The following is a 240,028-nucleotide window of genomic DNA, read 5'->3' on the forward strand; positions in this document are numbered from 1 at the left end:
ACCTGAGGCCTGAAGGATTTCCTTGAGGCCTGGGAAAGATTGAAGGCGGGAGGAGAAGGGAACGACAGAGGATGAGATGGTTGGATGGCATCACTGACTCGATGGACCTGAGTTTGATAAACTCCAGCAGTTGGTGATGGACAGGGAGGCCTGGCGTGCTGTGGTCCATGGGGTCTCAAAGAGTCGGATACGACTGAGCAACTGAACTGATGAACTGAAGGATTAGAGCACTGAGCTAGAAGGGAGGCTGTGTGCCCTAAGAATTCGGGGATTGTGGGGGAGGGGGCGGTGATGAGGGGCCCAGGAAGAGATGAGAACTGTTACTGAAGAATGCCCGAACCAGGAGATAAGAGTAGGCTCCAGAAGGCTCTGGAGCACAGGGCCCACTCCCATGCTCCATGTAGGAAGGAGGACTTATTTAGCCATAGTTGCTCCCTGCAGGGCAGAGAGGGAGGGTGGTGACCAGGTTGGGAGCTGTGCAGTGGGTCCCTCAGGCTGCTCCCCAAGCTGGCCCCTGGCTGTGATCAGGACCCTCACACTGCTTTGTTTCAGGATACGTGAAAGCTCTCCCTTATCCACCCACTTCTTTAGAAGGGCCGAGAAATCACCCCTGACAAATGTCTGTGTGTCTTGTGTTCAGTAGAGATAACAATTAAGATTTAAAAAAAAAAGAGTACTAGAGGGCAACACATACTGGTTTATCCTTACCCTTTACTGTCATTTGAGAAATCTTGGTTTGAATGGCTCTAAGATTCTTCCCAGATTTGTGATGCTGTGACAGACGCTGGATGAATCCCCATCTCTGCCCAGGAATTCTGGTTTCTTGCTGCAAAGCCCTCACTGTCCTCATGGTCCACTCCCACCCCCTGCCCTACCTCCTCTCTTTTCCCGATTTCTCTGGGTTCCTGCCTTCTTCCGGCACAGCAAGCCTCAGCTCTGCGGCCTTTTTCCTTGCATCATCTCTGACTTCTCACTAATGTAACTGGTCCCCTGCTCATCTCTCGTTCTTTTGAAAGGGTCACCTCACTTTCCTCATCTGTTTCATGTGGACTGGAGGTGGGGACTTGTGGTGGACGATTCTCAAGATCTTTCCTAGCTCTGACACTCAGGGACACTCAAGGAGTTGGCCAAGGCCAAAGTCTCCATGGGTATATGAAATAGAGATGCAGTGCCCATCCTCAAGGAATTTCTAGTTGAGTAGATCTGATATAAACAAATACATTAAAAAATCTTTGATAATCTAAGGTAGATATCCTGTGAGTGAGTTAGAGTTCCTCAGAATTCCAAGGAGGTGAGAGATTCCTTCCAGAAGCAGAGCTAATTGGTGAAATCAATAAATTAGGATTCCTGGGCTCTTTCCCCAGGCTGATGGTACAGACACCCTTGGCCTCCTGCCCAAAGTATCCTAGTTACATGCTTAGTTCCAATCCCAGTCTTGATCACATGGTTAATAGCATTTGTTATCAATATGGTAATAATACATTATTATTATTTATGACTATTTGCTATTCTGAAAAGCCAAGGTTAAGGCTGGGAGTGTATGCGCATCAGTACTGTAGTGATCAAGCAGAAGGAATGGCCAGAGGGAGAATTTCCAAAGAGGGAGTCTTCCAAGGTCCCCACATGGGCCATGCCAGGAGCTTGAACAAGGAAACCTTCCAGGGCAGGTCTTGCTTTGCAGCCCTGGGAGTCTATAAACTCCAAGTGCAGTTTTTAGTGCTGGACCTCATTCCAGTGACCTCTCTGGTCACTGAGTCCCATCTTCTCCCAGCTGCAGAGGAAGGAGGCAGTGGAACATTGTGGTTAGAGTGCACACTTGGCCACTGACTGTCTGGGTTTGAGTCCTGGGTTCTTTTTCACTTGTGCCCACAGTTGTGACTTTGGACAAATTATATCCCCAGGCCTCAGTTTCTTCATCTGTAGAATGGAGAACCTACATTATATGAATTGCTAGAAGGTTGAGATAATACATTAAAACACTGGACATGCTAAACTTTTGTTACCAAGTCCAAGTAAGATCTGCTTGTCTCATGACAGGCCAATGAATCCAAGAGATGAGGTGCTGAGGCAAGCAATACGACTTTGTTCAGAGGACCAGCTGATTGAGAAGATGGTAAACTAATGTCTCAAAATAATCATCTTCCCTGGGTCTGGATGCCAGGTTCTTTTACGAATCAGAGGTCGAGGGGCAGGGGAGGAAGCAAAATAAAAAGGCCATTAATTTTCAAATATCTCCTAAAATATAGCAAGCTTTAGACAGGGGGATGTGTTCATTTCTTTCTTCCTGCCACCTGCAGGTGGACAGGGTTCTGAACAAAGGCATTTTAGTTTAACAGTCTGGCAGGGGGGCAGGATTCTCTGTGGCAGGCCATTACGTATGATTATAATAACAAAAGCGATGGAAAGCAAGCCAAAGAAACAGTTCCAACATGGAGTCAGAATTGACTTCTCCCTGCAACACTTTCACAGGACAGTGGATGACATATCTAAAAACCAGTCTTCCGTGTTTTGATTCATGTTTTTAACAAAGTGCCTTTTCTCTGCCTATCAACCCCTTCCCACTTTTTAAAGTCAGTAAGTTCCCTAAATGCAACATTTATGTGGAGCCCACAGAAAATATTAGGTTAGATATACATGGACTTGGGAGATAGCAAGCCTAGGCTTGAATCCTGGTTCCTGCAACCTTGGGCAGATTGATTCATCCCTCAGTTTCCTCTTCAATAAATAGGGAATCGATAGTACTAGGCTCCTAGGACCATCATGAGGATGTGAGGAGTGAATGAGTTAATGTTTGTAAAGTATTTAAAACACTGCCTGATACATAGTAGGTGTTTTATGAGTGCGTGTTAAAAACTTTTGTATAATTTGTCAAAGTATAACACACGGCACAATTTCTTTGTTAGATGTTTTACACATGGGCCTTATTTACACTCCACCTGCTATGAAGGGCAGAAAACACATTCTACCCATCTTTGACCTTAGCCCACTGCTTGACTCATGTTTGGTGCTCAATAAAGTGGCAAAGTTGAAATAAACCAGGACACAGTGGCGTGGGCACTGGAAAGCTAAACAGCAGATAAGCTGTCTACTGAAACTGCTGATCGGGTGTAGGGGAGGGACAAGCAGTAATCCTTCTCTTTCTGGAGTGTTTGATCGGCCTAGTTTGTGTCACTGTTGTTGGTCCAGGAGGCATTGACCAGAGGCTGTGAGAGACTCGAAAAGTTGGGACACACAACTCTGTGTTAGATGAAGAGCAAGTCTTTCAAACTAGCAGTCAGAACCGGTGTCCTTATGGAGATCATTGTCCATGGAAATAGAAACAACCACCATTTACTGAGCACCTTCCAGGTCACGCTCAACCACTTCAGTCTGTCCAACTCTTTGCGACTCCATGCACTGTAGCCCGCCAGGCTCCTCTGTCCATGGGCTTCTCCAGGCAGGAATACCGGAGTGGATTGCCATGCCCTTCTCCAGGGGATCTTCCTAACCCAGGGATAGAACCCGCGTTTCCTGTGTCTCCTGCATTGCAGGCAGATTCTTTACCCATTGAGCCACCTGGGAAACCCTCCTGGTGGATAGCCACCCCTGAATATTTACTACGTTCGTTTACAAACGAGGGTGAGCGAGGTTATAGCGGTCTGTCCACAGCGAATAAAATGGAGGAGTGAAGATTGGACCGCAGGCGTGTGAATCACAATCTGTGTTCGGATGGGAAAGTGATCTGGGCAAGCCAAGCGCGATTAGAATAATAAAGAACATTTTATTACACCGAAAGGCTTATGAATGACTGCAATTCAATTCGATGACACTCCGGCCGGCATGCACTTCTGGGCACCGCCCAGAGGTTCCACCGCCTTTGGGCGCTTACGTGCGCTCCGTGACCGCCGCGGCGGACGCGGGGTAGGCGGCGGAGGCCGCATGCGCCCTGTCTTCCTGGGAGAGCGCCCCCGCCGCCCGGCGGCTGCAGCGCCCGCACGGAGCGCATGCGTAGACCCGGCGGGAGGTGGGTGGCCCGGAGCTAGTGGAAAGATTTGGCCGTGCAAGTGAGAGGGAGCTGGCGGGTGGGGCGCTAGCGCGCAGGCGCAGCCGGGAGTCGGGCGGCGACTCCGGAATCTCGGTGATCCCCAGTCTGCGCCGCATCCCGAACCGCAGCCATGGCCGCCTACAAGCTGGTGCTGATCCGACATGGTGAGAGCACATGGAACCTGGAGAACCGTTTCAGCGGCTGGTACGACGCGGACCTGAGCCCAGCAGGGCACGAGGAGGCGAAGCGAGGCGGGCAGGCGCTGAGAGGTGCGTAGCGGGCCGGGGCGGTGGATGGGGGCTGCGAAGGCCGGGGATGGCGCCTCTGGGTCACGGTCGCCTGGCCTCACCCTCACCCTCCGGGAGACCGTCTAGACCTTAGGCTTCTTCTTTCTGACAGTGTATTTTGCAGTTGAGAAAATGGGCCGGGAGTGAGGGATCGACTTCCTCAAGGTCACCCAGCCAAGAAGAGGATCCGGGCGATCACCGCGCAGTTTTATTGCGCTCTCCACACCGCCTTGCGAAATCGCTCTCGTCTTAGTCTGAGCATTTAGTAACTCGGGGACGGGTTACTAAATTGGATGCCCAGTGTCTTCCAGTGGCTACAACCAAACCTACTCTAGGCTAGGGAGGCTGCTGAAGTAGCAGGCCACATGCTTCTCTCCGCCGTGGGGGGAGTGACGCGGCGCCGCGGAGACCAAAGACATCCACGTGCTCTTGTAGGGTGCTGTTTCGCAGCATTCCACAAACCCAGTTTCCTGAGTGCATCCACAAATGTAAATGAGTGGTTGAATGAATGAAGGATTTGAGTTAGTCCTCTTCACAACCCCATAAAGTATACAGATTTCATTCCCTTCCTTCCCGACTCTCCCGGCCATCTTTCATAGTTGGGAAAGTGAGAGTTGGAAAGAGGACTTGACCAAGGTCACATCTTATTCCTAGTCCACCACGCTGGCCTCTGTTTTGGGGATGAGTAACAGGTAGGTGCGAGGGAACTGGTAGGCTGTTGCAGGCAAAGGTGGAAGTGGCAGTGAGATAAGCTTGCCTACTCTGGCTGGCCCCCGCTGGCAGACGGTTCTCTGTGATTTTGAAATGCTAATAAGGAAGCATCCCCTGCTGCCAGCAATTGAAAGAATCTCCGGACTAGGGAGGTGCTTCCATTGATCCTGCTCTGCTCCCTTTTAACCTCGACAAAGCAGCAGCCATTGAAATGGGTCATTGATGCCTGGTTGATGTGAATCAGGTATTTGGCCCAAATTTGCTCTTTCTAGCTTCTTGCCTCCACTGTAGATCTTTTAGAAATGAAGCAAAGGCTTGGAAACAAGTCTGGGAAATGTAATCCTGATGAGGATGTGTGTGAATAATTTGGGATGGCCCGGTGTGACCTCATACCAGTTAGGAGAGGCCAGGATGGGGAAAGTGCTGGTAAAGGAGGCCATTTTCTCCTCTGTCTGGCAGGAAGAACTGAATGGGTCTGTGGTGGTTTGCTGATGACTGATCCAGGAGAAAGCAAATTGCAACTGTCCTCTAAGACTGGTCAAACGCCTTAACTTGTAATCTCTTAAAATAACAGACGCTAGTTCAGTTTTTAAGTAAATGTTAGTAGCATTAGTTTAAACAGAAAGCCCATTAAATTCTTAAAATAACTGTTTAGGTGCATCACAGATGATTAAATAAAAAGTCAATGACTAAAAGCAAAAATTCTGAATGATGAAGACCATATGAATAATCTAATAATATAAAAGGCCTAAAAAAATATTAATTTCACCAGGGCTTTAAGTACTATAGGGTTTATAAAATCTTGAATGATTTCAGGAGCAAGTTAGCAAGACCTGAGTTTCACCACCCACCTTATGGAGGATGGAGACCACATGGCACACCAGCCAACCCCATCCCTGGGAGTGTCCTAAAACCTGCTTCTGTGTGATGGCCAAGTTAAAGGAAGAGGCTTTAGAGTTTGCGGAGAGCTCTAAGGGGAACTGCTCTTTTCTCTGGGATCTATTTGTGTATCTAATGTGCAGCACTCCACTGCAATTAGAAAACTCAGTGAAACAACCAGAGCTTTTCAGCATGGCAGCTGAGCCTTGCACTGAGGATGTTGCTTCCCAGTGATTCAGCCTTTTACTGGGGAATCATTCTTCCCCATAAAGTTAGGGAGGAGATGGTAAGTGAGTCTACTAGGACTTGTCCTGAGGCTCAACGATGAGATGTGTCTTTTCCCTTGTGGGTGCTGGTGAGTCTCCTGGTGACTAATCCTCCCTTCCCCCATCAGTGTAGTTCTTACTGGCCTTATTCTAAGTTGAATGAGTGGCAGAAAATTCACTTCACGTTTCATTAATTACTGTTGGTGGTCTCAACATGAAGCAACACACAGGAAAGTTTGTGCTGAATTTCAATGAGGGCCTTGTAAGCCTCATGGAAGAAAACAGGAATGTTTTCCTGGCTGACCACATAAGGAGAGGGACATCTCCCCATTAAAGTGGGAGGGAGAATAATGGTTTGTGAAACATAAATGAAGATATATATGGTAACTTACTGGTCGGGCCAACATAACTCTTGATGCCACCCCTCATAACTGCTGTGTGTAGAGGAGAGGTTTGCTCTTTCTCCAGTGAGTGGCTTGTCTTAAATTTGGTTTAACAGTTGATGTAGGCAGGTAGATATATAGGGTAGTCAAGTGATTTGACTAGTAGAAAGGAACTGTGGATGAAGAGGCTGTGATGTGATTTCCATAGGCTAGGGAAGATAAAATTTCATGCAACAAACTGGTTTTATCAGCATCCTCTAAGAGGTCTTGCTGTATCCTAATTGTTGAATTCAAAATCCCATTTCTCCTAAACCAGAAGTTAGAGGACTGAAATATATTAGTAATTGTCAATCAGAAGTGACAGTTCTAACTAAAATACAAACATCAAGAGCCTTAGAAGTTAGGAAATTATGGAGATAGCTAGAGAAGGTGGTTATGAGTTGGATTATAGTCATACAACATGGGTTTTTAACCTTTCATGTAATATCTGTGACCTCATAATTCGCTTAACTCCTGCAGTTTCTATTTCCCCCACCTGGTAAGATGGATTGTAATGATGTAACCTCACTGGATTGTTACAAAGACTAAATAAAGTACATACAAAGTACTTATTAGTCCAGTGCCTGACAGATGGTAAACCCTCTATAAATATTAACTATTTTATTAAGTGATTCTAAGTTTTTAGTATCCTTATGTTAAAAGAATTAAAGCAAATAAAAAATTACAATGTGCTTAAGCACAGCACTCTGGGGATTAGTAGGGTAGATCTCAGGTTAGCTCGTTGACAGTGCATTTGGTTAGATGAATTATTAGGAAGCTGCTGGGAAGTATATTGTCAACTGCAACATAACTCAACAAATGTTACCTTCCCCAAAGGCAGAATATTGTTTTTCCTGTATGCAAAATAAAATATTTAGGGTATACAAAATATTTAGCCAAATAATTTTTATTTGGGTTGTCTATACCTGAGATTTATATGTAAAAAAATTCTGGCTCTAGGGAATTTGCTGGCGGTCTAGTAGTTAGAACTCCTCGCCCTCACTGCTGAGGGCCCAGATTTAATCCCTGGTTGGGGAACTAAGATCCCACAAGCAGTGTGGCATGGCTAAAGAAAAGAAAAAAGAAGAAATTCTGGCTCTAGAGTGCACCTCATTAGCTTATCACTTTGAACTTTCGATTTCCAGATGCTGGCTATGAGTTTGACATCTGCTTCACCTCAGTGCAGAAGAGAGCAATCCGGACCCTCTGGACAGTGCTGGATGCCATTGACCAAATGTGGCTGCCAGTGGTGAGGACTTGGCGCCTTAACGAGCGACACTATGGGGGTCTGACTGGCCTCAATAAGGCAGAAACTGCTGCCAAACATGGTGAGGCACAGGTCAAGATCTGGAGGCGCTCTTATGACGTCCCGCCACCGCCCATGGAGCCCGACCATCCCTTCTATAGCAACATCAGTAAGGTATGGACAAACTGAGGTTTGGCTCGCTGCACACAGGACCAGGGGATCAGAATCTGGACTTTTAGCTCTTATTAGTATCTGCCTAGATCACTGAGTTTCTAATTTATGATAAAATAAATCCCCCTTTGTGATCCCCCTTCTCCAAGGAATGACCTTCACTCATTAAAAGTTTTAGTTAAGAGTTTATGTGGTTTATCTACAAAGAATTTCTATCTTTTTTACATGTATTGCCATATTTTTAAAAACTGCACCATAGCTGATAGGGCCTTCCTAGACCAACTGTGAGGTAAAGTGAGGTGGGAAGAGCCTTGAGGCCTCCCTTTCCTAAGTTGTGTTTCTTTTGGACTATTCAGTCTTTGCAGTCCTGGGTAATGGGGGGGGGGAGGGGAGGGAGGGCAGGATAGTAATAATCTCCCTTCCCAAGCTCTCCGTGCCCTGGTGAGACTTTTACCTATCACTGTGATCCCTTAGGGGATGAGGAATAGGCAGAACAGATGCAACTGGTAATAACTGGTAAGCTGGGATTTTTTGTGTAGGATCGCAGGTACGCAGACCTCACCGAAGACCAGCTGCCCTCCTGTGAGAGTCTGAAAGACACAATTGCCAGAGCTCTGCCCTTTTGGAATGAAGAAATTGTCCCCCAGATCAAGGAGGGGAAACGGGTACTAATTGCAGCCCACGGCAACAGCCTTCGGGGCATCGTCAAGCATCTGGAGGGTATGTATGCTTTTCAGAGGGGCCCTCAGGGAAGGGTAAAGCAGAACTGCCACTACTCTGGACTGATTTGGTATGAAGGAGACCTTTAGGAAAGGGCTGGATGTACTGAGAGCCTTAGAGACAGTCCAGATTATCTCCTAGTAGAAACATGATCCTTGATTCTCAAAGCATCACCTGCAGAACCAGAGGCTGCCACACCCCACTGGGTGCTTGTTACACATTAGAACCTCAGGTCCTACTTCAGACCTGATTTGGAAGCTGTATCTATCACCCAGGTGCATCTATCATTGCTCTATTACAATAGAGTGATCACCCAAGGAATGCCCCCAGTATTCTTTCTTAGCCACTGAACAGCAAGGAAAAAAGGGATGAAAAGTCTCTCTCCCCAAAGGACATACACACGAAAGTTTGAGATGCCTACCTCTAGACTAGGACTGCTAGTTGAAATTGCTGATAAAAATCCTTCTTAACCACAGCCTGATGACAACTCCCCACATGAATGTCAATTTGCATCCTAAGGTGTTTCACTCACAAGGGCCTAGAGGCCCAGATGTGCCACGTTTTGGCAGCTGTATGGACAACATAGGACATTTAAGATACTAAGATGTATAGTCCTGCTTCACTGTGGGCTTCCAGATCCCCCTTGGAGAGAGATACCTTTCATCCCTTTTTTCTTGCTGTTCAGTGGCTGAGAAGTAACTTGGAGCAAGTTTTGTGAATGGAAATGTAGTGCTCAAGTCACATTCTGCTTTAAAAAGTTGTAACAAATACAGATGAGTTAAAAAAAAAAAAAAATATTGGGGGCATTCCTTGGGTGATCACTCTACCCTAATACAAATACTTATTCTTATGACAAGTATCAGAAAGGGTGTCTTGTTTTAATTCCTGCCAGAGTCCTTGGAGGACCCATTTCCCCACCTGGAGGATGAACAGTAAAGCTGGAGAGGTCTGTGGATTCTTATCCTGCTTGACTTATGAGGAGGGGGTATATTTTCAGGTCTCTCTGAAGAGGCTATCATGGAGCTGAACCTGCCGACTGGCATTCCCATGGTCTATGAATTGGACAAGAACTTGAAGCCCATCAAGCCCATGCAGTTCCTGGGGGATGAAGAGACCGTGCGTAAAGCCATGGAGGCTGTGGCTGCCCAGGGCAAGGCCAAGAAGTGAGGGCAAGCAGCAGATTACCCTCCTCCCCTGCCCTGGCCCACCCTATTCCTCTGCACCTCTCCCCGGCACATGTCCCACTGATGACATCTGTAGGCATTGTAAGTTGTAGCTGCAGGTGGGGACCAGCGGCTCCCAATTCCACATTAGCCATTTTATCTCTTGCACCCACTCCCTTCATACAGTCTAGTCAGAATGGCACGTCTGGGGCATGGTCCTCAGTCCAAGCCGAGGGAAGACTTATCCAGAAGCGTTGAGAGGTCATCACTGGGGGGTTTAATGGTGGTTTAGTACTAAGGAGCTGCTTGAGTAGGGGACAGGGAGAAAACCATGCCAAGGTGTGACCAATGAGAAGTAAGAGCCTATTCGTGTCCCCAGAGGCCAGCTGGGCACTGTTCTGTTAGGTGACTCAGGGCTCTAGTCATTCCAGTGTAAGATGAATGTAACCTCCATGGTGACTGAATCAAACATTCCTCCCTGACTCTAAAAGGCTGGATCAATCCTGAATGTTTTTGTGTTGCATTTACTTAAAAAAAAAAAAAAAAAAAATTATATATAAATACAAAAAAAAACCCCTCCTGGGGTTTTTAGTGGCGGTTGAAATATTCCCACATGTGGTCATCAGCAAATAAGTCATTCCTTACACCATCATGGGATAAGCTCCTTAACTTCTAAGGTGTAGGAGTTCATCCTGCTGTGTGTTTTAGAATCCCTCCCCTGCCTTACTGTTTTATGGCAGCGGAATGCCCCTTGATCACGTCCAAGTGTGTCTCTCACTGTGCCTGACTTCTGAATCATGTTCCAGTTGCTTGGCCCAGCACTTGGGCCCAGTACTCATTTGAGCATAACTGTACTAAAACTTTTTTCCAGATCAGTATAAAATAAAGGAGTGATGTGCAATATTTTCTGTGTGATATGTCTTATCTGAGGAAATAACTCGAACATTCAACTTGAAATGTCTCTCACTGCCCGAGTTCGTGTATGACTAAGAGCTTTCGGACAGCCAGTCACAACTTTACACAACCTGGTCCAAATACCGTGTATCTCACTGGGTTCTCCACTGCAGGTTGGAGAGCTGAACTCTTTTTCCTGTTGTCTCTACAGTTCTTGCTCAATGGTACTGGTTACTAAAATTAAATTCTGAAACTATTATACCTTCTTTAGAAAGGTAAAAGTTTGTTTACTAGACTTAAAAAAAGCCAGTCGCTTTCTATTAGTAAACTGTGAACTTGATTCACACCTTTCCTTTTGGCCCCTAAAGTTTTATCCCTGTCAGTTAACTAACCTCAGAAATTACACTTGCAGGAGAAAATGAATATACAGTCATCCCTTATCTGCAAAGGGGAGACTGATTCCAGGACTCCTCTGGATATTAAAATTAACAGATGCTAGGGACTTCCTTGGTCCAGTGGCTAAGACTCTGCTCCCAATGCAGGGGGCTTGGGTTGGATCCCTGGTCAGGGAACTAGATCCCACATGCATGCAGCTCAGTCTGCATGCCACAGTGAAGAACAACTAAGACGCAGCACAGCCAAAACAAACATTTCAAAATTAACAGATGCTAAAGTGCCTAATACAAGATGGCATAGTACAGAGGGCTCTCTCTTCATGGGTTTCACATCCATGAATAGGGAGGACTGACTAATTATCTACATAATTGGGAAAGGGCATTGCTCACATTTACCTTTTCTCTGAGGCCTTTTGAGAAGATCACTGGAATATGAGAAAGCCCATAATGACTTTCTCTTCTAGTAGGAACAAGTAACACCCTCCATCTAGAAAATTCTTAAGCGCTTTATGCTAGCCATTGGGTGAGGCATGTTATATACATAATCTTCAGTCCTGAGAACCTCTGAAAGGGCTAATGGTTTATGGAAGAGGATACATGCTGAAAACAGAAACTTGTCAGAAGGTACACTACTAAGTACTGGGATCCAGTATAAATGCTGCCAAGGTCCTTATTCTAAAATTTAAGCATCTTGCTTTCCAAGTTAGCTTTTTATCTCCTGTGCACAGTAATCCTAGGAAGACTTTTAGTACTTTAAGCCTAAAGTAGACTGATGGGATGTTAGTTTCCTTAGCTTGTACTGAATCTTAGAACAAAAGTTGGTAATTTTGTGCTCAACCCATGCCTGACACAGAGCAAGTACTCAAAAGTGTGTAGAACATTAAAAAAAAAAAAAGATAGGTGATTAGGCATAGTCTACAAAGACTGCTCTAGATGTCATGTCAGTTTAGATTCTCTACCCTACTTGAGACAACAGAAACTAAAATTCTTTTCATAAAAATGTTTTCTTTGTCATAGCAAAAATACACATTTGTAACACTCAAAGAACAGGCTATAATCTACCATCATAGTTTGTTTGCTGGTGCCTCCAAAAGAAATTACTCCAGGGAATAAAATCTGCTGTAAGTTTCACAAGAAAAATGTTTCACCTACAGAAAAGATTTTTCTAAAGGTGGCTGCTGACCAACCCCTGGTGTCTGAATAAAGACAACAGCCTCCTGATGTCACTCACACATATACTCTTGGAAAACAGCTTCCCCTCTGCATGGGAGAAGTGGTTTCTTAGGTCTGCAGGAACTCAGGCTGTACTCGGGCCACCTTCCGGAATTCTTTGGTGTGGGTCTTCGGGCATTGCATCTCACACCAGCTGATGGGGACCATCTGAACACCTGCAAGGGAAAAGGTGGTGTAGGAGCTGGGACCCCAGATACTTGCTTGAGACATTTCTCTTTTCAGCTGGGTGTGAACTGATGTCACCAAGCTGCCTAGTGAACCTCTCACCTCATACAGAAAAAAGCCTTGTTTATTCCACCGATTCAGGGAGTCAAGTGACTCTTCCTTAGATTATATCAGGAGAATCATTCTAATCTCAGTAGTCAGTATCTACACTCACATTGCTTCTAAGATAACTAAAGAATGCGGGCAAACAATGGACTAATCCCAAACCCTAGCTCGCAGGGAAAGCTGAGCATGTGGAAGTGCGGACAAACTCACCGGATTCACTGTGGGCCACCACCACTCCCAGCTCATTTTCGGCTGTGGTTAACAGGTAGTTGGACTGCGCATCACCTAGGGAGATCTGGTCACGTCATGCTGGTGAAGGAAAACAAAGACTCACAGGTCTTCACAGGTCTTCCTTCTAACAGCTACGTGAGTGGTTTCTCCACTTCCCTTTCTTACTTTGACAAAGGACCACAAGTCTGCAGGGAATAAAGGATACCACTTTGGCCAAGACGATGTCCCCTGGGCGGAAACTCTTGTAAATTTCAACCTGGAAAGAAAGGAGTGTAAAGTGAAAGCTCCGATCAGGTCCATATGAAACTATTAGAGGGAGCTAAGATGGCGGAGGAATAGGACGGGGAGACCACTTTCTCTCCCACAAATTCATTGAAAGAACATCTGAAAGCAGAGCAAACTACATGAAACTATTAACCCCACTGAGTAGAGCTAGTCTACTTCTAACCCCCAGAGGGTAGAAGTCACCGTTACTCAAGTAGATCAACAACTTTTATTGCTTCTGTGGCATCATCTCATAAATGAAAGATCTGAACTCAGGAAACTGATCAGGAATCTGACTTAGACAAAAGGTACTATGGTTGCTCTGAAAGGGTGCAGAATAAGTCTGAGAGAACAGCCATGAATAAATACCTGGCTTCAAAGACAAAGAGTAAACTAGCTCCTCTCTGGTCAACAAAAAGAAGAAAAATCATACGAAGAGGAAAGGAATAGTGAGGTAAATTCCACACCTTCCAGTAGAGAACACCTTAAACTTCCTTGGACTCCACATTCCCAGAGACTTTTTGAAATTCACTGAAATAATCTAAAAGGACTCAGATTCCTAAAGCCACAAAGGAAAAAAAGAACCAACCAACAACCTTGTCTTTTTCAGTAGCTCGGACGTCTTCTTTGCTATAAAGAAAAGAAGTAACAGAAAGATTAATTATCTGTGAGAAAGAATTATCCTGTAGACTCCTAGCAGACAAAGAGCTATAACAGCAAAGAGAACAAGTCCTGATCGAGACCCTCTGCCACTCAGAGGAGCAAGTGGAGAAGTATTCCCCGTCCTGACCCGAGGAGAAAATCACAGTTCCCATTCTTGGATCACACAGGAGTATCAATACCTCCCACCAGAGGAAAAGTGGATCTGATTTGGCAGAGAAGGATAAGGAACTCTGCTGCCTTAGGAGAGCTTGAATGGCAGCATCACAGAACCACACAGAATCCTGAGGGTAGAAAGAGCCTCAGATGTTAAATTCTCTAGCTCACAAGAACTGTCTGTCCCTTCTTAAAGAACCCATAGGGGGAAAAAAACACCACTTCACCCATTACCCTTTTTATTGTCTTATAATGCTTGGGTTAATCGATATTAAACACAAGAAAAAAAGGTACTTCATAAAATGCCTTCTACTTTGTTTGGTATGAATCATACCCACAATGCACCTCCAGCTTATTCATTCTTTTTTGTTTTATTTAAAGTCCTATCTCATTAATATCTTCCTTCTGTGTTAACTCACATACTGTAATATTTTCTTTAGATACTACCTGGGGAGAATCAAACCACAAAGAGGTGAGACATGGGCAGGAATAGACTGTAATTGTTCTTAAAAATTCCAGTCTCCCATCCTATCCTAATCTCATTCCAGGCGCTGAGGTGAAATGAAGACAAAAATACTACTTACCGGATGGTTCCTCGAAAAGAGTTCTTAAGTGGCGTGGACCCCACATATAGGATGTGTACTTTGGCAAAGCGTGAATTGATGCTGGAGACCTGTGGAACAGAGGAAAGGGCAGCATTAGAGTATTAGCAGTTGTCAGCTGAAGGAGGCAGGAATCAACTAGCAAAGACTAGGATTTTAGTCCAAGCATCCCTACTAAGCATAAAATTTCAGATAAGTTAACTCCTATTTATCCCTGCATAAGTGATGTTCATAAAGTGGAGTAAGAGCCACTCTGGCCACCTAAAATAGAGTTACCAGAGGAATCAAATGAAATAATATGGCATAGATTTTCAAAAATGTGCAAGTCTAACATAAATACACAAAGGAAGCATAGCAAATCTAACTAGACCTTTAGCAGATCTCACTAAGAGGCCTGCAGTGTGAATGGAACTTAAGTCTCCATTTCAGCTGCTGGGTAATATTTGGATCACTGTGCCTGTCCAGTTATTTTCAAAATAATGCATAGATTTTCTCTTTTTTCCCTTTTTGCTTTCTTAAATTTGGCCACGCTATGTGGCTTGCAGGATCTTAGTTCCCTGACCAGGGACTGAACATGCACCTTTGGCACTGAAAGTGCAGAGTCCTAACCACTGGACTGCCAAGGAATTCCCCACATAGATTTTCTGTTGGAGAAATTATTTATAGAGAAAAACTAAGAGCTACAAGTTAACTGGCAGAGGGTGGGGATGGGCAGGGAATACTGATGTCTTATAGTTACTAATTGGTATAGCACTAATTTGCACTTGCCCTCAAAGACTTTATAAAAATCTTTCATTTCTCTGCAGAAAAAGTCTCGCTTTAGATGTTCAAAAATACACCTCCTTATGACCTTCTGGTACTCCTGTTTCCCAGACAAAAGTAAAAAATTACATGCTCAGGAAACCAGCTCTGTGAAAGGACTACATAAGCTTGAACTTGACCACACTGATCATTACCTTAGAAATCTCTAGACCCAGCACAGTCCAGTAAAACTTTCTGTGATGATAGAAAAATTGTGTTGACCAACATGGCAACCACCATCCACCTGTGGCTACTGAGTACTTGAAATAGAGGCAGTGGAACTGAGGAAATAAATTTTAAATTTTGTTTAATTTTAATTTATTAAAATTTAAATGACCTTATGTGACTACTGGTTACCATATTGGACAGTGCAGTTCTATAATGATCATGATTTCAACACTGGATAGTAAAATAAGCAGGGAGGTTAGGACCAACTTACCTTACAGGTTACAATAGCTCCTACATCTGGCAATAATTGGGATTCTGTTTCTCTCATCACAGATATGACAGGAAGCTACATAGAGAAAAATAAAACATGAATATCCTGGCTAAACCTTGGATAAAGGTATTTGTGGCTTGACAGTAAAATGGGATACCATGGGTCACAGTTGACATCACATGGGCAGGTGGACTACAGATTCATTTGTAGCCCAGAGCAGAAAGCCTCACAAATTTTAGGATACAAGAGGGCCAAGGGGCCACAGAAAGAAAGCTGCAAGAAGATATAATCTTACCACTTCAGATGAGTTCTGAGTTTTTTTGTGGTTTTAAGAGTTTTTTGGCATACAACTACATTGCCTGTAAGCATGGATAATTTGACTTTCTTTCAAAGTTATATCTTTCTTTTGGTTTGTCATTTTATTGGACAGGCTAGAATTTTCAAATAAATGTTATATAATAGTGACCATACTCATTTACTTCTATATAACACTTGTAGAGTTTCCTCTTGAGCATGGTACTGGCTATTGGTGTAGGAAAGATTTTTTTTTTTTAGGAAAGATATTTTTGAGCCTGATCTTTCTTAACCTTTTCCTTGTTCAGTATGTTTCAGCTCTCCTGGTCCTTTTTCAGTTTCACCAATTCACTAAATTTTTTCCCATCTCAGGATCTTTTCAACCCGTTCTTTCTGCTCACTCACTCAACTCTTATTGATCCTTTAGATTCAGACTAAATATCACTTCTGACTAGGTGGGATTTGCCTATTACATGTTCTCATGGTACTCTATAATACTCTTTCAGAGCAATCATCATATGTGTAAGCATACATTCATTTGAGCATTTATTTGCTTATAGTTTGTATCTGTACCCCTTGATAGCAGAGACCACGTATATTTGGCTCAGTATCACATCCCACAGCTATAAAATGAACAAACTTTCAAATCCTAGGGAAATTCCCAAAATTGATCGAATACAAAGTCTCTTATTTTATAGGTAAGAACCTAAAACCAGGGAGTTTAAGTTTCTTACCTAAAGCAGAATCAATGTTTAGTCAATACTGAATCCTCTTTCTACTATGCTCCCGGTCTTTAGGGCTTTCCTAGTGGCTCAGCTGATAAAGAATCTGCCTGCAATGTGGAAAACCTGGGTTCGATCCCTGGGTTGGAAAGATCCCCTGGAGAAGGGAATAGCTACCCACTCCAGTATTCTTGCCTGGAGAATTCCATGGACTGTATAGAGATTTGAACTTCCCTCATAGCTCAGTTGGTAAAGAATCTGCCTGCAATGCAGGAGACCTGGGTTCAATTCCTGGGTTGGGAAGATCTCCTGGAGGAGGAAATGGCAATCCACTCCAGTATTCTTGCCTGGAAAATCCCATGGACAGAGGAGCCTGGCGGTCTACAGTCCATGGGGTCACAAGAGTGACATGACTTAGCGACTAAACCCTCCCCACCACCACCTCCAGTCTCTAACCTGCTCCTTCAAGAACTGCTTATATGATCCCAAGCTAATCATGGATCAGCCTCTGGAACTAGGGAGAATAAATAATATTATTCATACATTCAATAAACATCTACTGAGCATTTATCTTGCACTACATGCATAGTAGTGGAAGGATCTAATGGGGAACTTATAACTGAGTGTTTAATTGCATGCTGAACTAAGTGCTTAGAAAGGGAGTAATAGCTCTTGGGACCTCCCTGGTGGGCCAGTGGTTAAGACTCTAAACTTTCACTGCAGGGGGCATGGGTTCAATCCAAGATCCTGCATGCCCTGTGGTAAAACAAACAAGCAAACCGACCCCAACAGCTCTTTGTGAGTGTTAAACAAAAAACAAAACTCCCTTTTTTGACTAGTGGTGTCTATAGGGCTTCACTGACAAAGTGATACTAGTGAGGTTATCTAAAGGGTGGTGGTGGTTTAGTCGCTCAGTCGTGTCCGACCCCTGCGACCCCATGAACTGTAGCCCGCAAGGCTCCTTGGTCCATGGGATTTCCCCGGCAAGAATACTGGAAAGTGTTGCCATTTCCTTCTCCAGGGGAATCTTCCCGACTCGGATTGAGCCCGCGTCTCCTGCAATGGTGGCGGATTCTCTTCCGCTGAGTAGGTAGGATTTAATCGGGCTAAGGAAGAGAGGAGCTTGTTCCAGACAAACGGCGTGTATACAAAGACTCTGTGGTCTACTGGCTATATTGAAAGAAGACAGTAGGACTTCTGCAAAGAGTGAGGCGCGGGTAGCGGAGCGAGATGAAGCCGGAGAAGTAGGCGACATTCGGCCAGGATTCAGCTCACAGCACGGCTGAGCTCGCCTCCGTTCTTTCCCCAGCTTGCTTCCCCGAGTGTCAGCAACACAGCCAAACCAGACAACACAACTAATTTGTGATGGCTAAGTGTCCAGCAGCGGGGATCCCAGCGGTCAGAAACTTAAGAGACTAACTCCTTCTCCTGAACCAGGCACTAAAGACGCTCTCGTAGGACCCCTGCCTAAAGACAGCGAAATCAAAGGCAGCGTAAGACAAAGACAAAGACAGAGAAGGGAAGCTGCCCCATTTACCGCGCCGTTCTCGCTGCTCTTTGTCAAGCAGCCAGCAAGCGACGAGAAGATGTAGCCGTGCCGGGTGTAGGTGCCGCTGCCCGGGCTGCCCTCCTCCAAGTTACACAAACGTTCTCCTGCAGAGAAAACGCTGCATCAGCCACGGGTCCGCTGAAGCTGTGGGTTGTCTGGCCTTCTTGCCCCTGTCCCTGCCAGGATTCGCTCTGAATACCGCTGACTTACCGGGGATGCAGTACCTCACGGGCGGCGCCATGACTGCCACTGTCCCAAGTCCGGAGGAAAATGAGGCCGACCTCTCATTGGCCAATATCCAGGTGCAGTTCCGCAGTAAGGAACGCGCTTATTGGTTGCTCCGGGATTGGTAATCTCCGGAAGCGCTTCCAGAAGACGTAAACTCCGTTTCCCAGGTTGCATCGGGACGAGTTCTGGGGCGGGGCTTCGGAACGCTTGCGCTTGCGCCTGTGGACAAGGATGGGCGGGCGGTGGGTCCGGGTCTGCAGGCTGGACCTGTGGGCGGCGGGCCATGGTTGGTTGCGTTGAGCCGGGCCGGTGGACGCCGAGCTGGAGGGGGTGGCAGTGAGCGGCGGCGGAGGCTGCGGAGTTCGACTTGGCTGATTGAGGAATCGGCCGGCGGCAGGTAAGAGCGAAGCTGCGGCCTTTTCTGCCCAGTCCTGTCGCTTTTTATAGGGTCGGGCCCTGTTCCCGGGCCTTGTGAGCCCGAGTTCCCGCTTTGCACGGTCGTGCCCTCGAACCGGACGGAGCACACCCTCTGGGCAGCCCAGAGGCGTGGAGCTGGAAGGTCAGTCCAGCCAACTCTCCCATTTCAGAGATTTGGAAATTCATCCCCAGGGATAGGATTCTAATTGTACCGTATTTCTAAGATAGTTCAAGATAGAGACCGAACGGGTACTCAGGTTATTTTTTTACGTTCAGTCTATCATTCTTTGACCATGCCAGCCTTAATTATTGAGAAATAAAACGTTTCCTCAGTTTCTGTAACTGCAGTCTCTGATCTTGCGGAAGCGTGCTAGTCTGGAAGGAAAGTCTGCGCATGAATTAGTGTTGCTCTTACTGATGATTGAGACTTGCCGCTTGCGACTGTAAACACCCTGAAAACAGCATCTTTGTTCAAATGAGTTTTGTCGACTTTGTTTCCTCTGCCCTTTGGTGTCTTTGGAATCCGTGTGTGTACTCCCACCCCTAATAGTCCCCATGTCCAGTTTCCCCTTGGGAAAGAGTTGGTGACTGAGAGCCTTGGAGAGAGGAGAGTGCTGTGACGTACACTCCCCTCTGATCTTGTGGCACATGTCACTATATTGCTAGTACTGAGGGATCAGAGTGTTCAAGGCTTGTGTTGGGGGTGATGCTGCTGCTGCTGCTGCTGCTGCTGCTAAGTCTCTTCAGTCGTGTCCGACTCTGTGTGACCCCATAGACGGCAGCCCACCAGGCTCCCCCGTCCCTGGGATTCTCCAGACAAGAACACTGGAGCGGGTTGCCACTTTCTTCTCCCATGCAGGAAAGTGAAAAGTGAAAGTGAAGTCGCTCAGTCGTGTCGAACTCTTAGGGACCCCATAGACTGCAACCTACCAGGCTTCTTTGTCCATGGGATTTTCCAGGCAAGAGTACTGGAGTGGGTTGCCATTGCCTTCTCCGTTTGGGGTGATAGGGAAACTCTATTTCCTGCTCTGGTCACTTCCATCACCACCCCTCACCCCCAACACACAGTTTTTTGAACTCTGCTTTATCTCAGTTTCCTGAGATGAAAACTTCCTATGTTCAGTTGTGGTCCCATGGACTACATATTTTTCCCTGGCATTCCCATACCTGCCCCCAGACCTCACTAAGTAAAATAAGGGAAGGGGGCCTTGGTCTCAGACTTCTTTTACATAATTGGTTTTAAGCTCTGCACTACAGCTTTCAGCTTACATGTTTATGTTGATTACTGGTTGGATAGTTTTCTAGAATGACTTTTAACTCTGAAGTGCAATGATTCCACCAGTGGTTTTCATTTCTCTCTTTATTGATCATGAAGAATGTAGCGACTACACTTATTTCGTGTTATCATGTTGGCAGGCGTGTCCTTGTTGTTATTTGTAGGACAGGTGGACATCTGACCAGCCTTTCCACTTAGGCATCCCTCCAGTTTGTTCATTCAATAAGTATTTATTGAGTACTTCTATGGTCCAGGTATTGTGCTAAGCACTTTATAAACATTTCATTTGTATCTTACCAACTGTATACATATAGTCATAAAGTGGGTAGAGCAGAAAGATGCCTTAGTAGTTAATCCTAGTCTCTCATCAATGGGAACACAAGAAAACTGAGTCCCAACAGAATTTGGTGGTTTGCCCAAGGTCACAGATCTACTTCAGGGCAGAATTGAATCCTAAGTAGTCAAGTTATGGGGCTGGTGAGAGTTGGTAAGTCTGGTTTTTGAGGCATTTCCTGTAGAGTTTAGTAAGTCCCGAAGTAGCTGAGACAATCTAAAAAGTGGAGAATCAGAAAATGAAGTTTTTTTTTCTTCTAAACAGGAGAGATGGCATATAATTTTTGTTTATTACAGATGAGGCACACATTTGCACGCTGTTGCTGTTAAAACTATTTTAGTAAATAGAAAACTTTCCATTAGCTCTAGTAAGGGAATGAATGATGATGTGGATAACCTAAGTCACTTGGATTTGTTTTGGGATGAAATGTTTTGTTCCACTGTTACATTACAGTAACAGTACATTACAGTACAGTGTCGCTGTACACTATTTGAAAATTCATGCTTCCAGCCAAATCATGATTCCACACAACAGGAGTCCATGTCAAAGGAGGTAGGAAGTTTGAGCTTTTCCTTTTTCTCTTTTATGCACTGTCCCTTTGTTCTCTTAGCCGCTCGGAGATGATGGAAAGGGCCAACTTACTTTATCCTGCTACAGAAGTAGGTCCCTACTGAATTGTCTGTCTTCTCCTTGCTGGTTTTATCTGCTGGCTTTGTTTTTGCCTTACGTCTTTAGGGGGCTTATGGAAGGAGGTAATTAAGTTTTCTTTGAAAGACCTCTTGTGGGGATGGCAGGGTGTAAGGGGAGTACCTTGCTCCAGTTACTGAAATGATACCATCCCTACAGTGGGGCAGCCTCCTCCAGTTTCTGCTGGGCTTTGAGCTGCCTGTTAATAAGTCAGTGGAGTTGCAGAGGACAAAGTAGCCATAGGGGAAAATCAGATGATTTCCTCTTTGATAAGACCTTTTATCTGCAGAATTGATGAGAATATCATCGAAGTAATCTGTATGTTCTGTCCTGGGCATTGCCTGGGTAGCTGACCTCCCATGGCTGTTAGCTGAGGTAAAAATCACATGGAGAAGGTTAAGGCACTTTCAGAGGAGCTATGCACAGCGCTAAAGAGCTAGACAGGCTGGTTGGGACACCTGGGGCCAGGGCAGCAGCTGCAGAGAAAGCTCTCAAGTGTCCAGCTAGAACAGAGCAAGGGAAACTCATTACTCAGAGGGTGGGCCTTGTGGTCTTCTTCCACTGTCCTCCATGCCGCCATGTCTCCTGTTTGGTGGTGGTGGTCTGCTCAGGACCCGAGTTGTTTTGTTCATGCTTGGGGTGGGACTGGGACTAGAATTGGAGACAGGGCATCTTATGTCATGCAAGGGAGAGGTAAGCTATCCCCACAGGAGACAGGGACTCTCATGCCCCCAGGCCGGTAATGGCAGTAGGATGGATAAGTGTCTTTTGCCCAGATAGTACCAGGGAAGATCTAGGTGCAGGATTCGCATGATGTGAACTCACTCCCTCACTACTGTTCCTGGTAAAGACAGTTGTTAGGAGGTAGGGGCTTCCCTTGTGGCTCAGATGGTAAAGAATCCACTTGCAATGCAGGAGACCTGGATTCGATCCCTGGATTGGGAAGATCCCTTGGAGGAGGGCATGGCAACCCACCCCAGTATTCTTTTTTTTTTTTTTTCACCCCAGTATTCTTGCCTGGAGAATCCCCATGGACAGAGGAGCTTGGCGGGTTACAGTCCATGGGGTCGCAAAGAGTCGGACACAACTGAGCAACTAAGAATAGCACAGGGCAGGCAGGAGACCCTGGACAGCTCTGCCACAGTGGCCAGGCCCACAGGACCACGCGGATAGCTTTGTGCACATTGGTTGGGCTCTACGCAGTGGTCTGTCCACATGGACAATTCTAGAGACCCTGCTTGAGCTTGGAGCTGCCTCCCTATTTCCCAGCTGGTGACTGGCCCAGCGGGCCTCAGCCTTAGGTCTCTGCCTTTAAGCTGCCCACTGGTGGGGCAGGGAGGGACAGGACCCAGGCTGGCCCCTCACGGTGCTGTGCTTTCCTAGGAGCCATGCGGGGCCAGCGGAGCCTGCTGCTGGGCCCTGCCCGCCTCTGCCTGCGCCTGCTCCTGCTCCTGGGCTACAGGCGCCGCTGCCCACCTCTGCTCCGCGGCCTGGTGCAGCGCTGGCGCTACGGCAAGGTCTGCCTGCGCTCCCTGCTCTACAACTCCTTCGGGGGCAGTGACACCGCCGTGGACGCTGCCTTTGAGCCTATCTACTGGCTGGTGGACAATGTGATCCGCTGGTGTGGGGTGGTGAGTGATGCCCGGGGGCAGGAAAAGGGTTGTTTGGGGAGCGCATGTGTCTGATGAACCTACCCTGGGTCGGGACCCACACCGGCCCCCTACCCTTGGGAAGCTCCTGAGTCTGCTCTGGGCATCGCCAAGCTCTCTCACGGCATCTTCCCGCCCTCCCCGCTGTTGGCAGGTATTCGTGGTGCTGGTGATTGTGCTGACCAGCTCCATCGTGGCCATCGCCTACCTGTGTGTCCTGCCCCTCATCCTCCAAACCTACTCCGTGCCCCGGCTCTGCTGGCACTTCTTCTATAGTCACTGGAATCTGATTCTCATCGTCTTCCATTACTACCAGGCTATCACCACCCCGCCCGGATACCCACCCCAGGTGGGTACCCCCCTCCAGGGGCACGGGGGTGGAAGAGAACTGCAGGCCACGGGAGCCAGTCCCAGGAACGGGGAGGGAGAGCGCCTTGGTGTTTTTGAGGTACGAAACCGGTGCTGCCACAGTCGTCATGTTGCTTTTCTCCCTCTGCACAGGGCAGGAATGATACGACAACAGTCTCTATCTGTAAGAAGTGCATTAACCCCAAGCCAGCCCGAACACACCACTGCAGCATCTGCAATAGGTGGGTCTCTGGGAACCCCCGCCATGGCCCTTTTGCTGTAGCCCCAGGGCAAAACCTAGACTTTGCATTTGCCTGGACATTCATGGGGTACCCTGTCATGTGCCAGGCCATGTGGAATGAGGACATGGGCCCCAAGATGGTCCTGCGGGTTATGCGTTATCACTGCTTGGGAAAGTGAGGTTCAGAGAGAGGGATCAGAGTAGGCAAGAGACCTGAGTTACCTTGTCCAGCGTCATGTAGCCAGTGAAGCAGGGTTTGAAGCAAGGCCTGGCTGTCCTCAAAGTCTGTGCCCTTTCCGCCTCAGCAGGATGCTGGTCCTTGTAGGAAAGGATTGGCACTGACATCTCAAGAACCTTGGCCACCGTAACAGAGCCTGTGTCCCTCCCTCACAGGTGTGTGCTGAAGATGGATCATCACTGCCGTATCCTTTTGCTATCTCCTCTGCCTGAAACCTCCTCCTTTAGCTCCAGAGCACTGCACAGGTTTAAGGGCCGTAGGCCCAAGGCTTCTAGCTTCACCTTGCAGAGAACGCTGGGCTCAGGGGAAGTTAGTAGAAGAGCAGTTGTGGGGACCAACCATCTCCTGGGAATAGCAGGAGGCTTATGTGCCTTCTGGGATGGATCTTCTGGGAGCAAGGCCTCTCTCAACAGCTGTTTCTTTCGTAGACTTTCGCGCTAACATCTATTGGATGGCAAGAGAGGTCTTGTTCAGTGGGTTGTCCAGTGGGGGTCCAGATAGAACCATCGGTCCCTTTCTGCTGTCCCACACAGATGTGTGGTAAACCTGTTTGAATATTGGCAGACTCATTTTACTGAAGGATTTCAGTTTTCATGATCTCCTGGTGGGACTTGTGAGGGCTTTGAAAAGCTTTAATACTTTCACCTCAACTTCAGGGAAGTCTCATATTTTTCTGCCTTTGGTGATGGAATCCTTGGGCTTGGATGATATTGTTAGGAACCACAGATAAACTGGAGAAACCAGGACATCCCCTGAAGTTGTGTGTTTGGTCTTGTCCTTAATCCTTTCCCCACCAGCCTGGCTAAACAACTGTGTGGGCCACTATAACCATCGGTACTTCTTCTCTTTCTGCTTTTTCATGACTCTGGGCTGTGTCTACTGCAGCTATGGAAGCTGGGACCTTTTCCGGGAGGCTTATGCTGCCATTGAGGTGAGCCCATAGTTAGGAAAAGAGCAGCTCAGTAGAGAGCACTCGGGGTGTGGAATTTGTTCCTAAGAAGGGGCTGGTAGCACCCCCTCTCCTAGAGGCTTGAGAGTGTAACCAGCACTGTTTTCCATCCCCTTAGAAAATGAAACAGCTCGACAAGAACAAACTACAGGCGGTTGCCAACCAGGTGGGCTGTCCCCACCCCACTGCCTCCTGCTGCTCAGGCCAGGGGTATAGAGTTGCTGAGGCAACTGGGGCCCACCTGTTAGTCGAGTTGTAGAGACTGGGCTCAGGCCAGTCGAGACTGGATCAGGGGTGTTCTGGGGGCTGCCTGCCACAAGCAGATCAAGGGGCCTGGGGACAAGCTGGGAGTCCCTGGTATGTGAGTTTTTGGCTCTCTATCCCATTTCACCTTCTTCAGGCTGAGCAAGGACTCTGCCGTGGTGATGGCCTGAGCAGCAAGGAGTCCATGTTAGTCTGTGTAATGGGGTTCCAGGGGACAGAGGTCGGGCTGGGCCAGTCTGATGATCCTTTGCTCCTGGTCTGTCTGCATCTGCATCAGGATCCCCGGGCCTTTTAGGACTTCTTGTTCTGAGCAGATTGTCGGCTTGAGATTGTGCCTCTGCTGCCCTTTTGGTCCTTAATGGGGCTCCCTGTTCTCCCTCTCCAGTCATTCTGTTCTGGGTGTGATCTGGTCCCCTCTCTAGGGGATTACAGCCACACAGTTCTAACTGGGAAGTGGAGTGGATTCCCCTGGAGCCCCGTTTGTGTTGTCAGAGCTAAAGGCCCAGGGTCGGTCCCTCCTGTGCTTTACCATCCTGTCCAGACCCGCTCTGCCCAGTGTATGTCCACATGATGATGCCACTGGCTTGGTCCACCCATCTGGCTGCTGCCCTGACTCCTCTGTGGCTTAACCCCCTCTCTTCTCGCCCTGGGCCTGGATCACTTCCCTGCCTGCAGGTGCTGGGCTCTGGTGGAAGCCAGCAGTCAATGAGCCAGACCGTGCTGTTTTCTTTTTCTAGACTTACCACCAGACCCCACCACCCACCTTCTCCTTCCGAGAAAGAGTGACTCACAAGAGTCTTGTCTACCTCTGGTTCCTGTGCAGGTATCTTAACTCTCATTTTGACAGCTGAAGGGAGGGCAGCTTCAGAAAGCCTTTTATAGTGCCCGCACAGGCAGGAACCCCTCCCTGTGTGAACTGTTGCTGTTCTTAGTCTCACTTAGGGTGGCCAAGAGTAGAGCTTAATTTTCTTCAGCATTTTGGGGGAGGGAACATGAAGGACTTAGCACTGAGGGTTTGTTATGTGCCAAGGGAAGCTCAGCTCCTCCTTTTAAGAGCAGATGCATTTTGTAGAGGAGGAAAATTGCAGATGTGAGGGGGTGAGGTGATTTGTTCTGTGATACACAAGTAGAGATGGTAGAGCTGGAATCTGATGTGCCATTTTATTTTGATCCTTGGTGCTTTTACTCCCCTTTCCTGTCTCCCAAGCATGGGCATTTTAGGAAACATATAACATTTTCATTAGTAATAGACTTATTTCCCCATTCTCCTTGCCACATAATTTATTCTTAGCCCATATAGATGCTTTTTCATGAACGCTGTTTTTATCAGTAGATACAGTGAAGTTAAAGTTCATTTAGGACCCATCGGCTGGGAGAGAAGGCAGAAGTCCCTCCCCAGTCACTGTTGCTCAGTGCAATTTTAGACCTACTCATGGCCTCTAACCCTGTCCATGCCACCCCCAATCTTTGCCCTTCTTCTCGCAGTTCTGTGGCACTGGCCCTGGGTGCCCTGACTGTGTGGCACGCTGTGCTCATCAGTCGAGGTGAGACTAGCATCGAAAGGCACATCAACAAGAAGGAGCGTCAGCGGCTGCAGGCCAAGGGCAGAGTGAGTAGGGCTGGGACTGGGGTGCTGGGGCGAGTGGGAAACCAAACCTGCTGTTCTGTAAAGAGCTGGTTTTTCTCCCATGGTCAGGGCCAACTAGGGCAGGCCTGAAGCCCAGAACTTGCCTAGCCAATTTAGGCTCAAAATTGGTTTAAGGAAAAGGGTTCCTAGAAACATTTTTCTTTGCTCTAGGTTTTTAGGAATCATTACAACTATGGCTGCTTGGACAACTGGAAGGTATTCCTGGGTGTGGACACAGGAAGGTAAAGTAAAACATCTAGACCAGCACTGTCCATTGCACTTTCTGTGTTGAGAAGAACATCCTACACCTGTGTTGCCTGAGACATCAGCCACTAGTCACATACGGCTTCTGAGTGCTTGAAACATGGCTCATGTATTAGTGGACTGAATTTTAAATTTAATTTCATTTTCACCAATTTAATTAGGCACATGTGGCTACTGGCTATTATATTGGTACAGTACCAGATGACTACAGTAGAATCCTGAAAGCTGTTCTCAGGAAGGGACCTCTGGCTAGGGTCTGTCAGCCAGCAGTGACCTCTCATTTGTATGGCAGTGTTGGATTTCAAACAGATAACTTGTGGGACTGAAGTTATTTGTGACAGAGGTCCTAAGACAATAAATGAAGCTAGCTCCCTCAGCCCAAGAGAAAAGGTAAATCATTTTTCAGATTGCAACTACTGAGGCTGTAATAAGTAGGTGACCATTAAGTACCTGCCCTCCTCCTTTTTCCTGTCCTAATTATTGCTGCCTGTCACTGTGCTCACAGTGCCCCTTAGAAGTTAGCTCAAAACCTCTAAAGGCCTTCAAGGCACCAAAGGGTATGTTTCTTGGACTAAATTGGAACTTCTGTTACTTTTGTGATGAATGCCAAGGTAGCTTCAGACTGTCTTGAGCTATCTTTGCTGAGGCATGAGGATCAGGAAGACTAGGAAGGCCTGGATCTCAGGAGTATTTGTCTTCTCTTACAGGCACTGGCTTACTCGGGTGTTGTTACCTTCCAGTCACTTGCCCCACGGGAACGGAATGAGCTGGGATCCCCCGCCCTGGGTGACTGCTCACTCAGCCTCTGTGATGGCAGTGTGAGCATGTGAGCTGGAATGTGTCAGCCACAACTTGAGCACCACCCCGCTTCCTGTGTTGCCTCAAGGGCCTCCAAGGATAGCTTCTTGGGATCCTTGAGCCAAAAGAGCCAGTGGGCCTGCCCCAGGGTACCATGCAGGGATAGCTCAAGGACCGGTCTCCTGGCCGTTGCAGAAGCAAGGCATGATGTGGAGAAATCCTAGGACTGATGTCCCTTTACTCAGGCAAACAGAAGTTCCAGCCCCAGACTGGAGATCAGGCAGCTAGCAACCTTGCCAGGTTGACCCCGACCTCCTCCAGGTTACAGCACTGGGGTTGGCCACCACCTCTTCCACTTGCCGTCTGAGGAAACAGCTGAATGGTAGAGATGAGATTCTGGCTTCTCAACAGGGCAAAGATACCAGGCCTACTGCTGAGGTCACTGCCACTTCTCATGTGCTGCTGAAGGGAGCAAAAATAAAGGTATTTGATTTTGTAAAGACCTGTAGCTTTTCACTCTTTGCCTTTCCTGTGGGACGGGAAAGGGGGAAATCAGGGTTAGGGCCTAGTGAGCAGGTGTTCTGGTCCTGCCACCCGTGCCTTACTTGGAGGGGTTGGATGTCCTGAACAATTCCTATCGTTTCTGTTCTAGGTTAGGCAGTGATGCTTCTGAGGCATAAGTGGAAGAGGGAAATAACTGACAGCCCCATTACCAAAAAAATCTTTATTCTCAAGCAGGTACACACACACCACCCTCCCTGGTCCTCAGGGCCACACACATCTGCATTCACACTCAGCAGCATAGCTCCCTTTTTCTGACATATAAATGGAAAAGCCCTAAGACCAGGGATCATTCTTCAAATACAAGTAGTCTCACGCGCAGTTATTTCCCAAAACCATTAGAAAGCAGGATTTCTGTATTTCTTGTACAGCCATGTGGCAGAGGCCTGGCATTCGTGTTGTGTCTGTGGGAAAGGCAGTCAGGGGCCAGCGGTCTCCCTGCCTGGGCAAGACGGTTCGATGGTTAGTAACTTCAGGTTAGACTGTCAGTCAGTGTAGGCCAGGGATGGGGGGCTCAGCTGCCAGGGCTCCCCAGCAGAAACCTGCAGGCAAAAAGAATGTTGACCGCATTGGCGGTGAGGCTCGCTTCAGTCCCGTCTCTCCCCGTGACCTAGGAACTCACCATTCTCCCCTGGCTGACACTGCTTCCTTACGCACCAGCCTCTTCTTGTCATCCAGGGGTTTGGCTAAGGCCCGGATCACCTGTGGTTTGTACGGCAGCAGCTGTGGAGTTAAGAGGACCTAATCAGCCTTGTTCAACCAAGGTAACCAAAAAAGCTGCTCTGACTCTACATCTAATACTCTTCCTATTCTTCACTGACTCCAGACAGTGCTGTGTGGCAGGCTGGCCACTCTATTTTCAGGGACTCAGGAAATCCTTGCCTGTCTGTACTACATAGTGCGCACCTCAGTAGCATAGCCGGGTGGCCAGTCCTGCCTGCTTAAGGTAGAAAGGTACCCCTGGCTCTTCTAGGAAGTTTCCAGGCCAGAGAGGGACACCTGTGGTACTCACCACGGGGGTGGGCAGGTGAGTGAGGGCGTGCATACACTGCAGAGCAGCGATCCGGACCGCCTAGAACACAACCGTAAGGAGGTGAGGGGAAACCCACGAAGGGGAGACGTCCAGGGCAAAGAGTTGTTAAGGCTCAACGCACCATGGAAGGGCTGGCACTGAGGTTCAGGAACTTGGTGACAAGGGTGTCAATGTGAAGACTCATGACCTGGGGCGCTTCCAGTAGAAGAGGCTGAAGGCAGCTGAGGGTGGAGAGCTGCACCACAGAGTCGGGGCAGGACAGGGCCTCCAGCAGCAGGGAGAGCAGCTAAGGGGTCACAGGAAAGGGGGGGTGACCACATCTTTGATGAGCCTGCTTCTCCTCCCCTTTCTAGCCCCAGCACCTGGGGGGGGGGGGGGGGGACGATGACAATGGCTTTGTCCCTGCTTAGAGGCTGTGACGGCAAGGCTTACCGTGGGCAGCTCTGGCAAGAGCACAGGCTTTGGCAGCCTGTTAAGTACATGAGACAGACCCTTAAGGTAGTTTGGCTTCACATCTGCAAAAAATGAAAAAGGGGAAAACTAGGCTCAGACAGAGCTTGGGAATTAAATTCCAATCTCTGGTGAAGCTGGGACATCAGCCTACAGAGATTTTTATTTTTTCTTTTTTACAAAAATAACAGCCCCTCGGGCTCAGAATAGGCAAGGTATACCCATCAAAGGAAAAGAGTGGGTCAAGAATCTAGATGTTCAGCCCTCCAGTACAGGCCATATTATGCTCTACAGAAGTACTCAGGTCCTAAATTCTTTTAGAGACTGTGGCCTGAACAAAGGAGAGGTCTATATATTTGAGGGCCTTCCTCTAACCTCTCCTCACCTTGGGGAGCAGCATGGAAGCCCCGGACCAAAGCAGGCACGTTATCCGTGAAGAACCGCTGGCGAAACATGATGCGCACTTCAGCATGGCCAGCACGAGTTAGCACATCAGTGCAGTCGGACATGAGCAGAGAGAAGCCATCAGCTGCTGCCGGGCCTAGTTCTGGATCACTCAGGAGGCCCATGAGCTGGAGAAAGAAAGCTTTTGAGGTACGTCAGTGGGGAAGGATCTTAAATACCAAGAGGAGGACAGCAGTCATTTTGGGGCAGAAGAGGATCAAGAGCGAAGTTCCTGTTTAGATCCTAGGTTCTGCTTGTTCAGCAAAGACTTACCCGGTCTGTAAGGCAGGAACTGAGAGGATGGTATCTAAGCACTAAGGCCTTTGTGACCTGTCACCAGAGAGAAAGAACAGTCAGGACAAGATGCCCAAACCCTGAGAAGCATGCAGATGGTTCAGGGTTCAATAGAGAGATTTTATTTAACCAGATTAACTGCTCTCTCTAACAAACTCCATTCCGACTCCTTACCCAGAGAAGCAGTGTGAAGGCCTGACTACGACAGGGCCCAGAGCTCAGCCCAGCCTCCACTTTGTCCACAGCCAGCTGCAGGAATTCATCCAGCTGTTGCCCTAAAAAGGAGGGAGGAAATGCTGACGCATGTGTCTGTTTTGACAACAAAGGCTGTAAATCCTTTAAATGCAGAAGCCATTAGAAAAGAACAATGTCGTTTTGGCTGTGGACTTGGCCCACTCAGCTCTAGGACACCAGCATGAGCCTGGTATTCTCATACTGTTGGGGTGCTGGCATTAGAAAAGTCTTCTAATAAGTCTTTTTTTCCAAAAAGAGCTGTCCACTTCTAATAATTACCTCTGATAGCTCCCTGTAGGGAACAGGAGGACAGAACTAGACAAGAGTACTCTGGTTGAAGCCCTTATTTTCTTACATCCTATAAAGCTTTGCCCAGCTCTGGTCTTGACTCTTGTTCCAAGAGCTGTCCCATGGAAAGCCTGATTATATTAGCAAACTCCTTTTAAAGAGAGAATGAGTTACTAAACTTCAAGATTGCATCAGAAGTTGATTCTCCCTCCGGTACCTGCAGGGTGCTTGTTCAGGAGTCCTGCGAAGCACTTGGCGGCAGCAGTAGAGGAGAAGGGGCAGCTCTGGCAGCAGCTCAGCTCTAAAAGCTCCCGCATGAGTCGGTTCAGCTGTGGGATTTCCACCTGTAGAAAACCTGGTCATGTCATGGACCCAGAGAACACTTGAACTCCAAGAGACACCCAGGAGAGAGTGGCAGCAGGGGCCAGAGAAGGCAGAAAATCAGCTTTGCTGTGACAAATTTCAGCCCAGAAGTCACCTGGGCTCCAGCTCCCCTGGTCACAAAGGTTGTGGTCACTTACGTTTCGAGGCAGGGAGCAGACAAAGGCCATAAGCAGTGCAACCAGTCGCCTCTGCCCTGAGGAGCCATCCTGTAAGGAAGAAGAGCCCTATCAAGCCTGTCCCACCAGCAAGAGACTTGTGGCCCTGATGACACCCATCCCAAATTTGCCAGAAAGATCTGGAGGGCAGATGTCCCAAGACTGTTCCCCATCTGGGTCTGATCCATCGGACCCTCACCTGGAATGGCTGGAATCTGCCAGAGAAGCTGTTTTCAGGCAGGAAGGAGATGTTGCCGTCCAAGAAGAGGGGCACGATGTGGGCGACACTCTGGGTGGCTAAGCTAGGGGGTACACCTAGTGTCACCAAGGAGCCAGGGTTCTACAGCAGCCCTGGGGTTCCCAGGACTCACTGAGTCCAGGGACCAGAGCATGCTCATTCACACCTTCAACAAATACTACCTCAACACACACTATATGCCAGGAACCTTTCCTGTGCTAGGCCTTGGTGCTACAGCAGTGACCCAGTCAGATCAAATCCCTGTTCCCTTGGAGCTTATAATCTAGCACGAGGCCTCAGTGTACCTGTCAAAAACGCTTCAGAGGTGACTTATGCACACCTATCTGTAGCTGAGAACCATCAGCCCATGGCTCCCCAAGCCCCCATCCACAGTCCATGGTGCTAAAAGACCCCTTCTTTTTTTTGCCAATAAGACTTACAAAACAAATAACCGCCTTCACATTTACATTTGGGTGAGAGGACAGCTCAGAAGGAAATCATCTGCTGCTTCTTCCCAAGAATGCTAGCCTCCCCGGGATCAAGTCGCATGCATGATGATACTCACTCAGGGCTCAAGTGAGTGGTGGCAGTGGCAATGACAGACACCACGGTGGCCAAGACCTCATCCTCCAACAGGACTTTTTTCAGAACTGAATGCTCCTTTTCTGCCAGATCAAAACACACACATGCACAGGCCATGAGTGTGGCTCACACGATGAGGTCCTGTCCCCCTCGTGACTTTGGGCCTTGACTCGCATTACAGCAGGAGCAGTGTATAACCTGTCCTTCAGTAGTGCTGCAGCCCTGGGAACCAGCGAGGCACCAGAAGCAGGAATGTCTAATATGGGCCACAGGGAGTTCCCAAGAATTGCCTCTGACTAGACAACAGTGGGAAATAAGGCAAGCTAATAGAAATATTCTTAACATCAGAAATGTCAGTCTTTTCAAAAACTTAAAAGGTAACGTGGATTTATCTTCGCAGCTCCTTTCACACAGCAGCTACCATACACACATACATTACTGTCACTAAGCATTATGAATTAACTCACTTAATCCTTACCAACTATCCTGTGATATATAGATATTACTCTCCATCTCCTTTGCACAAGTGAGGAAACAGCTTAGAAAGGATAGATATCTTCACCTAAATTAGCAGGTGGTGGCTCCCCTGGTGGCTCAGACGGTAAAGAATCTGCCTGCAATGTGGGAGACCTGGGTTTGATCCCTGGGTTGGGAAGATCCCCCTGGGGAAGGGCATGGCAACCCACTCCAGTATTCTTGCCTAGAGAATTCCCATGGACAGAGGAGCCTGACAGGCTACAGTCCATGGCGTTGCAAAGAGTCAGACACAATTGAGTGACTATGCACATAAGTTAGCAAGTGGTAGAGTTGACCATGAGACCCAACCAGGTCTGCTAGACTCCAGAGCCTAATTCTAACTAATCTAATTACACAGCAATTGAAGTGGGTGGGGGGGAGTGTGCATCCTTTTGAGTGCTGCTAACACTAGTAGATTTTGATTCTTTCCAGAGGTCAGCTTGGCACCTTTTGATTAAAGTGAAATCTCATTATGTGGACACAGAATTAAGACGACACCTCTGCTGGTGCAAAATGCAATACTAGTGAAACCCTGAGGGTGGCAGTGCTGTTCAACACTAGCGGAAAGCCTGGGTTGAAAGGAGGGAGGGGTGACGAGGAGGGGGAAGTTACCTGGCATGGAAGCCTGCACAGCCAAAGCAAGCAGACAGGGTACAGCTGTCTGATGGAAATACCAGCAGCTCTCGGGGTCTCGCTGGCATTTTTCTGCCACCTGCTGGAGGCTCTGACAGACAGCAATAACTTCACTGGTTCCTGGACTCATACTCCCTGTGTGGTGAGAAAGTTCTCTGTAAGATTTTTTTAAAAGCACTCCCAGGTCTGTCAGATACGGGATATAGGAAGAATAATCAAAGATAAGTATCTTATTAATAGAAAGAGCCAAGTCAGTTTATCCAGGAGTGGAGACCTGCCCTGCCAGCTCTGCAACAGCAGCATTGATACACAGCATGGGGGTGAGGGGAGCTACCCTCCTGCACAGTTGGAAATCTATGTGTCAATTATAATCATCCTCCTTGAAGAGGTTCTTCCATATCTGCAGTTCTGCATCTGTAGACTCAACCAACTGCGATCGTGTTGTACTATAGTTTTTACCCAATGAAAAAAATCTGTGTGTGCTGTACAAACTTGCTTTGTTCAAGGGTCAAACATACATTCTCCTTTAGTTTTCATAACAACCCCCTCAGCAGTATCATTTCCCCCATTTTATAGAGGAGGATGTGAAAACTCAATAAATTAGCAGTGGTTTTTCCAGGGTCACAGTAAGTGCAAAAGTCAGGGATCAAACCCAGGCCGTGCTCTGAATCCAGCGTTCTTTCCATTCTGTATCAGGTGCTGGATCATCCTCTGTTGACTGGATCAACCACAAAGGACGGGGCAGTACAGAGTGGGGAGCTTAGGGAATTAGTGAGGGCCCATGGCGGGCATGCACAGGTTCGTAACAGCCACAGCTATTGTCACTTGTGAGGAGCAGTGCTCTTCAAATTCCAGAGCGTGTACAATTTACCTGGAGATTCTGCTAAAATGCAGATTCTGACCAGTGGGGCCTGAGATTGGGCATTTCTTTTATTTTTCAGCTGAAACACTGGTTAAGTCTACATGACACCTTGTCTCACAGAGAAGAGAATACCGGAATAGGTTAGACTTTCCTTCTATAGCAAGCTCAGACTGTGTCAGTTTTATCTGCCACAGGGTGGTGCTTGTGTGAGAGTCTGCATTTCTAGTAAGCTCCCAGGTCATGCCCGTGCTCCTGGTTGATGAGCTCTATTTTGAGTAGCACAGCCTTACAGTGGTGTTTTTCAATGGATTCCACACTAAAATCATCGAGGCATTCTTAATAACTGTTGTCCAAATCCCATCCCTCCTTACAGACTGAATCAGTAGGACTGCATGAGGCCCAGGCAGTCAGCATTTTTTCAAGTTCCTATGTGACTCTTACTAGAGCCACCACTGGAACCACTGTTTTAGACACATCAACTCCAAACCGGACTGCAGCTCCCCCTCCAGCCTAGCTCCTCAGTGAATGTTCCCTGTAGTCACCTCTGTTCATCTGGCACAGATGCTGTAGCAGAAGAGGCAGCGTCTCCTTGACGATGCTGGGATGTGTGGATACAGCTGATAAGGCTTGCAGACAGCGTGGATGCCGGGAGCACCTGGTGGGCCCATCCCCTCTAGCCAAATCTGACTCCTCTGAAAAGCAACCCAGGAGATCAGGTTTCACTTTGTGATGGCAAGCATGAAGGAACCCCCCCGCCCCACCAACTTCCCTGGGAAGGAGCAAGCCACAGAAGATCAGAGACACGTACCGGTACACAGATCCTCAGCAAGCTTGGGCACTAGGTGGGTGCTGAAGGCCACGGGGTAGAAAGCAGCCAGGGTTCCTGATGCTTCCAGTGCTGCCGCCCTGCTGGGGCACAGGGCAGGTGAGCATTAGCTGAGCTGGGTCTGTGGCTCTCTTGCCAAGGCCTACCATTAGGCAGATTCAGGACGTGGGCGTCTGAGACCACTTTTCTAAAAAAGCAGGATTCAAGTACCTATACCACTAAGTTGGACAGGGCTTCTTAATGCCCCCCAAAAGAGAATATTCCCACACCAATCGCTCCAACCAGTTAGCCAGAGCCAAGCAGAGAGTCCATGTCCTCTGGGAAAGCCAAGGGTCAGGAGCACAGCACCCTGGAACAGCTGGCTCTATCTTGCTGTCTTATATTCTCACCAACTCTGGGAATCCTCCTCCAGGAAGCTCAGTCTGTACAGGTGACCCACTGCTAGCTCCAAGTCCCCAGAAGACAGGAGATCTGTATTAGGAGGAGACATGAACCTCATCTTTTCCCCAGCAGCCACCACCATCCTTCCCAAAGTCCTATTAGAAATCCCAAATCACAGAATTGTGAGAACCAGGGAATAAAGACTGCTCTTCATTTAAGCCAGAAAACCACAGGAAAAGGACCAAAAACTCCAATCTTTTTTCTTTCCCTTAAGTGTACCTGGTTGAGCACCCAACACTGTGAGTGTACGAATGCCAACAAGCTGAAGCTGGGTGTTGGGGTCTGTCAGGGCCATGAATATCAGTGAGCACAGCTGGTCCTTGAAGCCACTCAGAGGCCTTTCATCTAGGGAGAGACAGAGTCCAGGTTAGTGGGAAACTTCATTCAGCACTGATACAAAGATAACTTGGGGCAGATTTTTTTTTTGGCTGTGTAGCATGGAATGTGGGATCTTAGTTCCCCAACCAGGCATCAAACCAATGCCCCCTGCAGAGAAAGCATGGAGTCCTAACCACTGGACCAGGGGACTCCTGGGAGGTTTAAAGAATTTAATCCATTGGATATCCAGGAAGTACACTAGGAAAAAAAATGAACAGGTCTTATTTCTTAAGTGTTCTCTTGTGCTACAACTTGAGAACAACAGGTTGGCTGTTCTAGGCTACTTCTCTGTAGCACTCCTGGCCTGCCCTCGCTTACAGGGCTACAGTGCTCAGCACCCCAGAACAGCACATCTAGAAGACGGCCTCACCCTTGTCTTCATAGCTCCATTTCTGCTGCAGCTTCAAGAAACCCAGGATCATTTCAAGGATTGTCCTCCGCTGGTTGCTCTGTAATGTTTTAAGGGGTATGGGGGTCAAAGACTACCTTTTAATGGATTTCAGTCTTGCTTCTATGGAAGTGGGGAGAATTATCGCTGTACGTAAGAGTGTGAGGAAAAGAGTGAACAAGGGAACCAGCAGCAGCTAACGGGAGCAAAACCCAAAATCTACTATATCTAGGCCCAAGTGCAACACAGCTTTCTCTATGAGAGAGCCATCCTAGCCCAGGGTCCCATCATTTAAAAAGATGCTGCTTCCTTACCTGACTGTGCTTGTGGAACTGTTCCAGCAGTAGAGGCAGCACGTTGCTGGTGATGTGGTCGCAGGCCCGGGCAGACGCGCCTGCAGCCGCCTGCAGCAGTTTGGCACTAGGCCACACCAGTTTCATGTCCGGTTCACACAGATGGTGCCTGCAGTCTAGAGAGGCGGCACATCACAGACCTGGGGAGTAGGCTGAATGTTGCCTGGTTCCCCTGCAGGTCATAGAAGCTGGAGGCTGAGCCCCAGGACGAGCAGTTTCTTTCAATTCAAAGCAGGGCTCCAGTACGCAAATCACTGAATTTGGGGTCACTCGTGAAAGGTCACTGGCCTTAAGGAATTTCCCTCTGTTGTGTGCACTCCCCTTTCTAGCTGCCATGCCCCATTACCCTGTAGAATGTTGCTAAGGAAGGAGTCAAGGAGGTCCTCAGCATCGGCCCTCAGCACAGAGCGAGACAAACACGCAGTCAGGGAGTTGAGGGCCGCCAGGCCCTCGGCCTCTACCCGCTCACTTGCCGTCTGGAACACCTGTCAGGGAGGGACCCCATGGCTACTGAGGTGAGCCTGCACCAGGTGAGACCCTACCCACCTGCTGCCTATTTCCTTTTGGGGAGAGGGTGGTGAGAACCTTTAGGGCACAACAATGGAAATTAACCCCTCACCTGCATTTCATCTCAATTGCTGTATTCTCACTAAGTCCTTAGTCCCACTAGGACACTGATACACATACTTTTTTTTCCTTTTCAATTCTGGTTGTGCTGCACAGCATGTGGGATCTAAGTTCCCCGATGAGGGATTGAACCCACGCCCCCTGCACTGAAAGCACGGAGTCCTAATCACTGGATCACCAGGGACATCCCCACATATTTATTGAGAAACTGATTGCAGACCTTGAGCAGTGGTTGCTGGGATCCCTTTCCCCAAGTCTCTTCCTCTCCCCCTCTACTCAGTGACCTATGCCCTTTAGCATGGAAGGACAGGAAGTGGGCACTATGGGAGACTGATCACGTCATCACCAAGCAGCTGGCCCTACCCATATTATTCAACTAGAAATATGCCCCTTGGCTCTCCTGCTGAATACCCAGGCACAGCAACAAAGGGAAAAGGATAGGGTGTGTTATCTCCCCTCATGCCTGACAACTAGTTTATCTAAGTGACACTCACCTCTCTGCGGATAGAAGCCCAGAGGCTGGGGAGGAAGTCCTTTAGTTCTTTCTGTCCATACACAGCACAGCAAGCATTCTGCCAGGGAAAGCAGAGGTTAACAGCTGTCTATACTCTCAGACTTCCTGGGATGTGCAGCCCCCTCAGCATAATGGCACCTGAAAGAGGCAGCTCTCAGCAGTAAAACCAGCAGGGTTTCATAACCATCCTACCCAGATCACCGAAAAACAGAAGCTCGTCCCAACTGATGAAAACAAGCATGAAGAAGGAGCCCTGGTCAGCCTTTCTTCAGCTGCCACTCTGTTACTACAGAACAGGACAAAATGCAACTGGGGGCAGTAGGACAACCTACAGGCTGAGACCCTGGGTATCCCCCTCCTGAGGCCCAGGAAACAGCTCCCTGGCTCTCTAAGAATCAGTCCATAATCCTGTAGCACCGCTAACTTGTCTAAAGACAGCTGGGTCCTCAAAAGAGAAAAATCACTCACTAGAGTCTGCAGAGAATCCAGCTTGGCACTCAGAATCTCAGAGTCCACTTTCTCAATCAGCAGGGGCAGCAGGAACTGTGGGAGAGAAGGAAGAACTGAAGCACGAGATATGGGTGGTGCTGCAGCTGCACCCAGCCCACCATGTCCCCACTGCCACCAGGCCCCGGGGTAGGTGCTACGTCACCTACGTCACCTCAGTTGCACTGAGTCAGGAGTTGTGACTAAACCAATCTCCCCCCCAAGCCATGGCTGGACTGCTAGTGACCTGAAAAGTGGGCTAGCTGGCAAAGCTAAAGAATCTCAAAAGATAGCACTTATAGGGCCTGGATTACTATCTTAAATGAAGAGATGGTAAAGTTTTCTACTTCAAAGGTCTGAAGACACTTGCAGGATGCCATACTCTAGAATGTATACTGCATCTTTCTTTTCCTCCATGCCTTTAAATGTTCTTTCTTTAGACCCTTCTGAGGGTTGAGTCTACATGCCCTAACTCTGGCTAGACCCACCTCAGCAAAGCATGGTGTAGAAGCCAGCACAGCGCGAAGACTCAGGATAAGATCTTCTCTCTGGATGCCGTGGGGATCATTAGGTGGCTGCAAAAGGGAGAAGGGGCGTGGCCTTGTATATCTCTTTAGACCATGCCTGGACACAGGACTGAACCTACCAACCCTGCAGAACAGGGTGAGATTTACACCCAAATTGCCAGAAAAGTGGCACAAGGCCCCAGAAGGAAGACAGCTTGCTCTTTAGTGTTGTTCCTTGGGAAATTTCTGTCGGCCCTTTATTTTCTATCTGATCACGCACTTTCCATCTGATCTATCATTTCACCACTCAGAGATAAGCACCCTTAACTTTCTGGTGCAACTTTCTTCTCTGTATATAGAGTATTATGACTATGTGATTGGTAGACACTGTTTCCCTTTAAAATATACATAGCTTTAGAAAACGTGAATCTTTTGAACATATGGTTTGCTATCTATTTTTTCACTTTATACATTAGGTACACTTTTTTCATGTTCTTATTCTTTCATAGCAGTTCTTTTAGTGGCTGATACTATTTCATTGTGTGGTTGAGCCACAACTTATTTGGATAATCTCCCTTTGATGGACAATTCTATTTTTCCACTCTTATAAAAAGCTGTAATTCTGGCAATATAAAAGCATTGACGATTTCTGTATCAAGAAGGCAGATTTTTTTTAAACTGAAGTATATGGCTGACTTATAATATTGTGTTAGTTTCAGGTATACAGCCAAATGGTTCAGTTATAGACATTTATATATATTTAGATTCTTTTCCATTATAGGTTATTATAAGGTATTAAATATAATTCCCTGTTTTATACAGTAAACCTTTGTTGGTTTATTTGTTTTATATATAGTGATATGTATTTGTTAATCCTGTTCAGTTCAGTTGCTAAGTCGTGTCCAACTCTTTGCAACCCCATGGACTGCAGCAAGCCAGGCTTCCCTGTCCGTCACCAACTCCCGAAGTTTTTTCAAACTCATGTCCATAGAGTCAGTGATGCCATCCAATCATCTCATCTTCTGTCATCCCCTTCTCCTCCTGCCTTCAGTCTTTCCCAGCATCAGGGTCTTTTTCAATGACTCAGTTCTTCGCATCAGGTGGCCAAAGTGGTTTCAGTTTCAGTGTCAGTCCTTCCAGTGAATATTTAGGACTGATTTCCTTTAGGATGGACTGTACTCCTATATATCCTGTTAATCCTGTATTCCTGATTTATTTCTCCCCAACCTTTTTTAAAACCCTTTGGTAACTGTAAAGTTTGTTTCCTATGTCTGTGAGTCTGTTTCTACTTTGTAAATGAATTAATTTGTATTATTTTTTAGAGTCCACATATAAATGGTAACATATAATTGTCTTTCTGTGTCTTACTTAGTATGAAAATCTCTAGGTCCTCTACTTTGTTGCATGTATCTTTTCAAATTAAGAGTTTTCATCATTTCTGGATATATACCTGAGGAGTGGGACTGCTGGATCATATAGTAATTCCATTCTGTTTTCCATAGCGGCTGCCTAATTTCCATTCCCACCAACAGTGTAGGAGTGTTCCCTTTTCTACACACACTCTCCAGGCATTTATTATTTGTAGACTTCTTGATGATGGCCATTCTAGGGGCTTCCCTGGTGGTTCAGATGGTAAAGAATCCACCTGCAATGTGGGAGACCTGGGTTTGATCCCTGGATTGGGAAGATCCCCTGGAGAATTCCATGGACTGTATAGTCCATGGGGTTGCAAAGAGTTGGACATGACTGAGCGACTTTCACTTCACTTCATTTAATTCTGACTGGTATGAGGTGATACCTCGTTGTAGCTGTAATTTGCATTTCTTGAATAATTAGCAATGTTAAGCATCTTTTCATGTGCCTATTAGCCATGTGTATGTCAAGAAGGCAGACTGAAAACAAGAATCAGATTTTCCTTTTCCTCTTTAGAAACCCCACCAAAAATGCAGTAAGGGGATTTTCTTTTCTTTCTTTCTTTTTTTTTTAAGATATAAAGCTAAAGGGTGAATAGGACAAGAGATAATAGCAACAAAATTGTAAAAACAGATGGGAAAGAAGAAAATGACTTACAGCCAAGACAAGAGAATCTTCAGTAGGCTTAAGGAAAGCTTAATAACTCCCCATGTACACCACACGGTCTCCTCAAAAAGCTTTGCAACCAGCAGTACCAGGTACCTTTGGAACTGGGAGTGGGATTGGAGAAGCAGTCTGATCTCCCAGATTGCTTCTCAAGTCCTTCCCAGCTGCAGCAGAATCTGGGGGTTTAATTCTTGGAGAGGGTGAGACAGAGCTGAGATAAAAATGCAGTTGAGGGCCTGGGTGCTGAATCAAGTGGTCTAAGTGGGAATTCCCTGGATGTCCACTGGTTAGGACTCAGTGCTTTCACTGCCAAAGCCCTGGACAGGGAACAAAGATCCTGTAAACTGGGGGTTCCCAAACTGTCCATGTAAGCCACTCTACAGGGAAGTTCATCCTCAGTCAGCCCACTATGTGCTCAGAGCTCCCACTCAACTTTATAATCCTCACTTTGAAACATGTGCAAACTCCCAAGGATTACTAGATATCTGAAGAAACCCTCTAACCTGGAAATAGAGAACAGCATAAATTGAAAAAAAACTTGGATGAAACAAAGACCACACATGTGGGGAGAGTTTTCAAGAATGGTAAGAAAGTAATTCATTCATGGGTTAAATAAGAATAGAATGCTATTTAAAAAAAAAAAAACCCAAAACATTCAAGAAATCATAAAAAATGACAATAAAAGGCCCTGGGAAATTCAAAGCACGAGGGCAGAAATGAAAAACAAAATCAACTGCTGGGAGAGGTGCTGGTCTTGGGCCTTTCTGCCCTCGGATCCATTCCTCAGGCTGACCACAGTAGGCTGCATTCTCCAGGTTCCCACAATGGCCAAGGTTCAGTCAATGGGAAGCACTTGTAGATGAATGCAGGTCAGAAGGAAAGGAAAACCCAGGACATTTCTTCCCATCTCTCCTATTTAGTGGGCACTTTCACCACTGGTAGCATCTCCTTCTTGGCTCCAGGTCCCACTGAAGGCCTATGTTTTGTCATACTCTTAGCCCCTGAGGTCCAGTAACATCAACTTTTCCCTTTGTCCTTCCAGCCTCAGGGTGGTAATGGTTTCCTGCTATTGATAGGTTGCCTTACTATCCCTTGTTTGGCTTCTCAGCTCTCCTATAACTTGTATAAACAATTTCCAGCATTAAAGTATTTGTTTTAAATACCAAAGTGATTTCTGTTTTTCATGCCTGAACTCTGACTGATAGAAAAGATAAAACTAAAATTTTCTTATAAAGTAACAAAAAGGTAAAGGAAGGAAATATGAAAGAAAAGGCAAAAGACTGACAGGAGTTCCAAAAGGAAGGAACAGAGAACTAACAGAGGGAAAGAAATCATCAATGAAAGAATGCCAAGAAAATTTCCCAGGCCTGAAGGACATGAACTTCCAGATTGACAGGACCTACCAAGCACCCAATATAATGCATGAAGACAGACCTGTACTAAGGTACATCATTGTGAATTTTCAATATATTGGGGGGAAATAACGCTTAAAAGCTTCCCGAAAAGAGGGGAAAAAAAGTGAACATAAAAGTTTTGCAAAGCAGAAAGAATTCAGACTTCTTCACAGCAACTGAAAATTAGAAGTAAATATAGCAATGCCTTCAATTTTATACCCATATTATCAATACGTGTGAGCAAAGAATGAAGAGATTCTAGATTTACAAAAATGAAAACATTTTATACTGTTTTTACACCCACGGGAAGCTCATAAGGGACAAGCACCACCAAAATGAGGGAATAAACCATAAAATGAGGAATACGTAAATACAGAAAATGGAGATCTGATCCAAGAGAAAAGATAAAGGAATCCCTAGATGATGGGAAAGAAAGATTCAGTATTGACTCTGCATTAAGAGTAGGAAGCAACCAGTTAAGACTGTATGGCTAAGTTAAGACTGGTTTTTACATTTTTAAATGATTGAAAAACAAATCAAATAATATCTTGTGGCACATGAAAATTACATAAAATGTGAATTCCCAAGTCCATATATTTATTGCAATACAGCCACTGTACCACATTCCAGTGGTGAGGGCCATTTCTGTACTAGAACAGCAGAGGTGAAGAGTTTCAATAGGGAAAATATGGCCCACAAAGTCTAAAACAGCAGCTATCTGGCCCTAACTTATACTGCTGTGATCCATGATGATGACGGCAAGTGGCCTATACAGATTGATAAGACCATAAAGAATATTTTTAACACAAATTGTTACACTGAAAGCCAGGTGCCCCTATTTTAACTGACAAGAGCTTTCTGCTTCCCATAGACCACACTGTGGAAGAAAAAACACAACTCTGCTCAAATAAAAGAAAGTTTCCAATTATTATCTATAAACTTGTTTTGCCTAGAACATCTCTGAGAAAATATATAAGCAGTTGGGAGCAATGATTATCTCTGAAAGGAACATAGTTGGTGGCAGTAAAGAGGCTTAACTTTCTAAATGTTGCATCATGTTCATTGTACTACCTTTCAAAAAACAAATATCCTTGCCCACCCTTAAACTTTAAGTGCATATATTCCAGCACATATTCCTAAATTTTAGGAATTTATCCTACTGTTACACCCATATACCCACATATGTATGAAATGATACATGTACAGGCAGGGTATGTTAAGTGGCAGCATTGCCTGTAACAGCAAAAGATTAGCAAAAACCTTTGTCCCATGGAGGACAAGTAAAACTAATTAGGTATTTCCATGCAAAGGAAAATCACAGTCATAAAGAATAAAGAGCTAATTTATATACTGTTATGGAACCCTCTCCAAGATATACTGCTAAGTGAAAATGGCAAAGTATAGGAAAAATGTATAAATTACCATTTTTATGGGGAAAGGGAAGAGCACTTTTTAATATATGGATGAAAAAGCTCTGTAAGATACAGACATAATTGATAAAACTGGTTGACAATGGAGAAATAAACTTGATGGTATGTAGATTTTTCACCTATTTGTACCTTTTGTATTTTGAATCCTGTGAATTTGTTATCTTTTCAAAACACACACAATAAAGAAAGTGAAAACAGAAATCTGGCAGCCTAACCAAGAGCTTTCAAGAATTCAAAGGCTTAAATACTTCTGAACAGAAATAGTTGATACTGATTACAAAAGCAATGAAAAGAATATTAGGAGGTGGTCCCAGCAACATGATGTCAGCTAAAATAAGCTGGTAAGAAATTCCCTATGGCAAAAATGGCTTTTTATCTTAAAGGCAGGGAAAGTCAATAGTGAAAGTCACTCAGTCGTGTCCAACTCTTGGTGACCCCATGTACTATACAGTCCATGGAATTCTCTAGGCCAGAATACTGGAATGGGTAGCCTTTCCCTTCTCCAGGGGATCTTCCCAACCCGGGGATCGAACCCAGGTCTCTCGCATTGCAGGTGGATTCTTTACCAGCTGAGCCACAACAGAAGCCCAAGAATACTGGCTGAGCTCTGATGTAAATTTGATGTGTGTGGTGTAAGTCCTTTCATTTCTTCCAAATTACTAATGCTTTCAGTCTACATACCATGCATATCCATATAGTGACAAGACCCTGAGTATCTGGAAAGAGAAGGTAAATCAAGATGCAGAGTGGGAGGAAGGTCTGAGGGCATCAGAGCAAACACCTCCTGTACATACTATGCTCAACTGTGTCTTCTTTGTTTCTATTGCCTGAGATGGGCCCTCAGAATCCAGGATCATATGCTACACATCCTTCAGAAACCAACTGAAATCCTATTTTATCTGTGAGTCACTTCCTGCCTACTCTAGCTCACACTGAACTCTGTCTTCTTTGAACAACTGTAACACCACTTGTTTTGGTCCATAATCTCTTACTGTTACTTAAATGTTTCAACTTTCAAGGACATGAATCATGTTCTACAATCCTATAGTTCTAAGCACTAAGTACATTGTTAAGAAGTTTGCTTTCTCACTTCCCAGTTCACTGACCTGTTAAGTTCTTCAAGGCAGGGATTGTTTCTTTTGTTCACTGCTGTACCCTCAGTGCCTAGAACTGGGCCTGGCACACAACAGACACTCAATATTTGAATGAATGAATGAAAGGTACTACTTACAGGAGTAAAATCAATAGGGAAGTAACAAGATGTCACTTCAAACAACTCCTCCACAAAAGGTCCTAAAGGCAACAGAGAAAGAATGAGGACTTACAAGCCTTTCATCTGACAAGCCCCAACCAGCTAATCCAAAACTACAAGGACATACCCAGGCTATAGTCTCTGGAGATGAGGTCATAGACGATGCGGAAGGCCACTAGAAGATTACGGGGATCCTTTTCCCCATCCATCACCTGGATGAAGCCAAAGGTGAAATCAGCTCCTAGGCCCTTCAGCTCTGGGGAGGAGAGAACAAGGTCACTACTGTCCCACAAGATAGAAAGCGGGGCTTTCTTCTGGCCTGTGTTTTCCCTCTATCACTGCCTCCCCCTTCATGCCTCCCAGAGCTGGCCATTTCTGTTTTCCTATTCCAAGAGAGTTCTCAGTGAAGAGAAGATGTGCAACAATATATAATGGTTATGGAGGTAGGAATTTAACACCTCAGCTCAAACTCCATCCTTTCTTTACTTCACTGGGGAGTGAGTGACTCCCAGTTCCCCTTTATCTTCCTCTCAGAGTACTGGCTCTTTTATATCACCCTGGGCTAACATCAGTCCTGGTAAAGAGGGGAGAAAAGTTGTGTTTACTTTTTAGGTTTCCCGGAAGTCCTGCCTCTTACCTTCTTCTCGGGTTCGCATGAAGTTGGTGATGATACTATAGACTGTGTGTCGGTCCACCTGTGGCAGGGACTTAGTAGGAGAGACAGGAAGTAAGTAAAGTGCCCAAAGACTACCTCAGCTGACAGAACTATTTCCTGCTTCACCGTCTCTAACTAGGTAATTCTCTTCATACCAGAATAAGATGAACCTCAGAGGAAACGCAGAGAAAAGGTATGGCTATGGCCCAGTAGTCTAGCAGTGGAACCAATAACCAAAACCTGTCTCCTATGTGTCTCACTTTCTTTAGGTGTAAGAGGACACAGGTCAGACGTAATTGCATGCCTCCCTCTCCTTATACAGGAGGCAAGGGACAGCATGCAAATATGGTCAAAGGCCTGGAAGAGTTCAGAACTCTTAGGAGGCAAATTTTTTTCTTTTTGCCATCTAATTATAGTTATGTCAAGGGCTGGAAGATAGAAAATACCGAGGTGACTATTATCACTCACCTGTACATGGACCTCCTGGAAGATGGCTTTAAGCACAGAGACTGCCAGCCCAGGGGGCAGGGCCACACATAGGCTCTGAGGGAGAAGAGAAGTGTGAGCACAGAGGGAATTCTGGAAATTTTAGGGTAGCCTTCAAGCCTAAAACAGGCCTATCTAACTACAGTGGGAACTACAACATCCAGGCTGGGGAAGAGATGCTGACGGTGAGAAACATGGTCCCTTTTCTCAAGCTGATTAGGTCTCTGCAGCTCCTTCCAGGTTGACTCTGAATTCCAGTCCCCAAAGGACACTTTTACTCTCCAGACTAAAAACAGAAATGGAGCTGGCTACGACTAGTTTAGCCCCATATCTAGGCATCTGCTTTTAAGTACCTGAAGTCTTACCCTCTAAGGGGAAGGAGAGATTTCACTGGAGATAGGTTCCTGTAAACATGGTATGTAATACAGAAAAGGAGAACTCACAAGTGCCCTCAAACCCTGCAGGACAGATGGGATCACAAGATGATGGTCCTTCAGCCGGTTCTCATAGAACAGGATCAGGTGGACCACTGAAGAGACCAGAAATTCAGTCATTAGTTTCCATAGGCTGGAGAAGGGCCCACTGGCATTGCTTCTTCCCGAAGTTTCTAAGGGCTATTCCTGCTTGGGCTTCACTACAAATTGTCTCCTTCACCCAGACATATGTCCCAAGCCCTCCCATTTGGGGGGTTCCTTCCTTATCTGTCAAGAAAACAGGTGAACATCTTGGGTTATCCATTCACACAGAGGTCACAATCAAACCCATTCTCAACCTGAGAACTGCCTTTCTACAGAACTTGGGTTGGTAAGTTTTCTCGCAGGGCCGTGTGGCAAATCTTTTAGGTGTAGGACACAGTATGTCACAACGACTCGACTGGGCCACTGTAACATAAATGCAGCACAAATAGCAGGTAAATAAATGGCTATATGCTAATAAAATTTTGTTTATAAAAACAGGCTGTAGTTTGCCTACCCCTGCTATGGAAGATAAATAAGTAGTGGGTTTTTTCCCCTCGGGACTTCAAAGCATTTTGGTATTTCATTACTTTTCTGCTCCACCTATGAAACACTACTTTGTCCATTTTACAGACAGGAGAAGACATACTGGGGGGAAAAAAAGAACTGTCAAAGGCTACATTTGAAATCTATGTGTCCTGTGTCTCAGTTCTTATCTTCTCTGCCACATACACTAGTGAAGTGTGAAGACCCTGAGTTAGGAGTTTGCAGATACCTTATGTCCCTCCCTCGCTCCCGCCCTGTAAAGCTGGCCTGACAGACAAGGACTGCCTTGGCTCAGCACACCGACCAGTACCTTCCTTCTCCAGGAGCAAGCAGTGGCACTGGAGGAGCACCTGTGACAAAAGCTGGATTCCTCGTGCCCGAGTTCGGGGTTCTGGATTCTCTAGAGAAGACCTGGGGGAAAGTAAGATAGGAAGCCTGATATTATCCAGTTAAAACTTCTGAAGTAAATATTTTGCAACTAGTCACACTCACCCCCTAGGCATGGAAGCCGGCCCAGGAAGGTGCTCTGGAGGCGCTTAGCGTTACAAACAACAGTAAAGGCCAAACCCCAGATTGGCCTGGAGGTGTCATCAGGGGCATATGTGACACCACAGCCGACAGAAGTGTCTGTCTCCAGGCGCTGACTGGGTGTGGGGCTTACTCTTTCTCCTTAGTGATAAAACTGTGACATTCCTCTGAAAGAGTTTAGCAGTTACCCCCAGGGCTCAAGAGATGATTGGCAGCTTCTACCAACACAGAAGAATAAATATATCACTATTAAAGCAACCTTTATAGTCTGAGGGACCAGTCTTTATAACTGGAAGTTTACAAAGTAAGATGGTCAGAATAAAGGCTTTAACGATTTAGGATTATTGATATGGGAAGACCCAGGCTGAAGCAACAACATGGCGATTTATCTTCAAAACAAATCACAGAGATTACATTTAAACATACCACAAGGAATCTAAGCAAATGAAGGAGGCAGAAGACTTCTGAAGGAGAGCTGGCCAGGGTACCTTAAGGAAACCTCAAGGATAAGAGTACCTATGCTGAGCTCAGTCGTCCAGTCATGTCCGACTCTTTGCTACCTCATGGACTGTAGCCCGCTAGGCTCCTCTGTCCATGGAATTTTACAGGCAAGAATACTGTTGCCATTTCCTCATTTCCTCCTCCAGGGGATCTTCCCAGCCCAGGGATCGAACCCTCATCTCCAGTATTGCAGGTGGATTATCTACTACTGAGCCACCAGGGAAGTCTCAAGAGTATCTATAGCTAGAGGAACTGGAGCAAAATAGATCAGTCCTGACAGGATCCCTGGGATAGGAACTTACAGAAAGGGCCCCACTCAGAAGCAGAAAATTATGCATTTAAAAATTGACCAAGGCACACAGATGCTCATAGAAGCATCATTCAGAATAGTCAAAATGTGACAACACAGATATCCCTCAACTGATGAATGGGTAAACAAACTGTGGTATATCCATATAACAGAATATTATTCAGCAAGCAAAGAAGTACTGATACATGCTACAACAGGAATGAATCTTGAAAACATTATTCTAAATCAAAGAAGCCAATCATAAAGATTATATATTATTGTATGATTCCATTTATCTGAAATTTTCAGCATATGTAAATCCACAGAAGCAAAGTAGATTAGTGGTTACCAGGTGCAAGGAAGAGAAAGGAATGGGGAGTGACTGTTAATAGGTGTGGGGTTTCTTTTTGGGGTGATGAAAATGTCCTAAGATTGACTGTGGTAACTTACAGTTGCACAAATCTGTGAATACACACTTTATTATTTATTTATTTATTTATTAGTTGGAGGCTAATTACTTTACAATATTGTAGTAGGTTTTGCCATACATTGACATGAATCAGCCATGGAGTTACATGTATTCCCCATCCCGATCCCCCCTCCCATCTCCCTCTCCACCTGATTCCTCTGGGTCTTCCTAGTACACCAGGCACTTGTCTCATGCATCCAACCTGGGCTGGTGATCTGTTTCACTATAGATAATATACATGCTGTTCTCTCAAAACATCCCACCCTCGCCTTCTCCCACAGAGTCCAAAAGTCTGTTCTGTACATCTGTGTCTCTTTTTCTGTTTTGCATATAGGGTTATCATTACCATCTTTCTAAATTCCATATATATGTCTTAGTATGCTGTAATGTTCTTTACCTTTCTGGCTTACTTCACTCTGTATAATGGGCTCCAGTTTCATCCATCTCATTAGAAATGATTCAAATGAATTCTTTTTAACAGCTGAGTAATATTCCATTGTGTATATGTACCACAGCTTCCTTATCCATTTGTCTGCTGATGGGTATTTTTTATTTATTTTTTAATACACACTTTAAAATGGTGAGTTTATGACAGGGAAATTATATCTCAATAAAGCTGTTACTTTAAAAAATGGACCAAGACCACAACAACATATGGGAGAAATGCATAATAGTGACCTACTCTCCCATCTTCTCCCCAATTTTCTATTTTTCTCTGTTTTAGAAGACACGCTAGCCATGACAGTTAACAACCTTTGCTACTAAGACTTTCCAATTTAAATGGTCTTCCAAGTACAAAATATGAGGAGAGCAGGCATTAGACTACAAGAACATGCCTCCTCTGGAGCTTGGAATATCTGGTTTTAACAGTGGTCATCCAGCTGTTGTCCCAAGCCTTTTCCTACAGTGGGGAATCTGGTGCCAGGTCAGCCTCCCAGGCTGGGCTCACAGTGGGTTTGAGTCAGATGCAGGCTGATGAGGATGCCATGAGGGAGGGTGGGGCTACAGAAGCATAACATTTGATGGCTTTCAACCACCCACCTTCACCTAAACCTGTGGGCTGACCCAAGAGCTACTGTGGCCCACAGGCTGTGTTTCCAACACCTCTTCAGGGGTCTCAATCAGTTGTCCTGAAACTTTTTTTCAAGAGAAATATAGGCTTAGCCTGAGGTACTAACATAGAAGGGGGAGGAGGATACTGGGCTACAGAGGAAGAAACTGAGGACAAAAGAACTGTTTTCAGAGTGTACTGCCAGGGCTGATGAGGGCTGTTCTAGAGCATATCTCTTACCCAAGGGCTTCCACCACTTGTAACACTGTATAGCTTCCAGATTTCACATCTAGAGGAAAGAAAAAAAAGAAACATGAAACAACAACAATAACAACAAGAAACTCCATCCTAGGGTTTAATGTCTCTATTATCAATGTTTCTGCCTATCCTAGGGTTTACACCTTGGGGTCCACTGTGCTTGCCAAGAGTCCCTCCTACACTAGAGGCATTTCTGTAATACTTCAAATATGCAGCTCCAAGTATAAAAACTGAAAAGAAAGTAAATATATCATTTGCAGGTGACCTGATTGTTTACCTAGAAAAATTCAAGAGAAATACATGAAAAAATATTAGAGACAAAATAATTCATTAGGGTGGTGAGGTACAAAATTAATATGAAATTAAGAACTTTCACATATATATGTACACTAGCCTATAAAATTATTTAAAGGAAAAAATAATAATAGCAACAAATAAAATTTTAAAAAGAGAAAAATACCTCAGTATAAACTTAACAAAAAAATGTGAATATCTGAATGGTGAAAACTTTAAAGCACAAGTAAGAAAGATAACGTGCAAAAAATAATACATAATTAGACAGGCAAATTCTAAAAAAGAGTAATGAGGGAGGAAAGGCAGTTCTTCCAGACAGTAAAAGATTTTTATAAATAAATTTTACAGTAATTAAAGTACTGTATACTTCTGAATATACTTTATATTCTCCATAATAAAACTACAAACAAAAAATAACAGTGTAGTATGAGTGGAAAAGACCCTGATGCTGGGAAACATTGAGGGCAGGAGGAGAAGGGGACGACAGAGGATGAGATGGCTGGATGGAGTCACCGACTTGATGGACATGGCTTTGGGTAGACTCCGGGAGTTGGTGATGGACAGGGAGGCCTGGTGTGCTGCGGTTCATGGGGTCACAAAGAGTCAGATGTGACTGAGCGACTGAACTGAACTGAGTATGAGTTCATAGTCAAGGAAATCAATGGTACAAAAATGGAACAGAAAATCCAAAAAGAGACACAAATACATGAGAATATGAATTTAAAAATCATTATTTCAAAACTATTCAATAAATGATGTTGCAATGATTGGCTATTTGGGAAAAAAGAACAAAAACAAAAAACCAATGGCTCTGAATTTTTCACCAAAGTAAATTTCAAATGGATTAAAGAAAAAAACAGGAGAACATTTCTGAGTATAACATAAAGTTCTACTTTAACCATAATAGAAAAGATTAATTAAAATTAGCTACATTAAAAAAAAAACATGGATTTTCAGCAAGGCAAGAAAAAAATTGTAAGACAAACTAGGAAAAAATACACGCAATTCTTATAACAAAAGGCTATTTTACCAATATAAAAAGAGCTTCTACAAATCAATGAGAAAAAGACCAACAACCAACTTAAAAATGGGCAAGACCAGAAGATGCTCAACCATATTAAAAACAGGAATGCAAACAGACTGGCAAAGATCAAACATTTTGTATAACTCTAATGTTCGGTGATGGTAGGCAGAAATAAGGCACTCAAACACTGTAGGTGCCATATAAGTTGGTATAGCCTTTTTATAGACGGCGTTTTTTTTTCTTGGCCCATCCACTTGGCATGAGGGATCTTAATGCCCTGAGCAAGGTTTGAACCCGTGCCCCCTGCTTTGGAAGCACAGAGTCTTAACCATTGGACCACCAGTGAAGTCCCTAGGAAGAGCAATTTGAGAGTATCTTTTAAGTTACAAATGCATCAATACATATGCTTTAACCCAGGGAATCTTCTCAAAATTAACCCTATGTACTTTTAAAAGTGCAAAATAATGCATGTACAAATTTTCTCTTCAGAGTAGTTTATAATAGCAAATGACTGTAAATAACAAATGGCCATCAATGATAAGAAACCAGTTAAATTAGTTATATATAGTACACCCATACAATGGAATTCTCTGTAGCTAACTTAGGAAAAGAAATTGAAAAAAGGCTGAGAAACCTATATGTTTACACTAATAATGGAAAAAGATTTAAAAGCAGAACATCAGTTCAGTTCAGTCGCTTAGTCGAGTCCGACTCTTTGTGACCCCATGAATCGCAGCACGTCAGGTCTCCCTATCTGTCACCAACTCCCGGAATTCACTCAAATTCATGTCCATTGAGTTGGTGATGCTGTCCAGCCATCTCATCCTCTGTTGTCCCCTTCTCCTCCTGCCCCCAATCCCTCCCAGCATCGCTGGACTTTTCCAGTGAGTCAACTCTTCACATGAGGGGGCCAAAGGATTGGAGTTTCAGCTTCAGCATCAGTCCTTCCAATGAACACCCAGGACTGATCTCCTTTAGGACGGACTGGTTGTATCTCCTCGCAGTCCAATGGACTCTCAAGAGTCTTCTCCAACACCACAGTTCAAAAGCATCAATTCTTCCACATGCAGCTCTCCTTATAGTCCAACTCTCACATCCATACATGACTACTGGAAAAACCATAGCCCTAACTAGACGGACCTTTGTTGGCAAAGTAATGTCTCTACTTTTTAATATGCTGTCTAGGTTGGTCGTAACTTTCCTTCCAAGGAGTAAGCATCTTTTAATTTCATGGCTGCAATCACCATCTGCAGTGCTTTTGGAACCCAGAAAAATAAAAGTCAGCCACTGTTTCCACTGTTTCTCCATCTATTTGCCATGAAGTGATGGGACTGGATGCCATGATCTTAGTTTTCTGAATGTTGAGTTTTAAGCCAACTTTTTCACTCTCCTCTTTCCCTTTCATCAAGAGGCTCTTTAGTTCTTCTTCACTGTCTGCCACAATGGTGGTGTCATCTGCATATCTGAGGTTATTGATATTTCTCCCAGCAATCTTGATTCCAGCTTATGCTTCCTCCAGCCTAGCGTTTCTCATGATGTACTCTGTATATAAGTTAAATAAGCAGGGTGACAATGTACAGTCTTGACGTGCTCCTTTTCCTATTTGGAACCAGTCTGTTGTTCCATGTCCAGTTCTAACTGTTGCTTCCTGAACTGCATACAGGTTTCTCAAGAGGCAGGTCAGGTGGTCTGGTATTCCCATCTCCTTCAGAGTTTTCCACAGTTAATTGTGATCCACATAGTCGAAGGATTTGGCGTAGTCAATAAAGCAGAAATAGATGTTTTTCTGGAACTCTCTTGCTTTTTCGATGATCCAGCAGATGTTGGCAATTTGATCTCTGGTTCCTCTGCCTTTTCTAAAACCAGCTTGAACATCTGGAAGTTCATGGTTCACAGATTGCTAAAGCCTGGCTTGGAGAATTTTGAGCATTACTTTACTAGCATGTGAGATGAGTGCAATTGTGCGGTAGTTTGAGCTTTGGGATTGGAATGAAAACTGACCTTTTCTAGTCCTGTGGCCATTGCTGAGTTTTCCAAATTTGCTGGCATATTGAGTGCAGCAGTTTCACAGCATCATCTTTCAGGATTTGAAATAGCTCAACTGGCATTCCATCACCTCCACTAGCTTTGTTCATAGTGATGCTTTCTAAGGTCCATTTGACTTCACACTCCAGGATGTCTGGCTCTAGGTGAGTGATCACACCACTGTGATTATCTGGGTCGTGAAGATCTTTTTTGTAGAGTTCTTCTGTGTATTCTTGCTCCCTCTTCTTAATGTCTTCTGCTTCTGTTAGGTCCATACCATTTCTGTCCTTTATTGAGCCCATCCTTGCATGAAATGTTCCCTTGGTATCTCTAAATTTCTTGAAGAGATCCTCTAGTCTCTCCCATTCTATTGTTTTCCTCTATTTCTTTGCATTGATCACTGAGGAAGGCTTTCTTATCTCTCCTTGCTATTCTTTGGAACTTTGGAATTCTTTGTACATAAATAGTATTAATATATAGTATGTGCATAGCATTGTTTTTAAAGGGAGGGGGAATTATTTCTATTTGTATCTATTTATATTTTTATCTCTAGAAGAAAAAAGGAGTTAGTAACACTGATTGTCTCCAGGGAAGGAGACTGACAGCTAGGGGAATGAGTGTGTGTATGTTCAGTCACTAAGTCCCGTACAACTCTTTATGAGCCCATAGTCTACAGCACGCCAGGATTCCCTGTCCTTCACATCTCCCAGAGTTTGCTCAAATTCATTTCCATTGAGTCGGTGATGCTATCTAACCATCTCATCCTCTGACATCCCCTTTTCCTTTTGCCTTCAATCTTTCCCAGCATCAGGGTCTTTTCCAATGAATAAGCTCTTTGCATCAGGTGGCCGAAGTACTGGAGCTTCAGCTTAAGCATCAGTCCTTCCAATGAATATTCAAGGTTGATTTCCTTTAGGATTGACTGATTTGATCTGCTTGCAATCCAATGGGGTTGAGAGGTAGACTTAAAAAAAGGTTTTACCTTGGAATAGTTTTAGGTTTAAAGAAAAAAGGTTGTAAAGGTAGTACAGAGGTCTTATATACTCTGTGCTTAGGTTCCCTGAATGTTCACATCTTACATAGTACATCTGTCAAAACTAAGAGAGATGATTTTGAACTGTGGTGTTGGAGAAGACTCTTGAGAGTCCCTTGGACTGCAAGGAGATCCAACCAGTCCATCCTAAAGGAGATCAGTCCTGGGTGTTCATTGGAAGGACTGATGCTGAAGCTGAAACTCCAATACTTGGGCCACCTCATGCGAAGAGTTGACTCATTGGAAAAGACCCTGATGCTGGGAGGGACTGGGGGCAGGAGGAGAAGGGGACAACAGAGGATGAGATGGCTGGACAGCATCACCAACTCAATGGACATGAGTTTGAATAAACTCCAGGAGTTGGTGACGGACAGGGAGGCCTGGCGTGCTGTGATTTATGGGGTTGCAAAGAGTCGGACACGACTGAGTGACTGAACTGAACTGAACTGAAGAGAGATGAGCATTTGTATATTACTTTTAACTAAACTCTAGACTTTGTCAGATTTTACCAATTTTTCCACCAATGTAATTTTTCTGTTTCAGGATAAAATTAAGGATATCACATTGCAACTAGCCATAATGAATCCCTCAATCTTCCTTGTTTTTCATGACTTTGGTATTTTTAAAAAGTATCAATATTTTCATAAAATGTCATTTGATGATTTTTTTTCATGTTTATCCTGGGGTTATGGATTTGGGGAAAGAATAATAGCATAGAGGTAAAGTGCCTTTCTCATCACATCCTATCACAGGTACAATATATCAACACGACTTATCACTGGTGATTTTAACTCTGACCACTTGGTTAAGGTAGTGCCAGCAGGTCTCTGCACCACGCATACAGTTATTATTTTTCCTTTTCCTGGATTCTTTCCTTTGGAAGGGAGTCACTAAGTCCAGAGTCCACACTTAGTGACTTAGGACAAAGGGGAGATTAAGCTCCATTTCTTAGAAGGAGGAGTATTTATCTATGTTATTCGGAGTTATTCTAAGGAAGATTCACCTCTTCCCTTCATTTATTTAGTTATTTATATCAGCATAGGCTCATGCATATTTTATGTCTTGGGTTATAATCCAGTACTAGACTATTTTGTTGCTCAATTTTCTATCTTTAGCCATCAGGAGTTTTTTTACACTGGTTGGCACCAGCGTCCCTTTGACATACCCTATCCTTTTATTTTTTTAAAGTGCTTTCTTACCTTTTGGCACTACAAAATACTAAAGGTTCATGTTGTAATTTCCCTGCCCCAACCCTTGAATCAGCCTTTGCCCCAAGAAGTCCTGGTTCCCTTTACTGGAGAATGGTATTAAAAACCAAGATATGGAAGTAGCTGCACTCATTGCTATTGTGATATCACTGCTTTTAGGCCCTCCTTGGCAGAGAGAGTTGGGAAATATATGTACGTATTCTAACTTATGTGTATACACATATTATCATTATTTCTGTACCTATCCATATATATCAAACTAAATAGAAGATCAGACTAGAGTCTCCACTCTAATATAGTACCACAGGGTCCATTCTAGCCTTCCCCCTTGCTTATTTATAATTTGTTTCTTGGACAGTGAGAAACTTGGTTCCCATTATCTACCATTTTTTATTCTTTTCAACCCTAGTGCAGCTATATATTACTTTTGGAATTGTCAACCTCTGTGAGAAACAAATTCATACACAGAGTACAGTATTAATGGACAGTTTTGCCTTCAGCCTGAAATAGTTTCCAGACAAAATATTGTTTTTCGAACACTTAATCGGCTTGCCCTTCATTGCCCCCTTTCAGTTCAGTTCAGTCGCTGAGTCGGGTCCAACTCTTTGAGACCCCACGAACCGCAGTATGCAGGCCTCCCTGTCCATCACCATCTCTCAGAGTCCACCCAAACCCATGTCCATTGAGTCGGTGATGCCGTCCAACCATCTCATCTTCTGTCATCCCCTTCTCCTCCTGCCCTCAATCCTTCCCAGCATCAGGGTCTTTTCAGATGAGTCAGCTCTTCGCATGAGGTGGCCCAAGTACTGGAGTTTCAGCTTCAGCATCAGTCCTTCCAATGAACACCCAGGACTGATCTCCTTTAGGATGGACTGGTTGGATCTCCTTGCAGTCCAAGGGACTCTCAAGAGCCTTTTCCAACACCACAGTTCAGAAGCATCAATTCTTCGGTGCTCAGCTTTCTTTATAGTCCAACTCTCATAGCCACACATGACTACATAGCCTTGACTAGATGGACCTTTGTTGACAAAGTAATGTCTCTGCTTTTTAATATGCTGTCTAGGTTGGTCATAACTTTCCTTCCAAGGAGTAAGCATCTTTTAATTTCATGGCTGCAATCATCATCTGCAGTGATTTTGGAGCCCAAAACTGTAAAGTCAGCCACTGTTTCCCCATCTATCTCCCATGAAGTGATGGGACCAGATGCCATGATCTTAGTTTTCTGAATGTTGAGCTTTAAGCCAATTTTTTACTCTCCTCTTTCACTTTCATCAAGAGGCTCCCTTTAGTGAGGATATATCATACACGAGTAATACAGACTAGTTCCAAATCGGGAAAGGAGTACGTCAAGGCTGTATATTCACCCTGCTTATTTAACTTATGTGGAGTACATCATGAGAAATGCTGGGCTGGATGAAGCACAAGGTGGAATCAAGACTGCCAGGAGAAATACCAATAACCTCAGATATGCAGATGACACCACTCTTATGGCAGAAAGAGAAGAACTATAGAGCCTCTTCATGAAAGTGAAAGAGGACAGTGAAAACCTTGGCTTAAAGCTCAACATTCATAAAACTAGGATTATGGCATCTGCCCTATCACTTCATGGCAAATAGATAGGGAAACAGTGGAAACAGTGACAGACTTTATTTTTTTGGGCTCCAAAATCACTGCAGATGGTGACTGCAGCCATGAAATTAAAAGACACTTGCTCCTTGGAAGAAAAATTATGACCAACCTAGACAGCATATTAAAAAGCAGAGACATTGCTTTGCCAACAAAGGTCCATCTAATCAAAGCTAGGGTTTTTCCAGTAGTCATGTATGGATGTGAGAGCTGGACTGTAAAGAAAGCTGAGCACCGAAAAACTGATGCTTTTCAACTGTGGTGTTGAAGAACTCTTGAGAGTCCCTTGGACTGCAAGGAGATCCAACCAGTCCATCCTAAAGGAGATCAGTCCTGGGTGTTCACTGGAAGGATTGATGTTGAAACTGAAACTCCAATATGGCCATCTAATGCAAAGAACTGACTTATTTGAAAAGATCCTGATGCTAGGAAAGATTGAAGGCGGGAGAAGAAGGGGATGACAGAAGATGAGATGGTTGGATGGCATCACAGACTCAATGGACATGAGTTTGAGTAAACTCCGGGAGTTGGTGATGGGGAGGGAAGCCTGGCGTGCTGCAATCCGTGGGGTCACAGAGTCAGACATGACTGAGCGACTGAACTGAACTGAGTAATATAGTTAATTCATCTGCCTGGGATGAAACGAAGACTTCTCACTGTGGGTCTTTCTTCACCTTTTGAATGTTGTACCATGTGAGTATATTACGTAAGTATATTTTTGAAAGTGCAATTTTAACAGCACAATGGTAATTCACTTAGATCTAACAGAATTATCATAGGATAAATTTTCAAAGGAGCAACTAAGAGTGAAAGGTTAGCAATCTTCTAAGCGTTTGATTAATGTAGAGGAGTTTTAGCTCAATAAGGTGTGGCAATCAGGGAATTACTTCCACAGTCTGTTCTGGGTCCTCAACCTACGTACCTTTAAACACAAGACCTAATTAGTCAGCTCTTGCCAAGACCAGACTTTGGCTAAGGGAAGAACAGGCTTGAGAAAACTAAACTCCAGCTCCCCTTAAGTCTGTGGTCTCTGAACAATAGCTGTGAGCTGAGCTGGGCAGAGGCGTAATCTGGTACTAGAGTAAGAAGCCCAATCTGACTGAGGAAGAGAGTGCTCTAGCTGGGATTCACAGATCGTGACTGGCACCAATTTAGACATCAGGCACTCTTAGCCTTACTCGTGCCAGGATGTGGAAGGCCCAGCTGCTGCCCCTGCTCCTGAAAAAGAGCCAAGGGAAAAAATCTGCAAGCAGTGGGGTGGGGGAAGATCAGCAGCTAGACTAACAGGACAAACTAAGGCACCGAGAGTTAGGTTCTACATCCCATCCTGTAATGACAATACTTAAGAAACAGACCCATTCCCGGTTACAAATTACTGTACCACTTGGGACGGTGGAAAAGGGTACTTCTCTGGAATCTCCTGGACAGAATCCAGGAAACTCTGCTGAAAAACCCATCTAAAAACGAATTTCTGTAGCAGCCACAAGGGTGTTAGCATACAGGAAGCCACAGGGGACTGATAACTGTTAATAGCAAAGAATATCACTGGACTGAAGCACCCTTTTTCAGCAATACCATCAGAGCCCACTGTGGATGCTCAGCTAGAGTCTCTCTTTGGAAATACCTCAAATGCTATAGGACAAAGACTTGAGTACTAGGCCCCATTCAGTCACCTCTAATTTTTTCATTAAAAAAATATTAAGGTAAACTTTATATACAGTGAAATGTATAATTTGATTAGTTTTAACAAAAGTATACCTAGAGTAACCAACACCCAAACCAAGACACAGAATATTTCCGTCACCAGATAGAGTTCCCCTCATACTCCCTATAGTCAATCTCACTCCTACAGCTGGCCTCAAATTTTATAAATGAAAAAGACTTCTTCAGCATTCAGTATATATTATTACAAAACTGGCTGCTTTGTATTAATAATTACAAAGAAACATCCATTTACATGTGATTTCTTGAATCCCAGTATATGGGCAAATTCTCCTAGCACAGCCCTTCAGTCTTCATCCTTTCACAAAGATTTCCTCTTGAATTAATGCAGCACCAACATAAAAGAGAAGTACAAAAGTCATATAAAATTAGGAAAAAATTGGGGACTTCCCTGGCGGTCCAGTGGTTAAGACTCTGAGTCTCCATGACAGGGGTAACGGGTTTGATCCCCGGTCTGAGAACCTGAGATCCCACATGCCATGTGGTACAGCCCAAAGGAAAAAAAAAAAGGAAAAAAATGAAGAGACAGTAAAGCTGTTGCAACACTAAATAATAGTAAGAAAAATGCAAGTAAGGTGGCAAAAAATTAGAATCAGTATTTAGAGGATGTTTCCAAAAAGATGACTAAAACTAACATTTTATTCTAGTTTTGTTGAGCCTATGTTAGAAATGTCTTTCAAAGTTTCATCTTTTTTTCCTTTTCATCCCTATGACCAGGTTATCAGTGACAGCTGTCAAAATAGCCTTCCACTTCTTAGTGGAATGAAAATGTTCTGGAATTTTTAGGGAGCGCTGATAGTTGTGGAACATTGTGAATATACTAAGCCACTTATTTCTTAAAATGGTTACTGTGAATTTTATCTATCTCATTTTTATCCCACTTTTTACAGTGAATTTTATCTATCTCACTGTTTAAAAAGCCTTCTGATCCATCCCTAATCTATCTAAAATGTACAATTAATTATCTGTTCACCAATCTCCATTTGCTCCTCACTGCCTAAGACCTGACTCCTTGGCTTGATGTCATTCATGATTTAGCCCTCAATCTCCTCCAGCCTCACCTTTCATCATAGCTCCTATCATTCAGTCACATGAGTTCTCAACATGAGCAGCTCTTACATATCCTCAAGCCTGGAGACATGCTCCCTTGGTTTGGAATGCCTCTTTTTTGCCCTTGTCAGTCTGAGGAACTTTAACTCTTCAAGATACAGCTCAAATTGCAACTCTTCCTGTGAAGGCTTCCTTGATTTCCCAAACAAAATTAGTCCCTTTTACATGTTCCTTTAACCATTCTTTTAAAGATTATCATTTATGTTTGTTTTCATTTATTCATTCACTATTTATTGAAATCTATTATAAATCAACTAACATGTCAGGACTGGAGAAAGAAATATAGATAGGGAGCTTTTAAGGAACCCAGTTTTGGGGGGCAGAAAGACATTTAAAACATTAAAAAACAACTAGTTCAGTGTTACTATAGTGATACAAACAGAGACTGGGGTGACATAGGAAAGGAGTTAAATTCTTAAGTGTATACTAGAGTAGGAGCCATTCCCTTCTCCAGGGGATCTTCCCAACCCAGAGATTGAACCCAGGTCTTTTGCATTCCTGGCAGATTCTTTGCCATCTGAGCCACCAGGGAGGCCCATGTGGGACGATCTATCACTAACTTTATTTATTTATCTTTAAACTTTCTTTTAAATGTAATTTTATTTATTTGGCTGTGCTGTGTCTTCATTGCTACATTAGCTTTTCTCTAGCTGCAGAGAGCGGGCGGCTACTCTCCTGTTGCACTGCATGAGCTTCTCATTTCGGTGGCCTCTCCTGTTGTGGGCTTCCCTGGTGGCTCAGATGGTAAAGAATCTGCTTGCAACGCAGGAGACCCAGGTTCATACCTGGGTCGGGAAGATCCCCTGAAGAAGCAAATGGCAACCCACTGCAGTATTCTCACCTAGAGAATCCCATGGACAGAAGAGCCTGGCAGGCTACAGTCCATGGGGTCAAAAAGAGCTGGATACAACAGCAACTAACACTCTTGTTGTGGAACACAGGATCTAGGGCACGAAGGATTCAGTAGTTGTGGTCCCTCGGCTCTGGAGGACAGGCTCAATAGCTCTGGTGCATGGGCTTAGTTGCTCCACGGCATGTGGGGTGTTCCAGGACCAGGGATGGAACCCCCCATCACTAACTTCAAGTGATTAGTTCTTCCAAATGAAAAACACCTGAATACCTGGAAGTTAGTTATGTACTTGAACTCCAGGGATGAAAGAAGCTAAAAAGCTAATTTTACCAACAGCAGTCTCACAGGCATAAGGAAAAATAAATGTAAGTTTCTCTCCCTATTTAGGTAGATCTAAGTTTTTCCAGTGTGTTCAAGATTTGTTCTCTAAAAATGAACCTACTAGCACCTGCTAAACTACCCACTCTTTCCTTAGCAGGGCACCAGCTCATGTGGGGCACTGAGGAGTCGTCAAAGGAGTATTTCCATGAGCACTGACACAGAATGCACAATCACACTTCTGTCTGATGGAGTCGCAGCCTCTTGAATAGCAGCCAAGGGGGCAGGGGGGAGGATGTGAAGGAACAGGAGAGAGAAATCCCAGTCGGTACTCAGTTCCAATCAAGTTCTCAAAATTCCCTTTCTGCTGAGGATGCCACACTTTTCTCAGAACTATATTTATTTTTCTTTAACAGCCTTTTGATTTCAAGAATAGTGGTCTCATGGAATTACAAATGTGGGGAAAATACAATGAAGACTGAAATGAAGGCAAATCCAAATAAGAGGAAGACATTTTATATCCATCACCAACGTGTTCAAAATCTCCTTTCCAATTTTTGGACAAAGTACTTTTCTTTTGCTCATCCTCAGGCTCAAATTCTTGAGGTCATCTTAAGAGTCCTCTCTTACCTCCAAGCCCTGTAACTAGTTAGGCCTCAAATTCCATAAATTCTTCCTTCAACATCTCTTATTCATTTATTCATCTCTTATGCTACCTACTTATGCTAGTCTCCAGGGGACTCTCCAGTAGGGTATGATATGGAGACGTTTACAGAAGTAGCTACTAAAGTCAGGTAAAAAGTATGAGTGGTTGAGAAATAAGTTCCACAAAGATTCTAGTATGAGATGATGTCTGCCTAGAGGATCAGGAGACACTTGGGGGCAGGCACTGAGCACTCAAACTGGGCCTTTAATCCCAGGTCTAACTTGAATTAGATGGAGCTAGTGGAGGGATCTGGGAAGAAAAGCACTCGGGGGGAAGAGCAAATCAAGGTGGCTGCCTGGAACTAAAGATCCAGGAGGGGAGTGGCAGCCACGGAATGCCTGGCTGAGAAGTCTTTAACCCTTAGGCTGCCAAGTCATTTCTCTTCCATCATTTGTACCCTCTGCATCTGACACCTATTTTCATCAGGAACTCAAATGCAAAACAAAGTTGGTGGTAACTACCTTTGTGATCACAGGGTGTTCCTTCTGCAGTTACATTTGTAGGAGGCGCTGCTGCTATGAGTGGCTGAAGAGAAAGTTGGTCCCCTTCATCAAGCACAGAGCTTGACTTAGGCTGGAGGATTAGAAAGCATATCTTATTCTGGGGATGCTTCAAAACTCTGTCACCCTTCAACAACTCTAACTAAAGCTGTGATATAAGAATACCAACTTAATCCTTCTCAAATTCACCTTCACTATATGACTCCCTTGCTCAAGGATCTACACTGACTCCAATTATGTAGAATAGGTCATTCAAATCCCTCTGCTTAGAATCCAAGGTTAGGCATCATTCAACCCCACCAAACCTTTTCAACCTTATCTATTATTACTCCTCTGTTAGTTATCTGTTATTACTAACCTCCTTTCCTAATCAGGAGGGTTAAATTACAACAGGGCTAGTATTACATACTTAGCTAAGCTGAGTTAAATTTAAACTAGACAATAGTTTAGGCCACTTTTTTTTCAGGCATAAAAAATACAAATTTTACAAAAATATTTTAAGAACTTGGCAGTCCTTATTCATGCTGGCTTTGCAATTGTGTTCTGAATTTGAAAACCCTAAATTACTTTGTTCCTAATATATAAATGGGAAAGGAAAGAGTTACAAATAACACTTTTTATAGTAATGTTCTTTATCTTGGCAGCTGGTAGGTGTATGCATTTTTCAAAATCAATCAATGTATACTTGAGAGTTGTACACGTCACTGAACACAAACTTTATACCAAAATAAACTAAACAAACCCTAGTTAATGACATGCATACCAAAGCAGTTAAGAGGAAGGTGTACTCATAGCTGCAATTTAAATGATGGACAGATACATGATAAAGCAAATTATATTAAAATGTTAATGGTAAAATCTAGGCAGTGGGTGTGTGTTTGAAAAAATTATTAAGACTTTACTGGATGTTTGAAGTTTTTAATAATAAAACATTGGGGAAAATGACACTGATTAACAGTGCAGTTGTTAATTATAAGCACTGACAACGCACTACAGTGCACAGAGCTGTAAGTTTAGCTTTAGTGGAATGACTGCATCCGGCAATTCATTTACTCCTTAATGTTTCCACGTCACCCTGCAAATACCTCTTGCAGTCCTTTTCACACTTTGCATGATCGCCTCTCCCACTACATTGTAAGTCCCTGGCGGGCACAGATTTAATGTAATTTGTTTTTATATATAACTTTGCATCATGTTTGAAAAAAGTGTTAGATAATTGTGGAAGCATTGAATGAAAGTGGGATATGCTAAGGATCAATGGTTTATGCTTCTGACAAATTCACTTTATTCATTTTTTACACATCCTGAAAGTGCTTATGTTCAGTTTTCAAGAGAAATGTATCCTTTACTTCTCCCTAAAACATGCAGAATTTCCAAAAATAAAAGTCATCTGTACTGACAAGATTACTTTGTATTCTATTACTTAAATGTCAGGTCTGAAGACCTTCTAACACTCAGTAACTACTTAGGTTTTTTTTCTTTTCCTAAAAGACTGAAGTCTCAGAATTCCAAGGAAATCTTTGTTTTATTCAAATCTTAGATAAGCTGCTAGAACTAAGAGATTCCTAAACTGATCAAAAGCGGGAAACAGGAGATCTGGGGAAAAGATAAAAACAAGCACCCCTTGCACCACATTAAAAAGTCACAAAGCAAATTAATCAAGAACTTTAACAAGAAACGGAGGGTAAGCCTTAAGAAGGACACGCAGAACATCTCAAATTCCCCCTAGACAGGTTACTCTCCTCCTCTCTGCAACTACAGCCAGTCAGAGATCCAGCCGTCCGGCCACTCCCAACATGCCACGCGACTCGGGCTGATGCCGCTGAAGATGCTTCTTACGTCAACTTCATAGAAACAACATGCTTTCGCGGCATGAGCCCCTGGTTCTAAACTGGAGGACCTGGGTCCGAGTCCCAGCTCCTCCACCGGCCTCATCTGAAAGTCTCATGCCCTCGCTGGGCAGCAGTTTCCTCATCTCTGAAACCGTAATGAGTCTCCTAACCCCGGCCAGCGCACACAGTGACAATAAACCGAGACGAGGGGCGTAAGGGCGTTTTAAGGAAGACTGCAAGCGACTCGCAATTTGTTATGGCTCTCAAGCATGCGGTGCTCACAACCAGCCCCGGACCAATCTCTCAAAGTCACCGCTGTCCCTTACTCCCTTCCCGCCAGGCGCCTCTGCTGAGGCCGCTCCCTTCTGGATGTCCCAAAGAGGAAGCCGTCCGGCGCCGTCTGCCGTACCTGCAGCCACTTGGTCAGCGGGGCCTTCCTGCTGACCCATGACGAAGTCTTGCACGAGGCCCCACAGGGCGCCCAGAGGCGCCACCGCCTCCAGAGCCGCGGCGGCGGCCATGACGCGAACTGGAGACCGTGGGAGGGGAAGTGGGCGGTGGCACGGGCCGGGGCTCTCAGCGCACGCGCCTCCTCGAGCCAATCGCCTGGCGAAGGCTGAGGGGCGGGGCGCTCCCTGGATCACGTGTCTGTCGGCTCCAGGCCAGGCAGTTCCCGGGAGGGATGGGGACGGTCCCTCCCCAAGGGGCGGGGCCTGGAGTCGGGGCGGTGGCTCAGGAAAGGGAAGGCTGCTGCAGGGCACGCAGCCGGGGGCCATTGAGGGCGAATAATTCCCGGCCCAGCTCCCCGGGAGACGGGCGGCGGGGCGGGCACCTGGCTGGGTGGGGCCGAGGGGGCGGTCCGCACCCTGGGGGAAACCAATGAGAAAACCAGGCCCGGCCCGAGGGGGCGGTGCCGTCGGTCACATGCGCACCTGGGGCGGGCGGCGGCGGCGGCGCGGGCACCGCGAGCCGGCGGCAGGCAGCGGGGCTGGGCTGGGGCGGGGTTACGCAGGTGAGTGACAGGCTGCGGGGGGCCGGCCCCAGCTGGGAGCCCCGAGCTAGCCGGGAGTATCTGCGGCGGTGCCCGCCCCCTCTCTCCGCCCCTCCAGCGGAGCTGGTCTTCGGCAGGGCACCGTCGCGGGCCCCCCTGGCCCGGCCACCTAGGACTGTGCTGGGGAGTCGGCCACCTCCCTCTCTCCCCTCGCCCGCAAAGTTTGTGGCGAAGCCGGTGCCGGGGTAGAGCGCGCCCCGGGGGAGATTGGTGAGCTCCCGATGCCTGGCAGCAGGAGCCGTTGACCCGGGACGCCGCCGTCCGGGGCAGGAGCGCGGAGCAGCCGATCAGCCCGCCGCCTCCGGTGCATGGGGCCCGGCTGAAGAGCCAGCATGGGCAACTGCGTGGGGAGACAGCGCCGGGAGAGGCCGACCGCCCCAGGACACCCCCGCAAGCGAGCAGGTAAGACGGGGAAGGGAGCAGGGTCGTCAGCGCCCGGCTAGTTTTCCTCCTTGTTGCGGGAGACCTGGGCTTCCCGAGCGACCTCCCGCAGCTCCTGGCGCCTGGGTTTCCCCGATGGCTGCTCCCGAGCCAGGCGGGACCCCCCCCCCCCTTCCCAGCCCCCGTGGCCCGGGAAGCCGAGTTGGGGCAACCGCGAGCCCTGACCCGGCTGCGAGCCCAACTCGCTCCAACTGGGAAGCTCCGAGTGGGGGTGGGGGCAGGGGCAGGAAATGTTTGCAGACCGCTGAGGGGCCGACGGAGGGAAGGAGGGCCCCGGGCTGGGGCGCAGCTGGCCTTGCCGCGGGGCCGGGGTCGGAAGCCCGCACGTCGGGGCACGGCGCGGGCGGCCAGGCGTCCTCAGAACTCTGAGCGAACGAGACGAGCACAGTCGCTCCTTCTGAAGACTGTGTCATTATCAGGCTGCAGATCATGTCTGCTGGAATCCGACTTGCAAAAGCAGCGCAGGACTCTGGGAAAGAAATCTTTATTTTTCCCGCAGGGCTTTTTAGAGCCTCTGGGCCGTCTAGGAATCTAGGAAAGGTGGGGTGCGGGGTGGGAATCGAGCTCGGGTTGTGGGGATCCTTCCCAGCCTTGGGGATGGGATCTGCTCGCTGGTGATCCGCGAGGGCCGGCAGCACCTTCTCACTTTCTGGGTACACTCCTATCCTGGCGCTCCGCCTGAGTAAGAGGTCTGGCGGTCGTTTCCCCGGGTCTTGTACTCACTTTACTTCCTTCTTAGAGAGTGTTGCAAGGACCTTCTGAGAATGATAAAATCGCAGACTTTAATGCTCAAGGAGACCTTCGAAACTTGTCTAGAGTCCAGATAGACCTACCTTCTCTTGTCTATTAAAAGCCCAGATCCAGAGAAGTTGAGCAACTTGTCCTCAGCTACACAGCTAGTTAGTAGTGCAGCTGGGATTAGAACGCTGTCTCCTGCTCAGTTGCCACATACCCCTTTATGTAAGAGGAGCCACAGGCAGTTATTAATGAAGTAGAAACTCTGGTTGGTGTTTCCTGTCTCCTTTGACACCACAGGTTTGTGTTGCTTGAGTTTCGGAAACTGGGAATGAAATGAGGGGAAACACGGGGAAAGGAGGGAAGGATGTCTGTGTGTTGGACAGGATGACTTGTGCAAGAAGCAACATGTTTTTTTATAGGGAGGACGACATAAAATTTAGCATTGAAATCCACTTGTCTGAGGGCAACACAAGCCATTCTTCTGATGTGGAAAGAGGGTTCTCAAATCTAAGGGCTTTCTTTCATTCATTTATTCAACAAATACTTATTATTTATGTGCTCAGTGTATGTAATTGATTAGTAGGGTGTTTTGTTTTTGTTTTTGTTTTTACTGTTGACAACCCTCTCCCCTTTGAAACTACCCTCCCAGCAAAAACTTTTCCTTCCTTGGCATTTTGGTTTTTCTCTGATTACTCAGGCCCACCATCACCTCCTAGTGTGGGACACCATGGTTCTGTTTTTTTTTTTTAATTTATGTATTTATTTATTTTGGGCTGTGCTGGGTTTTCCTGGTTACAGGGAGCAGGGGGCTACTCTTTTGTGATGTGAGGGCTTCCCATTGCAGGGGATTCTCTTGTTGCAGAGCACAGGCTCTAGGGCTCAGGAGCTTCAGTGTTGCAGCTCACAGGCTCTCGAGTGCAGGCTCTGTAATTGTGGTGCACCAGCTTAGTTGCTTTGAGGTATGTGGAATCTTCCCAGACCAGGGATGGAACCCATGTCCCCTGCATTGGCAGGCAGATTCTTATCAACTGCACCACCTGGGAAGTCCCCATGGTTCAGTTTTACATTTTCTTTTTTCCTCTCATCTCCCTTCCAAGGAAATAGACCCACAACTCTTTGTCCATTGGAAAGACACCTACACTCTATCTTCAGCTATTGCCTCTCCAACCCCAGATTCATGTACTGGACACTGATGTAATTAACTTCAGAGTCAATGCTTCTAAACCAGCTCTGCGTCTCCCCGCCTTCAGCTAGCTTCCCTATGCTCTTCCATTCTTCCAGCTGTCTAAATTTATACTTTGAGGAACCCTCTCTGCTAACTTTCTTTGCCTCCATGACCTGGAGGAGTCATTCTCTGGGACCTGCTAGTTCTTCATTCAGCAGGTCTTACAGACCTGCTCCTTGTAACCTCAAGGCCAGCTCATCTCCCAGGCTGAAGTTAGTTTCCCAACAGAGACAAGTACATCTTCAGTCATTCATCCAATGCCTACATGCACTGGTATCCCAGAAGACATCTGTTAAATTCACCTATTCCAAACCCTGTAGTTCTATGTTCAGAAATCTTTCTGCGCCTCCCACTCCTGTAAGAACTTTAACTTCCAAGGCTGTTCAGGTCTGGTCCAGTCCTTCCTTTTATGACACAATTTCTTTCTCTTCCTTGACATTAAGGTCACCTGTGTTTACTCATGCCCTTTCCCCTTTCTTATCAAGAGCCTTTCTTCTCTTCAAGGTCCACCTCCAATCCCTTATCTTTCTAGAAGCACCTTGCCTGACAAATCCCCCAGCCCCCGCAGCAGACAGAATTGCTGTTTCTGAGTCGCATTATGCCACTTACTTAACAGTGATCCACTCCATGTTATTAGACGGTTCTTTGATGTTACAGTCTTCGGTCAGCAACTGCACTGCCAGCCTTGAAGACCTTGTATGTGTGTATGCTTGCCTCTCTTACTGATACTGTCTCACACACACACACACACACACACACACACTAGGCACTTAGCACAGTGACTTGTACCGAGGAAGCACTCAATTTTTGTTGATTTTAAAAAGCTTACACGGGAATTCCCTGGTGATCCAGTGGTTAGGATTCAGCACGTTCACTGCTGTGACCCAGGTTCAATCCCTCGGAACTAAGATCCCATGAGCCTCACAGCACAGCCCCCCAAAATTAGATATAGATAAATATAAATAAACAAATAAAAATTTCACCTTAACATTTTACTGGGGTATATATCTGCATTAAAAAAGAAAATCTGCTAGTGTGTCTTTATTTCACTTTTGTGGGTCCTGCTGTGAACAGCTTTATTCTGAAGTCCAAAGCCAAGCAGAACCCTGGAGGATGACAAACTTGGTACAAGCGAAGGAACCGTTCTTAACTCACAGCGTGTACCTGGTGTTCCTATGACACCTGTAGTTTCCCTGTTGACTAGGACATAATTTTATAAGACTAATGCCTAAAACTCCCACTGTAACTCTTACCCCTCCTTTGTCACTGAAGAAGCCCTCCATAGAGGGCTAAAACCCTACTTCTGGTCCTGGGCCTGCAGCTGGGTAACCCTGGGAGAGCCATCAACCATCTTAGGGTCGCACTTGCATTATTTCAGAAAGGAGGGGACTATATCAGATCATTAGAGCTGTTTTTATCATCTCCACAAAGGTAGCGATTCTAAACTGGGAAGTTAATGAGCTGAAATCTTACGCCTGGTTATGTCACTCATTGGCCGTAGTTCTGTCTTCCTGGTCACTTGGTGGGTGAAGCAGAGACACAATGCCCACTGGTCAGGGAGTCTTGCTTTAGCTCGAAGGATTAGGCAGTACTCTCATCTCATCAAGATTTGTGGTTGTCACTTTTTTTTTTTCACCTGTTACTTGTAATAGGTTCCCAGTAGGTCTGTGTTCTCGCCTTCAGGTGCGGAGTGGTCTTTTCAGACTTGGGAGAATACATGAAGGAGGGGAGTGACTCCTCTGGGGGGCTCTCACCAACCTGTGCTTGTACCCTGGATAGATGCAGTCTTTCTGCCCGTGAGTGGGTGAGGCAGCCCCTCCCCTGCCCATCCCGGGGAGAAGTAGATGTGGTAGGACAGGCAGGTCTCTCGCCCAGCTCCACCCTTTGAGAATGTGGCAAGGCTGAAACCCAGATATCTGTGATGTGCCAAGCATATCCACTTACATTCTGGAATCTCAAGCTCGGGGTGAACAGACCCAAGGCCCTGTTTTGGGCTGGCTGGGCTTGGCGCTGTGGTTGCAAGAGAGTGTACTTCTCGCTGTGTGGGCTGCTGTGACTATTCTTAAGGGAGTAATTGGGCAACTTCTCCATTTGGTCAGTAAATATTTACCGAGTGCCAGGTACCTTGCTGGGTGGGAACTGACATGGTCCTTGGCCTCATGGAGCTTATAGTTTGGGGTGGGGGTGGGGGGCAGACAGTAAACAATCTCACCATACATGGAAATGCTGTATGATAATACATACAATTATGTATTATTATATATGCTGGTGACTCCCACATATATCATTTCAACCCATTTGGTCCAACTCCAACCATGTATATTCTGCTGCCTACTCAACACATCTAATGTCTAAAAGTCTTCTCAAGTTTAATGTGTCCAAAACAGAATGAACCCTCCCACCCTCACTGCCGCCACCCCCACCCCCCACTGCCTACATTCTCCCAATCTTTACCATCTCAGCTGATGGTGATTTCATCCTTTCAATTGCTCAGGTCCCCCAAAATTCTATCATTATCCCTGGCTCCTCCCTTTCTCTCAATCCCACATCCATTTAATCAATAAATCCTGTTGACTTTGCCTTAAATATATCCAGCACTTGACTCTCAACATCATTACTACTTTCATCCTGGTCTAAGCTACCCATCGGCATTTTAACTGACCTTCCTGCTTCCTCCCTTGTCTCCCGACAGACTATTTTCATCACAGCAGCCAGAGAGATGCTGCAAACTGTAAGTCAGATTCTGTTACTGCTTTGTTCCCCATCTCATTCTGAGTCCTTGTGTTGGCCTACAAGGCATGAGAGGATGGTCACCACCTTGCCTTTCCTGAGCCTTCTCTGGCTCTTCATTCCTGTGCCACCCTCTGATAGCTAAATGGGTTTCCTCCTCTCCTCCTCCAAGACTCGCCACTTCTCATCAGTCACGCCCTCCCAGGCCATCCTTTTCAAAATTGATCCCCTTCTCTCCACTGCCTGCTCTCAACATTATCTACCACCTTTTCCCTATTTTATTTTTCTCCCTGTCACTTCCCACCACCTGACATTGGCTATCTCCCCTACTCTGTGCGATCTGAGATTCTTATTTGTTTGTTCTATGGCACCTAGATCCATGCCTGTCATGGAGTAGGTACCTAATAAATATTTATTGAATGAAGTTAGTGTGTAGAACAGAGTTGTAAGGTCTGTGGAAGAGCATGAGGAAGCAGTCCTGATTGCTCTCTCATCTTAGGTGGGTGGGTGTATCCTAATGAACAGATTTAACTGCAACCTCAAAATGGTGTTCTGTTCCTGGGACTGGCTTCTGTCTCGGCCCAGGCCTGGAGAAGCTCTCAGATACCTAGGATATAATTCCCCACTGTTTGGGGGCCTCTTGGGAGGAGATACTGGGGCTGAAGGAGGAGGACAGGATGAAGCCTCTTACCAGGGTCCCAGCCAAGCAGTAGCACTTTTTGTAGGCGTGGGCTCTTCTCCCAGGCACACATGTTTTTTGTGGCCGTTAACTCAGGGGTGGACATGGGGAGGTCGGATAGAATGTGAGGCCAGAGTTTGGGTGAAGTGGATTCCAGGCCTCTCTACACATTGAATTGACTTGCTGGGGAATTTTTAGAATCATAGAATTTTAGAGCTGAAAAGGAACTTAAAGATTTCTTTAACCTCTTTTCTTTTCCCCAGCTATTAAAAAGAGAATAAAGGTATGTCTACTCCCTGCCAAGTTCACAGAAATATGGTGCAACCTATATAAAAACTGCATGGGCTCCTTTAAGTTTTGAGTATGCTAAGGTCAAGAAATTGTGGACAGGGGACTTCCCTGGCCATCTGGTGACTCTGAGCTTCCACTGCAGGTGGTGTGGGTTTGATCCCTGGTCAGGAAACTAAGATGCCACATGCTAAGCATGGCATGGCTGAAAAAAAAGAAGAAATTGTGGGCAAAGTTAAGTTTATAAGGGAAGTGGTCAAGGTCAAGTGCATTCAAAGGGAGGGGCTATAGTGTCTTTGCCACTTTCTTGAATGGTGCTCTTGGGCAAGTCATTTGTTTTTTGCTCAGTTGATCATCTCTTAAAAAAAAGGAAGAAAAAACAAAACAAAACAAGATGATAGTTCCAGTTTATTTCAGAGATGTTGTGGGGCTAAAACAATCAAACATTGTTTTTAAAATTACTTTCATGGCTAAATGGTCTGCTCAAATGTGAGGTTCTAATCCAGAGTGTCATCTGGCATCGAAGGGAAATGAGGTCTTAGTTCTCTGCTCCTTCCTAGCTGTGTGTGCTGCTTTGGACAGGCCTCTTGATCTCTTTGAGCCTCAGTTTCCTCATTTGTACAGTGGGATGACTGCTGCCCTGTTCAGCTCCCAGAGACATTGTAAGAATCAAGTGAGATCCTGTATGAAAAGAGACTTTGTGAACTTATGAAGTTCATATTATTCAAAGCTATAGGATTTTTACACACAAAAACCATAGCCAGTGATTTTCCCCAGATCATTGAAGCTTACTCTTTTTTAGAGAGCAAAACTATAAAAGAAATGTTTAAAAACTATTTTTGGATGGGAATCTTTCTGAAGTGGATGATACCGTTCCAAGCAAAGTATGCCGAGCATGAATAACCTCCTCTTTGCAACTCAGGGGTGTTGAGTTCATACCTGTATGTACAAAGCACCTGCTTGGTGGAGGGGAGGGGCCACAAAAGCCTCTTTCTCTGAAAAGTCTTTATCTCTGAAAGAAGATAGGGGTAAACTGGTGGTGGGTGGAAGGTAGATTGACAAGGGAGAGCCCCTTACACAGTGGTCTGCCTCAAGGGCCCAAGCACTGTTGGTGTGGGGAGGCTCTGGAATCCTGTTCTGGGCTCTGAATGAGAAGAGTGAGTCCTGTCAGATCAGTTACTGTGTTCATGACAGTGCGAGGCCCCCAGGTTTCTGAGATGGTAGGGCCGTGGGCCCCAAACGATATGGTGGTTCCTGACTGCTGTGCTTTTGGGGTTCATGTTTCCACCTAAAACTGTTGCTCTGTCCTCTCCCTGGTAATCAGTGTCACTTCTCCTCCTCCACCCCGCCCACAGTAAAATAGATTGTGGTTAAATATACGCAACATAAAATATCCCATTGTAACAACTTTTAAGTGTACAGTTCTGTAGCATTAAGTATTTGGCATTATGGTACAGCCTTCACCACCATCCATCTTCACAATTTTTTCATCTTCCCCAGCTGAAAATCTGTACGCATTAAACACAGACTCACCATTCACCTCTTCCCCAGCCCCTGGCAATCACCATTCTACTTTCTGTCTCTATGAATTTCATGACTCTGGGTCTCACTTTGGAGGGGACTCATTCACTGTTAGTCCTTTTGTGTCAGGATTATTTCCCTTAGTGTTATACCTTCAAGGTTTATCCACCTTGTACTTCCACTGCTTTTTAGGGCTGAACTCCACTGTATGTCTGTGCCACATTTTGCTTATCCATTGTCTGCTGATGGACACTTGGGCTGTTTCTACCTTTTGACTATTGGGAATAATGCTCCTGTGAACATGGGTGTACAAGTATCTGTTCGATACTATCAGTTTTCTTGTGTATGTATCTAGAAGTGGAATTGCTGGATTGTATGTTAATTCCCTGTTTAGTTTTTTGAGCAACTGCTCTCCTGTTTTGCTGAGCCACTGCATCATTTTATATTTTTACCAGTAGTGCACAAAGACTGCAAGTTCTCCACATCCTCACCAATACTTGTTATTTTCCGTCTTTTTAATAGTAACCATCCCAGTGAGTGTGCAGTGGCATCTCAGCGTAGTGGTCAGTTCTTGAGATAGCATCTCCCAGACTCAGATAGCAGCCCCTCTGACTTCCTGGGGAAACTGAGGGCAGAGCTGGTTAGAACTGTACGTAGAGAGTTAGTTAGTTTGTTAGTGTCAGTCACTCAGTTGTGTCCAACTCTTTGCAACCCCACAGACTTTAGCCCACCAGGCTTCTTTGTCTATGGAATTATCCAGACTACTGGAGTGGGTTGCCTTTCCCTTCTCTGGGGGAAATCTTCCCAACGCAGGGATTGAACCCAGCAGATTCTTTACCATCTGGTCCTTCTGGGAAGCCCCAGAGTAGACAAGCTCAAAGAGAAGCCTGAGGGCCCCTCCAGAGAGCTTGGGTGGGTAGATTTTGTGACATTTTTCTGGTCACTCAGAATGTTGCTTGCTTCTGGGTTTCTAGTAATGTGGTCAGTGGCTAGGATAGGTGGATAGTGGCTTCCAGTTAAGCAAAGCAGTTCTGGGTTGTTAAAATTCACGTGGCTCCCAAAGAAGGTCAATGCTGTCTTCCTCATGGAGTGTTCCCTTTTGCACAGAGATGTAGGCTTGTGGTTCAGATGCGAGCACTTGGGATGGGTGAAAGGCAGAGGGTCTTACAGAGACGCGGCATCCTGGTGTGTTTGTCGGCTGCTCCAGGCCACGTGCTTTTCTCTAAGCTGTTGGGGGCAAGGTCTCCCTGCTTTCTGAGCCCACAGGAATGGGGAACTGAACTCAGTGTGCCCCCACACCTTTGACCAGCCACAGCCCCTCAACTTGTGGCCTTTGTTGCCCTCAGAAAGGGGAACCTGTCAGGAAAAGGTCTGGGGCACCTTCTTCAGGGCATGGGGTGGAGACAGTAGGGGGGTGGGGATGGCGCCTCATTGGTACCTGTTTCCTCTGGGAGGCTGGCACTAGAGCTGAAGCCTAGGCAGCCAGCCTGTTACCAGGCAGCCTGGATCTTAGAGGTGAGCCTGTGGACTTGAAATTCTGTTGTTTTTAAGGACTTGAGAAGGCAGTTACCAACAGCTCACCTTTGTTGGGTGTGTGCCATGTGCTAGGAGCATCATGTGCAGTGTGTTGGTTAATCCTCACAACCCTCCTGTGCTGCTGCTGCTAAGTTGCTTCAGTCGTGTCCGACTCTGTGTGACCCCCATAGACGGAAGCCCATCAGGCTCCCCCGTCCCCGGGATTCTCCAGGCAAGAGCACTGAAGTGGGCCGCCGCCATTTCCTTCTCCAATGCATGAAAGTGAAAAGTGAAAAGGGAAGTCGCTCAGTCGGGTCCGACTCCTAGCGACCCAATGGACTTCAGCCTACCAGACTCCTCCATCCATGGAATCCTCCAGGCAAGAGTATTGGAGTGGGTTGCCACTTCCTTCTCCACAACCCTCCAATGGGTGGATACTATTATCACCTTTTTACAGAGGAAGAAATTGAGCCTTAGAAAGGGAATGTCCCCTCCCTAAGGCTATTTGACTTGTAAACAGCAGGGCCTGATTTCAGAGCCTGAGCTTCAGCCCCGATATAGTTCAAGATTGGGAGGAAGGGAACAAGATTTTGTTTTGTTTTGTAAATAAGAGCTTCTTATTGAGCACCTTCAGGCACCCTGCTTACCAAGGTCAATCAGTCATGCATTTGATTCTTCTCATTTTGCCTATGGGAACATTCCTACCCAACACAAAGGAAAGCCACCACAGTCAGGAATATAAGTTGATTTCTAGTGGTCACGAGGCTGAGCAGACACAGAACTGGAACTCAGTTTAAGTACTTTGACTTGAAAATTTCAGTGCTCTGAGCTCACTTCATGTGCTGCCACCCCCCACCCCCACGCTGCCCCCCCTCCCCAGGACTTGAATCCGGGAGGTGACTTTGAAGTCTGCAGAGCTCCAAGGACTGTGGTCACTCTGTTCCCTCCCCTTGGCTTTCGCCTCCTCCTTTCATTTCCTAGCCCCTAGACTACATCTAGGGGTCCCAAGCATCCATCAGATCTAGTACTTGGCACACAGTAGGTGCCCAGTAAATGTGCATTGAATGTTTTTTGACGGTGGAAGCAGTAGAACCTCAGCCATTGTAGTGTTCCTGGAGAAAAACATTAGCAGAATGCAAACAGCATTGTTTCCTCCCTCTCCTCCCAGAAGGAACCTCTACTTCCCAGCACCCAGATGCCAGGGACTTGAAGAATAGAGTGCCCCTGCTCTGCAGGCTCTGGATTATCCCCAAATTCCCAAGGGAAAAGAGGCAGCGGAGAGTCACTTTAGCAAAGTGCTTGCTGGATCAGGTGTTACTCTTTGTAATTTTCAAGACTAATGATCCCTTGCTATGTTCAGCAGTTTGCTGTTTTCAAAGTGCTTTCTCAAATATTATGATTTGATCCTCACAATCATTCTGTTAGGTAGTCAGAGCAGGAATAATTTTTCCAGTTTTATGGATGAGGATACAGAGACTTAGGATGTTAAGAGTCGTCCAACATTGTTGACAAATAAGTGGCAGAGAGGCAGAAGCCATGGGAGGTAGTGGTTCCTCTGCTTTCTCACTGTGGTGAGGAAGCCTGAGATCAGAGCCTCGTTTTTTACATCTGTGAAATGGGGACAAGAGTAGACTGCTTAGGTAGTCAGGGATTAAAGGTGATGATGTGTATTAAGTGATCACCACTGTGCTTATGTATAGCAGATGCTTAGCCAATGATGGCAGTGGGTCATTAATGACAGTAACCAAGGCCAAGTTCATTGTTCCTTTGGGGGCTTGTATTCTGCTGACTCTTGTTCAGCTCAGAGTGTTGGGAAGAGCAGAGTGTAGTCTCCTCTACCCCAACATGGGAAGTCTGATTCTGGTGCACCCTCTGGCCCTTCCTCTGCACTCAGAGTGCATAGCAAGTGCTGACCATGAATTTCTTTTCTTTTTTTTTAATATCTATTTATTTGTCTGTGCTGGGTCTTAGTTGCAGCATGTGGATCCAGTTCCCTGACCAAGAATTGAACCCCAGTCCCCTGCATTGGGAATGTGGAGTCTTAGCCCCTGGACCACCAAGGAAATCCCCATGAATTTCTTTTGATTTGCAAAATATGAGATCTGTCAAAGAGGGCATTGATGAGATGGAGCTTTTCTTTTGATAACAGGTAATTATGACAGTTTTGACAAATATTTTATTCTTTTAGTATCCATTTGCATTCTATTATCCTAGCTCCTCTGGCTCATTAGCTGTGTAACCTGGGCAAGTTGTTTTGGATTTGGGAGCCTCACCTTTCTCATCTATCAAATGGAGATAACAGTACCTATTCCACAGGGCTGTCATGGGGATCAAATGAGTTAAAAGACATAAAACCCTCAGAGTGGTAGCTGGGACATGTTAAAATATTCAGTTAATGGTAGTTGTTATTTTTTTTATTACTATCACCATGCTTGGCACTGTATTTAAGCCAGCTGTCCCCAGCCGCCTTCTCCCTCCACCAGTTGAGATATATGGCCAGTGAAGTTCATATACAAAACTTACCTTCTGCGTGTACCCTGCCTATTTACCATTCTTATATCTCCACTAACTCATTCAGGAAAGCAAAATTGGAAGCAAGTTGCACAAGAGTAATTATTATAGAGGCAACCTTGAATCTAGCTTCATCTTTAAAAAATGTGAAGCATTCACAAAAACCGGAGGACTTCAACTCTTTTAAGTTACAGATCTCTTGCAGCGTCCAACATACTCTTGCTGATTCCAGCAACAACCAGTGGCTACTTTTCTGGCCTCTCTGGAACAGATACAAACTTGTTGCCTGGTGGGTCAAGGCTCAGGAGTGCCCTCAGGTGCTGTGACCCAGCTGCAGCTTGGCAGAACCTGTCTGAGTCCACTGGGGCTTACTTCCTAGAGCCTGGCACCTCCTCCATGAATTTCCAAGAAAGTGGTGATAAGCATCCACAGCAGACCCACTTTTCCACATTTGATACACAACCCCCTGCAACTGGCTTCAAAAGCAGCTGTTTTAGAGTTATTGTATCCTGCTATTTATCGGGCACCAACTGCATGGCAGGCACTTCACTAGGTGCTTCATACACATCTCCAATCCTCTGGTAATTCGCTGTGAGTGACACTGTCCTCGTATTAGGGGAGTGGCTCCATGATATTAACTGTCATGCCCAGGGTCACATGGTGAAACATGAAAGGTTTCAGATGCCAGACTTCTGTTTTCAGTGTTCAGCCCTGCCTTCCTTCCATGTGACACCTGCCTCACCGTCAGTTTCAACTGAGGGCTCACGAGGCCCTAAACAGGTATAGCTGGTTTATTGACGTCACTGCCACCCATGACTCTCAAATAGTCCGCTTCTGCGTATCCTGAGTATGCCAGAAAGAGCACTTTGCAGCAGCCTTCATGGGTTTTTCCCTCCTTCCACCTCTCCCTGCCCCCCATATCCCCAGTATCTGCCTCCACACCACGGGATATGGCGCATGGCATTGGTTTTTTCACTTAGCTACTGTGCGCTCTTCCCCGAAAATAGACTATTGCATGGCTTGAGCCCTTCCTTTCGTGAGCGCTCACAGCAGCTCCAGGAATCATCCCTTCCCAGAATCAGTCCTCTGTACGTGGTAATCTCCACGTGCGTTAGGCACCCTACTGTGGGTTTGACCTCACTGTCTTTAGTTTCCCCATTAGCCCCTGGAGGTGGCCGTAATTACTTCCATTTTACAGATGAGGAAGCTGAGGCTCAGGGAGGTTAAGACCCTTTCCACGAAAGTGCTGCAGCTTCTGTTTGAATCCTAGCAGTTGTACCCTGGGGACCCATATCTTAACTGCTATGGGAAACTGCCTCTAAAGAGTCACCCCATCTGCCTTGTCCGTGGTGTTTGCACAGGAAGCAGTGCAGAGTTCCTTTCTTCTAGGAGTTCACAGTGTGATGGGCTGAATAATATCGAGCTCCTGTGATCTGTTTTTATTTATTCCAAATCCATTTCCACAGGCATACCTGGGCGGGCAGATTCATGCCATGCACACCAAGGAGGCAGGGCGAGCTGAGGGGACAGCCCCCTGGAGCTGATGATGCCCTGCACGGCTGTGTTTACACCCCAGGTTGACTTCTCTGCTTGCTCTTTGCCCTTCTTCCTTCTGGCCTCATGTCAAGTTCTTAGAGCCCAGAGGTCACCTGGCTCTGGCCCCGTGTGATATTCCTGTTTGTGGCCCAGTGCTAGGCTGGCGGACATGGAGAAGGGAGGCCTTACTTCACTGGAAACCTGCTGCTCTTATGGCTTTTTATAAGGCCCCAAATGATTTTTGGGAAACATCCACATGCTGTATGCACTGTTATTTGGTCCTGCTCCCTGAGGAACAGAATGGGCTAGTCTTCAGAGTCCACAGGCAGAAGGAAAGCTGCATTGGACCCTTTAATCTGCAGCCGACCCCTCCTCTCTGAAGCCTAGCTTTGACATATGTCCCACAGAAGATCCAGGGCCTGCATGTCTGATACACTGTTGGCCCCCAGGCACGTTTTCCTGAAGCCCCGGGTAGAGCTGCTCAGTCTGCTGCTTTGACAGCACCACTCCTTGGGCGTTCAGGGGCCAAGGCCCAGGGGAAATATTCAAGGAAAGACTTCAGCCTGCGAACCCTGTTCCCCTGGCGTCTGGCTCACCACCTGATGCTGGTTTGGATATGGATTGATGGGGACCCCTTTTGTAGTCTGGGTCTGGGGCCTCTGTTTTAGAGGTGAAATGATCCAAAAACTGTGGGGTGGCCAGGCTTGCTCAGAATCCACTCTTACCTTTTAGAAGAGAATTGGCATTACTAGGGAATTCAGCTGGAAGAACTGGTTCAGAAAGGTCAAGTCACTGATCTGTGGCCTGTCCTGCCACAGTCAGAAGTGGTGGAGCCAGTACCTGACCCAGTCAACCTGACTCTATTTCCTATGTCTTTTCTGTACGTGTGTGCTCAGTCATGTCTGACTGTCTCTAAACCCATTCTGTACATCCTGCCTCATTCCTGGGTACACGTGTTATATATGTATGTCTCATTGTCCATGATGGCTTACAGTCTGGGGAATGGAGCAAAGACAAACAGAGGTGTGATACAGTTTCAGGCAAGATAATACGTAAGCAAATGCTAAATCATGCCGTGTAGACAAGCAGAGACAAAGGCAATATGTAGACATTTTAGAAAGAGTTGAGGTTGGATAGGGCAGATATTAAGGGTAAGTGAGGAGAGATCACTGAAGGGTTAGTGATCTGAGTAAGGGGTTCAGGTTAGAGAGAAGCAAGCAATACAGTTTTCTTTATTGTAAAAGTAGGATGTGGTTAGGTATTAAATGTGGACAATATCAGAAAATCCAAAGAAGAAAATCTCCTTCATATTCCCACCACCCAGAGAGTCCCTATTCCTGTTTGGTGTTGATTTTTCTAGCCTTTCTTTTTTGTTTTTCAGGCGATAGGATCAAATCGGCTGTGTACACCAAGGTCGGGGAAGGTCTTGAATAGTAGATGGGGAGTTTAGGTCAGAGAGAACCTCTGTTGGTCCCTTCCACAGGGGTGCAGTGAATGAAGTGGTTCTGGAAGAGGCAACCAGCACCTGTGAGCGGATGGGACCAGAGCCTGGGGTGAAGCAGGGGTTCCTCCACCCCGGCCCTGGGTCTCAAATTTCATCACCCACTGCACAAGAGTCACAGGTTTGCTCCTCACTGCTACCGCCCAGGGGGTCAAAGGAAAGAATTTGTCTCTAGTTGTGTCAACAGCTTGCTCCCACCCCCGCATCCCACAGACTCTCTTTCCTATTTACTATCCGGTGTCTCCGGCAGAGTTCTCCTCCCCTGGAGTTGGGGACACACGGCCTTTTTTGCCACACCACAAAGCTTTGCTGCTGCCTGAGGTCATTTCAGGGGAGAAACTAAATATAGCGGAGGACTAGCATCAGGACAACTCCATATTGTTCGGGCCGTTTGGCATTGCCCTTCCGCCGACAGACAGGGTCACCTGGGACTCAGCGCCCATCTACTGGACTCTGCCTTGTGTCTTCAGTTCTCTCTGTGTTCCCCAGCCGCTGCTCACTTACACAGGACTGGGGTTCTGGCTCCACCCAGGTCCAAGAGAACCTTTAAAGGAGTTGCCTAGGGGAAGGGGCAGCAGGGAGAGTCTGGACCCGGGGTTCTCTGCCAGCTCAGCCACTTGGCACCTGTGTGGTCTTATGCCTTTGAGTCTCTGGCTCTTCATCCGAATGATAGAGGAGTTGATCTGACACAGGAGTTCTGCATTGTTGCGTTAAGCCCCTGGAACCCTTTCAGATGCACGCTCACAAGATAGCCTGATGCGTACAACCAAGTGGGCAGTGCACTGGTAGAGGCTGGGGAGACTGGAGCCCCGAGAGGCTCCATCGGAGTCTCAGGGTCCTGCAGGTGCAGTTTGAAAACCACTAGGTGAAGTGACCCTGTGAGGTTTCTTCCAACCTTAGGATTTGAGGGTCTGTCCTTACGATGGCCTGTGGCATAAATGACCCATCAGTAGGGGTGGAAACTTTGTGACCTCTTGGAGTCCTTGATGGTCATCTTCGCAGGGGCAGGAATGGCACAGGGACAGAAATCTCGGGGCAGAGGTTTCTGTAGTGGGGGCCACCCCCCGGGGGAACACAGTTTGCAGATCAGTTGGATGTGCTGGCCCACACTCTCACAGGCTGTTTTTCTCTGGCCTGCTCCTGCTTGCCTTTCCTTTGAATGCTGGTTTGTCCCAAAGATGAGATGGAAGTGAGGATATAATGCACTTCAGGCAAGGAAAATGCATTTAACTCAAGTTGCCTGGGGCTGAGTTACATATTTGATATGTGGAGTATTTGTAGAGCATGGTGGCGCCTCTGGCAGAAATCAGAAAGCCAGGATCTAGGGCCAATTCTCTTCATTGAGCAAGTTTGTTTGTCAAGCACCTGCTTTGTATTCCTGGAAAAGCTTAGGGGAGATCCCGGCTTTATTAGCACCCCTCGATTTCGAGTAACAGAAACCAGCTGAATCTAACTTCAGCACAAGAGGTGATTAATTACAGGGTCTCAGGGGTGTGCAGGAGCCCACAGCAGTTGCAGCCTGGCCTTCAGCAGAGATTGGAAAAACCTTGTTAGATTCTCCCTCCTCCTCTCAACTCTGCTGTCCCCCGGGCTTCCTCCTCACCTCTGCAGCCAGGCTTTCTCTTTCCTCAGCCCACATGGCCACAAATGTTCCTACTACAGCTCCAGACACACTCAGAGGGGCTCAGCTTGCTCAGCCTCATTCCAGACTTGCAGGGAAGCGGGCCTAATTGGCCCAGCTTGGTCCACTCAGCTCCAGCCAGGAGGTGGGCTCACATACAACAAAACCTGACTAGTGGGGCCACTTTGGACCCTGTGCCTATTGGAGGCAGCTCTGGCACAGGGGCGCTGGTGAGCCACACAGACAACTCCCAAGCCCTTAGCCAGGAGCTCCAGGCCCAGGGCGGGAGCAGGTGTACATGGAACACCTACTCGCCGCACAGGGAGACAAGAAAAGAAGCGACCCTTGGCAGGGGATGTTGTACACGGCTCCTCCAGTTGGGGCTGTCTGATGGAGGTGACAGGGCTCCCAGGCTGGTGTCAGCGGTGGTCCCTGCAGAGCTGGGGTCCCTCCTTGTCAACTCAGGGGCAAAGGGTTTGTTGGCAGGATTACAGCGAGTCAGCTGGCCTCATGGGAGCCGGGCCCGGAGAGTAGTCAGGGATGGAGGCGGCTGGTGACCTCTCGACTTGCGTCTGAACATCTGCTCCTGGCTCCCTCCCTATAAACAGCTTTCTCCTCTTCTCGGCTTGTTCCACAACTGAGCACACCAGTGCCAAGTTCTGGCAGCCAGTTCTCTGGGTGCAGGGATCACCCAGGTACAGGCAGCAGAAGCTGGGAGGCCTGATTCTGCAGGCTGTGTGGCTGCGTCTTTCAGGACTCTGGGCAGGGCAGGTGCTAAGAAAGGGTCTCTTCATCTCTCCTGCAGTCAGGGGAGTGCTTGTGGACACAGGTGAGGGGAGCCCTGAAGATGGGAGAAAGTAGAGGGCTCGGGAAGGGGGACCAGCCTGAGCTGAGGCAAGGGTTCAGGGAGGGGCTGGAGGCCGGTGTGTGCTTCAAGGAGAGGGCAGTAGGAGGCAAGGCCTGGAAGGCACCTTGCAAACCAATCTGTGGACCAGGGGTGTGGAGGTGATGGGGAGCCCCTGGGAGCATGTGGCCAGGCAGATGCCAGGGACTTGAAAGGGTACTCTGGACTCAAAGGCTGAGAAGGAGAGCTGGGGCAAGGCCAAAGACAGTGAGGCTGGATAGGGGTAGGAGGGGAAAGGTCTGCCCTGATGTCTTGGGAGTGGAAGCCCCTTTGAAGAAGGAATCCACAACCTGGGTGACAGGTTGACCAAAAGAGAATGAGGGCCAGAGGTGTGGCCCCCACTGGGGAAGCTCGTCAAAGGAGAGAGACCGTCAGCCTTGCAGGGCAGAGGGCTGCTGTAGCGCTTTTTGTTTTAAATTGGGAGAACTGACTCAACACGGAAAGGGAAGTAAGTCCCAGGCTAAAGAAAGGAGACTTCTGGAGATTGGGTCCTGGGCCCACCAGCTCTGCTTCTCAGAAATTGTGATCTTACCCAAGTCACTCAGCTTCCTCATCTTCAAAATGGGAACAGTATCTGCCCAGTCCCCTGCTAGCCATGTGTGTGTGGGGGGTCAAAGGTCATCATACAGGACAATGCTTCGTCACAGGAGAAGCTTGTGCAGCTGCAGGCAGCCTTGTTACCATGGCTTCTGGTTTGCCTTCCTGCATGCCGACCCCTCTGCCGGGTCAGGGAGCCTTCCTTCCTGAGGCCACCCCTGACTCCCAGCTAACCTCGCTGCTGACGCCCTATCACCTGGGGTCACGTTGAGATCAGCACCCTTCTGGAACCTGAGCCTGGGGGTACCCAGAGGGCCAAATAGGTGTAAAATCAGTCCCCCCTCATTGACGTCCAGTGTTCCCCTCATGGGTGCTGGTTATGTGGATCCCAGTGGGCAGGGCTGAGACAGCTAGTCTTCCAGGAGAAGGTGAAGAGACATTTGGGGAAGGACCAGATGTGCGCTGGCTTACCCATCTGCATTTCAGAGTGGAGCTGGAAGGTGTTTTTTTCCCCCATGTGGGCCTCCTTGGCCTGTTCCCCACAGAGAAAACTATGGAGCACTTGTGTCAAAGTTCCCAGGAAAGGGGGAAATGATGAAACCCGCATCCTGTTTTGCCACCGGCCTCGGGAAGGGGACCCAGGTGGGGATGGTAGATGGTGGCAGGGACAGGAGTTCTGGTGAAACCCTGGGGCCTGCAGAGTTGGGGGAGCAGAGCCTTGAGGAGGGGACCTAAGGTGAGGGAGAGCCGAATGTGTGGCCCTCCTTCCCATCCTGTCCCCGCCTGGCTCCATGTGGCAGCCTCCAGCAGCCTGGGAGCCTACTCCGTCCTCTCCGCTGCCCCTTCCTCAGGATGTGGCCTGGCTTTCCCTGGCTGCCCACGTCCTGTGCCTCCTGGCTTCCCGCCGCTCACCTGCAGCTTCCTGTCTCTGGGAGGGTCGGCTTCCTGTGCCCACCTGGCTTTGGTTTGGGTCTTCCCCGGTGCTTTCTCTTCTTCCTCCTCCAGCCCCGTTGCTGTTTCTGTCTGTTTCCCTCCCACGGAGCCTCTGCTCCCTGCTGCCAACTCCTTTCCAAACCCGAGCCCCTAGGAGTATTACTTTTCCTCAATCGCAGCAGCTGTGCATTTTGCTGGCTTACCCAGCTGTTCTTGTCCTTGACCACAGAGGTCATGTAATCTGTTACAATAAATAGAAAATGAGAATGAGAGGGTTGCCTGGTGCCTCTGGGCAGCCCTTCCAGCTGCCTGCAATCCTACCGGGAAAACAGTAATAGTAACAAAAATAATAAGGGTAATGCTTATATTAATCCTTTGCATTTTCACTTACTGTCTTCCAGATGCTGTGCTAAATATTTTACATGCATTATTTACAGTTAATCTTTATAACAACCCAGAGATATAGGTTTTATTGTCATCCTCTCACTGTTGAGGGGGACTGAGGCTTGAGAGGTTACGTAAATTGTCTGACATTACCTGTGAGTCAGTGGCAGAATGAGACTGGAACTCCTGTGGGTCTGACTCCCACGGCCGTCTCCTAACTGCGGTGATGTATCTGCCTCCCCCGGAGGAAGAAAAGTTGCCACAGGGCCAACATCCCCTCAGCCCACAAAAACTTTTAAGTTCACATTTCTACCAGTTGCCCGTTGGAACTAATAACTGCCCAGATAAGGAACCCTCATGGTATCCTTCTTAGAGCTGTGCTTTCTTTCTTTTATTTTCTCTATACTCCAAACAATCAGAGGCCTTCAGATGGCAGGGGTCATCATATTTCTCTTTGCTGTGGACTCCCCCTGTACCAGCTTTCCATTTTACAGATGGGAAAGTGCCTCCTAGTCTTAAGAACTTCATTTGACGTTATCCTGACAAAGGACCTCCAGAACTTGAAATCGTAGTGTAATCTCTTCACAGGCGTCTGGTACCCTTCCGACTGAGTCATGTTGCCATTCTGTTCTGAGTGTGCTAGAAATATGCTCCCGAGGTTGCCTCTTCCATACATTCCGTATTGACTTGGAACACGTCTGCTCTTCGAGGTCAGCCCTTCGAGGTCAGCCCTCTGTGACCTTTTCTTATCTGTGACTGTTGAATGTCAATGAGAGAGAGCTGGAACTAAATCTCTGGGGACTGGGATATATAGGAAGTTTGAAAGAGTGTCTTCAGTATCATAATTACATCTTAGGTTTGGGAAAATATGTCGTTTCTAAAATGTAAACTATCAAAGGTAGAGTTTGGCAAAAAATCTTGCCTGATGTTACAGTAATTCCCAAGTGGGGCATGATACAGTTGTGTGTGTGTGTGTGTGTGTGTGTGTGTGTGTGTGTATGTGAAGTCTGTATTTATCAAAAGAGGTGTGTGCTTAAAAAGGCTGGGAAACACGGTTTCCCAGTAGGAGACTGTATTATCCTATGGCCCTACAGGTATTTTCTGGAGGGGCCTGCGAATGCCTTACACTGTATGGGGGCATCTTGCCTGCTTTCTCTCAGCTGGACCAAATTCTCTTGGGGCTCTGGGTGGCCTACCTGATGGCTTTGTTATGTGCCAAATGAAGGTGATATCTAGGGTATCTAGATACCCCATCCTGGAGTTCAAAGCTAATCTGAAGCATATACCTTTGTAAAGCTAAGGTATGCATTGTTTTGTGTGTGCCTGGCTCCGGCTTGGTCCTGGGTATGCAACTGAACAAAACAGGTATGGTCCTACCCTCATAGAACCCATGGAGAAGTGGAGAGATAGCTTATACCCAAATCATCCAAATGCATACTACAAAGGAGAGAAGAGGGTGCTAGGAGAGAATCATGGGCTAGGGGAGTGGATTATTTGGGGGTGGAGGGTCAAAATCACTTCCTTGACAGATACCTAAGCTGACACCTGAAGGCTGAGACTGAGGGAGCCATGTTTGTCTCACGTGGCTCCACTCCTGGCCAGGGCTACTCGCTGGCCTGTGAGACACCTTTTGGATGAATGAGAAAAAGATGCCTTTTCTGTCCCTAGTCTTCCTACTAGAGCCCACTGCTGATGCCTGAACATGAGCTAGGTTTCAGCCTCTGCTGGCCCCAGGTCCTGGCCCTTATGTGCTGATACAACCCAAAGTGGGGTGAGGGTGGGGAGAGTTACCCAAGCCAGATAGAAGGAACTGCACAGGTGAAGGCCCTTGGACAGCAAAGGGCTTGATGCCTTCCAAGAAGGGGAAGAAGCAAGTCACCACCTCAGCTTTTCTCCCCACATAAGGAGGTATTTTCCCCCATGGCTAATTCATTTCAATGTATGACAAAAACCACTGCAATGATGTAAAGTAATTAGCCTCCAACTAATAAAAATAAATGGAAGGAAAAAAAAAAAAGGAGGTATTTTCCCTTTCAAGGAGGAAGGAGAGAGGCTGTGTCAGGGGCATTGTCCAGAGCTGTGAGGCTGTCCAATAAGCCTTTGGAGTCTGGCTTCCATGGGGCCATAGTTAGTGAGTGTCTGCTCTGACCTTCTTCCCACAACAGATGTCCCTTCCACAGGGTCCTGGGCAGAGAGAAGGACCCATAGGAGGGTGTTACGGGGAAGCCAGGACAGAGACCAAAGTCTGGGGCCTGTGCCTGCCAGCTTCCATTCAGCCCCCCCAGGCTAAGTACAGGCTTTGTGCCAAGTTCTTCGCTAATCATGCCAGTTTGGAATGTCATGATCCTTTGACCCTTTTCTTGTCTTCCCTGGGGCACACCACCTTTCATTCCACAAGTAGGGATAATGGACTCAAATGTGAATGATGGCTGGTGCAGGGAGGCTCTGCTCCATGGAGGGCTCTGCTTGCCCTGGGGAAGGTGGCAGGGAGAGCTGGAGGAAGTGGCATTTGAGTCAGTCCCAGGTGCATTAATGCACGTGTGTCCATGCATGTGCATGCTCAGTTGTGTTCGACTCTTTGCAACCCCATGGTCTGTAGCCCTCTAGTTCCTCTGGCCATTTTCTTCTCCAGGATATCTTCCCCCACCCAGGGATTGAACCCAGGTCTCCTGTGTCTCCTGCATTGGCAGGTGGGGTCCTTTACCACTGCCCCACCTGGGAAGCCCTCAGCACTGATGCCATGGACCATTAATTTATGGAGGGGCTGAACTCTAAGCTCTTGGAGAAAGAGATAATATGAAGTACTGAATGTTGACACCTGGTTCATGTAGGTTCTCAGTCTGGCTTAGAGATTCATTTGGAGATTCAGTGTCTCTCCAGGAAGACTGTCCAAATTCAAACCCAGGTTTTCTGTCTCTTTGCCCAAGGCCTGCCATTGTGCCAGCTGCCTAGTGACAGAACAACTAAGGGATATTTGAGGAACTTGAAATCATGCCCTGGGGAACTGGGAGTGCTTAGCAAGAAAACACAAAGGCATAAGGAGATCAGGAAGATGGTCTTTAAATCCTCTAAGAACTGTTGTCAAGTGACATTACCTTTTGCTGAGCCCTTCCAATGTGCTGGCTGCTGTGCTAGGGGCTTCATATATATAATCTCATTTAATCTTCACAGTAATCCAAAGAGAAGAATCTTAGTATCTGTATTTGATAAGGGAGGGACCTGGGCTTAGATTAAATGACCCACCCAAGATCATCTCTCTGGGATTTGGGATGGGTCTCTGGTTGTGCATAGTTCTGATTCTGCATAGATTTTAACCACCACACAGTGCTGCCTAGAGATTCTGTCATGTGGTTTCAGAAACTGGAGCTGGCACTTGTGGGTAGGAGTTCCAGGAAGGTAGTTTTCTGTTCCCTATAAGGTGATTTCTCTTCCTAAAGGAGAACAGCCTGAAATTAGACTGGGCGGCCTTCTGAGAGCCGAGCTTCTATTGCAAAAGACCTCCCAGGATCTCCAGCTCCACTGGGATCTGGTTTCACAAAAGCTGAAGCTCTCCTGCCCTAGCCTGGTAGGGGCTTTTTCTGAGCTGAGCAGTGAGGGCCACCTGCAGCCAACATGAGCAGCAGTACCCAGACTTCCTGAGTCCCAGCCTGGACTCTGGGTTCTGGTCTCTCTTCTCCCTGAAGCCTCAGTTACAGGGCTGAGTTCTGGTTTCTTCCAACAAGAGCTGGGCAGGAGCGTGTACCTGACCCCTTTGGAATGGGCCACACAACCACCTGGCCAGGTCTTCGGACCCTGGCACTTGTTTAGGCTGCAGGGCAGGGCAGATTGTTCGGGTACACGTGTTCCGGGCTCCTTGGGGTTACAGATGTTTACATGGATGCACTGATTGTCCTTTGACTCTAGCTTTGCCTCACTGACTTCTGGTGGCCATGTGGCTAATCCTAGGATGCAGAAGGGTGTGCTGTGGCTCTCAAGCCCCTGCCACATGTCATTGAGTGAGTTGATATCTCCGGGAGCCCTTTTGTAAACTCCAGGAGGCTGCAGGAACAGGGGCCAACCAGTTGGAATTTCAAGGCATGGATGAGATTGTGTTTTCAACTCCAGAGCATTACGGCCAGAAATTAGAGTTGGGAAAGCACTAAAGGTGATATTATCTAGCTACCCACCCAGTGGGGAGTTGCTTCACTCAGCAGCCCTGCCAGGCAGTCGGCCAGGCTTCCCTTCAACAGGGCTAAAACTTTGGGTGGCTCTAAAGCGGGGAAGTCCTTCACCTGGGCGTGGCCCTCTGCAGAGAGTGCATTGCCTTGTTGCCCCTCACCGTGGCCTTGTTGGGAGTGCTCAGTGAGCTTGGGTGATCCTGGGTGGGCCTCCTTTGTGTCTCCCACCCCCTGGTTCTGCATGGGCAAGTCTGCTTCCCTCTGGTGAAGTTTTCCTGTTACCTCTCCTGGGATGGGAGTCCGGGGTGAGCGTTGGTGACCTGTCTTACAACATGGCGAGGATCAAAGATAAGGCATGGGCCTTGCCCAGATGATTCCACACATGTGACCAGGCCAGAGACACAATCCCTGAGATGCTCAGTCTTGTCCTTTGCCGCTCAGCCATAGTCTGCCTCCTCCCTGATCTCCGGCGTGTTTTATGGGCAAGATTCAGAAAGCCCTTTCCAAACAGCAAGGACAAACCTTTTAGCTTCTTTCTTTCAAGTACACCTGGCTGGATGGACACGTCGGAGCCACGTGGTACCAGGAACAGGACATAGCAGTGGGAGGAGGGATCTGGAGGGGGGCCAGGTGTGATAGCTGAGTGTCTCAGAGAAGAGCTTCTGTGTCAGAGGCTGGGGCCACCCTGGTAACTCCCTCCTGTTTCTCCTTTAGAGGTCTTTCACCTCTCTGCCTCCTTTTTCTTCCTGCTTTTCTTTTTCTCTTCTTGTAAGGCAGCCTTGAGCTGTTCTGCTTTCCAGCTCTTTAGTGTCTTCTTTTCTGTCCACCTGGAGATTCCTGAGCTTAAGATATAGTGTCCTTGACACATCATATTTCTTTATAACTTCTTCCCCTTGAGGGCTCGGCAGCCATACCTGCCACTTCAGAGCAACTCCTGGACCTGGGAGCTTTAATGTTGAGCCTCTACCAGAGAGTCTGGATGCCTGGCTGCCAACCTACCTGGAGTATTTAATTGCCCTGCAGGTGACATCTTATTCCACAGGGACATTTCACGACAGTGCCATAATTCTGAAGGACAGGGCAAGTGGTTGGAATCTGATGTGTTGTGGCAGGTCAGCAAGAGGACTCAGAGAGCAATGGAAGGAAACCAGTCATTTGTGGAGTACCTTCACATGTCAGGAACAGAGCGGGCTTCTCTTTCCAGCAGGCCTGTGAAGTGGCACCTTTATCTCTGCTTTACAGTTTCGAGAACTCAAGCTTGCTGAGGATCACACAGCCAATTCATGAGTGGGGTCAGAGTGTGACTCCTCTTTTGCCAATGCCAGAGCCCGGGCTCCTTCCTTCCCCTGGTCTGTGCTCCCTCTCCTCAGGGCCTCTGTCTTCACTGTTCCCTACCAGCACTGAGCCCAGCCCCTGGCATGAGCACGAATCATCATGGTGCTTAGAGAAGGTGGGCTCGGGCTGTCAGACAGGGACCTGCTGAGCCGGTAGACCTGGGACGATTGGGCAGATGTCTGAGGCTCCCTTGGGCTGGAGGAAGGCAGCACTGTCCCCTGTCCTTGGGCCTTCTGTGTGGGTGTGACTTGGTGGGCACCAGGTTCACAGTTGAGAGCATCCAGAAGTGGATGCTGGGGCTAACAGAGACCCTGCATTCTGGCAGGACCTTTGATCTCGGCTGGCTCCCCAGGCTGACAGAGACCAGCTTCCTGGTACCACTGTGGGAGGTGGTATTGGGGAGGTTATGCCACCTTCTTCCCCATTTCTCTTGTTCTCCCCACCTTCTGCCCCATGACAGACTGCAGGCCGAGTGTGAGGAGACCATCAAGGGGCTGGAATAAATGTTGGTGTGCGTATGGTTTTGCATCCCCTAGTGCTTTCTCCAGGGAGAGTCGGGGCTTCAGGCTTGTTTTTCTTGTCATTTCCATTGCCTTTGAGGCTGCGTTTCTCTGCTTTCACCACAGTGTTCGTCACCCCTGTTCGTGCCTCCTTATGATTTCCTCATGGAGCATTTGCTTTGACTTGTACACCCTTTTCACCTTACCTCCTCCCCTGATGCTCATTGATCTTAGGGGCTGGGCTGGGGGGCAGCACTCACCCTTTCCCAGCAGGAAATGAGGAAGGTGTAGACGATGATGAAGACTTAGGTCCCCCCGGTGCTCGGCTCACCCTGTGAAGGCAAGTGTATTTATTCATGTAGCACTCCCCTGCTGTATGAAAGTGGCCTAATGATAAAAAGGCTTGAAGAGTGAAGTTTATTTTTCTGTCTCTTACAGTGGCCCTGATTCTCCCTGATGTGAACAGGCCACATGAGAGGGCGCCTCTGCTGCTGTGTCATTCTGGGATCCAGTTCCTTTAGAGGTGTTGCTTTATCACGGGACACCATTGTCCACGTGGTTGAAGCTTGGATTCCAACCAGGGCAAGGGAAAAGAGGAGGTGGAGGAGGCAAACCTTCTGCCCTTAGACCCAGGTCCTCTAGAGCTCACATCCCTACAGCTCACATTCCGTGGTCGCCCTGACTGCAAGGGAGGCTGGGAAATGTAGTCCAGCTGGACTGCCCCTTGCCAAGAAGGAAGGGAGAATGGATTTGGGTAGACAGCTGCCAGCCTCACTGCAGACAATGGAGAGTATTTTCATTTGCATGTGCTAATAAGAAGAACTTTCCCTGCCTGTAATGTGCCAGATCTCTTTGATAACTTGCACACATGCCTTCCTCCTTGGCAAACACCTGTGCCCCAGACTCAGTGCTGCACAAACTGGGTGAACCAGAAGTCGAGGAAGGCAATTCCTGCCTTTTAGCAACTCGGTGTCATCTGGAGAGGGCACGTGTGGAGGCCAGTCTGTAAGTGCCAACACAGAGGTTCTCTTGTTTTTGTGTGCAAGGCGCTGCAGATACAAAGCTAAAGGACTCTGCATGGCCTCCATATGCTTGCAGTCGTGTGGACTAGATGGAAGTGAAGTGTTGGGATCAGGGCTGGCTTGGGGAATGAGGAGGGCTTCTCAGAAGGGGTGATGTTGGAGCCAGGCACAGGAGGGTTCAGTTTCAGCTGAAGGAAAGGGAGGGGAGGAGGAGGGGATCTTCAAGAGTGAAATCTGAGAGAGAAGGCATGCAGACTTGGAAACCCAGGCAGGGTGACCGGCCTGGGGGTGGTGTGAGCATAGTGGGGAGACGGAGAGTCCAGATGTCCACATGGCTCACTCCTCACTCCATTTTGGCCTCTGCACCTGCTCCTTGTACCTGCCTTCCCTGGCCACCCTTTCTACAGTTGTGCCCCTACTCCTGACTTTATTCTTCTGCTTTATTTTGAGCGTAACACATGTAAATGCCTGGCACATCTCTACTGACCTGTGCGTCGTCTGTCTTTCCCACTAAAATGTAAGCCCCATGAGAGCAAGGATTTTGTTTTGTTCAGTCCCTGGAAAATAGCAGGTACTAAGATGTTTGTTGAATGAATAAATGAATGAACAGAAATGTGTGTTGAAGATCACATTCCTGAGACACCTTGATTTCCATGCTGAAGAGTTTGGCTTTTATTTTGGAGGTGGTGAGAAGCAAAGGAAAGCTTTTGAGCAGGGGAATGACACAGCCACTGGAGAGAAGGTTACTGGCAGCAGGAAGAAGGGTTGGAGCAAGGAGGGAGTGCCCCTTCCCTGGTCCTGCCCCAGCTCCACAGTAATATACCCTTCAGCCTGTGCTCCATTGGTGCAGCCTGGAAACCTTGCCCTGGGCGCAGTCATTTTTGTTCAGGGCCGAGCAGAAACTCAGTCTCTGGCAAGTCTTCATTCCTAGCAGCGGAACGGATGTGAGCTGACCTCTACTTTTCTTTTATGAAGGCCAAAGAGGGTCTAATAAGCACTCTTGTGCACTTCACTGGTAGAAGTGAAAATTGATGCAGTCTTTCAGGAAAGCAATTTGGCAAAAGGTAACCAAGTACCTTAGAGATATCCCTACATTTAACCTAGAAATTCCACAAGGACTTTTTATCATAGGAAAGTAAGCCAAAGTATGTGCAAAGCTCTATGTATGAAGACTTTCGTGCCAATGTGAAAAATAAGAAATTATCTGTATGTGTGACTTAAGTACCTCTGAAATCCACCCCTCATCTCCATCTCACCAAGACTCTGCCTGTCACAGAACAGACCCTCCATACAGCTGGAGCCCAGGCCTTTGTTTTCTCTCATGAGCTAATGCAGCGGCCTTCTTCCCCTCAAACCCACCCTATGCGTGGATTCCAAGATGCATGTCCTTCTCCAGCATCTCTTTTGGGTTCTTCTAGCTCTTGATGATAATGTCTACACTGGCCTTAGACCTTCCATAGCCTGTCCTCACCTCTGCTGTGCCTTGCATGTCACCTCCTACCTTGCATGTCCTCTCTGGCAGCACTGCTTGTGCTTCCCCAAACCCTGCTCACCTCCAGAGCCTTGCTCCCCTTGCTTCCTCTGCCTGGCTCACTTCCGCAAACCCTGCTGACTCATCCTAGGACTTGGACTGGACTTCAGGACCTTTCATTGACTGAGCGAGACCCCATCTCCTGTGTTCCCATGATCCTGTGTGATCACAGTCCTTGCATTTGTGTTTACATTGGTGTCTGCTATCTCCTTACGTTTCTGTCTCCCTTACCAGCTCTGACCTTGAGAGCCTGTCTCGTTGACTTTATGTCTCTGCTCCCCAGCATGGGGTCTGGTACATAGGAGAAGCTCAAAACATTTTCTTGAATGAGTGAATGAATGAATGAGTGGAGAATGATGTAAGTTTTTTGTTATGAAGAAATACATCCTGTACAGTGCTAAACATGTAGCAGATACCCCATAAATATTTATTGAATGATTCTTTGTGAAACAAAAACAATGGGATTTTTGGGAAGTGTCTCATTAATTCTGGATTTCCTTTATTTCCTGAGTTGATCCACAGGGTGGACCCCTGGGCATCTGCCTTTTTATAGAGCTTCCACAGGTGAATCTGGTTAGCAGCAGGGGCTGCAAATCACTGGCTTTGTAGCTTAAAATAAAAACAGGACCAAGGACGTATCGATGGTGTGAGTTTGGGTTGTACATGCTATGTGTTCCCTGCGATACATGTATGCACTCACTGAGAGAAGTGGAGAAACAATTCCACACTGTGTTATTGCCAGTTATTGTTGGGTGTCAGGATCTGGGTGACTTTAATTTTTTTTTTTTTATGTTTTATTGTGTACTTTTTCTTTATGTAGCATATGTCACTTTTATTTAAAGTCATTTACTTTTTAAAATTTTTATATTTTTTTTGTTTGGTTGCTTCAGGTGAGGGATCTTCTGCAGCAGCACGTGGGCTCCTCTCTAGTGGTGGTGTGTGGGCTCAGTAGTGACTGCACAGGCTTAGTTGCCCTGCGGCCTGTGAGATCCCAGTCCCGCAACCAGGGATTGAACTTGTGTCCCCTGCATTGGAAGCGGGATTTTTAACCACTGGACCCCCCTCCCCAGGGAAGTTCTGCATATGTCACCTTTTAAACAACATAAAGAATGAGAAGAAGGGCAGTTAGACAAAGGAGTCCTGGTCATGCTTGCCATGGCAGGTCCGGGGTCCGTCCTGGCCTGCAGCATTCCCTGGCCTCCTGGGACCAATTCTGACTCTGGCTCTAGAACCCGACGCTTTAACCCTTTCTGAACACCCACCCCGGGGACCTTGGAAACTGCTGTAGACACTCCCTCGGTCTGGAGCAGGCTGCCTTGTCATTCCAGGTCTCCAGGTTGAGGAATGTGGTGGGATTTGGGGGTAAGAATTTGCCACCACAACGTAGTCTCCAAATAGGTTCAGAACAGAAAAGCTGAGCTGGACTGGGCCAGAGGTGAGGCCATTGACCTGGGGACCAAGGCCAGTAGGGACATTGTGATACTGAGGGCTGGGTTGAGAGCTACCTGATAAGTGGGAGGCAGGGAGGGGCAGCCAGGTGGGACTCTGAGGCCTAGGAAGATGAGACAGTTGGGGAGCAGGTAGCAGGGGACCGACTGGGTCGAGGAAAGCAGCCAACTGGAGGGAGTACCCTGAACCAAGAAGCTCTTGATTTGTAGTCTCTTGACTCTGGAGCTAACCTGGCTGCTGGGGTTGTCTGTGGCGGTGGGGGTGGTGAGGGGTGGTCTTTGCTTGTTTGTTATCTAATGCCATCTTCCTCCCAGAGCCTTTTTGAGTCTTTTCCCTGTATGTCCTCCATCACGGTGAGCTCTTTCTTTCCTTTAAAGCCCTGATGGTCCTGTCCATGCCTCTTACGGCCTTGATCACTCTCTTATCTTTGTGCTCTTGTTTCTGGGCATGTCGCGTGCCCTCCTAAGGGACAGATGAAGTCTCATGCATCTTTACAGTCCACGCAAGCCATGGCCAGGTCCAGGGAAGGTGGAGCAGTGCCTCGAACCTGCTTTCCTCTTTGGAAAGGTCAAGGCCAGGCTGCAGCAGGGAGGGCTCTGCTCCTGGCCTTGTGGCTGGCCTCCTGCCTGGTGCTTCCCTGGGTCACCGCGGTGACAGGATGCTCACCCACAAGCAAATAGCATCCCCCGCACAGGGCTGCCGGCCTCAGCAGTTCTTGGCCCCAGCTGAGTTGAAACTGAGAGGATGCCTGTTCCAGCACCCGAGAGCCCAGCTCACAGAGCTCTCTCTCTGCCCCTGTAGTGACTGTGCTGAAAACAGATACCTCCCGCTGCCCTGGGTTTGCTGCCTACCCCCCCCCCCCCCACCACCACAGCCTGTCGGCATGATCCATGGCAGGGGGGAGGCTTGGGGCAAAACAGGTGGTCTCCTAGCACCCAGCTGCCAGCTGCATCCTGTATGCCAGGGAGCCTTCCCACGGCCCTGCTTTCTTCTGGGTTTTAGCTCCCCTGGGAGCCTGCCTTTCTCCTTTGCCCTGGAGGGTGGTGGGTGGGGGTGGATGGAGGCGGGGAAGGGGATGAGGAGGCTGTTCCTGGCCAGCCTCGGGATAGCGGAGCACACCTGAGGGGATGAGATCTGACCTGTCCCCTCAAGTCTGGGTCAGCTCTTGCTTGGCACAGATCTGCAGTCCTTGTCAGACTGGTCTCAGGCAGGGCAGGTGCTGTGGGCCATGGCCCAGGCCAGAGATAGGCCAGGCCCTGCAGCCTTCTCCTCTGGGAAACCCTGCAGGCAGGGCCGGCCACAGCCCTCCTGGTCACCCAGCTGGTGACCTTAGGCCTTCACCTAAGACCAAGGCCTGACGGTGGCTCCACTGGGAAGTCGGGTGTTTCCTGCCTTTGGGCAGATCCTCTCTGTTGTCCCCTCTCTCTCTCACCCTCATCTCCTCCCAGAAGACCTGAGCTCTATCCCACCATATGATCCTTCTCTCAGCCTTTATTGAGCTCCTGTTGTATGTCAGGCACTGGCCTGGGCCCTGGAGCTCTTGAGATGGGTAAGGCCCAGCCCCACCCTGATAGTTTGTAGTGCAGCTCCTATGAAGTGGTGTAAGGCTTTATCGATACAGGGCAGCGAGAAAGAATCTTTCCTTAGAGGTGCCTTGTGGGCAGAAGATGCCCTAAGTCTTCACTGAGCTGTTACTGCCTTTCCCCATAAGGCTTATAAAGTCTTCTACCAAACCACACTTAAAAGCTTAAAACACGTAGATACACAACAGGAACCTTGTTTTTTTAAAAGTCAATGAATATACAAATATATATTCTAGAAAGTTAAAGGCCCATCACCACATCCCACTGGTGGAAAAATTGGTGTGTATCCCCCAGATATGTTTTGCCTGCCCATGCTAGTACTATCTTTATAAACTTGGGCTTATTTGAAGGCACCTGTTTTCTTGGGAAGCACACAGCCTCCGAGGACCACCACCTACCCCTAGCAGTTATTCCAGCTCTAGACCTTTACCCAGAAAAGGTGTGACCTTTACCAGAAAAATGGTGTCAAGCTCACCGTCTTCCTTGATTCCCGCCCCCCTACACACACACCAGTTTGCACTAATTTGCATAGAAGTCAGGGCTTCCCTGGTGGCTCAGTCAATAAAGAATCCGCCTGCAATGCAGGAGACCTGGGTTCGATCCCTGGGTTGCGAAGATCCTCTGGAGGAGGACATGGCAACCCACTCTAGTGTTCTTGCCTGGAGAATCCCCATGGACAGAGAAGCCTGGCAGGCTATGGTCCATGGGGTTGCAAAGACTCAGACACTGAGCGGCTAAGCACAGCACAGCCCAACATCTAAAACTCTGTGTTGAAAGTCTTTGATTGGCTAGAATTTCCTCCTAGCCTCCCCTCCCGCCTTGTGCCCCAGGCTCCTCTTCCCTTGACTAGACCTGTGTGAGCAGTGGAGAAGTCCCATCTGGATCTAGAGGTGGGGCCTGTGGGTTTTTCCGCCCATTCTTCCTGCCTCTGACCATGTCTCTTACCTCTTCTGTTCCTCACCCATCTCTTGACCTCAAATAACTGAGTCACAAAAGCATCACAACCTTCTAGAATTGACCAAAGCATCTTTTCTGGGCTGGAATTCTATCAACTCCATGAGCCACTCATTTACATATGCAGATCAGAAGCTGTAATTGACAGATGTCTTAGCATTTCCATTAGAAAAAATATAGTCTAAATGTAGTTGGAGAGAAATTCTTTGGAGGCTTGTGGGGGAGGGTAATAAGAGGTCTCTGTCAAAGTTGGGGGTTGCGCCACAGTCCCCCATTGGTGGCATGGCTGTGTAGAACTGGAACCAGTTAGCCGGGGGTGGGCACTAGAAATGAAGAAACCAGGAGATGACAACTAGAGTTTGATTTAGAAACAACCCTTGCTTACCACACTGCAGCTGGTGTTCAGATATTTCTGTAGTCCTGACCTTGTCCAAAAGGGTGAAGAGCAGTGTTGAGTGGGAGGACAGTGGGCCCGGGAGAGGGCACCCATCGGGGCGTGGGTGGACTCATCAGACTTCAACCCGTCTTGCTGCCCAGCAGTCACTATTCCTGCATGACTCCAGGCCTTTGTTGCTTCTGTACCTTCCCCCTGGAATGCCTCCTCCATCACCCACTTTATTTTTTTATTTTTATTTTTTTAAGTACAACAGAATCAAATTTTTATTATTGCTTTCTTTTTTTTTTTTCCATTTATTTTTATTAGTTGGAGGCTAATTACATCATTACAGTAGTTTTTGTTATACATTGAAATGAATTAGCCATGGATTTACATGTATTCCCCATCCCAGTCCCCCCTCCCGCCTCCCTCTCCACCCGATCCCTCTGGGTCTTCCCAGTGCACCAGGCCCTAGCACTTGTCTCATGTACCCAACCTGGGCTGGTGATCTGTTTCACCCTAGATAATATAGATGTTGCAATGCTGTTCTCTTGAAACATCCCACCCTCGCCTTCTCCCAGAGTCCACAAGTCTGTTCTATACATGAGTCTCTTTTTCTGTTTTGCATATAGGGTTATCATTACCATATTTCTAAAGTCCATATATATGTGTTAGTATACTGTAATGGTCTTTATCTTTCTGGCTTACTTCGCTCTGTATAATGGGCTCCAGTTTCATCCATCTCATTAGAACTGATTCAAATGAATTCTTTTTAATGGCTGAGTAATATTCCATGGCATCACCCACTTTAAAGCCAAGTTCACAGCACTGTGGCTCCTCCATGGAGACTCTCGGATGTGCCCATTCCCTCCTTTGCTTCCCCATCGCCTTCTGAATCTGTGGTACTTCTGGCTTGTCTGGTGGTGTAGTCATCCCTTCATTTGTTCACTCATTCCTTCATTCAGCTAATACTGAGGACCTATACTGTGTGAGGTGCCAGGTGCCTCTGTGAAGGAGAGACGAGGGCCCTGCCTATGAGTGGCTGGTGTTCTGATGGGAGACAGACGGAGAAGTAAACTCACCACCAGAGAACTGGGATCGCACCACTTAGGAGAGGAGAGACGGGGGCGGGGGCGGGGGTTGGGGGAAGCCCACCCTAGTTAGGGCAGCAGGGAAAGCCTCTCCAAGGAGGTGCTGTTTAAACCTTAAGGTCATGAAAATATCATCTTCACAATCTCCGGCCCCCCAGTGTCAGGTCGGATCTTGAGCACGATGGGTGTGCAGAATCGTGTTGAAATGAACCTAGGCCACGACCCTTTTGTCTGGGCCTCAGTGGCCTGGGGGTCTGGGAGCCAGTAACCGTTGCCCTCTCCCTCTAGCCCCACCTCCAGCTGTCACTTGACCAGGAAGAATTGGGTTACTTTGGGGGTGGGGTGGCAGGGTCCTGTGAACTTGGGTGAGGGCCAGCCGGGCTGCTCCCAGGCCAGGCTCTTCGCATCAGGGGCTGGAGAGAAAGCGAGCATGAATGAGCAGGGGCTGACAAGCTCCAGACAGCCTGGAGGTTCTCCGTGTGGCCAGTTCTCTTGTATCTGGATCTTCCTTCAGGGACGGTTCACAACCACCACCACCAGCACCGTTACCACTGCTATAACCCCAGAGGGAAACTGAGGCCCAGAGCTTGGAAGCTTCCTCTTTTCCTGGCAGCAGCAGAGCTTAAAGGGGGTCTGTCTATTCAGGGAGAAGAGATGGAAAGTCTGAAATGCAAGGGTGAGGGTGAGACTTGCCCCCATCCTGACCTCCCAGCCCACTGGGGCCTGCTTATTTCCAGCGTCCTTGTTACAGGGTCAGAGATGGAAGCGGCTAGTGTGTGAAAATGTTCTAACCCGGCTCCTGCCCACCCCTTTGACAGATGCATAAACAAGGTCTGGATGTCAGGGTGTGGGCTCCGATATACACTGTCCACACACCTCTCTCTGCCCTAGTATGGGGCAATTTGCCTTATGTGGGAGTCAGGATTTCTTTGAACAAAATTTGCGTGGATCAGTTATTTATCATGCATTTGTTAATGTTTCTTTAAATGTGTTGCAGAGTAACACACTACAAGAGTTTCCTAAATTATGTATTCAAGTGTTTTCAAAATAAGGAATGTGAACATACTGTGTCCCCAAACGAGGAAGGATCAGTGTGCATCATTAGTGTGATTCAGCCCTGACCAGGAGACCAGCCCTGACCAGTAGAAGCTCCCGTCCTGCTCCCCGGGGTTGCACACTGCCTGGCACTGGTGGTGGGCCATGTGCGAGACTGAGCCATTTCCACTTTCGCGGGGGTCCCATGGGTGTTTGAGAGTCTGTCTGTTCTGCCAGTCTTGCCGCATTTTGTGCACTGACTCTTGTAGCTCTTGTGTGCGTGCGTGCACGATTGCACGTGTGGTTTGCTTTGCAGTGTTGGGTGGGAGCCATGAGTTTTTGGAGGGCCAGGCTCTTGCTTAAGTCTTTGTGCCCCTTGCAAGCCCCGTACAGGTCTGTCCACAAGTGGATTGTGTTGAGTCTTAGAAGTCCCGCTGCCTCATTTTCTAGATGGGAGCCTGCAGGGAGATGACCTGCCCCAGGCCACAGCGGCTGAACCAACCAGGTGGTCTTGGGGCCAAGGTGTGCAGCCTTCAGAGCCGAGTCAGGAGCTGCTCTGCAGGTGAAGGGGGTCCTGTCCCCAAGAGGCCCCATGGGCAGTGAGGATAGGGACTGGAGCCTGGGATTCCTGGGGGCTGTCGGGAGGGGTGAGCATGCGGTGTGTTATATCCGTGTTCTCCCCGACGCGTCCCCATCAGCTCCACTTTACCTGCCTCCCACAGGAAGTGAGCTTCTCTGAAAATCATTCACTCTTTTCTCTGAAGTGAGGGTTTTGCCGCTTAGAGAAGAGCTGCCCTGGAGCTGGTCGAGGCGCCCTCTGCTTGTTTAACTTGGGGGCCTGCCCTTGCGGCCTGGCCAAGGGCGGGCTGTGCTGTGTGGGAGGACGGGCCCTGCCTCTCCTGCACTCCACACAGGCGCCAGGCCCACCCCTGGAGGCCCTCAGCCCCTGGGAGCTCCCTGCCCCGGGCCCACCGCCTCCTCAGGCGTTGCCAAAACAAACAGCCGGAGGTGCCTGGGTGCCCAGAGGCCCTTCCACACAGCCACCGCAGCAGCACCCTGGAGGCCACCACAGTCAGCACCTTCATCCATTTCCGTCCCCTCTCCTCCTGAAGGGCCGGGGCCTTCCAGCTGGAACCTTCTCCGAGGAAGGGGAGGGGCTGGGGGAACTTCCCGGGTTGGGCCCCTGCCTTTGACTCTGGCAATCTGGATCCCATTACCCTCCTGAGAGGGGTGAGGAGGCCTTGCTTTTTTAAAAAAAAAAATTGTTTTTCTTTTTTTTACTTTTTATTTCACAGGAACTTCAAATAACTCAGCTTAGCTGTACACAGAATAGGGCTCAGTAATAAATGTTTGTGGATGAAAGCGAAATTAGACCCACGGAGGTTCGTTCATCGATTTGGCTCAGAAATGCTTTCTGAGCATCTGTTGGAGTAGCTCCCATGATGAACTTTCACAACCTACCAAGCCCTCAACACTCAGGAGAAGGTCGAACCTTCTGGGGGTTTCAGAGTTGGCCTGCCACCTAGTTGTGTGACCTTTGGATTAGGTGACTTAGTACATATAAAGGTTTAGAACAGTGTCTGACACATGATAAGAAGTTAGTACATGTGAACCATGATTTTTAATCTCCTGGTATTTACCATAGTTCTCATAGTAATGCCCTAAGGGTAGCTGTTATTATCCCCATTTTCCAGATGAGGAAACTGAGGTTCTTCAAGGATGAATAACATGCCCAAGTCAAGCATGTAAGTGGCAGAGCCAGGGTTCCATCTCAGACCTGGAGTCTGAGGCTTTTGGCAATCCGACTGAGCTGCTTAGCCGGCTCCGGGCTGGGCATTCAGATGCCAACACTAACGAGACCAGGTGCTGCCTTGAAGAGTTCTCAGCCTGGCATGGAGGCCAACACACACATGGTCATCAATGACTGAATTTCCGGAGGCACCACATGCATTAGAGTCAAGCCAGGCGGAGTGGGAGGCAGGGCAGGGCTGGCAGCGATGCCGCAGAGCACACGGGACTGGTCAGTGGTGCCACCAGCTGGGCCTTCCCTCCTGGGCTGGAGGCAGAGCGGCTTCTGTGCTTGTCAGCTATGCGTGTCAGAGGAGAGAGGGGGTCATCTCCCCTACCCACTCCCAGCCCCAGCCAGGGCCTCCTCACAGCCCTGGGGAAATGGCATGCAGGCAGAACAGGACAGGGTCTGGGACAGGCACTGGGCTGAAAGTGAAGGGATCTAAAACCACTCACTGGATTCCTACCACTGTTCCAGAGTCCCTGAACCTCAGTGTTCTCATCTGTAAGATGGGAGTAGTAATACTTGCCACGCAAGGTGGTTGTAAGGATTAATTGAAATGATGTTTTAAAAAAACTATTTATAAAAAAAAAAAGCTCTTTATAACCTTAAATTAAGTACTTAACATAACTAACAATAATCACTGCCATTTTTTTAGCCCCTCACACAACACTGGATTACACACAGTGCCTGCTTAATCCTTATACTAGCTCTTTAAGGTGGGCATCATGGCTCCCATGTCATGGCTGTGGAAACAGGTCCGGAGGCTCAACTGCCTGGGCTCACACAAGTCACCTCTCTATATTCCAGACCTTCTGAGCTCTCTCCCCTTCCCAGCCCTGCCCCTTGCTAGTACCGAACCAGCCACGGGAGGGTGTGGCTGTCAGGGGGCCAAGCCAAGCGAGACACTCTTGCCAGGCCAGCCACTCAGGCCTGGCAGCTGGCGGTGGGCAGGGCTAGAGGGACGGGCTTTACCTGCCCACGGCCCCCGGTTGTGGTGGGAGCAGCAGGCTCTTGTCCCTGCCCGTCTGGCGAGTGAGTTTTGTCGGCCTGTGAGTCACACAGCATTGATGAGTCAGGTTTTTCCCTCCTTCTTGCCCAGAGCAGCTGGGGAGAGGGTGGGGGGTTTTGTTAGGAAACAGGACTTCCCTCCCTCTGCTCTCCCACTGTCCCCCAGTGCCTTGGGGCTACACGTTTTCTATCCAAAAGTCTGTGGCTCAGCCTGAGTCCTTACAGAAGGGGGTGTCTGGGTGCTGGTCACACAGGCACGAGAGAGCAGGCCTCGGGCTGAGCAGAGTGGAGAGAGAAAGGGCCCTCCTGTTGGTAAGGAGAGTGAGGCAGCTAGTCCAGGGCTGTCTGACTCCAGAGCCCCAGTCTGGGCCTCTCCTTTGGGCTTACCCACTCCTTTCTGCAAAGAGGGGCTTGTGAAGCTGGGTTTCCCAAGCCACAGGGTCCCCTGAGTCCTCTGCTCCTTGCCTTATGGCCAGTTCTGGCTGTGAGCCTTCAAAGGATGGTCCAGATGGTCAGCTCAGGCAGGCCTGGGGTTCCCCGGAGCACCCCCCTGCCAGGCTCTCTCAGAGGCCTCATTAAACAGTCAAAGCAGCCAGTCCGGCTGTCGGCCTAGTTCCAGATCAGTGCTTCTCAGCCCTGGTCACATACGAGAAGCTCCTGGAGAGCCTTTAAACCCCTCTGATGCTTGGGCCCTACCCCAGGCGACTAAACCAGAATCCTGAAGCCCAGGCAGCAGGTTTTGGACTTGATGTGCTGCGTTGTTGCCTCTCGAGAGTCTGCCCTCCAGGAGCTGACAGCCAAGTTGCAAGGGGACAGCACAATGTGCAGGGGACTTGCACACAAGAAAGGTAACCTGGGTCTCAGGGCCGGCGTGGGATGCTCACACCCGGCAGGGCCAGGGGTGAGGTGCGTGTGGGCCTGGAGGGAAGAGGCTCTGTCCTGTTGGATGGAGGTCAGGAGCAGGCAGACCATGGGAAGGAAACCAGGGAGGATGCTGGCCTGACCCGGTCCATGATTCACAGGCAGTAGAGGAGGAAGGGGAAACAATGAGTCAGGCCCAGCTAGCTGCCTGCGAGGCCCGAGCCAGGCTCTGGAGGAGAACGAACGTGCTCAGATGAGTCCTCTGTTGCTCCATAAGCAGAATGTTGGGGGCCCTGAGCTGTGCCGTGTGAGAAAGTGGGTGAGCCTGAGAAAGGTGGATTTCCAGATCTCAGGGGTGTCCGGCATCTGTGTGCACCTCACACTTGACCCAGGCACTGCTCACTGAAGCTCCCCAGGGCATCTCAGTGTCTCTGAGGTGCACAGAATTGGGCAGGTGTGCGCGGAGAGTGAGGGGCTGGCATGGGCCAGCGTGGAAACAGACCCAGGCCTTCTGACTCCAGTTCACCCATTTAAGACAGGCCTGAGGAAAGGCAGGTGTGGACTGTAAATGAATGCCAGGTCCGGGAGAGGACAGAGCCACAGCCAGGGGAAGGTCATGGGTTCTCTTCTAGCTGTAGCCCCAGCAGTGCTGGGCAGACTTGCTGTCTGTTTGCCGTGGAGGCGGAGGAAGCCAGAACCCCAGGGGCACCTGGCGCTGGGCACACCTCCATGGGCTGTTAGGTGAACTGGTTAGCTGAGTGGAGGGTGGACAGAAAGGTAAAGAAGCTGGAGTAATATAGAGGGAAGAGGGCTCTTGAGTGTGGAGCAGAGCAAAATGTCACCCTGTGACGGATGGTGACGTGCTCTGTGTCATTCTAGAGTAGAGCTGGTGGCTTAATAATAATAATGGCAAAACCAACTTCATTGACAGTAGTCATGCCTCCTCTAGCCAATATGGAGCTGGTGTGTGTGTGTCTTAGTCTTCAGGTGGAGGGAGCTAGAGCTATGGTCCCAGGAAGACTGCACCTCAGGGGTGGGGGCTTAGGTCAGTTGATTTATTATATATAATCTTCTTGAGCCTATTAGCTAATGAATATATATGTATATATTTTCAGTCCTCCCTACCTCCCTAAGAAGTGGGCTGTAATTAACTCCCTGCTTCTCAGAAGGGGAGGCTAGAAAGTTTAAGGCGTTTACCCAAGGTCACTCCACTGATTTATGTCAGGGCTGATGTTTAAACCCCAGTCTCTCTGACTCCAGAATCTTGACCTTCAGTCTCTGTGTTTCTCTGTCCTGCCTGCTCCTTAGTTGGTGCTCAGTGAAGGGTGACTATAAAACTTAGCTTTCTAACCACTTGATCCATTCGACACTGGAAAAGGTTTCCTCTTGGCAGTGAGTGTGTCCAGAAGTGCCCGCAGAGTCTGAATTGCCCCTGGTCTGCATCACTGAGCCCCAAACCAGCCATGCGGACTTAGAGTCTTGGGCTAGTGCCCAAGTCTGTGTTTCTCTCAAGCCCGCAGGAGATGTGGATGCCCAGTGAGGCCCTGGTGTCCTGGGAGGGCCCAGCTCTTAGAGTCCTTTCTTTCCTGGTGAGGACAGGAAAGGTCAGACCGCCTCTTAACTCCTCCACTCTTGTTCCTGAAGTGTGTTCTGCTCGCTGCTTTTCCTATCGGAGTATTCATTATCTTTGGGTCAAACTCTCGATGTTTTAATGTTGTAGTTATAATTCAGCCTTCACTGGCAGTGGAGTGGTTTGCTAGAAACAATTTACCTACCCCTTGAGCCCCCCACGCTGACATGCACACAGGCACAGGCTGTGGGAGTATGGGACAGGTCACATGACCCCCCAGAGCCTCATCCTCATCTGTAGAATGAAGAGTCTTGGGTAAAGACTTTAAGGTCACTCCTGGCTTCAGGATCCTGCCAGGCTCAGGGGACCCGGCCTGATGGAGTGGCGCAGGGGTGAGTGAAGCATTGGTGGCAGTTGACATCCAGGGCAGCCGAGCCTTGGGTATTGGAAGGCAGGCCTCTAGGCATCCGGCTGCCAAGCTGGTGCTGGGATGGATGCGTGCTGCAGGGACCCTCCCTCGCTGACTGTGGGGCTGTGGAAAGCAGTGGCAGAGGTGACCTGTCTGTCCTCTCCGGAGTCCTGAGGTAGCAAGGGGAGCTGGCCAGACACCGGAGACCTTTGCAGCAACCTCTGGGGAGTTCCTGTTTTATTTATTAGCCGCCATCCTCACTCTCCTGCCCCGGGAGAAGTGCTGACCCTGTGCCGTGCAGCCACACACGGAAGCGAGCATCCATCAAACCCTCTCTTTGTGCCGGTCACACTTAACCTCATTTAACCCCTAGCATCCTCCTGCACAGGATGAGATAGAGACCAGGAGTTCCCTATAGCAGGAGTTTTCAAACTTTTCAAAATCACAGCAGCTTTATGGAAAAAAGAAAAAAAAAAAAAATGATACCCTTTCATTCTGTTCATTGCCTAAAGGTAATGAGCATTACTGACTTGGCTTGATTTCTAATTACAACAGTTATTGTCTTTTACAAAGTACCAGGAAGAGTGGTCTCTGTAATCCTCAGAGTAATCCCATGAGGTGGCAGTTACGTCCTCTTCACGGATGGGGACACTGAGGCTTACAGTGACGAGGTGGGTCCCTGCACTCACACAGGTGGTCAATAACCAAGACTGTCCTCCACCCCAACACTGGCCATCTCTGAAGCCCCCATGCATACGTTGAGTAGCCAGACTGGGGAGGGAGTCTTTGCTAAAGTGTCTGGTAACTCACAATCATCTGTAATTAGGTTCCTTCTAGAGCCGGTAGTCCTGGGACTGTTCACATTCAGGCCAGGACCTTGTTACACCTGGGAGTGAAAATCAGCACGTGATGAGGATGGGAATATATGAACTATAAGAAAGGAACAGGCTGGGTTTTGAGGGTTTTTTTTTTTAATTCATATGAACTTAAGCAGAACTACTGTCATTTCTGAAACACCTGATGTGCTAACTCTGCTTATGAAATACATCATTCTTCCCCAGCCAGCTCCAGAAAAGGAGCTGTTGGTCGTATGGCAGCCTGGATCCCAGCGTAGGCCCTGGGGACTTGGGGGGTCTGTTTGTAGAGCTCAGGAAGGCCAATTTTTCCCTCGGGAAATGGGATGGGGGTGGCTGGGGGAAGTCAGCTCAGGTCAGGGTGAGAGTTGATCAGAGCCCAATGTGGGATGGCTCTTTTTGCCTTGCCTGGCCCTGCTGCCAGGGGCCCTGGGCTGGAGGCACAGAGCAGAGAGCAGATGCAGGGCCTGCTCTCCTCAGCACAACCCGGTAAATGTGTGCGCTGTGGGCAAGTGCAGTGAAAGCACACACTGTCTCCACGGTTCTGTGTGCCCCCCTTGTCCACACCCAAGCAGGGGGCCTCTGGGTAAGTTTATTTTCCTTGGCTGCACTTTCGTCTCTCCCATTGCCACGAAGGTTCCAGGCCCTCACTGGGCATGGTTTCTGACATCCAGGCCCCCATCCTTCAGCCGGTTTCCTCACTGTACACCTCAGGAACTGTTTTTGTCCCTCCTGGCCTGCCACCCCCTGTCTTTCACCTCTCTCCCTTCCTAGGATTTCTCTTAGCAGATTCCTTCTGCTCCCCCATCTCTGATCTGGCCTCTGCCTCCCCAGTTCCTCCCATTTTTCCTCAACAGCTCTTTCACTTCATTCACTCGTTCATTGGTCAAACAGTGGCTGAAACCTGCTAGTGTGCCTGCCCCCGGGACCCCAGTGATGAACTTGAGGTGGTCCCAGCCTCTGGGGGGAAGACTGGACCATTTCAGGGAACTGCAGTTGCCCCAGGCAGGGTGCCAATCACAGAGCTGAGTTCAGGGCTCCCAGAGGAGCCTCGAGTCCTTCAACCTTGCCCAGGACCCCTGAGATCAGACGCGTCCTAGGAAGGGTTGCAGTTTAGGAAACCTGGGCTGTCACTTAGCAACTGGCCCCATCCCATTCCCTCCCTGAAGCCTGGAGCTGGGCCTGAGGGAATGAATGGGGAAGATGGGCCCAGGCTGTAAAGAGGCCACGTGGGGAGGCCCCAGCTGAGCAGAGCTGGGCCAGCACTTTCCTTTCGAAGGTTACCCAGGCTCTGAGGGTCATCCTAGGTTAAGGCTGACTATAAATACCATGCTTCCTGAAGGGATTACCTGGGCTCTGCTTTCCCTGCCTGCACCCTTCTTGGCCAGGCTGATCCTTTTCTGGGCCCGCTGTTCTTTTGGACCTCTTATCCCCTCTGCCAGGTGCGGTACTTCAGCCACGTCTCTCCAGCCCCCCGCAGCCCTGCTCTGCCTGCCAGGGCGGAAGGGGAAGGGAGGAGAGACTTGAATCTGCATCCCGGTCAGAGGGCCATTACAGCCCAGGCCCTTGGGATGGGGAGGCCCTTGTCCCTTCTGCTTCTGCCTGGAGCCTCATCTCTCCCACCAGCCCGAGCAGGCCCAGGCTTGTCACATAATCAGTGCCTCTGGGGAAAACACTGCTGGCCCCAGCCTTGGAGCAGGGACTTGGAGCTGGAGCTTGGTAAACGAGTGTGGAAATAGAGCTTGGGGATTGCCGCAGGTATAAATAGGGCCGTCTCCCGGCTTGGGTGGACTGACTGTCCTGGGAAATCTCTGGTTCCCTTGGCTGGTCTCAGACTTGGTGTCACTCCCCAGTGGCTCAGGTGTGCCAGCGCCCGAAGCCACGATAAGGATCTCTTGGGGTCTGAGATGAACAAGTGAAGGGACTGCCTGACTTTTCCCTCCTGGCAGGCCTTTCTCCCAGTTCCCCCAGCTGCCCACTGCTGATCTCAGCTGTGATTCCTCCACTGCCCTCCCACCCCGTTCACTGTGCATTTGTCAGTTCCTTTTCAACTCAGCAGACACTTGCTGAGAACCTGGGCCATGATGGTTCAGAGGGAAGCAGTCAGGAAGCAGCCCCTTCCATGGGTTCTTGAGAACCCCCTCTTGTGTAGTTATTCTGAATTAAGCAGTGTGAATCTCACACACACACACGTGCATGCACACACACACTCGTAGAGGCATTCCAGCTCTATGAAAATTGGAAAGGACCTTTAATGTTCCCTCTCCCACTCTCCTTTCAGTACCCTCCCCTGGGGGTGATATATCACCAGACACCATTCATTATCTGGCCAAACCACAGCGTCCACCATCATTATCCTCCCCCGACCCAGACATCATGCCCTCTGTTTTCTTCTTTCGTTACCCTCTGAATCTGCTCTCAACGGTGACTCTGGAGGCGATCCACTGAACTTGCTGATGTTAGGATGTGGATGAGAGTGCTAGATCCACTTCTGTGCTGTGTTCAGTGTGGGGTTCGTCAGTCAGACTTGAGTGTGGACCCCAGCCTCGCCCTCCAGCTCCGGTCCTGACACCGGTGGTGTTTGGCAACCCTTCAGGACCCCAGCTTTTGCCTCTTCTCAGAAACTTACATTCTCTTCTCAGTTCCCTGCCCACCACAATCACAGAAACCCAGGATTATCGTGGGCATTTTGTCCCTCCCCAGACAAGCAGGTACCTTGATCTTTTATTTTGTGATTTTTTTAATCTCTCTTTTGTCAACTTCACAGGGGATAAGGACCATTTTTGTTACTCTGTCTTTGACCTGGAGCTTATCTAGGACAGGTGGAGACACAAGTAGAGGTCCCTAGATGCTGCTGCTGCTGCTGAAACCAGCAGAGCCTGCCTGGCCCTAAGCAGAGTCACCCAGAGCTGCCAGGAACTGAAATCCTAGAGGCCGTGGGCCTTGGGTTCTCCAGTTCTCCACCACCCTCAAACCCCACCCCTTGGCGCCCCAGACTCTTCCTACTTTTCTGTGGCTTCTCCTCGGAACTTTATGTACCCCTTTCCCTTGTTAACAGCTTTCATTGTTTATAATTTTCATTAATCTTATTACTAAAGTAATTAATGCTTATTGTTGGAAACTTAGAAAATAGAAGCAAAAATAAAAATAAAAAAATAAAATTAAAAAAAAATCATTGCTAACTGCCAATCAGATATAACCAAACATTTTGGTATAAATCCTTTCAGTCTTTTATATATATATATATATGTAATTTTACATATATTTTCAGAAATAAAAGCTGGAGCACAGAGCACTTGCTCTTCTCTAACCTGCGTCTTACCATATCAAGGACCTTTTCCCATGCTGCTTAGCCTCCTTCCACTCCATCATAGAGTGGCTGCCAGGGATGCACTGATATGATGTAGCCTCTCTCCTGTGCAATGAGTTTATTTCTAGAAAACCAGGCTGAGCTAAACAGCTTTGTAGATGAACTTCCGCCACACACTTGTGCTTATTTTCTTTGAGTACTTTCTTAGACACCAAGGGTTTCCCTGATAGCTCAGTTGGTAAAGAATCCGCCTACAATGCAGGAGACCCCAGTTAGATTCCTGGGTCCAGAAGATCTGCTGGAGAAGGGATAGACTACCCACTTCAGTATTCTTGGGCTTCCCCTGAGGCTCAGCTGGTAAAGAATCCTCCTGCAGTGCAGGAGACCTGGGTTCAATCCCTGAGTTGGGAATATCTCCTGGAAAAGGGAAAGGCTACCCACTCCAGTATTCTGGCCTAGAGAATTCCATGGACTGTATAGTCCATGGGGTTGCAAAGAGTCAGACATGACTGAACCACTTTCACTTTAGAAGCCAGATCACTGAGCCAAAGGGATACACTTAAGTTCTTTTGGTAACATAGCCAATGCCCTCCAGAAAGTTTGAATCAATTTGTACCACATATAAAAGTCACCCTTTCCACTGCTCAGTATTTTTAAAAAGACATTAGGGAAATGAAATTTAAAATATTAATCATCAGTTTGCTTCTATGTTTAGAGTAAAAGCTTTCTTTTATGTTTTGTCTGTATCTTGTCTAAAATTGTAAGCACTGGTGTTTAGCGATCCAGACATTTTTCTTGTCTCTTACACGTGCTTCCTTGGACCTGGAAAACTTTTCCTGGGTACTTTGTTGCTGTGTTTGATTCACTGCAAAGGAAGTGAATCCTGGGCCAGCAGAGGCGCTGTGGCTGCCCCCTGCTGGTGAAGAGGTGCAGTGCCGATTGAGAAGGCTGGGCTTCTGCTGCCCTTTCAACTCTCCCCATTCCTACCACTGCCCCCTATTCTAATATTTTCTGGTATTTTCAGTCTAAAAGGACCAGTGCGCAGGGTGAGGAACTTTTAAGCCTTTGTGTCTTGGGTGATGCAGATGCAGTTACTACCTGGGGAGGCTCATGGGCGTCGTGTCCATCCTGGGGTGAGAAGTGTGTCTCTGACAGCGCAGACAGGAAAGCATGCTGTTCTCTGCATGGAGGAGAGGGGACTCTGAGGGCCAGGTATGCAAGCAAAGCCTCCTCCAGGCACGTGGGGCCTCCTCAGGTGACATCTTTGAAAGGTGACACCATGGGGCTGTGTTTATATTAGAGTGAGATGAATGCATGCACAGTTACACTTCAGGTATCCTGAGGTCACAACCTCAATTTTCAGGGACAAAATCAAAATCTGACCATGTAAGTAAGGGAGGCGGTGGGGTAGAGGATCTGAGCAGGAACAACAGATGTCCCTAACAAAGCCTTGTCTCTGTCTTCCTTAGGAAACTTCTTTCTTAGAATCAGATGCTCTCAATTTTGACAGTGCTGACAAAGCTTTCTCAACCCTCAGCAGATTAAGAGTGGCCCATTAGGTGGGCCTGACCTCTACCCAGAAGGAGCAGCAGTTAGATAGAGACCAGGAAGAAGTGATATCTGGCAAAGAGGAAAGAGACGGGAAAACTATAGAAATGAGCTCAAGAAGGTCCTAACATCTGGGTCCTTGGGTGGAGGGGCAAAAGTGCCATATGCCAGAGGTCCCAAAGGCATCACTGCAAAAAGCCTGTGAATCTGGAGGGATCAAAGCTCTTGTTAGAGCGGCACCAATGCTAAAGGATCAAAGAAAAAAGGACTCAGAAATCATGAAGCAGGGGGATTTGATTGATCCAGGCAGAAACACCTCCAGGCCAAAACTCCACAACAAAACATAAACAATTCTGTCATCCTCTCTTTCTGCCTCCTTTCTGCCTCCTTAAGGTGTTCGCACTTAAGCCTTTGATCCACCTGGGCTTTGATTTTTGCGGCTGGTGTGAGGTAGGGATCCTGTTTCATGTTTTTCTATATGGAGAACCTGTAGTCCCAACACTGTCTATCAATAGCCCATTGTAAAGAAAAATCTCCAGTATTTCTCCTCTACTGCTCTCACAGAATACTCCTGATGATAGTTATGTGGGTGTTTTTCCCATGCCCTTTTCATATTTTTAAGGCTCTCATTTCTTAAACTTGGTATTTCATCCCTTGTGTCTGATAAGTCCCGTATCTGAAGTCTTTGTGCGTCTGATTCTCTTGCCTGTTGTTTTTGCTGGCTCGGGCTCGTAGCGCCTTGTTTCTTTGTATGTTGTGATTAAAAAAAAAAAAAAACACTATGACCTTATTATTTATTTTTCTTGGAACTTCATCTCGGGAATTCTTTGAGGCCTGGTTTGAAGTTGTTTTCCTACAAAGAGGCTTTGCATTTCCTTGTGCTCACCCAGGAACACTTCAGATTAAACGTCTGGCTTGAGAGTTTTCTGTCTGCGCAGGTAGTGGCACACGCACAGGCGGGCCGTGTGTGGATTCAGTGTGACTTGTGGTGGGACCCGCACTCTGTCGTCACTTGCTGTGTGACTGCAGGCCAAGTCATTCAGTCTCTCTGCCTGGCCCACCATCTGTGAAATAGCAATAATGATACCTGCCACCTAAAGCCATTGGAAAGGTGAAACGGGATGATGTATGTAGGTAAAGTGCTTCCACAAGTTTTCTTTCACACGGTTGGTAGACAGTGAATGTCTTCCTCTTCCCCTGAGAAACCCCTCTTCTGCTCCAGCCCAGGGTCCTGCCCCAGCTTTAGTTCCCTGTCTTTCCTAGGATCTGAGTTGTAACAGGAACCAGGTGCTTTCGACCTCACCCGTGTGGCTCATTCTGCCTTCAGCTTTGAGATGACTGAGCTTCCTAAAGCCTTTGAGAGATGTTTCTGCTCTCAAGTCTTGACCTCGGTCCAGAGTTGTCTTGGGGGTCACTTGGGGCTGGGTAACAAGAATTGTGACATTTCACAGAATTGTCTTCTTCTTCCAGTGCTGCAGGGGTTTTTTGGTTGGTTGGTTACCATTCAAAAAACTTCTTGTGTAACTTTATGGTGGAATATTAGTAACAAGACAGTATAAATGTTTATTATTTTTAGTCATGGGAATATACATGGACAGTAATAAAAGTGTGAAATAAACAGCAAGTTGCGTATTGGCACAAAAACAGTTAAATCCTTTTCTATAACAAGGATTATTTTTAAAATAAATTGCTTTTTGTTTTTAAAACTCTCTTTAGAACTCCAGCTCTGTTGAGAAAAGTGAGGAAAGGGAGCTGAAAGGAAATGTGTCTAAGTGTCAGCAGTGGTTACTTCTTTTTTAAAAAAATTATATTTATTTATATTTGGCTCTACGGGGTCTTCACTGCCGCGTGGGCTTTCTGTAGTTGTGGCGAGCAGGGAATGTGCCCTTTAGTTGTGGTGGTCAGGCTTCCCCGTTGCAGAACAGCGGCTCTAGGGCGCTTGGGCTTCAATAGTTGCAGCTCCTACCCTCTAGAGCAGGCTCAGTAGTTGTAGCCTATTGGCTTAGTTGCTCCATGGCATGTGGGATCTTCCTGGATCAGGAATTGAACCCATGTCCCCTGCATGGGCAGGCAGGTTCTTTACCAGGGAAGCCCCAGCAATGGTCACTTCTAAATGGTGGAATTCTTGAGTAAGTTTTCTCCAAGGGCAGCATGGTACAGAGACAGTGGTCAGAGAGTGACCTTCTGAGTCAGAAAACCTGGCATTAAATTGGTACCTGTGGGGCTTTACACCAATGTCAAGCTTAGTTTCCCCATCTCTTGGGTCGTTTTGAGTCTAAAATGCCTAGTCTGTCATCTGGCACAAGCTGGGTCCGAAAATGGCCACAGTTGTTTTTGTTTTTTGACACAACTACATTTTTTCCAGATTTTTAAAATACTGAACATGTCCTATTTTATAATCAAAGAAAGAGTAAAATTAAGACTTAAACAGCAGCAAAAAAGGCAGTATATGCTTTGCTGACAAAAGGGGTTTTCACCCCCAGGAGGGGTTTGTGCAGTTTCCAGACTCTTCCCTGGTCCAGGAAGGGCCCCAGAGACCCGAATGCTCAGGAGCCACAGCAGTGAGGACTGGGCAGGCTGGGCTGCGAGAGGGTGGACTACAGTCCTGGCTTTCCGCATGCAGAGCTTCTCCCTTCTGTCCTGCCCAGGACGCAACGAGCCCCTGAAGAAGGAGCGGCTGAAGTGGAAGAGCGACTACCCGATGACCGACGGGCAGCTGCGGAGCAAGAGGGATGAGTTCTGGGACACAGCGCCTGCCTTCGAGGGCCGCAAGGAGATCTGGGATGCCCTCAAGGCTGCCGCCTACGCGGCTGAGGCCAACGACCACGAGCTGGCTCAGGCCATCCTGGATGGAGCCAGCATCACCTTGCCCCATGGTCAGTGGACAGGGCGGGGGCTATCTCCACCAGAGCAAGGGGGCTGGTGGTGGAAAAGAGCCAGTGGCCAGCCCCATGTCAGGCACTTCCATGCAGGCTGTGGGTGGCAAGTGTGGCTAGTCATTTGTTCGTTCAAGCAACTGTTACGAGCATAGACCAGGACCGGGACACCTAAAAAATGAGAACACAGTCCCTGCTTGCCTAAGGAGGGTGTGGAAAGACAATAACACACCTCAGGGCAGTGTGATGAGAGCAAGTTAAAGATTACTTGGGGCCCTTTGGGATCCTAGCACACCTCAGGTACCAACCTTCTGTTGAGTATTATTATATGCTGGGCACTGAGCTAGAAGCTTCTACTGCATCATTTCATTTAAGTTCATAACAGCCCCTGAGGCTGTGTAAAGCAGAGAATAACAGTGGAAACTCTGTAGAGTCAGAAACTGGGTTTTAACTGTGTCTCTTTCCTAGCTATGTGACCTTGAGCTTCTCGAATTTAAAGCCCAAGTGACTTAACAGTTATAAAGTGGGGATACCTACCTCACAGGATGGGTGTTAGGATTCAGCAAGATACAGATAACATCATTTAGTCCAGTCGCAGCACGTAGTAGGTGCTTAAGATACAGGAAATACATTACTACATGCAATACATTGTACCAGTAAAAAGGCTGAGGCCCATTAGGTATGAGTCATGAAGAGCAGGGCCTATGCCATTTCATTCATCCTTATAACGCCAATACCTGGCACATGTGCTCAGGAAGGGGTTATTGAATGAACAAATGAAAAGTAATTTGCTGGGGTTGAATGAGCCAGAACCTGGTGGAGCCAGAGTGTCAGCCCAGCTCTTCCTGACTCTACCTCGGGCCCCCACCAGCTGTACGAGGAAGACCTGACTATAGGGTGGGTTTGAGGACTGTGGGGTGACCATGATGGGTATATTTGTCTGCTATAGCAAAATACTGCAGACTGGGTGGCTCACTAAATAACAGAAATTTAGTCTGAGAAGCCCAGGATCAAAGTGGCAGCTGATTCGGGTTTTGGTGAGAACTGTCTTCCTGGCTTGTAAATGCCACCTGCTCACTCAGACCTCATTGTGGGAGAAGAGAGAGAGAGAGCTTTCTGGTATCTCTTCTCATAAGGGCACTAATCCCCCTGGATCAAGGCTCCACCTCAATGACCTCACTTAACCATACTTGCTCCCATATAGGCCCCTATCTCCAAATACAGTGGTGCCAAGGGTTAGGGCTTCAGTGTATGAACATGATGGAGGGGACACAAGTTAACCCGTATCAGTGGGTCCCCGAGCCAACTCTGACCGCCCTGCCTTTCCCACAGGCACCCTCTGTGAGTGCTACGACGAGCTGGGCAATCGCTACCAACTCCCCATCTACTGCCTGTCGCCGCCCGTGAACCTGCTTCTGGAGCACGCTGAAGAGGAGAGCCTGGAGCCCCCCGAGCCCACCCCCAGCGTGCGCCGCGAGTTCCCGCTGAAAGTGCGCCTCTCCACGGGCAAGGACGTGAGGCTCAGCGCCAGCCTGCCCGACACGGTGGGGCAGCTCAAGAGGCAGCTGCACACCCAGGAGGGCATCGAGCCATCCTGGCAGCGATGGTTCTTCTCCGGAAAGCTGCTCACAGACCGCACGCGGCTCCAGGAAACCAAGATCCAGAAAGATTTTGTCATCCAGGTCATCATCAACCAGCCCCCGCCGCCCCAGGACTGAGGAGCCCACGGACCCCTGGGCAGAGAGGCCAGGGAGCGCTCTGCAGGGCCGAGAGACCTCCAACCTGGAGCACTAGGCGCCCCCCACCCTGCCGCTGCCTTTGAGAGCTGTCCTTTTCTGCAGGGGCACCTCTCGTGTACGGCTGCTGGGCAAGCCCTGAGAGGACCCTGCTTCCCGGGGACACCATGGGCCACCAGTGCTCAGCACCCAGGAAACAGTGTGCTGCCACACACCGGCCTTGCCAGCTTGGTCAGAGAAAAGGCAACCAGGGCCCCCCACCCGGTCTCTCTCCCGAGGCCGGTTCAAGCCACGAGGGCCAGCCCGGAGGTCCCTGGAGCCCAGATCTGTCCTCTGGTGCTGATGGCTGTGCTCACTCCGGTTTTCTGCTCAGGGTCTGAAGCAGCTGCTGTCTCCCTCCCCTGACTCTGCCCTGGGGTACAGAGCCAGTGCCCTGGAGGGGAGGGGACCACGCGTGGGCCCCAGGGGCCAGGAGCCTGAGGCTGGCCTCTGCCTCTCCCAGCCCCCGGCACAGTTGGCAGAGAGGAGGCAGTGGCTGGGCAGTGGTGGCCGGGGGTCTGCACAGGGCCATCTCCTGGCTGTAACCCTGGTGGTGGGGGGTCCGCAGCCTGGCCATGGCCCCACGGCAGGTCCCTGTGTACAGACATATCTGCATATTTATCAATAAAGCCTTTTGCTCCTTCCTTCTTGCTTGCCTGGCTTTGACTCTGGATTCTCCTGCGGCTCCGTGGAGCCTGGAGCCAGTTCAGAGGGGTGGAGCAAGTGGGTGTACAGCCTACCAGCACCTCTGGGCACCGCAGAGAATATGGTGAAGAAAGCCACGAACTGCTGGTATTCAGGCCTGTGTTCTCGTGGGTCCTCAGGAAAACCCACTTAACCTCTGAGCCCACTTTGATTATCTTTCGAGTGGAGATGGTGCCACCTGCCCTGCGCCCTCCCTCCCTCCGTTGCTGGCAGGACTCCGTGGGGTGAAGGACGTGAACTCGCTTTGAAAGCCAAGGTGGCACCTTGGGCAGCATTAGTTACCTGCTGCTCTGCCCCTGCAGCTCAAGGGTGCTGGCTTCCCTCTCCAGTCCCTGAGCCAGATCCTTGGGACTGGGGGATGTGCAGTGTCATGGAGCTAGTACCCTCAGTGACATTCCAGTGAAATCTCTGACACATTCCGATGATGAGCCTGTGTTGGCTTGCCACCAAGAGAAGCAGAGGGCAGAAGGAGCCGGGTCTTGTGCTCCCTTAAGGGAGAGCATGCAGGTAAGCAGAGAGGGGCGTCTTAGATAAGGTTGTTTGGCTTAGGGCAAGCCACGTGAGTGTCACGGAAGCACAGGGCTGTGGCGTCTTTGGTTCACTGGCAGGTTAAACCTGGGTTGTGATGACCCAGGGCTTGCTCCCACAGATCCAGGTGTGGGACTCAGCAAAGCAGGTCTGCTCTTTCTCCAGTTGGGAGTAGTTTTCTTTCTCAGTGAGCATGACCACCGGTCAGGGTGGCCTGACAGGGAAACCAGGGAGGGAAGGATGATCAGCCGGAGCTGGTGTCCTTGTCAGCAGGGCTTGGCTCTGCCTTTTGGTGGCTTCTTTTGAAGCAAGACTCTGTAAGTCCCCCAGAGGTCCCCTGAGACAGACAGACGGGTGAGGTTTGCCAGGGACTCATGGGTTTCCCAGGCGGCACAGTGGTGAAGAATCCGCCTACCAATGCAGGAGACACAAAAGTTGCGGGTTCGATCCCTGTGTCAGGAAGATCCCCTGGAGAAGGAAATGGCACCCCACTCCAGTATTCTTGCTGCGAAAATTTCACAGACAAAGGAACCTGGCAGGCTCCATGGGGTCTGAAAGAGCTGGACACGACTGAGCGGAAGCACTACATGGACTTGCAGCCAAATGCAGCGATGCTTCACTAGGGGGCACTGTGGGATGCCAGAGCCGCAAAGATCTGCCAGAGCGACAGGCAGAGGGAGGCAATGCCCTTCTCCCCACCCCCCATCCAGCACTGCAGCACAGAGGAGACAGCGTCTGCACCTCCCCAGAGCCAGTGAGCCTGTTCTGAGGACAGCCTGGGAATGCAGGCCTGTCTTGGGTTTCCACATTTGGCTTTTGGGTCCCCACACTGGCACTGGCTGGGCAGGATTTCTAGGCATCCAGCAGGTGGCACTGCGCTCAGGGCTAAGAGCAGCCAGCGGGTCCTTGGAGCGGCCCGGCTGCCCTGGCTGGGGCCCAGCTGGGCCTAAGCACTCAGGACAGGCGCCGGGCAGGCTCCTTCCTGCAATCGCCACTCTCAAGGCACTGGGCCCTCCAACTCTCATAGGCCATGGGCTAGGGGTTGTAACTGTCCCATCCTTCCCCCTGTGCCCTGAGGCTGCCCGGGGTGAAGGTGACAGGTGGGGGAGGCAGGTGGAGAATTGGGCCAGTGAGCTCATGGCAAAAGCGCCTAGCGGGGCGGGGGTGGGGGCCCTGGCATATAAAGCCCCCGGGGCCTGCCGAGGCGGGTTGCGACGGCACCATGGCGGACTCTGAGGAGGTGCAGCGGGCCACGGCACTTATTGAGGAGCGGCTGGCACAGGAGGAGGAGAATGAGGTAGGGCTGGGGTGGGGGCCCAAGGGGGTTCTGGGGATACCCAGCTTTGCTGTCAAGGGAAGGCAGAACCCGGCTGCCACACCTGGCAGGAAGGAAGACGGGTGTCCTCAAGAGCCCAGTTGGTGCTATTCCAGGGTGCTCCTGAGAGGGGGCTGTTGGTCATGGGATATGAAGGCCTTAGCCCCCAGATCTTGAGAGACAAGAGGCGAGCCAAGCTGGGTCCCTGAGACCCTGTCTGCTCACTTGGGCCTTGAGAAGATGGGCTAAGGTATACAGCAGGACAGCAAGGATGTGGCCTGGGATTGCAGGGCCCCGAGATCCCCCTGCTGCTGGGTGGGAGGCTGGGACAAAAGAAACTCCAGTGTTTGTTCCCTGAAGAAGGATAAAGACTGGGAGCAGAGTGAGGAAGGGATGCTGGCAAAGGAAACATGGGTTTTCTAGGACCATCAGCCACACCAGGGGAGGCCTCTGAGCACAGGGCTCTGGACAGTTGTATCTTCTGTGGAATAAAGAAGCAAGGGAGGAGGGTGTGGTCTGGTCCCTCTGTTCATTTGATGGAAACGAATACTTGACCTGGAGTTTCTCTGCCAAATGCCTGATGCTGGGAGGAATGAGGGGCTCAGTAAGGTCAGCCCCTGCCTCTCCCTTACCAACCCTGTGTTCATTTTAGCTGACATTTGTCAGGCGCACAGTCAACCCAGAAACAAGGCAGAGTGGAGAGAGGGTGAGGCGTAACTCAGAATGAAAGCACAAAACGTGGGTGATCATGTCACCCATGGACCCTGTCGAGGACTTCTCTGTGGACAGGAGGGCACTGAGTCAGGTCTTCAAGGATGGCGAGTGGTGATCAGGATGGGGAGGGTATTCCAGACTAAGGAAATGGCAGGTGCTAATTTCCAGGTGTGGAAATGTGACTGTCAGGAGGGAGTCTAGCAGTAGGGACTGAGACTGGGAAGGCAGGCAGGGCACAAACCAGTGGGCAAGGGCCACATGAAAGATACTCTGGCAGTGGGAAGCCACTGCGTGTTGAGGGAGGCACAATGGTGCCATCTGACCTGTTTTAGGAAGGCATCTCTGATGGCCCTGAGAAGAACTGGGAGGGGGAGAGACTCGCCCTAGCAGGAATGGGAGGGAGGAGTTAAATTCGTTTAGAGATTGTGTGTGTGTGTGTGTGTGTGTGTGCGCGCGCGCGTGCTCAGCCAATCATGTCTGACTCTGAGACCCCATGGACTGTAGCCCACCAGGCTCCTCTGTCCATGGAATTTCCCAGGCAGGAATGCTGGAGTGGGTTGCCATTTCCTCCTCCAGGGGATCTTCCCAAGCCAGGAATTGAACCTGGGTCTCCAGCGTCTCCTACAGACTTCATTCATAAAACGAAAAGTGAATGGGAGTGAAGAAGAGGGGAGGGTCAGGACTCCGGTGGAAGAAGACAAGAAGCCTAGGGAAGGGAGGGCAGGTTTGTCTCGGAAGAGCTTGGACTGAGCCCATTGAGTCCCAGTCGGGGCATCCCTGGATCTCCAGGAATGCTATTTCTCACCCCCCCGAAGGGCATGAGCACCAGGGCCAGGCAGGTGAGTCATGCTGCTGGCCCATTTCTGGAATGCTGCCACTGGACACAGAGATCTTCAGCAAGAGGACAGGGAGCAGTCCTCATCCATTCATTCATCCAACAAATATAGCGGCAAGACTGTCAGGACCCTGTGTGCCCACAGAGCCAGCCTCGCAACCAATGCCTCCTTCGTGCCAGGCACTGTGCTACAAGTGGACAGGCATTCTCTCATTTCATCTATGCGACCGTCTATGAAGTAAAGTGGAAGTTTTGTTGTGTTGCGTTTCATCAACAAACACCCAATTCAGGAACCATTTCTTGAGCACCTGCTGCATGCCAGTCCACAGAGACAAATCCGAAGCAAGGGGCTATGGAGTCTGAGTAAGGCATGGGTGAGCAGTAGAGACCCAGTTGTCCCCCCCAGGCCCCAGCCCAGCAGCATTCTTAGAGCAGAGCCTCATGTCCAGCCTGCACCCCTTTCTTGGGGTGGATGGGGAAGGAGGACCTCGGAGACCAGCCCAGGGACTGGGGCTTTTTGGTGGGGGCTTTACTGGGCTAGGTCATCACTGAAGATTTGGAGCTGTGCAGAGCTGCTGAGCCTGCCTGCCATCATCCATGAACTCAATCATTCATTTACTCTCCCAAAACTTGCTGAGCACCTACTATGTGCTAGCCTCTGTCACAGGTGCTGGGGTTGCCAAGATGATTACGACCAACCCATCCTCTAGATGCTCCAGGGGCCAGCCAAGATCCCACATGCAGTAGTAGCTGAAGCCCTAGGCGATCCCTTGTCCCCTGGTAAAGATGCAATGTTTCAGGTTAGGCCAGCCCTGGGAAGACCTCAAACCATGTAAACTTCATATGGAAGGGAGGTGCCAGTGGACCACAGAACATCTGAAAAAAAGACCTGGAAAATCAGCCCTCAAATGACCCTTGACGAGTACAACCCTTGGAGTGCAAAAGGCAGCTGAGAACTTTGGAAGAGGGAGTCATTCCTCCCCGTTGCCATCTGGACTCAGCACCCTCCAGTCTGAGTGAATATCCTGGCAAGGGGCAGACTTCAGAGATGGGGGGCCGCACTTCGCAAAGTGTTTTCCCTTAGAAGAGAGGAGGTGGCGACAAGGAAGTATTCCAGGCAAGTTGGAGCTACAAGTTGGGGGAGACCTTGCCAGAGTCTCCCCCCTGTATTATTACAATGAGAAGGTTAACAACTGGGGCTTCCCTGGTGGCTCAGATGGTAAAGAATCCGCCTGCAATGCAGGAGACTGGAGTTTGATCCCTGGGTCAGGAAGATCCCCTAGAGAAGGGAATGGCAATCCACTCCAGAATTCTTGCCTGGAGAATCCCATGGACAGAGGAGCCTGGCAGGCTACAGTCCACGGGGTCACAAAGAGTAGGACATGACTGAGCGACTAACCCACACCCGAGGTTAATACTTAGAGTTCACTTCAAGCTGAGAGCTGGAGAGCTGCAGGTCCCACCCCTCAGATTCCTTGAGAGCAATAGTTTCCATGCCCTAGGATTTCACAGATCAGTAAAATCTGAGGGAAAAAAGTTGGTAACTGACTGAGTTCCCAAAATTTTATATTGTCAAGTAAGCCCATTAAAAAATATTTATCATTTTATCACAATTATTTTATCAAAGTGAATTTTAAATGCCCCTAAACCTAACCCCCCAAAAGACCTCAGTGCTTATAAAAATTGAATATATTTAATTTCATGAAAATTCATTATGCTAACCCTTAATCCTATTTTGCTGGAGACCCAGGGCTGTCAATAGGCAGGTGTTTGAACTGGAGTTGGGGTTGAGGCTGAGTTGGGGAGCCCAGCTCTGAGGTGGGGAGTGCAGCTCTGACCTGGGCCTCTCCTGGACCAGACAAGAGTGGAGCAGGTGAAGGGCTGTGAGGTCACAGAGGAGGAAGACTTTTGGGGGTGTCCTTGAATTAGTTGTGGGGGAGGCTGTCAGGTCCCCTAGGCATAGCAGGCAGATCCCGGAACCTGTCTTCTCCCTGGTTGCCCAGAAACTCCGAGGAACCACCCATCAGAAGTTGCCCATGGAGATGCTGGTGTTGGAGGATGAGAAGCACCACAGGCCTGAGAGTCCGTCCTTACAAAAGGTTAAGGTAAGTGCTAGGAGAAGCCAGTATCCACCCTCAGCACACAGGCCAGCACACAGTCTTGCTCCTCCTAGTATAGTCCATGAGCCTGCAGCTCAGCACCGCTGGGAGCTGTGAGCGATGCAGCCTCCTGACCCCACCCCACACTTGTGAAGGGGAATATGCCACCCCCAAATATACCACTTTGGCATAATGATTATTTTAAATGAAAGTCATTTGGGAAAAAGCCAGTGCAAGAAGAATACACGGACCCTCCTTTGCTTCCCAGAAAGTAGGAGATAAATCTCCCATGTGAAGTTAGCCTCCCTCTATCAGGAAAGTAGAGAGCTTCCTTATCACCAAATATCGGGAATTCAGGGTTGAGAAGGCTGTATAAACAAACCTTGTTGTTTCTTCACTAATTAGCTCCTCCAAATCCAAACTCCTTTGGCTTTTCAGTGCTTCACGAATTTATTGTTTCCTTGTCTAAAAGGTATAAAAGCTGCCTGCTTCATCAGTTCTTCGAGTCTCATATTTTTATGGACTACCATACACATGAAATTAAATTTGTTTCTCCTATTAATTAGTCTTACATCAATTTAATTATTAGACCAGCCGAAGAACTTAGAAGTGAAGAAGGGCGGGTGGGGGAGGGTGGTGGGGGGTAAAAGTTTTCCTCCGCACACCTTCTGAGTCAGAATCTGCAGGGGTCTAAGATCCCAGGGGACTCATTTTGGAAGCGGCCGTGATGGGGCAGCCATACAACGGGTCGTGATGGTGGTAATGGGATGTGGGGAGGCGGCTGTGTGTGCTGACAGGAGAGATCTCCATGCTGGTCAGAGAAAAGCAGTTTCCAGAACACGACGTGGGGGATGATCCCTTCTGAAAGGGCATCAACAGAGCTGTGATAGAGGTTTCCTCTGGGAGAGAAGAGCTTTCATGTTTTTGTATTATTTTTATGAAGTGAGAGAGGGATGGAGGGAGGGAGAGAGGCGGAGAATTGCACGGAAAAAAGAGAATCAGGAGCTGGTTCTGGAGACCCGGGCTAAGAACTGCCCTTGAGATTGCCTCATCACCCCGCCTCACATGTGGAGCCTTGAAACTGGGCAACTCCCAGGCAGCCCCCTCAGGCCTGCCTGGTCCCCCGATCTGAGGTATCTGTGTCAGTTTCATTGGCTTCACCTAGTCCTGGGCGGCAGAGTTAGACCTGGATTCTTTCTGCCTTGAGAGGAGTTCCCTGTCCTCCACCTCCGGCTCAGCTCAGAGGTCCCCAAGCCCCACACTCCGCGCCCAAGTGCGGGGTTGATGGGCTTTCCCCACGCAGGGCCAAGAGCGTGTGCGGAAGACATCTCTAGACCTGCGGAGGGAGATCATAGACGTGGGCGGCATCCAGAACCTCATCCAGCTGCGGAAAAAACGCAAGCAGAAGAAGCGGGAAGCCCTGGCCGCCTCCCAGGAGCCACCTCCGGAGCCGGAGGAGATCGTAAGCATTCTAGGGAGGACGCCTGTGTGGGCAGGGGGAGCCGGGGGAGGGGAGGATGGTGCGGATCACCTCGGGGCGGCCCCCCAAGACTGCATTCTTGCCCTCCAGACGGGCCCTGTGGATGAGGAGACATTCCTGAAAGCTGCGGTGGAGGGGAAGATGAAGGTCATCGAGAAGTTCCTGGCGGATGGGGGTTCCCCTGACACCTGCGATCAGGTGATGGTCTTTCCGGGCCCTGTACCTGTTCCAGCCTCCTCTTAGAGCTGTGCCTTGTGAATTGAGAACAGGCATCGGTTGAGAACAGGCCCCCTTTGAGAGGGGGCCCCTCAGAAGATTTGGGATGCCCCCTTCCCTTCCCCACACAGGTCTCTAAGGAGACCCTTTCCAGCTGCTGGTGGAGAACCACCACCAGAGTAATACATAACTGGATATTTAGGAGGGAAAGAGGATGGAATCAAATACAGAGTCGAAGACCAGAAGAACTGGGCTGGAATCCCACCTGCACCATGCCTTGGTTCAGCTTGTGTGCTTGGGGGCCAGTGAGAAGGTCCCCAGTGCATAGGAGGCCTCCAAGACTGGTCCCCACAGAGCATGAAGGAGCTGGAAGAATGTGGACCATATGGGAATCCAGCACAGGGGTCAGAATCAGGCTGGGATAAGCCCTGGTCTCAATCTGGGTGGATGATGGGGTCAGGCTGGGGCCCTGACTGTTTCTCTGGGGACAGTTCCGCCGGACTGCCCTGCACCGAGCTTCCCTGGAAGGCCACATGGAGATCCTCGAGAAGCTTCTGGAGAGTGGGGCCACTGTGGATTTCCAGGACCGGGTGAGCAAGAGGGCAGGTGTTGGGTGAGGGGCAGGAGGTGGGTCCAGCACTAATAGACTCCCTGTCCCTGCAGACCTCCCACCTGGGATATAAACAAACTGCCTCCGGGGCCAGGCCCCACCGCTAGTGTGATGTGTGAACTTTTGTGGGCACCACCTCCTCCCCAAGCCTTGTCTGTAAATCTGGCTTGGACTAATGGACCCCACGGGTTCTCTGGCTCCACTCCACCCACTGCCCAGCCACTGGAGTGTCACTGTTCTTCCTTGAACCCTTCCCCTGGATATCTCCCTGCCCTCTTGGCTGGGGTCATTTCCCCAAGGGCACACTCTTCCTTGAAGCTCTGCAATGAGGCTCCACTCTTCCTTCCTAGCTGGACTGCACAGCCATGCACTGGGCCTGTCGTGGGGGCCACTTGGAGGTGGTAAGACTCCTACAGAGCCGAGGAGCAGACACCAATGTGAGGGACAAGGTGAGGCAATAATGCTCATAGATGTTGGGGTGGCAGAGTGGAGGGGAAGGAAGCAGAGGGCAGAAAAGCAGAAAGCAGGTGGCTAGTGAGCTAGCCTGGTTTCTGGGGTGCCTCAGAGCCCACGGATAGGTCTTGCCATCAGTGTCAGATCGTTGGAGACTACCATCTGGGAATGGAAGCAGGAAGAGCAGAGGAAATCCACTATCTTGATGACTTTGGGACCATCCACAAAATGCAGGATTTGTTCACCCATGCAATCCTTCATTATCTTTCTATTTGTCTATCCATCCATCCATCCCTCCATTGATTCATTCATCTGTTCACTTTTTTATCCATTCACCATTTTGAATTCACTTAATCCTTTGTATGTAACCTTGAACAGGTGATGGCCTCTGAGCCTCTGATGCTCATCTATGAAACATCTTTGCAGAGTTCTTATATGTATTGGATGGGGAAATGTATTTCAAGTAATTATTTATTTAACATAAGACTGATGTTTTGTAAGCTTTTGCTGTGTACATAACATAGTCATCTCTTGATAAATGGCATCTATTATAATTATTTTTAAAGGGCAGAGGAGTGAGCAGTTGCTCACATCTGAGTGAGAGGGGAATCATAGCAGGCATCCCAGAGGAGGTGGCAGGTAATGCCTTAAGGTTAGATCATCAGATAGGATGATGGGAAATTAGAGTTCCCTCCCCTTCCTTGGGAGAAGCCTGGAGTTGACAGCCCCTCCACCCTCAGAGGCACCAGAGCCCAGGTCCCTTCAGCCAGCATTTTCTGCTTCCTCCCACCCAGCTGCTGAGCACCCCTCTGCATGTGGCAGTCCGGACAGGGCAGGTGGAGATCGTGGAGCACTTTCTATCCCTGGGCCTGGACATCAATGCCAAAGACAGAGTGAGTGTCTGGGTTCCCTCCTGCCCAGCCCTGCTGCAGGGGCCTCCCTGTGTCCCCTGAGGGCTCCCACATGCTCCCGAGGACCATGCTGAGTGTCACACTGGTTCTAGGAAGGGGACAGCGCCCTGCATGATGCTGTGAGGCTCAATCGCTACAAAATCATCAAATTGCTGCTCCTGCATGGGGCTGACATGATGAGCAAGAACCTGGTAAGTTCCCTCCTTCCCTGATTCAGTAAACAGGGTGCACTGGTCTCCCAGGCCCTGTGCCAGGCACTTGGAGGAAAGACGGAACTGAGCAAGACTTGGCTGGCCTGCTCTCGGGACACTGTCACAGTGGAGGGCTTCTCTGGGCCCCTGGGGATTGGGGTCCACCCAGCTTCCCAACTCTCTATGCTTTTCTGCATCCAGAAAATCTAAGTGCATAAAACAGCCAGGAGGGTAAGAGGCCCTCCCAAAGGCCCCCAGATAGAACACAGGGGGTCCTAAAGTCCAGGCTCAGGGAGGCCAGAGTTGTGGAGAAACAGAGCTGAAAGGAAGCTAAGCACTTGGTACAATCATTCCTAGCACCCTGTATTGGCTCCTGTGGCCCCCTAGTTTCTTTAGGATCCTATGTCCCCTCATCCGAGGTCTTCTCTGGGGCCTAGAGCAATCACAAAAGGGAGGAAAATTGAGTAAGGGGGCACTGTGACTCAAGAAAGGCTGGTAGGAGGGGGGCAGTGCAACATAAGGGTAGGAGATTAAGAGGTACCAACTATTATGTATAAAATAAGCTACAAGGATATTGTAAAACACAGGGAATATAACCAATATTTTATAATAATTATAAGTGGGGTATAACCTTTAAAATTGTGAATCACAATATTGTACACCTGTAACTTATGTAATATTTTACATCAACTATACTTCATTTTTTTTAAAAAAATAAGCTAGCTGTATGAAAGAAAAGAGGAAGGTTGAGGGGGTAGCGGGAAAATCAGGAAGATGAGAGGACGGTGTAAATGAGGACTTAACCTGGGCATTACTCACATTTTGAAATGAAAATTTTCTGTGGTGGAGGGAGTCCTGCATATTATAGAATGTTTGAGCAGCATCCCTGGCCTCTACTCAAGATGCCAGAAGTACCTCCGACCCCCAAGTTGTCATAACCAAAGATGCCTCCAGACATTGTCAGTTGCTCCCAGCTGGAGGCCACTGGTATAGGTGAGGCACCTTCTGGGACAGACTTCTCAACAGTGACCAGATTTCCTGTTGGTTCCCCCAGGCCGGAAAGACCCCCACAGACCTGGTGCAACTGTGGCAAGCCGACACCCGGCATGCTCTGGAGAACCCTGAGCCGGGGTCAGAGCAGAATGGACTGGAGGAGTCTGCTGAGAGTGGGCGGGAGACCCCCCAGCCTGTGGCAGCCGAGTAAACGCCTGTCCTGGCCTACCAGGCGCCTGGCCGGTCCCCTGCGTACAGCCTGAGGGTCATAAGAATGGCCCGCAGAGCTGAGGATGCCATTCCTCTTGCATACACCCCAGGAGCACCCACAAGCTACTGCAATAAAAAAAAAAAGTCATTTTTGCTATGTGTGATATTTGTTCTATTTGTGCCTGAAATATTTAGGAATGAAGGAAGACTGGGAGCAAGGATGGGCGCATGTGAGAGGGGAACTTGGGAGCCTTTCCGCCCTCCCTGAGCCAGCTCTGCTAGTTTTCCTACCCGAGGCCTCTCCTTGCCGCTTCCCTCTTACCCCACTTCCTAAGACCCAGCGTGGATCAGCTTCGCAATGCACTCTTCCTGGGGCCCCTCCTGGTGACAGCTTTCCAGTGGGGTGGAGTATGCCCAGCGCAAGCTGTCACGTGGCAGGCTCAGGAGGAGCTTGGCAGGGGAGCGGGGCAGTCAAGGGGCAGCACATCCCAGGCAGCTTCTCACCCCGCTGGCGGTACCTCCCACAGGGCCGGGCCTGCTCAGCCAGTCAGCTCGGCCAACCTCGCAACTGCCAAGCAGAAGACAGGAAGCCAGCCTGGCTCCTGGCTTTGGGGCTGGGAACTGTGGGAGGAGGGCCCAAGCCCCACTGGAGGCAACCTTTAGTGTCAAGACCCCAGGAACCAATCCTCTGTCTGGCCAGAGGGACACAGGCTTGTGGCATTTCTCCAGAGGCTCTCTAGGGGGAGGGAGGACCTCCCTGGAACCATAGGCCTAGCCTCTGGCCCTGGTAACACCCAGCCTGGGCCCGCCTGAGGGCCAACAAGTCAGGGCAGGGGGCAGCAAATTTTTAACTCGGAACGTTGATCATTAACGGGGGTAGGAAAGAGTCCAAACTCAGCATTCCTCGAGGGCAGAGACCAGCTCGATCTCGAGCCTCCTGTGGAGATGCTGGTCCCCCGAGTTTGGTCCTCTGTGAGGCCGGGGGTGAGCAAGGTCTTGTCCAGGACCTTGGGGGGCTGGCCCTCAGGGGAAGGGAGGAGGATGGACCTCTCGGGCATCTACCCACCTGTGACCACCCCTTTCACTGCCACGGCCGAGGTGGACTATGGGAAACTGCAGGAGAATCTGCACAAACTGGGCACCTTTCCCTTCCGAGGTAAGTGGGGTCCGTCCACTGGGGGAGTTGGAGGGGTGTGAATGACCCTGGTCTCCTCAGCCAGTGACCAGAGGAGGGCACACAGGCTCTGTGGAGCTGTTCATGGACAGTCGGGTACGCTGGGGGTCATTCCATTACAGGAGAGGAGCAGGGGACACTGGTCTGGGGTCAGGAGGCAGAGAGGAAGCTAACTGCTGGCCTGTGATCTTGGAATAAAATTCATCTCCCCCAAAGCCCTGTCAGCACCCTCTTCTGGGCAAAGCCTCCTTTGGCCAGATTAATTCCTGTTCTGCACCCTCTGACTCGTTTCCCCCTTTACACAGGGGCCTCCCCTCTCTGAGATCAGGGACAGATCATATTTGTGACACTCAACATGCAACACAGCCACAGGAACAATAAATGAAGATAGAAGGGGCAAGTCCCGCCCATCATCCCACCCCACCCACCCTCATCCTGCACCCATGGCAGCTCACAGACGGGAAGCTGGAGCTCACACTGATGAGATCACTCGCCCAAGGTCACTCCAGCTAATAAATGGCTGAGGTGGGATTTGAACTCAGGTCAGGCTGCACAGTCACATTCGGCTTATTCCACTGCTGACTGATGAATTCCCCCCACTAGACCAGATTCCAGCAAATGGACCCTGGTCAGCCCCAACTTCCCAGGTCTTTCCAGGTGGCGCTAGTGGTGAAGAACCTGCCTGCCAATGCAGGAGATATAAGAGACACAGGTTCGATCCCCTGGAGGAGGGCCTGGCAATCCACTCCAATATTCTTGCTTGGAGGATCCCATGGACAGAGGAGCCTAGCTGGCTACAGTCCATGGAGTTACAAAGAGTTGGACACAACTAAAGTGACTTAGCACACCCAGCACCAACTTGGGAATGGAGTGGTTTTGACCAGGGTGATGCAGTGGAGCTGTTTGGAACAAGGACTCTGGATTCAAACCACAGCTCAACCACTGATTTAGCTGCAAGATAAATCTCTCCAGACCTCAGTTGCCCTATCTGACACATGGGAGTAATAATGGCCACATCATAGGAGGGTTGGGAGAAAAATCTGAGAGAATGCAAGTGAGAGCATGCTGTAAACTGTGGAGGGTGATATACATTAGCAGGTATGGACTCCAATGATGGCGCTGATTAGAATAACAGTATGATCACCACCGTGGGCAGAGACGCATTGTGACAGCATCTGCTGGCCTATTGGAGACTCCTTTCATATCTCTGTGCTCAGGCGATGTGACCCTTCCCTAGGACACAGTGAGTGCCCTGTGGATGCCCACATTGAGCAGCGACACAAAGGGTATTTCTGTTGGGGCCCAGCTCACTGGAGCCTGAAGGTTTGAGCTGAGGCCTGATTCTCTTGAGGCAAAGTAAGAAGCTCCTTGAATTTCTGAGAGAAGACTGGGCCTCAACTCCCAGGTTCAAGGACACTCTAGTGCAGGGGGCGGGGAGGGTGGACTTTGATTTGGGGTCTGCGTGCACCCCAGACTCTTCTCTGCACTCTTCCTTCCCCTCCCCTACCCCACTCACTGCTGCAGGGGGGTACTGGGGTGCCTGGGAGCATGGCTGCCGTGACTTTGGCAGACTAGCCCCTGGTCCGTTTCCCATACAACCTATGCAGGCATCAGCTCCCACCTCAGCTCTCTCTTACCCCCACACATGTGGGAGCAGGGCGCTGTGTGGAAGAGGCCAACATCCAGGGTTAGAAGACTTGTAGGAGTATGTTTCTGCCTGTTATAACAACCTTGGAAAAATCACTGAAACTCTCTAATCCGGTTTCCTCATTTTAGAATGAGAACTGTGCCACAGCGTTCAATGCAGTTCTCCTAAGGAGCCCAAACCTGAGGCCCTGGCAGAGAGAACATCGGGCTATATGGCCCTGTCCCAGCTCCCAGGATGCAGTCAGAATGCCTGGGAAAGGGGCAATGAGCCACTTTAGCTCGAAAATCTGTGTCTCTCATGCCGGATCTTTGCCTCTTTTTGCAGCCCAGGTTTCAGGGGCAGGGGAGGGAACCATTACTCGTCCCATTGCCAGGGTGTCCTGCAATGAATTAAAGGTCCTCCAAAGAGGAGATGATCAATAGGCTGCCTGGGTGGCTTAGATGGTAAAGAATCTGCCTGCAGTGCTGGAGATCTGGCTTTGATCCCAGAGTCGGGAAGATCCCCTGGAGAAGGAAATGGCAACCCACTCCAGTATTCTTGCCTGGAGAATCCCATGGACAGAGGAGTATGGCAGGATACAGTCCATGGGGTCACAAAGAGTTGGTCATGACTGAGCAAATATAGATAAAACAAAAAAAAAATAAAGAGATGGGAACCTGTCTTTGAGGAATCAGTGAACAGTTAATAGATTCTTCTGGAAGACATTGCCTAAAACTTTATTATTTATCTAGCATTGTTAATTTATATTAATTATTTGAATAAAGACTTCATTTAAATAAAACTTGTAACCAAAGAACAAAGGGAGGGGTTTTTGCAGAAGGGCCGATTGTCCCTGAACTCACACCCACGAACAACCTCAAAGATGAACTTTGAATTGTTATTTCCAAATGAGGTTAGTGGACTACCCCAGAACTACTCCAGCAGGAGCAGAGAGATGATGTTTCCCATAAAACTTGAAGCTTCTGTCTTATTTCCTTATTATGTAGGCAAGACCATGGATTCTTGTGATAATGTATCATATTAATATTTTGTGTATATTGAAGCCATTCGTTTGTTAGATAAAATATTGTTTAAAATATCACAATTTTTATAACTGTATTTTGGCATTAAAAAAAAAAATGTGTTTTATGCCTCTGGGAGTGACCCAGGTCTGTCTCTACCCTGAGAGGCCCTGGGTATAACTTGGGATTGAGGGCCAGACTCGGTTGTCTGTAACTACAAGAGCCTGGCTAACCAGCCCACCCACTCATCACCTGAGCTGTGCTCATTTACAGGGGAGTCAGGAGGAGGGGCAAAGTCTGGGTTTGCAAGGGTATCACTAAGGCAAGAGGTAGCAGCCCCCCATCCTGAAAGAGCCCCAGGAATCTGGGGCTGGGTGAAATCGCCTATTCTATTTCCTGCCTTCTCAGCCCAATTGTGATCTCATGTTACTTCAGAATGAGCCCCTCCCTTTTTCTTCTGGGCCCTCTCTGTAATGGGGCTGGTGGCTGCAAGTGGAGATGGAATGCTCTGAGCTGACAGAGCGGGTAGGCCCTGCCCGGGGGGGAGACACGAGGCTTAGGCAACAAGGAATGGATGCCAGCCCAGTCAAGAAGGCCCTTCAACCATGGCCAGCTTGACCCAGCAGCCTCTGTCCCCTTGAGGACGAAGAGAAACCAAAGACTGAAGGATAAGAAGGCCTGGTTTGCAGAATAGATCCCAAGCAGGAGGCAGAGGGGACTCAGAATTGGGGAAGCTGCTCTGTCACTGACCTCAGGAACAGCTGTCAGGGTGGGACAAAAGTTCGGGGCCTCAGGCCGTTCCTGTCAGGTTGGACAGAAAGGATTGTGTGGTCTCTCCCCACCCCGCCCCTCAACCGCCTTCCTCACAATGAGGCTCATTGCTGAGGTGGGAGGGGCATCCTAGGGAGGGTGCAGTGGGGGGCCTGCCTGCCAGACACCCTCAGAGAGCCTGTCCTTTCAAGCATGAACCAGACCACCTGGGCTCCCCCACTCCCAGTGTGCCCTTAGCTCTGCCCGCCTGGCGTGGGGTCCTGGAGCCCTTCTTGGAGCTCATCCAGCAACCATCATGCAGGGTGGTGCTGGGGACCGCCCTGTTACTGGGAGGTGGAGGCCTCGTGCTGTGGATGCAGAGGAAGAGGAAAAGGAGGACAGATTCTGAGACCACACCAGAGGTGCAGGAGCCAACCGAGAGCGAACACTCGAAGAATGAGAGTTGGATCAAATCGCACTTTAGCCGTCTTTCCGAAGAGAAGCTGGCCGCCAGCAACACTGCCTGCCTCAACACCGCCGGGCCCAGCAGCTCGGCCGCTGCTCCGCAGCCCAACAGTGGCGGCGGGGAGGCCAGCACCACGATTCGCGTGGAGACCTTCAGCACGCAGCAAGGAGACGAGGGCATGGCCCTTCACCGGGAGTCCTTCACCAGCAAGCAGAGAATGTCTGGGACTTCCGTGACCAAAGAGACTCACAAGGAGTCTGGGAAGTCCTCGTCCGTGGAGGAGGCCACGTGGGCCGCTGTGGCCGCCTGTACCAAGGAGATTGACACCAAGGGGCAGCAGCTGGCTAACTCCATGTTGCAACGGGCCACAGCCTGCCAGAACTCGGGCCACCTGGAGACCAAGGACATCAACCAGGAGGAGCTGAAGGCCCTCGAGGAGGTGGAGATAAAGCTGAAGGGGAATTTCCTCGCCCAGCGGGAATCCATCGCAGCTGGTGCCAACCATGCACATACCTACCACAGCCACTGCCACCACGGCCACCAGGGTTACCCGAACCACCAGTCCCACAGTCTGCCCAGCCGCAGCCCGCAGGCCTTCCACCCCTTTAAGGCCACCTGACCACAGGTGGAGATGCCCCTTCCCCCCGCAGGGCTGGCTCACAAACACAGGCATCCTGTGTGGCCCACCTCTCTGATGGGCCAACTGATGTGGCCCAGAGAAGATGCTGCTGCCCAAGTCCCTTCTTCCTCAGGCCCCCCACAAGGGGTTCCGGGCCCCTTCAGCTCTCCATGAGTGGGGTCTGCCCCTGATGGCCCCTGATGAGGGAGAATTGGGGTAGCAGAGGCAGACTCACAGGCCCCTGGAGAACCCCCGAGAGAAGATGGGAGAGGCAGATCCCAGGAGCAGCCGAGAGCAACACACCGATGCCAAATGCCTGAGCTGAGCCAATAAAGCCTTGCATGCCCTTACTCTTGAGTCTGGAGACTCTGTGGCCAGCCCCGGGTCTGGGCGGGCCTCTGGGGAGAGTGTTCCTCCTCCCAAGTCCTCCTCTGGTAGGCTGGTTCAAGGATCCCTAAATTAGCTTCTGGGGTCTGAGGTTCTGGGCATGGAAACTCTCCACAGGGCTCAGCCCCCACTAACCTGCTGCTGCCAAAGGAGGAGGAAGCAGCCAGGAGCTGGGAGGTGTGCGGAAGTAAGGTGCGGGTTGGAAGTAAGTAGGGGTGGGATGTGGGGCTACAGTCCTCTTGGTGCTGCTCCCACCCTGTGCTGCTCCCATGATGCTGCTCTCTCCCCACCCCCACTGGGATCTTGGTGGTGCCTCCCCACCAGCTACCTTCAGAGCCACGGTATTGGGCTATGTACTCTCCTTCCTGGTTTATGCTGCTATTGCTGGGGCTGGGGCTGCCACTGCTGCTTTAGTACTGAGTAGCAGCATTACTCCTCATACTACAATAGCTCCCCCTGCCTTTTAAAAAAAAGTTAATATTTATTTATTTAGGCTGTGCCAGGTCTAGGTTGCAGTATGTGGGATCTTTAGTTGTGGCTTCCGGGATATAGTTTCCTTATCAGGAATTGAACCTGGGCCCCCTGTATTAGGAGTGTGGAGTCTTAGCCATTGGGCCACCAGGGAAATCGTTCCCTCCAACCACCACATTTTTTCAAGTTTTTAGTACATGCCGCGCCCTGTGTCATGTTATGGCACAGACCGAAGAGGAAGGTATGACATTATCTCCACTTTGCAGGTAAGGCTCAGAGGTGCAATCTTCCCAGAGGTGGCGTAGACAGCAGGTGGATATTGCTGCGGTCAGAGCCCAGTGTGGCCTGACTGCAAAGCCTGTACCCCTCATCCCTGCCCTGCACTGCTCCCTGGTCTGATGCCCACTGCCCCCTGAACTGTTGTCTCTCATACTTGTCCCTGTCCTGTTCCCACATGTCCTGACATGCTCTGTGCCCACCTGCAAGCCTGGGACTCTCCCTACCGCCTCTTTCTGGGTCCCAGGAAGCCATTTCTGGGGCAAGTGGCGACCTCCCTGTTAAGCTGTTAAAGGGAGACAGCTGTCTTCCCCAGGAAACTTGAGAGAAGTCAGGTACAGGGCACTGTCTAACCCCCAGTGTCTCCTTTACATAGGCATGTCTTACCATTTGTAACTACTATGGATTTACCAGTGGTTTCCAAACTGTGGGCCTCAAACTCCAGGAAGGAGGTGCCTAGAATCATTGCAAAGAATGAGTAAATCTATAAACACTCTACATGTTGTCAATTGTGACTTTATGGAGCCCACTTAGGAGTATTTGAATATTTCTGACACTATTAATCACTGGCTACATAAACACTGATATGTGTGTGTGTGTAAGGTACTTCATAATAAAAATCTTAATTGGGAAAAAAAATGGAGCCAATCATACTGGAAAATGTTGGAAGATGATAATTAGACAGAAACCAAATGCAGTGAATTTTGGCTTCTGAAAATGATTGTTAAAATATGTGCATTTATCTGAAAGACCTTAAATCCCTTACTAAAAACTTAATACATAAAATTTCAGATTAGCTAATTATGACTTTGGAATCTTAGCTTTAAAAAAGTTTCAAACTGGCAAAAATTTCAAATAAGGTCTGCAGTTAGTATTGTACTCATGTTCACTCTCTGGTATTGATCACTGTTCTCTAGTTAGGTACAATGATGGAGGGATGTATGGAAATCCTCTATCATTTTTGCAGCTTTTCTGTAAATCTGAAGGTAGTTCAAGTTAAAAGTCAAAAAATTATTGGACAATTCAGTTATGAGCTCATGTCAAAGTTTTACTACAGTTGTACTTCAAGGAAGATAGCTTCTAAGGAGACAATTCAAGTATAAACTCTTGGTGAGGATATTTTTATAAGAAAAGAGAATGGTTAAATCATTGTTAGACTAGATACAAAGAAAAGTTAACAGTCACTAGCCTCTTGCCTGAGAGTCTGCTGGGGGATGGGGGGTGGCTGGTTTCCCAGATCAAGGCTTAATTCCATTAAAACTCATTAGGAAATTGCTTCAACATTTCATCAGGAACTTTCCTTTCTTCCTAGTGGGAGGTTATGAATTACATCATGCAAAAAAGTTCTGCCCCAGACCAGGTTTGGGATAATTTTTCTTTTATACTACCAATTATCAACACATAGGTCAACAGGCACTGTGCTAGGTGTCACAGAGGAGGCCAAAATGAGGCAGACGCCATCCTTGACCTAGATTCTTCTAGACAAGTGCTGAGCAAGGACAAAACACCGTGGAGCCTAGTGGGGAGGGGGGTTGAGAAAGGCTTCAAGGTCCTTGCAGCATGTGGGGGGCTGCAACTAAGGAGGTGTTCTGGGCAGAGGGAAGAGCAGGAGCAAAGGCGTACCGCAGGAAGATGGCCCCGTGTTTGGGGGACTCTGACAGTCAGTTTGGCTGGAAGGGAGTGTTTAGAGATCAGCAAAGGGGAGGAGGAAAAGCCTAAAAAGTGACTCCAAATCCTCAAGTCAAGGAGGACTTAGGAAAATGTTCAATTTCCTCATTTCACAGCAGAGGCCAGTTGGAGAAATTTTTCCTAGTCCCAACAGGTGGGGGTAAGGGAGATTGTAGGATTCTGAGGATCTCCATGCATTTTTGAGTAGACAGCAGGGAAGGACTAGGAACAGGCAGGAGAAGTTCAGAGGAAACATGCTCAGGGAAGACTGGATTCCAGGAAGACTTCTCGGAAGAGGTGGCAATGACGATAGGCCAAAGTGTATAATACTGACTGGGGAAGCTCCTTACATAAAAGAGATTGTGATTCCTCTTGGCCACAGTAAGTCACCCTGTTGCTTGTGTGTCCTCAGCCTCCACCCAATTCCCCTTATCAGGCCACACTGGCTCCTAGGGGAAAGAAGCTTCTGACATGAGCCTCTTTCCTCTCAGAGCTGGAGGGGCTGAGAGGTCCCTGGATGCAGCCTCCCCTCCCATACCAACCACCGTCCCCCCCCTCAGATTGAAAGTTGCTACGATCCAGTTTTAAGGCTTGAGCACTTCCTCTGACTCCATAATGATTATAGCTACTTGATGCCAGGTTCTGTCTATTCCAGGCATTTGTAAATAGGATCTCATTTAAACTTCACACAACTTTAGAAAGGGCACTAAAATTACCCCCATTTTTCAGTTGAGGAAGCTGAAGTTTGATTAAGCTATTTGCTCAAGAGTTCAGAGCTGGCAAGGGGCCACATTGGAAGTAAACTTGGACTCTGGCTGCCAACTCTGCTGCTCCCTGCTTCCCCAGCGCTCACTTTCCTCATTCGCCACACTTCCTCTTCCCCAGCCTGGACTCACTGCCTTCTTGAGAGTCAGGTCTGGGTCGGGTGCCCCCTTAAGCAAACGAGGAGAGACCACTAGGAGTCTTGAGCACAGGGCCTGCTTCTCCCACCTGCTCCCGCCCCCGGCCAAGCTCAAGACCCAGCTGTCCTGCTGTTTAGGCCAAGTCCACCTGTGGGACATGGAGGTTTCTGGACTTGGCCACCAGAATGAAAGGGGACTTGGGAGTGAGTGACCATGGCTGGAGGCATGTCTGAAGCAAGAAGCCCCATTCAAGAGGGCTTGGGGAGGCAGGGGCAGCTTGATTTCTAAATCCTTAGCCAGAAGTTACTGGTCCTGTCATGGCTGCACTTGAGCCCTCTCTAGGGCTGGCAACTCTGCAAGTGGGAAGATCCACTGGGAAACCACTGGGACCTTATGTAGCAAGACAGAAGGAGGCTCCTACCATGGGCTCCTAGCCTGACATAGAGGAACTGATGCTGGAGGCAATGATCTAACAGAAGCAGAAAGCTATTTGCCTCTAGATGTCCCCTGCAATGCTACCAAGACACGAAACTGGGGGAGAAATGCTAAGTATCCAGGAAGCTCTCCCGGCCGCCCGCTCAGTGGACTTGAACGGGATAGTGAACAGCACAGAGAAAGCCTTGTGGTGTAAAGCTGACTCCCCACCACACTGTGTCCTCTTAAGGATGACTCACAGGAACAATCTTTCTCGGTCCCAGTGCCAGGAAAATCTGTGTTTCTCCAGGGCAGCTGCTTTGCTTTATCTTGATTTCTACATATCTGTCAGATGACTACATTTCCCTTTTAGCTTTGACTGTCAGGAACCTCCAAATCAGATATCTGTCAGAACTGTATGGCAGTGATTTTGTATATTAAGATAGCCCCCTGCTTTCTTTCCTTTCTCCCTAACAGTCTTCTATTTATTAATAATCTTCGTGTATTGTATGCTACATTTAAGGGAAAAAATTTGGGATAGAATGGAGTAGAGAGGAGAAAGAAGAGGAAAGAGAAAGTTAAATGAAATAAGCTGAGAGGAAAATGGTTTTACATTCCCTTTAGATTCAGTTGAAGAACATCAGTTCTACTGGTCTCTTGTGGATATGAAAGGATTGACACCTCTAATATTAGAAACCTCACAAATGATGGATAAAAGAGGAAATGCAAAATAAAATAATGAGATGCCACTTTTCATCCAGAAAATTGGCAAGAATTTGTTCTGACAATACTCAGTATTGACGTGAATACTGAGTATTGAAACTCACAGGTTTTTCTGCGTGCTGCTACGTATGGACTGGCTAATTAGAAGTCTGGCACGTGAAGGTGCATTTACCTGTGACTCAGCCATTACACACCTAAGTATCTAAACTGAGAGAAACTCTTAAACTGTTGGTTTTCGCATTGTTTGTAATAGCAAAATAGGAAATATTCTAAATATCGTCAAAAGGAGAATGAAAAGTAAGTCGTGGTCTAACTTCACAAGAGAGTATTATATAGCAATGAAAACAAATGAATCAGGGCTCTCTGTACTGCTGTGGACAAAGCTCAGAACATAATGGTGAGCAAAAATGGCAAAGAGCAGGAGATTATGTGATTCCATTTCTGTAAAGTCTTAATAGGCAAAAAACCTATTATATAGTTTATGGCTCCAGATATGTGCTTTAAGGGTAAAAAGACACGAATGGGAACCATGAACACTTGAGACAGGCCAGAGATGAGGAAGAGATGGGGGGAGGTTGTTGAGGGTACTGGGTACACTGATGTGGATTATATTATTATCTATTCTTTCTGGTATGCTGAAATATCTCATTAAAACAAACAAAAAAAATGGTGTGAACACTCTCACTGCAACAGGGTACAACACTCTGCCTGCCTCAGGACAAAGATGGGAAGGAAATGTATGAAAAACAGTGGTGTTGGAGAGGTAGGAACCTGGGTGAGTTAAGACCAACGTTGGGTTTTTCACAAGCAGATGGTAAGGTGTTGCTTCTCTTGCAGGCTTCGTGGTCCAGGGCTCCAATGGCGAGTTCCCCTTCCTGACCAGCAGTGAGCGCCTGGAGGTGGTGAGCCGTGCACGCCAGGCCCTGCCCAAGGACAAGCTCCTGCTGGCTGGCTCCGGCTGCGAGTGTGAGGCCTGAATGCCCGGGCCTGGCGGTGGCTGGGTGTGGGGGGCTGGCTCCCTGGCCTGGAGCTGGGTTCAGTCTAGGTCCTGCTCTCTCTCTTCTGCATCCCTTGCTTGCCTCGGTCCTAGTCTGGTCCTCTCCCTCCTGCCCTCGCCCACCATGGCCTGTAGGGAAGATTTCTTTCTTCCTCCTGTAGCTACTCAGGCCACGGTGGAGATGACAGTGAGCATGGCCCACGTCGGGGCTGATGCCGCCATGGTGGTGACCCCTTGCTACTATCGTGGCCGCATGAGCAGCGCTGCCCTTGTTCACCACTACACCAAGGTGGGTTAAAGTGGGGTTGTGGGTTTGAGGCCTGGGCCCAGAGGAAGCTGGGTGGAGCAGAGATTCTGCCCAGGGATGGGAGGGGAGAAGCTAGGAGCAGAGTGGTGAGCTGACTTCCCATGAATGGCAGCTTGGGAGAGGGGAGGGACACCACCAGCTACCAGCTGTGTGACCGTGGGCAACTGACTTAACCCTGCTGGGTCGCTCTCCCCTCCCCTCTCCAATGGGAGGAATGATGAATCTTCCTCCAGGGAGGATTAAGATCAGTCAAAACCAAAAGGACTTGGAGCTGTGCCTGGCACACAGAAAGCACTCTTCAATATCACCCAGGATCAGTGTTTGCAATCAGGGTGCACAGCTCCGTGACTTCTCATCCAGGAGGTGGGCCAGTCCAGGCAGTCCTGCACAGACTCAGGCTCTGACCGCCTCAGGCCTGGGGCAGCTGCCCTCCCCTCTCTTCTCTGCACCCCTCAGGTGGCTGACCTGTCTCCGATTCCTGTGGTGCTGTACAGTGTCCCAGCCAACACGGGGCTGGACCTGCCGGTGGATGCGGTGGTCACGCTTTCCCAGCACCCCAATATTGTGGGCATCAAGGACAGTGGGGGTGATGTGAGTGGCAGCAGCCCTAGGCTGGGGACTCCTTCTCTTCTCCTTTGATACCCACTTCAGGGCAGCTCTAGGACCTGCTTCAGTCCTGGACTCTGGTGTGGGTTCCCTCTGTCCTCAGGTCTCCCTGGGGTTCATCTGAATCAAGGCGGGTATCTCTCTGGGACCTCGACTCTCATTCTCCCACACTTGCCCAGCCCCCAGCCCCCAGCCCCCAGCCAGGCCAGCAGCAGAGCCTGTCGGCCCAGCTCTCACACTAGCTTGGCTGTTATTACAGGTGACCAGGATTGGGCTGATTGTTCACAAGACCAGGAGTCAGGATTTCCAGGTGTTGGCCGGATCGGCTGGCTTCCTGCTGGCCAGCTATGCCGTAGGTAGGCCCTCCCACTCCTCTCAGATTGTGACAAGTGGTCATGATACAGGCAGCTGGGTTCTGCTGGGAAAGACGCTGAAGGCCAGGACTGTGTGGACAGGGGGCTTTTGCCAGCCTGCCTGCTGGGAAACCTCAGAGATATGTCTCACCACTTACTTATTTGAATAGTGGATGCTTCTAAGTGACCTTGTTAGGCGGAGGAGGGTGGCCATGAACAATCCCCTGGCCTGTAGGGGGGATGCCTGCAGTTTGTTCTAAGTCCCAAGCTCCCTGCTTAGGTGACAAATTTAGCTCCTTTAATCTCACCTTGTAAATCATCGTCTAAGGGCAGAGGCCTTGGGGCGCTTCCCACCAGTCTGGGAGTGCGTTTTCCTCTCTCCCTGGGCCCAGGCCAGAATGAATTGTCAGGCCTGCAGGGTTGACCTGGGGATCTTCATCTGACTGATCAGACACTGTTCCAGTATAGGATCCTAGGAATGTTACCATTTAGACCAAGTGCTCTTGTCTGCTTGGGGTCAAGGTCCCTGAGTTCAGACTGGATTTGGGCTCTGGAGGGGAGGGGAGTACCTGCTCCCATCAGCTGAAGCCCCAATGATTTAAGATTTGAGTTACTTTTCCAGTGATGCAGGGGACAATGCTGCTTCATGTTCTTTCTGGTCTCTGCAGACTTTGGCTTGTGGTATAGGTTCCGCATAACTCCCCTCTGCCCTGTCACAGTCTCTAAAGGGAAGAGTTAAAGGAGACCCATTTATGCTTCTTTCCTGAGTGTGGTAGGCGGAAATAGCACTGGCTCTGCAGGCTGGAGATCTAAGCTGGAATCTGAGCTCTGCCATTTATTCACTGACTAACACTGGGCAAGCTAAACGACCTCTCTGCGCCTGAGTTCTTACTCGGCAAAGCAGGGAGATGTGAGGATTAGAGAGCATTGGCCCTGTGTCTGTCATAGCCCTTGACACAGTAGGTTTTTGATAAACAGCAATTATATTCACTCATGAGAAATGCCCACTCTCCAGTCTTGAGGCCACTCTGCTTTGAGTCACTCCTAACTAGCTTTGCAATCACACTAAACAGGTTGGCAGAAGTGGCAGAACTTCCGAGATCACAGCCAGCCCGTTTCCATTGCCCAGATGAGAACAAAGAGGGCCGGCGAGGGTTAGATGACTCGTCCAAGTTCACACAGCCAATGGGAGGAAACGCCGGGTCTCCTGACTAAGTCTAGTGCTCATTCTCCTCCCCCACAACTGGCCCAAGGCTGAATTCACTGGGGGGAATACAATTTCCGTAGAGCAGAGGCTTCCCATCCATGCCATCCCCTTCCAGGGCTGATGAGTCAGGGGGCAATTGCTGGAGTGTAGAGGTGCCAACTGGAAGGTGGGACTTTACCGTGGGGGAGAGGGGGATGAGAGAAAGGAACCGTCCCTGAGTCAGCCTTCAGGCTCTGTTCCTTGCCCCTCAGCCTGTGGGGTTCTATTCTGAATATGCTGGCAAGGTTCTCTCTGGAAACCTGTACTCCGTAAACTCACAGACTGTGTCTCAGCTGTGGCTCACCAGTGGCCTAAAAATCCTCAGCCTGACTCCCCAGAACAAAGAGGTGCCGGGGACCAGGGTTTGGAATTCTCTTCGAGAAGAGGCTCTGGCTGATATTCTGCCTGTTACCTTGTGGCAGGAGCTGTGGGGGGCGTGTGTGCCCTGGCCAATGTCCTGGGGGCTCAGGTGTGCCAGCTGGAGCGACTCTGCCTCACAGGGCAATGGGAAGATGCCCAGAAACTGCAGCACCGCCTCATCGAGCCAAACACTGCGGTGAGCTCCCAGCCCGTGGGCCCAGCGTGGGGGTGGTCTGTGTCCTTGTTGGAACAGGAGCCAGTGCTGGCACAGGGGTCCCTCCTTGGTCTCTCCTCTTTCAGAAAGGCCTTTTAGAGAACATCCCAGTGTGGGAAACTTTTTGTGCCTTCCCAGAAAATCTTGACTTCAGACAAAGTCAAGCCCCGTTGGTTCTCAAACTTAAGTGTACATTAGAATTCATTCAGGGAGCTGGTTAAAATTCTGCTCTTTTATGCTCAGGAATAGTCACTGAGACAAACGTCCTAGGTGATTGTGACATAGGGAATCCTGGAACTGTACTTAGAGATACACTGCCTAGAGAGGGAACCATGAGCCTTTATGTCAGCTTTATAAGGGGCCAGATCCTGAAAAGTGGAATGACAGGTTAATTAATAAAGGCGTGGGAAGCCTGGAGGTATTCAGAGCCCAGCTTTCCCAGGAGAGTCCTGTCTTCAAATAATCCATTCTGCAGTCAGACCGAGTACCCCAAGTCTGTGTTGGGCAAATCAAGAAGAGGCAAGGTGGAATGCTGGTCAAGTGCAGGCAATGCTGTGCTGAGCCATACTGGAATCTGAGGCAAAAAGAAAAACCTGTGTCCCTGGAGACATGTTTTCATTTATACTTTAAACTTTTTACTCTCATATCACTGTGGATTCACATGAAATGATGAGAAACAATACAGGGAGATTCCATCTACCCATTACCCTGTTTACCCCAATGGTAACATCTTACAAAACTATAGCGCAATATCACAACCAGGATTTTGACAAATATATAGTCAAGATATACAATATTTCCATTAACATAAGGATCTCTTATGCTATTCTTTTTTTTTATGCTATTCTTTTATAGTCATACCTACTCACCTCCTGCCCCCACCCCCACCTTAACCCCTGGCAGTCACAAATAGGTTCATTTCTGTAATTGTATTAGTTCAAGACAGTTATATAAATGTAAGGTCACCTAGAACATTTTTAAATTTGCTTTTTTTTCACTCAGCATAATTTTCTGGAGATTCATTCAAACACATGTAGCAGCTCTTTTTTATTACTGAATGTGGCCAGAAACAGCTTTGTTTAACCATTTACCTGTTGAAGGATAGCTGGTTGTTCCCAGTTTGGGGCTATTAAAAGCTGCTGTGAACATTCATGAACAGATTTTGGTATGACTATAAGTTTTCATTTTTTCTGGGATAAATACACAACTGATGGGTTGTATAAAGTTTGCATGCTTAGCATTTTAAGAAACTGACCAACTTTTTTCCAGAGTAAGTGTACTATTTTGTATTTTTGCTGTTGTTAGTCACTAAGTTGTGTCCAAATCTTTTGTGACCCTATGGACTGCAGCCTGCCAGGCTCCTATGTCTGTGGGATTTCACAGGAAAGAATACTGGAGTGGGTTGTCATTTCCTTCTCCAATTTTGTATTTACATCAGTGTAAAGGTATGAGTGACCCAGTTTCTCTGTATCCTCAACAGCATTTGGTGTTGAGTTTTTTTCCATTCTGATAGGCATGTTGTGACATCTCATTGTGGCTTTGATTTACATTTTTCTGATGGCTAATGCTATTGAACCTCTTATAATGTATTTATTTGCCATTTATATGAAATGTCTATTTTTGTCTCTTACCCAATTTCCAATTGGATTTTTTCCCCACTGTTGAGTTTTAGAAGTTCTTTATACCTTCTAGATACTAATCCTTTGTCAAAAATGTTGTCTGCAAATACTTCTCCCAGTCTTCTCATCCTCTTAACAGATCTTTTGCAGAGCAAAATTTTTTTAATTTTGAAAGTGAAAAGTGAAGTTGCTCAATCGTGTCTGACTTTTGCGACCCCATGGACTGTAGCCTACCAGGCTTCCCCGTCCATGGGATTTTCCAGGCAAGTGTACTGGAGTGGGTTGCCATTTCCTTCTCCAGGGGATCTTCCCATCCCAGGGATTGAACCCAGGTCTACCACATTGTAGGCAGACACTTTACCCTCTGAGTCAGCAGGAAGCCCTTTTTAATTTTAAGGAAGTCTAATTTATCAATATTTACTTTCATGTTTATGCTTTTGATGCAACTCTAAGAACTCTCTGCTTAGCACAAGATTGTGAAGTTTTTCTTCTCTTTTTCCTAAAAGTTTTATGTTTTACAAGCCTGTGACCCATTTTGAGTTAATTTTTGTAAAACGTATGAGACTTAGATCAAGGTTTTTTTTTTTTTCTTTTCTTTTTTGGCCTGTAGATATCCACTTGCTCCAGCACCATCTGTTGAAAAGATGATCTTTCCTTTATTGAATTACTTTTGCACCTTTGTCAAAAATCAGCTGGGTGTATTTGTGTGGGTCTATTTCTGGATTCTCTATTCTCCCCATTGATCTATCCCTCTGCAGTACCACACAGACTTGATTATTGTAGGTGTATAATAAATCTTGAAATCAGCTAGACCAACTCTTCCTACTTTGTTCTTTTCTTCCCCAGAATTATTTTAACTAATCTAAATCTTTTATCTTGCCATATATATTTTAGAAAAATATCATCTATATCTATGAATACTTTTGCTAGGATTTTGGTAGGAATTGTCTTAAACTTGTGCACCAATTTGGGAAAAACTGACATTTTTGCTTTGTTGTCTTCAAATCCTTGAATAGGATATGTCTCCATTTATGTAAACCTTCTTTGATTTATTTCATCAGCATTTTGTAGTTTTTGACACACAAGTTCTCTACAAGTTTTGAGAGATTTACACCTAAGTGGCTCATATTTTTGAGTGATTATAAATGATATTGTATTTTTAATTTCACTATCATATGTTCATTGCTAGTATGTATAGGAACCAATTGATTTTTGCTTGCTTATCTCATATTGTATATGACTTTGCTAAACTCACTTATGAGTTCTACGAGATTTTTTTCTATATTCCTTGGGATTTTCTACATAGACAATCATATCATCTATAAATAGGGCATGTTTTAATCTCTTCCTTTCTGATCTGCATGCTTTTTATTTCCTTTCTTGCCTTAGTGCACTGGCTAGAATTTCCTGCACTAAGATGAATAAGAGTAGTGAGAGTAGACATCTTGACTTGTTTCTGATCTTAAGGAAAAGCATTCAGTCTTTCACTGTTAAGCACAAAGGAAGGTAGGTTTCTGTAGATGCTCTTTATCAAGTTGAGGAAGTTCTCCCTCTATTCTAGCTTTCAGAAAGTTTTTAAAAATCATAAATGGATGTTGAATTTTTGTCAAATTTTTTTTATTGATTCATATGATCAAGTGTTTTATTTCCTCTTTAGCCTGGTAACATGGTGAGTTACATTAACAATTTTTAAATACTGAACCAGACTTGTATCCCAGTGGAATAAGCTCCACTGGCACATGCTGTATAACTCTTTTTATATATTGCTGAATTTCATTTGCTAATATTTTATCAATATTAGCCTCTCATGTCTATATTCATGAGAGATATTGGTATATAGTCTTCCTTTCTTTGCTTCTTTTCTTCTGTACTGTCTTTGTCTGATTTTGGTATCAGGATAAAAATAGCTTCATTAATTGATTGGGAAATGTTCCCTTCTCTTCTGTTTTCTGGAAGAGATTATGAAAATTTATGTTATATCTTGGAACATTTTTTAGAATTCTTCAGTGAAACCATCTGGGCCTGGAGGTTTCTTTTTTGGGAGTTTAAAAATAATAATAACTCCATACTAGGCCTCTACTGATACCTCACTGGCTGGAAGGGGTAGAAGTGCTTCCTTACTGCTCCCCACGTGGCCTTCCCTGACACCTCGAGTGTGTTTGACAGGGTGGCCTCCTTAAGGGTGGGCAGTGGTCAAAGTTCTGACTCTCCTTCGGGGTCTGGCTGGAGTGATTATTGCTCACAAGTTCTCCATCTTGCTCAGCTGCCCCTTCCTTGTCTCAGACCAGAGAGAGCTGGCTTTTGTGGGGCTTTTCTTGCCTCTGCTTACTGGCATTTTAGGGTCACTGCTCCTTTGGTTTCAAGTCTGGGCCGAGGAGCTCGGCACGGTGTTGTTTCTTGGGTCCCGAGGTCACTAGTCAGTCTTCCTTCTCTCTGCCTTTCAAACTTTTATGTTGGTTTTTATATAATGTCCTGGGCTTTGGTTGTTTTTTTTTTTGTTGTTGTTCTACTCTTTGAGAGGAATAAAGAAAAGTACACCTATTCCATCTTCCTGGAAGTGAAAGCTCTAAGCAGTTTTCTTTTATTTATTTATTTGGCTGTACCAAATCTTAGCTGCAGCATGCAAACTCTTAGTTGTGGCATGTAGGGTCCAGTTCCCTGACCAGGGCTCGAATCCAGGCTCCCCGTACTGGGAGACCCGAGTCCTAGTCACTGGACCAGCAGGGAAGTTATTCAGGTAGTTTTCTAAACAGTGATTTTTCCCTCCCAGGATATTAGAATAGTTGGGAAAAAACACTGAAAACTTTTAAAGTAGGTACATTAACATTTGCAACACTTTTTTCATTTAATACCAAAAAGATAACTTATTAGAATTTTACTTCCCTGGCTTGAATGGAAGCAAACACATCAAACCAACTTTTTTCCCTAAATCTACTTCTAGAAAAAAAAAACTTTACCATTAAAAACATGCAAAACATGTATAGAGGGCACATGTAATTAATGGCCTCAGGCTACAAGATTCTGGGCACGGTTCTATTGGATCTTGCCATTATTTAAAACTTTGACTCTGCTCATCGTGGGCTTTTTTTGCATTGATTTTTACGTTTTAAAAAATATTGCGTTAAACATTTGTCTCATGACTATTTTCGTGCTCCATCCAGTTTTGCCTCTGAGGCAGGTAAAGTGGTGGGCGGGCTCTAGATGTCCCTCACAGTTTATATCTTTACCTCAAAGGGACAGATTAATTCAGATGTAGAGAAAGGACAGCTGAGGAGGCAAGCTTGAGTTTCCCTGGCTGTGAAACTCTCCTGGCATAGGATGCGCTATAGATAGGTTGTAATAACTGCAGGAATAAGGTCCTTTAGGCTAAGCCCCATCTGGCCAGGCTGTACTATACATACCAGCATTCCACTGGGGCAGGACCTCTGCTCTCCCATTCCCCTCCCTGTGAGAGAGAAAGTTCCAGAGTCTACATACCACCAGACAGGAAGAGGAGGAGCTTCCAGGCCCCTTGGGGCTAATAGTAGGATCTTTTAAATTTATTTTTTTTATCCAAGCATGGTTGAATTACATTGTTAATTATTGCTATATAGCAAAGTGACTCAGTTATACATATATATTCTTTTTCATATTCTTTTTTATTATGGTTTAATCACAAGATATTAAATATAATTCCCTGTTCTACAGAGTAGAACCTTGTTGCTTATAATAGTGGTATTTTTCTCATCCAGTTCTTGTGACATGGGGTAGCTTTCGTTATCTCCTAATTTTACAGACAAAGCAGCTTGGGCTGCCCCTTGGGAAGAGAGGATGCTTGCTGCCCCCGGCATGCCATCTTGTCTTACCCTTCACTTTGTGTCCCATCCTGTGCCAGCTCTGGGCACACACTCAGGAATGCCTGGAACACCTTTCTGCTGCCTGGGCTATAGGCTCAGCCACCCCAAGAGCAGCTTGATGTCACCTTATTGCCCTGCCCTGCTCGAACACAATGTGCTTCCTCTGCCCTCCCACCCAGCCAGCCTCTTGCCCTGGCTATATTTAGGACTTTCCATGGTTTTTACCTCCAAACCATTCCACCCTTTCTCAGGGTCTAAAGAGGGACAACAAATCAGAGATCTTCAGACACCCACGGTGGAAGAAGGCTTTCTTCTAGGTACTTCTTGTTTCCATCGTCTTTCTCACCCTACTCAGGTTTTGGGTGAAATGCCCAGGTTATTGGGCCTTCCCAAGTGGCTCAGTGGTAAAGAATCCTCTAGCCAATGCCAGAGATGCAGGAGACACAGGTTTGATCCTCGGGTCGGGAAGATCCCCTGGAGGAGGAAATGGCAATCCACTCAGTATTCTTGCCTGGAGAACCCCATGGACAGAGGAGCCTGGTGGGCTACAGTCCATAGGGTCCAAAAGAGTCAGACAGGACTGAGCGACTGAGCACCCACACTCACGCACATGCCCAGGTTATTAGAATATTACGGCTGGAACCAGGACTGGGAGGAAGCTTGCTAAAGTCTACTGGCCTCTAGTGGTGAATAGTTATTAAATGTCAGTCATTCATCAGTGGTTCCCAATTTTTTTTTACCCCAAACAACCTCTTTTCTATTTTTACCCTTCATGAAGCCCATATTTCTAAGGTTTTACTTCCCTCAGAGTGAAACATTATTAAGTAATAATTACTTCTTTTTAAGCAATCAAAGACCAATCTAACACTTGTGATCAGCGTGAAACCACCAGTTGCTATGCTAGAAGCAAAGAAAGGAGATACCTCACTTTCTGTAAAACTCCATGCCTGATTTTAAATTAGGTCTTCCATTACAATGGAAAAGTTTAGAGATCATGTTGTCCAGACCCCTCCTTTTTTAGGCAAGTGAACTTGCTCAGAGATAAACTGATACAAGGTTATTCTTTGGACAACAGATGCATTGTTTTCCCTGTGAGAGCATTTGGAATTGGGGGTCAGGGAAGAGTTATGGGTGGATGGGAGGACCCTGCTGTGGGGACAGTAGAGGTCTGGACCATGCTGATTTCCTGCAACCCATACGCCCAGGTCAGGTACCAGGGAACTGGGCTGTAGACCAGAGATGCTCTAGCCCCCAGACCCACAGCACTGCTGCCTTTTCCCTTCTCAGCTTGAGGACTGAATGCTGCTCTCCTCCCCAGTGGGGTGGATTTCTCTAAAACCAAAGGAAGCGCCTTCCTTCATTCTAGATTTTGGGCAGTGTTCTCTCCCACCCACCTGCCTTCTGGATTCCCAATCTACCCTGGCTGTCATAGATTCGGCAGAGTTACTTTACTGGGGAAGGAGGGTGGGTACCCTAACCTTCTGAAAGTGACATGCCTGGTGTGTGTGTGTGTGTGTGTGTGCGTGTGCGTGTGTGTGAAAGTGACATGCCTTGGGTGTGTGTGTGTGTGTGTGTGTGTGTGTGTGTGTGCGTGTGTGTGAAGGGGAGTCCCCAGTCTCTTCTAACAGGCGCTGCTCCTTAGGTGACCCGGAGCTTCGGGATCCCAGGATTGAAGAAAACCATGGACTGGTTCGGCTACTACGGAGGCCCTTGCCGCTCCCCCTTGCAGGAGCTGAGCCCCGCCCAGGAGGAGGCGCTGCGCCTGGACTTCGCCAGGAATGGGTGGCTCTGAGCGCCGGTGGGACTGCCGGACCGCGCCCACCTCAGCCTCCTGCCGGGTGGCGGCGGCCTGAAGGAAACGTGGGGGAGACGAGGGCTCAGGGTTCGAGGCTCCTCTTCTTACTTCAGTCCTCCAGGTAGACTTTCTCCAGGCACTACCAGGCATGCTCGTTTCCTGTCCTCCCAGCCCCATGATCTCTGATCTCTGGGTATTTGTATCCTGAACTCTGGGTCTTTAGAGACCTTCAGTGTAGGAAGGAACATGACTTATGTATCTCTCTACTGTGCTTTTCTGTCCCCTGAGACCCGTGAGCCAGGAGTCAGACGGGAAGGGTGTCGGGCACAGAAAGGCCACGTTTTAATGGCAGGAAGACTGCTTAGGCTTGAGGGTACAAACCTGTGTCCAGCCCAGGGCAGCCAGAAGCTGGGGTAATTCTGAGAGCCCTAGTTCTGACTCCTTCCAGGAGAAGCGGTAGGTTGGAAAATCTGATCAGAAAGTTGTCACTGGTCTTTGACAGTCCCCCAAGCTACACTGTAGTCCTTTCCTAAATCTTTTTTTTTTTTCTAAATCTATTTTGATTCATCTCATATTGTCTCTAGCCTTGATCCCAGCCATCAAATGTACCAGTGAGACAGCCCAGTGACTTAACCAGAACTGGTAAATAATGACACCTGGTGGATAAATGTGACATTCTAGAAGGCTATGCTAGCCAACCCAGGTCTGAAACATTAAGAATGGGGATTTGACCTGAGAAAAGACCATCTTCTTGCCTATACACACTCTGCTTTTATTATTAAGAACAGTTACTTTGTTATTGCAATAAAGTTTAATTTAAAAAAAAAAGTAAAAATATATCTAGGAATTTCTCTGGAGCTGCTGCGGTCAGTGTGGGTTCGGTTTGGTTTCAGATAGCTCCTCGTTCCAGCTTACACTTCTCCATATCTATAGGCCCCTTCCGGTGTAGTCGGTGTTACCTACAGGGATTTTAATCTGTTGCACCGGTCACTTCTGAAGCGGTTCCCTTTGTTTATCTGGCTTCAGTTTGCCGGTCTCTTCAGTGTCTAATTTCCGCCCTGAAACAGGCGTGTGGAGGTGGTCTCTTGTTCAGTCGTGCTGTGGGGAGGGAGGAGCCCTGCAGACAGATATCGCTGGTGTGTGGGGGAAGCACTCGCAGTGTTCCGGCCACACGGGGTTTGCCCCCCCTCCCGCTCACCGGTGTGTGCTTCCCCCCCACCCCACCCCCGCTCACGGGTGTGTGCTTTCCCCGCCTGCACTGCTCAGGCTCCTGGCTGCCCTATATGGAGCGGGCCCTGCATTGCGTGCGGTTCCAGTTTTTGGGTATTCCACAAAAGCGTGGACTCTGTTGGGCTTGAATTTAGCTCAGGCAGCCAGGAGCTTGACGGGCGCACTCTTCCGGGGTGCATTGTGCCTTATCCCCTCCTGGGTCCCAGCCTCAGTTTCCTCACGCCAGTCGGGTGCATGAGCCTTGTGTCTGTTCTCAGGAGCTGGCCTCTAGCCGCGACCCTCCCAGCGCATGTCGACCATCCAGAATCATAGGAAGTCTTCGGTTAGAAACTGGGAGCCTGTTTGCAGTTTGGTAGGGGGTGCCTTCTCTGGGGCCGAGTTTGCCCCTTTCCCCTGCCCCCTGCCTCCTGCCTCTGGCGGGGGATGTGCCGGTCTGCCACCGGCTAGCTCTTCTCTGGAATTGCTCAGTCCCTTTGTTCCGCCAACGGCCGGCAGTGTGTTCGGGCCAGTTAATTTTCTCTCTCTCGCTTGCTATCCCACAGTTTAAGTTGCTCTCTCACGTTAGCTCCCTCCGATTGCCCTCAGGGCATTTGGGCCGGTCCTAACCCTAAGCAATGCCATCTGTTCCTCTCCGTTCTGTCCCCGCTTGCTGGTGGCGGATGCGGGCGTCTGGGGTACTTTTCTGCTGGGAGTTGCTCTTAGGCATGTAATCTGTGGGTTTTATTTATTTTTCCTCCCAGTTAGGTTGCCCTCCAAGATTCGAAAACTTCCCCCAGACCCGCCAGTGAGAGGGTTTCCTGGTGTTTGGAAACTTCCTCTATTACGACTCCCTTCCTGGGACAGGTCTCCGCCCCTAACTCTTTTGTCTCTCTTTTTATCTTTTATATTTTGTCCTACCTCCTTTTGAAGACGATGGGCTGCTTTTCTGGGCGCCTGTCTTCTGCTAGCCATTAGAAGTTGTTTTGTGAAGTTTGCTCAGCGTTCAAATGTTCTTTCGATGAATTTGTAGGGGAGAAAGTGGTCTCCCCGTCCTATTCTTCTGCCATCTTAGCTCCTCCCCTGTTATTGCAATAAAGTTTAATAAGTTAAATTGGCATGACTATGTACAGACTAACACTCCACTGTTACACAGATCTTAGGTTTCCTGCTCAGGTATCAAGACCTTCCTAGAGGCAATTTAGCTCCAAAGGTCTGCTTTTTCCCAGCTCTGAGAGAGGCTTTAAGAATACTGAACAAACATAAGCATTCGATTATTGGTGTCCTAGAGAAAAAGCTTGTTGAAGTTTCCCATGGGAGAGGTAAGAGGCAAAACATTTCAAGTGAGATATTTAGAAACACCTAGCATATTAATTTAAAAGGCTGCTTTTATGGAGAAGGAAATGGCAACCCACTCCAGTACTCTTGCCTGGAAAATCCCATGGATGGAGAAGCCTGGGGCTACAGTTCATCGGGTCACAAAGAGTCAGACAGGACTGAGTGACTTCACTTTCACTTTTCTCTAAAATGTTTAAGCTTATTCAGTGATAATCTGACTAGTGGCAGGAAACCTGAGATGAATTTTTTAAAAAACTACTCTGGTTAAAAAGAAAGGTAAACAAATCCTTGTTTAGGGCAAGGACTAGAGGACAGAATATAAAAGGTATCAGTCTTCAACAGAAACTGGGCATCTGGCTGACACTTAGAAACTTGAGGCTTGCATCTGGGCTCTTCTCATAGTTGACTTCTAGAGGATCTGGGCTGAGGAGAATCAGGGTCAGGAGCGGGGCAAAAAGTTAGGGCTAGGGAGGCAGGCTGGTGCACTGGTAAAGAGCTCAGCCTCTGGGCTTAAACTGACTGGGCTTAAATTCTTGGATCTGTAGATGCCTTAGCGTCAGCAGGATCCTGGAAGAGTATGTAAATACCCTGAACCTCATTGGTGATAGCAGGATAATAATGGTACCTTCCTCTCAGGACTTATAAGATTGTGCATGTGAAAGGGCTGGCGTGGCAGGTGATTGTGCAGAGTTGCCCGAGATAACCAGCAGGTGGGACAATAACCTATCTCAGGACTTGGGCACCCTGACGTTCAAGATGAGTACAGTGGGGAAAGTGCTTTGGAGCCAAAAAGTCCCAGATACAAATCCTACCCAGCTCTGCCACTCACTAGTTAGGGCAACCTCAGCCTGTCTGCTGTTGTTGTTTGTTTGTGTTTTCTTTTTTTTAAATTCTGCCTGTACCTACCTTGCAGAATTAGACGCTATTTCATAGTAAAGTGTGTAACCCTCAGTTTTCAACCCTCATCTATGACTAACTTTTAGAAACAGCAAATGGGCCAATATCCATACAGATGTAGAGCAAGAGAGTCAGGAAAACCAAGTATAGGCAGTTCTGGTGATTTGTTTATTCCTCATAAGCACTTGTTTCCACAGTATAACGCAGAGAATAAATAGAGGCACACAACTATCACTTCCACCACAATCTGCTGTTGAGGAGACATTCAGTGTGAGGATAAGGGGCTGGGGATGGGGTGGGGCATTTTGGGATCCCAGGGTAACTGGAGGCCTCTGTGATGAATTGTGCAGGAGTCTAATCAATCCAGATCTGATCCCTAGGCCTGATGGCCAAGGCTCATGGTGGAAGAGTTACAGTGAACCAAATGATCTTTGAGTTCATTGCCTTCCCAAGATGGGTCAAATTCTAACTGAACCCCAAGGGGTTGAGGTGGGTCTGACCCACTGGTCCACTGGGAAGGAGCTGTGTCAGCCCAGGCCATCCTTGAGGATTCAGTTCAATCCATGACAAGGCCTGATGTGACCCAGAGATGTCTGCCCTTGACCTGGAGTAAGTAATAATTACAAGCTATCAGATGACTGTTTACATCAGTTTCTTTCTGACTAAAAGGATCCTTTCCCATGTCGAAGGAAGGAGCAAGGGGCACAGATTACCTGCTGGAACTCAGGGTAGGAAGATAGCTTGTAAGGTCAAGGGAGAGGAAAACAGTACTTCACTGAACCCTTCACAGGGGCAACAGGCAGACACAGGACCAGGCTGGTCAGACAAAGTGGAAGGCCCGGGGCCATGAGATGCCCACCAGGAATGCAGGACAACATACAGAAAAGCTCTGATCTTGACTTTCATGGGACTGCTATACTGTCGAGGCCACGCCTATTGTTTTCCTCATTTCTCACAGAGCACTGAGCACTTGGCCCTCATCTGGGGCTGGGATCACCTGCACCATCAGAGGCAGAAGGAAGAGATTCTGCATCACTTGGCAGAAAATGAAGTAGAAAGGCGGCAGCCAGTCTGCACCAGGTGATCTACGGTGTTAGGGACAGAAGTACCAATGAGCAAGAGAAGGGAAGGACACGCCGGGTGACCACTGCTGCAGTGGCCTAAGCCTCAGACCTTCTGTGACCAAAGCCCTGCCTTGCAGGTGACAGGCCCCTCCTGGGGCTTCCGCATCATGGTCATTTTTGTCTCCTCTCACGTTGGGTTCATTTTCCCCCCCTGAGCGGGTGGTGGGCATTGCTGTCAGCTGGGCACAGCCCCCGTCAGGCAGTGAGGCTCCGGGCTGACTTGGAGGCGCTCTGGGCCCGCTGGACCACCGCCGAGCACTTCTCACGCCGCAAAAGCTTGTTGTTCTCGAACAGACCTTCATTGCGGGGTATTCCATGAGAACCATCAGGGAAAGTCAGCAGGCCTTTGAGGGGGACAGAGAAAATAAAGGTGTGATGGTGGCATTTGTGGCTCGGAGGCCAGCTTGCTACATTGAAGCCGAGGGAGAGAAAATTTGCAGCTCTTGGGTGCTGAGTCCAGGGACCCACCTTTCTGTATTGCTGGGTGTCCACAGAAGGATTAAAGCTGCAAAGGTGTCCTGCCACCCATTTACACTCGCCTTAGTCACCTGTCCTGCTGGTTGGCAACTTACCCAAACCATCCACTCTGCCGTTTTTAAATTCTCCCTCAAAGGTCATGTTGTCATGTCGAATGAAGACTCCGACGCCGTTGAACTTGCCCTGGGCAAACTCCCCCTCATACCTAGGGAAACGCAAGATGTCAGCCTTCAGGATAACTGAGTCAGACAGCTACTAACACCAAACGTGGTTTATTAATGCTAAGGAGCAAAGCTGATTCCACTCTTCCAGAGCTCACCCTACCCCACTCCCCCCACCTCACCCAGCAGAGAGGAGTCAGACAGCCCAAATGATATGAGGCTCTAATCTCAAGGAAACAACCAAAGAACACAGTGGTGGGCTGGGAGGTCACTGACCTCCTTGCCACCTCAAATTTTAGATGTATTTATAAAGTAACCAAGAAAAGAACGAATGCTACTCCTTGCCTGTTTTCAGAGAGTCAGAGACAAGCTCAGATTTGACCAGGTGTTTCTCACTATCATTTTTAGACCAGAGCTTCCCTTCCCTAGTCTAAGGTTGGGAAAAGAATGACTGGGTACCCACCTTGAGCCATCCGAGAAGGTCAGTACCCCGAAGCCATTAAAGAGCCCATTCTCAAAATGGCCCAGGTAGGTGCCACCATCTGCAAACATCAGTTGACCAAAACCATGTCTGCGGCCTGAGCAAAGAGAAGACAGGTTGGTCAGGTTGGGATGGGGCAGCTTCAGGGTCCTCTGTCACTGTCTAACATCCTTTGCCTTGCATCACCCCACCCACAAAGGAAAAAAGAGAAACAGTGATATTAGCAGGGCAGAGAACCATTGCTTAGAGTAATAACTTGGCTCCAAGGACTGTTTCAGTGAAAAGGAAAAAAGAGCAGTGAGTTTTTCTTTCCCTTTCCTGAGATCAAAGAAGATAAAGAGAACAGTGAACATGCCTGAACATTCCCAGTTTTTACTTTAACTCTTCCTAATCTGTAATCTGTAACTGAAATTGCTTTTCTGCCCCCTAACTCTGCATGAGCTACATTTTGCACCTATTATCCTTTGCATGCGTGTGGGCTAAGTCACCTCAGTCGTGTCTGACTCTTTGTGACCCTATGGACCATAGCCCGCCAGGCTCCTCTGTTCATGGGATTCTCCAGGCAAGAATACTGGAGTGGGTTGCCATGCCCTCCTCCAGAGGATTTAACCCATGTCTCTCATGTCTCCTGCATTGGCAGGCAGGTTCTTTATCACTAGCACCACCTGGGAAGCCCTTGACTCTGTGCTACTTATATCCTGTATCTGGTGCTTACCTTTATAGCACTGTCTCTGCAAACCTCTTGTAGTTTTTCTCTTTTTACATATCAGAAAGAAGGGGCAGGGCCACAGGACTGCCAGACTCAATTACTGGGATACTGACACCAGCCTTGCAGTGAAACAATGCAAGAGGAAGAATACAAGATTCTTACACCTTCACTCCTCATCACAGACCTCTGACTGCAAACCCTCATTTTATATAAGCCCATAGACTCCTCATGAAGCAGAGGGGGCATAGTTCTTGAGGCATGAGCCTACTGTGTTTCCCTCTCTGCCTGCTGAGAATTAAAGCCACCCTTCTATTTCCTCCAAACTCTGTCTCCACATTTTTTAATTTGGATTTGGTGGGTAGAGAAAGCCAAGATTTTGGCCAGCAACAGCCATCAGATTTGGAGCAGATCTAAGTATGAAGGTAAGAGAGCACTTAAAAATCACAATAGCTAAAAAAAATTTTTTTTTTAAATAAAAATCACAATAGCTAATGTTTACAGGGCCTTCACTATGTGCCAGGGACTCTTTCACTTTGTATTTACCATCTAATTTGATCGTCACAACAACCTTAGAAGGTAGGCACAATACTATTATTATTTCCACTGTTGTTTTTTTTTTTGCCACAACATGCAGCATATAGGATCTTAGCTCCCTGACCAGGGATCAAACCCATGTACCCTGCAATGGAAGTGCAGAGTCTCTACTACTGGACTGCCAGGGAAAACCCCTATTGTTCCCATTAACAGATGCAGAAACCTAGGCAAGGGGAAGCTAAAAAAAAAAAGGTACTCAAGATCACAGAACAACCAGGAGGCAGAGCTAGACAGCAAACGCAGTCATTACCTTGACTCGGGAGCCCTCAACACTTAACTACCTTGCCAGTTTAAGAAAAAGTACCCTTTGAGACTATGAAGCTGCAAGGCAAACCTAACAGCCTGACTGGCAAGACTAGTTTGAGCTCTGCTCCATCAATACGGCTGTGCCTACCCACTGGACTGACCAGAGAACAGAGTAAGATACTGGAGAAACAGCAATGCCTTTCAGGGTACCAGGGAGTTCTTTTGGTGGATAGAGACTGCCCAGCGGAGCCTCAGAAGACTCTCCTTGAGAAGGTCACATTGAAGGGGAGAGCAGTTTGGGAGGCAGGAGAAAAGGCTGGGATGTATGGAGGTAAGGTCACAACCCGTGTGCACAATTTCTCCTCTCAAATCTCAACAATTCATCAGCTACAGGAATCTACCATGAAAAAAATGAGGTGTCTGGAAATGGTGTGAACTGCTCTTCGTTGGCACAACTATAAAGATTCTAGTCTCCACAGGGCAGTTCCTGGCTTGCTAGGATTGGACCCATGAGACTTTTAAGTGGCCAGACTGTTTCCAAGCTGAACATCATTAACCTGCTTCCTGTATAGTCTCAGGCTCTGAGGAATACTGCCATGCCTATGAATAGATACTTCCAAGTGTAATGAGCTGTCACAGGAAACTCAAGGCCATGGATGTCATCTTCTCTTGAGTGTCTGCCCTAATTTCCTCCTTAACTTCTTAAGATTCCCTAGAATCAAGTCATTGCAATGAATTTATACCTTCTAATTTATAGGCACTAAAAATCATTCATTTTGCTCTGCTGAGTACATTAGCATTTATAAAAACAATTACCAAATAATACCATGAAAAGAGAAAGAGTGCTGGCGGGGATCCCCAGTGGTCCAATGCTTAGGATCCAGCGCTTTCACTGCTGAGGGCCCAGGTTCCATCCCTGGTCAGGGAACTAAGATTCTGCAAGCCATGAGGCATGGCAAAAAATAATAAATGAGTGTTTTAGCAGTGGGAACATTTAACTTATTTTTGGAGGTTGACATAGTAGTAGCATTTTCCAATTCTTTTATTTATAATCCTAAAATTGAATAAAGGAAAGGCACTACTTGGATTAACTCCTAAATATAGAAAATAAAGTCTCATAAAGCTTGCTTATATGTCCTGATGTATTTCTCCTTCAGCCAAATGCAGGGTTCATCACTGAATGTCCCCCATGGGTCCTCTCACCCTCCTTCCACTCGCCACGATACTCCTCTCCACTGGAGTAAGTGAAGGAACCTTTTGTCAGGGTCATGGTGACAGCTCACAGAAGGATGAAATCTGCAAGAAACAACAAAGGAGAACCAGTGTCATAGAATGGCTGGAGGAAAGGCCTGGAGAGCAATTTTATAGATATCTTCTAAAGGCTACCAGAATGGTAAGCATGAACTACCTTGAGTACATTTAACAAAAATCCCCACCCCCAACCACCACCACCTCTGCCCAAACAGTCTTATCCTCTTACTTGTCTCAAAAGTTTCAGCCAGTTCTAATTTTCCAAGACCTGGGATGGAAATTTAGGATTAATCTTTAAGCATTTGCTTGATACTTACTATGTGCTTAGTCAATGCATAGAATATAGCCTTGTCCCTTGATGAGTTTGTAGTCTAGTTGATAAAAGTAACAATTGAAACACTGAATAATATGAGAGATAATATAATTAAATATCAAACTGGATGGCAGAGATTACAAAGACAAGGAATTGGCAGAATTTAAAACAAGCAGTGAAGAATGCAAAGGGCAATTCCAGACTGAAAAAACACGGGGATGAAAACACCAAGAGCAACATAAACATGACATGTGCAGTGGGAAATAAGAAGCCGGGTCTTGAAGGTTTATTTAGAGTAATGGGAAGTAGGGCTTCTCTGGTGGCTCAGATGGTAAAGCATCTGCCTGCAATGCGGAAGACCCAGGTTTGATCCCTGGGTTGGGAAGATCCCCTAGAGAAGGAAATGGCAACCCACTCCAGTACTCTTGCCTGGAAAATTCCATGGACAGAGGAGCCTGGTAGGCTACGGTCCATGGGGTTGCAGAGAGTCGGACATGACTGAGCAATTTCACTTTCAATGGGAAGTAAATTCATTTATGTACACCCAGCCTAAATCTTAAATCTGAAAAGAATCCAAACCCCCTCATTTTGGAGGGAGAACCATTTGGAGAAAACAGAAGCCCAAAGAGGCTAAGAACTAGTTTAGTGAGCAATGATGATGATGGTGCCCGTGCCTCCCCGACTGCCACTGGTTCGTTCCCCCCCCGGACCTGCTTTTAGGGTCAGGCCAGCTTAGTGAGGCCTTCGGAAGCTAGGCAGAAGGGCTGATGGCTGATAAGATAGGGGAAAAGAAGAAACCTCTGGGGGTTACAACACAAACTATGAAAGCAGAGTCTAAGGAAAATGAATGTGGCAGAAGGAAGCAGGATGGGTTGGAACAGCAAAAGCCTACAGCCAGAAAAGCTACAAGAGATGTGATTCTTTCAGTTCAGTTCAGTCGCTCAGTCGTGTCCAACTCTTTGCGACCCCATGAATCACAGTGCGCCAGGCCTCCCTGTCCATAGTCAACTGTAAAAATGCACATGACATATTCTCTCTTCATCCATGCCTTTGTAATGTGACATGGCAGATCCTCCACTAAGAGGCAGGTTATTTATTTCTCTGCCCATTGGATCTGGGTGGGTTATCTGACTTGCGGACTGCAGATGCCTGGGTGAGCTCAGGCAGGACTGGAAGAGCTGCCCTCCTGAGCTCAACCCCGAATTACTCACCCACAGAATCACAGACTAAAGAAATGGTTGTTTTAGCCACTATAATTTGGGGATGCTGTGTAATAACACACCTAGCAAAAGCTAACTGATATGCCCAGGTTTGAGCTCCTAAGGCCTGAACTAGGGAGACAACAGGATAAAGTGAAAGTGAAAGTGAAAGTCGCTCAGTTGTGTCTGACTCTTTGCGACCCTATAGACTATACAATCCATCAAATTCTCCAGGCCAGAATACTGGAGTGGGTAGCCGTTCCCTTCTCCAGGGGTTCTTTCCAACCCAGGTATCAAACCCAGGTCTCCTGCATTGCAGGTGGATTCTTTACCAGCTGAGCCACAAGGGAAGCCCAGGGTAATGGGAGCAGGAATGATTATTAGATATGTTAACAGAATAAATGAAAACAACCGATAATATTTGGAGACTGACTAGGTATAGCTTCATATGAGTGGTAAAACAATGTTTATCTTCAAGGGTATTCTACAAGAAGGGGTTAAGATACTCAAAACATAATTAAATATAAACAGAGATAAACAGAATAATTTGATGTATTTTTTAACATACAATCCCTATTTCTCTTTCTTTCTCTTTCTCTTCTTCCTATGCCCTCTCCTCTGGCAACTATCTGTTTGTTCTCTGTAACTTTCTGTTTTGTTATGTTCATTCATCTATTTTTGTTTTATAAATTCCATGTATAAGTGAAATCATATGGCATTTGTCTTTATCTGACTTATTTCATTTTAGCAAAATACCCTCTAGAGGTCCATCCATATTGTCACAAATGGCAAGATTTCATTTTTTATTATGGCTGAGTAGTATTCTACCATATATATACATATACATTAATATACACCACATCTTCTTTACCCATTCATCTATTGATGGGCACTTAAATTGTGTCCATATTTTGGCTATTGTAAACAATGCTGCAATGAACATAGGGGTGCATATCATTTCCAATTAGTGTTTTCGTTTTCTTCAGATAAATACCCAGGAGTGGTAGTACTAGATCATATGGTAGCTCTGTTTTTAATTTTTTGAGGAACTACCATACTGTTTTCCATAGTGGCTGTACCAATTTACACTCCCATCAATAGTACACAAGATTTCCCTTTTCTCACATCCTTGGCAACACCTATAATTTGTTGTCTTTTTGATAATAGTCATTCTAACAGGTGTTTAGTAATAGCTCACTGTGGGTTTTTAGAAATATTTTTAAATTTTAAATTTATTTATGGCAGTGCTGCGGCTTAATTGCTGCACACAGGCTTTCTCTGGTTGCAGCTAGCTGGGGCTACCCCCTGGTTGTGGTGCACAGACTTCTCATTGCAGTGGCTTCTCCTGTAGCAGAGCACAGGCTCTAGAGTGTGTGGGCTTCGGTAGTTGTGGTCCATGGGCTTAGATGCCCCTCAACATGTGGCATCTTCCTGGACCAAGGATCAAACCCATGTCCCCAGCACTGGCAGGCAGATTCTTAACCACTGGACCACCAAGCAAGTCTCCTCATTGTGGTTTTGATTTGCATTTCCTTGATGGTCGGTGATGTTGGCCATCCGTACATCTTCTTTGGAAAAATATCTATTCAGGTTCTCTGCTCATTTTTCAATCAGGCTGTCTGCTTTTTTGATACTGAGCTTTATGAGTTCTTTGTATATTTTGGATATTAACCCCTTATCAGATACATTATTTGCAAATATCTTCTCCTATTTAGTAGGTGGCTTTTTCATTTTGTTGATAGGTTCCTTCACTGTGCAAAAGCTTTTTAGTTTAAGTCCCATTTGTTAATTTTTGCTTTTGTTTCTCTTGCCTGAGGAAACATATCCAAAAAATATTGCGAGGACTGATGTCAAAGAGCATGCTGCCTATCTTTTCTTCTAGGAGTCTTGTGGTGTCACGACTTACATTTAAGTCTTTACTCCATTTTGAGGGCTTGTTCAATTGTACATGATGTGACAGAGTAGTCCAATTTGATTCCTTTGCATGCAGCTGCCCAGTATTCCCAACACAATTTACTGAAGAGGCTATCTTTTCTCCATGGTATATTCTTGCCTCTTTTGTGGTAGACTAGTTGCCCATTTAACTGTGGGTTCATTTTTCTGCTCTCTGTTCTACATCTGTGTGCCTGTTTTTGTGCCCATATGTACTATTTTGGTCACTCTAGCTTTGTAGTGTAGTTTGAAATCAGGACGCATGATACTTTCAGCTTTGCTGTCTTTCTTAAGATTACTTTGGCCATTCAGGATCTTTTGTGTTTCCTGAAAAACTCAAATAACATTTTGGAAAAATAATCAACAATTTTGACTAATGAGGTAAGTACTGAGTAGAGGAAAAGTAAATTAAAGCCACTCATCTGTTCTTTATCAGTGCCTTATGGGATATTCTAATTTTGGCCTATGTCATAATGATTTTGATACAGATGTTAAAAGCTCCTAAGTGATCTGATGTGAAGACAGCCTGGCCTGAACAGAGCAGAAGCCCTGTGCTCTCACCCAAATACACAGGGATATTAATTTCTACCTCTATAATGAAGGCCAGCCTTATGGAAGTTCTTTAGGTGATGTTTAGAGGCTTCCTGGGTGGCTCAGACTATAAAGAATCTGCCTGCAATGCAGAAGACCCGGGTTCGATCCCTGGGTTGGGAAGATGCCCTGGAGGAGCGCATGGCAACCCACTCTAGTATTCTTGCCTGGAGAATCCCAAGGACAGAGGAGCCTGGTGGGCCACAGTCCATGGGGTAGCAAAGAGTTGGACACGACTGAGTGACTTTCACTTCACTGCAGAGTCATTCCCATAGGTCCACCAGAGATTTTTTCCAATTTTCCAATTACTCAGGAGATCCATATCCAGGGTCCCTTAAATAGTAGAAGATATCCCAAGACAAGGATCATTTTCTTGTCTTAATGCCCCTCAGTACCTCTAGGGGGCTATTTCTCAGTGAGGTGATTATGGCATCTGGCATGCCATCTCTGTCGCATCAATGTTCCACAAGGTCAGCATCTAATTTCAGGCTCACAAGCTTCTTATAATCAACCCAGCACCAGAGTATGCCTGGGGTAGAGGTCAATATGACTCCATGGCAAATACAACATTATTGAGGAGAAGAGAAGCAGTTTGCCATCAAAACTAAAGAGGAAAAAAACTCTTTCCAATCCAGACAGACATTTTGACAGCTAGAGGCTACCATTAGCTCTTCCCAGAAATAATTACATCAGAGAACTAAAAGTGTCAGCTATGATATAAATCTGAACTACTTCATTCCTTCAAAACAAATCAGAATATGAATGGTTGCATCTTCTATTAAATATTGAAACTAAACAACTGTTCTGATACATAAACACAAAATCATTATTTCCACAGGAAGATGATGTTAAGGACATTCCCTTTAAACGTTTAGAAGCAGCTAATTTGTCTTCACAGTTTTGGAAGGAGTTATTGCAGTGCACGTTGAGAAATCAGACTGATGGCACAGGGGCCCAGTCTCTTGTATGTTTACTTTTTCTTGTATGAAATTTCCAAACAGTGGCATCCTACCAGTAGAAAGAACCTGAAAGGGAACAGTGCTTCTCTAAAATTTGATGATTATCTAGGGACCAAGTACTAGCCAGCCCCTCCAATTGTAAACCTAGCCACTCTTTCATTATGCTGTTAGCTTTTGGGCAATATATCCTAAACACTTCAAAGAAGCCAAAGAAATGAAAGATTAGCTTCTCATTACCAAATAGAGTGGACTGTATTTTCCGAAGATATTTGCGACCATATTTCCTGTCTTAACACGTTCTTCTACAATTTGACCTTGCCACTGTCCCATCAAAAACTTGTGTCTAACTCCTCACCTATGAATCTGGCCAGGCTTGTGATTGCTTCAACCGATAGAAGGTGACGGAAGTGATGGTGTGTTCTGAGGTTAGATCATAAAAGGTGATGCAGTTTCCATCTTGCTCACTGGTAAACTTGAGCTCGGAGATCTGAGACACCACATAAGTAGTTTGATTACCCTGAGGCTACCATGCTCAGAGGCTGGGCCACATATAAAGTCACATGCGTTGGTACTTTCAGTTAGCAGTCCTCATCTCTGAACCACCCTATCCTAGGCACCAGGAGTGAGTAAAGGAGCTTTCAGAATGATTCCAGCTCCCAGCCATTGAACCTGCATCTCAGCTGAAGTATCATGGAACAGAGTGAGGTCATTGCCATGACGCCCTCTCTGAATTCCTGACTCACAGGATCTGTGAGCACCATATGGCAGGTTTCAAGCAACTAATTTTGGGGTAGCTGTTATATAGCAATTGTAACTGAAACATCATCTCTCAACCTAACCCTGCCACCATCCTTTTCCATTTGTTTTCAATGTAGAATGTTTGCAGGTACTACAAATTCCCATTCCTTTTTGTTCTAGGGAGATAGAGCAAACTTCAATAGTTGGTTGTCAAAATGATGTCAGTTCCCAAGAACACAATCAGAAGTGCTAATTAAAGGAACCAGATGTACACTCCATTCCTCTCAGGTCATGGTTGAACACACTTGATTAGAAAGTTCTACATGTGTGCAAATAATTGATATTGTCACTGCCTGAGACAGTGTCAGGGTTTTCATTTATGACTTCTGTAATTAACCATGCTAATTAATAGCTGTATAGCCACTGACCCAAAAAGGAACTTTATCAATAATCATAGTTATTGAGACAAATCTAGTTTAATGAAGTATAGCCAGTGCTGATATAGACAAAAAAAAACCCAATACTTTAATAAGGGATGCAAATCAGTATTTGTATCAGCTATTCAAAAAATCTTTTTAAAGAGAATAGATGGCCTAGGAGTTTAGGCTTCAGATACAAATGTGGAATCTAGCTAGAAAGTCAAGATGAGTCATCCTTCTTAACAGATGCCCACCCTTTCTCTCTTGATAGATAGGTTGCAAAGGATCAAACCAAACATTTATCTAAAAGAAAATGACTATTTTGTCCTCATAAACCAACACACTGTTAGGCTACACAATACACTATATCCTCATTATCTTTATTTTCTCCTGCCCCAGACATTTCCAAATAGAACTAGAAGACAGGGATGAAAACTTTTGTTTCCATTTCATTTGTCTTTTTATAAAATTTCAGAAATCAAACTGATCAAAAATATTTATGCATCCACAGTAATTAACATATGTCCAAATCCAGAGGATTAAAAAAAAAAAACTAAAAGAGAGCAGATTTTCAGTTTAAGAATATTTTTTGAAGGCATCCACTTTAACAACCCACATATATTAATAAGCGTCACGGTTCCCCTAAAGCCAACCTCCCCAGGGTATGACAGTCTTGTCAAAGTTCTTTGAGCTATAAAGAAAGCAGTTCTTATGCTTTTAGAATTCCAAAAAGAAGAAAATGAAGGCTTTGATGAACAAACATCAGGCTTGTAAGGGACTTAGAACAAAAAGTCAAATGTTCTTTTTTAAAGTATTTTAAGTGAGCTTAAAATATTGTCTCTTTTAAGTCTGTAAATCTCTTTCACTATACCAGTTCTTCCTTCCACAGGAAAAGTAAACAAATGTATCACTATTAGATAAAGGTCTTATTCAGGAAGACTGTGAGACAGTTAAGATTGCGGAAAGTGGAAAGCAAATCCTGATGCCAGAAAGAAGGTCAAAACAAAAAACCCAGAGGCCTTGGGGCAATGGGGACTGCCAGGATACTATTCTGGTCCATGTTAAAGTAAAATGCCTGGGCTGGGTTCTAATATAGCCTCGTGACTTCCGCTGGTACCTGAGCAGTTTGGAGATGCTAGACGTAGGAATGCCACCGTCAGCTAATTTAAGCATCCACTTCCCCAAGCCTCCCTTGAGTGTGTGCGGGACGCCTCTCCACCAAAGTGTGACAGGCGAATCCTGAGCAAACAAAGTCCTAGACCACAAGAAAGCAACTCTTCTCGTCGACCTCCCTATTTCTTCTCCCACCGGTCCTGGCCTTTCAGCACCGCTCCTTCCCTTCACCCAGGGTCAGCTCTTCCTCGCGGGCGGGGTCTTCCGCTCACACAGGTCTGCCATCCGCTCTTCACAAAGCCCCCACCCACCCCGCTCGCTATCCCGGGCGCCATGGGCTCCCTCGAGCCTCAGACCCCGCAGCAGAGACGGAAGCCCGGGTTCTGGGACCCCCGCGGGTGCTACCCCCCCGGATGGACCCGCGCTCCCCAGCCCCTGTCATTTCGGGCTGGGCTCCCCAGTCCCTTTTTTCCGATCACACTCTCTCGGCCCCCTCCCACCCGTGCTGCCAGTCAACCTGGGCCGGGGCTTCAAGGATGATCGTCTCACCCCGACGCCGGGCTGCAGCGGCCCTGACCTCGCTTCCGCCCGGCTCGCCCTTGCCACCTGCCTCTCCGCGGCTACCTCCAGTGCCTGCCCCACTGGACGCCGCCATCCTGCGTAGCCACACTGGGAACAATTCCCGCAGCCCATTGGCTGTTACCTAGGCAACCGGTAGCAACGCCACTCCCCATTGGGCCAGCCCCGGGCTCTTCGCCATCTTTGTGCGGGGCAGTGTCTCAGGCTCCCTGCGCTGAATACAGCAAAGAAGGGTGGAGCTGAACTACTACCGTCACGTCTCAGCCACCCGGAGAACTCAGAACTCACCTACCAGGTGTAGCCTAGCTGACTAACCAAACCAAACCAAACCAAACCAAACCAAACCTGAGTCAGAGGCAGCAATGACCACCTACACCAGCGTCTTCTATCCTGCTCAGATCTCCACAGTTGTCAAAGGCACCCATGAGGAGCTAAAGGACAGAGGACTTTTGAGGTTGCGACTTTGTAAATTGTAAAGAGCAAGACAGGGCAACTGCAGTTTCATAAGTATCCGCCCTGTGCTAGCATTGTGATATCAGGGCACTTTTGCATTCACTATACGGATTTGTGTTGTCGTTGGCATTACTCATACCATTTATATTTAAAATATAGTGTCAAGATTGGAACAAATCCTCCCAAATATCATGCACACCAACCGACTTACCCATATTTATTTACTGAACAATGTGAAAGCTGCATGATGCTAGGTTCTGCCAGGTTAGAATAGACATGATCACCGCTCTTATGGGATTTAAACTGCCTCCATGTGGAGAAGAAAAGATTCGTGCAAGTGGAAAAATTCAAGACTATATTTAATTATTAAGAGAAGGCAAGCACATGAACAGAGTAAGTAGATTTCTCCTCTGAATTTGGATTTCCTAATCTGTAGAATAGGATGGTAATAGTAATAATGATAAAGTCTCCCCAGAACTTGTACGAAAATACAACATAAAATTCTTAGTACTGTACTTGTAGGAGTCTGACACTGTAAGTGTTCAGTAAACTGTAGATTTAAATGATTGGGATTTTGTCTTCAGATCCCATCTTTGCTACCAATTGTGTTGGTAAGCTCTCTAGCCTGTGAAATGAGTTTGCACTAGCAAACCTGTAAGATTCTGTCCAGCTCCAACCCACTGGTTCAAGGAGCTGAACTATGTAGTGTTAGCTATGGATATAAGTACAATAGTTGAGAGAACATAGCGTTAATAAAACAGATATTAGATTGGAGAATGTGTATTTAGAAAATATGAAGAAATAAAGTTAAATAGACTGGTCAAATTATGGAAAGACTTGAAAAATTAGAAGATATATTTTGCAAAATGTGGTTTCTCAGATCTGCAAATTTGTAGACACAGAAAGTAAAATAGAGGTTACCAAGGGCCAGGGGAAGAGGAAATTATTGTTTAACAGGTACAGAGTTTTTGTTGGGATGAAAAAGAAGCTTTGCGTAAAGATAGTGGTGATAGTTACACAACATTGTGAATGTATTTACTGTCACTGAATTAGACACTTGTGAACAAAGGTCCCTCTAGTCAAGGCTATGGTTTTTCCAGTGGTCATGTATGGATGTGAGAGTTGGACTGTGAAGAAAGCTGAGTGCCGAAGAATTGATGCTTTTGAACTGTGATGCTGGAGAAGACTCTTGAGAGTCCCTTGGACTGCAAGGAGATCTAACCAGTCCATCCTAAAGGAGATCAGTCCTGGGTGTTCATTGGAAGGACTGATGCTGAAGCTAAAACTCCAATACTTTGGCCACCTGATGCGAAGAGTTGACTCATTGGAAAAGACCCTGATGCTGGGAGGATTTGAGGGCAGGAGGAGAAGGGGACAACAGAGGATGAGATGGCTGGATGGCATCACCGACTCGATGGACATGAGTTTGAGTAAACTCCGGGAGTTGGTGATGGACAGGGAGGCCTGGTGTGCTGCGGTTCATGGGGTCACAAAGAGTCGGACACAACTGAGCAACTGAACTGAACTGAATGGTTAAAATAATAAATATTACATATATTTTACCACAGTAAAAAAAATATGGTTTCTTAAAAAAAAAATATGGTTTCTTGATCAGAGTGGTGACACAATCAAACCAGTGTTTTAAGAAAATTAATCTGGCACTGACACCAGAGATGATCAGAGAGAGAGTGAAAGCAGAGAAACACACTCAGAAGCTTTGGCAGTTGTGGGGTGCGGGGCTGAGTGTCCAGTGCAATACAGCAGTTAACTGCTGGCTATCTGTTTTGCTGCAGTCCATGGGGTTGCAAAGAGTTGGACATGACTGAGCGACTGAACTGATCTGTTTTGCACATGATGGTGTGTATGTGTCAGTGCTGCTCTCTTGATTTGTTCTGCCCTTTCCTCCCCCACCTCCTGTGTCCACTATATGTAAAATAGATAGCCAATGGGAATTTGCTGCTTGTCTCAGGAAGCTCAAACAGGGACTCTGTGTCAACCTAGAGGGGTGAAATGGGGAGAGAGATGGGAGGGAGGTTCAAGAGGGAGGGGATATATTTATACCTATGGCTGATTCATGTTGAGGTTTGACAGAAAACAACAAAATTCTGTAAAGCAATTATCCTTCAATTAAAACTAAGTTAAATATATATATATATATATATATATATATAAAGATTAAAATATCTAATGAGTTCATACTGGTAAGCCCAATTCAAATATGGGACTGCAAGGCTTTTACTTAATTTCTTCTGTTCTATGTCTCTACTTTTCTTCCACCCTGATTCTCAAGGGCACAAATGACGTTAAAATATCTCACAATCACTTATTTGGTACCTTCCACACAATTGGTAAATTATACACAATTGACAATGTTAGTATTACCACCATGGTATTGCTGAAAACAGTTGTTTTGTGCATATTCTCTCCCCATTCTCCTCCTCCTTTTTTTTAAAAATTATACTTTATATTGTCACTTTGCTTATTTAACTTATATGCAGAGTACATCATGTGAAATGCCAGACTGGATGAAGCACAAGCTGGAATCAAGATTGCCGGGAGAAATATCAGTAACCTCAGATATGTAGATAACACCAATCTTATGGCAGAAAGGGAAGAGGAACTAAAGAGCCTCGTGATGAAAGTTAAAGAGGAGAGTGAAAAAGTTAGCTTAAAACTCAGCATTAAAAAAATTAAGATCATGGCATATGGTCCTATCACTTCATGGCAAATAGATGGGGAAACAATGAAAACAGTGACAGACTTTATTTTTAGGGGCTCCAAAATCACTGCAGATGGTGACTGCAGCCATGAAATTAAAAGTGTTTGCTTCTTGGAAGAAAAACTATGACCAACCTAGACAGCATACTAAAAAGCAGAGACATTACTTTGCCAACAAAGGTCTGTCTAGTCAAAGCTTTGATTTTTTCAGTAGTCATGTATGGATGTGAGAGTTGGGCCATAAGGAAAGCTCAGTGCCTGATAATTGATGCTTTTGAACTGTGGTCTTGGAGAAGACTCTTGAGAGTTCCTTAGACAGCAAGGAGATCAAACCAGTCAATCCTAAAGGAAATCCACCCTGAATATTCATTGGAAGGACTGATGCTGAAGTGAAGCTCCAGTACTTTGGCTACCTGATGTTAAGAACTGACTCATTGGAAAAGACCCTGATGCTGGAAAGATTGAAGGCAGGAGGAGAAGGGGATGACTGAGGACGAGATGGTTGGATGGCATCACTGACTTGATGGACATGAGTTTGAACAAGCTCTGGGAGTTGGTGATGGACAAGGAAGCCTGGCATGCTGCAGTCCATGAGGTCTCAAAGAGTTGGACAGGACTGAGGACTGAACTGAACTGACACTTTATTTAAAAAAGAAAGAAAGAAACTATTGCAATAATGTAGCTAAGACATCCTGAGAGTACCAAAAGTAATGAGTCATCAGTGAGGATGGACAGAAAGGGGTAAATATGAAACACATTTCATAGAAATAATAAGAAGCAATGTGGTGTTGAAAGCATGGAGGTAGTCTGACTGGATTTGGGTCCAGCTCTGTCATTTATCAGCTGCATGACTGTTGGCAGGTTAGTTTCCTTGGTTTCCAACATCATGAGGCTATAGTGCCAGTTACATGGCTTAATCCCAGTAATACATGTAAACAATACTTGCCACATGCTTAACATTTGGTAAGTGGAAGATGGCTCAGTGGGTAAAGAATCCGCCTAACAATGCTGGAGCCACAGAAGACAGGGGTTTGATCTTTGAGCCGGGAAATTCCCCTGAGGGAGGAAATGACAACCCACTCCAGTGATCTCGCCTACAGAATCCCATGGATAGAGAAGCCTGGTGGGCTACAGTCCATGGGGTCACAAAGAGTTGGACACGACTGGGCAATCAAGCATGGATTCAGCACGAGCTCTTAAAATGTCTAGGGAATGTACTGACACTTTTCAGTAAAAGGAAAATCAAGCTCTCAGAGGTAAATACAGAAATAATTTCTGAGGGTTTTCCATAGACAAAACTCAGAATTCAAAGGAGAACTCTGAATCTTGGAGCTCTCCTTGACCATAATTTGAAGCTTAAGGGCTAAATGAGATGAATAATACTAAGAGATCACCTCTGTGGCTATGGCCCCTGAGACATAAGAGGCAAGTATTACTTAATTATTTGGTGTCTAGTTAGGAAAAGGAAATACATGTCATAACTGAAAAGGAAAACTGAACCATCTGTATGGACTTCTGCATAGGTTTACTTGGCAAAAAAAAGTGTTTAAGACATTCCTATTGTTAAAAATAAGACACAGGCCCCAAATAGAATCACTTAGGCTGAGCTTGTGTCACCAAACCTAAACCTAATACCTTTCTTAATTACTGTTAGAGCCTCTCCCAGACAAGGAATCTTAAACCAGGCAATCTGGAATTACCTGGTCAACACTAGTGAGGTAATCTTTCCAATAGACCCTGTCAGTCTGGCCCTCAAGGGAAGGGGAATCTTGCTGCAACCAATCTGCTTTCCCTGTAACTTCCTTGGCTCTTTGCCCTCTGCCTATACAGGCCTTTCATTTTGTGCAGCTAAGAGCTCCTTTCTATCTGCTAGATGGGATGCTGCACAATTCATGAATCATTTAAGAAAGCCAGGAAGTTCTTTAAAATTTATCCAGTTGAATTTTGTTCTGTAACACCATACATACAATTAAACAATAGTTCTTTTAGTTCCCTGCTTCTAGTTAGTAGTGGCAATGATTTGATTCAAGAAAGAATGATCTTTAAATATTGGTTACTATGTGGCTGGTCATCTTTTGTGAAAACCTATGCTTTTAGTCTGTTGGTTACTTTAAACATAAAGACAAAAACAACATCAACAATATTAACAAAATTAAAAGTTACCATTCATTGAATGCTTTTTAATGTGCTAAGCACTATGCTTAGTGTTTTACATACTTATTTTGATTCCTATTTAACCAATTGAGGAAGGGATGATTACTCTCATTTTATAGAGGAGGAAGCTGACGCTTAGAGAGTTTAGTAATGTACAAAATAATGTGTGGAGCTGGAGTTCAAACTCAGATGTCTCTTGATTCATTCTTTTCCTAATGATGAAATAAATATTCACATTTTAAGACAAAACAAGAACTTAAACATTTTGTCTGCCAGTTTGGACTTCCTTCTTCCTCTCTAGTGTGGATTGTGCATCTGCCTCATGCATTAATCAGACCTCCTCAGTGGCAGAAATACATGCTCAACTATAAAGATCAAATTTTCTTCTGGCTCCAGCCATATAACTCCTTAGAAAATAATGTTCATTTCTCAATCCTTGTGTGTACAGACATATTTGGTGAACTATTAACATATATACAATTCCAGTATATCATTTCCCTTAACAATAACAATTAGTGAAGAACAGACTGATTCGACCACCTGGGGAGATACTAGGCTCCATGTAATAGAAGTTCTGAGCTTAAGTACTTACTTATGACTTTACTAATGTTACTAGCTATGTTACTTGTATTCTGCCTATTTTATGGAATTATTGTTTCTCGCATTACGAAATGTGAAACTGAGTCTCCAGTAAAATTAATGATGATTAGTTGACTTGAAATGACTGACCAGATACATAGTCCTATAAGATCAATGATGTAATAGTGTAACTCTAAATATGGGAAGAAACAACAAAAGGGAACTATTTCCTGGACCACAACAGACAAGTAGGACAGGTGGTCAAGAGACTCTGGGCTACTGCTAACAGAGCCTAGTCTAGGAATAGCACATGGAATGGCCTATGAATGAAGTTCTCACCTGACCTGGGAATCAGCACGCCATGGGACAAGTTGGTCACAAAATGCCTTCCAAGCCCTGGCTGAAATTAAGACTGAAAGAGAACGGACTGTAAAATAAAGAGCATTACGCACCATTTAGTCCTACAGGAATCAAATCATTAGGCACGGCAGTCACTGACCTATGATATTTGCCATGATGTGATAGGACCGGATGCCATGATTACAGTTTTTTGAATGTTGAGTTTTAAGCCAGCTTTTTCACTCTCCTCTTTCACCCTCATCAAACATTAAGTAAGATATCTGTTCCTTGTGAATAGCAGTAAACTTCTACCAAGATGTGTGCTTAACTGCAGTACATATTCCTTAAAATCATGCCTCCCCTCCCCTCCCCTCTTCAGAACTGTGCTCATAGTTGTCCGAGAGACCCTCTCCAAAGTTATAATCTTCAGGCTGGATCAAATAAAATTTTCCATTTCTTTTGTAAATTGACTCCTGATTAATCCCACAGTACCCTCCCTCCTCCCAGTGATCTAATTCCATTCTTCCTTTAAGACTTAGCTCATAGCACATGCTGAACTGAAAGCCTTTGCTAACTCTCCAGTCAACCCCGAAATTGCTGAACTCCTTTATGGAGTTTCCAGCACTCATTAGTGACTCTTTTTCTTCTACTGCCTCAGAGAGCTGTGGTCTTCAGCTTGTGGGCAGGGGCGGTATCGTCCTTCTCTTTTCCACTAATAAAAATGTACCAAGCACCTACAAAGTCTAGACACTGAGGTTTCACAGTGATGAACAAAAGAAGTCATGGACTCTTACTTCTCTGATCTCAGAATTTTTTAGGCTAATGGTACCATATTTTTCTTCAATTAACAAGCACTGAGATTTGAGTCATGCATTGTGTAAACTGCATGAGGACTGGAATTTTTAAAAACTTTTTTACTTAGAGCAGGGATTTTGTTTCTTTGCTTCACTCCTGGCTCTCTTGAAAACAGTAGGTGCTCAATAAATATTTAATGAATGAGCACATGATGGAATGACTCAGACACAAAGACCACAGTTCCCTGATCTCACAGCTGGCTCATAGTAGGTACTCAAGAAATGAGTGACTGACTGATGACGTCAGTTCAGTTAAGTCGATCAGTTGTACCTGACTCTTTGTGATCTCATGGACTGCAGCACGCCAGGCCTCCCTGTCCATTACCAACTCCCGGAGTCCACCCAATCCCATGTCCATTGAGTCGGTGATGCCATCCAACCATCTCATTCTCTGTCGTCCCCTTCTCCTCCCGCCTTCAATCTTTCCCAGCATTAGGGTCTTTTCCAGTGAGCCAACTCTTCACATGAGGTGGCCAAAGTACTGGAGTTTCAGCTTCAGCATCAGTCCTTCCAGTGAACACCCAGGACTGATCTCCTTTAGGATGGACTGGTTGGATTGCCTTGCAGTCCAAGGGACTCTCAAGAGTCTTCTCCAACATCACAGTTCAAAAGCATCAATTCTTCAGCGCTTGGCTTTCTTTATATTCCAACTCTCACATCCATACATGACTACTGGAAAAACCATAGCCTTGACTAGACAGACCTTTGTTGGCAAAATAATGCCTCTGCTTTTTAGTATGCTGTCTAGGTTGGTCATAACTTTTCTCCCAAGGAGTAAGTCTTTTAATTTCATGGCTGCAATCACCATCTGCAGTGATTATGGAGCCCGCCAAAATAAAGTCTGCCACTGTTTCCACTGTTTATCCATCTATTTGCCATGAAGTGATGGGACTGGATGCCATGATCTTTGTTTTCTGAATGCTGAGCTTTAAGCTAACTTCTTCACTCTCCTCTTTCACTTTCATCAAGAGGCTGTTTAGTTCTTCTTCACTTTCTTCCATAATGGTGGTGTCATCAGCATATCTGAGGTTATTGACATTTATCCTGGCAATCTTGATTCCAGCTTGTGCTTCCTACAGCCCAGCGTTTCTCATGATGTACTCTGCATATAAGTTAAATAAGCAGAGTGACAATATACAGCCTTGACATACTCCTTTCCCCATTTGGAACCAGTCTGTGTTCCATGTCCAGTTCTAACTGTTGCTTCCTGACCTGGATAAAGATTTCTCAAAAGGAAGGTGAGTGGTCTTGTATTCCCATCTCTTTCAGAATTTTCCAGAGTTTATTGTGATCCACACAGTCAAAGGCTTTGACATAGTCAATAAAACAGAAATAGATGTTTTTCTGGAACTCTCTTGCTTTTTCGATGATCTAGCGGATGTTGGCAATTTGTTCTCTGGTTCCTCTGCCTTTTCTAAAACCAGCTTGAACATCTGGAAGTTCACAGTTCATATACTGTTGAAGCCTGGCTTGGAGAATTTTGAGCATTATTTTACTAGCGTGTGAGATGCATGCAATTGTGCGGTAGTTTGAGCATTCTTTGGCATTGCCTTTCTTAGGGACTGGAATGAAAACTGTTTTTTCCAGTCCTGTGGCCACTGCTGAGTTTTTCAAATTTACTGGCATGTTGAGTGCAGCACTTTCACAGCATCATCTTTTAGGATTTGAAATAGCTCAATTGGAATTCCATTACCTCCACTAGCTTTGTTTGTAGTCATGCTTCCTAAGGCCCACTTGACTTCACATTCCAGGATGTCTGGCTCTAGGTGAGTGATCACACCATCGTGATTATCTGGGTCATGAAGATCCTTTTTTTTTTTTTTTAGTTCTACCAGTTTATTGCTACCAACCCATCTCCCTCCACCCTCGTGCACACATGCTCAGTCATGTAATCCCATGGACTTCAGCCCGCCAGAGTCCTCTGTCCATGGATTTTTCCAGGCAAGAATACTGGAGTGGGTTGCCATTTCCTTCTCCATGAAGATCTTTTTTGTATAGTTCTTCTGTGTATTTGTGCCACCTTTTCTTAATATCTTCTGCTTCTGTTAGGTTCATACCATTTCTGTCCTTTATTGAGCCCATCTTTGCATGAAATATTCCCTTGGTATCTCTGATTTTCTTGAAGAGATCTCTAGTCTTTCCCATTCTGTTGTTTTCCTCTATTTCTTTAACTGATCACTGAGAAAGGCTTTCTTATCTCTCCTTGCTATTCTTTGGAACTCAGCATTCAAATGGGTATATCTTTCCTTTTCTCCTTTGCTTTTTGCTTCTCTTCTTTTCACAGCTATTTGTAAGGCCTCCTCGGACAGCCATTTTTCTTTTTTGCATTTGTTTTTCTTGAGGATGGTCTTGCTCCCTGTCTCCTGTACAATGTCATAAACCTCCGTCCATAGTTCATCAGGAAATCGGTCTATCAGATCCAGTCCCTCAAATCTATTTCCCACTTCCATTGTATAATCGTTAGGGATTTGACTTAGAGTGTTGCAAAAACAACACCCAGTTGTGGATGTGACTGGTGATGGAAGCAAGGTCCCATGCTGTAAAGAGCAATACTGCATAGGAATCTGGAATGTTAGGTCCATGAATCAAGGCAAATTGGAAGTGGTCAAACAGGAGATGGCAAGAGTGAACGTTGACATTTTAGGAATCAGTGAACTAAAATGGACTGGAATGGGTGAATTTAACTCAGATGACCATTATATCTACTACTGAGGGCAAGAATCCCTTAGAAAAAATGGAGTAGCCATCATAGTAAACAAAAGAGTCCGAAATTCAGTACTTGGGTGCAATCTCAAAAACGACAGAATGAACTCTATTCGTTTCCAAGGCAAATCATTCAATTTCTCAGTAATCCAAGTCTATGCCTCGGCCAGTAAAGCTGAGGAAGCTGAAATTGAACGGTTCTATGAAGACCTACAAGATCTTCTAGAACTAACATCCAAAAAAGATGTCCTTTTCATTATAGGGGCCTGGAATGCAAGAGTAGGAAGTCAAGAAACACCTGGAGTAACAGGCAGATTTGGCCTTGGGAGTACAGAATGAAGCTGGGCAAAGGCTAATGGAGTTTTGCCAAGCGAACACACTGGTCATAGCAAACACCCTCTTCCAGCTACACAAGAGAAGACTCTACACGTGGCCATCACCAAATGGTCAACAAGGAAATCTGATTATATTCTTTGCAGCCAAAAATGGAGAAGCTCTATACAGTCAGCAAAAACAAGACCGGGAGCTGACTGTGGCTCAGCTCATGAACTCCTTATTGCCAAATTCAGACTTAAGGAAAGTAGGGGAAACCACTAGACCATTTAGGTATGACCTAAATTAAATCCCTAAGGACTGTTGAGGTAGGCTACTTTATTTGTTCGCTGCCAAATAAGAGCCAGCAGTGGGAAGCTAAGGGCGGGGCTGTGCCGGAAGGGAAAGGGGGCGTGTCTGACCCAGAAGCTTGCTCCTGGAGCATGCGCAATCTTCAGAGAAGGTGACGGGCATAAAGTGCGGAGGACGGGATTGCGTAGGCGTTGTTTCTGATTGGATACAGTCTGCGCGCGAGGGGTCGTGCCTACTCGTCGCCAAGTAAACAGGGAAGGTAGGGGCGGGGTCAAGGAGGCACCGGGACCTGGTTGGTCGGGAGAGGGTTGAGAGTTTCGCGGATTGGTCCGGGGCAGGAACTCAGCTGTGTGGAGCGCACCGGGTCCCGGAGCCCGCGGCCTGAGGGATGGACGAGACGAGCCCACTCGTGTCCCCCGAGCGGGCGCAACCTCCGGACTATACCTTCCCGTCCGGCTCGAGCGCTCACTTTCCGCAGGTGCCGGGGGGCGCGGTCCGCGTTGCGGCGGCGGCCGGCCCGGTCCCCTCTCCGCCGGGCTCGCCAGGCCACGACCGGGAGCGGCAGCCTCTGCTGGATCGGGCCCGGGGCGCGGCGGCCCAGGGTCAAACCCAAACCGTGGCGGCGCAGGCCCAAGCCCTGGCGGCCCAGGCCGCGGCGGCGGCGCACGCCGCGCAGGCCCACCGCGAGCGGAACGAGTTTCCGGAGGACCCGGAGTTTGAGGCGGTGGTGCGGCAGGCCGAGTTGGCCATCGAGCGTGGCATCTTCCCCGAGCGCATCTATCAGGGTTCCAGCGGAAGCTACTTCGTCAAGGACCCTCAGGGGGTGAGAGCGGGCTGGGGACTGCGGCCGCCGTCTTCGGGGAGGGTGGACCTGTCCGTGGGAGTTTGAGGCTTCGCACAGTCAGAGCAAGAAGGGGTTTTGAAAGGCTGCGAAAGGAAAAAACTACAGTGCGGAGCTTCGTGGGCAGGATTTTGGAATGCCCCTGAGAACTGGAGATGGAGAAGCTTTGCGGAATGAAGAAATAAATCAGAACTTATTTGGTAGGGGAGGAGTAAGCGGAAAATGAAAAGAGGAAATTGACCAGATATAGGCGAGGGGCCCTGCGGTGTGGTGGGGCAGTTGGCCTCTGGTTAGAGACGTGCAGGGAGATGCTGCTTTCTAGTAGGTTCCTTAGCTTTAAACTACAGACATTAGTTCAGCTACTTACTGATTTGAGCTTTAAGCCCGTCCTTTCTTTTTGGACCGAATCAGTGTTGTCACTGTTCATCCTGGAGGACCGGTGACCCATCAGGGGCGCTGATGGTTCCCTTCCAGCTTTCTCTGTTGTGGGGATGTATTCTGCCACCGACCCAGGTCTCCTATTGGCAGATGTTGCTGATTGACTGGACTCATCAGTTTCATCTGTCCTGGTTATTGCTCACTTCTGAGAAATTGTTCAAATCCTTTTTTATTCCTCAGTTTAGAATGTAAAATTTGAAAAACATGGGACTGTCAGTTACCTTTTACTTTCATTTCTCATCCAGGACTAGTGTTTATCTCACCTTCATTTTGTCCCTTGTATGTGTTTAAAGGGAGATGAGGATGAGTTGGGACATGGAGTGAGGAGGGCAGCTGAAAAGTGACATTCATTCTTTTGATTAGGGTTTCCGTGGTGGCTCAGTGGTAGAGAATCTGCCTGCCAATGCAGGGGACGCCGGTTCCATCCCTGATTTCTGGGAAGGTCCCCTGAAGGAGGAAATGGCAAGCCACTTCAGTATTCTTGACTGAAGAGTCCCGTGTCAGAGGATCCTGATGGGCTGTAGTCCATAGAGTTGCAAAAGAGTCAGAGACAACTTAGCGACTAAAGAGCCCACCAACAAATCAAACTAGAGATGTCTTTGAAATATTCAGTTCAGTTCAGTTCAGTTCAGTTGCTCAGTCGTGTCCGACTCTTTGCGACCCCATGAATTGCAGCATGCCAAGCCTCCCTGTCCATCACCAGCTCCCGGAGTTTACTCATACTCATGACCATCGAGTCAGTGATGCCATCCAGCCATCTCATCCTCTGTCATCCCCTTCTCCTCCTGCCCCCAGTCCCTCCCAGCATCAGGGTCTTTTCCAATGAGTCAACTCTTCGCATCAGGTGGCCAAAGTACTGGAGTTTCAGCTTCAGCATCAGTCCTTCCAGTGAACACCCAGGACTGATCTCCTTCAGGATGGACTGGTTGGATCTTCTTGCAGTCCAAGGGACTCTCAAGAGTCTTCTCCAACACCACAGTTCAAAAGCATCAATTCTTCGGCACTCAGCTTTCTTTATAGTCCAACTCTCACATCCATATATGACCACTGGAAAAACCCTTTCAAGTCTTCTATGTTAATGTTCTCAGGTGGACCAGAATGACTTAATGGAAAAATATACTATTATTAAAATGATGGGGATCAGAGTTCCCTCACATTTTCCCTACATCTCTCTTATGTGAACTCTTGAGATTGGTGGTGTGCTCTTTTGACAGGAGTGCTGAATGGCCAGGATGCGCTGTGACTTGTAGCTCTTGGTTAGGTTCATGTTGGATTCAGTTATTCTCCCAGATGTCCTGGAATTATCACCAAGGACCAGAGAGAATTTCCACCATCAACTCAGTTGACATAAACTGAGATGGGAAAAAGCTTTGAGAGTAGTTAGGTTTTTCCAGATCTCTCAGATAAGGGAGTAGTGTGTTAAATCGAAAGCTCAAACAGGAACCATCAGTTCTAGAAGAAAAGAAAGATAGGGTGTCCTTGGGTTTAAATGTTAGGGAGATGTTCATCATTTTTTATTTAGGAACCAGACTGAAATCTAAGATATGAATGGTTTTTATTTTGTTGCTAGCTTGTTGGCTGAAGGGGCTAAGATTATCTTTGTTAGGTACAACAGCAGGAGGAAGATTTTTGTTTTTCTCTCATGACACTGTTACAGCTGCTTTGTAACACTGAAATTGTGTTGGGTCAGCAGAGAAGTGATCTGATGCTCTGACAGGTGGGAGTAATGTGATCTCTCAGTTCTACCTGGCAGGTAAAGTACTACCACCTTAGTACAGAGGCCATGGAGAGTAGGACTATGGATATGTTTCCTGGTGATTTGCAGGATCTTAATCTCCCAAATTTTCTGGCCACTGTCCTTTCTTAGAGGGGAAGTCAAAATACATATGACCAAGCAAAACTTATTAGTGTAACCAGTCTGTTCCCACTGAGGAAAATGTGGTTCAGAGCAGAGGATCACTTCCTAAATGCTGTGGTGGGTTATACTAGACTACAAACTAACTGTAGTTAATTTTGTCATCTTTAGCCCGCTCAAAATGTGTGTATTTTATTTAGAAATACTTAGATAGTATTTACTGTATGCCAGGTACTCTTAATGTGCTTCACAGGGCTTCCCCAATGGCTCAGTGGTAAAGAAGCCGCCTGCAATGCAGGAGACTTTTGGTCCCTGGGTCGGGAAGATCCCCTGGAGAAGGAAATGGCAGCCCACTCCAGTGTTCTTGCCTGCAATGTCCCATGGATAGAGAAGCTTGGCAGGCTACAGTCCATGTGGTCACAAAGAGTCAGACACTACTGAGTGACTGAGCACACATACCCAGATAAAAATAATACATTAAAAAAAAATAAAGTGCTTTACAAATAATAATTCATTTAATACAATACCTTCTGAGGTAAGTACTATCATTGTCCCCACAGATGATGACACTGAGACACACAGTACAGCTAATTTGCCCAGAGTCTCAAAGCTATTAAATGGAAGGCAGGTTTCAGACCCAGGCAGACTGGCGTCAGAGTTCATGCTTCTGACTACCATGTCCTGCTACCTCAGAGTTAGTCATCTGAATCTCTGGTTTCTCTTTTCAGCTGCCATATTGGTTAGGACTAAATTTGGCTGTGTGTGACAGAAATATTTAAATAATAATAACTTAAATAAAAGTACATTTGACTCTCATGAAAGAAGTCTACAGACTACTTAGAGCTGGCATGGCATTTTCCTTTATCGGGGAGACAGTATAAACAGTATGCATCCATACGTCCAGCTGGTCAGCCATCCCTAGCATGTGGCTTCCACTTCGTGAACCAGGATGGATGCTCAGACTACAGACGTCTTGTCTGCTTTTCAGCCAGTTGGAAGGAGGAGAGGAGGAGAAAGAGAATACCCTCTTCCTGTAAGACATTTCTGAGAAGTTGCACTGGACTGTTCTCCTTATATCCCGTTGTCCAGAACTGAGCTTCGTTAGTGACTGGGAACTATAGTCTTTATTTTGTCCAGCTAAAAATCAGGGGCCTGTGCCCGAGGAATAAGAGGGAACAGAGATTGGCGGAACCAGCAGTTTCTGCCACAGGTACTTTTGGAGCTGGACAATCTGAAAGGTTCTTGAAGATAACAGCCCTGATTTCATTTCCCGGTTGAGAATGGTTTCTTCCTCAGAATGAACAAGTATGGACCTGAAATAGTAAGATGGAAAATGCTGGATCAGGAGTCATGGTAGAATGCTCAGGTTACCCTCCTCACCTACATCCTTGTGTTTCAGGTGTCAGGCTGCTCACAAAAGTATTTTTTGAGCATTTTCTGTTTTGAGTGGCTAGTAATACTAAGCATTCATATTACCAGATCACAGAACAGCATATGACTGACTAGTTTATTTGGACAAATAAATGAGATACCACATATGAAAGCCCCTGGCCTAGTTCCTGGTGCTTAGCAGGAATTCAGAGTGTTTTGCTTCTTTTTTAAGTTACATGCCAACTGACCTCTGGATTAGGCTTTCTTGGATACATGGCATTGAATAAAGCAAAAGTAGTGTAATTCTAAGAGGATCCATTCCTATTTAGGATAGTAATTCATTAGACAATTCTAAGTGGTATTTGCAAAGCAGTTCTATAGATACTTCTCACATGTTCTAGGAGCTTGGCCTTATATTAGTACTTTTCAGTCTTTTAAAAATACTTTCTTCACCAAGAGTTTGTCTTGAAAATAGTACAGTATTATTTTCCATTTTTCAAATATAAATTTATATTGTAATATCGAATGTGTTTCTTCCAGCCACCTGTGTCTTCCAGGAAATTTTGATGTCCTTACGTTTGGTTGAGAATGACACTAATAGCCAAATAAAGAATAAGGATCTCAGAGTAACTTTAAAAAAAAAATAATATATATATTTTTTAATTTATTTGGCTGTGCTAGGTCTTTGCTGCTGTACAGTCTTTTCTCTAGTTGTGGTGAGTGGGGGCTGCTCTTCATTGTAGTGCACAGACTTCTCATTGTGATGGCTTCTCTTGTTGCAGGGCACGGGTTCTAGGGTTAGGGCTTCAGTAGTTGTAGCATGTGGGTTCTAGAGTACAGGCTTAGCAGTTGTAGTGCATGGGCTTGGTTGCTCTGAAGCATGTGGACTCTTCCCAGACCAGGGATCGGATCCATTGTTTCCTGCATTGGCAGGCGGATTCTTTACCACTGAGCTACTAGGGAAGCCCCCAGAGTAACTTTTTTATTACTAAAATGTTAAGATGCAGTCATGTTTATATACCATACATAGATGTAGTTTGGAGATTTTTAAGCATCATCAGCACACATGTTATCTGTTATAGGGAGCTGTCCCAAGCCCCAAGTTATAATCAGTGAGGCAGGTTGGATTGATAGCAGTAAACAGGAAAATAAATACAGGCTGAATCTCTTTTATTACATTATATTTGGATCCCATCTTCTTTCAGAGTCTCAAATGTTTGGAGTAGTCCATCCTCTCTTTTGTAAGAGTTAACATGTAAATCAGGCTTCTCTACCTAAATAGTTAAGTCAAAAAGTGTTGTTTCCATCCAGCCTCTACAGAATACAGACTTACCTTTTTCACTCTCATTTCCTTATGAGTGTATAGCAGAGATTTCAAGAGGTTGCATGATGTGTGATATTGAAACAGATTGAATATTAAAGAAGATGTGAGAATACAGTTTTCTTCTATTGAGCTAAACATTAGAGATTTGCAAAAATGCAAAACAATACCAGTCTTCTCACTAAAAATTGTTTTTTAAAATATAGTTCTTTTTCAAAAAAACATGCCACATATGTTAACATGTAATTGGCCTGTTTTTATGATTAGGTGAATTAAATATTTTTGACATTTTAGTTTTAAGTTCTAATAACAGCAAATATAGATTTTACCCTTGTAAACAAAAGCTTTGGGGGTCTTTAATAGTTTTTAAAAGTTTAAAGGAATCCTGAAAGTTTGAGAACCATCCACTTTGTATTTACCAAACTTAAAAAAAAAACACAAAACTTTCGTGTTATTTCTGCATATTTCACTATATGAGTGATGTACTTGAGTTGTCTTAGATTTTAGTATAGTCTAGTACACTGCTGCTTGGAGCTGCTGGATAGATTCAGAAAACCCTTTGGGTTTCAGGTTTCAGTAATTGTGGGTCTGGCCCCAGCCAAGCCCCATTGCTTTCTTGTGCACTGCTGTTTTTATCCTCAACTTCATGCATTACTGCTACTTGAGCTACCTGCATGTTAACCCCTTCGTTAAAAGGGATTTTAGTAAGTGGGTGTTAAGGGAGGGTGTCTTTTAAAATACTGACATCAAACTGAAGCTTTCTGCTGCTTGTAAAAAGAAATTGAAAGTTTATTAAAGAAGAGAGAATATGGTGAAATGAATTAGGCAGTATTTTTTTTCTTTCTCAACCAAATAATGGTGGGTGGTTTTAGAGTTTGTTTTTTATGAATTGGGAGAATATTCTTGAGTCTTCAGTAACAAACAGTTGATTATGTGAAGTTAACATTAGCTTTGGAAATTAGGCCAGACACTGCTTTATGTGTCTCTCTAGGAAACCCACAGAGTGCCGATACGCTGTATTGCGCCAACTAGGTGAACTGAAGCAATGCTTAGTCCTGAAAGGGACTTGTCCCCCTTCTGTCTGAATGTCCTTCTGTTCCTCCATCCTTCCTGCCCCCCACTATTCCCCTATTTGTGCATGCCAGACATTATTATTTAATGAAACCCTTGTTACACTGAGAGAATCATGATGACTAATGCTTTTAGAGTCCATGAAATGCTTTCTGATTCTCCTTTTGGTGGAAGGAAATTGAGAAGTTAGAGAGGTTGGTCTATAAATGATGCTTGGCTGCAATCTTGGCCTTCAAGTTCTGCTCTCTTTTTGGCTGAGGGATCATGCGACTTGAGGGATCTTAGGAATAGCAATCAAACCTGTGCTTCCCATAGTGGAAGTTTGGAGTCCTAACCACTGGACCAACAGGGAATTCCCAAGTTCTGCTTTTTTTAAGTGGAAGTATCTAAGCCTCAGTCCTGGTATTTTTCAGCTCCGCTAATAGTCTTGGTTTCCCTTCACTGGGGACCAGCTTGCTGAACTCCACATTGTACTTCAACGAACCGACTGGTGGGTTCTGGGATGGGCCTCAAGTTGTCCTGTGGTTTCACTGCCCAGGTTCCAGAGAGTTCCGGTGGAGTCAAAAGTCATTCTCTGCTAGCTGAGCCAGTTACTACTGCTGCTATGTGATTCAGAGCCCAGGGTTCCAGGGGTGTGGAGACAGAGAGGAAGATTGCCAAAAGAGGCCTCTTCCTAGCCACTTTGGATAATGATATAGTTCTGGCATTTGACTTTTTCCAGTGAATAAGTTTATCTTTAAGAATCAATTGATTTCTTTTGTGCTTCTTTTCTCTTGCCTTCTTGCAAGGCTTCTTGAAGGGACTGCCCTCAAGATTGACCAGTTATTGTTTCAGACATATGCCTCGCCAGTTCCTAATATGAGTACTTACATAATGCAGGCAGATGGATGTATGTTTTTTGCTGTGACTGGCCATTCAGGAAATGACACCCACAGGAGAATGTCTTATGACCCAGACTAGCTTGTGTTGGCTGTGGGCTGAGGGGAGAGGGAGAGTCATATGATATTAAGATGAATTACTTGAATAGCATATTTACTTTACTTTTCTTTCTTTGAAAGTATCAGTTTGGGAACTGGAGGGAATGAGATAAATATAAAACAACCTAAGGGGGCTAATTGGCTTGGGAAGGAAAGCCTTCAGGAGGGAAGGCCTTAGATTCTAGATTGCAGCAGCATCCCACATGTCTGAGGATCTTTGAGGATTAAGTTATTGTCTGCTAGAGAAGGTGGATCTTAATCTTTGTGGCTTCTCATGTCCTGGTCTCTTGCCTATCAGAATTACTTAAAAGAACCCATTCTAACCAGGTAGAAGACTCTTTCCTGCTGTGATCTTTCTCTTCCTTTGCTTACTTAATTTGTCATTCCTAAACTTGTTATTTTAAGATGGGTGGGGGTAGTAAGGCTGATAGAGGAAGTCAGCCATTGATAAAAGAATTTTCTTAACCTCATTCCATAATACCTTACTGATTTCCTTTCAGTTGCTACTTTCCTTAATTGATGCAGAGCAACAGTGACTATTAATGTACCTTAGAAATTGGGGTTTGATGGTGTTAAAATCTGTTGTACTGTCGATACCAGATTGGCATCTTCTTTGGCCATGGCCCTGTCTGGCAGCGTTTTTCTCAGCTGCGCATGTGAGCTGGTGTCTTCCCTTACAAGGGAAGTGTCTAACTGTCCACAGGGGTTGTCTGCCTGTGCCCTCTCATTTCCTTCCAGAGTCTTGCCGACCTGGTCTGTGAGCCACTGGCATGAGCTTGCCTTTAACACCCTTTTCCTTTTGTCTCTAGAAGATCATCGCAGTTTTCAAACCCAAGAATGAAGAGCCGTATGGGCAACTTAATCCCAAGTGGACCAAGTGGCTGCAAAAGCTGTGCTGCCCCTGCTGCTTTGGCCGCGACTGCCTTGTCCTCAACCAGGGCTACCTCTCAGAGGCGGGGGCCAGCCTGGTGGACCAAAAGCTGGAACTCAACATCGTGCCCCGCACAAAGGCCAGTGACCTGTCTTCCCGTTGCCTTTCTGCCTGGCCAGAGCTTTCCTGGGCCTAAGCCCTGGCTGCATGTTAGTGGGACTGCTAGATCCAGTGAAGGGCTATTGGTGCCCCGAGTCTAGGGTTCTCAGCCTTTTTTTTTTTTTTAGGTGGGGAGTGGTATGTGCAGGCTTATGGTTTGATCATCTGATGGAAGCTGTCCTGAGAAGGATACACATAAATTTTTTGCATACAATTTCAGGAGGTTCCCTTCTGATGCATATGTATGGGCTCCCTGGGCCTTTGGATCCCAGGTAACCGCAAGCTGGTTAGAAACCTAGCTACTTTTGTAGCTCACTCTGAGATTTCTGAGCCATTCCAGGATTTAGATATAGTCTACAATGGATTAGCTGATTGTCAGCTAAGCACTGATGTGAGATCTGGCAAGTAGGACTCTAGGGTTGGCTGAAGGTTAGTGTAAAGGTCTGGCCTGAACACCTACAGGGAACTGACAAGGAATTCTCCTCACCCATCTTTATGCTATGGATTTTGGTGCTTGTCTGAACATTACAAAATCGGGTTCCCAGATCTAGGCAAATCCACACTTAGAATGGATTTGTACATACCTTATATGTGTTATAAGACTTAGCTGAAGTTCTAATGCAGGATCTGGACCATACCTCCCACCTCTTTTCAAAAACATACTTAAATATAGAATTGATTATAACAGTTTCAGAAAGTTTACTGATACTGGGTTAAGAACCACTCTGCTACAGGGTGTCTCATGATACCTTCCAAGGGGAAGAAATCTTCTGGTCAGCATATGAACATCTAAGGGCACATCATCACGCATTTAATATACTACTCCCTGAGATTTAGTAACAACTTAAGGTGGAACTCTGGTCTGATGCACTATGGCTGCAGGGCCATCTTTGTATCTCTGTCTGGGTCTTTGAAAATTGGATAAAAATTGTCTTTGAAAATTGGATAAAAGCTGTAAATTTTGTTCCCACAAAAAATATACATATTTGCAATTACTATCTATAATTTCAAGAGGATGGTTCATAGACCAATTGAAATCTACCATTTGACCCACAGGAACTAGATTAAAAGCACCTGTTTGAGGTTTTCTTTGCAGGTTTAGACAGCAGACTGTGGGCAAAGAGCCTAATCAGTAGACAGGAGCTTCCCTTCAAATCTGTTTTTTCCTGTTTTCCCAGGGTATGTTACAAGAAAATGTGATAGTTGTGGATGTTTAACTATGTCTGCTCCTTTGCCAAAAAACTTCAAATAAGCCAACTAGTTTGTAAGGAAGTAGAAATCAGGGAAAACTTCTTTAAATTTCCTTTTCTCATTCTCAGCACCTAGCAAAATACCATACTTCTAGTAAGTGTTCCTTAAATACCAGTTGAATCAGTGAATAGATATCAAACCATGCAAAAAGAACAGTGACAGAGATCCCCCAACCTCAGGACAGTGGAGTGAATGTTTGATATATTTGATTGTAGTTCCCGGCTTGTAGCTCCCATCTGACATCTACGTCACTGCCTGGCCTTGTGTAGTGCATTCCTTCCCTTCGCGCTTTCATTCTCTCTGTGTGCATAGAGTGAAACAGCACACTGAACATCGTATATGATGAATGCTCCTAAGATCTCCTGCCTAACCTGAAATCCTCCCAGCAGGCCCCTCCTAGACTCTAGAAATCCTTCTCAGTACTCCTTGCTCATCACTGTAATCTCCTTCCTTTGCTGGGTAAGTCGCAGACCCCCCAGACCCCATGCCTGTCTGTTTTGCCTGTACTTCTCAGTGCAGTGCCTAAGAATCAGGGATCGAGTTCAAATTCTGGTGCTGCAGCTCTTTATTGAGTAACCCTTGGGCAAGTGAGTTAAGACACTCCCGCATTCTCTCCCTTTCGGTTTCCTCACTATAAAAATAGGTATATAAAGAGTTCCTCCTTGGACTTCCCTGGTGGCGCAGTGGATGGGATCCACCTGCCTGTGCAGGGGATGTGGGTTTAATCCTTGGTCTGGGAAGACTCCACATACTGCGGAGCAATGAGGCCCACGTGCCACAACTTCTGAGCCTGCATTCTAGAGTCTGTAAGCCACCGCTGCTGAACCTGTATGCCACAACTGCTGAAGCCCATGCACCCTAGAGCCTGTGCTTTGCAACAAGAGAAGCCACTGCGATAAGAAGTCCAAGCACTGCGAGGAAGAGTCGTCCTTACTCACTACAACAGACAAAGCCCAAGCACAGCAGCGAAGACTCAGTGCAGCCAAAATAATAAGTTAAAAAATAAAGAGTTCCTACTTGATAGGGTGGCCATTGATATTACACAAGATAATCCATGTGGAATATGTAGCCCAGCACCTGGCACAGTGTAAACACTCCATACATTTTTGCCTGTGCTATTTTTATGACTGTTCTAATCATTAATGCCACGCCCCATAATCCTGTTCGTCCCCATCTCTAGTCTTCCTCTTTTCCTGTTAGAGAACCTAAATGAGGCCTAAGGATCTTTTGCATCAAAAAGTCAGCAACAAAAAACCTTGTCTTCCATGAGACTGAGATGAGACAGAACTTTGCAAGCTTAACATATATTTGCAAGCTTAACATAATGGCTGCTGGAGAATAGTAAGAGATCTCTCTCTTTCCTGCCTCCCCACCCTTGTGACAGCATTCTATCCAGTTGATCACAGTATCTGTCACTATGGAAACAGGGCTTACGTTGTGCTAGAGCTTCAAATAATAAGGCTCTAATTCTCACTTGATCACTATCTCTGCTCTCTGTTCCTACAAGGTTTCAGGTTATGAGAGTTTCATTAGTCATAGGGAAAGAGTGGTTCGTTACAAAAATTGATCAAAAATAAATCTGATGAGGGAAAGTGTGGTATATGTCTTGAGAACAGGGTTTTCGTCATAGAAACTGGCAAGGTAGTCTTAAGAAAGCCTTTTTCCCTATTTGTTCTTGTGCCATGTTTCCAGATTTGTAAGGTAGGAAGTGCTAACTTGTAATACATCTTGGCACATCTGTTTTAGGTACCCTGTTAAAACTGGATGGATGGATGGGAGGAAGGGAATTACTTTATGCTATCTCTAAGGTTCAAGGGCAAAATAACTAGTTACTTGTAATGAATTTTACAAGGCTTAGGAAAAGAAAGAATTTTCTTATAAATTTTATTTTTGGTATTTATATACTAAAACTCAGTGCTATCTAAAAGAAGCTTGTAACTCATTCATTCATTCACTTAATAAATAGGCATATGCCAGGCACTGTTTTGTATTCAGGATGCTAATGTAACTAAGATGTTTTCATCCACCCCACATTTCATTAGTTTTAAAAAACAAGTTAGATATGGATTATCATGAGATAGTGTGGTTAAGTGTGATAACGGATGTCCAAATGGATTATGAATTACAGTGGTATCACTGCAGTTTGACAATCAAGCATAATATTGGTGGCCCATTAAAAATTTTTTTTTTAAAGGTAATGCGTGCATCTAGTGCAAAAATTAGAAGGCATAATAGATTTTTTAAAAAACCCACTCTCATGGCTCAACAGTTAAGCATTTGCCTGCAGTGCAGGAGACCTAAGAGACTTGGGTTTGATCCCTGGGTCAGGAAGTTCCCCTGGAGAAAGAAATGGCAACTCACTCTAGTAATCTTGCCTGGGAAATCCCGTAGACAGAAGAGCCTGGTGGGCTACAGTCCATGGGGTCACAAAGAGTTGGACATGGCTGAGCACACCCACATACCTAAACAAAGAAGAGTAATGCAGCTTCTCTTCCACCCCTGTCTTCCAGCCACTTGGTTTCCTTCCTCAGAGGCAGATGTTATTACTAGTTTCCTGCTTAGTATTCCAGATATAGTCTAAAAATTAAAACCATTTTTAACGTTTGTTTAATTTTTAAATGTAAATTTGTGCACACAGTATAAAATTCAACAGGAAATAAAAAGGTATGGAATAAAGTGCAATTTATTTTTATCTAGAGAGAAAATAGACCCTGGACCATCTTCTCCTAACCCAGGAGCTAGCTGTCCTGTCAGCATAATTCATTCTAGATGCTATAACAACCCCTGAATTGCAGTGGTTGAGACGATAGGTGTTTATTTCTTGCTCACATCAAGATCCATGCCAGTTAGGCAGCTCTCCTAGATCCACGTCACTTTATATAGCCACAAGAGATCTTGGATCCTTCCATGATGTGGTTTTACCATCTCAGAGCCCTTCATTTCTTCCAGCTGCACATACTGGGAAATGTGAACTAAGGATCATGGGAAATTTGGGGGCCAGGCCTGAAAGTAATGTGCATACATCACTTTGTCAACATTGCATTGGCCTGAACTAGTCACATGCTCTCTCCTACCAGTTAGAAGTGCTGAGAAATGCATCCTTTCCATATGCAGAAGAGGAACAGTACTGGTGAGCATTTAGCTATTATTCTCTGCCATACGGGTATAGTTCCTTAAACTTCATTCTAACCTTGGTATCTCTTCTATTTCCATTGTAGGTAGTGTACCTGGCCAGTGAGACCTTCAACTATAGTGCCATTGACCGAGTGAAGTCCAGAGGCAAGCGGCTTGCGTTGGAGAAAGTGCCAAAAGTTGGACAGCGGTTTAACCGCATTGGGCTACCACCAAAGGTATAGACTGCACCTGGGTGGCTCATCAAAGGTGGTGTTTATAATGGCATAACCATCCAAGTGGTGAAATAAGGTGTCTGCAGACTCCCCTTCGGACACTTGAATAGCCTGCCCTGAGGCACCAGTCTTACTCATTTCTGTCAAGGGCCTAAGATTTGAGGAGTAATTTTCCAGAGAATAGAGACTATAACTTTCTTACTTTACTCCTCTGGACCATTTAACTTCACCTTTTGAATTTGGATGAGCAATACTGTCACAACCCTTTTCTAATATAAACTCTATAGGGCCTTAGTGGGTACCTGGCTTACTCCTGGGATCTTTGGACTTGGGCTGTAGGGAAATACTTCTTCTATTCTTCCTTTTTGGTTGCAGGTTGGTTCATTCCAGCTCTTTGTTGAAAGCTACAAAGATGCAGACTACTGGCTACGGCGTTTTGAAGCAGAACCCCTTCCTGAGAACACTAACAGGCAGCTGCTCCTGCAGTTTGAGCGGTTGGTGGTACTGGACTACATCATCCGCAACACTGGTGAGCAGCTCTGGGTGGACCTGTGGCCTGTGCCTGGCTGCCGTGAGCCACAGGGCAGACATGGAGGCTTGCTTGCAGAGCTTGGTATCAGAGTACCATGTCAGGATGAGTTTTGCATAAGACAGAAGGGTTATACACATTGGAGAGGGTGCTGAAAATACTTTTTCTAGACCAGCTTTGTCTAGGCACATCATGTGTAGTTATCGGAGGCGGTGAGTACTTAGGTTTCATCTTTGCCTCTCTCCCAATCTCATACAGAAGACACTTTGCCTCTTCTAAAGCAGCACAAAGAGTGCTCTCATCCTTGATCCCTAGTCATTCGTGGTAGCCTGGCCTAGTACTGGGCAGTTTTGTCTTTAAGTACCACATCTAAGTGGGCTCATATCTTCCCAGGTGGCACTAGTGGTAAAGAGCCTGCCTGCCAGTGCAGGAGATGTAAGAGGCACTAGTTCGATCCCTGGGTCAGGAAGGTCCCCTGGAGGAAGACATGGCAATCCATTCTAGTACTCTTGCCTGGAGAATCCCATGGACAGAGAAACCTGTCAGGCTACAGTCCATGGGGTCTCAAAGAGTCGAACACGACTGAAGTGACTTAGCATGCATGCATTCAAGTGGACTCACACAGTATTTTCATCCTGTGACTGGCTTAGTCACTTAGCATAATAGCCTCAGAGTTCTTTCATACTGTAGGATGTGTCAGAATTTCTTTCCTTTTTAAGGTTGAATAATAGTCTATTGTGTGTATATGCCTCATTTCACTCATCCATTCATCTGTAGACAGACACTTGGGTTGCTTCCACATTTTAGCTATTGTGAATAAATCTGCTGTGAACATGGGTGTACAAATATCTTTGAAACCCTGCTTTCAGTTCTTTTGAGTGTGTACTCAGAAGTAAAATTGCTATATCATAATGGTAGTTCTGTGTTTAGATTTTTTTGAGGAACCGCTATACTGTTTTCCATAGTATAGAAAACATTTTACAGCTGCATCGTTTTACATTCCCAAGAGCAGTGCATGAGAGTTCCTGTTTTTCCACATTTTCACCATCATTTGTTATTTTCTGAGTCTATATATAAATATATACTATAAAATATATATACTTTATATATGTATATAGTAGCCATCCTAATACTAATAGGTATGAAGTAGTATCTCATTGTAGTTTTGATTTGCATTTTCCTAATGACTAGTGATGTTGAACATCTTTTCATGTGCTTTTTCCATACGTGCTAAGTCACTTCAGTTGTGTCCAACTCTCTGAGACTGTGTGGACTGTAGCCTGCTGATGGTCATCCCATCCTTGTCAAACTTTGTTTGGTTATATATGCAAAGGTTTATTTCTGAATTCTGTAATCTAGTCCATTGGTCTGTCTCTGTGTCAGTACTACACTGTTTGATTACTATAGTTTTGTAGTAAGTTTTGGAATCAGTTTGTAAGTTTTGGAGGAAATGTGATTCCTCCAGTTTTACTCTTTTTCTGGATTGTTTTGACTCTTTGGCGGTCCCTTGAGATTTCAGATGAATTTTAGGATAGGTTTTTCTGTTTCTGCAAAAAACATCATTGGGATTTTTATACAATTGCATTTAATCTCTAGATTAGTTCACTTCCAGTAATATTGCTGTCTTAACAATATTAAATCTTCCAATCTGTGAACATGGGGTGTCTTTCCATTTATTTATGTCTCTTTAATTTCTTTTAGCAATGTTGTATAGTGTTCATTATACAAGTCTTTTACCTCCTTAGTAAACTAATTCCTAAGTGTTTTATTCTTTTTGATGATATCATAAATGGGTTTGTTTCTTAATTTCCATTTTGAATTGTTCATTGTTATTGAGTAGAAATGCAGCTGATTTTTGTGGTTGACTTGGTATCCTGATCCTGACTTTCGCTGAGTTTATTTATTAGATCTAACAGTTTTTTGTAGAAACTTTAGGGTTTTCTGCATAAGAACATATCATCTATGGAGATAATTTTACCTTTCATTTCCAATGCAGATGCCTTTTCTTTCTTTTCTTGCATTATTGCTCTGTTCTTTCAATACTGTGTTGAATAGAAGTGGTAATATTAGCCATTTTTCCTTTGCTCTAGATCTTAGAGCAGGAACTTTTAATCTTTCACTGTTGAATATAATGTTTGTTCTGGGTTTTTCACATATAACTTTTGTTATTTTGAGGTACTAGTCTGGTGATGACAAATTTTCTGTTTTGTTTGTCTGAAAATGTCTTTATTTCAGCTTCATTTTGAAGGATATTTTTACTATACATAGAATTTGAGATTGGCAATTATTTTCTTTCAGCAGTATTTTTAAAATACATTTAATTAATCTTTGTGCTCCCATGGCTTCTGTGGAGAAGGAAGTTGTCCATGTGGTAACTATATTTTTCATTTCCTGAATTTCTATTTGATTCTTTTTTATAGATTACTGTTTTCTGCTGATACTCTTATTTCTTAAACGTATTAAGGATTTTATCTTGAACACTTCAGAGCCTGTATCTTTATTTGGTGCCCCTATATATTTATTTGAATTTTCTGTTGTTTTCTTTTTTTGTGTGTCTTCTTGTCTCTTTGTATACCTTATTATTTTTAAGTGTCAGATACTGCATATCAAAAACTGTAGAATTATTTGGAGGTCAAGGGTGTTGGTATCAATCCTGTCTGGAAGATGTTTACCTCTGGTAAGCTGCTGGGGTCATCAGAAACGTAGCATCGCATTAATTTTAGGTATTGAGAAGAAATTCTGCTTACTTCCAAGGTTTAGCCCTTTAGGTTTCAACGCAGAGCATGGATGATGGATCTATCAGGGTTTCCTCCTCCTTATCAGTCACCAAGCCACAGTTTTGTCTCACTAGCTCCCTGGGGCTGTTAGCACACTGTTCTACCTCTAAGCCTCGTAACCACCTCTTTCCAAATCAGCAGCAGGTGCTGTAAGAAAAAAGAAGCCACGGAGGGTGGACTCCCCTTTCTGGAGTCTTTTTTGCCCAGATCATGACAGTCTAATTCTTAAGAGTCTTATAAAATCTCCAGTGCCTTCAAGAAATTTTAAAACATTTTGTCCATTTTTTATAGTTGTTCTTAACAGTATGATTGGTTTCCACGTGTCAGAATGTCTACTTCACCACTACTGAATGCGAAAATCACTCCAGTTTTGTCTACTAACTTCATATTTCTGTTCACAGATCGAGGCAATGACAACTGGCTGATCAAATACGATTGTCCAATGGATAGTTCTAACTCTCGGGTAAGCGGTTAATCTGTATCTTTTTTGAAGGAGAGGATGAGGTGGGGTATATGCATAATATGGAAGCACATAATAGTGTGATACATAAGTTCAGAGGAATCAGGATAGCACATGTCTTTAAAATTGAGGTTAAGATTTGGTAGTCATCGTTCAGTTGCTAAGTCATGTCTGACTCTTTGCGACCCCATGGACTGTAACCAACCAGGCTTCCTTGCCCTTCACTATCTCTTGGAGTTTGCTCAAACTCACGTCCATTGGATCCATGAAGCCATCCAACCATCTCATCCTCTGTCACCTCAATATGTTTTTTAAGGAATATCCTGCTGATTGATATTAATAGAGATAGAACAAAGAAAAGTTCAATAAATGTGGAACCTGTTGCATTCTTTGTGCCTTCTTTGAAGATTCGCATTGTGTGGGAGCATAGTAAAGGTCTGAGAACTAATGCATTAGTGCAGCTGGGTGAGTTCATTTGGCCTGGTGATTTCTAAACCTTTGACCATGGAATGCTTTTCTCACAAGCCTGCAATTCCACAGAATGTCAGTTTAGAAAAAGCTGCTTCCTACAACTTTCTTTACCGTCTCATTGCTTTTCTATTCCACCATACTTCCCCTGTGCATTTTTAAAAATTAGCAGGAAGGCCACCTGGAGAAGGAGAGTAAGATTGACTTTATTCTTTTTAGTGTTTTTTTTTCCCCTTCCAGCTTTATTGAGATATAATTGATATATAATACTGTGCAAGTTTAAGATGTACATTGTGATGGTTTGATGCACATATATACTGCAAAATGCTTCCCACAGTAAGGTCAGTGGTTCTCAAATTCTGTACATCAGAATTATCTGACGATCTTATTAAAAACAGTATAGATTCTACAAGCCTTTCCTCCGTTAGATCTCGGGTAACACTGAGGATCTCACACTTTTAGTAAGGTATCCCAGAGGATTCTGGTACTGGTATCCTGGGCCCACCTGCCCTGTTCTGTGGTGGCACTAGTTAACCTGAGCACGGAGCCAAGTACACAGTCACGGGAGGGTCTGACACGCACGGTCCCAGGCAGCCTCTTCCACTCTCTGCACTCAGCTCTTGTCCTTTTCCTCTTAATGCCTCAGTGAAGCAGAGGAACAGATTCTGCTGTGCAAGTGCAGCCAGCTGTTATCATCCATGGTTCTTGTATCTTGCTGGAAAATGTCACCACCAGTGATATGGCCACTTAGTCAAGGTCCACATGAAAGGACCTTGACTGACATATAACTGGTTTTTCTTCTTTTTTTTAATGAGCTTCCTAGGTAGCTCAGCTGGTAAAGAATCCACCTGCAGTGCAGGAGACCCCGCTTCAATTCCTGGGTTGGGAAGCTCCCCTGGAGAAGGGATGGGCTACCCACGCCAGTATTTTTGGTTTTCCCTGTTGGCTCAGACAGTAAAGAATCTACCTGCAGTGTGGAAGACCTGGGTTCAATCCCTGGGATGGGAAGATTCCCTGGAGGAGGGCATGGCAACCCACTCCAGTATTCTTGCCTAGAGGATCCCATGGACAGAGGAGCCTGGCGGACTACAGTCCATAAGGTCGCAAAGAGTCAGACACAACTTTTTGTCCTTTTTTTTTTGGACTCTTAGGGTTCTCACTGCCTTTCCCTGGGAGGAATGGCTTATAGTTCTCCTTTGTTATTGTCATTTCCTGTGTTACCAAGGACTGTGACAACTTTTGAGGAAGTGTACCTTTTCTAAGAAGAGAAAGGGACTCTGAGAACCTTGAATTAGCCAAATCAAAGTGCCATAAGTATATTAAGTCCAGGTAACAATTTGGAAACCAGTTCAGAGATTGAGTAAGGACTGGTGCCTGAGCAGGTTGAGATGGGAGCCTTTGCTGCTACTTTAAAGCGCTGGAGGAAGGTGGGACTCCCTAAATATTTAATCTTCCCTTGCTCTTCAGGACACAGACTGGGTGGTGGTGAAGGAGCCTGTTATCAAGGTGGCCGCCATAGATAATGGGCTGGCTTTCCCTTTGAAGCATCCTGACTCCTGGAGGGCATGTAAGTCTCAGGACCACTGTGGTCTGGCTCTTTTCTTGCTCTTTCTCAGTGTTCCTATCTGTGCAATGGAGAGAATAATACCTCTATCACAGGATTGTTCTAAGGACTAATGGAATAATGCAGCTCAGCACCTGAGTACAGTGGCTGGCACACGGCAACTACTCCACAGTGGAAGCTGTTAGTATCCTTTTTCCCATACATTATTACCATCAGAAGCACAGAGCTGAGTTTTCACATCTCTGCGTTGCATTTTTCTTAGTCTTTCTGAAGACTGTCTTACCGTAATTTATTCTATTTGTGTTTCTAAATATAAGCTGCTGTTCCTGTTCTGTCTTTCTTGTCAACATCCTGGAAACCAACCCTTGGCCCCATTATAACTGAGAAACCTTTAAAAAGAGATACAAGTAGGGGGTCACTAGTCCCTTTGCAGTACCTGTCTGTCTTTTGAGAAGGAGCGTCTCAATGTTTCAGTGGCAAACATTGATAATTGCTTCTAGATAGGCTTGCATCTTGAAAAGTCATATAATGTCTGGGAAAGAGCACAGGCTCAGGGATTAGGCAGACCTGGGTTTGAATCCTGGTTTCTCCACTTAACTGTTTAACCTTTAGGGTTAGCAACCCCTGTACCTTTAATTTTCTGTTGTATTTCAAATAAGAGGAATATCCAACTTTACCCTTGCTCTTATAGGTGGAGGACATAGCTGGACAGAGACTTTTTCAACACCAGCTTTGCTTTTGACTTCTTTTCTTTTCAGATCCTTTTTACTGGGCCTGGTTGCCCCAGGCAAAAGTCCAGTTCTCTCAGGAGATTAAAGATCTGATTCTTCCAAAGATATCAGACCCTAACTTCGTCAAGGACTTGGAGGAGGATCTGTATGAACTCTTCAAGGTTAGCTCTGGGAACCTTAGCCTTAAAACCATATGGAAGAAAGAATGCCAGCGGTTTTTCTAATTGGTCCTGATACAAGCCAAGATAGAATGGAAACACCCTTTGGCTTGTGTTAGCCAGTGGAGAGCAAGGTTTCCTCCCTGTGGACAGCAGGGCCTAGTTTGGGTTGGTTTGAAAACAGTTGGCAGCTGGGCTGAATCACACCGGTTTGTGTCCTGTGCATCATGTGGCTGCAGTGTGTCTTCAGAACTCTCCTTCTCAAATGGAGCCCCAGAGCCTGGAGTTCTTCAGAGTTAATCATGAAACTGAGGACAAGATGGTTACTTGTTCGCTATTTTCCTGTCTGTGAAACAGGGAGTCATTGGGGTTGGGGTGAGCATCACTAAGCCTCCTGAGGGTTTTCTTTGTTAGAAAGTTTCTAGTTGGGGGAGGGAAATGGGTTCTTCTGAGGCATTCATGCAGTTTGTATCTCCTTCTGCCCTTCTTTTGCAGAAAGATCCTGGTTTCGATAGGGGCCAGTTCCATAAGCAGATTGCTGTCATGCGGGGGCAGGTAAGCCTGGGACATCCTCCCGGTGTCATCCCCGGGGTCTCTCTGAGAGGGTCACATGCTCATGTTGAGTGAGTGTGTAAATGTTGTATCTCACACCCATTTTAGTCTGTGCCATCCATGCTGGTGACTCTGTCTTAACACCTGAGAGGAAAGGTAGCCGTCCCAGATCTCCCACCTCTTCCATGGTATCAGGCACTTGGTGAAGCACCTACTATGTTCTTGGTTTTGTGCCACTTGCTTGATAGTTCATTGGTGGATTTAGCTGGTGGTCTGGGTCCTCAAGTTGCTCAAGGCAGCTGTAAGCCCTGGTGGTTAAGAGCTAGGCTCTGGAGTCAGACTGCTGCTTCACCACTCCCCAGCACCATGGCCTTGGGCAGGAGCTTCTGCTTCCTTTTTATAAAGTAGGACAGTTACCATTCTTTGCAGAGCTGGTCAGAGAATGACATAAGATTATGTGTACCAAGTGTTTAGTAAAAACCATGCCTGGCACATGGTAAGCACTCAGATGCTGATCATGGTTATAATTTTTGTTGTTATAGTTACAAGCCACATTATTTCTTCTTTCTCCCCTTCATCTTCAAAGAGAACCAAGGAAACCACCAAGGCATTGTTGATCTTCCATGGCAGAGCCAAGAATAGCTTGAAAATTTCCTCAAAGCTCAAGGACACTGACATTCTGCTTATCACTTTGAAGTCTTAAAGACAGCTGGAATAGCCTAGCAGTTAGGGCACAAACTGGTCAGGGTGTGTGATTTGAAGTCTGACTCTGCCATTTATTAGCTATGAGGTCTCAGTCAAGTTACTTAATCTCTCCTTTTAGTTTCTCCATCTGTAACATGGGATTAATAACAGCACCTATCTCATAAGGTTATTATGAGATCAGTGATTGGAAACAGTTGGAGTAGTGCTGGTATATTGAAGTACTCAATAGGAGTTAGCTATTTTATTAGGGTTTTGTATACAGCTTCTCACATCTTTGAAGGACAGGAAGCTTTTCTCAGTCATAATTATCCAGTTAATCTCTTTCTTTCGTTTAGCAAAAGGCTTCTGATAAGGGCAACTCTTGAGCTTACCGAACCCATTTTCTCTAGAAATGGGAGAGACAGAGGATTTAATAGCTGTAGTTATTAGAGCTGCCTGAATACCATAATGTAGTCTTCCTACATTTCCCAAATACTGTAAAGGCCCGGTTAGACTGGCAGAATTGTTCAAAATCTTAAAAACCACATGACATACTCTGGTGTTGTGAAACTCAGCATAAAGGAACAAGCTTCTTCTCTAGTTTGTATAGACTGTACCTCTGTCCCTATTGTACTGTCTTCTCTAATCCCTTTCCAATCTCTTGCGAACATCATAGCAACTTTCCTCTTGTTATATTTAGTTAAGGCCATTGTCTAGAGTGGCAAAAGGCAGAGGGGTGGGGGTTGAGAGAGAGCCATTTTAGCTTTCTTTTCATCATGTGCTCTTAATGTCCTTTGAGAGCATGTGGCATTTTACAACCTAGAGTGCCTACCTCTGAAACTGTCAGGATGAGTGTCTAGCTCCTCCTCTTAGCACATGGGTGAAAGGAATGCACCACCTTCTATCTACCTGAGCCGCAATCATGGAGTAGATTGTACAGTGGCCTGGAGCCAAAGGGAAAGAATGGGGAACCCAGGAGAGGTGGACTCGGGCGATAGGGTTGTCACTCACCATAAAGGCTTCTAACCAGATGCTAGATAAAGAATGCAGGGTCTGAGGGAAAGCTACTTTAGATAACATCTTCAAAGACAGTATTTCTTTTTTGGCATTATGTACCTGCTATAAATTTTTCTTCAACTTTTAAATAAGGAACATTTCAAACCTCAGTAAAATTGAAAGAGGGGAGTCATCTAGATTCACCAGTCATTACATTTAATTAGCCATGTTTGCTTTATCTCATCTCTCTAAATATTATCTAAGTATTATCTATACACCTATATAATTTCATCTCTTTTATAATTTGTCTCTCTCCCTAGATAGATAGATTTTATATGTTTGCATTTGGCCAAATCTTTTGGAAGTAAGTTGTAGACAGTTTGACATTTTACCCCCAAAACTTAAATGTGCTTGAAAGGTGGCTTCTAAACCGAAGAAGAGCCAGCCAGAGAGGTAGTAAAATCCTGTGTCATAAGCTGGATGGTCTCCGGCATGGTGCACTTTAATTCCGTTTGAACCTCTTAGTTCTCTGCCCTGATCTTGTACTCAAGGCTCTTTGAAGCCGTGTAGGGTGCTGATAAATAGCAAAACATTGAAGTTAAAAAGGAACTCATTACTGGTAGCATCCACTTCTGCCCTCTGTTCCAGGTGAACCTCTGCCTCTTGAGGGTAGCATTTGTAGGTCAAGGATCGTTATGGCTCGAGGCCTGTGTGACTGGGGGCAGCCGCCCAGCCACCTCTCTCGTGTGTCTCTGGCCTGGCTGTGAAAATCTTCAGCATCCAGTGGTTTAAAGGCTGTGGTAGGACCACTTCAGCTTTTGTTCTTTCCTACCCAGGAAGATACACGGTGGTGACTGATTGTGACAGGGAAAAGAAGTGTGTTCCTCTGTTCACATGTCTGAAATATCTGTAAAATACGGACAAAAATTTGTGAGGAGCCAAACATACTGTGGTATCATGGGACAGAAAAAGAACAGTACTGGAAAAGCTAGTGAAATCCGAATCAAATCTGGAGTGTGGTTAATACATGAAAAAGAACAGTACTGGAAAAGCTAGTGAAATCCGAATCAAATCTGGAGTGTGGTTAATACTAATGTTCCAATGTTGATTTCCTAGTGTTAGTAAAGGTACCGTGGTTATAGAAGATGATCAAATTAGGAGAACTTGGGTAAATGGTATATATCTTTGTAACTTTTCTGTAGGTGTAAAATTATTCTAAAGTAAAAATTTATTAAAAAAAGATGACAGCATGAGAGGTAGAGATCAACTGAAATGGCTTTTAGTTTTTTAAATACATAGTCTTTGTAGGAAAATCAGAAAATAAGGATAAACTAAAATCACTCTATCTCTAGGTCACCTTTCTTGACCCAAAAATAATCACTGCCAACCTTTTAAGACTTTTTCTCCTCTGTAGATAAGAAAATAGGATTTTAGAAAATAAAGGTGGGGGTCACACTAATACTGTTTCCTTATCTCCTTTCTTTTCTGTCCAAGACATTGTGATCAGTTTTCCATGCCAGCAGAATATGTTTTTTAATTGCTTGTTTCTAATCCCTTAAATTATTGACTGATCCCGTACTCTCGGGCATTTATATAATTTTCAGTTATAAACAATACTGCACTGTATTGATTGAAACTTAAGTGTTTTGTGCATGTCAATGATTGTTCCCTTAATCCTTAAAAATGAAGTTGCTGAGTCAGAGGGCTTGTCCACTTGTAAGCCTTTATGGTCCACTTGCCTTTCTGAAAACCTGTCCCACGGTCTGAACATTCCCCAACTCTGAGTCGTTATCTTCTTCTGTATCTTTACTAACTAGACAGGCGAAAAAGAGGAGGTATTTTTATTTATATTTTTTAAAAAGGTAGAGAGGTTTCCATTTTCTGTGTATTGTCCTCTTATATTCTTATTTGAGTAAACAGCCTATTGGTACAGTTTTCCATTAGTGTATGGTTTATTTTTGTATTGATTTATAGGAGCACTCTGCCTGCAGGTCTCCCTTCAGAGGCAGACCAGGATGCCTAGGCACTGCTCTCACTGATCTCATTTCCCCCCTGCAGATCCTAAATCTGACCCAGGCCCTGAAAGACAACAAGTGTCCCCTGCACCTCGTCCAGATGCCACCTGTGATCGTTGAGACGGCCCGTTCCCACCAGCGATCTTCTAGCGAGTCCTACACACAGAGCTTTCAGAGTCGGAAGCCGTTCTTTTCCTGGTGGTAGCCCCAGAGGCAGACAAAGGCATATTGTCTGAGACTTGGGCTGGGAAGAAGCCTGGGGAGCGGGTTGCAAGAAAGCCAGAGAAGCCGGTGGAGATCAGTGCCCTTAAGAGCCCTCCCTCTCTGCTCACCACCCCCTCGAGCTTTCCCAGGCCTGGGGAGAAGCATGCGCAGAGGGACTGTGTGTGCTGTGCGCCCTCCTGAGTGCTGGGGAGGGCTGGCGCTCCACGCAAGCCGTCCGGATGCCGGGAAAGGAGCATCTCCTGGGGGCAGGCTGGGAAAGTCCCTTCCCTCCTGGACACCCTGCTCTGTTGCTATTCGTTGTTATATTCTGCATCAGAAAAAATACAAATACAAATTTCAGTACTAGTAGCAAAACCCAGGTAGAATCCCAGACCCTCTCATAGCAAAACCTGATCCAGACCTAAATGTGCATGGACCCAAACATCCAGGTGTCTCACAGTTCCTTACTGTGCAAACCAAGGCAGCTGGGTGACTTGCAGTGCTGGGACAGACAGAAGCCACACTTCCCTTTTGTGTCTTGCCAAGTCTTCTTTCCGTCTTCCTCCCACCGGTGTGATAGGTTGACTCCAGACATGATTTTCACACTGAGGGGACATCTGCTCTTGGACTCCCAGCAGTTTTACAGTGATTGTCTAGATCACCTCTGCTCCCTTCCCCACTGGGGACCCAGCCCCTCTAGGCCAGGACTGTAGGTTGTTTATCACTCAGGCAAAGGCAGGAGGGAGGAAGTTACCTCCCCAGCATGGGAACATGATCTATACCACTAAGTATATGCTGGGAGCTGTGATGGTCTGTGGGTGGGCTTACCCCCTCCTTGCTCACTAGGTCCTTGGCCCTAGCCAGAGATGACAGACTTTCCCAGTCTTCTGATTTGTTCCTGTTGTTTTTGATGTTTTTTCTCAACTCTTTTCACTTGATAGGTTCAGTTCTGGGTTCTGGAGTGTCTCTTGGTGAGGGTTCTAGGATGGGTCTAGCTCATGAGAGGACAGGATATTAAGTCCTTGGGTTTCTTTTTGTGGTACCACTGCTGCTGGGTGGAGGCAATGAGACTTGTATTCTGCCTCCTAATTAGCAGCTTCCTTTTCCTTCCTGACTTCTTGTTCCAGGCCAATTTTTCTATGGCTTCTCGAGAAAGGTGGGGCCCTAAGGAAAGAGACATTCCCACTGTCCCCAGTGCCTGCCTGGCCCAGTGTGCATCTTCTTGCTTCCACGTCTCTTTCCCCTCAGCTCTCCCCCTTACCAGCTGTCCGAGCCCTTTCTACACCAAAGCAAAGAATGGCCTCAGTGGGGAGCAGAGGGTGCCACCCATGGCTATAGGGCAGCCCTGGACGGTTCAAGTTTCTGGCACCCTGCGATTGGTCAGTCAGCCTTGGAAAGAAACTATCTTGAAGGTTTGAAAACCAACCAAAGAAAAGGAGTGGGGACTGTTGCCATGTTCCCTCTGCTTCCCTAGCTCCCGCTATTGCAGAGAGCAGAGCGGAGGTGTGCAACCCTCTCGTCAGCTGGGCCAGGCTGGTCCCCTTCCAATACAGCCCCCAGGAGCCAGCTTATCCTGGGCTTCCACCCCGCCAACAGAAGAGTCTCTGGAGCTGGGTGTGCACGCCCTGTGGACAGAGGCACTGCTCCCCGCCAGCCCCAGCCCTGACAATCCCATGGAGCTGACCTGGACTTTGGCCTTGGGGACCATGTTTGTGAGAACTTGGGAGCAGCAGGGCTCCCAGAGGCCAGAGGGGACCAGGGTATGTTTAGCTCTCCACAGACATGTTTATAAACGTGTTGTTGAATTGCCCCACCTGGGGTGGAGAGGACTTGAGTGGTCTAAAGGGCTGGTTGCTTCTCCCACCGAGGAGATGTGCACATTGCCTCAGCCAGACCAGCTCTGGGATGCAAAGGAAATTGGGTCCAATGTAAGAGGGAGCTGGTCCCAGTCCTGGCAGGTGAAAGTGCGGGGCATCCTTTCCTGGCCCACATCCGTTCTCCTTGAAGCCTGTACTCAGGTTGCCTTGAATGTGGACTTTGGGAGAGCCTGGGCCCTGAGTGCCAGGGCAGGCTTTTGGGTGGCCCTCACGGAGCTGCCTGGCCCAGCCCTCTGCCAGCCATTGTCCCATCTCCCAGTGTCAGGGAGTGGAGGCTGGGCTGTGAGAGTGCTGCTGCCTCTGTATTGTTCTTCTAATGCACTGTAGAAATTGTATATGTAATGTATTTAAATCAATGCAAATGTATGAATAACAAGTCCAATTCCGACCTTTTTTGTCTAGCTTTCTTTGGTGGAAAGAAGACAAGGTAGGAAGCCTTTTTAAGGACAGAGAACCCTGTGTTGCCATGGAATTGCTGAGATATGGCTCTTGAATATATTTTCCTCTAGTAGAGGAAGGTACAGATTCTCAGTTCCCAAAATATGGTTTTAACCCATTTGACATCAATACCTGACCTGAACCTACATTGATTGATGCAAAGCTGTTTATAATCATCATATATCTTTCTTACTATGAATATTTCTTGCAGAAATATTAGTGTTTTGTTTTGAGATGTTCCTTCGATAGGGGTTTTACAGTTTTTGCAATGTTTACTTTCTAAAAGCTGAAATAATTCTAAATTCCAAAATCATCTTTCCCCAAGGGGTTGGGATAAGGAATGTGGACTGGCTTTTCTTCTTGACCACAAGAGGGCAGCCCTGTGCTGTGTGTGCATCCCTGTCCACCTGGAGCAATTTGAACCCTGGCTGCGATAAGTGAGGATAATCAAGCAGGTAGGAGGGGTGTGAGGAAAGCTAAATGCTAATGGCTTCTTTTGAGCCAAAGCCAGAACAGCAGTCAGAATTCCTCACCTCACGGGTTTTCAGGAAACTTCAGTAACGCAAAAGGCATGATTGGTGCTCACAGGGGTAAAGAGGGCAGCTGAGGAGCTAGTACCCACTGCGTTGACTGCACTCATTCCACCCAGGGCCTGCTGCCCACTACGCAGCTCTGATTGTAATAGAAGCTGGTGAGGGGCCAAAGACCCTTCTCCTCTCCTTGGACCAGGAGGCCAGCCCTATTTTCTCCTTCCTGGGAACTGTCCCCTCCCTGCAGTGAACCCAAGCCTCACCCCCGGCTCCAGAGTGTCCATTTCCAGATCTTCCCCTTGCGTGACAGACTCACATAACTCTCGATGCACATGGTTTTATTTTGCCACTTGAACTACGTTTTTCCTGTGCTGGCCTGAAGGGGCAGGGGTGTGGGACGAGCTGCTGGACCGTGGGCCACAGTTGTAGCAGGAGTAGTGGGATGCTGCGTCAGAGTGCCTGTCACTTGACTCCCAGGGAACTATTCTGCAGCCCAGGCATAGTGTTAAACTGAGAAGGGCTGAGGCACTGTTTTCCTCAGTCTGGTGAGGAATGGGTCCCCTATAATAGCTCAGTGGAAGCCTCCGGGCCTGTTCTGCTCCAAGCAGGCCAGTAGCAGCAGTGAGGCTGTTGTGAGGCTGTCTCTTTCTTCTTTGCCTTCCCCAGCCCTTTGGCAAAAGTCTCTGTGAATCCTGGGGAAGATACAGCCGGCCCCAGCCCCTTCCCCGGCTCAGTGTCTGATCTGATGGAGGTAGCTTGTGGGTCCTGGCTTCCTCCAGTTCCGGCGGATCCGGGCACTGGTCCTCCTAGAGTTCACATACTGCTCACTGGAAGCCGTCTCCGTGGCGCTGCTCTGTGGTTCGGCTGGTGGAGCACAGGGCTCTGCAATTCTGCAGGGAACAGTCACGTTAAGCCAACATCAATGGGAAAGAGAACAGGGACTGAAGAGATTTTGGTCATGATGAACTTTTTTTTTTTTTTTCATGATGAACTATTAAAGCACACTGTTCAGAGCCAAATGAGACCAGGGCTGTGGTCTCATCTCTGCCCCCAGAGAGTTGCATGACAAGGCAAAGCTTTCAGACTGCTTTTATGTAAGGGGAGTTGGACTAGATCAGGGGTTGATCTAGAAAACTGTGTTTCTCCACCCTCCTCATCCTGTCCTGATACAAGACCAGAGGGCAAGTAGCCTTCTTAAGATGACTCCAGCAGGGATTACTGATCAACTGAAATTCATAGGAGCAACAAAGCTGATCTGCTGCCCTGGCCCTGATGACCTCTGAAGGCCTGTTCAGCTCTAATGTTCTGACTGTGGGCCCAGAGCGTAACACAGAGTGACTGCTTAGGCCACCTATGTGGTTCATCTTGGTCTCTTGGGGGCTTGCTGTTCCTGAGTGGGCAGCGACCTAAGCAAAGAGGTGAAGGACTGACTGGGGTAAATTTCAGATGAAGTTTCTCCGCAGTTTTTAACCTTTGATGCATCTATGGTACCCTTCTATGCTATGTTTTCAGCAGTCCCATAGCTCAGGTTATCACCCAGCTTACTTTTGAATGTTACCTGTTCAACAGCAGGTAAACAGGATTTTTTTTTCCCCCTTCCAAACCACAGTCCCTCCCTCGCTCCTGGTTCAGAATCACTGTGAAATGTGGCACCGGGTGGACCCAGGTACCCCTTCCCACGGGAGTTCACAGGGTCCTAGGTGACTCCAGCAGTAACAGTCTCTAAGTGCCAACCCCATGGTAGGCACTGTGTAGGCCTGGCAACAACCCCAATGGCAGGTACTTCACGGGGAGGCCAGGTGAGCAGCTCCAGGCCACACCAGCCAGGAAATGGAGGAGCGGGCCTGTCATGCTCCATGGCCTACCTGAGCCGGCTGCAGTGGTGTACCGAGGAGCCCAGGGGCTTCTGCCGAGGGGGCCTCTTCCTGCGCAGCCTCTTTAAGGCCTCGGCCACACGATGGTCCCCTGCATACTCCCAGACGATCTGTGCCCGTTCCTCAGCCAGCTGGTCCCCACTGCGCTGAAACAGGCCCTGGATCTGCAGCAGCTCGGCATCCTGGAAGATGTTGGCCACGGCCTGCTTGCGGCCCCGGGCCTCCGGTGGGGCTCGCCAGGGGGGTGGCTCGCTGACCACAGAGGCAGGGGTACCCATCCTGGGTGTTGAGGAAGGAGCAGGGAGGGACGTCAGCAGCTCAGTGGGCCCTTCCCAAGCCTGGGGGTCTTGACTAACACAAGGGCTTCTGGTGTTTCTGTTCTCCGGTAGCTGAAATGGAGTAAGTCTTGACTTAAAATCACTGATTTCCCAGGACACCTTGGGGAAATAATAACGATAGTCAGACTTTACAGTGTTTACGTGCCTGACCTATGTATTAACTTATGGGTCACAGAAGATGAGTATTGTGTATCTCCACCTCAGATGTTAAATGACTTTCTCATGGGCACAAAGTCATGTGTAAGTGCAGAGCCAGAAGCAGAGGCCAAGTCTCTCTGGCTCCAGAGTCCACACAGACCCCAGGCCCGAGTGATAACACTCGTAGCAGCAGCAGCTGAAATGTCTTAAGCACTCAGGTCGCAGGTACCCCCGTAACAGCTGTGCTCACATAACATCGTTGAATCATGGACGAGCACAACTATCCTAGGAGGTAGATACTTTTTAACCTCCTCATGTCACAGGTGAGGAAACTGAAGAAGAATATTCTGATGCTGAGACCCCAGCTGTGTGGCACAGAGGCAAGAGAGGGGCTGTGGCCTTGGGCTTCACAGGCAGGAATCCTGCTTCTGGCCGCCTCTACCACTGACTGGCTAGGTGACCTTCCTTGCGTCCACTGCCTCCCATGTAAACTTAATCAGCCATACAAGTACCTACTTCTTAGAGTTGCTGTGAGGACCGAGTGAAGACACAGAAAGCATTAAGACCATGCAAGATGTCCCACCAGTCTGCTTTTCCATCTGTAACACTGAGAATAGCATCCTGTCTTCTATTTTCAAGCTCCTGGGTGGGGGGCGGAATGAACCCCCCCCCCCCCACGTATAATTTAGTTAAACAAGTCCATATAATTTAGTTAAACAGCATGAAATAGACCAATCAGATCTAACCACAGTCCGAAGAACCACAGAGAGAAAGGTGGGGCAGAAGAAGGGGCTACAGGATTGAAATATTCTCTCAGCACAGAGGCTGAAATCTATGATAAGTTCAGTAAAAGTTAGGCTTGGGTCAGTGCCACACCCCACCCCATATGCAAGAAATGAAAATGGAATTATCTGAGTTCTATGTAGTTTTCATTGAATGGTAGAGGGATAAGAGGCTTACCCACCTTATCTTTGTCTTCACTACAGCCTGAAATGGCTATGGGATTGGAAAATAGACTGGAGACCAGGAAGAGCAAAGCCTTGGCATTATATAGAACTGGCTTTGAGTCCTAGCTGTGCTGGGCTTCCCAGTTAGCTCAGATGGTAAAGAATCTGCCCACAGTGCGGGAGACCAGGGTTCAACCCTTGGGTCGGGAAGATCCCCTGGAGAAGGTAATGGCAACCCACTCCAGTATTCTTGCCTGGAGAATTCCATGGACAGAGGAGCCTGGCAGGCTACAGTCCATGGGTTGCAAAGAGTTGGACACGACTGAACAACTCACACACCCAAGCTCTTCCTGGCTGTGACCTTAGGAAAGTTACTCAATCTCTCTGGGCCTGTTTGCTCAACTAGAAAATGGGGCTAATAACCACTTCTCAGGATTATTATAAGGATTAAATGGGTCTAGTGTGTATCAGGTCTCCAGTGAGAGCTAAATAAATGCAAATGCCCCTCTTCTTGGCCTTCTGGACTTTTTCACTTAGGTCAGGGGTGTAATGTGGACCCTTCTTTTCCTCTGAGCAGTCTGGCCTGAGCCAGCTGAAGGCCTTGCCTGTGCTCCCTTCTCCCTGCACAGTCCTGAGCCTAACGAGGAAGGCTTGGTTGCTAAGTCAGACCCCACTACACAGTTAATTACAGAGATATCTGTCAACCAGCAGCCAGCTTAAAAAGGAGAAATCAAATTTGAAATAAATTTAAATAAAAAATATACATACTCAACTGTAAAAATTACAAAATATCAGAATCATATAAAGAAGAGCATTACCAGCTTCCTATCCTCAACTTATCCACCTGCAGATGTAACCTTTACTCTCACCTGCCTTTGATGCTCTTGAGAATTTGAGCCATCTCTCCCTCCCATTCAGACTCCTCAGATATGACTGTTCCTCACACCCCCTTGCCCTGGCCTTCCCTCCTCCTGTCCTCAGTAGCCACCCTCTTTGCAATAATTTCTACACTCACCCTGTCCCAGTTTCTATCATAAACTGCTCTCTCTTTTGAAAAGATTTAGTAGCTAAAATAAACCTGCAGAAGACTTTCAGATAAATTAATTTCAAAAAAATTGTGCTTTTTATCTGGAATTTAAAAATCTGCCTCTCTGTAGGCACAATTATGGGAAACCAGTTAAGACCTAATATGTGTGGTAATTAAACCTCCAGAGCTGGATGATATACTGTGACCAGAAAACAGCAGTCACCAAGTCACACTTTCAGGCTGATAAAGAGAAATAAAAGCTAACTACCATGGGGTGTTTGTCTTTCCAGGTGGCACTAGTGGTAAAGAAACCACCTGCCAGTGCAGGAGACATAAGAGATACAGGTTCGATCCTTGGGTCAGGGAGATCCCCTGGAGGAGGGCATGGAAACCCATGCCAGTAATCTTGCTTGGAGAATCCTGTGGACAGAGGAGCCTGGTGGGTTACAAGTCCAAAGGGTGGCAAAGTGTCGGACATGACTGAAGCGACTAAGCACGCACGCCGGGGGTGTTTATTCTGAATCAGCAACGTGCATGATATAATTTCATCCTCAAAACCATTGTTAGGAATCAGCACTGTTAACCTCATTGCCATTCACAGGGGACTAAAGAGGAACTGAAATACATAACCCTAAGCCCTAGGCTCAGGTGAGGCCTAGCCTAAGTGACCATGGCCCGAGCTTTTGAATCACCAATTTGACCTCACAGCCTTGCAGCTCAAAGCACATTTCTTCCCATTATTTCTGTGAAGACTTTTTCACTATTCTTTTCTAATTTATGTAGGGGGAAACTCGCCAGTAGAAAGGGAAGAAGGATGAATGTCCCACACCCCATGCAAGAGTAGGGGCGTGGAATTTGTTTTAATCTTCAGTAGCGCCAAAGCTGTTTACAGGGTGACAGGCTGCCCCAGCCTTGAAGCCATGAACCCATGGCACTCTGAAGGGGAAGAGCCCCAGCCTCCACAGAAGAAACCTGGAATTGCGCAGAGCTCTGGCTTCTGAGTCAGAGGACTAGCTTTAGGCCCGAGTGCTGCCACTCACTGGCTGAGACCTCAGGCACTTCACATGGCCTCTCTGGGCCTGTCTTCCTTACAGCTGAAAGGAAGGGTTTATTCGTATAGTCTCCGGGGCGTGTGCTGGTGTTGAGAGTAAATGACTCCATGGCAAGGCTAGGTCCACACGGAAGTGGAGATGAGTTAGCTTGTCTGCCAGGGCCCAGAAGCAACATGTGTGGACAGGTCTGTATAGTTAGGTGCCAGGGAACTCCCCTTTTCTGCCCTCCGTAGTCTTCCTTGGAGGCCAGACACTGTTGTGCTGCTGTGGGGTTAGGGGGTCTGGTAGAAGAAAGAGACCTCACTGCTCGAAAGCATTCTAGTGACCTAGGCTGGCTATGGCCAAGCCCAGAGCAGGCTCCTAGGCTGATAGTCCTGCTCTGAGACTCAGGCAGTCTCACCCACCCTTCAGAGAGACAGGCCATAGGATCAAATAGCAGCAGCTGTCTCAGGGAGGAAATGGCTCAGAGCCTGACTTTCCAGATGGTCCAGCCACCTACCTCTGCCAGGGCTGCAAGGCCCTGCCTCCAGCAGTCAGTTACAGAGTTACAAACAAACCAACAAGGAACCATGTGGGCGAGTCTGAGCCCCCAAGCCTCAACCACATCCTCGTGAACCTCGGGGAGGCCTTGGCAACTCCAGGTTTTGAGGTCCTTCACTCCTGGCTTGGCCTCCCACCCTGAAATTCAAACAGCAGAGTGAGGCTGGGAATAAAAACCAGTGGACTTCAAGTAGGATTAGATGGTAAACTTTGAGAAAGCTGAATCAGAAGATTCAAGAGAAAATTTACTATCAGGAAAAAATTTCCTGTCTCATTCAATGTGTTACTTTCCCACTGATTTCCTGGACAAGCCCTGAATCCAGGGAAGTCAGTGTGTACTTGAACAATGGCACTTGTTTAAACTGGGAAATGAAACCATGGGGCTATTAAAAGATTATAAATGGATCTTTCATTTTAGAGCTGACATAAAAGATAGGCATGGATCTGTGAGCTAATGAGTAAAGACTAATTGCGAAATCCTTCAATTTGATCCAAACTAGCTTAAAAATGAACTCCCAAAGTAAATATCAAATGTTGAAATTGAAGTTCAACTTGTTTTGAAACAGGCAATAAAGGAACTGCTGAGCTCCAACAAAGAAATATATTTAAAAAGTGACTCACCATGCACTGAATTTTGCAGTATACAAATATGGTGTCCAACTGAGTGCTCTTTGTAATGTATGAAGCTCAGTTCAGACAGCTTTTCACACTGTGGTCTCGGGGAGGTGCAGGGAAATATGACAGGCACAACACACTCGTATGACCTGGGCGGCAACTGTGCCCTCACTCGCTCAGCTCACCCCCTTCAGATAGAACTGGTGATGATGATAATCTGTAACCGGAGGCCAAGGGCCTCTTAGAAAAAGAAAAAAAAACCTGGAGGCTCTGGCCCAAGCCCCATATCAACACTTGTAGCCTTGGCCTGTTTCCCTGCCCACTGGACAGCAGCCAAAATCAGTGGCTCCTTCAAGCAGAAGGCTCAGTCCAAATGACTATGTGGGTCCTGCCTCCCACAGGGCCGAGCTCAGCAAGTAGAGAACTAGACATGGGTTGGTCTACAATTCTGTGTCCCAGAAGGTAGAGAAAGGAAATGGGCCCTTTCCCCAGGTTAATTCTCAGAGATGAGCTGGAAATAGACTGCTAGATCTAGGAATAACTCTTTCCTAGGGTCCAAGAACCCTGAATTCTGGCTCTGCCATTGATAACTGGGTACATTGGCAGGCCTTGGTTTTCCCCTGCCTCAATTTGCTCATTATCCAAATGGTGAGGATAAATAACCCTTAGGGGAGAGGGAGATTAATACTTTTATAGTATGCCAAGGATCTATCCCAGCACATTACATCATGAATGAATGATGGAAGACAGTTGTTATTGCTGTTGTTTCATCGCTAAGTCGTGTCCAACTCTTTGTGACCCCATGGACTGTAGCCCGGCAGGCTTCTCTGTCCATGGGATTTCCCAGGCAAGAATAGTGGAGTGGGTTGCTATTTCCTTCTCCAGGGGATATCCCTGACCCAGGGATGGAACCTGTGTCTCCCGCATTGGCAGGCAGATTCTTTTACCACTGAGCCACCAGGGAAGCTGATGGGAGGGAGACAGGCTATTCAGCCACCAGGGGCTAAAGAATCACTGCCGTTTCCATTCTCACTACTGTCATGAAACTCCCTCAGAAAGGGCCTTCTCTCTTGGGAGAAGAGAGTAAAGGGAGATAGGTTCATCTGTGGACTTTTAAATCATACCTGCAGTAGAGGCTCCCTGTCAAGCTTGTTCCCTGTCAAGTGCAGAACAGCACTTCCTGAGAAGTAATATCTTTAATCCTCACAACACCCCTATGAGGAGGCAACTATCGTTGTTACACCCATTTTACAGATGAGAAAGCTGAGCCCAGAAAGGTTTGGTAACTTCCCAAAGTCACACAGATGGGTAGGTGATGAGACTAGGATAGGAACCCTAGTCTGATCCCAGCGCCCACACTCTCAACCACTGCTATTTTTGTTCCTGCCAGATGGCTGAGGAAGTCTTCACCGGGAGGAAGGACCCAGGAGGCTTTGAAACCTGCTATCTGCTTCTGCAGGTTTTGGAAGATGCAGGGATCAAAAGGCAGGTCTCCCAAGACTGTGCGACTGTGCCCTCAGCACTCCATGGTCCCTTGGGAAGTTAGAGCGATTACTCACTACGCAGGAGCGCAGAGTCGATAGACCTCAAATCGGGATGGGGTCAGTTAAGATGCGCCCACTCCAACCCCTTTCGACGCTTTTTAAAGGGCGGGCGCAGCTCTGGGCTTCCTGCCGCGATGGTGCTCACAAGGACCAGACGGCGTTCATCAACAGGACAAGACCTTGGGAGGGGGTATCCTGGCCGAGGTCACACGACGACACCACCAGAACGGGTCTGCCCCTGAGTCTTAGACGTGGCCGCTTCGCATGACGGGCCCTAACTGGACCTGGGAGTTCGGGTCTCAGCGACACCTCTGCTCTGACAGTCCTCCCACCCGCCTCCACAGCAGCAGAAGGTTGGCTGCCGACCTACGTACCTGGCCTCCCGAGGCGGGCCACCTCGGTCGCAGCCGCGTCTCCCCGGAGAAAGCGCTCCCCAGCCCCGGAACAGCCAATCCTCAGCCGAGCCTAGGTGAGAGCTCCCGGCGAGCCTTCCAAAATCGAACGCGGAGACACAGTGAGCCAATCGGCGGCCGTAAAGAGGCGAGGGGCGTGTCCCGGCTCCGCCCCCTTCTCTCCACTGACCTCGAAATCAAAGTGCGAAAGGGCCTCAGGTCCAATTAGCGGCGGAGCAGCAGCAAGGGGCGTGCCCTCCCAGCCCTTTCCCTCCGCCCACGGCCACCCTCGCGCGGCGCCCGGAGGTGCCCCCGTCATTGACGTCAGTCCTCCAGGAGAGCGCGGTTTTGCTGGCTCCGGAGTGGGGGCGGGGCCGCATTCCTGCCCTGGGGTGCGGCGACCGCTGGCCCTGCCGGGTACACGTGACGGATGCCCCCCTGCTCTAGACCCGAGGCCTGTGCGCGCGGCGCCGCGTTCCTTGCTGCTGCGTGTGGCCCTCTGCAAACAGACTTGCAGCTCCTTGAACTCTACTCCACTTGTCTTCTGGCTCCAGCTTTGAGGGAGAGGAAGGGGCAGTCAGTGCGGTAGTCAGACCTTTGGTTTCAAAGCCGGAATGTCGTGGGTTCTAATCTTGAAATCGGGGAATTTACAGCTTAGCAAAATATTAAAAAACTGAAAGCATTTAATTGTGAATTACAGTTGTGATAAACATTATGAAGGAACCTAAGCTCCCTTGGGGAGGTCCTAGAAGGCAGAATAATATTTTTCTGTGAAGGAGGCGTTGAGATTGAACAGATGAAGAGGCGTGGATCTGGGAAAAGAGGAGGGCACATGATAAGGCTAAGGCCAGGAGGTAACTTGATTGAGGAAGTCTTGAATTGAGGCCTGGAGTAAGGTCAGCAAAAGAGAGAGAGAGGTGGGGAATAGCACTGTATGTGTTTATTTAATAGACACTTTATAGCACTTACAATGTGCCAGTAATGCCAGTCAGACTTTACAAATATTAACTCATTTCATCCTCATGACAAATTTGTGTTTATAGAAATTCACTTTGACTACAGCTTGGAACTTGGGTGGGAAGGGCAGGAGTGGATGTAGGGTGTCCAGTAGGCCCTTGATCAGTACTTGTTTGCTTCACTGGAAGACAAGTTATTTGTGCACTGGTTCAAAAATGGTCACAAAGGGAGACTGGGAGTAGGCAGCTGGGTCTCCCTGACTTCTTTTTCACTTCAGAGCTGACCTTTGTAGTCATCTGAGTTCTCTTCTGTGAGTTGCAAGGGGGGAAGAATAAGAGCCAGCACATGGGACTGTGGGTCCCCTTTGGCTAGGTGGAGGGTATATTTGGGAGCTGTTCTTCCTCATCCCATGGTCTCCAGTTCCTGTCTGTGTCCTGCACAAAAACACTGGCAATTGCTTTGTTGTAGTTTAAAGGGTTTTAACAGTGGTTCTCTTTGTTGTTCTTGAAGCCCTGTGGAAATATTGAAAAGAACAAAGAAATCAGCAATGTTCATCTTCAATAGAAAGTATTGGAAAACCTTTCAGTCAACTGCTTGGTTGAGGAGGGTACTGTGCAGACATTTAAACCAAGAGGCTGGGCTTCTGAACCAGGAGCTCCTTCTACGCCATTCTCAGCAATAGGAAGGCCAAACTCTTGGCATATTAGTGCTTGGAGAGCCTAGGAACTCTGATATCACGAGCTCTGATGAGCGTACCAGGATAGGAATTAGAAGCTTGTGGTTTCTGGGTCAGATGTGACTAAGGCTGGGTGGAGAATATCTGGTGTCTCCAAACATCTTTGCAGGCATGTGACCATTGTGTGCTTACCATACAATGGAACAGTTTCCATTATTGCAACTTTATGATTCAGTATTTCTGCTGAGAAGATGAGGCATTCCATAATCGTGTGGGCATGCAAGAGTGGGACATCTGGGATCCACAGAATGCCTCTGGTATCCACTCCCCAACAGGGCTCTGTTTAAAGAAGGGAAGAAGGGCTACTACTCTGGGGAATGGAGTCCTGGGTAATTCAGACCAACACCTGGTTTTATCAGGGATCAGATTAAGGTGAGACAATCTTAATTGGGTAGAATCTCCCTGGGAGAAATATTTGAGGGGCACCAAGATACGCCATAACTGAGATAAATATTTTAATGTGATATCTTTAAAAATTAATGCAAAATCTCTATGATGAATAAAATATCGACATTTGATGGCAACCCACACCAGTACTTTTGCTTGGAGAATGCCATGGACAGAGAAGCCTGGGGGGCCATAGTCCATGCAGTCACAGAGTTGGACATGACTGAAGCTACTTAGCACAGCACAACCTAAAGACATGTTGTTTGTTTTATTACCCTGCCTCATTTTCCATCGAGAACACTCATTTCCAATCAGCCCACAGTTCCCAGGCAGGTCACCACTGTGTCCCCTGCCAGTTGGATTTATGAGTGTTGACAATAGTGTCGGAATAGATTGGCAACACAGAGATTTATATATGCTTGTGTTTTTTTTTATCATAGAGCTTTAATCTACTTTTTTCATTTGGTTCAAAATATGGAAAGATGTTTTGATAATTGTATCTAGGGATGCACATTTTTCCTTTTGACCTGAGCTCCAATATGGCTCAGCAAGGTACTCATTTTTAGGGGAATAGAGTCTAGGAAAGGGATTCTAGCTGCTTAACCTTAGGCAAATAACTTAACCTTTCTGCTTCTCTATTTTCTTATCTATAAAATGGGAATCATTATATTAATACCCACCTCTGAGCATTGCTGTGAGGATGAGGTGAGTGCTATAGGCACAGTGCTTAATCTAAACCTTGCTACAGATAACTAAAGCAGCATTCAACATCTACCCTCTTCTATCCTGCCAGAGTTGTTCCAGCAGGTGCACAGTCACAAATGGTCCCCAAGTGGGGTTGAGGCTTATTCCCATGGGTTTGTTGTTGCTGAATGTTCTGTTCTGGAGCGAGCAGAGAGAATTTCCACACTCAGCTGACAAGCAACAGTGTGACTCTTGAGTCAACTCCATTTTTCTTGATAAATGATCTGGTCATTTTAAACTTTTAAAAAAAATGCCCTTCTGCTTAGGGCATTACATGAAGCAACTTACTACAACTTTCTTTTCTGAACTAACAATCTGAACAGGCTGAAAATAACAAAGTCCTACAGGCAAATGGTGCATTATAGAAACATCTTTTTTAAAAATACACCACTCATGTTAATTTAACATTCAAGGTCAGTATTGTATTAGTCTGCTTGGGAGGCCAAAACAAAATCCCACAGTCTCTGGGTGACTTAACAACAGAAGTTTATTTTCTCACAATTCTGGAGGCTGAGAAGTCCAGGATCAAGGTTCGGCTGACTCAGTTTCTGGTGAGAGCTCTCTTCCTGACTTGCAGATGGTGCTCACTCACTGTGTCCTCACATGGTGGTGAGAAAGAGAAAGATGGCTCTCTGATGTTTCTTCTTATAAGGACACTAATCTTATCAGATCAGACTCCATTCTTATGGATGCTCCCATTTAACCTTAATGAATTCATTACTCTAAACACAGTCACAGGTTAGAGCTTCAGCATATGAATTTTGGACACAATTCAGTCCATCAGTTCAGTTCAGTCGCTCAGTCATGTCTGACTCTTTGTGACTCCATGGACTGCAGCACATCAGGCCTCCCTGTCCATCACCAGCATCCAGAGCTTGCTCAAACTCATGTCATCCAGGACTTCCCTAGTGGTTCAGTGGCTGAGACTTCACACTCACATGTAGGAGGCCCAGGTTCAATCCCTGATCAGGGAACTAGATCCCGCATGCCACAACTAAAGATCAAAGATCCTATGTGCCACAATTAAGACCCAGAACAGCCACATAGAGAAATAATAATAAATTAAAATATAGATAAGTAGATACAGAATAAATATAGCTATAAATGTGTTTATATGTGTACATGTGTATATGTGTACACATATATAACCATGAACATACACAAACATGCACATTTCCCGTCTGTTTGCTGAAAGGGCCTAGAAGCAATGACACTCAAAGAGGAACAAGCACACTTAGCACCAGTTATTGATTTCTCAATACCACTCTCCACAAAGGGTTCCTTGGATAAATGATTAATTCTACCTCTGGGACTGAGAAACTTCAAGATGACGCTAGAACATCTTGTGCAAGAAAATAAGGAAGTACTCACAGAATGATCGGGATGTGTCAAAAGGATTAGGAGTCAGATTGTAAGGGCTCCCATTAGCCAAATGTGGAACATCAAAATAAAATAGGAAAGTAACAGATTATAACCCAATGAGCAAAATAAGAATATATGTTTATAGTAATATAACTATTAAGTAAACAAAGGAGAAGAGAAAGTTCTTTCTTATAGTAGGATGCCAGCTAATAAATGTAGAAGGAGCAATGCAGTTGGGAAATCACTAATGCTTTCTGAAAAAGCCATGAGGCCAATTACAAAAACAAGGACTGTAGTAGTTTTACATATTTTCCCTCTTGTATACATTGTATCTTTATGTATACTGACATTTCTTCTTCCTCTTTTTGTTTTCATTTTATAAGTAAGTTGTTGGAAGTTAATGTTAGAATTTAGTTTTTATCTAACACTATATTTTCCGAACTACTACAAAATCTGAGAAGTATTTAGTTGAGACTGTATCTCCTGGTTTTGGAAAGAGATGAGAATTGCTCACTTGTGAGAAAGATAGCTGTAATGCATTAGGTGGACATATGGACTGTTTTATCATTATATGGAAGTCCAGATGTAGACAGAAGGTTGCATATGGAAGTTGAGTCCCTGAATACATACGGAACTGCCTATGTATTGCACCAGTTACCTCTGTGCTAAGTGAGTCTATTAGATATTTCTCCTTTTCCAGCTGCTGCAGTGCTCAGCTTTGCCGGTAGGGGAAGCCGACAAGACACTGGAAGGAAGGGCTTCTCTGCTTGGTTCTGGAGCGCTCTTCACAACAGGCTCCTTCAGGCTGAGGCTGCTCTAGTTCCGCGCAGGTGGAGCACATGTGGACTCTTCAGGGCCAGGTCCTGCTCAGGGGCTCCTGCAGCGTGGGCGGCTTCTTCAGCACTTGTATCCCACAGCACATGGCAGCCAGCAGTGCACAGTGGCTAGCAGCTTCCCTTGGCCCCGAGTTGAGAGGCTCTGTAGTATGTTTTGAGGTGCAGCAGATCCTTGTGAAGAACTTCCCCCAGTACCACAGATGGCAGATTTCCAGCAGGTTCTACCAAGATGGGTTGGTTTGCATATTAAAGATGTACTCACAGACAAGATGCCTGCTATCTCTAGAAATTAGCTAACTCTGGGTGGTGTGGGTGAGGTGGGCAATCCCTCCCTAGGTTTGCAAGGTCCCAAATGTCAAAACATCACAGAAACAAAACAGTACAGCAAATAATAAAACATGATAGATACACAGGAATTCAGAGTCCAGTGAGAGTGGCTTGTCTGTACTCCACAATGTCAGGACTTCATCTGGAAGTACTGAATGCAGAGGTTGACCAGATAGCTGAGGGTTGGAAGTCTTCCTTCTTTCCTGATGGCTCAGGGCTACCTCAGTTTTGGTGAGCAAGGAAGAAATTGCCTTGTTTTTGTTGACATAAATTGGTGGTGGTTTGGTGGTTTAGTATCTCAGTCGTGCAGACCCGTGGACTGTAGCCCACCAGGCTCCTCTGTCCATGGGATTTCCCAGGCAAGAATAGTGGAGTGGGTTGCCATTTCCTTCTTTAGGGGATCTCATGACCCAGGAATCGAACCTGGGTCTCCTGCATTGCAGGCAGATTCTTTACTGACTAAGCTATGAGAGATTTGACATAAATTAGAAGACCCTGATGCTGGGAAAGATTGAAGGCAGGAGGCGAAGGGGCAGAGGATGAGATGGTTAGATGGCAACACCAACTCAATGGGCATGAGTTTGAGTAAACTCCAGGAGTTGGTGATGGACAGGGATGCATGGCATGCTGCAGTCCATGGGGTCGCAGAGTCGGACACGAACTGAACTGACTGAACTGAACTGAAGAAGTCACAATATAATTTCTGCCATTCCCTTGTGTGTGCTAAGTTGCCTCAGTCATGTTTGACTCCCTGCAACCCCATGGACTGTAGTCTGCCAGCCTTCTCTGTCCTTGGAGATTCTCCAGGCAAGAATACTGGAGTGGGTTGCCATTCTCTCCTCCAGGGAATCTTCCTAAACCCACGTCTCTTGCATCTCCCACAACCTTGAGAGACAGGTCAAGGTTATCTCCACTTGACAACTGAGGAAAATGACAGACTGACTAAACTAGGAACCAAATTTAGATTTCCAGACCATTAGAAATGCTACAGCTGTCTTAAAGTCCCTGAATCTACCTTCACTGTGAACTTTCCCCAGTCTTACAAAAGACTCTTTATAAGCCATGACCCACTCAAACCACACAGAAGGAAAAAAAAAAAGCAAATCTGGTCTTTCCTCCACTACTGTTGGGATCTCCAACCTCCCATTACCACTGGGGCCTCTTAAGGTTATGGTGAATCATGGAGATTTCCCCTGATGCTGGTTCTTTCAAAGCTGCATGATATTCGATAAGTCACACAACTTCCCTGGATATCCCATATCCTCATTTTCAAACAGAAGTGGATTAACAGCCTCTGTCTCATAGGGTTGTTGGTGGAAGTATTGAGACAAGTGGTGTGTGGCCGTCAGACAGCGCTCTGCAGCTGTTGATTCTTGTTGGGCCACTTCCAATTTTATCCAAGACTAAAGGGCAGTGGTGGGATTGACTTGGGCCATCCTGGCTCAGGGGTCTACCCTCACAGGTGAGGCTTCTCCTTTCCCCCAGAAACAGGGTTCCCTGGGATCTGCACATTGCATCACAGATCCCAGCAGGAGGGGCAGCCCCTCAAGGGTATGGTCTCAGGGCCACCCACCTTGGCAGCCCACAGTAACTTAGCCCTGGGGAAGCAGCCTTTTGAGCCAGTGTCCTGGGCGGCTTCATACAAAGACAGGCCTCAGGGGGTACATCTGGTTCCAGGTGTGGTCATGGCCAGCCTCCCCTGGGGAGGACGGTTGAGCGTTGCCAGAGTCAAACGCCTTCACTGCTGGCCCAGGCCTAGTCCGTGGCCCCTTGCTTCTGCTCAAAGATGCCTTATATCTCCTGCAAAGGCCTAGGCACTCCTTGAAAGCTAGATTGACAAGTTCAAGAACCTCCAGAATCCCACCTAGCTCCATTCAAAGGAGACCCCCCCACCCATCACCCCCATAGCCCTTGTTTCCACAGGCTGGTGGGAGCCATGTGGAGAACAAGCCTAGAGACACACAGGTGAGAATGTGGGTTCTGGCCTGGTTCACAGAGCTTCAGTAGAGCCCCCTGTCCTGCAGCTGTAGGGGACTTCCTGTTTAGGTACCATCCCAATGGCATGACAGGCTGGATTGTGAATCAGGAGACCCAAGTTCTAAATTTAGTACTCATATCATCAACCAGTTGTGTGACCTAAGGCAAGTCACTCACTCTCTCTGAGTCTCAATTGCCCCCTCCAAAAAATGAGAAGCCTGGAGCAAATATTCTTTAAGGTCTCTTCCAGCTCAGGCATGCTCTTGTAGCATAATGCCAGTACACAGTATGTGTTCAGGAAATGTTTATCTAGTTATTTAACTAGATTTAAGGCAGGATTCTCTATGTCTCTGCACCCAGTTACTTTCTTACTATGCTTTTTGCCTCTGCTGTTAGCTGATTTGGGTCAAGTGCCAGCTTAGGGCTTGGGACACAATAGGTATAAGTTGAGTCTATATATGCGGTATGTTTGCAGTAGCCCAGAGGCTGAAGACAAAACAGAATCTGACTGTGAGCAGTAAGAGTTGGTCCCAGGATGTCAGGGTGGGCTATGTGGTCCTTCTTGTTACAGGTCACCTCATTGCATTGGGGCTCAGAGCAACTATCAAGTGTCACTACTTGTTCCCTAAACAATCTAGTCTTTGGCTCACAGTGCTCCTTCTGCCTGGGACACCTGTCAGGATTTATTTACCCAATTTATAAGCTAATAAGCTAATCTGCTGTTGTTTCTGGCAGAAGACACAGCATTCCTGGGTCAGAGACAAAGGATTGACCACTGTTGGCACAGCAAGCAACATTAGCCCTGTTGTTACACATCTTTCTCTGGTTTTCAAGTTTCACAGGGGCACCACGGAGGGACCCACGTGGACGTTACACACGCAACAGGTTTGTGTCATAGCTGAGGAGCACTGAGCTTGGAAAACCCACCACAGTCCCCTCCTACCTCACCACTTTTATCATAAGCAATAAGCAAGTCTGCTCTGTGTCTGGGAGAGGATGTTCCTTCATCCCTCGAAGTTCCTGGCTGCAAACACAGCACTGAGAAATGGCGGGGGGGGGGGAAACAGCGCTCACGGCCTTGCATTCTCGGCACACACGCCTGGTGATAACACTCAGGGAGGCTCAGGACCTGCCTGATGGGGAACTGCCTTGCCAAGACACCTACCCTCCACCTGTTTGTCAAAATCCCATCCATCCTCAAATGACACTGTTTTTGAATCTTTCTCCAGCCCTCCCATCACCAACACTTTCCCTTTTGTATTTTCCTTATAATTCTTGTCTATGCCTCTTTTTTGTGTCCACAACTGTCCCTCTCCTACAACAGAGTGCAAACACTTGGAGGGCAAGCCTTGGTCCTCTTCCCTCCTGTATTCCACACCCAGCTTGTCTGCATCCATTGGGTGCTTAGACCGTATTTGTTGAGTTGGAGGTATCTAGATCTTGGCCCATGGTTATGCTTCTGCAAAGTCTGATGGACTGCCTTTTGGAATATTTTCATCATTCCAGAGGCTAAAAATAACCTCCTCAAAGCTGTCAAGGGTGTTTCCTTGTAAGGAGTAGAATTTGCCTTGTGAAGCCCAAAGTTTCTGTCCACCAGGTGGCGCCCCACCCCCAACTCTCCAGATGCCTTTTTTAGAGGGAAGGGATTCTCTTGTCTGCCTCTAAATGTTTGTTGGCTTAGGTCCCCCACTTACAGAGATAGTTTGTGTGGCGTAATTCTCTGTCATCGGTCCAGCACAAAGATTCAGCTTTCAGCTGCGCATCTAGTCCCAGCCCCACTCAAGACTAGCACCCTGAGACACTGAAGGATGTCTGTCTCTCCAAGGGTTGCTTAGGGATGTTGAGGGAAAAGACCCGAAATTGGGACTAGAAGACCTAGGTTTGAGTCCCCACACTGACATGTAGTAGCTGTGTTTCTCTGGGCAAGTCCTGTAACCTTTCTGGGTCCCTGTGAGAGTAGCTGAGAATTAAATATGAGAAACTATATAAAAGCATACTGAATGTGGACATGGGGTCAGCTGCACCTGGGCTGCTGTTTAAACTGTCACCCATTAGTTCTGTGACTATGGTCCTCTTCCTTCTCTCTCTAAGCTTTGGTTGCCCCATCAGTGAATCAGAGTTAATACCAGTTATTTTATAAAATATGTTTATTTGGCTGCATTGGGTCTTAGATGCGGCACGTGGGATCTTCGACCTTTGTTGCAGCAGGTAGGAGCTGTGATTGAGACATGCTAACTCTTAGTTGTGATGTGAAGGATTTAATTCTCTGACCGGGAATTGAACCTGGGCCCCCTGCATTGGGTGCTAGCAGTTTTAGCCCCTGGACCACCAGGGAAGTCCCAATACCAGTTATTTAAAGAGTTGGTATAAGGATTAGGGAGCACAATAAATATGAAGTGCTCACAATAATGCTTAGTGTATAGTAAGCATTCAAGTCATAACAATCACATATATATTATGTATCCCTAACCCCTCAAATAGTGCTGAGCATTACTAAGTGCTAATACCCATCTGCTGAATAAAAGGATTTCACAGATGAGGAAACTGAGGCACAAAGAGGTTAAATCACACACATATACACACACACCATGTTCCAGCACTAGGGAGTGGCCAGGCAATGAGAAGTAGCCAGGCAGTCTGCCTCTCAGGCTTGCATCCTGAGGGTCTATGCCATGCTGTCTTACAAAAATGTGAGTAGTACACACCAACATTTTTTAATTTAAAATATACATTCGGAGTTTTCTCAGGTACCTGTAGGTGGGGCTGAGTTGGCAGTGGGAGACATTAGCTCCCTGAAAACCATGTAGTTTTTCTCCCTCAAGGGGAGCCAGGGACCAGCAATCTCATCCCATGACTGAGATGAGGGACAAGCTCTGCAGGGTAGGATAAGCTGGAGGTCTTATCCATGCACACTTCCCAGGACAACAGGTGTCTTCTTACTTCCACTTCTGTGTTTGCAGCCACCCAGTCATCCACTCCATGGATTTACTGAATCTCCTATGTGCCAGGCACAGGCAAAGATGGGTAAGATGTAGCTGACTTAAACTATGCAGAGGGACCCTCCAAGGGGGTGCCTGGAAGAGCCAACAAACCAAAAGAGGAACATTTAAACTGGGCATTGAAGGTTAAGTAGGAGTTTGCCAGCCAAATGGGGTCTAGGGTTGAGGGGCTACTGCTGCTGCTTAGTCACTCAGCCATGTCCCACTCTTTGCAACTTCATGGACTGCAGCCCACCAGGCTCCTCTGACCATGGGGATTCTCCAGGCAAGAATACTAGAGTGGGTTGCCATGCCCTCCTCCAGGGGATCTTCCCAACCCAGGTCTTCTGCATTGCAGGTGGATTCTTTACCGCCTGAGCCACCAGGGAAGCCCAAGAATACTGGAGTGGGTCGCTTGTCCCTTCTCCAGGGGATCTCCCTGGCCCAGGAATTAAACTGGGGTCTCCTGCATTGCATGTGGATTCTTTACCAGCTGAGCTACCAGGGAAGCCTGGGATTGAAGGGCATTCTGAGCCTATTCGGGAACTTTAAGAAGTTTGGTGGGGTTGGCATACTGAATGTGAGCATGGGTAAGAAAAGGGAGAGGGAAACCGGGAAACTGGGAGTCCGTTGGGGCCAGATTGTGAAACATGCCCATAGCAGAGATAGAACCCTATATCCTGTGGTCAGCGGGAAGCAGTGTATATACACAACCAGGTCTGTATTTTAGAAAGACGCCACAGTACATGAAGGTTAGTTCAGACAAGGAGGGAAGAAAGACCAGCAGTAATTACCAGCTTCATAGTCTTAACCCCTCTAGGCTTCCTTTTTCTCCTCAACAAGATGAGAAAAATAATTGTATATATCTTATGTGCATGAGTGCTAAGTTGCTTCAGTCGTGTTTGACTCTGTGTCCCTAAGGACTGTAACCCACCAGGCTCCTCTGTTCATGGGATTCTCCAGGCAAGCATACTGGAGTGGGTTGCCATGCCCTCTTCCAGAGGATCTTCCCGACCTAGGGATGGAACCCACGCTTTTATGTCTCCTGCATTGGCAGGTGGGTTCTTTACTACCAGCGCCACCTGGGAAACCCTTGTATGTATCCCGGGGGATGTCAAATGAGACTCCGTAAGTGAGAATTCCTGCAAAGCACCGTAATAGCGGTAATGTAATGTACTGTTGGGCTTTGCTATCTCTCAGAGCTGGGTTTGTGTCTTGGTCGTGCTGGGAAGTCTACTTTTAATACGATTGATGGCAAAGAGGCTGGAAGAGACTGGACTAACTGGACTTTGCTTTGTGGAGTGGGAAGCAAAGTGGGGGCCTGGAGTGGGTGATGGTCCCTTTCAATGACAGGACTCGGATGGCTGAGTCCAAGTCCGAGCCCAGCTTTAGAAAGAATAAGTTTGAGGTGGGCACTGGCAGGGCACGATACTCAGGATGTCCAGGTGAGAACAGGCGGCAGCTTAAGCCCAGCACTGCTCTGCTCCCTCGCCAAGGAAGGGCCGGGAGGCCCCAGCGGGCTGCAGGACAGGAGAGAGGAGAAAGAAAAGGGCCCAGCCTAAGGTTGGGGGCGGGAGCGGGGGGGACGCTCCAGTTCCAGAAGACAGCTCTCTGCTCTGAGGCTGGACCGGAGCCAGGGAGGCAGACAGGCAGGGCGGGCAGATGTGGTATAAACTTTTCCCAATCGGACGGAAAAGAAGACTTGCGTCCTGCTGGGGCTGCGGGTGCGCTCCGCCCTGCCCCGAGGAGAAAGGAATCAGAGTTGGGAGTTTGGCGACTGGTGGGCGAGGCCCAAAAAGAGAGAAGGCAGGAAGCCGGGAGGAGCGCAAGGGGGTGGAGACGAAGTTGGGGGAAGAGAGAGGGCGGGCAGGAGGGGTGGAGAGAGAGAGAGAGAAAGGGAGAAAGAGAGGGCTGCGGGGAGGAAGGGTGGGGAGAAGGGGAGAGGAAGAGAGGAGGACTCGGAGAGGAGCGAGGAGGCCGCAGAGGGCTCAGGGGCACGTCCGCCGGGCCATCCCCGCGAGCCAGACGTCGCCATTCCGCTGCTCGGGGCCCCGCCGCCGCCGCCGCCGCCGCCGCGCCCGGGGGCCATGCTCCCGCCGCCCCCGCGCCAGCCACCGCCCCAGGCGCGCGCGGCCCGCGGCGCGGTGAGCCTGCAGCGGGCCTTTCTGCGCGGCCCGCTGGGCGTGCTGCGGCTGCTGCAGCTGCTGGCGGGCGCCGCCTTCTGGATCACCATCGCCACCAGCCGGTACCAGGGCCCCGTGCACTTCGCGCTCTTCGTGTCCGTGCTCTTCTGGCTGCTGACCCTGGCCCTCTACTTCCTCACGCTGCTGGGCAAGCAGGAGCTGGTGCCGGTGCTGGGCTCGCGCTGGCTGGCGGTCAACGTGGCGCACGACCTGCTGGCGGCCGCGCTCTACGGCGCAGCGATGGGCATCATGATCGGGCAGACGCAGAGCCACAGCTACTGCAACCTCAAGGATTACCAGATGTCCTGCGCCTACCACGCCTTCCTGGCGGCAGCGGTCTGCGGCGGCCTCTGCCTCGGCCTCTACCTGCTCTCGGCGCTCTACGGAGGCTGCCGCCACTGCCAAGGCGAGCGGGAGGTGGCGTGAGGCCGCCCCGCCGCGGGGCTGGGCACCCGTCCTTCCAGCTGCCGCCGCCCCGCTCCCGGGCGCCCCGGCACCCTCCCTTCGCCCCGCGTTCCCGCCGCCTCCCGTACTCCGGAGCCCCGATCGCAGTTCCCGCCCCCAAGGCATCGCCGCGGCCCAGAGCCGGGACAGCTGCGCGGTCTCCTGGGACCCCATGGGCTACATCCGAGGAGGCGGACGCACACTTGCAGACGGGCCGCCCTGAGGCGAAGCCTCGCGGTTCCTCTTCGCCTTCCTGGCCGAGAGCAAGACGTGGACAGGCGCCGCGTAGATCCGGGCGAGGCTCCCGAAGTGGAATCTGTATACTGGCGGCGCCGCTGCCCCCTCCCTCCCGCCCCGCTTTGGGCAGAGCGCCCCCTTGTCCTCGCCCTCCTTACAGCCCCAAGTGCTGAAAAAGGCAGGCACGCCGCCGCGGGCGGAGCCGGGGACCGGCCTCCTCTGGTCTCAACTTGAGCGACGGGTGTGGTTTTAGTCTGGGATTGCGCGGGTATCCTGCGCAGCCCTTTGGGGCCATCCCTTGGTGGAGTCTTGGGGTGGGGCCCATCTGCAACGGTGAAGATGGATAGGAAGTGCCTGTGGGTTTTGTCCTTCTCTGCCAGTTCCGCCTTTGTCGTCGGGGTTCAAGGATGTCAGGCCCTACCGCCCACTAGCTTCCCTGGCCTCACCTTCTCAGCCTTACTCTCACCGGCTTCTGTTCCGTCCCCACCTCCCTGTTATCTTTTTGCGTTAGGGGTACCACGTCACCGTCAAGGAATGTTAGGCGAGCCCCACCCTTTTTTGCAGACGGAAACTAAGATCGTGCCCTTGGGAACAGCCAGAAAAGATTAGAACCCCATCTTCCCACCCCAAGTCAGCGTCGTCTAGCAGTGTTTACTTTAAAGCCTTGGATGTTCCCAGGAATCCCAGTTCTGGAGCTAGTTAATGGATGGTTTCAAGGCCAACGGGGTTTGTCAAAGGTGCTTTCTCCCTTTTTTGGGAAGATTCACAATGCTCGTTAGCATATCAAAGGCTCTGAGAAGTCCCGCACTGAAGAGGCCCCTGAGTAATGTAATTTACAGTGTTAAGTGCCTCTGGACTGGGATCAGTTTTTCCCATCTTAGGTTCCAAGTAGTCCTGACTCTCACTTACCAGCAGGGGGCCCAGCCCATTGGCTGCGGTCCGTTTGAAGAGGTGTGGCACTCCCTCTCTTCCCCAGGGAATTTCTACAGCAGAGAGAACCCACTACTCCCCGTGTAAAAGATGATAGTCAGTCACCCCTGCCAGGCCAATGGTAGCCTGGGGGACGGTGGATTGGAACATTCCTTTACGAAGGGAAACGCTGCCCACTCCAGTATTCTGGCCTGAGGAATTCCATAGTCCGTGGGGTCACAGAGTTGGACACTACTGAGTGACTTTCACTTTCACTTTACGTTTTTTTGGGGAAATGACGCCAAGATTATCCGGATGGTTTCCCGGTTTCCCAGTCAAAAGAAATATCACCCATGAGAGATGCTGACATTGACCATGAGCAACTGACAGCAGTGGGTCACACCAAACGGAGAGCACTCGATCTGGGATGAGCAGCTGGCCAGCTGTAAGGTAAGATGCTTCTTGGCTTTCTGGGGAGATCATAGACCTTTGAATAAAAAAGCTCGGAGACACTTCCTTTTCTAAAAGCCAAAGGGTTTTTAGTCAGAGAGCAAGTTGAAGGGGTGTCAGTAATAACCACAATGTCCAGAGTTGTAACAATTCAACTTTTTTGCTAAATCCTCAGAAGTCAGCTCTTTGGGAAAAGTTTTGACCCTCTCTGGATTAGAAACTAGGATAGAGGAGGTCAGAATATGTTTTTGTGAGCATGTTTGTAAAGCTTAGGTGGAGATGTTTTAGTTTTCTCCGTCATAGTGATGAAGATCTAAGTGGGGATGTGGAGTGCTTTTGTAAGTTTTACAGAGTCACCACTTTGCATCTATCCAGCCCTACTGTGTGCCTGGCACTACCCAAAGGATTCAGTGTATTCATTTCATTCTCTCAATAACCCTCTTGAGCTGCGTTCTATTCTTATTTCCATATTCTGTATGAGGAATGTGAATCTCAGAGAGGTTAAGTAACTTACCTAGAGTCTCCCAGCTGGTGAGTGGTGAAGCTCAGATTTGAACCCTGGCAGCCTGACCTTTTCAGAACCAAGCTGTATTATATTACAATAGGGTGTCAATACATATTAGATACTGTTAACATGGTTATCTTGATTTTTGATTTACTTATTTTTAAAAATTTTGACCAAGCCACATGGCTTGCAGGGTCTTTGTTCCCTGAACAAAGGTCGAACCTGTGCTGTGCCCTTGGCAGTGAAAGTGCTGAGTCCTAGCCATGGACTGCCAGGGAATTCCCCATGGTTATCTTGAGAAAAAAAGTTTTTGTAACTGTGGTAAAATATTTCTAACATTGTGGTTAAGATTGATCGTTGAAACCATCTTTGAAGTGTACAGTTCAATGGCGTTAAATACTTCCACATTGTTGTATGACCATCAGCACCATCCATCTCTAGAACTTTTTCATCTTGCAAAACGAAAACTCTATACCCATAACAATTGTGGTTGTTCCTGCTATTGTTGTTGCTGTTGTTTTCTGTCCTCTAGGAAATCCTGAGCCCTTCAGCATCTCAGTTAGGCTGGAGTCCTGCTGCCACGCTCCAGGCAGTGTACCACCGCCCCCCACCCCCGACCCCCCATTTCCTTAGCTCCCACCGCTGGTGCCATCCAGGGCCTGAGGGTGGACTCTGCTGGAGTGCTGGGGGTGTCTGGAAGCCCAGTGACTTTGTCTCTTCTGTTGCGAGTTTCCATGCTGCTGAGGCCATGGAGACTCCCAGAGCTGGTCATGCTGATGTCTCCTAGGCCCACTTCCCTGGGCCAGCAGAAGGTTTCAGTGTCTTCACTGGCCATGGAGGGAGGAGGGAAGAGGGAACAGTCTGCTTAGCAGCTCCCTTTCCTGGGTATGATGTATTCAGTGGAAGAGCCAAGATGGTGAAGGTTCCTTTTGCCTTGACATAGAGAAATCCCCCTTCTGCTTGTGTCTATGACTTGGGCACAAGCTTCCAGACACCTAGAACTGAGCCACACACCCCTGAACCCTAAACAGTGGGTTTTAAGCTCCAGCATGTGCTCCATTTCTCTGTTTTAGATCATCACAGAAGCTGCATCTGCAGCTCAGATCCGGCCCACTGAGGACCTCTTCTTAGCCCCAAGCCCATGGTGCTCTGTCTGTGATCAGGTGACCTTACTCGGGAGCAGACGTCTCCCTGGCCTTCTTGGTACCTTTTCCAGCCACACGTGCCTGAAACATTCCAGAGCTCACTGGCTCTGCTAGCTGTGCCTTCCTGCTTGGCCTCCCACTGCTTCTCCAGATGTGGGAAGGACCTGAAGACAGCCCCACACCATCTTCTGCTCCCTTCCAGGACCCGGGCTGTGGGTAAGGCCATCTGAAGTTGGCCTGGAACTTTGAGTTCTGGACGCAGCCTCCTTGGCCTCCCTCTTTGGACTCCAGGACTCTATCCAATCTGAGTTTGCTGTGGGCTGCCCCCAGCCCAGAAGTCTGGGACCACTTACAGGCCCAGGAGAGGATTTCTCCAGTGTTCTGCGAAGGCCAAAAGAGAGGGTGGGTGAGGAAGGGTAGGGAGAGGGGACTGAAGTGCCTCATTCAGTAGTTTAGTGGTGATGACCGATACGCTTTTCTGAATAAACTTTGGTTTGTCTGATCTGAGTGTGTGTGTCTTCTCTTCTGCCCATTCTGTGCCAGGTCCCCGAACCTCCCTCCATCATCACATTTTGCCACACTTGTCTGCCTCCTTTCTGCTTTCCTGGCCTCCCCTTCTTTCTGGGAGGGAAAGAAAAATGAGGTCATAGGTTTCCAGTTAAGGCAGGACACAGGAATCAGAGGAATAAAACAGTCTATGTCTGTCCCTGATTGAGGCTGGAGGGAATTCCAGAAGCTCCTGCCCTGGCTCTCAATGGGCCCTCTGTTTGGGAAGCTCCACTGCCTGATGGACAGGCACGGAATGACTATGGTGACGGAGCCAGAGGACCCTGTTCTGGTGCAAACACATCATTTTACAGAAGGGGGAAATGAACTCCAGGTGGAGTGGCAACTTGCCTAACATCACAGAGCTGACTGGGGCCACAGCGAGGTCTCCTAGAGCCCAGGCTCTGGGCATTTCCTGCAGGCCACTATGCCTGGTCTGGTGTTGCCTCCTGGACACACCCAGTCTGGTCCCCAGCCTCTGCCTTCCAGCCACAGCCTGCCGACTGAGGTGCCCTGGAAAGGGCTGGAGGCTAGTTAACAGACTTCCTTGTTGGCACCTTCCTCCTGTGCCCTGGGCTTGAAGTCTGTTGCCTGGACATAGAGTTCTATTGGCAGAACCACCTAGAACAGCTCCAGGCAGAGATTGGATGCTGTGTGTGCTTCCACACGCACTCTCTTCCGAAGCACCCACCTCAATATGCAGCACAATCTGACTCTCTCTGATTCTCTCTCTCTTTCCCCCTCCTCTCCATGGTTTGGATTTCCAAGTGGAGGAAAATGCTACCAGTTGCCCAGGATCTTCCTTTTCTCCCCTCTTCCCTCTGTGTCTATTCATGAACATCACGAAAATAAAAAGTGGCCTGCATGCAAAGGCAGGTAAGTCCCTGCTCTACTTTAGCTTGGTGGAGCATTTGCAGTTGAAAATGTGCTTTTACTTGCATTACCTTACTTGATCTTGTCACCAGTCTAGAGGTTGGCACTGCCTGTTCAATAGAAGCAATAGAGTCCCAGAGAGAAGGGCCTTATCTATGGCCACTGCTGCTGCTGCTGCTGCTAAGTCGCTTCAGTCATGTCCAACTCTGTGCAACCCCACAGACGGCAGCCCACCAGGCTCCTCCGTCCATGGGATTTTCCAGGCAAAGGTACTGGAGTTGGTTGCCATTGCCTTCTCCGATCTATAGCCACACAGCTGGCAAATGGCAAGACTGAGCCTGGAAGGTAGATGTTGTTTTGCCACCCTCTTCAGGCAGCCAGTTGCTAAGCCCCATGGGCCTCTGGCAGGCTCTGAGGTGGAGGGGGAGTTTGGTTTTTGCTTGTGGAGAACAGGTGTGCGGGAACGGCCTAATCTGCTATTTCCTGTTTAATGCCAGGGGCACTTTTAAATAAGACATTGCTCCTTGGAAACTTAATTGAGCCTGTTTGGGTCTGGGGAATCTGAGGGATCTGTTCATTTCTATTATTTTTCCAACTTTTCTAGGGATAGGGAGTGGGATGGCCAGTGGTGAGGAAGAATTAAGAATTTCTTTCCAAAAATAAAAATAAAAAATTTCTTTCCAGACATGAAAGAGCAGGGATATGAGAGAAAAGTCTTGTTAGCAGTATTTGTATTTTTATTGTTTTTGTTTGTTACAATTGCTATTTGTAGAATAAAATACTAATACATACCTGTTTTTTTAAGTATACAAAGTAAATGAAGTCATTCGATCATCCTAATCTCATATCTGAGAGATAAGCTACTGTTCACTATCAAACCTTCTTCTTTAATTTTTATAACTAATCAAACGTATGGATGCTTACTCACGCACACACACACACACACACACACACACACACACATTTAGACTCTTCCACAGCTTGCTTTAAAAATTAAACAATAAAAAAGTTCTAACCCTTTCATCACATTCTATAAATATAGTAATATAGCTCTGTGCATGTGCTAAGTCACTTCGGTCATGTCTGACTCTTTCTGACCCCATGGACTGTATCCCACCAGGCTCCTCTGTCCATGGGATTCTCCAGGCAAGAACACAGGAGTGGCTTGCCCTGCCCTCCTTCAGGGGATCTTCCCGACCCAGGGATTGAACCTGTGTCTCTTACAACTCCATTGGCAGGCGGGTTCTTTACCACTAGTGCTGCCTGAGAAGCCCTAGCCCTTTTAAAATGTCTATATAAATAGTCAGAAACTGCAAGAATTTTGGGGGCTTTCAGGATCCTTTGTAACATTCTAATATTGGCTATTGCTTCTCAGCTTTTTGTCTAAGATCAAGTGTAGCATCTAATTTGGCTAACTCTGTTACCTCCTAGGCTGCTTTCCATGGATATCATAGCAAAAACTGGTCCTTTAGTTTTTTTTCAAACTGATGAAAAATTAGAAACTTGGGAGGGACGTGACTTGCCCAGCTCTGTGTCCCTTTGCCCAGAGTGCCAAGATTAGCAAGGAGGGGAGAGAGCAGAGGGGTGGCTGTATTCCACTTCACGGCCAGACTTGGGGAGGGGAGCACAGGGACTAGGGTGAGTAGGGGCAGCTGAAGAGAGGTGAGCGGGGCCTGACCCTCTCTGGAGCCTACATGGCAAAGGGGAGGTGTGCTGGGGAGGTGGCCAGAACCTCAGGGGAGCACTCTGGCAACAGCCCGCAGGACGGTGTGGGCCTCCACACCAACCTCATCCGCCTGTGGAAATTCCAGTAAACCCTTTTGCCCTCCCTGTTCCATGACCCCAGTTCTTTTTGAACTGGGGGCTATTTGGGATCTTGTAGGCACCAAGGCTGTAATTTCCTTCCCCAGCACTGCGGTGAGGGCCAGCTCCCAGAGGCAGTCCCTCTGCCCCTTGATGCCAGCATGGTGGGGCAGAGGGGAGGGATGGGTGTGCAGGCTGTTCTTGCTGCCATCTCCAGGAGTCCAGAAGGGGGTTCTCTGATGTCCCAGGTAGAGCACTTCTGAGAAAGATGAGAAGGGGAAAGAAAGTGAACTAACTTTACCAAGTGTTTGCAATGAGCCACGAACGAGCTGGAGAAGGGATAGGCTTCCCACTCCAGTATTCTTGGGCAGCCCTTGCGACTCAGCTGGTAAAGAATCTGCATGCAATGTGGGTGTCCTGGGTTCAATCCCTGGGTTGGGAAGATCCCTGGAGAAGGGAAAGGCTACCCACTCCAGTATTCTGACCTGGAAAATTCCATGGAATAGTCCTTGGGGTCACAAAGAGTCAGACAGGTTTGAGTGCCTTTCACTTTCATTTTTCAAGAACATGTTGGATGCCTCATGTAACATGCTTACCATTCTCACCAGTCCGTGTGGTATTAAAAGCTCCCATTTAACAGACATGGAGACAAGCTCAGAAGGGTAAACTGATTTCCCCAAGGCACTTGACTAAGTAACAGAAACAAGATGCAAACTCAGATCTAAGCTACCATGCTCTGCTGTTTCAGGATTTCCCAGCAGACTGTTTCTCCTGGCCATCCAAAGACTTCACCCAGAGCAGCATTAGCTTTTGTAATAGTTCTATCTTAAGCTAAGGCAGGAAGGAAAGCTATATTATTACAGACCTGAATTATCCCAGCTTCTTCTTCCTGCTTTAAAATGAAGTTGGATAATGGCCTTCAGGTTTGATCAGCTCACTGGGCTGAGGTCACTCTCCTAAGGCCCTGGAGACAGTCCTGTCTGCCAGACAGATGTCAGAATCATTTGTAAAACTGCTCCTCCACCCAGCCCTTCTCCCTCTCAAAACCTTGTGCCATAGGTCTGATCATCTGACCTGACCCTGAACTTTTGGATACTGAACTCCATCTTTTACAATCTTGTCCTGTATTCTGGGTTGGAATTCACAATCTCACCAGCCATAGATTGAATCCTCTACCTGTTTTTTCCTGTGTCCAGATTTAAGTTTTCTTGAAAAGATGGCACTGAAGTATTAAAAAATTATTGCTACTTTGTTGAAGGTCAGGACTGCCTCTTTCCTATGGAATCTGAGATCCTTTTTGCTCTCCTTTTAATTCCTTTTGGCAGTCTCCTGGCTGAGCCTCTGTGCTGCAAGCAGTTCTGACTCCTCAGCCTGAAAGGACTCACTGTTTTCATCTTGTTTTCTGGGGTTCCAGTCCATCTGGAGAGACAAACTGACCATGAGTTTTCAGGTGTCAGTAGTGGGACATCCACAGACATTCTCCTCGTTACGTGTCTGCAGGATCTTCGATGACTGCATTCAAGTCAAAATTAGCCCAGGAGCATGGGGTGTTTCCAGCGACAGTTACTTGCTTGACTTTCCTAGCCATTGTGTACGTGGGCATTTCACAACATTTCCTCACATCCAGGTAACCTCTGTTGTATTTTTCAGCTTGTTTCTATCTCCTCCCAGCCATCCCTAGGAATTAGTGAACTTGCTGAGTTTGTTTTTCCTTTTAAGTTAAACTGATGAACTCCATCAGTGATCTTAAGATAGTGGGCCAGAAGACTGAGGTGATGGGGTCTTTTTTTGTAGTGACTGTGATAGTGATAATAAAAATGATGATATTGTTATGATAATGGCATTAATAGTAATAAAGATGACACATGTCCCAATCACTTGTGTTCACAGTTAGCAAAGACATTTTTACATTATTTATATCATCTTCATACGAAAAGATAGCATAGATAATAACCACATTTTGTAGATGAGGCTCAGAGAGGTAAAGTGGTTGCCTATATGTATATCTATATATGGTTTCCCAGGTGGTGCTAGTGGTAAAGATCCCACCTGCCACTGTGTAAGACAGAAGAGATGCGAGTTTGATCCCTGGGTGGGAAAGATCCCCTGAAGAAGGGCATGGCAACCCACTCCAGTATTCTTACCTGGAGAATTCCATGGACAGAGGATCTTGGCAGGCTACAATCCATGTAGTCACAAAAGCGTGGGACATGACATAAGTGACATAGCACACGCACACACACGTGTGTGTGTGTATATATATATATATACGCACATACATATGCACACAGATTTATTAGGGTATACTTGTACATTAAACTGTACATGGTTTTAATGTACATTTTGGGGAGTTTTGACATGTGTATTCTTGTGAAGCCTTCACAATTAAAGCTATGAACATATCCATAGTGCCCCAAAGCTTTTTTTTTTTCATTTATTTTTCCCCAAAGCTTTTCTGTGTCCCCTTGTAATATCTTTTTCTCTTTCCCATCCCCCCACCCCATGCAACTACTGATCTGTGTCCTGTGACGGTAGATTAGTTTATATAAGTGGAGTGTACAATATGCGCTTTTTCTTTCCCGGTGGAGGGGGCAGTCTGACCTTTTATACTCCATCATTTTGAGATTCATTCATGTTACTGTTGTAATAATAGTTCATTTATTTTTAGCTACCAGTGAGTATTATTCCATTGTATGGATATACTATAATTTGCTTATCCATTCACCTGTTGATGGATATTTACGTTGTTTCAAGTTTTTACTTGGTTATTACAGATAAAGCTATTGTGAACATTCATGCACAAATATTTGTGTGGACATATGCTTTCACTTGTCTTTGGTAGATTCCTAGCAGCGGAATGGCTCAGCTGTGTGGTAGGTGTATTTTTGTTGCTGTTGTTACTTTTATTGGCCATGTTCCAGGTGTAATTTGTCTATTTGTGTGTATGTGCTCTTGCCTGACTTTTGTATCAGGGATGGTCATTCTAGATTCAGAATAAATTGGAAAGTTTTCTGTCTTGTTCTGTTTTCCAGAATAGTTTGATGGGTTTAATAAAATTGTCTACAAATTAACCTGAACCTGATGCCTTTTAGAAAGCTTTGGGGGTTTTTGGTTGTTTATTTTTGACTGAGGTGCATGGCTTGCAGGATCTCAGTTTCCCAACTGGGGATTGAAAGCCTGGAATTCTAATCACTAGGAAACCAGAGAAATCCTGTTGAGGAAGTTCTTGGTTAATTTTCTCAAAGTCATAATGGTAGCTGGTCTTTGCAGGTTTTTTTGTGGGTTATCTACTGCTCTTCCATTGGTGGCATTTTAATTTAAGTTGTCTCTCCCACTAATTCTCTCATCTAATTCTCCAATTTACTGATAAAATGAGAACTTTCTGAGGGAAGAACTCTAGGCTATTCTTTTCTATATTCCCATGAAAGGCACATAATAAGTGATCATTTGGTGGAATGAATGAATATTGGTTTTAAGTTAACAAACACACCTCAACATTTCAGTGTCTAAACTATAATAAAAGTCTATTTACTGTTCACATATAATTCTATTTCTTTCTCACCTAGCTGTCCATTGTGGATATTTCAGGCCAGTGGGAGGTTTCCACCATGCGAGGATTCAAGGATAAGGCTCCTTCCACTTTGTGGCCCAGCCATCACTTCTGCATTGAGCTGGCATTGGGGAGATTTCTGAATTTACTAGAAGTGGCATTTATCACTACACTCTTTTTCTGGGGAGCCACGTGACCTAATCTATATGTAAGGGGGTTGGAAATGTAGTTCCTCTTGAGGCATCAGCTGCTCAGCTCCAACTCTATACCCTGGAAGAGGGAAAGGGACTTTTGGGTGGACAGTCCACAGGTTTTATTGCTGAGGGTTTCACTGCCTTGCTCTGTGAGGCTTTTTTGTGCCCGTGTTTGATGAATGGTTGTTTTCATGGCTGCCAAGAGCTGTTGAGTAAGAGTGTAACAGCAGACATTCATTTCCTTGCTGTGTTTGTCCGACAACTCACTGTGTCACAGCTGGAAAACTCATTACTCACGAGGACTTCTTTCCCAGGTACAGGAACATAAAGATATATTTATTGAACAGTTTTCAGAGTAATGGCAGTGAGCTATTAATCCAAAAATATACCCAAATAATAAGTTTTAAATACTAGATAAAATCCAAATAGTAAAGAGAATCTAAAAATACATACCAGTCAAATATTTCTTTCCTTTATTTGTTTATTTAAAAGACTGAAACAGTTCCTTTAAGATAAAATTTCACAAAGAAATTGTCCATATTCGAGTGTACAATTCAGTGGTTTTAGTATACTAAGTTGTGCAACCGTTACCACTACCCAGTTTCAAAACATTTCCATCACCATCACCTCAAAAAGAAACACTGTACCAATTCCTTCCTCCACCAATTCCTTCCACCCAGTTCCTTCTTCTGCCCAGTCACTGGTAACCTCTAATCAATCTACTTCCCGTCTCTATGGATTCTCCTATTCTAGACATTTCATATAAATGGAATTAAAGAATATGTGATCTTTTGTGTGTACATAGCATAATATTTTCAAGGTTCATCTCTGTTGTAGCACATATCAATATTTTGTTACTTTTTATGATAAATATAAATAATAGTCCACTGAATAGGTATGTCACACTTTATCATTCTTTAATTTTTTAAAAATTGTGGTGAAATACACATACCATCTTAATCACTTTTTAAATGTACAGTTCACCGGTTTTAAACATGTGCACACTATTGGGCAACCATCTCCAGAACTCTTTTTTTTTTTTTTTTTTTTACTGCACCTTTGTTTCCAGCTGCAGGTTTATTTTCAATTCAAAATCTATTTGTAGAAGTCATGAGGCTGCCACAGGTGCCTCACACTATGGAGTAGAAAGCCCACAGGAAGCAGACAGACGGATGGACTCAGCTGCCCCCGCCTCCTCAGACAGGGGGAGGACAAGCCAGGCAGACCCTGGAGGTCAGCTGAGTCCATCTCCAGAACTCTTATCTTTCAAAACTGAAAGTCCATACTCATTAAATAATAAATCCTTCTTCCTCCTTCCTCCAGCCTCTGAAAACTATTCAATACCTTCTGTCTCTACAAATTTGACTGCTCTAGGTGCCTTGTGTAAGTGTAATCATACAGTGTTTGTCTTTTTGAGACTGGCTTATTTCACTCAGCATTAATATCTTCAAGGTCCATTAATTGTAGCGTGTGTCAGAATTTCCTAACTTTTTAAAGAAAAATAGTCCATTGTATACATATATAATGCATTTTGTTTATCTATTCATCCCTTAATGGACATTTGGGTTGCTTCCACATTTTAGGTTTTGTGATTAAAAGTGTTATGAACATGGGTGTACACATAACTCTTTGAGACCCTGCTTCCACCTCTCCTGTGTATATACACAAAAGTGGCATTGTTGGATCATATGGAGATTCTATGCTTAATTTTTTAGGAACTGCCATAAATTGTTTTCCATACAGTCTGCACCATTTACATTCCCGCCAACAGCACACAAGTGTTCTGTTTTCTCCACATCCTCATGAACACTTGTTGTTTTCTGTTTTACTCATTTATTTTTTATTTTATTTTTTAAAATTTATTTCTTTGGCTGCACTGTGCAGCATGTGGGATCTCAGTTCCCCCACCAGGAATTGAACCCTGGCCCCTGGCATTTAGAGCACGAAGTCTTAACCCCTGGGCCACCAGGCAAATCCCTTACTCATTTATTTTAAAACAAGCATTTGTTGAGTACTTATTACGCCAAGGCTCTGCTCCATACTTGGCAGAAACTGGGAGCGGCAAGATGTTAAGTCATAGTCTCCCTTAATCTCAGGATCTCAGGGCACAATGAGGGAGACAGTCATGTTCAAGAGAAATATTGAAATGCAAGCTGAATGACTTCATGCAGGCTGTCCTGTGGTTAAGACTCTGCCTTTCCACTGCAGGGGCGTGGGTTTAATCCCTGGTAGGGGAAAGAAGTTCCCACAAGTCGTGTGGCCCCCCTCCAAAAAAAAGAAGGAAAGAAAAAAGAAATGTAAGATGATAGGGCTCTATAGAGATGAAAGAGTGTGCAAACACAGAGGAGGAAGTGAGAAATGATACGGGCAAGTCTCTACAAGGACCCTGATATTCAAGCTGGATGTTAAAAGGTGAGCCTGAGGAGTTGAGGTGGAAGGGAGTGTAACTGAAGCCAAAGGAGCAGGACATAGTGGCCAGCCTCCAAGATGGCAGCGAGGATGGCCCCAATTATTCTCCCTTCCTGGTGGTTATGCTTTCATATACTCCTCCCACTAGGCATTGGACATTGACTAGTTCTGACCTGCAAAGCCAATGGGATGCTGTGAAAGTGACTGTGTGACTTCTGAGGATATGGCACAGGAGACCTTGTGGCTTCCTGCCTTGCTCCCTCTTCGATCTCCTGCTCTGGGGGAAGTCAGCTGTCATGTCGTGAGGACATGTCATGCCTTCTGTAGAGTCCCAGGTGAAGAGGAACTGAAACCCCCTGCCAGCCTGTCAGCACCACGTGAGGAAGTCAGTCCTGCAGTGCCATCAGATAGCAGCAGCCCTGGCCAACATCTGACTACAAGCTCACAAAGCCCCTCAGCCAAAACCACTCACCAACATGCTGGTAATTTCCAGACCAAAACCACCCCAAAGCCAAATAATATATATTTATTATTGTTTTAAGCCACTAAGTTTTGAAATAATTTGTGACACAACAAGAGATAGCGAATGCAGCTAAGAGCATGAGAAGATCTGATATATGTAGAAATGGTGGCATAGAGACCACCGCCGGGAAACCCCAATTTTAGAAAGGCTTCCGAAACGTCTGTGTAAGAGTGGGTGAGAGCGCCATCTGGTGGAGAAAGCTGTGCTTAGCCATTCTTTTTTTTTTTTAGCTTCTATTTTTCTAGCTATTAATAGTTCTACCTAACATTTCTCCAAGGGCCATGGGCCTGTGTGCTTAGTCGCTCAGCTGTGTCCCACTCTTTGTGATCCCATGGACTGCAGCCCGCCAGGCTCCTCTGTCCATGGGGATTCTCCAGGCAAGAATACTGGAGTGGGTTGCCATGCCCTCCTTCAACGGATCTTCCCAGCCCAGGGATTGAACCCAGGTCTCCTGCATTGCAGGTGGATTCTTTACCATCTGAGCCACCAGGAAAGCCCAAGAATACTGGAGTGGGTAGCCTATCCCTTCTCGAGGGGATCTTCCCTTCCTAGGAATCAAATTGGGGCCTCCTGCATTGCCAGCAAATTCTTTACCAGCTGAGCTATCAGGGAAGCCCAAGAGACACAGTGAAGTTCAATTATGTGGGTCATATACACCTTTGTTTATAGATGCAAAGCTAACCTTTGAAAAATGTCATGTTAATTATTAATTGGGCTTCCTAGGTGGCGCTAGTGGTAAAGAACCCACTTGTCAATGTAGGAGATGTAAGAGATGTGGGTTAAATCCCTGGGTCAGGAAGATCCCCTAGAGGGGGACATGACAAACCACTCCAGTATGCTTGCCTGGGAAATCCCATGGACAGAGGAGCCTGGCGGGCTATGGTCCATGGGGTTGCAAAGAGACGGACACGACTGAGGCAACTTAGCACGCACATACAAGGTATTATTAAACCTCTTTTTCTATTTTATTTTCTTCTTTAGTCTCTTCCACCTATCAGCTATCCAGGGGAAAACATCAATGGCACCAGGATTTGAGGCAAAAAGTGAAGACTCAGAATGCTGGTGAAGGGAAAGAAAGAACCTGGAGAACTGGATTATGAAAAATGAGAATCAGGCTCCTAAAGCAGAATCCAGTTGACCAGGGGAAGTCTTCGATCACTGATGTTGGCTGTGGATGTTTTCCCTTTTTGGTCTTTAGAGCATTTTTGTACCCTCCAATGTTTTCCTCACATAATGTCTAGGAGTTCTGGAATGATACCCCTCAATTTCATAGCTGCCAAGAGAGAAAACCAATAAAACTATTAACTACAGTCAGCTTCAGGCCAGTGGTTCAGGCAGACCCAAGGAGGAGGGATTGTAAAGAAACTGAAACCTACCTTTGGAGTAAATTACTGATGGTAGAATTTCAGGTAAAGTTACTGAATAAAAAAATATTCTTTTCGCTGCTTTCCCTAGCTTTATTCTAAAGAAGGACAAGCAGAGTCCAGCAGAAAAGCCTGGCCCATTCCTCTAAGAAGCAGGAGCAGAGAGATTTCTAAATACAGCTTAGTGGTCAGCAGGGCATTTGGATCTGTCTATCTCCTGGCTGTTTGGAAGGGGAAGTGATTACTTCCGACTGGGGCATCAGGGAAAGAGTGCAGCATCTGACTCCTGCTTAGATGAATGGGCTTCTCCGATGGCTCACATGGAAAAGAATCCATCTGCCAATGCAGGCGACGAAGGTTCTGTCCCTTGGTCTGGAAGATCCCCCTGGAGACGTGAATGGCTACCCACTCCAGTATTCTTGCCTGGAGAATTCCATGGACAGAGGAGCCTGGAGGGCTACCATGCACAGGATGAGGAAGAGTCGAACACTGACTGAATAATGAACACTTTCACTTTTCACTTAGATGAATGTGTTGGATTTGGACCCAAGCACAAGTGGGAGAAAGGTATTCCTCCCTGAGCTCACAGAACAAGCAATGTAAGATCAGAATGCAAGGGGTACTTGAAGGTAACAGTGGAGGAGTTCAGTCTGCTGAAGTGAAGAGGCCCAGGAAGGGGAGTTGCAGGGGATGAGGCCAATGAATACAGACTAAGGAGGTGATGGTACAGCTGGGGGGTGGGTAGGATCAGATGACCCGTGAGGTTAAAATTCCAGCTCACAGTTGCATACTAGCTGAGAGACACTGAAGTTCCTTGACAAATCTCAGATTCCTCATCTATGAAACGGCAATAACCCTAATAATTTGGTTGTTGGAAGAGAACTAGATAAGATTGGGCCTCCCTGATGCCTCAGCGGTAAAGAATCCACCTGTAATGCAGGAGTGGAGAAGAAAATGGCATTCCACTTCAGTATTCTTGCCTAGAGAATTCTGTGGATGGAGGAGCCTGGTGGGCTGCTGTCCATAGGGTCTCACAGAGTCAGACACGACTGCAGTGACTTAGCATGCATGCATGCATTGGAGAAGGAAA

General features: G+C 47.1%; 12 protein-coding genes and 1 non-coding gene across 37 annotated transcripts; 8 read left to right on the forward strand and 5 right to left on the reverse strand.

The window, feature by feature from the left end:
* Positions 1-4,029: 4,029 nt before the first annotated feature.
* PGAM1 (phosphoglycerate mutase 1) lies at positions 4,030-10,792 on the forward strand. The gene is made up of 4 exons (XM_020883470.2): positions 4,030-4,293; positions 7,735-8,009; positions 8,546-8,726; positions 9,724-10,792. Exons 1-4 carry the CDS (start codon positions 4,155-4,157, stop codon positions 9,891-9,893), a joined length of 765 nt encoding a protein of 254 aa, XP_020739129.1. The 5' UTR covers positions 4,030-4,154; the 3' UTR covers positions 9,894-10,792.
* Positions 10,793-12,399: 1,607 nt separating this feature from the next.
* EXOSC1 (exosome component 1) lies at positions 12,400-18,740 on the reverse strand. The gene is made up of 8 exons (XM_020883485.2): positions 18,610-18,740; positions 18,388-18,503; positions 15,835-15,909; positions 14,577-14,665; positions 13,773-13,806; positions 13,118-13,168; positions 12,892-12,976; positions 12,400-12,566 (listed from the first exon to the last, which is right to left on the reverse strand). Exons 1-8 carry the CDS (start codon positions 18,638-18,640, stop codon positions 12,460-12,462), a joined length of 588 nt encoding a protein of 195 aa, XP_020739144.1. The 5' UTR covers positions 18,641-18,740; the 3' UTR covers positions 12,400-12,459.
* Positions 18,741-18,819: 79 nt separating this feature from the next.
* Positions 18,820-28,221, forward strand: ZDHHC16 (zinc finger DHHC-type palmitoyltransferase 16). 6 transcript variants are annotated; one of them, XM_070469971.1, is made up of 11 exons: positions 18,820-19,024; positions 22,725-22,972; positions 23,145-23,339; positions 23,492-23,580; positions 23,973-24,062; positions 24,703-24,748; positions 24,885-24,932; positions 25,768-25,853; positions 26,516-26,639; positions 26,829-26,899; positions 27,629-28,221. In XM_070469971.1, exons 2-11 carry the CDS (start codon positions 22,730-22,732, stop codon positions 27,741-27,743), a joined length of 1,107 nt encoding a protein of 368 aa, XP_070326072.1. In that variant the 5' UTR covers positions 18,820-19,024; positions 22,725-22,729; the 3' UTR covers positions 27,744-28,221. The 6 variants fall into 6 exon arrangements, with proteins under 6 accessions (XP_070326072.1, XP_070326073.1, XP_020739142.2 ...); XM_020883480.2 differs by having other exon boundaries at positions 18,823-19,024; positions 23,973-24,001; positions 24,615-24,748; XM_070469972.1 differs by lacking the exon at positions 24,885-24,932.
* A 207-nt stretch (positions 28,222-28,428) lies between these two features.
* MMS19 (MMS19 homolog, cytosolic iron-sulfur assembly component) lies at positions 28,429-65,118 on the reverse strand. Of its 6 annotated transcripts, XM_020883479.2 has the most exons (32): positions 64,963-65,117; positions 62,683-62,794; positions 50,288-50,336; positions 47,520-47,620; positions 46,652-46,737; positions 46,191-46,265; positions 45,705-45,774; positions 45,195-45,323; positions 45,047-45,108; positions 38,895-38,981; positions 38,389-38,463; positions 37,901-37,978; positions 37,126-37,264; positions 36,741-36,895; positions 36,409-36,487; positions 35,880-36,005; positions 35,609-35,690; positions 35,202-35,302; positions 34,936-35,085; positions 33,511-33,666; positions 32,366-32,465; positions 31,762-31,864; positions 31,545-31,613; positions 31,241-31,367; positions 30,676-30,776; positions 30,481-30,537; positions 30,149-30,335; positions 29,746-29,828; positions 29,435-29,599; positions 29,293-29,352; positions 28,903-29,003; positions 28,429-28,822 (listed from the first exon to the last, which is right to left on the reverse strand). In XM_020883479.2, the coding sequence occupies exons 7-32, from the start codon at positions 45,721-45,723 to the stop codon at positions 28,795-28,797; spliced, it is 2,619 nt and encodes an 872-aa protein (XP_020739138.2). In that variant the 5' UTR covers positions 45,724-45,774; positions 46,191-46,265; positions 46,652-46,737; positions 47,520-47,620; positions 50,288-50,336; positions 62,683-62,794; positions 64,963-65,117; the 3' UTR covers positions 28,429-28,794. The 6 variants fall into 6 exon arrangements, with proteins under 6 accessions (XP_020739138.2, XP_020739134.2, XP_020739133.2 ...); XM_020883475.2 differs by lacking the exon at positions 62,683-62,794 and having other exon boundaries at positions 35,202-35,299; XM_020883474.2 differs by lacking the exon at positions 62,683-62,794.
* Positions 34,480-34,597, reverse strand: LOC139036120 (small nucleolar RNA SNORA28). The gene has a single exon (XR_011488858.1). It is a non-coding gene; the product is annotated as a small nucleolar RNA SNORA28 (small nucleolar RNA).
* A 90-nt stretch (positions 65,119-65,208) lies between the features above and the next one.
* On the forward strand, positions 65,209-116,348 carry UBTD1 (ubiquitin domain containing 1). Of its 3 annotated transcripts, XM_020883472.2 has the most exons (4): positions 65,209-66,006; positions 70,701-70,739; positions 113,702-113,929; positions 115,262-116,348. In XM_020883472.2, the coding sequence occupies exons 3-4, from the start codon at positions 113,755-113,757 to the stop codon at positions 115,645-115,647; spliced, it is 561 nt and encodes a 186-aa protein (XP_020739131.1). In that variant the 5' UTR covers positions 65,209-66,006; positions 70,701-70,739; positions 113,702-113,754; the 3' UTR covers positions 115,648-116,348. The 3 variants fall into 3 exon arrangements, with proteins under 3 accessions (XP_020739131.1, XP_020739130.1, XP_070326074.1); XM_020883471.2 differs by lacking the exon at positions 70,701-70,739; XM_070469973.1 differs by lacking the exons at positions 65,209-66,006; positions 70,701-70,739 and adding an exon at positions 103,154-103,349.
* Positions 116,349-118,008: 1,660 nt separating this feature from the next.
* ANKRD2 (ankyrin repeat domain 2) lies at positions 118,009-127,112 on the forward strand. The gene is made up of 9 exons (XM_020883473.2): positions 118,009-118,234; positions 121,805-121,906; positions 123,204-123,362; positions 123,471-123,578; positions 124,088-124,186; positions 124,557-124,655; positions 125,454-125,552; positions 125,663-125,761; positions 126,816-127,112. The coding sequence occupies exons 1-9, from the start codon at positions 118,160-118,162 to the stop codon at positions 126,963-126,965; spliced, it is 990 nt and encodes a 329-aa protein (XP_020739132.2). The 5' UTR covers positions 118,009-118,159; the 3' UTR covers positions 126,966-127,112.
* Positions 127,113-127,528: 416 nt separating this feature from the next.
* Positions 127,529-149,631, forward strand: HOGA1 (4-hydroxy-2-oxoglutarate aldolase 1). Of its 2 annotated transcripts, none has more exons than XM_070469974.1 (7): positions 127,529-128,120; positions 138,301-138,429; positions 138,622-138,749; positions 139,224-139,358; positions 139,633-139,729; positions 141,395-141,528; positions 147,253-148,534. In XM_070469974.1, exons 1-7 carry the CDS (start codon positions 127,910-127,912, stop codon positions 147,316-147,318), a joined length of 900 nt encoding a protein of 299 aa, XP_070326075.1. In that variant the 5' UTR covers positions 127,529-127,909; the 3' UTR covers positions 147,319-148,534. The 2 variants fall into 2 exon arrangements, with proteins under 2 accessions (XP_070326075.1, XP_020739156.2); XM_020883497.2 differs by lacking the exon at positions 147,253-148,534 and adding an exon at positions 148,644-149,631 and having other exon boundaries at positions 127,531-128,120.
* C7H10orf62 (chromosome 7 C10orf62 homolog) lies at positions 131,286-132,972 on the forward strand. Its single transcript, XM_070469868.1, has 2 exons — positions 131,286-131,312; positions 131,750-132,972. The coding sequence occupies exons 1-2, from the start codon at positions 131,286-131,288 to the stop codon at positions 132,620-132,622; spliced, it is 900 nt and encodes a 299-aa protein (XP_070325969.1). The 3' UTR covers positions 132,623-132,972.
* Positions 149,632-152,386: 2,755 nt separating the features above from the next.
* Positions 152,387-165,543, reverse strand: MORN4 (MORN repeat containing 4). 8 transcript variants are annotated; one of them, XM_020883507.2, is made up of 6 exons: positions 165,094-165,225; positions 162,630-162,761; positions 157,233-157,325; positions 154,463-154,577; positions 153,934-154,043; positions 152,387-153,705 (listed from the first exon to the last, which is right to left on the reverse strand). In XM_020883507.2, exons 3-6 carry the CDS (start codon positions 157,297-157,299, stop codon positions 153,557-153,559), a joined length of 441 nt encoding a protein of 146 aa, XP_020739166.1. In that variant the 5' UTR covers positions 157,300-157,325; positions 162,630-162,761; positions 165,094-165,225; the 3' UTR covers positions 152,387-153,556. The 8 variants fall into 8 exon arrangements, with proteins under 8 accessions (XP_020739166.1, XP_020739167.1, XP_020739174.1 ...); XM_020883508.2 differs by having other exon boundaries at positions 165,062-165,225; XM_020883515.2 differs by lacking the exons at positions 162,630-162,761; positions 165,094-165,225 and adding an exon at positions 165,469-165,543.
* A 10,281-nt stretch (positions 165,544-175,824) lies between these two features.
* PI4K2A (phosphatidylinositol 4-kinase type 2 alpha) lies at positions 175,825-202,450 on the forward strand. Its single transcript, XM_020883500.2, has 9 exons — positions 175,825-176,370; positions 184,231-184,431; positions 188,921-189,052; positions 189,425-189,578; positions 192,757-192,818; positions 194,751-194,850; positions 195,606-195,739; positions 196,232-196,291; positions 200,027-202,450. Exons 1-9 carry the CDS (start codon positions 175,936-175,938, stop codon positions 200,186-200,188), a joined length of 1,440 nt encoding a protein of 479 aa, XP_020739159.1. The 5' UTR covers positions 175,825-175,935; the 3' UTR covers positions 200,189-202,450.
* Positions 202,451-203,353: 903 nt separating this feature from the next.
* On the reverse strand, positions 203,354-211,625 carry AVPI1 (arginine vasopressin induced 1). Of its 4 annotated transcripts, none has more exons than XM_020883505.2 (3): positions 211,482-211,625; positions 204,898-205,295; positions 203,354-203,922 (listed from the first exon to the last, which is right to left on the reverse strand). In XM_020883505.2, exons 2-3 carry the CDS (start codon positions 205,182-205,184, stop codon positions 203,763-203,765), a joined length of 447 nt encoding a protein of 148 aa, XP_020739164.1. In that variant the 5' UTR covers positions 205,185-205,295; positions 211,482-211,625; the 3' UTR covers positions 203,354-203,762. The 4 variants fall into 4 exon arrangements, with proteins under 4 accessions (XP_020739164.1, XP_020739161.1, XP_070326078.1 ...); XM_020883502.2 differs by having other exon boundaries at positions 204,898-205,343; XM_070469977.1 differs by lacking the exon at positions 211,482-211,625 and adding an exon at positions 211,123-211,280.
* A 12,081-nt stretch (positions 211,626-223,706) lies between these two features.
* Positions 223,707-228,178, forward strand: MARVELD1 (MARVEL domain containing 1). Of its 2 annotated transcripts, XM_070469979.1 has the most exons (3): positions 223,707-225,076; positions 225,883-226,026; positions 227,605-228,178. In XM_070469979.1, exon 1 carries the CDS (start codon positions 223,891-223,893, stop codon positions 224,410-224,412), a length of 522 nt encoding a protein of 173 aa, XP_070326080.1. In that variant the 5' UTR covers positions 223,707-223,890; the 3' UTR covers positions 224,413-225,076; positions 225,883-226,026; positions 227,605-228,178. The 2 variants fall into 2 exon arrangements, with proteins under 2 accessions (XP_070326080.1, XP_070326079.1); XM_070469978.1 differs by having other exon boundaries at positions 223,707-226,026.
* Positions 228,179-240,028: the final 11,850 nt, after the last annotated feature.

This window comes from Odocoileus virginianus, chromosome 7 (genome assembly GCF_023699985.2).
Source record: "Odocoileus virginianus isolate 20LAN1187 ecotype Illinois chromosome 7, Ovbor_1.2, whole genome shotgun sequence".
NCBI lineage: Eukaryota > Metazoa > Chordata > Mammalia > Artiodactyla > Cervidae > Odocoileus > Odocoileus virginianus.

Bases quoted from the DNA above. Each gene is read 5' to 3' on its own strand.
- PGAM1 (XM_020883470.2), top strand. From the start codon at position 4,155: ATGGCCGCCTACAAGCTGGTGCTGATCCGACATGGTGAGAGCACATGG. The intron at 4,294-7,734 runs GTGCGTAGCGGG...TTCGATTTCCAG, and splicing joins AGGCGGGCAGGCGCTGAGAG to ATGCTGGCTATGAGTTTGAC. The intron at 8,727-9,723 runs GTATGTATGCTT...GTATATTTTCAG, and splicing joins CATCGTCAAGCATCTGGAGG to GTCTCTCTGAAGAGGCTATC.
- EXOSC1 (XM_020883485.2), bottom strand. From the start codon at position 18,640: ATGGCGCCGCCCGTGAGGTACTGCATCCCCG. The intron at 13,807-14,576 runs GTAAGTAGTATT...TTTTCTTTATAG, and splicing joins TCTTTTCGAGGAACCATCCG to CAAAGAAGACGTCCGAGCTA. The intron at 12,567-12,891 runs GTGAGTTTGTCC...TTTCCCTTGCAG, and splicing joins GGTGGCCCACAGTGAATCCG to GTGTTCAGATGGTCCCCATC.
- ZDHHC16 (XM_020883480.2), top strand. From the start codon at position 22,730: ATGCGGGGCCAGCGGAGCCTGCTGCTGGGCCCTGCCCGCCTCTGCCTG. The intron at 24,002-24,614 runs GTATCCTTTTGC...TTTCCCCACCAG, and splicing joins GAAGATGGATCATCACTGCC to CCTGGCTAAACAACTGTGTG. The intron at 25,854-26,515 runs GTATCTTAACTC...TTCTTCTCGCAG, and splicing joins TACCTCTGGTTCCTGTGCAG to TTCTGTGGCACTGGCCCTGG.
- MMS19 (XM_020883474.2), bottom strand. From the start codon at position 65,074: ATGGCCGCCGCCGCGGCTCTGGAGGCGGTGGCGCCTCTGGGCGCCCTG. The intron at 38,982-45,046 runs GTAAGTAGTACC...TCCCTTTTGCAG, and splicing joins TCCCTATTGATTTTACTCCT to CCACCTAATGATCCCCACGG. The intron at 35,691-35,879 runs GTACACTTAAGG...CTCCTAATACAG, and splicing joins AGTGTTGGGTGCTCAACCAG to ATCTCCTGTCTTCTGGGGAC.
- UBTD1 (XM_070469973.1), top strand. From the start codon at position 103,250: ATGTGCTGCGTTGTTGCCTCTCGAGAGTCTGCCCTCCAGGAGCTGACA. The intron at 103,350-113,701 runs GTAACCTGGGTC...TGTCCTGCCCAG, and splicing joins GGGACTTGCACACAAGAAAG to GACGCAACGAGCCCCTGAAG. The intron at 113,930-115,261 runs GTCAGTGGACAG...CCTTTCCCACAG, and splicing joins CAGCATCACCTTGCCCCATG to GCACCCTCTGTGAGTGCTAC.
- ANKRD2 (XM_020883473.2), top strand. From the start codon at position 118,160: ATGGCGGACTCTGAGGAGGTGCAGCGGGCCACGGCACTTATTGAGGAG. The intron at 118,235-121,804 runs GTAGGGCTGGGG...CTGGTTGCCCAG, and splicing joins CACAGGAGGAGGAGAATGAG to AAACTCCGAGGAACCACCCA. The intron at 125,762-126,815 runs GTAAGTTCCCTC...TGGTTCCCCCAG, and splicing joins ACATGATGAGCAAGAACCTG to GCCGGAAAGACCCCCACAGA.
- HOGA1 (XM_020883497.2), top strand. From the start codon at position 127,910: ATGCTGGTCCCCCGAGTTTGGTCCTCTGTGAGGCCGGGGGTGAGCAAG. The intron at 128,121-138,300 runs GTAAGTGGGGTC...CTTCTCTTGCAG, and splicing joins GGGCACCTTTCCCTTCCGAG to GCTTCGTGGTCCAGGGCTCC. The intron at 138,750-139,223 runs GTGGGTTAAAGT...TGCACCCCTCAG, and splicing joins TTGTTCACCACTACACCAAG to GTGGCTGACCTGTCTCCGAT.
- C7H10orf62 (XM_070469868.1), top strand. From the start codon at position 131,286: ATGGAATGCTCTGAGCTGACAGAGCGG. The intron at 131,313-131,749 runs GTAGGCCCTGCC...TGTCCTTTCAAG, and splicing joins GCTCTGAGCTGACAGAGCGG to CATGAACCAGACCACCTGGG.
- MORN4 (XM_070469975.1), bottom strand. From the start codon at position 156,943: ATGGAACCTGGGCCCTCAGCAGTGAAAGCGCTGGATCCTAAGCATTGG. The intron at 154,578-156,855 runs GTATTATTTGGT...CTCTTTGCTCAG, and splicing joins GCACTCTTTCTCTTTTCATG to GCCGCAGACATGGTTTTGGT. The intron at 154,044-154,462 runs GTGGGTACCCAG...GCGTTTCCCTAG, and splicing joins ACCTTCTCGGATGGCTCAAG to GTATGAGGGGGAGTTTGCCC.
- PI4K2A (XM_020883500.2), top strand. From the start codon at position 175,936: ATGGACGAGACGAGCCCACTCGTGTCCCCCGAGCGGGCGCAACCTCCG. The intron at 189,579-192,756 runs GTGAGCAGCTCT...TTCTGTTCACAG, and splicing joins CTACATCATCCGCAACACTG to ATCGAGGCAATGACAACTGG. The intron at 195,740-196,231 runs GTTAGCTCTGGG...CTTCTTTTGCAG, and splicing joins ATCTGTATGAACTCTTCAAG to AAAGATCCTGGTTTCGATAG.
- AVPI1 (XM_020883505.2), bottom strand. From the start codon at position 205,184: ATGGGTACCCCTGCCTCTGTGGTCAGCGAGCCACCCCCCTGGCGAGCC. The intron at 203,923-204,897 runs GTAGGCCATGGA...TGTTCCCTGCAG, and splicing joins CACCACTGCAGCCGGCTCAG to AATTGCAGAGCCCTGTGCTC.
- MARVELD1 (XM_070469978.1), top strand. From the start codon at position 223,891: ATGCTCCCGCCGCCCCCGCGCCAGCCACCGCCCCAGGCGCGCGCGGCC.